The sequence below is a fragment of the Phalacrocorax aristotelis genome, chromosome 1 (assembly GCF_949628215.1).
Source record: "Phalacrocorax aristotelis chromosome 1, bGulAri2.1, whole genome shotgun sequence".
In the NCBI taxonomy this organism is placed as follows: Eukaryota; Metazoa; Chordata; class Aves; order Suliformes; family Phalacrocoracidae; genus Phalacrocorax; species Phalacrocorax aristotelis.
Window position 1 is genome coordinate 80,487,103 of NC_134276.1, and position 288,358 is coordinate 80,775,460.

The 288,358-nt window shown below is 39.2% G+C and overlaps 1 protein-coding gene across 1 annotated transcript; it reads right to left on the reverse strand.

The window, feature by feature from the left end:
• Positions 1-42,308: 42,308 nt before the first annotated feature.
• On the reverse strand, positions 42,309-192,644 carry ANOS1 (anosmin 1). The gene is made up of 14 exons (XM_075095095.1): positions 192,317-192,644; positions 161,562-161,609; positions 108,128-108,190; positions 104,694-104,916; positions 95,736-95,920; positions 89,121-89,250; positions 79,357-79,559; positions 76,342-76,489; positions 71,773-71,922; positions 51,277-51,371; positions 49,078-49,249; positions 47,924-48,144; positions 45,081-45,222; positions 42,309-44,379 (listed from the first exon to the last, which is right to left on the reverse strand). Exons 1-14 carry the CDS (start codon positions 192,503-192,505, stop codon positions 44,321-44,323), a joined length of 2,028 nt encoding a protein of 675 aa, XP_074951196.1. The 5' UTR covers positions 192,506-192,644; the 3' UTR covers positions 42,309-44,320.
• Between the last annotated feature and the right edge of the window lie 95,714 nt (positions 192,645-288,358).

Consider the following 288,358-nt stretch of genomic DNA (forward strand, 5'->3'; position numbering starts at 1 on the left):
TAGCTGGGTCATTGAGAATGCCTGCTGGCATACATTATATTATGCGGGGCAACTGTTTGATGGCAATACAACGTTGCCCAAAGTCAATTTTTAAATACATGTGGATTTGCACGAATCCCTAAGTGTATAACAAAAACATACACTTTGTACCAGAACCGTGTTCTATTGGGTCATGAATCATTCCGGTATCTCTGGTCTAATACTGATCATTTGGAGTCCCTGCATATTCTCAACAGGAACTACAGAGTAGCATTTTATATTTCTTCCAACAGCCACCATGTGTTTTCAATAAGAGCAGCAGTCTGCAGGTGCAGTTATCTTTTGCAGTACATAAATTTTAAGGAGACTGAATTCTTTTTCTCCCCTAACAAAGACCTCTGAGACTTGCCATGCAGTTGAGACCTTGCCATTGAGGTGAAACCTCTGACCTCCAGTGCAACATGCAGCAGAAGAAAGCAGACTCCCTGGTCTGTACAGAACACCTGCCTCAAACATCTGCAAGCCGCAGAGTCGGCAGTTTAATGAACTGGCCTGCTCACTACCCTGTGATTACAATAGCTCTGCAAAGATTCTTAAGGAGGCCAAGACTAAAAGTGCTCAGGATAGTATGATTTATAATACTAAAATGTTGGCCCTTTGCAGCCTTAGTATGATCAAGCCTCATACTTCAGCTTGATGTAGCCTCTTAAAAACACCAGCCCACTTGCCTGTTGCACGTTAATGCTTTATGTGCTTAGTGTTTTTATCCTCCCTTTTACTTATGGACTCGCACCCATTTGGAATACTCAGTGGAGGGAAACCCCACTGTAAAAGCTTGGAGACCAAACCTTTGTTCTCCCATTTCTCCACCTGTAACAGTAGTATTTATATCTGCTTATACAGTGATTTGAGATCTCTGAATAAAACTGGTTTTTTCGTAGCCTTTGTACAATCCAGGCCACTGTAAGGATGTCATATATAAGTCCTCATAGAAACTAGACAAAGTACCACAAATCTGTCTTGTCTCTCAAGCTTGCTGGGAGCTCTGCTGTGGATAACATAGTATTTCCACCCCTGGGGTTTTTTGGAGAAGAGGGTTGGGTTGATTTGTTGATTGGTTAATTGGTTAGGGAGGAGGTTTGCTCCTGAGGGGAAAACAGTATGCAATTCTGCCCATTTTGGTTGTTTCAGAAGCATAGTCTTCTTGGAAAAGTGTTCTTCTGTGGGAGCACACAAAGCTTCTTTGACACCCTTGTGGGTCACTTCTCCTGGCCTACCAGGGTCTATGTGTGCATACGATGAAGTAAATGTCTCTCGTTCTCACAGCTGTACACCACCTGGCTATGATTTGTGACAATCTAGTCAGATATGAATCTTTTTTAATAGTGTATTAAGTAAGCTTAGTAAGTAGGGCAATCATGCTGTATTCTGAGCAGTACCTCTACTGAAGTTAATAGTTCTCACTTGCTAAAGACCTGAAGACACACTGAAATCAAGGTAAGCAAATACTGGTAAGCAAAAAAACCACCCAGCATAAGATCCAACATACCCTTGTTATAAACCCAGTATAACTCTTTTTCCACTGCAAAACTTGTAAAACAATTTTCTGCTGAGCCTTTGCCAAATATAAATCTTTCTTAGTTATCTAGAGCATCCTAATTGAGTCATTAGCTCTTACCACTTATCTGATCATTGCTAAGCTTATCTTTCCCATTTGGCAACAACTTTTGCTTTGCTTCTCTCTACTGCAAAAAGTGCACAGGATAGGTCATTCCTTTCACTGTAGTAAGACTGATAAACCTCTAAGGTCCCTAGGACTTCAAATGGAGAGAGCTTGCCCTTTGTTAGCCCGAGTGTTTGGAAGTTAGGTTCCCAGATGTATTTATGTACTGCAAATTGCAGTGCTGCAGAGCACAACTTGAGTGCCCAGCCTTATTTCCTCAGATAAAATGTTTTCTTACATCTCTTAAAAACTGGGATTTATCCAGTCATTCTCTACTGTAACACCTGTAATGCTGGTACCCTGCCTGTCCTAGACAGGGAGATCTGTTGAATATACTGAAGTTCCCTCTCTGTTTAGCCCCTACATCTCATTCTAACTGATATAAGGCACAGGGGTGGAATAGCACAAGTAGGAGACTCAAGAGACAGGTTCATTTTAACATGTTGCACTGTCATGGTTTGACAAAAGATTACCAGGTCTGAGAAGTGCTTGCAGGTGCTCAAGATAACCTGCTCAATATAATTTGAAAATGAAATAAGTTTGTTATGAGTAGTGAACAACTCTTTAATGTCATGGAAGAAGGAAAAACCATTAAAGAACATTTTCTTTAGTTATATAATCTATGAAAGTTGCTTTCCAGATCAGTTTTTAATGCACCAGAGTCACGTTTTTTTTTTCAAATGTCCCTAAATTTTTCTTCCTATTGTTCTATTGTGAGAACAATACTAACTTAATTAGGAAACACCTTTACTCTGATGGAAAGGTTGTGAGCATGTAGGGACAGAAATGTCTGAGAAAGGGCAGATTTATAGGCTCCCAGCAAATTCCATTCCAGGACAGTTATCTACTGATGCCCCTCTTTCCCACCTCTGAATTGGGTGCAATATAAATTTTATCTGACGAAATTCCCTAAGAAAAATAACACAAATACTTCCTCAAATTAACCTCTAGTCTCATAGGCATCTACAAGAGTAAAGAATTAAGATGGTCTGCAGGAAGTGTATTCACTGCATACAAATTACATAAATGAACACCAAGTACCTCAAAAGTGCACAACCAACTTTATCCATATCTACAGCAGATCCAAAAAAAGAAATTTTTTTTCTTTTTAATGGAAGAATCATCCATCGTCTAGAATTGAAAAGTCCTGTCATTACGGGTGTACCTGAGGGATCACTGCTGGCTCCTATACTGTCCAACATCTGCATTACTGACCTGGATGATGGGAACAGAGTACATTCTCAACAAATTTGCAGATGATACAAAACTGGGGGGAGTGCTTCATAAACCAGATGACTGTTCCTCTGAAGAGGAACCTCAAAAGGTTGGAGAAATGGTCAGAGAAGAATGCACAAAGTTCAGCAAAGGGGAAAGCAAAGGTGTCCACCTGAGAAGGGATAAGCCCTGTACTCGTACAGGCTGGGGCCTAACTGGCTGGAAAGCAGCTCAACAGAGAAGGACCTCTGGGTCTGGGTGGACATCATGTTGACCATGAGCTTGTAGTGTGTTCTCATGTCAATGAAAGCCAACAGCAACCTAGGCTGAATTAGGCAAAATATTGCCAGCAGGTCAAAGAAAGTGATCCTTCCTCTTTGCTCAGCCCTGGTGAAACACATCTGGAATGCTGGGTCCAGTTCTGGGCTTCCCAGTACAAGAGAGACATGGACATTGTGGAGTGAGTGCAGCAAAGGACCACAAAGGTGATTAAGGGACTGGAGCATCCTCAACATAAGGAGAGGCTGAGAGAGCTGGTAATGTTCAGCCTGGAGAAGAGAAGGTTCGGGGGGATCTTATACATGAGTGTAAATATATGATGGGGAGAGTAAAGAAGAGTAAGCCAGATGCTTCTCAGTAGTGTCCACTGGCAGGACAAGGGCACAAACTGATACACATGAAACTCTGTCTGAACATCAGGAAACAATTCTTTACTGTGGGGGTGGCTCAGCACTGGAACAGGTTGCCAGGGAGTTTGTGGAGTCTCCATCCTTGGAGATATTCAAAACCTGACTGGTTAACCCACCTGCTGTAGTGGACCTTGCTTTAGCAGGGAAGCTGGACTAGACAATCCCAAGAGACAAGACAATCCAACCTCATCTATTCTGTGTAATTGTGAGTAATCCAGCCTTTTTATGTTAAAATTGGATGTCAGTTCTGGGATCCATCTTACAGGCTACATGGGACAGATGGCCTAGATGGCTCTCTGATCTCAGTATTGAAAGCACTGACCCAGCAGTGTTAATAACAATGTAATTTCTCTCTCTGTGCATAAATTGTCTGGCTACAAGAGGCATAGCAGATCGGATGGTGTCATCCTCTGTGACAGATTGCCACTTTATCCACTCTGCTTCAGGGTGGACTGTAGGGAAACAGGAAAACCAGAATCTATTCTTAGGTTGCTCAAGGGCTCATATAGGACCCAGAAAAAAGTTCTTAAAGGTGCTTTAATCTAATAATTTTAAAAGTTGGGCAAAAGTAAGCTAGCTTCTAGGACTCCAACATATGACCAGAGACTTAAGAACTTTCTGAGTAAACATTGACATAATCAGGAAGCAAAGTTCTTCCTTTCCAAACAGTCAGGAGGCTAATTGTCCCCTTGATCGTAAAACAAGGTGAAATAAATATGTTGGATGTCTAAGATGGTTTTGGCATTACATGCAAGTTTCATATCAACTACTTGATCCTCAGTCATCAACAAAGTAACCCTTCCCACATGACAACTGAAGTGATGCTTCCTTTTTACTTTAAAAAAATACTTGTTTTTAAAACTGGAATGTATGGTTGTTTTTTTTTCTTCTTTAGAGAATGTTCAGGTTAAAAGAGACATTTACTGATGAAAAAGACTTTTTCATTTACAAATATTGGCAAGATAAAATAAAACAAATCAAATCCCCTTCATAGGCTTAATTTCAACAATTTTACCTTCCTCAGCTCACAAGTTCTTCGATTCTTTTAAAATTATATCAGATACAGCAGAAAGAAGTAGTCATTGCAAACTAAAATGAACAGATTTTACTGTAAAAAAAAAATCAGAAATGAAAGACTATATTGTGAAAAGTGTACGAAGTAATTAACACATTGAGCTGTTCTGAAAGCCTCTGGCACTGTTTAGAGATTAAGTCAGCCTTTGGCATTGCTGATCATTGTCATTTCAGTGTTGTATTTTTAAAGGGGGATTTTAATGAAAGGATTAGTAGTTTGGAAGAAAAGGTTTACTTTCTGAAGCAGATTTGTAATGAAACTCCATGTTGGTGGCAAGGGCAGCAAAAGGAATATACCTCTAGAACCGCAAAATTGCTAGATGTGCTTTATGCTGAGCTTTTACCTGAAAATATGGCTTTGAACAACAGCTAGTTCATCCGTGATCCTGGGAAACAACTGAATCTTTTCCTTTGCAAAAGAAATACGATGAAACAAACCCAAAAGAGGTTCAAAACACAGCTCGGAGAAATTTGGCAATTTTCTCTTCAAAGGGATTTCAAAAGAATGTGTTGATTCCTGGAGATTTGTCTCGATCCCTTTCCTGATTCTCTCATATTTTGTTTTCTCTTTGGAGTTTCCGTGAACAGTTGACTTTCTCCTCTCCTCAAAGAAAATTGACTATTTAATTTTGTCACTTGTTAGCTTAGATATATAGGAAATATTTGGCACTCAGCAAGCCTCTCAAAGCACAAGGCCTGAGTTACCACATACGGGTTTTATCAGGGCAATAACCATTAATATTAGTGAAGATGTTCGTGAGGACAATGTAAGTGAATCACACTCAGAATCAACAACATTTTTCTTCTGTTTTCTGTTTTTTCTGTGAACATTTTATGCAGCTGTCTAAGCACAAATACTACTGAAAGATAGATTTTGAAATGTAATTAACCTTGCATAAAAAAATTTCTGAATTTAGATGGGATACACTAATTCACAGGAGATACATTGCTGTATATTCACTGCAGATCTAAGGAGTACTAGGGAATCCCTACCTTAAGGATAATAAGAAATACTAGATCATCATAAACTAGGGACTAAACATTAGACAAGGATGTTTGTCATTGCCTCATTCCTTCTGGCCAGATTAAAGCAAAAAGGCAGTTTTCAGAGTATTTATATTTTCTTCTACAGGAAGTCATACAGCTTCCTATAAGCACAAATAACAACACAACTTAGATTTCCAAAAATCCATTTCTGTTTCGACATAGTTAAATGCTGCTCAACTTTTGCTGTGATCTTCAGTTCTGTTGACTTATACAGGATTTAAGCAGATCCAAAAATAGTGGCCTAAATGAAATTGGTCTCCAGAGCCTCAGCTAAATGATATCATCATATGAACCTTACTAGCAGAAAAGCTTGTAAGCTCAATTTAAGGCAAGGTAATTGTCTTGTTGCAGAATCCACAAATGAAAGCCTCCAGAGTCTGACAGATGTTCAAACTATTTGCAGAAACTTCTCTGTTCTTCTTTTTATGCAGGGCAGAATGCTTAGGAAAGCAATACTTTCCTTTGACAATATTTACTGTTATTTAAATACTGTTATCAGCTATACTACTACGAGGGAATAGGATGCAAAGAAGGTAGGGTACTTCAACAAGGCAGAAATACATTTTTTTTGTGTGTGTCAAGAGCATTTAGACAGAAGTTAAAATAATTGAGAATTGTATTGTTTATGGCTTTTTAAAAAACGGTTCTGCTCAAACACAAAGTAAGTCTTGCTGCTCAAAATCTCCTCTCTTCAATTTATTCTTCGGATTCCAATAGGGACCATTATAATAATCAGAAATAATGATAGATCTCAGTCTCATCTGATCAGACGTTACTAGTGCAATGAAAACCAGTTTCCCTTGGGACAAGAAACGTTTATTTTGAAGGTATCGTACAATGAAATTATTTCCAGGATACAGAATGAAAGATGAAAACAAGGGCTATGTTTTTTCTCTTTTTGATACGTTGCCCTAGGCAATCTCGGGAACCCTGATAATTTTGTAAGACTTCTAAAACACTTTGTTCTTATTCCTTTCATAAGCTGGTGGAAAGTAAAGTAATTTTGAGTAATCAGACATCTTCTGCTAGCTACTTTATACCATCAGCTCCTCATTACACCAAAAAACTAACATTCCTTAGAGAACTTTACTTTTTACTAGGATGAAGTTAAGTCCAAGATTTACCATTTTACAAAAAAAAATCTGTATTCTGTGTTAGAATGGGGCAACAATTTTATCTGTGAACATTAGGGGATGCAGTGTTTTAAAATGCAAGTATATGTAAAGAAACATCCCATACAGATATAAGCCATGAACAAAATTATTCTATTCATGATTTTATATTAACTTTTCAATAATATGGTAATATACTATTAAGTATAAATTTAGTGCTTAGAATCAAAGTAAAGTTTAAATAAAAGTAAATTACTCTGTCACAACCTCAATCTTTTATAGATACTTTCCAGGTGACTAGGATGCCTGACTGTTAAACAAAGCAAATATGGACCATTTGGAACTACTTGGGAACCCTTTCATCATTTGCTTAAAAGAAATGTGTCCCAAATAGTTCAGCACATCATTCTCTGGGAACCATTTAACTAATTTATAAAAACAAGACCACTGTTGAGAGTGTGGCCTGCATCTACCAGGCATAATGATGCTGCCTTATGTTTTGTTCATTCTGGAAACAATCAGTCACACACGTGCCAGGAATAATAGTTACTACATGTTCAGAAAATACCCAAACAGCAGAGACACATGTATCTCATTGACTAAGTGGGGAGTATAAATCTACACCAACAAGCATCATATTCTGATATTCATAAGATATTTTATTTCAGATGCTGACGGTTTCGGATAATTTTTATATCTAATGCATCAGTTCAAAAATACCATGGAGATAAAGCATGTGAGTGAGGAAAAGAGAGGGCTGTGGTGAACTGAGAAGTGCAAGCTGCAGAAAAAAAGACAAACAGAAGACAAATTGTTTTCTGTGACAAATCTTCAGAGCAGCTGGAGATATCAAGCAGACATCAGTAACAAAATATCCCATTTCTACAAATTCAATGTAATATGCAGTTATTACAAAATAAAATTCACACAGCACAGCCCAATAATATCTGTTAGAAATCAAAACCAGAATGTCTCAGAAACACAATCTACTTTCCGGAGACCACTCACAGGATTAAGTGTTGTACAATTTCAGGAAACTCAGCAGAATTAATACCATAACAATTCTTTTCCTAGTATTATGGTATTTTCAAGTATTTTCAATACTTTTCAAGTATTACTGGCAGGAACTTGCTTCCCAAAACCTCCCTAATAATCATTTTGGACAACCAGCCACACATTCTACCTTCTTCTGAAGCTTTTCCATCCCAGTTAACAGTGAACTGGGAACATTTTTGTATACAAAGAAAAAAGAATATTGAAGACTGTATCAGTTGTATCTGATTAGAAAGATTTTGTTAATACCTTGCCAATAGTGGGTATGTTCCTGTAGACTACAAAGTGTCTTTTGCTCTTTAATACATTCAGCCTATGAAGACTCTCAGCCCTTGTTGGAACTCGAAGATACTTTGCCTTCATGGGTGATGGACAGCCACAACACACTAGCATTATCGACAGCAGTCTTTTGTTCTCTTGTCTAGTTCACAAAGTATTTATGGGGATATATCCTCCAGTGACAGGATTGGCAGCACATTTTTCCCTTTGGCACTTTGATGGGGGAAAGTATGTCCCTTTAGTTACATGATTTAGTTTAATGTAAATTCAGAATAACTACACACAGCCCAATAGGTTGAGGGAGATGTAAAGCAGCATGTCTGAGTCAGATTTAGTAGATGAACTAACCAGTAAAATGTACTTTTACACTGAGGCAATAGACAGAAAACAAAACTGACCTGCTACGGTCAGGGTACAGAAGCTACTGTCTTACTGCTAAGGCCCATGGGTTGCCTTAGCATAAAATCAATGAGGGTTCAGATTTGATCTTGCAGGATGAAAGGATTAGTGCATCTGAGAAATGTCAAAGAAAACAAGATTACAGTGCATGTGATGCATAAAGAACTGAGGGTTAAGTATGCACGGGGTCTCCTCCAGGTCAGTTTGCTGGATCTGCTCCTTTTCTCTGAAGGCAGAATAATCTACCAGCAAATCTTTGCTGCAAATGCATTATTAACTCTGCTTGCATTATGGTTCATCTTAGAAGCGTTATACATTTCATATTGAGAGCTGCGTCTTTAAAAAGTGTGATTAATACAGAAGTAGATGTAGGTAAGCTAATGGAGGACTTGATGGCTGTGATGAGACATACAGCCCCACGCAGCCTGGGAGCGATTGATCAGTAGGGGTGATATTGCTGGCTGCTTGTGGGGCCTGAGGGCAGCACCAGCTCCCTGGGGGCTCCCCTCACCATGCCCAGGGCCCAGGACCCCATGTCATCCCCCCAGCTGGCTGGGTCACGACCACGCTGCCAAGGGACTGTCATGGAACTTGTCCTTCCTGCTTCCTGTGTCATCGTTACTACCATGTGGTTTTTGCACTAAACTCTCTGGAATTGTAAGAGGATTGTGCTGTAGCCCACTAAAGTGGTTTTACTATAAAATGAAACTGGGGAATAAGTGACACTGTTTGAGCTGCCATGTGAAGGGGCACTAGGGTGATCAGGCAGGGGGACCTGAAAGGTGTGGTTTAACAGAACACCCTGGTTCCATCTTTTCCACACTGCCCATGGAGAGTGACTTATCTGAGTAACCAAGAGAAACTTATCCAAACTCTGGGCTTTGTCCTGGGCCTCACTAGTTGGAGTAGTCCTATCTAGGGCAGGAGACAAACCAACAGCTAAGCAATGTGACTGGTCAGGCATCTGGTACTGAAGCTCACTAACTGGACCTCTCTTGCACAGACACACGGAGGCAGCACATATGCCTTAATTACACAACGCAGCTGGGCATATCCTGCCTGAGAATTTATGTTGCTTTTCCTAACTCTGCTCTACCTATCACGGGATCACAGGATGGTTGAATTCAGAAGGGACCTCTGGAGCCCATCTGGTCCAAGACCCCTGCTAAAGTAGGACCATCTACAGCTGGTTGCTCACACCATGTCCAAACAGCTTTTAAATATCTCCAAGGACAGAGACTCCACAACCTCGCTGGGCCCCCCTCACGGTGATAAAGTGTTTCTTGATGTTCAGAGGGAACATCCTGTGTTTTAGTTTGTGCTCGTTAGCTCTGGTCCTGTCACTGGGCACCACTGAAGAGAGCCTGGCTCTGTCTTCTTTACGCTCACTCTTCAGCTATTTGAATACATTTGTAACTACTGCAGCTTTGGGCTTCGGAAGGGAGAAGCAGGGGCAGTGATCGCTTCTGTGATAACGAATTATAGACACAGCATGAGGTTCATGACAAAACAACTAATTTCTTGTTGTAAGTCCAGAAGTAACTTTAACTCTGGTACTTCCTAATTTTGAAGTACTCAGTTTTTCAACTTAAATATGCTTTAATAAGTTTGGGGGATGTAATGGAATACACATTTCTTTCCAGTTATAGCACAACGTAAAATTCAACCAGTATCTCAGGTTTTGTGCGGAACTAACAGAGTTGGGTGCATCAGTCACTAAGAACTGTGTTTGACTAATTATATCTCTACATTAAAGAGGACTTGTTTTAATATATATTACCTTTTGAAAACCTTGTGTCAGCCAAGTTGTCTTCTCAAAAGCATTTGTGATAGCATAAGCAACAGTAAATTTGCTCTAGACTTACCTAGAAAATCAACTTTTGTATCATGTTTAAGCTACAAACTGAAAAGTAAGTCTTCACTTTGCAATTTACATAATTCCTATTTTACTTGAAAACGATAAGATAAAAATCAGTGACACAAGTACTTACCTCTGTTATTTCATTATTATTGTGCATATACACACTCTTGTGATATGCATGCGTACACATATATGTACACATGTTGTTTCTAGATACAGTGACATTTTATTGATAAGCAAAAGTTATCAGGGAGAATCTCTGACCTGGGTCAAGCTGACGAGGCAAAACTGATAGGTCATGAAGGTCAAGACCTCTTTCAGTTAACCCCACACCATGTGAATGGCATTAGGTAATTACTGTTTTAGATGTGCCAGGGTGGATTAATCATGTGCCTATTAGCAATTAGACATTGAAGTAATTGTGAGTGAAACTTACAGTATACTAATACAGTCTATTACCTGTAAGATGGTAAATACTGATACTGAACAATACTTTTACCTACATAAATTTCAGTTTCCAAACAAGAAATTATGGCCAAAATACTGTCATTAGTCAGACAAACCTCCCTTCAAGGCTTCAGAATGAGGGGCAAACATACTAACATTTCATTAAAGGAGTACATATAGGCCCTGACCCAAAGAACATTGACATCAATGAATGACAAGAATGCTAACCGATGAGAAAAATATGGGTAGTCTTTAAAATCATTAACAGACAATAAACTTTAAAGAAAAGCATATTATTGATGTATGAATTATAAATTTATTCAATCTAGCACCATAACTAGTTTTTTTTTTATAGCTAATCTGTTTACCTTTCCAACATTCATCAGCATCTCAGTTTTATTTGAGAGTCTATGTATGTTCATAATATTTCTGAGCAAGCAGACCACAAAGGCATTTTCACTGAATTAGGGCTCAGAAGATTTGTTTTAATCCTTCCTCCACTAGTACCCATTGGTTAAGAGAATTTCATTTCTCCCCTATGTAAAAAGGGGAAGAAAACAAAAGACATGGAAACTGGAAAGGTGGGAATGTTTTGAAAGATTTGCCTCTTCTTGATTGTCATGTTCCACTTAGGCTGACAAATGGCCTTAGACTGCTAAAGTGTCTCCTAATACTGTAGAGCACTTTCAGATTTTAGGTGTACTATAGCTGGGTACACACAGGAGTGCAGCTGCCAAGCTTTCAGGGGCACAACTTCTAATTCTAACCTGGCTTGATCAGAAAATTGCACCTCTATTAGCAGCTACAGTTTAGGTCACAAGGATTTTTGTTACCCTGGCTTCAATGTTAAGTTACAAAATCTCAAAGCTGCATAATCACTGCTACAAAACTCATCAGTCTGTATGTTTAGATGCACAGATTTCTACAAGCAGATCACCTTTGAATACTGCCTTTCTTCCTGTGTCAAGACATTATGACCCTTGGACAGTAGCCTCCAGTGTCTGCAGCTGTCCCTGCCTCTGCTCAGGATCAAGGCAATCTGGAGATCATCTTTCCCAGTGAGTGAGTTCCTGGTACAGGACCTGTCTGTTGGAAGCAAGACCAGCTGTGGTGTGAGACACCAGTTAGAAATATGCTTCCTTCGTTCACAGAGGAAGATTCATGAAGAGCCCTGGTTACAAAGTACTCTACTGATGGTTGTGTGCTTCAATAACAGTGAATGCCTTACGGCTTAAGCCCTGGAGAATGAAAAGTGAAAGTTCAGGGCAGATAAAATAGATGGTGCCTCTTGTGCAAGAGAAGAAGGGTGATTGTGTGGAGGTACCTGGAAAAAATCTGAAATCCAAAGCTCTGTAAAGCTTTGAGTAGTTCTGTCCCTCTAAATAACACAGGGCACTGGCCACAGTAAAGGCTCACAAGATAAGCTACTGCTTCTTTGAAAAAGAGAATCTGGTTCTTCATCAGTTTACTGAAGTGACTGATGTTACATCCATGATATTAGTATCCCTTAACAGCTGTGTCCACAAGAAAGAGTATGGTGATGTTCATAAGAGGGAGAGACTATACTTCACCTACAGCAGGCTTTAGGCTTTGGATTTTTTATAATACAACAAATTAGATTGAAAGACTCAATTTTCAGAGTGCAACAAAACATTTGTGCTTGGATTAGCTCTTATTCAGTTTCTCCTCTATATGCAAATATACAGTGCACAAACCAAACTAAAGCAGAACCGTGAAAAATCCTCACAAAACACCTCCATATCCACCCCACTCTGATTTTTCTTTTTCTTTCTCCTGTACCTCAGCAATCCACTCTCTATGGAAATTTTAGGAGTATATTTTGCATAAATCGAACACCTTTCCCAACATTTCTGCACCTGAAAATACTGATTAATCTAAACTAAAATCTTTGCATTAAAATCTTTGAATGTCTATGTATCTAGGATGAAAATGTTTATCAAAACCTGAATACAATTGCCAGTAAGAGGAGGAGCAACACAAAGGACTGTCTCACAAGGCAGACTTGCAGCTGGGGTCTCCATCATTGCAAGCAGGTATTTTAACAATAAAATTTTATTTTCTATGGGCTGGATGTCTGCTTTTCCATGGCCAGGTTTGTTCCCATGCAGAATAAAGTATAGCAGTTCTATGAACAGTCCTTACTGGTTTTAGGCAGAGGGTTTGGTAAAGAGAGAAAGAGAGAGAGACATTGTGTTCCCTGTGGGGTCTTCAGTTTGGGCTGCACTTTACTAGCTACGCTGAAGTGAAAAAACGTCTCCTTCCCAAAACATGGGGAGAAAGACAGAGTGGCTTATAACAGTCCTTCCCAATGTTTTATTGCAAAGACTAATGCAGCAGGATTATTGACCTCTTATGACCTTTTGACCTTGGTTAACGACATCTTTAAAAAATACCATTTGTTCCATGCATTTTTCCCCATGAATGGGAGTAATTTTTAACCTTGTGGTATTTGCTAGTCATAGTTCAGTCAGGAGTAGAGAGAAAATAAATATTCTACACATAGCTGGTGGCATTATGAATTCTGAGCTTTATCGTTGTAAAAGATGTGTACAGATAGCCTTTTTTTTAACTTTGCATTATGGAAATTTTTATTATTCTTCCTATTAGCTTGAGAAAAGAATAAAAGATTGTTATTTCTCTCTTGAAATCCTCATGAGTTAAACACAAACTGCAATGGGAAGTATCATTAAAGTATATGAGCAGTCTGCCTTTATTTTTTTAATAATTTAAAATGAAAACAGTACATATGTCATTACAAGTTGTAGACCTTCAGAAACACCATCTCTTCTTTCATTTGATGTCCCAGCTTCTTGTTTTAGGTGTTGGCTTTAGTGACAGGACAGGATGAAAGGCTGAAAGCATCTAATTAATTATCATAATTAAAAAGATCCTTATTTCTCTTTGCACATAGTGTGTGTACTTACATTTTAACTGAGACAGAATCAGCACTTCCATGTACTTTTACACATCAGAATTATTTTGGGAAGATATAACAATTTCTGCTTCAATGCTGTTCCTTTTTCTGCTAGGAACGTGTCACAAGGAAATATTTCTCTCTGTTCAGTTCTTTACACAAACACTGACTTTATCAACTTTCAATCACAGTTCTTTTTTGCTCCTTTTTCAAAGCCAGATAAACTATAGTGTACTGCTTCAGTTATGCTGGTCCTCAAAAAAATTATTTATTATAATACCACGGTATAATACTCCGTTCATCTTGATGTTCTTCTTTTGTATGTAAATATGTTGCCTTTACATACCTGAAGCTAGAATTTTACAAAACCCAGGAGTGATGGAATATAGACTGTACTAGTAGGAATATCTCCATTCCAGTCCCAATGATTCATTGAGCTCTTACTTGGTGAATTATAAGAGGTACTAAGTTTTCCAGCTACTAGGTTAATTACAAAAGATATTAAGGACACAGTCCCAATGACATTTTATTCTAAGAGTAGTACCAACACAAGCCTCAGCTGCGCTTGTGAATTTGAAAGATGTCAGAAGCCACGTATTTTCTGCTTTCATTATAGTGCTGATAACATCAGACCTACCAGGTTCTGTGAAGGGTAATACAGTTAGTAGTTAAAGCTTTATCATCTGTAGCAAATGATGTGCATGGCACTAATAAAGTTTACTGTTTTACAAACATGTACTAAAAATCCATCACATATATTACTGTGAAACAGACAAAGTCTCAGGTGTTTCTGAGATTTTATGTCAATCTACCCACTTCTGGATGAAAAGTAAATGCTGATTACTCCCAAATGGCACTTGTGAGCTAAACAGCTATTTAACTTGGGGAAAGAGGTGAAGAAAGGGTAATAGTCCCACCTCTGCAGGTTTCCAGGCCAAAATAAAAAAGAAAAAAAGGTCTTTCAGATATAAAGTAAGATAGAAGATACTGTATACTGTAGCAGTGTAATGACTGATGGACCAAAATATTCTTCAAATCAAATATTTATCTACCTGATAAGAAGGAGCCAATTTTGAAAAAATATTCAGCTCTTCTCTAGACCAAACTGTTTGTTGCATCTTGAATTAATATTAATTGAATCATTCAGTATCTCCTCAATCTTGGTTGCCTTTCCAAAGAGGAAATAAATTACAGTTTTTCATTAACTATAATGTAACATGATTTGGCTAATGTTAATGAATTGTTCTATAATGCAATAAATGCATTTCTTCCAGAAGTATTCCAAAGCACTATATGTCCAGTCCTTGGATTAAAAAACAAATATGTAGGAAAAAAAAGGGGGGAAGGTAGGCATTTGAGAAACTAAAATAATAAAAAGTGTTTCTTTTAAAGTTACCTTGTTTTTAATATGCTAGACCAAAAAACCTTGACACCCACCCTCCAGGTATGCACATTTAATGCTGTTTAGCTTTTTTACTAAAACATCGACAATGAAGGGATGTAACCTTAGTAATTACAAAGTACAGTGGAGCAACTGCTCTGTGCTGATTAATGCTAATACATTAGTATGTTGCTGTTTGAATCCAGAGGTCATGACTTGCAGTGATGTTTCTGGTGAATCTCTTCACTACCAATGCCTTTCTTTTGATATAAATACATAGAAATAGATACTTACAGGAAAATTTTGAAGTTGTATTCGTATCACACAAACTCTGATGCTGAGTGTATCACACAGATCTCGTAATAAGACACAAGTAACTTTTCTGGGTTTACTATGATTGATTTTTTTGTGCTTTGGTACACAACCCTGTTGCATCATTTTATTACTCTAAAGTTGGATACTTCCTTTTCCTACTGTAAAACACACTCCTCAATAGAACACTGAAGCATCAGCAATATCCTTGTTTATTTGTTTCTAGATTAAGTGACCCTGGAGTTAAAAGACCCTTGATGGCCTTTTCAAAGCTCCTTTATATTTTATATCTGATGGAACCATATTTAGCAATGAGGTCCTTGTAGTGCAGGGAGTGCTTCATGAATGCCAGAAAGGTTTAGCTTTCACTTCAGGTATGAACTCAAATCTCCATCTTCTACTAAACCCCTCATCTATAGCTGAGTCTTCATGCTCTTCATATTTGGCCACTCACCATTAGTATAATAAAATTTTAATTGGTCTCAGTCAGAAACTTAGCATATTTTCCCTAGGCGTTTAAGCCAAAAAGCTAGAAGAATAAAGGTAAGGATTAATTTATCTTATCACTTCTCTTTTCTTTTTCTGAATATATTAGCTAGTGCAGAAATACCAACATTTTATAAGAACTCTTAAGCTCCTTCAGTGCCATTCAGAGCATTAAATCCTAACCCCTATATGGCCCTATTTTACCAGTTTGTGAAGTGGAACTAGAAAACTTCATTAGCCTCTCACCTGATCATACAAAAACTGAGTGTTAGCCAGTCCTCCCAGTGTAGAGGACTCTATGAATAACCTGGGAAATATTCAGGGAGAAAATGTGACTCAATCCCAGATCACTCCAAAGGCCTTCCCTTGCATTATAAAATCCCATGATTCCACCGCAGACTGATGCAATTTAGAGGCTGCTTCAAAGATTCAGGGGAGAACAACGATTGGTTAATACTTTCTTGTTCTGTTTTCCTCTCTTGGGTTATGCAAAGTAACAAATTGTAACAGAAACTGGATTAAACTGCTCTGGAAATTATCCAGATTGCCAAACATAATAGCTCTGGAGTATTGTTAATGCCCAGAAATTGTTATATTACATATTTCTTCTGAAGTAGTAGAAGCTATTTTTGAAAATGTTTCATTATATGATTAATATATTAATCCATTATGGAATGAATGTCTCTTCTCATCCTTTAAAGGTATCCTGCAAAAGAGGTTATAAAGTATAATAATAACATTTAGATATGCTTAACTAACTACACTGTAGGAACATACTGAAATGCTGCTACACTCAATATTACGCTTGTCACTCTAGAATGATTTTTTTACTGTTAAAATACTATTTTATGAGCAGCGGCAGTGATACTGCTCAAAGATAGCATCTGCAGTTCCGCAAACATCTGTTTTAATTTTTTGCAACCATTTGAATACCATTTTTATAAGAGCAAAACCACTTCCGGCCTCGATAGTTTGACCTGATCAACGAGCACACCTTTATCATTTAGCACATGTGCCTTTTGCTTAGCTTTTGCTGAATATACACTTAACAATACAGCTTTAACTAAAGGGACTGTTTCTCACTTCTACAGTTCATTTGCCTACTGAAGACAAGCTTCCTATTAGCTGTGAGGAACACAGCAGTTATATTCAGTGACATGTGTTTTCAAGCAAATTCATTGACAATTTTTAGTCCACTAAAATCAATCAGTATGCATGCTTAGAAAGCTTTAAGGGGGGTAGTCACATGTGCCTAGAAGCTTACTTTAGATAGGAGTAGTTCAAAGCATTTACATCAAAGCCCTATTTTTTTTTTTTTTGCCTTTAAAGACTGTGGAGGTAAGTTTGGCAGATGCAAAATCTTGCATTCAAAGCCAGAGGCAAATGTATATGTCTCTAGGCTTGTTCTGTTCATGTTTTCATTAACTGCAAAGAATGTATTGCTTTAGGCTTGCTTTATGCTATAGATAACAGGATCACTTCAGCAGAAATAAGAATTCTTTAAATCAGCCATAGAATTATCTTAGATACAAACATTGAAGAATTTTGTGATCCCTATTTTGCTATGAAAAAAATACTTCAGATCTCTCTTTATCTTTTACAAGAGCCATGCCTTTTACCAGTAGAAGATAGTTTACGTATATGCTCAGCTACTCTAATGCTACTAATTCTCCAAATTGTCCTGAGACAGGTGAAAGGGTTATGGGAAATGGGAGGAGAAAACTTACTGGGGCTCAAGTGATAAAAAAAAGGTATTTTAGCAGTTCCATGGCTTAAGACTAAAGTGACTTTGTGGATAATTAGAAAACTCCTATTCTTGAACCTGACATTCCTGCAGTGATCCATGTTGCCCCTATTAACAGTAGCAGACTGTCAGCGGCTTTCTTGGCTCCTCAGCTGTATGTTAGAAGGGACAACAGAAAGAAGGGCGGTTTTGTTGTTGGAGTTTATTATCTGTGGGATTTGCAGTGACAAATATAAAGGAACTAAGGAAGTAAGACAGAAGAGTGGTGAAAAATAAACTACATGTAAGCTGCCGGTAGAAACTTCAGGGTAAAAAATAATCTTCAGTCCTTCAGGAGGCAAGGAAAATCATGGATTTAGACAGCCTTATTTTCATACATTTCTAATACACCATTCCCAGTCACAGCTAGAAAACATCCTAACCATGCCAAACTGCGGTTCTGGTAGGGGGGTGACTGGTCAAGACCAAGAGGCAAGATAAAAGGGAACACTCACCAAGGTCATCTTGAGCAGAAAGACCTTTGTGTTTGGGATCCCAGATAGTTTTGGTTTCAGCTATGGCAAATCATGCAACATGAAACCAGCCTTTCAGAAGAAACTCTTCAAAAGCCCTGGCAGAGATGGGGAAGCTCCTTATCCAATGTGTCACAGAGCTGATGTGCAATGCTTGGGGTAGCAGCCCCTCCAGCTGGAATGAGATCAATATGCAGTCACCCTGAAACACCTGGAATACTGATGTGCTAATTAGCACGAATATTAGTGCTACAATTTGCAAGTGAAGTCTGAAGTACCTGGCGTCATCTGTGATTGTAGTTTTGCTCATTGGGTTTTCACAAAGATTGGTGCGTGTGTGTAACAAATAACTCAATTTAACAGTCTTAATTAATTATATCCCTATGAAGTGGAGACACTCATCTAGATATTTTCCCTCCAACTGGAATGGAAAGATCAGTGGCAAGCCAAATTCTTTGGTCTTTCCATAAACATTAAATTATCACTGGAGTTTCTCAAATTCCAAGGCCCTGTTTGCCCTTACTAAAGATCGCTCTATTTCACACATACAAATAAAGAATTCTCAAAGGATGAAAGCTCTGCTTGTGCTTGGGGCAAAAAGGAAAAACTTTTTCTTTTGTGATGAGTAAAAGCTCAGGCCAGAGTTTTTAAGCACATAGCACCAAGTTCTCGGTATCATTGTCAACCACAGAAGGTTACAGCAGGAAAGAAGCAGCAACTCAGCAGTATAATGTAAACACATGCTGGGGAAGTAAGGGTTGCATTTAAGAAGTGAAGGAAGTTAATGTTTTGGGTTAATGATAATTTTTCTGGAAATTCTTGGGCAGTCTAACTGTATTCTGGAGATCTTTGGTTTCTCAGAATTGCAAAGCTTCTGAATTCTCCTTCACACAAAAAAAAACCCTGTCAGTGCTATGCACTATATAGTTGTGCTAAGACGTGAAGCTCTCCGTAGGAGTAGCTTGTCATTTTCTCTGCATTCCAGTGAAACCAGTGTTGGAATGTCAATAAGGTCCCACCAACTGCTTTTTTAGTAGGTGGCTGGATGGAAAAAATCCTTTTGGGAGGGTCTGCCCTAAAGACAGCAGTAGCAACACAGGGATTATGACTGTCAAAGTTGTGCATTTGCTTCACGTGTGTGTTTGTGCATACTAATGGAGTACTTCGATTATTTTTTTAAAAAGCATGCTCATTGCTTGGTTGGTTTAATAATCAAAGATTTAAAAAGCAGAGCTTTTCTACAGGAGGGATTAAATTATCTGCCTTTATGGTTTGTGTTTCTTTTTGTTCCCATCTCCCTTTCTTCTTATTACCTGGCTCTTTGCTCCCTTCCTTCTCAATATCCTATTTACCCACTGCTGTTTAAATCCTCCATCTCCTCAGCCCTGCTTTTGGTGATGTTCTGCTCCCATCTTTCACCACCCTTTGTTTGTTACAAATAAGATGTGATCGTGGTTAAAAACCTGCTGTTCTCATTTCATGATAGTATCAGAATACTACTTTCCCAGCAATGTGAGACAGCCAGCAGTCAGAGCTTTTTGTTGGATTTTTTTTTTTTACAAATCTTTTTGAATATTTGGCACTAAGTGAAAAGCAGTCGTTTCCTTTCACATTACTGCTGTTTTGAGCAAGCAAGTTTTCAATTTCTTTGAAGATAAGAGAACAAAAAAATCTATTCTTTGGACATGTCTTTGCTATTTTGCTCTATAATGACAATATTGACTCTTCTCCTCATGCCATTAGATCATATGCCTCAAGGCCAGGGCAATAAAGATGCCTAATTTGTCTCTCACTTAACCTTGACATTTATTTTAAAATTCCATATGTCATGTGTTATGGGAGAAGACTCTCTTACAGATGAAGCATATACATCATAACTATCTCCCTTAATTTCAGATTATCTAAAATGCATGTGTCTGCTCATGCTACCTTTACCTCTCTTTTCAGTAAGTTGTTTCAGTGTTGCTTCCTCTAGTTAATTCCTAACCATCAGAAGTTAATACTTTTTTTTGCTTTTAGTTTTGTTTGCTCAGCACTACCCTGGCTTGTGCCTTGAACACACCCCATCACCATCCCCTTCAAACTGTTTGCACAGTTAACAGTGCCAGCTCTCTATTTATTGCCTTTTTTCAGTCCCTTTTTGCAACCGTTGCCATCTGCTTGCTACCCATTTACATCTCACTTAAAAACCTGTCTATGTTCACATGGGTTGCAGATGGAGAGCTCTTGCTGTTCGTTTGTTCATAAATTAATTTACTATCAAAGAAAAAGGAAAAATTACCTGAAGTGATTACTTCCTCTCGGTCTCTACTTTGCAGGGTGGGAAATATAAATTAGTCTTGTGTAGAAATATAGAGTCAAGTGCACTGTTGGTGCTAATCAACTTTTGTATATGTATCTATTAACTGACACAGAGAAATATATTCAGGGGCAACAGCTAAAAAAGCTTTTCATAGTTCCTTACTTTGCTTTGAATTAGGCTTTCACGTTATCAGCTGCATTATCTGAGTTAGAAGTTAATCTGTTGCAGCTTTGGGACAAATGTATAATGCTAAGATTACATGAAATGCTATTACTATTTGCATACCCCTCAAATCAATTAAATAAGTGAAGCTAATAAAACTACAGGCCAAATAAAGCATTATCATCACACCAGATTTTAGTCATGATTAGGTAGAGAGAACTCTGAAATAGCACTGCTTAGGATCTCTGATTTCATCCAACTGCCTTTGAATTTACATTAGTTAAACCTCAAGTTAGAAATTCATTAATTCCCTTTGCAGAGAGACTTCTATAATATCTTGGCAAATATGAGTGTTGTTTCTAATCATTTTATGAATGGAAATTAAATTTACTGTGTATTTGGCAGTTGTATTAGAATATTAGATATCTTAGAGTATGTCATACCTTCAATACCATATATTAGAATTATTAGATTATTAGATGTCTTAGAATATACGGAGTCTTCAACATCGAGAGTGTTTTGTTGTTATTGCCATCTTGTAATGCTACATGTGTACAACTTTTATATGAAAAATTTGAACTCTATATGATCACACTTTCACAATATGTATATTAAAAATGAATAAACATCTTCAAGATGAATATTGTGATTTTTTCTTAATTTAACCTTTACTGAAAAGCGTAACTTTTTTTTTTTTTAGAAGAGGAAAATTCAGGTGTTTCCTACTCGGGTCCCACCCAGGGAACAGGCAGTTTATGTCAAGAATCTGTAATATGGAAATAATTCAGACTTCTGAAAAAAACATACACAAAAGGTTTAGTCTTTTGCACCAAGTGTACATTGCTTATGAAGAAAAATGGGAAAAATCTGAATTATTATTTTTTCTCTAACCATCTGTCAGCAGCTTTCACCCTTTTTTTTCCTTTGACCTACCTAGTTGTCTGTATGCCCTGATGAAAATGAGCTACTCTGAGACACTGAGAGAATTGAAATGAAAGAGCATGAGGTAGTCAAAGGTTCTTGTTTAATGAACCTTTATTAACCTCCTACACATTCCTTCTCATTATGTTGATTTCAGTCTTAGGAAAGATTTAAAAAATATATTCAGAGAAACTGCCTGCTGTGGAAAAGTTTGGTTTGTGAGGAATGTGGTGGCATGCCAGCTCTTTCAGCATGGAAAGAGAAAAACTGAGAATGCTTACCAATTAAGGCAATGTAATTCAGCAAGCCAGAGCCAACTACAAAATAACCCTTCTAAGACTGAAATGATATAACTGCAGCATAACAGTACAATCCTAGTAAGGATTTGTGAGAATCAGTTCCTGTAAGACAACCTTACAATAACATTGACTTGTGGCTGAAGACCTTCACCAAGGAAAGTAACACTTGGGAGGAAAAGAACTGCCTCACTGTTTATGGTGTGAGTAGATAGCATAAACCAATAGAGGCTAAATAAGCCATTATTAATGTCACTATTGAGCAAGGAGATAATGGAGTCTTGCAAAAATACACTTTAATTGGTAGCTATGTTTATTTGTAGTAGCTGAGAATGCAGCTTTTTATCTTCAAAGAACTCTAGCTAAAGGAGCTTTGAATCATATATGGCTGAAGTAATACTATTTCCCTCGAGAGAGTTTCTCAGTATGGGGACATTGCTACAGGGTGAATTTACTGATTGCATCTTTGATGCTACTGACCAAAAGGAAACTGCACCATATTTTCTCAGATTGCTAGCTCAGCTTTAAGGATTTCAACATCAGTGCTCCTACCTTGTGGAATGAAACAGAAACTTATTAATTTGCTCTTGACCTTGAGGGATAACTGTCATGAAAGACATTGTCCCCCTTAAGTAGATTAATATCTCTCTTGCTTTTCTTGTTTCTAACAAGAGTACAAACTCTTTCCTGACCAGGTCTTGGCAGGAAGGATGTGGCCTGTTCTACCTTTAGCAGTCAGTCCAGCTATAGTTTTAGATGTTCGGGCCAGGAATACTTGCATTCCTTTTCGGTTGTACAGAAACAGCCCGGTTTGTGCAAGTCTCTGATATAAAATACTGTGTTATCTTAATAACATTACTTCAGGTGAAAATTAATATTGAGCATTATTAAAAGAAGGATTTATTCTACACAGATTTGGAGACACTGTAGTAGCTGTGAGGAGATTACTAAAACCACCTGCCTCTCAGGCACTGGACTTCCACATGGAGCAGCAGAACTGACAGAGTTGCAAATATCTGTGACATTACAGAAAAGTTAAATCAGGACTCAGGTCAAAATTTTGCAGTCTAGCCACATGTCTGTCAAAGATATGAATAAACAATGCTGCCCTCATTTTTACATTCTTTTTTCAAACACAGTTATACTACATAAAAAGCTAGTCAATACAACATCCTCAAACATGTCATGTTCTCTCTGCATTGATTTTCTAGCTGTTGCTGGCTCAGAGAAAGCAGTTTAGGATTGTACATTTACTTCATACACTTAAAATTTTGTCAGCACATCTACTTCTTCTTTCTCCTCCTGAAGGTATGCAACTGGATAGTAGCATTTGTGGGAGGACACCAGCCATGCTGTAGCAGTAATAACAGTATTGGCAAAGGGAGGAGAGGCAGCAAGCAGAAGACCAAAGAGAGAAGACCAGAAGGGAATAATTTATCTTGCAGTATAGGTGGCTTGTTCTAGCAGCACGCTTCAACTGCCTTATTAAACTGAATAAATTTGTGTTGGGCTTTTTTTTGAAGTATCCAACAAAGTGAGAAATTCTAGAGTACAGAGTGAGCATTTTTCTTTTTAAATTCCCTGTCTTTACTTATTTCCTACCAAAGAAACACCTAGCAGCTTAAGGATATATTTATCTATGCATTATAGGATGTTAGGTAAAAAATAAATCTCACAGAATCACAGAATCACAGAATGGTAGGGGTGGGAAGGGACCCTTCTGGAGATCATCTTGTCCAACCCCACTGTTTGAGCAGGCACACCCAGAGCAGGGGGCACAGGAACACATCCAGGCCGGTTTTGAATGTCTCCAAGGAAGGAGACTCCACAGCCTCCCTGGGCGGCCTGTGCCCCTGCTCTGGCACCCTCACAGGAAAGGAGTTTTTTCTAATGTTTAGCTGGAACTTCCTGTGTTCCAACTTGTGCCCGTTGCCCCTTGTCCTGTCGTTGGGCACCACTGAAAAGAGTCTGGCCCCATCCTCTTGACACCCACCCTTTAGATATTTATAAGCATTTATGAGACCCCCCTCAGTCTCCTCTTCTCCAGGCTGAACAAACCCAGGTCTCTCAGCCTTTCCTCATAAGGGAGATGCTGCAGTCCCCTGATCATCTTGGTAGCTCTAACCAGAAGAATTTATTATCTAAGTAGATAAACAAGAAATTGCTGTTATCTATATTTCACTAGGACAAAAGTCAGGAAACAGCAAAATTCAGTGATTTTCCAAAGGTTATACAGCAAATTGTGACATTCAGAATTCAGCCCCAAGTCTTCTGTCTTCTAGTCTGGTGAAAGAGATTAGCCTTCTCTGCTGACAGGATGGGAGTCTAGCAGCAGCATTTTTATTTAGACCTCTGCAGTAAGACTGTCCTGAACTATGTCAGGACTCAAGCTCTTTTGCTATATCCACTTACGTGGGTATACCCCAAAAGACAATGCAACGCACAGCCACTTCATCATTCCTTTTTACACACACACTAAGCAGCATTAAAGCAAATGTCATATGCAGAGCTGACAGAAATAAATTGCACAGAAGTGATGAAGCATGGAGAATTATTTGGTAAGAGCAGAAACTTCTAGTCAATACTGACCTTTACCCAAGTGGCAATATTTCTAGGTGATGAATAATTGCAGATATACACACAGTGCATATATACCTTTCTGAACCTTCTTCTTTCTATGTGGTTTTTGTCTATTTGGCTAATATTTATTCTTCCTCTACTATATTTGCCTATTAAAAGACATCAGAATGAAGGCAATTCAACATTTTTTTCAAAGCTTTACTTATTTTATTAGCAATTTCAAGACATTTTTTATTGAAAGTAAATGTTAATGTATGACCTTCTGCAATGGCAGTTTTATACCATAAGATGACAAACAGATTTTAAAATACACCTGGTACCTTTCACCTGTCAGTTGTAAGTGTGCTTCAGAAACAGTGAGAATATACTATGACCAGCTTTGGTGACCTTCATGGAAGAGTATAGTATAAGTCAGAGTTGACCAAGGGCAACAGAACAGAACTGTCATTGAATGATTTTCTAATTGAACAAAAGTTTAATGACAATTTTTGCAGTAACTCCGAGTAAGTCACATTACATATTTGCACCAGCTGCATGTATTCAGTGCTGCCATTTTTATCTCATGAAACTTTCTGAAGACTACTCTTGAACTAGTGGTGAACTCTGCTGCAGTAAGATGTTTAATTCTGTTAAATTAACGGGGAACACATCCATGTTTTCATTTGAATGGAAGATTTTCTATAGAAATAGTTCTTTTTCTTGCATACTAAAATTGGAAATGGTATAGAAAAGTAGTGTTTATTGTCTTAGTATATGAATGTACAGATAGACTGTGCTTGACTGGAAGAGTCAGCACTTGTGCTGAGGCTGTAGGAAGAGTGGCATCCTGTAGTGTTTTCTTGGCCCTGCCCTACAGAGGGGAGACTGGGACCATTTTCATAGCACTCTGCAGTTCCCTTCTGCTCTGCAGGTCCAGGCTGCCTTCTGTCATGCAAGGCCACACAAGCAGGAGGAAGGGCCAAATGATATCTTTAGACTCCAGATATAAGCAGCAGTCAAAAAGGCTATCTGTGCTGCCATCCAACGAGACCTGGACAGGCTGGAGAGCTGGACCAAGGGGAACCTCATGAAATTCAACAAGAGCAAGCGCAAGGCCCTGCACCTGGGGAGGAAAAACCCCATGCACCAGTACAGGCTGGGGGCTGAACTACTGGAAGGCAGCTCTGCTGAGAAGGACCTGGGAGTGCTGGTGGGCAGCTGGCTGACCCTGAGCCAGCACTGTGCCCTTGGGGCCAAAAAGGCCAGCGGTACCTTGGGGTGCATGAAAAGGATTGTGGCCAGCAGGTCGAGAGAGGTTATCCTCCCCCTCTACTCTGCCCTGGTGAGACCACATTTGGAGTACTGCGTCCAGTTCTGGGCTTTTCAGTTCAAGAAGGAACGGGAACTACTGGAGAGAGTCCAGCAGAGAGCTACCGAGATGATCAGGGGACTGGAGCATCTCCCTTGTGAGAAAAGGCTGAGAGACTTGGGTTTGTTCAGCCTGGAGAAGAGAAGACTGAGGAGGGATTTCATCAATACCTATAAATATCTAAAGGGTGGGTGTCAGGATGATGGGACTAGGCTCTTTTCAACAGTGCCCAATGACAGGCCAAGGGGCAATGGGCACAAGTTGGAACACAGGAAGTTCCTGTGTTCTTTCCTGTGAGGGTGCCAGAGCAGTGGCACAGGCTGCCCAGGGAGGCTGTGGAGTCTCCTTCCCTGGAGACATTCAAAACCGGCCTGGATGCGTTTCTGTGCCCCCTGCTCTGGGTGTCCCTGCTCAAGCAGGGGAGGTTGGACAAGATGATCTCCAGAGGTCCCTTCCCACCCCTACCATTCTGTGATTCTGTGGTTCTGTGATTTAGACATAAATGAGATGTAACCGATAATATGATTGAAATAATAGTGAATTGATCTATGTTGTTGGTTTCCTCTTTTTTGTTTTTATTTTATTTATTTTCCCTCCGCAGTAGACACATATCCTGGAACAAGAAATCCTATGTAGCTAAAATATAAGACAAATATGTTTCTTTTTCTTCACTTTCATGTGACAACTAACGAGTCCTTTTTCAACAAGATTCTTGTAAATTGTAAATGTGTCTGTCACTGTTCTGTTATTTTGAGTCTTTGCTTCAGTGACTATTAATCTAGGCTAATTTTACTAGTGATTTTTTGAACAGGATTTATTAATTTATTAGTATGATTACTCATGAACATGAGAAGTATGCCTAGATATTAAGTTTACATATGTAAAAATGATCTTTGGAACTTATGAGAAAGGCCAAACAAGCCTTTAGTCTTGTACTATTGTGCTTGTATAACACCAGTGCATTAATAATGCAGAAAAAATTCAATATAAAAAAGCTACCATACGTGTGACAGGTTATTCCCGAGATCTCCATTTCCTACTATGAACCCTTCTTACATAAGTACTCTGTATTCACTGAAGTCAAAGGAACTGCTGTTATAAGTAATGTGAAAATATACCGTCTTTTAGAAAAAAGAGTGTCTATAAAAGCAATTAGGAGCATTCCTGTATTAGCAATACAGAATTGTTTGTATTGTGTACTGCTTCACATATTTTCCAGAATAATATAATAGTGTATCCAGATCTGGGAGTTCAAGTTCTATAGAGAACGAAGATATAAGCCGCTCATGTTGGAATTCTGTAGTTTTCAAATTAACCAGTAACAGCTTCTTTCTTTTAAATATTATCCCAGTAAAAAGTAATAAATAATGTTGGAAAACTGAAGAGAATAATTGATGTGGCTCCTTAAAGAATGGCTAATTCTGTAGCTTTTTTGCTTCAGTTTAGAAATACATTTGAGTTATATATTTTTTTTTCGGTGCCAGTTCCAAAGCATTTGGTATTCATCTTAAAAATGGCAATTTTCAGAAATTTTCTTACATTATGGTCAAGCCCTGCCCATGTTAAATTCAATAGAAATTTTTCTCCATTTTCCATTAAGTGTTTGTTGTCACTCCAAAACTGACAAATTGTACTTTCCATCCCACTATTTCCCTATCAGGTCATTCGGGAACGAATGAGAATAACTTCCCAGTTTCTTGAAGGATGAACTGAAACATTGCAGAAAAGATATAGAAGCATCAGTGAGAAGAACTTGGGAAGGTCTTTTCAGGCAGGGTGTTAAAACTGTGTTTACCTTCTCTTCTAAGTGAAGTTGACATGGTGGTTTTCTTGAGTACTGGGCTCAGAAGTGGTGCTCCACTGCCCCAGAACACCAGCTGCTGGTGTCCCTGACTAAAGCATCTGCCCTGCTCTGTGGCATCTTGCCCTACGCCAGCTCTAAAACTGTTTGAGAAGCATTTGCTGAGGCTTGACTACACATATGCTGAGCTTACCCACTTGATTTGCTAAGGACACAGTGTCATTTAAGCAGATAATTCACAGTGAAACTTTCCTTGAACTCTCATATCCTAAATTAATTATAATAGATAATGGTGGCACACAGGCTTCAACCGGGAACCAGAACAGTTCTAGGAATGCTGTTCAAATACACTAAGTTTTAACAGTGAGAAAGAAAAATAGTTTTCCTTAAAGTTTTAACATGCAGCACAATGTTTGAATGAAGAATGATGTGTCATGAATAGGACACAGAAAAAGCATGTATTACAATGGCATAAAATGTGTGCAACTAACTTTGCTGCTTCACAATGAAAACCAAAACTGAATGCAGAATGAAAGTCATTGCAGTAAGTGTAAAGCAAAACCAGAGATGGTTAAAAGTGTAATAAAACAAAAAGGCTTTTCTAGAACTTTGATCTTGCCAGGAGCTTTTTGGAACATAAACAAACAGTGACTGCTGCATGTTACAGGAACAGTAACGGACTGGCAAATGACATGACGTGAAATGATGCCTGCCCACTAAATTACATCCAAGCTAGTTATTCTGGCTGTTTGCCCAAGCCAAGCCTTGTCTCATTTCAGTGTTCTTCCTCCAATGTTTTCTGGACATCTATTACCTTTCCTAATGAAGCAGACATAAACTGCCAGTATCGATATTCACACTTGCTGAGATACCACTCACATTCTTCTTTTCTGATCTTTCTAATAATTATCCTAGTCCTGTACTATAACATACACTGCACATAGGCCTACTAAGTTAAAATCAGATGGTAACTCTACAGTAGTAGGTTTTTTTACAGAAATTGAATCTCATGAAATATTGCATCAACTAATAATTTTATAATTACTGTGCATGTCATGGAATGTCTTAACAAAACTTTTACTGAGAAAAATTACTTCTATATTAGAAGAATCCATCATTTTTTTAGGCTATAACAACACAGAAAGATGCAAAATTTGCATTTTCTTTTGTTGAAACTTGTCATAACTTGTGCCTTTTTCTAATGTAAATTTTCCTCTTTCATTTAATATTTTATAGGCATTTAATATTTTAAAGTACTTTATGAAGTGTTAGTAAGGCTCATGTTTTTTTAAAAACAAACATGTTCACAACTCCCCATGAACTTTAAACAATTAAAAGGAAATTAAACAAAGTAATTAATAACTTTCAAGTGCTGTCACAGATAAGCGAAAACCTCTAAAAATCTAAGAAACCTCTGAAAAAATCTAGGAATTTTTTTTTTTTAAGTTTTCTGCATGATGGAACTATGGGGCATTGTACATAAGGTGGGAGACTGTCCCCATCCCTGTTCTTTACATGAATTCTGCCATCACTGCTTCAGCAACTAGGTGGGAGGAAAGAGAGCTTTCTTTAGAGCCTCATTCTTCTACCAGTATAACCAGCTGCAATTTGCACCCTGAAGCTCAGAGTAACTGGTGGCACTTCCTGGAGATTTTCTCACTGCCCACTCCGCTTGTGCTGTACCTACCCAGATATCCAGCTCTCATGAAGACGAGGCTTTCTTCTTCGGGAATTAAGTAGGAGCCTGGTCCTCACATATTCAAAGCGAGCTGAGACCTTTAAACATCCACGTGCCTAAAAGCAAAATGAATTGTGCTTAAGACAGAAGTTTATTTCAATGCCTTTTAAGCCCTGGAAACGACACAAAATCTCTTTAGGCAAGGTTTTCTAGTACTTTATTGTCCTCACTAATACAAAATATTTTCCAAATACTTGAGTCCATTAGACATTCATGATCCTGCTTCTCACTGCAGCACAATTCTACAAAGCTAGAAGTAAATAACACTTCTTTACTCTTTCTGTTCCCTAAGTTACCATACTCCAGAAGTCCTTTATTCTTCTATCATAGACCATGATTTCTGAACTCTGATCATTCTCTTTGCTCTGTAATTTTTCCAGTCTTTCTTAAAATGAAGTTCATTCTTGGAGTAGTACTCCCACAGACGCCGTAGTAGTGCCAAGTAGAAGGAAAAATTATTTTAATGTTGAATGTCACATTCCTGTCTAAATAATTCAGTACAGTTTGCCTTATTTTCTTTTGCAACAATACAATATTGTTGGCTTATGGACAATTTTTCTTCAACCCATGCATTCTTGTCTATTAGATGACTACCTAGCTAATTGTTCTCCAACCTGTAGTGTCCAGCAGATTATTCTAGCTCTAGCGAAGTACTTTTTGCTTATCTCTATTACAGCTAACATTTTAAAATAGCCCATACCATTAACTTGAGATTACTTCAAATTCTAATCTTTCTTTAAGATGTACTTCCTTTATCAAGTCTGCAAATTTAATAAGGTCTCCCTATTTCATCCTCCAAAATGTCAATTCAAACAGTCCATAATCCTGGACAGAGCAGAGTCCCTGTAGTACATTAGCGGATACATTTTTCAAAATTGACATGTACTATCAGTAATTACTCTAAATATTTTTTGAAACAAAGTTTGCATATGCTGCAATACTTTCATCTGGATAGCATTTTTTTTATTTGATCCTAAGAATGGAAGACAAAACCAAAAGCTCCGATAAAATCAAGACGCACAGAAATGCTCTTCTTTTCTATCTTGAAGCCTCGTTGCTATGCTATATAAAGAAATTGTGCTACTGTTACAGTTTGGCCTTTACAAATTCATGTTAGCCATTATTTTGTTGCTTATATTACCTTCTAAGATTTCACAGCTTGGTATTGTTTCTCTAATAGACTCCATCTTCTTTATAACATCATCCTCTGCGGGATTTTGCCTCCTGAGTCTATTAAGTGGTAACGCCACCATGTTCCAAAACCTTATTGGACTGCCTGGATGGGATTCATATCATCCTACTTTAAGTATCTGGCACATAGACATCTGTACCATTGGTTTTCATTGGAAGTTCTTTTTGACAATGTTAAAAAAATAGACATTTTTAATGCACAGTTATTCAGACCTCAGCGCCTTTTAAGTGCCTCTATTGACTAAAGAGTAGCCAGCACAGATACAGATGTCCTCTCTGTAGAAGTCTGCCCTTAGGTGAGCTCCTAACTCCATATCTTGCTGTATTCTTTCCATAGATTTTGCTTGAGTAGTGACCGGTGACTACCGAGTAATTATGATATTACTACCAAGTCCTGTGCTTGGATTATTCTGATTTTCATCTCCAGGACCATCAGCCTGATGGTGTCCATCTTCTTTCTCCTTTAGCTGCAAGCAGTATAAAGAGGGCTCTGAAAACTTACAGGAAATATATGCTTCTCTGTAATCTGGGTCTAAGAGCAGATGTAAGCACCCTTCACATTTAAGAATATTTTCTTGCCTTCTTTTTCAGTGTCCTGTTTGCCTTTTCTGAGCAAGCTGTATCCCTCAGTATTAATGCTGTGACACATGTGAATCAACCAACAAGTTTTTAATCAACCAAATGTCATTTACAGCAAAATGTTGGCCATGTGATGAAGCCTCCAGTTCCTCCTACTTTATCTGATAGGTTTGGTGGACCAACCCACCATTCTCCTTTTTGTCTCTCCTCTGACATTACAGTAAATACTTCTTTTCTTGTCTATATTTAGACTTTTGTTAAGGGTGGAATAGTTCATACTGATCTGGTGGGTTTTGTGAACCTGTCTCAATAAATCAGTAAACTGGTGTGAGAGAAGTGCAGTTCTTCCTTGTGCCGTAGGGTTTATGAAACATTATTCCATGGTCAAGGCAGCTGACGTTCTGCTGGCAGCACCATCTGCTCACTCACATATTTATCTCCATGTCACATCTGTCCCTAAGCCTTGACCTTTGATCAGCAAAATTGACAAAAAAGCCACCTGAGCTCCTGACCCCTTCACCTCCCCATTCCCAGAGCCTTACAGTAGCTTTTAATCTGTGGATACTCATTCCCAGTAGTGTTATTAACACCCACATGGAACATAAGGATGGGGTAGTGTTCAGAGGGTTGGAGGAGCCTTGGCAACTTTTCAGTAACACCAAGGATTTGGGTTCCTCAGAGGCAGCATGCCTCCTAGAATGTCAAGTCTTGTCAACAGATGAGTCCCACTGTCACTCCCATCACCACTGCCATTGACAAATCTTATAATCTTGTCACAAAAGTGGTGTTACTTGGTGTTTTTCATGCAACCTAATCCTTTAAATTCTTAACTTCATGAGAACTTCACATTCTTCTCTTCCAACCTCTCCCCCTCTGTTACTGTCAGTCTTATAAAATTATAACTTTTTTATTTACAGAGAAAAGCTCAAAAACGTAAGTCCTGACTGGCAAGAAACCAGAATGTAAATTAAAATGGAATAAAACAAAACAAAACCACATTTTTTTTTTCTCTTTAGAGAAGCCTATGGTTTTTCAAGCTTATACAAGTTTGGTAATTCCAGGGATTATTTTGCCAACAACAATAAGAAGTACAGTAGAATAAAAGGATACAAACTCATCCATCCTTAGGGGTAAGTGGTTGAAGAGAAGATAAATGTCTTTACTAATAAGCTTTTGCCTTAGCTAAACCTCTGACTGCATTCTTGAAATACTTCCTGAAATATACAATTGTAAAAAATACTTCTGGAACATTTTAAGGGACATCTAATATAATATCGAGTCAATCTTTTTGCAACATAATTATTCGCCGCTGTGAGGTTGCATCCTTCCTTTTCTTTAAACTTTTAACAAGCAAGCAGGTGGGGATAAGAAAATTTAGGGAAAATCTCTGAGATGCAGCCAAAAATATAAACATTCTGTGGTGCAAATAGTGACCTATTATGGAAAAATAAATTGCTCATCATTATAAACATTTACTTTTTTTGGTCATTTTCAGATCCTTTATGGGAGAGAAGGACTCATTTTGAAGAAGGCTAAATAAGACAGACAATCAGCTGCAATCTAGCCTTTTAAAAGATTTCTCATAGCTCACTTATTGAATCAACTGGGAGAAAAGAACAAGACACTAAATACTGGAAGAAGGAAACTGCACACAAATCTGCGAAGCACAAAGCATCTCATAATGTATGCAATGAGAAATGTGATAATACTGCTAGATCATCTCTACAAAAGGTAATGGTGATGTTATTCTTTAAAAAAAAATGTGAGCAACCTAAAATGTATATTATGGCCAAACAGGTAAATCTTTTGCCACAAAATAGTTGGTGATCAGGAGAAGATAAAATCTTTGTAAAGTTGACATAGAAACAAGAAGCACAACTTTGAGACTGAGGAATATATAATGGAGTGTTTAGTAATTAGAATTGTAAAAAACATCTAGCAGCTAATAATTGAGTTTCCTCTTAAATGAGTGATGGAGAAGCATCACTGTCCAACTCAGGCAAAATTCAAGACATCCAGTGAAAAAGTAGGGGGGCAGTGGTCAAGAACAAGCAAAGGCAAAATCCCTAGTGAAACAAGGGAGCTCATAAAAATGCTTTGTAGAAGAGAGGATTTCCCATGGCAGAATTATGTCTGTTAGGGACAAGGCAGAACACAACAGAGGAGAGAGGCTCAGACAGCAGAATATATCCAGGATGCGTAAAGGAAAAGTCAGAAGGATTGTCTGTCAAAAAAGAAAGAAGTACAGAAATCACCTAATCAAGGGTAAGTGCTTCATATAACCTAGGATCTGCTTTCAAAGCCAACAATGGTGAGCAGGTTGGGTTTGTTAATCCCAAATCTGGCAGTACTACTATTAAATTTAAGATGGATTTAAGGGCAGAGGTGACTGTGATTTGTAAATAGACTTTTTACAAGAGGTGATCCCTGGAACCAGATGGAGCAGTTGCCGATAGTGCTCAATAGCCCTGGGGACATACAAGTTGCCTTGTTTAGTGCAAAGTCTACCTTAGCGACACAGGGAAGGCATGTGCGTTCAACAAACTTGGCATTAATGGGATGCCAAATGCTAAAATGCCTAACTAAACCACAGACATTAAGAAGGAGATTAAAAGCAATCGGGAGAAGCTTGGCTTAAATTTGGTGATAATGGCCTAAAATCAATGTAGAATTTACTGAAACAAGAGACCTTATTTCATGCCTTTTGCTTATGCATTTTTGCCATTCTTGCTGTTCATATGGCAGGAAGAGTAAAGAACATGGCAAAAAACAAAGTAGCAGTCATTATTAAACTGACTGTGGTGTGTCCTTACAGTGCTGATGCTAGCCATCGCTTAGCTAAGCCATACATACTTTTTTTTAACAACATTAACATGTGTCAAGAGTAATATGATGTTAATAACTAAATGCAGTATTCCAAGATGTCCAGCCTCACTGAAATGCTGCAACTATAAAATTTGCAGAAATGTTCACTCCAACATTTTCTGACTTGATTTTTTTATATTTTTCTATCATTTCTAAGAATGTCTAGGTGATATTTCAGAGAAAAATACGGATTTTTGAATCATATTTATTAAATTTTTTTCACTCTCTACCTCATTAAAATAATTCTTGTTCCCCCCAATTTCTTTTTTTTTTTGACGGTTTTCTTCTCACAGTGTCCTATCAAATTCTTTCAAGCTATGGATCTGTTCATTTACAGAAAGCGAAGTATTCTCATACCATAGGAAAGTTTGCTAGGATTATGGTAGCAGCCTGCCAGAGACCAGAAGAAGCCTTCTTTGCTGTTCTTTACAGTGTGATGGCTCCATGGCAGTGACACAGCTATTGAATTTGCTGGCAGACTAACTATACCTGGAGCCGCCGAGCAGCCAAGATGCACAGCAGAGATGTGCAGGGAGACAAGTATTCACATCTGGCTTCTTTTTATTTCTGGCACCAAACCTCTGTTGGGCTATACTTGCTGATCTTTATTGTCTCCTTAAGAAATGCCATAACCTTTATTTTCTTATCTGTGGCTGTGGGTTCATTTAAAGGGCAACCTTTTTCTTGTTTCTGAGTCATCATGAACTATCTAAGAAGAAAAAGAAACATTTATTTGATCTGTAAGTATTTCAATATTTCCACATTCAAGATGATGGTAACATACGCTTCACAATGCCTCGAAATGGCTTTCTTTCAATTGTAATGCAGCAAGTCATGCATTTAGACTTGTCTTCCAAATATGAAGGAAACCTATTGATTTCAGAAGTCTAACCTTCAGAATATTTCACAGTAACTGTTGATAAAGGCTCACTATACGTTGCTAAAAACTGCAGCAGCACCCCTTTCTTTAATCTGAGGCTAACTGGTTCAATAGGCAAAACTGGAAACTGCTGATTATGCAGAAATGCTTTACCTGCATCACAGTTTCCCCATAGTTAGGACAACTGAGGAATTAGCATAAAGTATCTAGGTTTCTTCATTGGCTGTCCTCTCTTGTATGCAAATTGCCTCTTATTTTTAATGTTTGACTCTCACTATTCTGTCTCTAGCAGGACTTCTACACAGACAGAAAAACTTACGCTTGAGACCTAATGCCTCGCCGGAAGGACTGAGCATGTGAGGCTCTGGATTTTAGCTGTGATGGCTGATGAGCCTCCCCGTGGGCTCAAACCCTGCCTTTAGGAGGAACGTTCTTTTCTTTCACCTGACACCTAGTGCAGCTCCTGCTTTTGGCAGCTCAGGACCTCACTACTGTAGGTGCTCCCACGATGCATAAAAGCTGAGCTCACTCATTTTCAGTTACTGCTGAAACACAAAGCAAATCCTGCTTGTGGTTTCTTCCTTGGAGGCTCCCTTCCTCTACCCAGCTCAGGAGCTACAGCCTCTTTGCATGCAGTGCCAGGGTTTACCCTTTCTAACTAGTAGGGTCTTGATTTCCTCAGCTTTTCTTATGATCCAACACAGTCCCTCTCCTTTCAGCAACAGTGTCCGACAGTGATGAAACTCACACAGCTACCCCAGGGGAAGACTTGCTGAGGACAGGTCAGGGTGAATTTCCCTGAGTGCATAGCATCCCAAGGGAAAAAAGAAAGAGAAGGGACAGCAATACATGTGTTCACCACAGTGTCAAAACAGTGAAGGCTAGTGGAGCCCAGAGGTGCGCTCCCACACAGGTATGATCCCACACCTCAAAGTTTTGCTTAGATACTCTCCATTTTGGAGGAGCTGGGCTCCCTACACAGTGCCAGCAGTAGGTACAAAACCCTGTTAGAGCAGCAGCAGGCAGTGGCAGTCCCAGCTAGTATGCCAGCGCCATGGTGATACTTTACATTGAGGTCTCAGAGTTGCAGCTCTGCATCTGCAGATGTCTGGGCTACCAGTAAATTGAAGTATTTCTATAAGTCTTCCGCAAACCAAAGTTCAATAGAAGTAGGTCTGTGTGGATTCCAGCACGACAGTCTTTGTGCCAGTCGTCTTTGCATCTTGTCCACCCTCCTTACCCTCATGGAGTCCCCTCAGAAAGGCAGTGTACTGAAGGTGTGAGGTGCTCCTCTCTCCCCTTGCTCCGGACCATTCTGCTTCACCAGCAGGGGCACCTCCCCATGACTGGCATGGCTCTGTATGCCCCCATTTGCTCCTTCTCTTGCTGAGGAGCAATCAGTTCACCTTCTCTCCCAGCTCAGATCAGTGGGCACCTCTGTGTTGAAACTTTCTTCTCTACTCACCCTACAGTTTTGCAGTGGGACAGAAGGCCCTTTCGCAGCATTTTCGCTGAAGGCGCTCCTTTCTTTCCACTCCCAGGCAACCGCTCTCTCTCCCTCTGCCATCGCCAAGAACGCAGGTTTCAACACCTGTGGCACCAGCAGAGCCAGCTGGGCGCCAGGCACACTCTGCCACAGCCACAGCAACGTGACCTGCTCAGCTTGGCTCAGCTCTCCAGAGCCCTTGGTGGTCTCCTCAGAAGCTCATACTCTGCTAAGAGTAACGTACTACCTGACCACGGACGACTGATAATTTTGGTGGAGGTAGCTCCTCAAACCAACAAACCATGGCATACAAGACAGGCAAAACAAATGGACCATTGCCATTGCCAATTTAATATTTAATAACTTGTTGAATGTTAATATGTTTGTATGGTAAACTATCACATGATAAATTGAAATTGTCTTTGCCATGTGGCTTTTCCCACACAATTTCCTTGATAGTGCCACTTTCTGCTTTACTGTTGTTTCGCAAGTAATTAGTAAGAGAGGATGTGGAATCCCCGTCCTTGATTATGAAGGGGCAAGACCCTGAGCAACCTATCATCTATGAATAATATCATGCAATAGACTATTCTAGAAATTTTGAGGTTAGCTAAGAGAAAAAGTTTCCTAAATACAGTCTGAAAGCTGCTACCAAAACCACTGACTACACTATTCAACTCATAGTTTGCCAATAACTGGATATATAATTTTTAAAAATAGGGAGTTTTTTTCAGTCAAAGGTTGAATTTCAGGGACAAAATCCCAAACTGAATTGTTCCCTCAGCTGAATTACTCTGCTTTATGCAAGTTTTCTGTTGAGTGATTCTGAGAATGATGTTAGGTAATTAAATGTTATTTTTCTAAAATTAAATTTAATGAAATAAAGGGATTAATTTATTGTTATTGGTTCCATGTTTCATAAAGTAACAAAAGTTACAAAACCACTTACAAAATAAATGTGGGATCATCTTAGGATTTTATTAAAGTATTAAGTATTCTGTATTAGTGATTGGGGAAAAAAACATAAAGATAATTTAAGCTGTGTCAGCTTTGTGCTTTTTGATATTATATTATTCAGGCACAGAAGTTTATATTGTTCCTGCTACATCTATCTCTAGACTTCTGGTATTCACCCACATCTCCTGCTTTGCAGATGAATTGGCATCAGTTTTGCTCAGTCTAAGTGATGTAATTAGCTAACCTGAACATAATTTATTGTCTTTACAGCATTTATCAAGCTGCAAATATGAGTGATTTCTATCAGTTTAATATGTATGCTTGCTACAATTTCCTGTGGCTAGCATGGCTGTTGTTTAAAAAGACATTAAGTGTTCCTATTCTCCAAAACTATATTGTGTACATAATAATTTAAATGAGATACATCTGCAGATATACTTTATATCTAAAAACTAATATTACTTGGTTGACAAGGAGCACTTTACTGAAATCAGCTCTAAATACTTTAATGTATATGTATTATCTTAATGGCTTTATATTTATTGGAAAGGTATCATAAACCCAGATCTTTATAGCAATGAGCAGTGAAAAGAAACATGCTTTGAGTGTGTCACGTATGGCTAAGATTAATAAATGAGACAAGTTCTCACACTGAACATACAACAAAAGCAATGAACAGTGATCCATTATAAAACAAAACAAAACAAAACTGAAGTTCAGGCAAAAAGATAAGACAAGCTAATACAATCTTCAGAAAAATGTAAAAATACAGGGTTCATTGACTAGTGCGTCATTCCAGTATTAAGCTACTGTATACCTCTGGTAACTCAGCCATTCATGAAGCACCTTTAGCCAACTAAATGGGATCCTTTGTGATAAGAGGTATTTCACTCAAAGCAAGAAAAATCCGTATGGATCTTCTTTGTCTTCGGTACAATTCAATAAACACCAAACAAAAAGAACAGCTGTCCCTAAGTGCTCTGCGAGAACCGCGAGCATCCACCAGCTTCTTTATTCTTCTATATTCCTGTTTTCTATATTCCTGGTCTAATTGATCTTGGCTTGCAGGTATGTTAACTGAAAGCCTGAAATATTTATATTTCAAGCAAGTATTGCAGCATACCTCAGAAAAGAAATTCAAAAGATTATTTTGAATGTTTGCAGATAACTTCTAATCCTGGAAATTGGATGTCTGCAAAGAAACAATTATTAGCTTCTTTTTGTGCCACCTATGCTCTTCTGTCCCCAATCTGCCTCCTCTAATTTCACTTAGATAGAAATGACAGGGTGGAAATTACAGCCTATCACTCTGCATTTACTTACAACTATGCAGTCTGAACCATTTAAATCAGGCAACATTTTCTAAATAAAATTATAAGAATATGAAAAATATTTTGGCTAATCCGTACCAATCAGCAAACCCAGAGTTACCTTTAAACATTGAGGATTTTGAACGTATTGGACATATGTATTACTGAACAGCTTGTGAAAAAGACAAGCAAGCTCTGTTTGGTGTACAAATATATTTGCACACAAATATAAAGGGATATTTGTGTGTAGCATATTTGCCTACCTCTCCTGAAAAATGACAACCCACCATTTCCAAAGCTGATCTTCCTTCAAGAAGAAACAGCCTCCTGAATGTAGCTTTTCATTAAGTAACACGAATATATCACCATCACAGGTGAGGAACTGGGTACAGCAAGCAAGCATGCATAAATTCTTTAGTTTCTGTGCCACAAAACACTCTCAGTAAATGCTTACAGCAGGCACGTATTGGATATTAATCTATGCTCCTGGCAGCACCTTGAGCGGAAGCAGGAAGGCTATTAAGCGCAATCCGAAAGGGGACAGAGCAATTCACTTCTGCTGAACCACACCGCCTTCAAACCTGCAGGAATCTTGCACATTGGCTCTATTTCAAAGCTTACGGTCTCAGTGTTCTCCCCTGTGATTTCTTTACACTTACAGGTGCGGCATTGCCACCGATGGGCTAAGAGCCAGTGTTTTGGCTCAAGGCCAAATAATGTTTTATTCAACATTGAATTAAGAGAGAAGCACATTTATTTGAAGTTATGGAAGGAAATCATGAATCAATATTTCGAATTACAGCATACAGAACACTTCAACTGTTTATTATGACGACTTGCCTGTCCACAGTGATAAGTCATTCTTGTCTGGGTTTACTGAACCGTAATGGCAAATATCATTGAAATAGTCCAACTTGCAGAGAAATTTATATATGGGTTTCTCTAAACATTGTCCAGTTACGTTAAAGGAAAACCAAAACCAAAAATGTAAGCAGTTATTCCAAAGAGAAAGCAATACCAGGAAATTTTGGAGTTTATGTCTTCAACTTAAGAAAAACAAAACTATAAATTCTGTATGGAGGAGATAATGTAGCAAGATTTCAATGTAGGATAGTTTATTACCTAGACAGTATGTACAAATTCTAAACATGAAAATAATGAGTAAGAGAAGTCAGACTATATTTACATTTACATTTTTTTACAAATTATTTTTTACAAGAAGTGTTTTTTTTTTCTCTAAATAACAGGACAGACACATAAGACCAATCTTGTTGTATTACATACATAAATAAATATTGACTTTAAATGAGTGTTATAGGAACGTAATTTCTACAGCCAAACTGGGTAACAGAGAAGAAGGTCTGTTACCTCTACTACAATATAATTAAGTAAAAAGGAAGAATTTTACATATAGAGCTCTGTTAATTACTTTGTAAATTGTACCTTACTAATATATTCAGTAGAGGTAATACAGTCGTTACATTTCATGCCCACAACTGAACAATGAGTTTTGGCATGCAAAACCATATTTAATCATCAACATCTGCAGGTATTCATTTACAATTTTAAATAAAGGGTTTTTCTTAATTATTTAAAACTACATGCAACAGCTTATTAGCATCATGTTCCTGGTTACAATGCACAAGTTTGCATAACATCATTTTTAGTAATTGATGTTCACAGGTACTGATCAAAAGGGTAGGAATACACTTGGCACATAGTATAAGAAAATTAATAAATAAGTCAATATCACAACTACATTTACATATACACAAGACAAAAATAAATTTTTATGGTGTTGTACACAGAATTTAGAACTGTCTGGGTCCCATACTTTGTTCTATAAGGCCCTGATTTAAGACACTATTCAAGCAAACTTTGACATCCATGCTTTACGCGAGACATCGCTAAAGCTCATTCTTAACTGCAAAGGTTTACTTCCATCCCACTGACTTCTTTTGTGCATGTGGAAGTTTCCTCTTCCGCATACCTTCCGGAATCGGGGCCTGCCTACCTGAAACTCTCCCTGACTCCAGCTGGGAGCATGGAGATGAAAGTGTTGTGGATTAAACTGAGACAGTATTTAGGTTTCTATACAGTTCTGCCAATGCCAATGGTAAAATTCCAATTCACATTAGCAATGAGTATTTTTTGATTTTGTGTGTGACTGTGTTAAACATTAATGTCAATGTTAGCATTGCCACACCATGTCCTCAGCTCTTCTGAAGCCATTAAGTTGAGGATGTTCAGCATTTCAGAAGTCAGACCTGTTATTTATTGTCCATGTGCTATATTCTTAATGAATATTCAAGATGATACACATAGTAATGCATCACAAGCTCTGTCTTATTTGAATTTCTCTTGCTCTATAAACAACTCAAACAGATACAACAAGAACAAACCATTCTCCTCTTAAACAAAAATCACCGATGAACAAAAGAAAATCCACTTCAGAAAGCAGTTAGCAAAAACGGCATAATCTTAGAATTCCCCTTCAAGAAACAAAGATAAACAAAATGCATCCTGAATTCAACTGACAAATCCATCAGAATCGTACGTAGCAAATAATACATTAGTGTAAAGGTGCAGAGTACCTAAAAACTTCCCAATATCTATATTAACTCTGTATTACACAGCATCACTAGAGAAAATAAATCTTTAGCTAGTGAATGAAGTAGTGAATTACAACTCTATTACTGAATTAAATGTTTAATGTGACTTAGGCTAGTAAATTAGGACAATACCCTGTACAATTCAGCAAACAAGGCTTTATGAATTAGGCACTAACAACTTCAAATCTGTACTGCTAAATTCAAAGAATAACCAGGAAATCACTCATAGTTGGGAATTTAACATCCACGCATGAGCTTTGTTGACCTTGCATTTTTAATTTTTTATTTGGAGGGTGACTTGAAAGGTGAGTTGATAAGCTGATTTGTAGAAGGAAAAAAATAATTTACATCTTAGAGGACTTTGTAAGATACACTTGTTCAATACAGTTCTACTTTATCAACTTTTTATTTCCAGAATCTACTTTAAAAGGGAAAACCTCACCATGTTCTTCAAAAGTACATTGTTAATTTTAAAAGTTGAATGCTTCAAAGAGACTGGCATCAGCAAACAGTAACCATTTTGATTCATTTCAGAAGAATGAGGTTTCCCCTCCAGAACTGAGACTAAGGGTATGATCACTCAGGGCTGCTAACTTCCACTTTATCTCCAAGCCTGCTTTGGCATCATTGTGATAAAGGCTGACATCCATATTCTATGCTTTACCATGTCACTATGAACAAAACATAATTTCATTAACGTTAATCAAGTCACTACAGGTTTGCTCCAACGTAACTACAATAGACTGTGACTGAAAGGTTTGGACAGAAGTTTTCAGAGAAGCCTGAGGTAATTACTTTCCCTGATCCCACTGACTCCTGCTCTCAGCAAACACCACGGAGATCACTTCTAGCCTTACCGATGCCCTGTGCAATCTAAATGTCAGAGCAGTGCTGCACACTGGTCGGATTCAAACTGTGTTTTCTTTGTAAAGGCTTGTACAAACTAAACACTTCCATCCCAACAAAAGTCTCTGAGACTCTGGCCTTCTGCCAACATTGAAAATAAACCTTTATACTACAGATTTTATGACGAAGAGTTCATCTGTTTATTTGCTAATGTATTTTGGGAAAGGGGAGATGACAGAATGATAGAGGAAGGAATTAAAAGCACCATAGTCTTTAATATTTTTAAAACTACTGTTCAAGGCCCAAGACATGCAGCAATAGAAATTTTCTGGAAAGCTCTTGGCCACTGAGTGCATATCAAAAAAGACAACAAGTAGAGTAGAAAAAGAATGGCAAAAAAAGAGCCCTTTAAAACCAAAGGTAAAAATGTAGGAAAACTGGAATAAGCAAGTGACCGCAAAGTAAGTCAGTTTCCTAAACCCTCTGCGGTATCAACCCACATGAAACAAGAAGCTATAAACTTCAGAACATACAAACTGTATTTGAATATTTTGTGAATGTTCTGCTACGATAAGCATAATTCTGATCCTCAGTTTCATGTATTTCTTTTCTCCATCCTTGCTTTCCACAAAAGTTTGTCATCAAGAGAAGGAAAATATATTTACCACTGATGTCTAAGCTCCTCTCACTGAGTATCTCAGGCAAAAATGAAGTACAAGTGGGTCTGTAGCATCTCCTGGTAGAAAAAGTGGCCACCTTGTCAAGTTTGCCTACTAAGCGTCTGAGCTCCGTTAGCCTCTTCATATGATGGTTCAGGGAGCAACGGAAACTCTGCCAAAGAATGCAGGAGCACTTTGAACATCTTGAACATGAGAAGCTGTTTATGAGTATTTGTATGGATGTTTATTGGCAGATACTTTCCACCCTCTCGATAATAAATCCAAGCAGTTTCTGTTTACTGTCGAAGGATGTCTCTCTGTGTGGCAAATTATTCTAGACAGTTTATATTGCACAATAAGGCAATATGAATTCCCTTATGGTTAAAAAGGGCACCCTTCTGTCTAAATTTGAAAAATGCATTCAAATAAACTATAAGCCAATGTTTTCCAGATGCCAGAATATTGTCACATAATTCTTTCTGTAAGCAGAATAGCATGGAGCCAATACATCCATCCTTCTGTTCAAAAGATCCACGGGGAAAAGAGATACGTGCATCAAAAGCCAAAGCCAAAAAGTAGCTCTATGGCTACTTGAATAATAAATGTGCCTCAGAACTTCCATTTTTAAAACTTTCATGTTAACTATTTAGATTTTAAACTAGAAAATCGGTGTTTCTTTTCAAGATATTATTATACCTTGAAATATTATATACCCAAAAATTATAAGTGGGATTCTAAAAGTAATTCTTCCAGGTGCTATCCATTAATTGTATTACTTGCCATAGGTTTTCAACAATTCTATTAATTACCATTTGTTTCCTTACAATGGTACATCTACCTGTATATTTTTTAGCTATTAACTACGTTAATAGAAGATATACATGCTAAAACATTACCATTTCAGAACAGATGGTTGATACAAATGTATCACCATTCTCCTCTGTGGTGATACTGCAGCATTAAATACTGATTATCTTAGGGTTTCCAGGTATTTATTTCACTGACGTCCTTATTTCAGAAGTATGGAGATGTTCTTTAATAGCAAAATATACTAGGGCTTAAACTGGTGACAGGCAGAGCTTTAAGTAAAATAGATCATTTAAACATGCTGATGAGAACATGGCCTCCAGTGTTCAAAAGTATGTATACATCACAAGACAACCTTGCAAATATTAACACTGAAGTCACTAAGAGAAAAAGCTGTATACACTGCACCATTTCAATCTACTTTAAACATAGAAATACAAAAACATTATCATGAATACACTTTTGATTTTCCCACAGGTGTTGAGTCGGATGCGATCTTCACTCTGTTGAATAGTGGTGGTACTGAAATGATACTTGCTGTATGTTTCATCCTGGCCTTGGTGCAAATACAATTTGTCATGGCTAAACTACAAAGATGTAGATACAGATTGTATGGGATGGTAACTTCCACTGGAAAACTGAGTTCATTGCTCCTACAGGTGTGCCTTTTCCTACCCTCCATTTGGGAGCTTAGTTTTTCTCTCAGTTATTTGTATAATCATTTGAAACAGTCTAATATTTCTCTGGGGGTGGCTTGAAGTGATGTGGATGATGTTGCTTCAGATGAGGTCCTAAACAAAAGAACAGGAAAACACACACATATGAAATCCTGAATATGTAACACCATCATTTATCCATATTAAAAAGTCTTTATGAGGATTTCGGCTTGCAATCCTTCAGCTTGTAATTGAATTGCCTGTGCCGACAACTACGTGCACTTTCAGTCCAGACAACTTTAGTGACTACGAAAGGACGAAAGAATTCAAACAGATGAATCTTGGACTAATTCATTATATTTTTTGTTGAGCTTCGCAACATTGAGGTGTACTTTTCAGGTACTTATAAAATGCTGGACATGGCCATTAAGAGGTCTGCACTGCTTTAGAAATATAATCAGGCTCCAGCCATGTCATACTGAATGAACCAAATAAAATCTAATCTTGAAAGCTAAGCACTCCCAGGCCTTGGTAGTACTTGGAGGACAGAATCTTTGAATCCCAAGTGCTATAGGCATAAGCCAAAGAGTTGTGGTGGAATGAACGGCAAATGTCAGACCACTGAAAGTGAGTGAGAGAAAGACTGTGTTTTCTTCCATCATTGCTGATGGACAGTTACGGGGGGAAAAAAAACCAATATTTTCAGGCATCTTAAATTCATGGAATGCTACTGGAACCCATACAGATTCTAAGGCTTGAGCTAAGTGTTTACATGTCATGTAGAGGACTGAAGTTCTGAAACACAGAACCACATGTCAAAATGGGATATTACTTACTGTGGGGTGAAAATGGAGGAAGGTCGGGTGTTCGGAATGATTTTATCGTAGCTGGCCCTTCCCCACCAGTTGTCAGCACTTGAACTTCCAAGCGGTACAGCATCGATGGCCTCAGATTGGGCACGGTAAGTACATAATGATCCTAAAAATAAATAAATCGTGTTAATTCTCAGAGTATCTAAAACTAAGATATAATTGATCTATTCACACATAGCAGTGGTTTATAAAGGTTCTGTCACTCTCAGCATCCACAAATTATTTTCTTAGAATTCTGTAAAAAGGATTTAACATATGCATTGCTTTGTTGAGAGGGTTTGTTTTGAATTTTTTGCTTGACATTGCCTTTGAGCGTACCTTTTTACCATAATGTTATGGTTCCACGTGGGAGAGGTCCAAGTTATTTCTTAGTGTTCTTGAAAATGGATGACGTGCTCATCAGTATAAAAAAAAAAAATTAACTTCCTGGTAATTCTTTTTAACCTGTTCATTATATAAACTTGTTTTTATTTTGGATCTGTGAATTCCACTAATTGGTAAATTAATTCATGGCAGTTTGCAGGTCTGGCCCCCTGCTGCAGCTAGTGAAAATAAGTGTGGCTACACAGATTTCAGTGTATTCGTCCCAATTATACCACGAGAATCTGCCCTTTTATTCTTAATCCAATTTTTGGCATGACAGCCTCGATTTTCACTGCTTCATACCTTGCGTGGTCACTTACATGTGTGAAAAGTCATTTCAGAGTAAGTTTATAAATGTTCCCAAATGGGAATATATCTGACTAAAAAATGTATTAAGGAATCAAAAATCCTGAATCACCTTATTCCAAGCTGAAAAGGACCAGTCCCAGGAAGGTGACAGCAGGGCAGTGACGCCAGACACTGTGGGCACGGTGTGCTCCTGTGACCAGCCGGGCCGGGCTGGCCAGGAGTTTGCAGGTCAAGTTCCCCTGGCTGGCACTGCACGCAGCGCCATGCGGGGGGACATGAGCAGGCTGTGGGAATCACTGATAATTTGCTGTTACTGCCAGAGTAGACAATATAGGGGAAAGGAGAGAGAGAAAAGGTGGGGGGAAACGTGTAGCTTTACTGCCAAATTAGCGCATATTCTGAGATGGGGCTGCTCTTAATAGGCCTTGCTGAAGTTACTGCACCTTGTATAACATACTGAATGGGTAGGGGAGAGAAAGGAGTGCGTATATTGCACTCATACACTCACTCTGCCCATTCAGGTGTTCCTCCAGCAGTTGGGACTTATGGGCTTCAGCCCCCATTGTGGAAATATTAAATTTTTATCAGTCAGAGGCTACCAACGAGAATAAGTGAATGATCTCACCATAAAATAACCTACATTCTGGTGATTTCTGAAAGGTAGGAGATACTGTTTCAGCTCAAACCAGAATTTTCTTAACCGGTTGCCATAAATAGACAGAGAAGTACATAGAGTGATAGATAATTAAATTAAAGGAATCTCCAGGCTCTACAGTAGCGAAAACAGAGGAAAACAAAGATAAAAAAATTAAAGCATAACACTAGGCAAATGAGTGTTTTAAATAAAACTTTATACATATTTCAGACCTAACTGGACCAAAAGCTTAAAAAAAAAAAGAATAGAAATTCTGAATCCTAAAAAAAGAAGATGAAAAGTGAAAACTAACATCTCATGGTCTGAAACTTTGCTTATCATTGTGCTAAAGTGGCTCTTTGCAGCCAAAGGTCTGTGACTGAGTAACCCCTTCAGGTCATCTTGCAACGTGGCCTGCTGAAGAGACCAAGGCTGTATCTGGACTGTGGGTCAAGCTTTGAGTGAATTGGTGCAGATGACACTGAGTCTGTTCTAAGCTGTAACAAAACAGCTCCACACACTGCATGGAAGCTTGCCCCATAGTTTTAGAGAATCCGTGGTCAACTTTGTTGCTCTCCCCCAGAACAGGAGGCTTTGAAATACAGGTTGCCCTAGCCTTAGGACAGTCTGCTAGGAATTAAGACAGAACGGTGAGAACTTTGCCTTGGATTTGTGGAAATGCATTGAATGTAAGATGTGTCCAACAAATCATTTTACGCATTCTTTGATGAAATGTGAAAAGTTTTTCAGCCAGCTCTGCTCTAGACACAATCGCCTTGATCCATTTCCCTGAAGTGAATGGAAGGATTCCCAAGGTTGTTAGCTGACTTTGGATCAAGGCCAGCTGCTTAAGTCCTTTTGTTGACTTTGGTGGATCTGGCAACAGAGTTTGAATGAAGTGCTCTTCACCTGCCTCTGCCAGAGAAGGAACTGAAATAGCAAAAGCCATCTTAAAGCAAATAGGGGGAATAATTCAAATTTTTAATTCTTACACTTTCAATAAACAGTGAAATCTAGTTCTCCTTTAAATTATTTGTCTGTCGGACAATGGTGCATACTGGTAGAGGGGAAAGTAATTTTTATTTTTCTTAGACTAATGAGTGACTTAAAGGAAGATAAAATTCTCTTAAATCCACCGACTTGGACACCAAATAATTAGTAAAACTATAGTAACCACCAAGTTGAACAGCCTGATCATCAAAAGAAAATAAAAACGGTGTATTGACACACAGACAATCCTTTCCTCCCTTCAGGCATTTCTCAGACAGTGGTTCCTAATTTGGCAATTGTGAACATTAAAATGTTTGATGTGTCATCAAGAAGAGTAGCTGTGCTTTTTTTCTCCAGCAAGGAGGAAAAATTAAGCACTTCCTGCTCCAACTTGCCTGCAGAGCCAGAGAATGCTACGTGTGACATCTGCATCGTCACTAAACATTAAAAATAGGCCACATACGCACACACTTATGAAGCCGCTAGCAAAAGAAAGTAACAAACAACTTACTGCTGGCAGTATCTGCGACTGCGAAATGATGCTGTTGGGCAAGCTGTTCTGCCGGCTTTCTGTGGTTACTTCTGCCCAAGTAACTTGAAACCCTGTCATGGGCTGATGAAGGTCTGCCTTAGATATCTTCCAGGAAAAATGACCAGTGATGTTACCTTCCTGGACAATGAAAGACGCAGATAGATTCTCGGGTTTGGCCAACACTTTGGGTAGAACTGGCACTACAAATTTGGAAAGCAAAAAGATAAGCTAAACTTTGAGAGATAACGTTCAATAATGTTTATTTCGTTCCACAAATCAAGGTCAGACAGAGTTTTCTTTCTGGTGTTACCTAGGATCCTGCCAGCTTTCTGCTACTGCATTTTCAGTGTAAACAAAAGCCTCTCTTTGATATAGTCTGTTGACATTTGGTGCCAAATGTAAACTTCAAATAAAATCCTGCCAGATGCAGGCAACAGAAAGGAAAGCCTATGGCATGTAAAGGCGTAAATGCCTCATTCACAGGCAACCATTCTGTTGCTCCCCTGTATTTCAGAATACCTGAGCTCCAGTTTTCAATTTTGGCTGACCTGACCTAGTGGTGACAACAGCCCTGCTTCAAGCAGGTGGCTGGTCTAGCTGAAACCCAGAGGTCCTTACCAACCAACATCTCCATGATTCTGCAATTTTCCATAACCCTGTAGCTATACCTACCATCACGACAACTATAAAAGGTATGAATGCTTATATTTTTTGTTTGAGAGCAGAATTGACCTAAACAAAATCAGACTGAAAAATCAGCCTGCGTCAGTAGCAAAACATTCAAAAGGTGGGTCATGCCAGCATAATTATGTTATACAGTTATCATCTGTCATTATAATGAACATAACTGGGAAACTTCCTCCTCATAAAAATAAAAGCTGTGTAATAACAAATGTCATCATATGTTTATGAACAGTCCACTAATAATGTCACCTAATTGACAAAACAGTAATGTGGTAGCCAAGATCTATAGTGCTCTGTATTTTAGTTGATTTTTCACATAATCATTAGTAATATTATTATTTGGTCTGAATCTTTCATGTCTTATTTTAGGTTTGCTTTTAAAGACCTTTTTTTTGGTGATTATAAATGTATTTGAAACTATTTGGCTACTTATCCACATCATGCCTTACCTCCCTCAGCAGGACAATTAATGTGCTTGTGGTTTTTTTCTTTAAATGCAGAGCAAGGTGGGGTAACAAAGAAAACACTCTCAGCCTTAAAACGACCTTTAGATTTTGCAGGCAAAACAGTTACTTTATATTTGCATGAAAATGACAGGTCCTTCAGAATCATGTAGTTTTCCTAGAAGAAAAACAAAAAGATCACATGCTGCAAATAGACCTCTAGAAAAATAAATAAAAATTGAAAAATGAGGTTGGCAGATGAAAAGTTTTTTTCCAATTAAATTTTTTCCTGATATGTTTAACACATGCCAACATGGCTCTTACCAGAGAACAAAGAAAACACTGCATATGTTATGATAATTTTCAGTAGTGAAATATATTAGAATGGTATTTGAATATGTTCTTCAATTCCACAGAGGTCCTTCGCCACACTGCGTCAAAGCAAGTGGCTTCTATGCTTTAGAAGAGTCTCTCTGAGACGATGGCAATGGAGGTAGCAATGTGAGGATGTAAATGCTCATGGAATTAAATAAACATAAGAAAGCTGAGTTAAGCTGCTGTAAATGACAGGCTTTATCTACATTTAACTTTTAAGAAGTGCATTCAAAGTCCAGCATGGCATTATGGATCCATTTTTTTCTGCCTTAGTACATTAGCTACTTCTACCTTCTTATCAGAAAGAAAAGCTCCACAGCTGAACTACAAAGCGCAATTCTCTGTTTAAAGACAATCACTGGAGAAGAAGACTTTATACAAAGTGTAAGTGTCCTGCTAAATTCTTACTGTTCTCTAAAGTACTTCTGAAAATCACTGCCTGAAAGCATTAGCACAAACCATGTATGAGGAAAAAAAATGTTTGGTTTTCTTTTTTTCTGGGAAAATGTCCAATAATACCTTACTGACTATGGTGAAAAGCCTGTCACTCCCATTTAGATCTCTACTTCCCTTCAGAAACATGAACTTCCAGTATTCCTCTGCAAAACTCCCTCTTTTTCCTAATCACAAACTGGATTTGTCTAACCTTCACCTGGAAGGTCATTTCTATGGGACACAGAGATTGGGCTGAGAGTGGACTTGACTCCCTGCCTTCCACCTGCCAGGAAAGTGCTCTAATAGGCTTGTCTCCTGCTTATAATTGTGACAGGACTATTTTCATTTATTGTGACAAGGCCTAAATGCTCAAATGAACTAATCCCACAATGCTTTTGGGCAGATGAAAAAGAGTCTTTCCTGACCTCTAGTGGAAATAAACTTTTTAAACATTAACTTTCTCCTATCTTCAATGTGCATAGCTTGAAAAATCAGAACTGATCATAATGTTATGTCACAATCATTTTTTTAATCCACCTCTAATATTTGCTTTGCTGACCCCATGAAGCAATGCATCTTACAAGTTAACAGCCTTCTGTATGAGAAATGATGGCTTTTGATTTACTCTACTTTTACATGCCATTAACTCCACTGAATTGATCCACTAGTACAGGTCAGGGCAAGAAGGAAAGGTGAATTGTGATTTCTTCCATTCTCCATAACCCACTAAATCAATTGCAATGCACCAATCACATTACTGTGTTGTTCAAATAATGTGTTACAGAGATGGATGACACTAGATTGCCAACAAATTGAGTATGAAGAACCGCCACTGCAATATATATTTGGACTGACATGTACTTACATAAAGCTTTTCTCCTTATCTGATATCTGTCTGACTTCCAGATTTAATGTCTAGTATTTTTCACCTACGGTCGTTTTTTCTTACTCTATTATTCTCCTCAGGGTTGTGAAACCCACCTGCACGTCTAGAAGAAAGCTTAGTTTATTAATTACTATTATTATTGTTCAGAATTTGCACTGTGCTAGAGTCCTACAGTACTAATTATAGATAAAGCTCCATGTTCTATGTGCTGTAGAACTATATCAGTCCTTAGCTAAGAAGTCTGTTTGCTTGTTCTTGTTTTCTGAATAACACCTACAAAAAAAAATTATTTTAGCCTAGTGCGGATTTAAAAAAAACAAACAAACAATACCCCAAACAGTCCAACTGCATAATTTTTATCTTTTGCTGAAGAGAAACATAAAAAAGAAACATTCTTACTTATCTATGAAACATGGTATAAAGCATACTATGTTATGTTACAGAACCATCCTTTCTCTTGCTGCTTAGAAACTATTCAGAGTCAAGCAGAAGGCTGAGCGGAGACTTACATAAGTCAGCTCAGTTACTTTCCCAAGTCCTTTGGTGTCATTGTGTGCACAGGACTCCAGCAACCAGTGGACTTGGAATTGATTCACGCTGATATCTAAATGATATAAAAAGAGAGGAGAAGACAAATTAAAATAATGATTTCACCATTGCAACTTTTCTGGCTTTTCTGGATGAAAATAGAATGAGTTTTAAGTATTGTAGACCTGGCAATTCCTCACTTGTTCCTAAGCATCCTTCAATAGAATGGACAAAATATTATATGCTTACTTAATTTAAACCTTCTATCAGCTAATTCAGATAACTTTAAAAACAGTGAACTGGCATTTTCAGATATGTAAGCATATACCGCTTACATTAAAAAAACATGCAAACATTTAAATTGAGCGTTAAAAAAAAAAAATCTCAGTGCTGCTAATTCTAAACATCCTGCAAATGATGGGAATGGCTTTGTGTCAACTGCCTGGGACTGTTTATATTGTCAGAGCATTGCAATACTGCTGCCTGGCACTGCTTGAGAAATCTATCTGAAGACATGTGAAAATGTCTGTAAATCCCAGAGCTTTCTTCTTTCAGAATGTATCATAAGACCTGTTCAGTACCTGTCCAAATAAAATTCTAGTCTTGAAAGGCTTGAGCTTGCTCCCATTTAAACCAATGACAAAATGACAAAACCTGCCGCAGTATCAATAGCATAAGCTTTCAACCAAGCAATAAGCTCTTCTAGCTTCTTGCCTAATACTGATTGCACAAGGAAGTAAAACAAAGGGGAATAAAGAATTAGACAAAAGAAACAAAACCCATCAGGTAGTGCACAGACATCCTGTCATTTTTATGGAGTTAGTTCTCCTCTCTCTTTATATAGCGGATGTAAAATTATGCCTGTTATCAATTAGCTTGGTATGACATAGCCACTATTGCCAAGTGCCTCATTGTGGGTTTCAGGAGGGAAAACAAATATCTTTGATGCCTCAAGGGCTGATCTGGCATTAGACTGCTATGAGCAATTCGAATGCAGAAGGGAAGAATTGTAAACTAAAGAGAAAATAAGTAGTGTCAGAAACAGCCCTAAATGGTATTCTGGTAGAAAGACTGATTTTTCCAGCAGTTATCTTCGTAACAACTTGTATGCTAATTATTTGTGTGATCTCTTAGGAAATCCAACTATTTTTTTCAAAAAGAAATCTATAAAGAAATAACTTGCTGTCTTGTGATTGTTCCCTCTCATTTAAAAACAAATAGAGAAATGGATGTGCTTTCTCTCGTCTCTTAGTTGTTGGACTTTCCCACTTGATGTGCCTATTGGATGAAGACACAAACTCACCGTGCATTTGTAAGTAGGTTTTGATGATTTCGTGTCTTCTGTTTCACCCAATTATTGCCCATCACCTGCTTCCACCCCTCTCCTGGGACAAACAAACAAAACACCTAGCTTCTTGGGACCTGAAAACTTTGTACTGCTATATTAATCATGTTATATTAACAATGTACACTCTGTGCCAATTAACCATGGTGAATTTGTTACTGATTGCATATTATCTGATAATCACAATTTATTATTTTAAACTATCTGTGTGTAAAGCGGACTGCTCTTTGTCAAGCTACAAAGTGGCTATTTTCACTTACAATAACTTTCACTTGCAATCCATAAATAAATCATTCTCTCTTTGGTAGAGATTATCCAAGCCAATGAAGCCTTGCCATTATCCAGCCCTCAAGAACTGGAAAAGACACGTACCTCAGGTAGGTCGCTGAATATCACTACATGGGCAACTGGGGAAACATAAATCCCAAGCATCAAGAGTTTAAAGTAGCTCAGCATCCAGATATATCAGTGTAGAGGTTTACTAAGGCTCTGTTCAGAAATATAATTAAACCAGTTGTAACCCAAGATATTTGGTATTTCCACCTCCTGACACAGTAGAATTCTATGTAGGTTTTACTGCAGCCCCACCTCCTATCCTTATGTGAGCTTCTGCTCTCAAGCAGTTCTTTTCTTCCTTCCTACTTCTCTCCTGCATTTGCAAACCCTTAGTAACCCATTCATAAATGGGTTTCTAAAGCTGTGGTTTCTGATAAACTCTATTTGAGCTAGAAAATCAGGAAGAGGTTAAAAAAATGTAATTTCACTTCCTATCAACTTGGATGGTAAATGTAGGGTGAAGGTTTTTAATAAACATAATTTCATATTGTTTTTATTTAAACAAAATGAACAAATGAACCTTATATTTGATAGTGCTCACATCTGATTTTCTGGTAACAACCTATATTGAAAAGACAGGATTTTCTTTCTTTTCAGTGATTACGTAATTAAAATTATTTAAAAAAGGTTTTTGCCTACATATGTAAAAGCACTTCAACTGCTGTAAAATGGAATGCATCAGGACAGCACCATCTAAGTTCTTCCAAAACTTTTCTTTAGAACAGCCTTTTTTGACTTCCCTAAACCTTCAAGACTAAAACATCTTCAATTCTCATCTCCACCTTTATGATTGCTGTTACCTAAAAGATTTGAACATAAGCATGTTAATTGTTTTTTGTGAGGAAAAAAAAGTAAAAACAATTGACAACAATAAAAACAGTTTTCTCCTTTTAAAAAGGTCTATCCTGTCACGATCTAAAGCCTGAGTAATTTGGGTAGCAAAACCAAAATATAATAGGGACGTAGCTCCTACTTGAGACAGAAACTTTTTAAAAAATAGGGAAAGGTGGGACATTTTGTGATTAAATAAAGCTAGAAGCATGAAAAACTCAAAGTGTATGTGCATGCATGAAGTATACATATTAAATAACAGGACTGATTTAGAAATTAATTTTTTTAAAAGCGAAAGGAGACAAGATGTATGGAATGATCTAAAAATCCACATAAGAAACTTGAAAACAAAAAAAAAGTTGAAAATATGCCTTGGTTTTATAAAGTTGCTCATAAAACTCATGGCTCTAGAGTTTAATTTTTATGCAACTTTATACACCTAATTTTGTGTTTACAGCACACACAAAAGAAAAGCTTCTCCCAGCCTTCCTTCCAGCAACATACACGCTCCTAGTCAGATTGGTACTATAATTTTATTTAGATTTTTTTCAGCTGTCCATCACAAACTCGGTGATAAGTACTGGACAAGCGATCCCAGCTGCACTCTGGCTGAATGTCAGCCACTACCACCAAAGGTAATGGTTTGAATTAAGCCCAGCTGAAGTCAATACATTGTAACCTACAGCCACATCTTTTTCTGAAGAGTCATTTGAGTAGTTAATATTAACAGAATATCCAGTATCTAATGGGACTAATTTTGGCCAATTTTATCAGAAAGCTCTGCTATCCCTTCTAGAATAGGTAAATAACACTGAAAAGAAACTGCCAGACTCCTTCAGTCTGGTTCCCTGATATTTCAGATGTCACATTATAAACGCTTTTTTGTATATAATCAATCTCCTTCTTAACAGTTTGGAGTTTTCTTGATTCTGTACTTCAAATTATAAGTGTTCATAAAGCTTTATAACTTCATTGTTCTCATGGTTAGAAAGTAGACCATTTGGCACTAAAAAGACTGATGCTTGCACAAACAGCAAGCATTCCTCTCTCCCCAAACTCAAAATATTTGTATAGAAACACTGAATTTAAAGGACGTAAGTGCTAGCACTCATTCACGCAGCTCTAAGCTTGTGAAATTAGTCAACGTAATAATAATTTAAGTAAGAACTCCGTAAAGGACTTTTACAGCAGACAGCTTATTCAAACAATTACTTCTATTCTCAAGCTTCTTTAAAAAGTCGGGGCGAGGGAACATACAGGGATGCAAACCAGAAAGATTACTTTAAAAATCCCTGTAAAGTTACTGTCATGGACATGACCTTCAGCTGCTCAGGCTAAAGATTTCTTGATGTTTCCGAAAGTTGCAAAAAATAATCCTCCCAAATAAACTAATAGCTAATGGAAATTATTTTGGCTATGATTTTCAAAGTGAATTTTCTGAAGTATAAAATGAGTTCTTAGCCTTAAGAAAATATTCCTATACAGACATCACAAGCATGTTCTTAAAATTCCACATATGCTTAACTGTTTTAATGAACAAGGGTATTCAGCCAACTTTGTTGGACAGAAATCTTAAATCTTAAATCTCTAACTAGAAATGTATTGATTAGGGGATGCTCTAAAGCATGTTGAAAAGATGTATGTTTTGATTCCCTCCCTCCTGTGTTTCACCCAAAAAAGTCTTTAACTCCATGAGTATCTCCACGAAGCTCGCTCTCTAGTGATTGTTTTTATGTTTTTATGAAGATTTATCTTCTTTCTGCCCCTCCCCACATAAACTCTTTAGTTCCATTTCAACTAAAATAAATAAATATAACTCAGATTTATTTTTTTTTGGGGGGGGGAGGGGAATGCACATTTATTCTGTAGCTTTGAGCTGCAAAAGCAGCTCAACATCCCATTAATGCCAATGCCAAATGCATCTGTTTGCAGCTTTGAAAAGTTCAGGTTCATACGCAGAATTTAAGCATCTTAGATTAAAAAGTTTTGTTTAAAGTACTGCAACATATCGTAAGCCATGGCTGCACGAGGGTGAATAGGAATACCCTAGACCTACATTCTATATTTGCTAAATCTCATCATCTCCCCAAAGAATTTGAAGCTCAAGACAACACCTATTCAGAAAAATCACCCCAAAAAATGCCAGGTAACTGCAGATTTTCCTATCTGGAACTTCTGGTTTAAATAGTTCTACAGTTTATTGAAAATAAACTAAATAAAAAAGTAACTTCTTTTCCTCATCTTTGCCAATGTTTTCTACATTTCTGTTCTGCTGTATGTTCCTATTACTGCCAGCCATGTGAATAACTTCATGTATTCTTTCATGTTTTTCATTTCATGTTTTCTTTCTGTCTACCATGTTACTGCAGACAGCTCCTTTCTTTGCCTCAAATACTTTTTTTCTGCTTTATATTTCATTTAGTGTTGTAAAAGGGTGTCAACTTGACAATCATGAGGAAGTGAAGTTGCTTTGTAGCTAGAAAACCAGCATAGCATAGGCAGGAACAGCAGTGACGTTTGTTCCCACAACCCAATGCCACCAATATGACAACAACCTACTATGAGTCCAGGAGACCAGATAAACAGACTGAAGAGGTATGTATTACTTTGCATTCCTGTGATCCACAGCAAGATAATTGCAGCAGACTGTTTCGGGAATTGGGACTAGTTCTGCTGCTGGTTTGCTGGAGGCCTTTAGGCAAAGCACTTCATGGATCCTTCCCTCTGTTCCACCCCTGTCAAGTGTCAGTAATGATAATGGTTTCTTCTGTAGAAGTATTTCAGCTCTAGAGTTGCATACTATTCTGTTTGACGGGTGGTGGTGGGATGATGGGTCTCTACAACTTGGTACAAAAATGCCAATTAATGCCAGTTATGACAGCACTATTATGCAGGCAACCAAATTATAATAAATTCTTAGAATGTAAAATCTTGCTGGAAAACAAGATTTCAGAGCAGACGTGTTCAACAACAGCAGCTCAAATTAAGGTTTAATTACCATAAGTATGTCTGGCATCAATAAACACAGTAATATCAAGCTGATTTCTGTATTGTGACATGACTTGAAGTAATTAACAAGCAGTTTCTGATAGATTTTACCATTGGAATAAAACATGGTAAAAAAAAAAAAAGTTTCTAAAATAAGACATACTTATATGAAAACCTTTACCAGGCAGCATAAAAGTATTAATTTAATATAAATAACAAGCATACATCAAATGAGTATTTCAGTGTAAAAGGAAATGGTGTTCTGTACTTTTTGTCAAGTTACCTCAGTACTCAGGACTCCCCTCAAAATATATACATACAATTAATATGCTAACTGTATGTCAAAAAGAGTTGTTATCAAAGCTTGGAAGATAATTCGCAGTATGTAAACCTGCTGTCTTCATGCAAACCTAATCTTTCTTCAAACAGAATGCCATAAGCAGACTGAAATTTCTGTGAAGCTATTCAGTAAGAAAAATACTGAAAGAATTTGGTCTGGATGTAGCTAAAACTTTGCATTTATTATATATTGTTAAATCTAATATTTCATAGAGCAAACTGCAATGAGTATTTGTGACTGGCCACATGGTTTTTGTTTTTCTCCTCATACTGGGGGGTTGATCTCACAAGCTTCTGAGAACTCTGGCTTTGATTCAAGAAAGCACTTAAGCATATGAGCAGTCATGTTGACTTCAATAGTTAAGAGCAGCTAATGGATCAGTCCAGAAGGTTTAGTACCCACCAAGACCAAGACACTAATGACCATACAAACTATAGTTAAAAGATGGTCTTGAACATGTCTTTGATTGTCCTAGTCTAATAGGAAGAAGGAAATATAGCTAAATTAAGTAATTTCCTTTCTGGATCATGTGTCTTGCAGCATTACTGCTCAAAAACTAGGCTACAGCCAAGGGGTAAAGATTTTTTCTTTAATATCACAGCACAGGGCAGAATATGCTCAGGGCACATGAAGAGCACGTCTCAGTATCTACAAGCTCGATTAATTGTTTCTACAGCAAAGTTATAGTATGAATTTTGGGGAGCTCTGTAAAATTCCTGTGTCAAACGACACACCATCCAGGAAAACAACATTATTATCTCATTGTATGGAAAGGTGAAGCTGTGCTCTGGAGAATGTAAAAGTAACAATGGTAAATGGTGAAATTTATGATGCCTTGCAGAAAGAAGAACATTTTGTCATCTCTAAAGTGTCCAAAGATGTATACAAGTCAGAGGCTTCCTGAAGAAATGTTCCTGCCCTATCATCTCCCATTATGCAACCCCTGATACACCTTTACAAGTGTGGATCTAATACAATGCAGCGCTGCTTCCAGCCCACCATTCTTTCGGAAGGATAAGCAGCAGTGTTTGCTCTGCAGCATTATCTGCCTGTATTTCCACACCAAGAACTATTATGCAAGTACTTGAGATAGAATATTAGGAAGTGTCTTCTGTTCTCTCAGGCTTGTGTACATCTGCTTATCAGGCCACCGGTCTTCTCCATGCAAACACCAAGTTCTACAATGTGCAAGTTTCCATAAACACTTTTTCTGCTAAAACTCAGTTGCTGGAGAGGTCCTGAAAAATATGCAGGGAAGGCTTAAACATGGGCAAAATCCAAGTGAATAAATGAAGCAGTGTTATTTACTACTAGTTGCTTCAGTTTTGAAGTAATAATTAGTATAAAGTTATCCCCATAGTATTTATTGCATTGTAGTAACAGCATGACTGAAGAGCGCTTTCAGAAGGAATACTTCAGCGTATTGCAGAGAAGCAAAACATGATCTCAGTCAGTACTTGATAATAACACCTATTTATTTCTTCACATATTGGTCCATGAGCCATTCTATGCCTCTCTGAATCATGGTGTTTCTTGCCAACATTTGAAATCTGAAGCTAATGACAAGACAAGAAATAAAGATAGAATTACAAGTATTATTTTACTTATGGTAGTTTAGCAAATTCAAAGTGAGTTATCAGTTGTAGGACCCACAGGTAAACACAATTTACCTTCAACTAATGATAAAATGCTGCATTGATGTGCTAGTCCATTGCAAGTCTCTCTGCATTCCTCTTTTCCCTCTAAAAGCTATGTTGTTGATGTGTTCTGTCTCAAGCATTCTAGGTAACTTCTCATTAAAAAATGAAATGAAAGCAGCTCTGGCTCTTTAGCTGCCTGTGCTTTGATTCACCCAATATTATAAAAAAGGAAAAAAAACCCCAAAGTGTCAAATGTTTGGTTATTAAATTCATGGTATTCATGACACCTCTGAGAAAAAGAACTTTTTGATAATCACCTATTCAAGCAGTATGATTAAAATAAACACCAAAACCCTCAGCTGACATTTAAACTTCATTCAATAAACACTTCCTAACAAGGCAAACTATACTGTTTCCTGCTCTTACATGGAACATAAGCAGTATCATCTAAATTGCAACAATTTTGTTTCCCACATTATGCCATTTAAAACAAACTTTCTTTTTATAGAACACATCCATTGTTTAATATAATAAACCTTTCCAAAAATTGTATTAATAGTTAGTGTGTAATTTAAAGACAGGCCTGAGCCACAGTATTTGTGTCCATATCTAGACCTAGGAAGCCTCCAGGTTTAAAGATGTATATGTTGAGGGATTTAGGTTTGGGATCATCTCTAAGATGGATTACCTTTACCCTCACTCCTTTGCCACGCGCAATATCCTATACAAAGTGAGTTCAATATTATCTCATTCTGGTTTTCTATTACAAGGAAATTTGCCTCTTGTAAGCTCCAAGTCTCACAATAGCTGCTTGTAGCCTGAATAGAAGCTTCCTACTTTATTCCCTCATAGACAGATTTTCAAATTATCCATTTGATCATGCATTTCTAAGCATCCAAAACCTGAATTTAATGAAAAAGAAAAAAAAACCCTAAAAAACTAGTCCAAGGCTCGCTATTGCTAAACATCAATGGAAAATGTCACTAGGTACTCCATCATTAACTTTAGCCTTCTGTGTAACTTGACAAATCTGGACATTAATTTAGTTGGGGAGGCTATGTTGAAGATCGGTAATCTGGGATCCCTTCCCAATTCCAGAGTCAAGGTACAGACCCAGCTTATCCCTAACTCCACAGTGGGAGATCATTTAGAGATGCACCCGCTACTCCCTTCTCTCTCATACCCTATACAAAAGCTGTATGGGTGGGTTTGCACGCATGTGCAATGCTCCATCAGGTTCCAAAACTGGACTTTCATGGTATGCATCATGGCTTGCCGTATCAGGATGTTGCTTTGCTGAACTGTTATTCATAAAGTTCATGGCATTAATATGCAGTTTCTGAATCTGCAGTTTAAGAATACTGAGTCTATGAGAAAAAGAACAGAGCAAAACCAGGTTAAATATCTATAAAATCATGTGCATGAACAGAGGGTGAACAGAGCTTGACTGTTCTCTGTGTCTCCAATGTAAGAATTAGCATTCAAATGAATCTTCAAAACTAATAAAAAAAATCTAGTTTTTCATAGAACAAGCACTTAAAACTCTGGAACCCTACAACCCAGGATATTTCAGATGCCCCAAATTTATGTGACCCTGATGGGACACTGGATATTATCGTGGAAAAGAAATGCATCAAAAGTGAATAAATACAATGAAATCACATTGGGCTCAGGAAATCCCATGACCTAGAAGTTGTCTGAAGCTGGGACAATAATCTGCAGAAGCATTATTACATGCTTGCCATATTATTATGTTCCTTTGGATTTGCTTTTGGCCACCGACAAGAACAGAATACCGGGTGGGATGGACCTTTGGTCTACACTACTATGGATATTTTTATATTCAGTTTATGGTCACAGGAGTAAAAAGCAACTGGTGTTTAGGAACTCATTATTCATCAGCAGCATACATGTGACACCTTTAAATTTAGATTATAATTTCAGTGTCAGATACCCTTTTTTGGTGTCTTTCCCTCCAACTCTAGCTACTCGTTCAAATAGTCCAGTTTCCTTCCCTGTCTGTAGTTTCTATGCAACTGGTTTTACGGCCACCCTATAAACCAGGCTAATTAAACAATACAGGTTAAAAAGAGGCATGTGGAGGAAAATTGACCCAATTTATAAGAGAACACTTGCCAGTTTAAACTACCTCCACTATGAGCATGGTGACTCGCTGCTGGTAGTTTAATCTTCTCTGGATCATAAGCTAAATATTTTACTTCAGAACTTAGGCAGGCTAAGAGAGCACTCATAAGCAGTTATTACCCCATAGGTGATGAAAAGTATCTTGCTAAACTGCAGTACCTTGGCATTTTTTTACTCACAGTAGGAATGGTAGGATTGCTCCAGATACGGTAGTGCAAGCATATAAGACAAAACTTTGACTGCATGTGACCTAGTGATACAGTCTGGGGAAAGGAGGGAGGAATTGGACAGTAAAAAGCTTGCCATTTTATCCCTTAGTTATTCAGACTGCCTAACAACAGACATTGGCACTGACAATCTTAGTGACACTATATATTTATATATGCATATATATAAATTTCTGTATCTGTTGTTAATTAACTTTATAGGTGGTGGTAATACTCTAGAAGTAATTAGAAACATAGAAAACTGTACTGGGTAGACATATATTACTGAAGGAACATAAAGATGTTTGTTTTGAAACATATTTTTTTCCTGAACAATTAAAAATCAGGTAAGAGTTTATTTACTAGTTGGCCAGTTAAGTTTTTCAATGCCTTGAAGTGAGTTAAGTCTTGAAAAATGATTTTGCAGTGCAATATTGAATGCGTACCTGCAGTCTGACTGCAGGTACTCATCCCACATAATGATGGCCTATCTTTGGACTGCACTCATGGACAAGGGAATTTGCAATTACATTTCTATTTGATCTTTTTAATGTAAGTTCAAAAGAAATCAAGCTAAAATTTGTATTCGGTTATTAAATTTAAGCATAAAGACTTCTTTTAAATGCATAAATTAAGGCAAATTAAATAAACTTTCACAATTATTAAAGGTATTCTGGAGCATGGTTCAGGTCATACTGAGGGCTTGTGAACAGCGTACACTATGTAAATTTTAAAGTGAAGCAATAAGTGGATTAGCCATGCAAAGTGCTAGAACTAGTTTGATGAATGTTCTGGGGCAAACCATTCCAGCACAGCCACAATCTGCCTTCAGCAGACATCAGTGGGTGCCTGCTAAGCAAAATCAGTCTTCTGAGCTGTCTGAGCTCTGGGACCAGTTCTGATTTGGCTTCTGATATTTGATTTCCTGGCAGACTTTGGATTAGTTCCAGCTACATTCCTGGGAATAATCGTTGGACAGACTTGCCCTTAAGTTTAAGAGCTTTAACCACCTACTCTGAAAGGAACAGAGGTTTGGAAGTGAGTGAAAGGCATTCAGTGACAGTTTTCTGTTGTTCCTGTGGAGACTTGAAGAAATGCAGTAAATTCTGCCCTTGAAAAGACTCCCCAGGATTGTCCCATTTGCAGGGGAGATGCCACTGAGGTTGCCCCTATTGTAAATGTGATTTCAAAACTTACCTATTTGTCCCACTGATCAACTGCATACTGTTTGAGAAGTTGCACTCTATCTGCTCTACCAAATTGTATTATTGAAGTTTTTCATGACTCCCACCAGCAACATTTTAAGCATTGTTAGTGTCCCACATTTGGACATAAACCAAATAGTCAGAGTCCTGTAGTCAGTTTATAAAGTACAACTGGAGATGGTCAGATGCTCCCCTTTTCAGCCTCTCCAGGCAGCAAGAGGCAAAGAGATTTTTAAAAACTGCAGTGGGGTAACAAAAATTTTATTCCTGGAACTACATTGGGCCTACGTAAGACAAAGTTAGGGAGGAGTAGGAATCACACAGAGGATACTTCTGTAAGGATATTCTTTTAACTCTGGGATAATTTCTGACAACAGTTAAAGCTGACAGCATTGCTTTCCTCCCCAGGGAGGATGCTGGGGAAGCCCATAGGATACAGGCATCTGAGTCAGCTGTAGCACATGTGGAAAAGCAGAATTATGCAATGTCTACTGGTGAATTTCTAAAGAGTTGATCTAGTCAAAGATTCCTGTGCTTGGGGCCAGCTTTACTAATTAAATCCCTAACTACAAATGCACATTATATGTACCCACACAATCAGCCTCTTCTGAGCCAATGTCTCTGTATTCACATAGAAATATGAGGAAAATATTTTGGTGTTCACTTCACTATAATTAACAGTGAGGTCTTCACACTGAAATAACCATCTGGACCACAGTGATACCTTCAAGTACAAATATTTTACTGCTTAAATATCTACAATTAGAAAATGGCCAGCTGCTCAAACACAGATCTTCCTGGTGCAACATTTAGTACCAAACTAAATAATTCTTCAGTGTTAAGCAACTGCTGCTGAATTCTTTACAGTAACAGCTAGAAATTCCATCTGGCATTGAAGGGTTTCATTAGCTTCAATGGCACAAGTTCTGTGAGAAGGGACCATAGGATAACATGGGGAAAGCCTTCAATTATTTTAAAACCTGCCACATGAAACACCTTATTGCAAACAAAGAGTCAGCACATAGAGTCACTTCATTTATCTCCCTGAACTAAGTGAAAGTTAATTTTGTTTTCCTAAGATCTGGTTTTAAAAGCATTCATGGCAGCTTTCTGTTTGCTTTGCCTTGCCTTGCATTTTATTCTTCCCCGTAATTTAATTCATTATTCTTGTTTGGTTGCTTTATCAGACAATGGAGGATTCTTTGTCTCTCCCTGCCTTAAGTGTTCTTTTTTCCTTCTGCTTTAGCATTTACCAGAAACGCAAAGAAGCCTGAAGCCAAGTCTTAATGTATTTTAAATATTTGTCTTTTTAAGCAAAACCAAGGGGCAGATATATTGATTTGAAATATCTAGAAGTACTTTAAATGTTTAATTTAAACAGGGGATGTAAATGCTCATAGACTCCATTCAAAGAAGAGTGAAGGAAACTAAAGCCTTACCTGAGCAAGGATAGTCATGTTATACTCAAATAACAGGCACTAAGAAAACAGTAGTGGAGGCAGAGTAATGGGTTAGAAAATATTATTGTAACATGTTGCTTTGGAAAGAAATCATAATACTAAATTACATTCTAATATTTTAATGTATTATAATTATTGCAGCAAGTGATGAGAATGGATGCAGTGAGCTCATAAAGAATAATTTTTATTTTCCTTCTGTTTATGGGAAATATCTTATTTTCATATCCTGAAGATACACTAATTTGCAGCAACTTGAAAGCTTTTCAGCTGAAGTCCAAAACTTCAACTCTCTAGTTGCCAAACCACTGAGGAACAGAGGAAACGTAAGGATCTTTTTATTTTCACACTTTCAGTCTTGATTACTGCACAAGATACTGAGGATCTTAATTATTCTAGGTAGCTAATCTTTTTAAGTATAGGGTTCAGAATGCATCCATTCTTGGTAATGGATGGTACACTGTGACTCCAGCACCAAGGAGTTAAAAATTATTTGTTTAAGTTGATTTCACTATTTGACATAAATAGCACATAATTTCTAATTTCACACAGTCGAGATGGCAAAAAAATCTGGCCTCAAGCAAGTTCTTTTCATTTACAAAAGTGGGATTCATGCTGTTTAAGGAATGTACTGTGTTTCTCTAATCCCAGGCCTAAGTCAGAGGCAGCAAATGAAAGACATTTTCTTCTTTCAGAAAGAAGCTATTGTACTCATATAATTACAATATGCTTTTCTGATGACTCTGTCTAGCAAAATTATATGTATTTGCTAAGTACCTTGTACTGCTTGAAGTGTGGAGTTATTTTTGCTAGCGTACATCCTGAAGTGAAGTTATTATTGCCATCATACCAAAGCATTCAAACTGAAAGATTATTTCAGAATGAGATTTATTTTAATGTAAAGTCCAGATCCTACATTCCATTCATGCCTCATGCTTACTGAAGCTAATGGGACTTAAGAAATGACACTTGAAGAACTGGCCTAAATAAGTCTTTCCTGCTACCAAAGTGTGGCACATTATGATGCATATATATGGAAATAGGGTCTTCCATCCACTTACTCAGACTTTAACTCAAATACTGTGTTCAGTTGCTGAGTACTACTGATAAGCAATCACTTCTTTACTGTATAATAAAGCCCATTCTGTAACAGTTTGCAACACCACCTCTATTGCAGTTGTCCCACAAGACAGAGGTTTGATGAATTCTATCCAGAGGGATGATATAAAACCAAGAGCTTCAGCACTGATTTCATGATTGTGGTCTTTCATTGGCTTCCTAAAGGCACATCTGCAAATGACACTGAGGAATACATCTTCATCGTAGTAATGGAAGAATTATCTCTGAATGTCAAGAGACATCACTGTACATTCTGGAAGTCCTAAGGTACATTGCAATAAACTGCGAGGTGGCCTCGGCAGTCTGATATTCATAAAGAACAAATTCCCTGTCATTCAGAAAATGACATCTGTTATAGGGCCTTGCAGATAGGAATGAACAACTTGATTTAACTTCGGAGTTCCACTTTGAGCAGATGGTTGGACCAGCTGACCTCCAGAGGTCCCTTTCAACGCATTTAAATTATTCTATGATTCTATTCTATTTTGTCCCTTTTATAGATAGTAAAATGGTTCAAATTCAAAAGCAAAACAATTTCTCAGCTAACAAAAGGACCAGTGAAAGTAAAGTAATAATCTAAAACAACCTTAGGAACACATTTGTGTTCCTTAAGTGGTCTGAGACTGGAAGAAATCCACATAAGTCTCTCCTTCTGTTTGTTTCTGTAATCTGCAATGTGCTGTGATGCTACAGTGCTGGGAGGCAGTACAAAATTCTTCTACAGAGCCATCTTGGTTTTGGACAGAATTAAAAAAAAATACTCTGAGATCTAAGTGGAATGGTAGGGCCACTGAATTCTGGAATATAACAAAAATTTCTGAGCAGCTATTACTATCGAAAATGAGTACCATTCTTACAAAGTGAAAGACTGCTGTTTTAGTAGTTGTTAAAGTTTTCATTACAGGTAAAAGACACTGTATATCAACATATCATACTGGTTTAAATGTCTCCATCTTAAAAAAATCCAGAATCTAAATAATGTATTTATTTAATCACCACTGCAACCATCTCTTATTAGGACCATGAAGTCCACCACAGAAAGTACATAAAATTTGAAAAATCAAACCAGGCAAAGCAAAGATTGCTACAACTAATTGGAATTTTGCTTAATTTACAAATATCCAACACACTCAAGCTTGAGACTTGTATTTCTTGAATTATTTTTTATGTCGTGGAAACTCTTACCATTATCAATATATTTATTTCACATGGTTTCATATTTTCTTAATTTTTATTTGTTTTAAAGTTACACATCCTAATTAGGACTATAGAATGGCTGAGTTCCTGAACCAAAATAAAAAAAGTGTTGCTTTTAATAGCAAACCACAAAATAATGAGAACGTTAGAGCAATCAGCAGGGACTCTTGTTTTCACCCACCGTGTAGAAGACGAAGAGATCAACTCCCTGTCAGGAAGGATTTGAACACTCATTGCCCATCTGCAATGAAAATAGCCTAGATGCTAGGCCATATAATAGGCTGAGGTAAACTCTCAGTATTTCCTATTATAGTTGTTGCACTCTCATACCTCCTACAACTCCCTAAACACGACTTGAGACAGTGCAGTTCATAAAGGAGAGACGTGTGGGTACAGTTCCCAGCACATCTGGCTCCAGTAACTCCTGCCTTTCATAAAGGCAAGATGTAGCCAATATGTTTTCCCTGCTGTGTTCCTTGCACGGTGAAAAAGCCTTGCTCTGCCATAAATTGTCGCTAGTAAATTTACAGTCAGTACCTCATCCATATACTACCTAACCTCCAAACTCCTTCAGAGTTTATAGAAGCTGTTAGCTTCTCAGGAGCAGGTAACTGGCGATATTTCAGTTCCACATCAGGCAATGGCTCCTGCTGAGTTACTGCATACGCTGTCACTCAGAATACAGATATTTTCTTTTTAAAAAATAAAATAAAAAACTAAGTGTGACAAACTGCCCCTCTTCACACACCTTTGCTATCGCTATTCATTATGTGAGAAAAATGAAGGCAACTTCCACAGCATGGCTGGGGCATATAGCTAAAGACCCTAGTGCATGTGACAGAGCCTGCTCCCACTGTGTGACCAAAATGGACCTCTGGGTGTGCCCTTTGTATAACTGGCTGTACACAGGTTCACACAAGATAAGTCGGTTGTACAGTCAGCGACTCAGGAACTCAGCTGGTCCATCTCAGGCACAAGGTAAATCCATGGTATGTAAATCCATGTCATTTCTAACAGATCTGTGCCATACTTGTCTCTGAAGATCTCCAGTTGTGGATATTACACTGTTTCCAAACACTGTTACTTCTAAGCTATCAAATATTCCTTGGCTTCATTTAATCTTGATTACCTCGTCTCAGACACTATGAGATGCTGGCTACCTTATTTCTTTCTATAGGCATTTATAACTTTTACTACAAATATTACTTCCAGGTATGTAACACAGTGTGGGATTCAGCTCCAGATATAGATGTCAACATTTAAGTAATGACTGTGTAACATCTACTTATAAGCTTGATACCCAAGTTACAGTTATAATTAGTGGACACCTAGTTCAAGATATCTGCTTTGGAACAAGATGAATATTGCTGTACTGGTCATGATTTTTCCCCCATTAACTACAATGGTGAATTTGGAAAACTATTTGTAAGCTGAATTTCACTAGGGCAGCTGGCATTTTGGTCATAGGACACATAATCTTGCTTCTGGAAACAGGCTGGCAGGAAAAGTGCTGCAGCTGGATTGATTGTTCCACTGGGCTGAATCTTGCCTGTAGACTGTGACAGTGTACACTTGCCTGTGTAGCAACCCAGCCTTATAGCTGTAGGAAACGTCATAGTCTCCTCATCTTTGAATCTTGTCCCTCAATTTTTTTCAGTTCAAGCTGCTCAGAACTGAACCTCAGCTCACAGGGACATGTTAGGCATCTCTAAGCCTTCTACAAATGAGTTGTCCAGGCTCCCTTCTGTACTCCGTAAGGAAGAGAGGCATCAGCTGCTGTGGGGGATGAATTGCTTCAGAACTCACTTGCTTTTCTTTTTTTACTCCAAAAGGAGCTTGGACAATGAGTTGACATCTCACTTCCAGAAGGCTAAAGCTTAAGGTGATCAGTACCAAGCTCAAAATATATAAATGCTTTGTAACATCTCAGTTAGTGATAGCCTTGGCTGCAGTGACCATAATATTGTGGACTTCGGGATCCTGCTGAGTGTGCTGAAGGTCAGCTCTAAGACAAGGATTCTTGATTTTAGAAGAGCAAACTTCAGTGCACTCAGGGCTCAGTTGGGAGGGATTCGATGGGAGGCTTCCATGGAATACAAAGGAGCTAGTGAGAGCTGGGAATTCTTCAAGAACTCTCTATTGGAAGCACAAAGCCAGTTCATCCCCTACAAAGGAAAGGGAAGTAAGCGGAGCAAGAGGCCCCCATGGCTCAACCATGACCTCCTGGGTCTACTCAAATCCAAAAGGGAAGCACACCAGAAATGGAGAAGTGGAGGATTGTCCATCGAGAACTACAAGGGCATAGCCAGAGAGTGCAGAGGTGCAGTTAGAAAAGCAAAAGCCCAATTCGAATTGAAACTGGCTGTAGACATAAAAAATAACAAGAAAGGGTTCTTCAGACACGTCAACCATAAGGACAAAAAGAAGGAAAACATAGGCCCACTGTTAAACAGAATAGGAGAATCAATCACCAACGATGCTGAAAAGGCAGAAATCCTCAACACTTTCTTCACCTCTGTCTTTACCAACAATGCTGGGTCCCAGGCTTTGGGAACAAAATTGCCAATTGAACCAAACACCGACCCACCATCGGTGAAGTAAGAGTTAGTATATGAATTACTACAGGAGCTTGACCCCCACAAATCAATGGGCCCTGACACCATCCACCCGAGGGTGTTGAGAGAGATGGCTGTCATCATCGCAAGGCCGCTCTCCTTAATCTTCGAGAAGTCATGAAGAATGGGGGATGTCCCAGAGGACTAGAGGAAGGCAAATGTTACCCCTATCTACAAGAAGGGCTCGAGGGAGGATCTGGGTAACTATAGGCCCATCAGCCTTACCTCAGTCCCTGGGAAAGTTATGGAATGAATCCTCCTGGGGGCCATCACAAGTCAATTGAAGCATGTGATTGGGAAAAGCCAACATGGCTTCACTAAGGGCAGATCGTGCTTGACAAACCTGCTGGCCTTCTACGACAAAGTGACTTCCCTGGTTGACATGGGGCGGGCAGTGGACATTGTTTATCTGGACTTCTCCAAGGCCTTTGATACGGTCCCCCACAGCTTTCTCCTGAAGAAATTGATGTGTTATGGCCTAGACAAGTGGTCCGTGAAGTGGGTGGGGAACTGGCTGACAGGCCGCACCCAAAGGGTGGTGGCAAATAGCTCTTTTTCCAAGTGGCAACCTGTCACAAGTGCAGTTCCCCAGGGATCGATATTGGGCCCGATGTTATTCAACATCTTTATAAGTGATCTGGATAATGGGATCAAGTGTAGCGTGATGAAGTTTGCTGATGACACCAAATTGAGTGGGGAAGTAGACACTCCAGAAGGGAGAGCTGCTCTGCAGGAAGGTCTAGATAGGCTGGAAGAGTGGGCCAACAAGAACCTTATGAAGCTAAACAGGGACAAGTGTAAGGTCTTGCACCTAGGAAAACATAATGCGGGAGTGCAGCACAGACTGGGATCCACCTGGCTGGAGAGCAGCTCTGTGGAAAGGGACCTGGGGGTCCTGGTGGACAGAAAGCTCAACATGAGCAAACAGTGTGCTGCTGCGGCCAAGAAGGCCAACAGGATGCTGGGTTGCATCAAAAAGGGCACCGCCAGCAGAGATAAAGAAGTCATCATCCCGCTCTACTCAGCGCTTGCCAGGCCACACCTGGAGTACTGTGTACAGTTCTGGTCCCCGCGGCACAAAAAGGATGTGGACAGGCTGGAAGGGGTCCAGAGAAGGGCCACCAAGATGATCAGAGGACTGGGAAGCCTGCCATACGAGGATAGGCTGGGAGAGCTGGGTTTGTTCAGCCTTGAGAAAAGGAGGCTCAGAGGGGATCTCATCACCATGTGCCAGTACTTAAGGGGTAGCTACAAAGAAGACGGAGACTCCCTTTTTACAAGGAGTCCCATGGAGAGGAGAAGGGGGAACGGACACAAGTTGCTCTTGGGGAGACTCTGATTGGACATGAGAGGGAAATTTTTCACAGTGAGGACAGTCACCATTGGAATAATCTCCCCAGGGAAGGGGTTGACTCAGCCACATTGGACACCTTCAGGAGTCGTCTGGACAGGGTGCTGGGCCATCTTGTTTAGACTCTGTTCTTCCCAGAAAGGTTGGACTAGATGACCCCTGAGGTCCCTTCCAACCTGTGATTCTGTGATTCTGTGATTCTGTGATTCTGTGAAATACCACTTTGGATAACCAAAAGTACATTGTTAGCTAAACTTAGCATTCACAATTAAAATGCCTCAATTTTTATTTAAACTTTAAATTATCCTAGCTTTCCATGAAGTTAGGCAAAAATGAAATATAGTGGAGAAAGATAGAGAAAAGAATACTGGCATAGCCAGGATAGGGACAAACGTTTAAAATGTGCATGTAGTCAGGCTGAGCCAAAGCTTGCAGATTTTATGGAGGAATAAGCATTTGATTTGAAAATATTTGATACAGCAGGGCTAGAAAGGTAACCACTCAAACAGGCAGGCATTTTTTAAGAAGCAAAAGATACCTCTCACAATCCACACCATCCGGTGCAACATATTATTACGTTACATAGCATAATTGAATGGCTGTACAGCCCTTCCTCATTCAGGGTGGTGCTGCATACACCTAAACCCAAAAGAACTTAAATATTTCTAATATTCTTTGAAAAAACTCCAGAAAAAGAAGGTGATTATCCATTTTGTAGCCCTTTATTTCAAATACAAAGACTGAATAGATCTTATACACGTGCTGCAGCTACACATGTAGCAAGTTAAAACGCTAACAGTGTTAGCACATCTTCAGATAACAGCATATGAACCTGTTACGGCTAGGCTGGAGCAATGTGTAACAACGTATATGCTCCTAGAGGGCAAGAAAGTAAAATCCCTTTTTTGATTTCTGAATCTGATTAGACACTTAAAATTTATGGCATTTTCCTTTAGACTGGAAGACTTAAACATAAAATCATTGTTAGATTTTTCTGAAAAAACAGAAGGGTGCACAAAGCCTAGCAGAAAAACAGCTTAAAGAGTTTTCCAGTGGTTGTGGCCAACTATTCATCCTGTTCTAATTCAAGGTGACTGATAAAGTTTGGCACAAAGCCTATTGTGGCCTTAACGTGAGCCAGTATAACTCTAAATTTTGTGGTTCAAACTACAGTTTAGTTTTTGTGACACCACTGCATGATTTCCATATACATTCACTTCCTGACTCATTTCTCAACTGACAAAGTCCAACAGGTGATACTGCAGTGGCATTAGCAGAAAATCCACTGGGAACTGACTGTGCTTGAGACCCTCTGGCACACTGCAGGGAGACAACATTAATTGCCACAAAAGCTGTTACATAAGACCAAGTTCTGCTTCCCTTCTAAAACATTACAGAAGCAATTTCCACCAAACTAAAAACTATCTTAGCTCTGGGAAGATTCAGTGTCCCAACATGACTGTGATTTTTGGATAGCCAATTCACATAATTCCCCTCTGCCAGACATTTGCACATCCATAACACAAAGAGGAGAGGCAATGTTTCACTCTAACATGAAGGGGAAGGGAAGGAAGCATGGGTATAGGATTTAACTTTGAATGATTGTAGAAGGCTCATTATAGTATATCAATGTTCTGTAACGCTGAGGCAGTTGATGAGAGTTCTTTCTTAGAAAAAATAGCAAAACAAAAATTTTACAAACCTGTCTTCTTCCAGTAGACTTTGACCTGAAGTTGGTTGTCCTGATAGAAAGGAGTTCCAATTTTAAGAAAACGAGTGGGTTTTCTTCTTTGAAATGTTGGGTAAGGATCTACCAGTCCTTTCTGGGGTTTCCCAGCAGATGTCTGTTCCTCTGCAATACACAAAACAATCAGGAATTATTTATTTCAGTACAGTGCCATATAATGACTGTTAACAGTGCTGAAATTCAGAAAATAATACTATCTTTAACCCAAATTATCTTTTTTTGATATCTTACCTAAATGAATTTAATATAAAGAACAAATTGTCCATAATGGTTGAAAAGCATATAATCTGTTTGAAATTCAGTCAAAAAAAAATTCTGGACAGAGAGAGAAAAAAGATAAATATATTTTAATATGAAAATGCTCTTTGAATTTTTAAACTAATAATAAAGAAAGAAAGCGTACTCATATCCCCAAGAACAAGAAATGTTAATGTATTGACTTTTTAAACAGGCATAGTATCTAGCAGTAGTTCTGTATAATCACTCATGGTCTTTATATTTGTGCAGTGTTTGAATATATCCAAAAACCAAGGACAGCATTGAGTGTAACCCACAGAGTGCCACATGTGGTTATTACATCAAAGTACATATAGTCCTTTGGTATGCTATGTAAGAACTCTCTGGTCAGATTAAAGATCTTTCTTGCCCACTTTCCTGTTTCCAACAGTGAACAGTGAATGCTTAGGAAAACATTGTAAGAGCAGAATTAACTTTGAGCAATTCCCTTGGGTTTGCGTGCCTAGCTTCGAACAAGCCCTGGTAATGGGATGTCCTTCATCAAGCATTTCGTCTGCCAACAGTTCATCAACATTTAGCAGGGTTGACAGCATTTCTAGATATTTTAATTTGAAAAGGCAGCAATGCTGATTCAAACTGCATTTTCATTGCACACTTGCAAATATATCAGTTCTGGTTAAAAGGACAGTATTTGCATCAGATTAACAAAAAGAAGCTGTATTTAATTCAATAATACACCTAAATGAAAAGTAAAGATTCTAATAATTAGATGTGTCCAATTATTAACTACATACTTGAGAGAAAGAGGGAAAGACTCAGGTTTCAATAATTACCATGAGTAGCTTGAGCATTGTGCCCTACATGTAGCGTCAGCTGAAACCCACTTGCTTTTTGGCCAAATTCTACTTTGTCAAACCTTTGCTTAATCTGATACAATTTTACTTTTTTTTTTTTTTGCTTGTTTTAAATTAAAGTGAAACTATCAAACTTAAGCAAATTCTTTCTCAAGATAACCATAATGTTTATACTACCTAAAAGGAAATCAAAAAGTGGTAGAGCGAAGTACAAACTGAAATCTATTAGGTATACGTCAATTTAAAGTATTTTAATTTTATTAAATCTCTGCTTTGCCATTCTCTGCCTGCTCCATTTCCAGAAAAATCAGGACACCAATTTAGAATATTTCTATATAAAGATCAAGAAAGAGAGAGTCTTGCTGCATTTCCCAGAACCAAAGCATACAAATAGAGTGAGGCAACATATTTCTTAGTGTGGGGGAATATAATGCCAGAGGGCCAGGGCAAAGCGCACAGAGGTCTGCAGGACTAAATTACTTCAGCGGGTTATGGACTACTCTCTACTCTGACAATAGGAACAGACACCTAAAAAAACAGAGCTTAATTCCACAGAGAGCCGAGCAACTGACAGTGGGACTTTGGCAAAATTGGCATGTTGCTTCTGAAACTACTTCCCAACGGCCATGGAAGTCCCCAGATAAAGAGGGGGCGGGAATGTCATGTCCTAGATAATATCTCAGGCAATATTTTTTTTCTTTTTCATATTTCTCCATCTGCTTCTGAGTATTCTCAAAAGTACCTCAAGCAGGACTGGCTCTGTACCTAACTTCAGTGAGATTCAGAAGATGAGTTTGCATCTCCTCCAGGAGTAGTTTTTATTTGCTTTTCTACGTAAGCTATAATTTAGCTAATTTTTACATATCCAAAAAGGTCCAAATATACCTCTCAGCAGAGCGCTCTGTCCACTAAAATGTGCAATATCAGTGGTTTAGACTCAAAGAATCCTGAAGCCTTTACTTCACGGCTTTAACAGAAAGGATGCTCAGATTTGTCTATAAACCTATTATTGAAGTACTCTACTGTAAAACAAATATGTATTTTAATTCTTGCAGGCACTGTTTTGCAGTTAAAAAGAAAATACAGCTCGTTAACCAAATGGATGTTCATAATTTGAACATAACAGTCAAATACTATATATAAAGTATATGAGAAAACAGAAGTATTGCTCTTAGTGTACCATTACTCTGATTTAAAAACAACCCAATTCATGAACCTTTTAGTCCAAAAAGGTCACCACAGTAAAGTGAAAAAAAGCACAAGGCATTAGAAAGTCTATACTAATTAGGCATTAGTAGATAGCAGACTTTCACAGAAACTACTGATGAACTGTTTTCTGGAGGAAAACAATCAAGGAGAGGGCAGATTATCCAAGCAAAATTGTGGAAGGAATTTAAATGTAGCTGTGATGATGACTGGAAAGAAGTACCACTGGAGTGGACAGAAAATTATGAAAGCACTGAAGTCACACATGAAGTATAGGGTGAATGAACTCCATTTGGTAAAGGATTTCTAAGTAATAAATCATATGTGATCTGCATCAGGTTCTGAGAAATGCACTGTTTTGGAGAGGCAAAAGTGAAACAAAAATCTTCCTCTCCCAACAGAAACTTGTTGGTGATAGAGACCATGAGAGACTGGCCATTGGTGAGACCATGGAGAGCTGATACAGAACTACCAGTGAAAGGGTTTCTCACAGTAAGTATAAAATGGTACCCAAAATGACCCAGTCCAATCTCAATTACTCAGCTTCAGTTTAGAGGGCTTTTGTTATATAGAAAGTCTTTATTTACTATCATGTTTAAAGACCCTGATGATCCAACCTAATGTCAAGACCAGCAATAAAGCCTGACAAACATCAGCTGATTAATAATCTCTGCTTCCAAGAGGGGAAAGTTTATGAAGCTATTCTCACAGTAAAATGAGAGAAAGAAATGCAACAGCTTGCCCAATCTCACTTTGGCTAGGTGTATATAATGACACCTAGAATTTTGTCCCAGTTACCAGGACACAGCTCAGCCTCAGACTCAGGTGAAATCCAGGCACCAGCCTTTTCCTGTGATCTGATGTAAAGTAAACTCAGTTACATGTTCTTTCTCAGAGCTATGACGTAATCTGGTGACACACCAGTCAAGATGGTTGGACTGAAATATAAACACCTTAAAGTTTAGAACTGAGATCCAGAACTTCACAGAAACTTCTAACCAGAAGAGACAAGAAGACCAGGGGGATGATAGAAAGTACAGGTGCAATCTAGGAGAGTCAGTATGGAAAAGGGCAGAACTCTCATATTCACTTACATTGGGCTTCACTGAGTATTTAACCCAAACTTGCCTTATGCACTCACTGTGGAGATTCAAGCTCGTATTCTGATATGGATTTCAAGCAAAGACTCAGTGCATTGAAGAGATGAAAACTTGGCCCTCTGCTGTCTCTTAACATGGACCAAAAAGGTGGTAAAAGTGTGCTTAATATGGGAAAAAAGAAGGATCTTTAGATCTATTTTATCTTCTTGGTACATTAAAATGGGGAGGAACTGTAGATATGAAGGTCTGTCATAGTTAACAACTACTTTAAAATATTTTATGTATATCCAAACTGAATATGCTTGCAGAAGGGTCCAGCAACATCTTATTATCAGAATTTTGCTGCATTGGTTAATCAGAGATACATCAGCAGTTGGGGCAGTAACTTGGTATTGTAATTATACAAATAGCATTTAACTAAGGCTAAGAATCATGGTTTACTTTCAGATTCAGATACACTTTCAATTTTATTACTTAGCATGTGAGGTTTTAAAGGCGATCTTAACAAGAAATAACTTGACTTCTAAAGATCTCAAGATGCTAATTTGAATGTACATCCTATGTGTGCAAGAATTTCTTGAGAATTCATTGCTTGTCAGGCATGGAACATTTTAGATTCCCTAATAGAAGAGCTGATGTTTTATATCAGTTCATAGTAGGTTCATATTTGTGTGGTCCAAGAATCTGAATTAGCGAGCTACTCAAAACAGTTAGGATTTTGAAAAGCATGGCAAGCTAAAAGTTTCCAGTTAAGACAAAGACACAGAAATGGTTTTATTCCAGCCACTGACAAGTATTTTTACCCATATTGCACTTGAAAAATATTAAAATATTAAAATACGCACTTAAAAATATTAACACCACAGTCATGCAAATGCTTCCATTGCCATTGCATTGTTTATTTCAGGTGAGTAGGATGTGAGATAAAGACTTAGGCAAAAACTGTCACCAATTTTTAGATATTAAATTTAACATTAAAGGGTTACTCAACTTCACTGAGACAGGATCATTATGATATGAAACAGAAAGTTTTAAGAATTTTTTTTAATTTGAGAAATAGTATAAAACATTGCAATACCAGATAAAGAAGAGATAAAGCATTCACATGTTTGAAAAAAATTACTCACTATTATTCCTGGTGTCCTGAGTTGTGCTAAAATGGAGAGAAACCTTAGCACTTTTTAGGCGTATCTGACCCCAACGTGTTACTGCCTGCAGCTCTACATTGTAGTTGCTGTTGGGTTGGAGTCCCTCCAGGACCACGTAATTTTGGGCCTGTAATAGAGAAAAATAAATGTACAAAATATTATAGCATTACTGAAACACAGGCCCTTATTAAAAGCAGTCCTGCTATCTTAGGCACACTACTCTCTTGAAATTAGAAAACTCATGTATAAATTTCAACAGAGGAAAATTTCCATTCTTTAAACAATATATTTTATTGGACTCTGTTTTTGTGTGTAATTTTTAAAATACTGTTCTTCTTGATGTTTACATAATTTTGGCAATTACTTGGCAAATACAGACACCTATTGTTTAGGTCAAAACCAAATGATTTTTTTTACAGATAAGAAGATTTCTTCTTATGCCAAATTCTTAAGCCTAAAATTATTCTAGCCAAAGAAGTTTAAACATTTTATTCTCTGATTTCTGTGTTACCAAAGCAACTGAAAACTTCTTCTAGAGATAGTCTGAAGATAGCTAAAATCCAACATTGAGTACATTTGTCAGTATTTTCTACTTCTTTCAACTGTTGAAAACAAAAATGAAAAAAAAAACCAAACAAACCCACCACCAAAATCCCTCATTGGTAAGAACACTTTTCTGCTATAGAATGGAAAGCAGAAAAGTAAAAATGCAGTTCCCATTGTCATGGGAGTGTCTTAAATGGGGAAAAAACAGACTAGGTTTATCATTCTCCAGTCAATAATCCATAAATTAAGGCAAGTCCCATGATATTGCAAAGAAGAGCTAAGGCTTCTCAGTATTCTTACATTTCTAACCTTTTTTAATGTATTTATAGAAGTACCCTTCTAGTCCATATCTCAGACAGAAGACATTACTCCATGTTTTCATTAGAATACTTTGTGCCTCTGAAGTTTGACGGTCAATCAGAGTGAAAAAGATAACCACTTACTGCCATATTTAACACTTCAGGGATTGTTAAAAGCATTTCATATCAATTACTTTTACTTGCTTTGTGCTAAGATATTTATAACATTGACTATAATGCTGACTATAATTAACAGTGTTAGTATTGCAGCCAAATTATTTGAATGTCTACCTGGAATGATTTCATACGGAAATAATTATAAAATTATTCAGACTAGACCACATCTAAAGGTAAAAACTGGCTAAAAAAAAATCTTCAATGATCTTTAAAAAATAAGATTTTTCCACCTTTAATTTATTTTTCTAAGTTTTCTGCAGTTTCAGTTTTTAGACAGAAGAGTTGCTATAATATTCACAGAATCCCAGGATGGTAGAGGTTGGAAGGGACCTCTGGAGATCATCTTGTCCAACCCCCCTGCTTGAGCAGGGACACCTAGACCGTCCAAAGGACCATTGATTAGCAATAGCCTCAGGAGTGTCCTGTGGGGGAAGTCTGAATCTCACTGGCATTGACGTACAGTTTCATGATGTGCTGCAGAAGAAAAAGTACAATGAGCAGGAGTAATACGAAAGATATTCTAAAATCCTGCATTTTCTCTAAAATATGCCTTGGCTCTTCAGGATTTCCCTATATTCACAGTCAGAACTTGGTCCCAATTACTGTAATGGTCTATATTGGATCTGTTTTAACATATTTATACGTAGGATGTACTCTGTGCAAACTGCCAACGTGACATTAAGGATTTAGCTCAATTTTAAAATTCTCTGGGTTTTGTGATTTAAGGACCAGCTTGTGGAGAGAAAGCTCCCCTGTATCTTTAGGCTATAGCCTCTGCCATGAAGATCTCTAGCCAACGGCAGCTTTCCTGAGGAACACAAACTTTTCTACCTAGCACAGTCCAACCTTACTCCTATCTTGCCAAAGTGTTTTTTTTTTAAAGTACATGAAAGAATTTTCTTTCCTATTTGTGTTTACTTAAAAAAAAAAAGTATTTAACTCAAGTAGAAATAAAGAACCAAGTTACCTCAGCCCCTGAAATGACTACATATTTTCTCTGTTTGTGGGGAAACCTCCTTTTCCTGCCTGTCCAGCACAGAGCTGGTGGTGGTGGCTCTGCAGCCTCCAGACCCTGACCACCCACCAATTCCCATGAGAAGGCATGGGTCCAGCATGCTCGCACGGTGGCACCTCTGCTGTGTCCAATCTGCTGTAGATGAACTCAGCACACAGCCTTCATTACCTTTATTTCTCTCAGGGTTTGGTGACTGAGGGACAGAGGGGGAACTATAACCCTCCGGCTGTCATTCATCACAGCGCAAGTGGGCAGCCAGAGCCAAAACACAGTGTTAACATAGACAGGGGACCAAATTCTCGCAATGCGTTTATTAAGAGCACTGAGAATTAAGTTCAGCCTGTTGTCTGTAATTGATTTCTACTAACTAATTTAAAATAGCATGCAATATGCTTAAGGATATCACAAGAGATACCTTTCCAATAAAGCAATATTTCACACATCATTCAAGAAACTCATAGGAGCTTGCTGCTATGGAAATATGTCAGATCTTTCATACAGCAGCTTATTTGAAGAGTTTTGGGTTTGTTTTTTCATTGGACCTATAATGGTTATTCTATATGATGTTGTCACAAGTTCTGTTTGCATAGTGATAGAACAATGTGACAGATAATGTTAGGATTTTTAAATAAAACAAGCACTGTATCTTTAAGAAGCACTAATAAAATAAGCCTTAATTAGAGGACAAACAGCATTTAACTTTCTGTTCATCTCTCCTGCAAAATCTTATAGTATTTACCTGCATTTTAAGGCAGAATTCTACTTCTCTCCCTGAGTTCAGTGGAAGATACAGATTGCGAGATCAAAATTGTCTACGGGGTTGGTCATATTAAAAATTAAGACCACTACTTTACCAGCTGCTGAAATCATGGCAATTTAACACATATTTCATACTTACACTCTATTTTGTGTCAGAAATAAGCCATATTTCTGTCCATTTACTATTTTCTTTCTTACCCCATCAGTAATCTTCCTTCTCTTTTTTTTAGCTGGGATTACATATTTGCTATATGTCCAGCTCCAGAAGACTTTGTAGTGGTGCACTGGGATATCAGGCTCTTCTGGAAGATCCCAGGTAATAATTACATTTACACTGCCATCATTGTTTGCACTGATATTGGCAATTCTGATATTAGAAGGAGCTGGTGGAGCAGACGGATCTGGAATTTAAAGTAAACAAAAAGATATTCTAATGTAAAGATGGTCTTCAATAAGGTAAAGATCATCTTCATCTTATGTATTTACCAGGCATAAACAAACTGGATTCAACACTCAATACACTGAAGAAAATTCAAGCAAAATTTCCCATAAGTGATATGGTTTCTTGTAAATTCTAGAAATTCAGGCTCTCCTGAAATAAAAATATTGTGTTAGCATCTAGTTTTGTCATTATTCTGTGTTGCTGATAGTTCACAAATATGAAGCTTTATCAAAATGTTCTAGACTATCAGTTTTACTTCTGTCGTTCACTAAATACATAGTCAGTATAAAACATTTGGGTTTTACAAGTGGCTTTGTAGAGTCGTCACAGAACTGTACGGTGGAAACACTGAATATTTGTTCAGTGTTGCCAGACAATTCTCAGGTGACAAGATTACGTTCCTACATGTTGAATCTTTCTTCAAAATTATAGCATTGATATCTACCACCATAGGACATAAATACTTCCTTAGAATAAATATAAATAAGATGTAATGATATCTTTTGATGTCATAGAAGTCTATAGGGTTTTTTTCAGAACAACAAAAAGCAACTAGCTACCCCTGTGATTTATTTCCCTTTCTGGTTTAATTTCTGGTCACTATCAACTGAGAGATTATTTCTGCAGCTCTCTCTGTGCTGACCCTAGAGTTAAGGACACCTGATAGTCAGAGGTTCCAATATTGAACCTTTTCCAATACTGAATGTTAGGTCCTCCTTGTGGACCTACTCTATAATACCCTGGCCATGAATAACGTGAATCAATCGAAATTTTGCAACTGAGTTTCTGAAAGTCCAATTTGCTATTTACTATAACTCCTCTTTTTTAATCCTCCGTTTTAACTCCAAACATTGGTGGTAGCCAAACATTGGTGACAAAACATGGAAACTGCAAAAACAGAATTTAAATAAACGTGAACTGTGAGACTCAAAAAAAATTAAAAGTATATCAGGCAGAATAAAGGAAATTCATAGTTATTAAGCCATGTTATGAATCTGTAGCTACAAAAAAACAATCTGACCAGAAAAAAACCATTTTCACATAATTTTTTAGCCAGATGAGCCACCACTTATTTGCCAGAAATAAAACTGGAGGTGTGCAGAGGGGACACCAGGCATTCATTTACCGCACAGTTCACCTACATCTTTTTATAATGGTAAATGAGCTGTTAAATAAACTTTCCAGGCATACTCAGTTCATCAGATAATCCCTATGAGAAACAGTCTCACTGGAAAATTCCATCATTTAGGTCATGCAGACTGACACATTCAGAATTAATAAAGACAACATTTCCTTTTTAAAGATCAGCAGATGTGAAATAATGGCTTATTCCTGTTATTTAACAGGACTCTTGGTTAAATAACAATGGATACTCCTGTTTCCTCACACATGCCATTTTAGTTAAATAGTAATGGATGCTCCTGTTTCCTAACATATATTATTCAACCTAACTTTTGGCTATAAAAGTTACAAAGCAGAATTGAGTTTAAGAATTCTGGAAATTTAACTTAATTTTCAAAATAATGAAAAATCCCTTTTTTTTCTCACTTGTTCTTTTAATCAGCTTGCAAGCCAGTTCCATTTATTTTTTACTGGCTTTGGGGAAGCACTGTCCTTACCCTTATTTCCTTACTTGTGAAGCAGCCAACAACTCCATCTTAAAGTATAGAAAACTATTCATATTGGAGGGGATAAATTTAATATTTATTCCATTAAATGTTTTCTACTGTTCTCTAACACAACTTTTCATTTACTTCTAGAGTTTAATAAAATAGGTAGATATAAAATGAAATTTAGGTACAATAAATCTAAACAGAATCATTATTCATAAATCCAAAATCCTTCATCCACACTGATTTAAAATTTTGGAGGTTTTTTCATGTATGTTTTGTCATGTACATGACAATGTATTATGGCAATAAAACATTTATATCCTGAAGTGCAACATGATCATATCACTGTAGGTGAATTATTCAGGTTATCTCCCAGAAGTACTATGCATCATGTATTATGTATATATAACATATTGGATAGAATTAAAATGTTTCAGAGAATGTCTTCACAAATGGTCAGATATAAGCAAAAACAATTCTAACCATAAAACATGTTTGCCTTCATTCTACATCTATAAAAGACTCTGAGAGTCCTTAAAAAAAATCTAAAAGTTAAATGAAATAGCTCTTCTGGACAAAGTGTACTACATAATTAAAAATATTTTAAAGTTCTATTCACCAATTTTTCATAGGTCTAAAAGCAAATGACCAAATTTACATTCTTCCTTTTCAAATGTTTCTGTCTCCCTAAGAATGCAAGGTAGTGTGTAATTTTCTTTGTAAAAAGATAGCGATTGATCAGAATGAGGTTTTAGATGTCTCAGAATCACAGGAATTTGTTTTTCTTTTAAGGTAACTTCAGACATCCCTGGTTTTCCCAGTAACATAAAGAGAAAAAGAAAATAGTAAGGGAGAACTATGTGCACACCGAAACCAATAGATCATTTCCTCTGACTTCTCTAGCACCAGCATTTCACCCTGTACTTTTAAAAATTGCACTGTTCATTGAAAACACTACTTTATCAGTAGCATTTCTTCTGTGTTCACTAGAAACAGTCCAGTCAGCAGACAAAATGCTGATCCATATTTAAAAGAGAACCTAGTAGTGTTTCTCCTTTGCTATGGGAGAATGTAAACATTGTATTAAAAATCATTGGGTTACTACAGTTAAGGAAAGAAAGAACGTCCTCTTTAAGGGAATATACATCTGAAATAATACAGCAATAGCAGAAACATTTTCCTGAGTGCCCTTTTCTTCAAAGTCTCTCTTTTGCAAGCCTTGGATGCAAATGTCATCCACAAAAATGCCTTTGAACAGGAGGAAGAGTAGTGGTGGCAGCAGCAGAAGACAGAAAGGAATGAGATCTGCAGTTGGCAGACATGAAAAGTCAAGACATTTGAAATTTTCTAGAAGAGGTTTTTTAAAACTAGGAGACTTAGCTGGAGAAAACAATAAAATAGAAGGATGTAAGATGTCAAAGATGAACAAAAATTATTACAGTTTTGCAATTAATCATGTGAAAAAAAACCCTGCCTGATTGTACAGATACAGCAGTAAAATATTTACTGGATTTGGGGTGTATTACTTGAAATATGAAGCCACTTAACCAGCTCAGGATCCATCCCATATTAAGTGTTTCAATACCACTATATAATTTATTAATCTATTTCAGTGACAGTAATCACTATTACAACTGACAGAACTATGATTTTATAAGCCAAAACCCCAAGAATATGAATATTTTCTTTAATTTGAAAGGATTCAGAGTCATCAGCAAAACAAACAGGTGAGAAGGAGTAGCAGCAAGGCAAGATATTGTGATCTCTGTTATTAACAGGAAAAAAAAAACCCTGAATGACCCAAACCCCACCCTCAAAAAAAGAAATCCAACAAAAAAATAGCCAGCAAAAAACCCCAGACCTGTCCAAAGCCCCCTCAAAAAAAAACCACCAAACCCCAAACCCCAAAAACTGCTAAGTATAAGAGTGTGCTCCTCCATAATGCATGCCTGCCAGTTGCCAGATAACAGAATAGGGGTTTTTTTTCTGATTTTTTAAGCCTTTAGTACTGCATTATTGAATGGAAAAGTCATGCTTCTACAAGGTGCTCTGTTATGCTTATGTCTGTGCAGACACTAAAAGCAGTGTATAACTGTGCTGAAATACTTCAAGGTCTAATAACTGGTACTGGATTATAAAGCTTATACACGAGGTGTCTGTTAACCTGACAATGAAGCTAAACTGGCATTCTGCTGACTATAAAGCTAACAGTCTTCATATATCTGTGATCCCTTTGACTGACTGCCCACATGTATAATTCAGATGCACGATCATTAAATTACTGAAACGGAAATTACTGCCAGTTTTTCAAATGTAAAGTTCTGAAATTTTGTATACATTAATTTATCTGAGTGTTAAATCAAATTCTTTGGTTTGTAGAAAGAGTGATGCTAGTTGCAGCTTTTCCTTTGCAGTTTATGCTACAACTCAAATAAAATAAAAGTAATTACATATATATACACACACACACACTAGAATTTGGCACAGACAGCTGTCCTCAAATCTGAAAAAATTCTGGTCTCAGCAGCCTGACAAGTAAATCACTCCTTGCTGCTAGAAATGATAGCTTCATTAGGTCAAGGCTGAAGCTGCTGTTCCAGCACATGGAGTAAGTACTGCATTTATCTGGATAGTATCTGGCTTGAGTATTCCCAAAGGGCTTAAATTCTTGTCTTGCTGGCTACTTAGCCATCACAAGTAAAAGTCTGTCTCCAGTCCCCAAAAGAGAGGATTCCTTGCTGCAAATAAAAGAAAAAAAAAAACAAACCAAACCCTCATATCATCACCATTTCAAAATGCACATCTTCCCACACCCATATTTGTAAACATAGACAGTTTATATTTTACAAAATTCTTTCAATCAATAGGATCTGGAAGCACTTTGCAACGTTAACAAAACAGTATGGGCAAGCTATACACAAGAGTCACATCAAACACTTCTGCAATACATCCACTTTGACTTTAAATGTGGCAGTAATGAAAACAGTAAATGATTTGGAATATATCTCAGAGAAGAAAATAATGACATTGGAACTGGTGGTATTCCCCTTCTAAGCTGCCAAAGTGATAGCAAGTTTGACTCTAAACCCCTTTTTATCAAGCTTTTTTTCCTGACTTTAAATGGATCTCCCACTGCTCTCGTTTAAACATTAGACCTTGCAACTTTAAAAACCTGGTGAAGCTGCTCTACGGACAAGTTTCCAACCATTAAACAATTCCAAAGCATAAGCGGGGGACTGGCTTTGCCCACTGGAAATGGCACACATAAACCAGCTGTGCAACAGTATAAAAAAATCATTGGTCCCAAAGGGGCAACGGAAAGAATTTTATTGCTGGGAGTGGGTGTCTGTTCTGGTTTTACTAACACTCAGTAATGTATGCATGAAATCACATCCAGCATGGTACTTATGTGCTGTGAAAACAATGTTGTCTGCTTCCTTTTGCTTGACAATTTATCCTGTGTGTGCTAGCAACTGCCTTCATGTTGAAGATAAAAACCTTTAGCAGTGGTAGAAGGATCGGATGATTTGGGCTTACTGTGTTCATCTTATAGCCTCTTTTTGTCTCAGAAAATGGCACAGTACCTAACTACAGACCAGCAAGACAATATATTATATGGAAATGCTTGACACTTATCCCTCTAGTTAACTGCAGTCTCTTAGTAATAGAGTTCATTCTCATCACAAATCATAAGAAGCTAGAAAAAAATAGCTCAAAAACTCTTACCCAACTGCAGTAAATTAAAAGTCGTAACACTAGTGCCGAGCAGTTTCTGACCAGTTGGGTTAGGCTATTGGGTGCCTGCTTAATGGAAGAAAAGCACAGGTAGCTTTTCATCCAAGGAAACTCATTTATGGGTTGTAGGAACAGTCCTCTCCTGCTTCTAGAGAAAATGAAGCAGCTTGGAGAGAGCCAGTCAAAATATGAAGGGAAATGTTTGTATCTTTGGGGATCAAAAATGTTCTGCCAGGCATTTGTTAGCTTTATTTATTGCAAATTGTTGCCACTCAGTTGAAGATGAAAAGGAAAGCACAGACAACTGAAAAACCCTGAAAAGTGGAAACCACTGTCAAATTAGCAGAAAGTTTTGATCAATTTTAGCTGACAGTATCAAACTGAAAATCCATGTGCAGAGTTCTACTTCTCAAAAGAACCCACTCTCCAAGGTGCAGTATTCACTTCATCTTGTAGCCACTCTGCTCCAAACAGATAGGTATAGTCTAATCTGTGTTTCTTGTAATTTTGGAATCACATTTTGGCAAAATGAAGCATCACTTCATTTCCTGTGAAGGCCAGACAAATATATGCAAATCCTTCATTTCCTTTACAAAAAAAGAAATAAACAGCATTTAAAAATTCTCTCTGCTTAAGCTCTGAATATTCCATAAATTACCTCAGCTGTGTCACTTTGATTATTTATTATTTACAGATTAATGCCATAAATGAACACATGAGGCAGTGTAAAACAGCTAATAAACCTTCACCTCAAAAGTTTACAGTAAAAGAGCATCAAAAGCTGCAGTAGATAAAACCTCAAAACACAACAACAACAACAAGCAAAATGAAGAATGGTAAGCTGGAATGCTTAATGAAATACTCTTGTTCTCCTGTTTTTGTCTTTTTTGTGACTGGGAAATTAAACTAATTCGGATAATAAAAAGCTTTATTAAGTGATAGAGGAGTTAATGGAAACTACAAAACTCAGAAGACTTAACATTATTTTGAATAAAACAAAACTTTACTTTGCTGTGTCTGCTTAGAGATCATATTTTTTGCATTTTCAAAAAACACAAAATAGTATAAAACAGTATTGTAGCAACCAGACAAAAAGTCTCTCTCCGAGTAGTTACAGCACCAATGTTTTTCAATGTTCTTTTTAACAGCTTAAAATATTTGGTGACAGAGACTTTGTGGTGCCATACTCCTCCCTAGATTCAGATTATATATCATGTTTTTCCTCCTTCAAAGAAAAAACAAACCCAAATAATTTGCTGTTCATTATAACTTATGAGCAATTGGTAAAAGTTCAGCATTTTGTGTGAGAAACTGTCTTAGGAATTGCTGTTATGTTTCTTGATCAAAGCGTTTCTTTTTGAAGAAAACTTCTGTTAAGTCTGATGATAATAATCTTCTCTTGGTCTTGGCACAACAGGGTGAATAGAAACAGTTCAAGAACTAAAGTGAATTTCTGTCCACACTTCACACAAACGTAGCACAGACAGCATCCTTCCAAAGGTGATGTGCCAAAGCCCGCTTTCCTTTTCCAAACTGGAGGTTAAATGTGCCTGTAGGAGCTCAGCAGTGGCCAGTAGATGCTGACACTCAAAAAACTAGACACATCTGAGCAGCAGTTTCTTGCCTCTCTGTCAGGCAGGGGCTGCCACTTCCCACTGATCTCCAAAGTAGTAAATAAATGTCTGTATAACACTATGACTGTTACTGCTGCAAGCACTTACGTGGGGACACGGAGGCTAAGAGATACCAACTGAAGCATCCCAGTATCACTCCTGACAGTCACTACCTAGCAGCATTTTCACCTGCGTCACCTAGTGCTTCTACACATTTCAGCTGGTGAACACAGTATCTTTATAATAACCACTGACAATACCAAAGCCTCTAAAATAGTCAAGTGAGCTGCCAGAGCAGGGTGATTTTGGCTACGAAGCTGCTAGCTAACTGAACTCCTTGCTGTTTGTCTGGCAATTCATGATTCTCTGCCAAGGGCTGGAGTTTAGATTTGAAAATTGTTTTGAGGCTTATAGAAGCCTTCTGAACAACATTGGCTATGTACTTTCTGCCATTATCAACATCCCGTTATTTTGGTTTATCAGGTAAGAATATGCAGAGGTACTACTGGCCCTTGCTGTCCTTGTCACAAAGTCCTAAAAGTGCTCCCTACCTCCACCAGACAGCCATGAGCAGCACTCAAGGAGAGCAAGGGCTTCAGGGGTAGCTGCAGAGACCACAGAAAAAGAGGACTCTGGTATCTAACATGTAATCATTTCAAAACCACAAGCTCCTGAAACACAAATCACTACCAGCTGGGAGCCTATGCTGAAGAAGTATCCCTATGTGCTTATCCTGCTCTCATGCTGTTCTTCAAACACCCACTTTTGGCTGGAGTCAGATACTGGGCTAAAGAGACCTTCAGCATGACTTACCATGGATGTTCTTATATTCATTACCAGTGTAGGTATTTTGAACAATTTACTCCTGTGGCTACCACACTCAGTGGGAGATGAATTTTTTGGAAGGTAACACAAATCCTGCCTAAAAATGTCATGCTCAAGCCAAAACCTCAGAGATACCATGATATACCTTTATGTAATTGCAGTTATAGTGGTTCCAAGCAGAATAGTTGGAAAATCTTTACAAACTCAGTAAAACAACTGACAATGGTCTGACTTTAAAAGAAAGTTGGTGCCAGATTCAGCAACACAGTGCTGTATCTGCTGAAGTGCCACTCATGAAGCAGAGAAAGCTACTGCTGCTGCTGAGTCCTTGCAGTAAGGTCAACACAGCTTGAAGGAACTGTATTTTTGATGTGACTGAAAAGATAGGCTACTTAAGTAAAATAAATTATTAAAATAATACCTCTTTTATACTTGAAAAGGTTTGTGGTCACAGCCCTAATGGGATAGCTATGCTAGCCAACCCTCCTACCACAAATGTGGTTATAGCATGAAAAAAATTATTGAGTCTAATGTATACTTACTCAGTAATTAAACCATCCATACCAGCAAAATCACTTGCATGCCTCTATAGCTGCATCTACAATAAGATTTTTTCTAGGACTGACTATGGTCGAACAGCAAGCTAAAAGCTAGCATGGGAACCAATAGATGGCAACTGCCTGTACTGCAAGATAATTCTATCTGCGGAAGGAGGAGGAAATGTATCCCCCAAAATATGTGTTATATCAGTGTAAAGATTCTGTCACTACTAAAACAAACACAAGTCCTTCTGTTAGAAACTACCTCTATTAGTAGAGTGAAGAGTAATAGAGCTCATTCTTTGGTACTAAAGTCAACTAGCATGGTCTGGCTATGCCCACATTATTGACTGCCTTTAAGAGAGAGTGACCACATCCAGACCATCGGTCTGCTGGGAATAGTCTCTGGCCTGTGCTGACTCCTATACTATGCTGAGAGTCATCCAGGAAAACTCTGCTTCATGTGGGTCAAAGGCACAACCAGGGACAATGCCAGCAACTTCACAGGATGGGAGATCCGTTTCCATCTCCCCCATCCCCCAAGTACCATTTACTGGTACAGAAATAATTTTTGAAGTTATTTTATTACCCAAACCCTTGCAAAACCAGAAATGGCAACAAAAATTCCTACAATACTTTGTGGATTGTCCAGCATGCCTTTCTAATGAACAGAAACATGCTACTTCACATTTATACCCTTTTTATTCTTAAGCTTTTATGATTAGTGCTAGCAAGGGGTAACGTATTAAGGGAGTCTGCAGTTCCATCAAAACAATGCTGCTACAATTATTTAGATACAGGCAACATTTCAATACTCTGCTACACATATGGCAGCAACATATTTCTCATAGCTAAAAAGAAAAATAAGAGAAACCTCTCGGAATAACACACTGAAACCCCAGTTCCTTCATGTTTCATGGTCAAGGTCATGTTGTTTGATACCAACCGTGCGGAAAATGTTTAAAAGGAGGTTTACTCGTTGAGACCCCTCACTGATAAAAGAATAATGACATCTTTAACCTTTAATTCCTTTGCCAACTTCAAACAAATCTCACACCATTTCTAAAGCTGGTGGCAAAACTACCCAAAAGCCCACCTGTTAATAGCCTTCTGCCACAGAAGTAGGCAGATCAGGTTGTGCCCCATGTGTGAGTGAGCGGAAGGTGTGCACCAGACACAGTGAATGAAAACTAACCTTTTGAGGATCGGAAGTGTTTGCTGGGTGCCGTGAAGCCTCTTGTCCCATGCACATTCACAGCTGCCACGCGGAACTGGTACCACCTGCTTGCTCGGATGTCCGGCAGCCGAACCCGCTCCTCCGTAGTCTAGGGGGGAAAAGGTCATGCTTACACTCATTCTGACATGGCTAGTTGTGCTAGCATCTCCCATGCAACACTGGTTAGTCAGGCTAAAGGGTAAGGGATGCACTTCTTTAGTACGCACCAGTATCAGCAGGCTGTGTGCAACCACCTCACCTGACTCTGAGCATCATTCTGCACTGCAAAGCATTTACAGCTGTGAAAAAAATCATATAACCACCCAATTTTACAGTGCCTTGTAGGTCTCTTCTGGAAAAAAGTAACCTTTAGAAAACTGCTGAAGTGTTAAATTCACAAAATTAGTTTTCCAGTTATCACAACCTTCACCAGTGTACAGGGCCTAGCTGTTCAGGTGTTGATGTTTCAGGGAACTCATTGCCCCAGGTCACAGGACTCATTCTCCAATTCTCAGTTCTCAGAGAATTAGGGGTCCAAAATGGCTTCATGAAATCCAGCACTGTGAGAAGCCGCCATTTCTGGTTCATCGGAAACAAAAACCCCTCAGGTAATGAATGTAAGCTTTCTTCAGATCTTTGGCATTTATGTGAAAAAGACACTCACAGCCTTAACTCTTCCCTGCAGACCTTTCTCAGGTCATAGGAGATGACCTTTTCTCCAACAACACCCACTGAGACTGCCAGTGTCATGAGTTCAATTTCCACCTTCCATGGGAGTGCCTTAACCACTGAAATATGGAATAAACATAGATGTGCTCTAAACTCTTTCAGTAGGAGGTGCTTCACATGCTCTTATTCTGAGCCCTGCTTCCCTCTGTCTTTTTGTTCCCTTTAAACTTTTAAAGAGATATCCCCTGCATGGTTTCTTATTTTTCCTAAGGTACAAACACCAGAACTGAACACAGCCTCCTGGTAACCCCTAAATCAGTGCCAAGTACAGAAGATGTAGCATTTTTGTAGAACTCATCAGAAACTCATCCACGTGTTGCGGATTTTACTTTTGCAACTACCTCTCAATTATCCAGTTTTCAATTTTATTTTAGGACATCATATTTATTGCATTTTAATTTAATTCTTTAATGAAAATAACTCATGAACCTGAACTAAATGTCCTGCATATGTCTAAATATACAATACAATAATTACTGATTATCGTTACTTACCAAACATGCAAGCTCATTAAAAAGGTAGTGACATCAATTTATTTTCACAAGCTTTGTTTTCCGTAACTTCAGTAATCCACCTTCCCTGTATAGGTTTCAATGTTACTTGCAATGATGACAAGCACTTCCCAAAAAAGGCACATCATCATTTCTGCTTTTTGCTCTTTCCAATCTGTGTAAGAAATTAGCAGCTGTTGACCTATCTCAGATACCTAGAACTTGAGGAAGTTGCTTCAGCTCTCCAGCAGTAGTATTTTTAGAGTCCTCACCAATAAAATTTGTAGGTGCTATTCTACACTTAGTATCTTCATTTGATGACAAGAAAAATGTAGGGATATGGATATCTCATTTGTGTGTGCACGTTAAGGACAGAGAGCCTTTCTAAATTGCGTTATAGACTGCTCTCAGGCTGCTAAGTGTTGCAGACTTTGAGACCCTCACATACTGCTGCTACTCTGAATCCTTCTCCATTTAGACTGCTGTATTTGTCTTTTTAGCTTAAGCAGGGGTAACAGTCCCAATGCTTTCAATGTCTGCCTCATCTTCTTTCCTTTTTCTAACTTTTATGTTACCTACAGAGTGAATTATCTTGTCCAATGAAGGGGTTCTCCTAGAGAAGCAAAAGCCTACCCAAACCAACTTTTACTATTTTTTTCATTTTATGGAGCACTCAGATGTGCTAGTTTTTTCCAGCATACAGGCCCACATTCTCAAGAACTTACAGATAAGACACAACAGTGAACTAGAGTAAAATAAACTATATTAACAGAAGAAAAAACAAGGGTATATTCAGGCTACTGCTGCAACTGAGATTAGGTCAGGATCAAGATCTAATTGTAATTAACTAGGTACAACACTGGGGCTTTTTAAAAACAGATTTGCTGAATTTAGTTACAAGGCAAGCGTAATCTGAATAGACTTGACCCCAAATTCCTCAGTTAAGGAATCTTGTTCATCATTTGCCTCAGCCCAGTTATTCTGCTAGGACTGATTAAAAGAAAGGATTTCAGTTGTGTCAGTCTTCCATGGCAACCGTGAAATACTGTAAGATCAAATAATCTGTCAATCGATATCACCAAAATTATTTTAATTTATGAACATGCCTTGGGCCTGTTACTTTCATCATTCGTTTTGTTGGCAAAGCTCCTGTTAAACTCAATAGCATGCAGGGGGTGTAACTCCTGCATTATAAACTACTTTGGCGTCTCTAAGCAACCTTTACATAGATTTAATAAATTTCAAGAAAGACCTAAATGCTACTGAGATATCTTACACTACCTTAATGGTAAATTGATTTTTTTTTTGTTTAATTGCTTCAGTTAGTTCTCACTACTTAAGTATGTTTGGAGCTGAGATCATAATATTGAGAGTCCTTTCAATATCTGTCTTAAATTAATGTAAGCCCACTAAACGGTATGCTGAGTGGTATTACAGTAATCAATGGACCGTTTCGCTGCGTTCATTCCCTTTCTTTCACACTGTCACTCCTGGATTCCCTTCTGTAGTGCAAAGGTTTAATGGAAATAGGAGAGGACAGCCTTACCCTGCTGAGTTCGTAGCTCTACACCTTCTTTTGAAACAATGCAGTGATAAAAGGATTTTCAATTCACCCAGGTTATCAGAAGACCGAAGTTTATGTTTCCTCTGATTCAGAAGAAACCTGACAGTGCTGCATCCCCTACTCTATCAAAGGACAGCAGACCTCCCCTATTTTGAGTGATTGCAATCCCACACAAGATGGGCACTCTCTAAGAATGCTTACCAAAGCAAGCCCTCTCCTGGGATGTGGAGAAATAAACCTTTACTGTACAGGAGTGGTGGTTAGGTTCAGCAGGGATTTCTTGCTGTCAAGAGCTGAGAAGCTTTTTGTGATCCTCCGAAGCAGAACTTTAGGTGTCTCAGAAACTTTAAGTTTTAAAAAAGATTTGTTGTCCACAGAGTTTAGACAATTCCAAGGTGAAGCATTAAGGTTTTCCACAATCAAGCTAGCAGTAAATACAGCTCCTTATTTGTTTTAATAAAGGAATAAATTAATAAGCAAACTTCATTATTGTCTGACCATATGTATACATAGATATATGTTTGTGTATACACATATACACACACACATATTTGACCTCCATTCACCCAACACAGATGTGTGTTTTGTCTGAAAATAACTGACCTGGCATATTTGAATTAACTTCATTAATTAACTTAATATGATTTACTATCTAAGTTTCCAATGTAAACAGTTATACTATTATTTTTAGAAAGAATTAGCAACAAACAGAATTATAAGTTTGTTCAGAAGATATACAGTACTCTCATGGGATAGTACCACAGGTCCTACTCAACTGATTAAACCTTAAGAAACAGTAGTGTAAGAAACTTGATATAACCACTTAGGACACTGTACATCGTAGCGAAACAGGCTAACTAGTATCTTCCTCCCAGCAGTTTTTATATTAACCAATGCGAATTAGTCAAATGGTTAATTTTGTCAAGTTTTCCCAAAAATATGCAGTAAAAAAATAAAGGTAACAAAACCCCTTCTTCCTGAAGTGAAAATAACTAAAATTGTTTTCAATGTGTTTGCTTTCTTTATATACTTGGAGAGTTAAATAAATAACATATTAACAGATTGAGCCTTCTTCCTTAAAAACAAAATGTCAGAGAAGACCTGATGCCATGATACAATACAGAGGAAACAAACTTTTTCAAAATTATTTTTTCAACACCAAGTAAAATTTATGTGAGACATGAGAAATTACTTGCAAATTAGCTCAGGTAAAGGCAATAGAAAACAGCAAGTTTTTTTGAAAATAAACACCTTATAATAAAGTTATTGAAAATTATAACCCCATTTCTTCTTGGAAAGATAATAAAAATAAAATTGTGGATGAGGACCTCTGATAAAATATTATGCAATTTCTTATGAGAAGACAAAAACAATAACTTTTCATAACTACAGTATATATGGGCATAGGCATAGAGAAATTCAGATCCTCACCCACAGTCGTTTTGATCTTCAACTGCTTTTTTACATGCTCCCTAGCTTAAGTCGCAGAGTAATGAAGGAGCCAGCATCATCTCCCTTGGACTGAGATGCCCCAGGAGTCCTCAGCTGAATGGCTGAGCTCTTCACAGCCTTTGCCTATAATTAAGGTCTCATACCCCGTGTTTTGGAATCATACAAGTAAAAAAACCTCAGTTATATGGGCAAGAAAAGCCCGGAGGGTGCGCACACAGTCACTTTAGTCAAACTGGATATCCATCCTTCTTGCTGATATTGCAAAATAAATTCTACCGCATGCAGCCACACTTAACAGCTTTGGCTGCCTGGTGGGATGTCCAAAACTACAAAAACCATGGAGGTACACTACTCTATAGAGATAGAAATTCTGATTACTAGCACCCCTCAAGGGTGCCCAGCCTGTATGTCCCATAAGGTATACATGGTTCACAAAGCCAGTGAGGCATCGTGAAACTTGTTCTGAACTGACATCCCCAGTGGGGTCCATCACACAATCAAACACGCGTCTCTTGCGATGCGGAAGGGACAGCGAAGTTCTCAGGAAGATGTCAGTTGAAGGAGGCTTCTTCTGCCAAAGAGATTAACTCAGCCCCTTCTGCCCACATGTAACAGACCCCCAGGAAAGGCAGCTGACAGGATTCCTCTCACTCTTGCACAGGAAACACTCTCTGCTGTACATCCACTACTGTGGAGCATATATAGTACGTACTTCCAGAAGCGTGCATGAGGTCTGTTTCCGGGATGAGAAAAAGCACAGCAGTGTGCTACCTTTGCAGTCCGGATCCACCAGCCTGAAAAGCTGGGCTTCTACAGTCTAGCACATATACATGGCACAATAACAGCGAGGAGTAATTCAGATCTGGCTCATTTTTGCTCCATGGTATTTTCCTAGTGGCAAAGATAGAAGGTTGTTTGCTGAATATGGAGAATGCAGACTGAAGACCCGCACCTCAGCTGAGAGACAATAAGTAAGTCACCGCAACTTTATCAGGTTTGGAGACGTGCATGTTCCCTTGGCCTTGCACAAGCAGGGTTTCATGCCAGGCTCTGCTGCAGGTGACTTTTTCTAAGCAAGGCTCTAACACAGTGACAGCCCCCTATAGCACCACACTGAAGCCAAGAACTTCACTTCTGAGTGTTCAGTCTCACAAGCTTGACGTTATTTTAAGATAGCTTTTTCCTACACAATCTGAACTGAGAATGAACACAGATTGTCACAGAATTTAAACTCCTTACTTTATTTTGTGGATGGTTTATTCTCTCTTTCCTTTTTTTCCTAGCTATAATGACATTTCACAGGTCTTTTCAAAATCAGCATTTTACTTTTCTTGTCAGCAGGGAAGAGGGTGAAGCAGTTAAGATAAACGACTGGAACTCTGCCATCCAGGTGGACTGTCAGCATGTTAAAAAACAGATTGAAACTGGGAAAGAACTAAGTGAAAATTTATGCTCTGTTGGCTGCTTCTCAGTAAGAAACATTTGCTCATGAATCTTATTTTCAGTCTGGATTGCACTGAGCGATAAGAGTATGACATCATAGTCTTTTCTGTATTGGGAGAATAACATCTGAAAAAAACATCTTTATGAAGAATAAAGGTTATAGTCTTTTTTTCACTCCTTGTTTTATTTAAAAAAATTAAATAGCCTTTTCACCAATTGCATCTCTTATCTTATAATTTATAAGACCCAAGCCATGCCTTGGAGACTGTGCACAGAGTACCACTGACCTCAAAAGCACCATGTCTCTTACATGCTTTCTTCAATGGATTTTGGTATCTAATTCTATATTTTTCAAGAGATTTCTGCCTTTCAGACACTTTGGAATTCCCATCTGAATAGATCGTAAGTATGTGCTTACAGGAAAGTGCCACTGGCTGGCCTTATGAAAATCAAGACTCCAGCTAGTTCTATAGATTTCATCTATAGAGAGCAAACCCACAAAATACACTCATTTTGAAAACATAAACCTCTGAGTAGTTTTTCTTTTGTGGACAAGGAAACCATTATTTACTTCTTTACTGATATATTCACACACTTTTTATGAAGTAATTTTCAATATACACTAAAAGCATTTGATGTTTCTGTAACTGAAAAACTGGCAGTGAAATTACTGAAATTCATTTCTCCTGAGTAAAACTAGAAAGCAGTTCACTGAGCAGTGAAGTAAGGACTCGGCGATTTGGATTCTGGATTCTGTTTGCAGCTCTGTCGTGACCTGGAGAGAGATCCTATAAAGGGATCCCTCTGCATGAGCCTCCCCCACCTGTAAGCGATCTAACTCTTCTCCAATCTGAAAAGGACCTTTAGATCATGGTCTGGAAGCTAGGGATCCACATCGCTTCACAAAGAACTGACCTGTGCCACAGTTTGCCAGTTAGTAGCATCATCCTCACTTGGATGGATTCCTTGATTCCACCTCCTCTGAACAACATAGATCACAGGCTCAATGGAAATATTGAATTTTGAAGACCACTTCACCTCCAGGTCTCCAGACTGAAGCTCTATGAATTTTAATTCTTTCCGGGGTTTCAGTGGAACACCTGTAATAGGAACACGCATATTAAAATTTGTGAGTAATTTACAAGATTAAATCATATGTAGATGAAGCTGTATAAAAAAAATGAATGAAAAAAGAGATTTTTGGTCAGACAGAAGGAAAAAAGGGTGGAATGGATAGGCTGATAAGCATAGGATTTTCAGAAGTGCTCATAACTGACCTATCTTTGCTAACAGTAAAACTTGTTTTTTAAAAAAATTCCAAATTATTTATTTCATTTAAAAACTAAAGGATCTGAAAGTCATAAGCTGAAACTGATTTCACAGAAAACAATTTCCATCTAATTACAGAATTTCCACAGCATCACATAGTAATCTGTTCCACTACTTCTCTATCTTTACCATTAGAAATCTTATTAGTTTTCTCATTACCTTGCTTAGTCTCCTCTGTATCTTAAACTCAATACTTGTCCATGATGTTCATGGATTGTGGAGAACAGAATCACAGAATCACAGAACGGTAGGGGTTGGAAGGGGACCTCTGGAGGTCATCTTGTCCAACCCCCCTGCTTGACCTGGCACACCCAGAGCAGGGGGCACAGAAACGCATCCAGGCTGGTTTTGAATGTCTCCAAGGAAGGAGACTCCACAGCCTCCCTGGGCAGCCTGTGCCCCTGCTCTGGCACCCTCACAGGAAAGAAGTCTTTTCTCATGTTTAGCTGGAACTTCCTGTGTTCTAGCTTGTGCCCATTGCCCCTTGTCCTGTCATTGGGCACTATTGAAAAGAGCCTAGTCCCATCGTCCAGACACCCACCCTTTAGATATTTATAGGTATTGATGAAATCCCTCCTCAGTCTTCTCTTCTCCAGGCTGAACAAACCCAAGTCTCTCAGCCTTTTCTCATAAGGGAGATGCTCCAGTCCCCTGATCATCTCGGTAGCTCTCTGCTGGACTCTCTCCAGTAGTTCCCGTTCCTTCTTGAACTGTGGGACCCAGAACTGGGCGCAGAACTCCAAATGTGGCCTCACCAGGGCAGAGTAGAGGGGGAGGATAACCTCTCTCGACCTGCTGGCCACAATCCTTTTCATGCAGCCCAGGATACCATTGGCCTTCTTGGCCCCAAGGGCACATTGCTGGCTCAGGGTCAGCCAGCTGCCCACCAGCACTCCCAGGTCCTTCTCAACAGAGCTGCTTTCCAGTAGTTCAGCCCCCAGCCTGTACTGGTGCATGGGGCTGTTCCTCCCCAGGTTCTTTCTTTCATCTATGGAGGAGCTTTTCATGTACTGCAAGAGTGTTATCATGGCTCTGAATGTTTTCTTCTTTGGTCTAATAACCACAGTGCACTCCATTTTCCTTTTAAATCAGTGTTGCCAGACACCTGATCATTCCTGCAGTTGTCTGTGGAAACTCTGCCGTTGGCCCAGAGCACTTCTCCAGAGTCAAGCTTAAAACTAGGCTATGTCTAAGCTCTTACCAGTGTATCCTAGAGAAGCAGGATTATTTTACACATCTTACATTAGTCCAATACACTTAAGAAAGCTGTTTGCCTTCTCCATGGCAGCATGATCTCATTGACTCACAAGCAGTTGTATTGTATGATGTGTAACTCTCCACTCTTCCCTAAAGATCTAGGAAAAGTAATTGCAAGGCATCTTGGAATAGATATGTTATGTCTAATGTGTACTGTCCAATTGTTACATTTCAGAGACAAAGATGTCTTTCTAAAATTTTACAGTAATTTTTCATGACACAGTGACACTGAAGGACAGTTATTTCTGTTGTTTCTATGGCTGATAACATCACCTTTTTGAAAACATCTGCAGTAGATTGAAGGACAAAACAACTCTTCAAATTCGGCATCTTTTACTTAAATCAACAAATCAAGTGTAAGATACATTTCTGTAGACAGACTCTGGGAACTCATGTATCTGAGTGCGCAGCATTTTGTCACTTCAGGATATGCCACAAATAAGATCTATATGCTGACATATAAACCTTCTTAGCAAGTTATAATATGCACTTTAGTTATTTTGTCATTTAAGTAGGTGTCCACATAAGTGCAGCTGTATGTACTGGTCCAATAAATTGTTTCCTACTCAGTCTGCCACAGATGACTGAGTACCAAAATTTCCTTAGGTGAACAAACTGCTTTTATATTTTAAGAGGTCTTCTCTTAAATTTCATTATACAATTAGTTATAAGGAAATAAAAATTGATATTGTAGCTCTTGAAGAAACCAAAAATCAACCTGAGGAAAATCCAGTACTTAAATCTGGTTATCACTACTTAAATCTGGTTATCACAGCAGTTTAAACCCTGGATATCCTTCAACAGCCAGCAGTCAGTCTAACATAACGAACATCACAGAACATGTCAGTTTGGATTTCCACATTTGAGAATCCTTCTTTAATTATGATGTACAATAATCCTACAATTTGCATGTTAAGAAAACTTCCATCTGCTTTGCGTTAGGGGCAGTTGGATTCACTTGATTGCAAGTATCTCAGCCTCTCCGCTGTTACGTAATTGCGTGCAGATGGAGCGCAGCAGCACAAACAATGAGAGCACAGCACAAGTTCATTTTAAAATACTTCTGTAGAACCAGCACCGTCAATTTCATAACCAGATGTGCAGATCCAATCACTCTTCAATGTGCTTTTTATTATGTAAATGGTCGGCCCTTTCATCATCCTGGAACAAATTAGCCCTCTGAAGTCTGCAGTGCTTAACTGAAGAATTAAAATCACTGATTGCTGTATGTGTGCAACACCAGAGACCAGGCAAAATGTTTCTAAAGGTGTCTTTCAGATGGCACATGCATCTCTGTGCCGTGAGGAATAAATGGACACTGGTCCATCATAAGAATCTGTATCCCCAGGAATTCAAAGAGTTTCCATGGAATGGTTCTGGACAGTAAAGGGTACATTCATGGCATCAGTACAATTGGTAACACAGTTGTTCAAAGACTCAGAGATGGGCATCTTTAAAACTGTAAACTTGTTTTTTAATCCAAAACTGCTTTTCTTCAAGCATTACAAGAGCCTTTGAACTGTGGATGACCATCTGGCTCCAGCTATCCTATTATGATATTGTCATAACATCATATCCTTTAAACATCGTAATCTTCTCTTCACAATTTACTTTGCCCAGACCTGCAGTTTGGTCTGCTGTATGGATTGCTCCTTTACACGTTTCAGACATAACTAGAGTCCTGGATTCAGCTAGGACAGAGTTAATTTTCTTTCCAGTAGCTGGTATAGTGCTGTGTTTTGGATTTAGGTTGAGAATAATGTTGATAGCACACTGACGTCTTAGTTGTTGCTAAGAAGTCAAGGACTTTTCAGCTTCTCACATTGGCCAGCCAACGGAGAAGGCTGGGGGTGCACAAGAAACTGGGAGGGGGCACAGCCAGGACAGCTGACCCAAACTGGCCAAAGGGATATTCCATATGATATGACTTCATGCTCAGTATACAAACTGGGGGGAGTTGGCTGGGGTATTGCCACAGCTTGGGGCCAGGCTGGGCCCTGGTCAGTTGCTGGCGAGCAATTGTTTTTCATTGGCATCACTTGCCTTTCTTGGATTTTATTTCTCTCTTTTTGTTATTTTCTTTTTCATTACAATTTAGTACCATTACTATTACTATTGCTATTACTATTATATTTAATTTTATTTAAATTATTAAACTGTTCTTCTTTCAACCCACAGGTGTTCTCACTTTTACTCTTCCAATTCTCTCCCCCATACCAACAGGGGTGGTGGTAAGTGCCTGGCTGCATGGGGCTTAGTTGCCAGATGGGGCTAAGTGACAATTAGGCTGGTTTAGACAGCATGAACCTTAAACCTTTGTTAAAAAGGGATCCTTGGAAAGTTCACACAAATAGGTGTATCATCACATCTGAGAGATCACTAACTTTTGAACAGGAAAAAGGTGATGGGTAATTTTTTGTAGAAAAAGAGACACATCCTTGTTCTTACTTGGGGACGCATACATGCAGGTTAGACAAAGCAAACCTGATCAAGTATTTTCCATTAACTGTTCTACTTCTAAGCAGACATATTGCCTCCATTTCTATCTCTGAAGTACCAAATCTACTTACTGTTATTTATAACGTCATTATGTCCATATAGAAAAAAATGAGGTAGGCTGTGGAGAAGGGACACTTTCTGGAGTCCTTCATTAGTTCAGACAATGTAAAGGAGGCAGATGACACATGAGTAGGAGAGAACATTTGATGTCTCCAGTAAAGGGAAATAAAAACGTGAAGACTGTGCAACTGATTAGTAATACTCCCAACAGAGATGAAAAAATTCAACGATAATGGACAGTTTGAAGTTCATAGCGAATGCAAGCCAATAAACAATAAACAATTAGGATAGCAAGTAACTGGACTTGTCATGTTAATCCAACATTTACAATATATGACTTTGGTGCAAGCATATATACATTAGTATTCTTTTAGGATTGGGCTTTAGCACTTCGTACTAAAGGGCAAATCCAGTTTGTAAATCTAGCAAATCAGATGGGTATTTTATATCTGCTGTTGTAGCCAATCTCCAGAGCTTGATCAACAGTGAAACTATAGGAATTTAAGTGAGCTAATTGATGATGTCAAGATTGGAGGCTGCCTGAGCTGCAGTGATTATGCACTGGTGGAGTTCGCAGTCCTGAGGGATATGGGTCAGGCTAAGAGTAAAGTCAGGACCCTGAATTTTAGGAAAGCAAAATTCCAGCTGTTCAAGCAGTTAGTCAATAGGACCCCCCTGGGAAACAGCCCTCAAGGAGAAGGGAGCCGAACAGAGCTGGCAGATTTTAAGGACATTTTCCATAGAGCACAAGAGCTCTCAATCCTCACATGTCAGAAATCAGGAAAGGAAAGCAAGAGACCTGTATGGCTGAGTCGGGACCTGCTGGTCAAACTAAATGGGCAAAAAGGAAATACACAGGCAGTGGAAGCAGGGACAGGTACTCTGGGAAGAGTATAGGGATGATGATACCCATTTGTGTAGGGATGGGGTCAGGAAGCCCAAGGTCCAGCTGAAGCTGAACTTGGCAAGAGATGCAAAGAATAATACGGAGGGCTTCTAAAGGTATGTCAGGCAGAAAAGGAAGGTTCAAGAAGGCATACCTCTGCTTGATGAGCAAGACTGGCAAACTGGTAACAACAGATGAGGAGAAGGCTGAGGTACTCAACAACTTCTTTGCCTCACTATTCACTGGCAACCTCTCTTCCCACACCTCTCGAGTGGATGCACTGCAAGACAGGGGCTGGGGGGGAAGAGTCCCTCCCACTGTAAGAGAAGATCTGGTTCATGATGACCACCTGAGGAACCTGAACATATGCAAATCTATGGGACCTGACGAGAAGCATCGCAGAGTCCTGAGGGAATCCGCTGATACTACAGCCACTCTCCATGATATTTGAAAAGTCATGGCAGTCAGGTAAAGTCCCCAGTGGCTGGAAAAAGGGAAACACTGCACCCGTTTTTAAAAAGGGTACAAAGGCAGACCCTGGGAACTACCAGCCTGTTAGCCTCACCTCTGTGCCTGGGGAGATCATGGAACAGATCCTCCTAGAAGCTATGCTAAGGCCCATAGAGGACAGGGAGGTGATTTGAGGCAGCTTCATGATGAAGCACGGTTTCATCAAGGGCAAGCCCTGCCTGACCAACCTAATGGCCTTCTATGATGGAGTGACTGCATCAGTGGACAAGGGAAAAGCTATGGATGTCATCTATCTGGAATTCTGTAAGGCCTTTGACACAGACCCCCACAGCCTCCTTCTCTCTTAATCGGAGATATAAGGATTTGATGGGTGGACTGTTCAGAGGATGAGGAATTTGTTGGATGGGTGCATCCAGAGGGTAGTGGTCAACGGTTCAGTGTCTAGATGGAGATCAGTGATCTCCATCTAGATGAGTGGTGTCCCTCAAGGGTTCTTACTGGGACCAGCACTGTTTAATATCTTCATTGATGACACAGACAGTGGGATCGAGTGCACCCTCAGCAAGTTTGCCGATGACACCAAACTGAGTGGTGTGGTTGATACGCGTGATGAATGGGGTGCCATCCAGAGGGACCTGGACAAGCTGGAGAAGTGGGCCCGTATGAACCTCATGATGTTCAACAAGGCCAAGCGCAAGGTCCTGCACTTGGGTCGGGGCAACCCCTGGTATCACTACAGGCTGGGGGATGAAGGGATTGAAAGCAGCCCTGCGGAGAAGGAGCTGGGGGGACTGGTGGATGAAAAGCTGGACATGACCCAACAATGTGCGCTCACAGCCCAGAAGGCCAACCGCATCCTGGGCTGCATCAAAAGCAGCGTGGCCAGCAGGTTGAGGGAGGTGATGCTGCCCCTCTACTCTGCTCTGGTGAGACCCCACCTGGAGTGCTGCATTCAGCTCTGGAGTCCAGGAAAGACAGGGACTTGTTGCAGCGAGTCCAGAAGAGAGCCATGGAAATTATTAGAGGGCCAGAACACCTCTCCTATAAGGAAAGGCTGAGAGAGTTGGGGTTTTCAGCCTGGAGAAGAGAAGGCTGCAGGCATACCTTATTGCGTCCTTTCAATACTTAAAGGGGGGCTTATAACAAAGTTGGAGAGAGACCTTTTAGTAGGGCCTGTTGCAATAAGACAAGGGCTAATGGTCTTAAACTAAAAGAGCGTAGATTCAGACTAGATATAAGAATGTTTCCATCCCTGGAAACATGCAAGGTCAGGCTGGACGGGGCTCTGAGCAACCTGATCTAGTTGAAGATGTCCCTGCTTATTGCAGGGGTGTGAACTAGATGACCTTCCAACCCGAACTATTCTATGATTCGAACTGCTGTAGACTCTTCGATTCACTCGGAGTTCATTTTCTAGCTGTGATTGCTGTCAAAATTATAAGTACTCAACTTATTCACTAGATCTTAGTCACGCTTGCAGAGTTTGCTCTTCCTTAGTGACAGGAAGGTCATCTACTGCTGGAGGAAATGAATTGCAAGCCTGTTCCGCTTCTATTTGTCCTTTGTTGCAGAAAGACAGGTTGAAGAGGCTAATTAGCTGAATTTATCAGCTCAGAAGGCAGTACAGTATTGGGCTTGCCCTTCCTCTGCAAGACATATATGCTCTTAAAGCAAGCACCTCCTGCAGATAGGTGATAAGATGTTAGAGGAGGTTAGCTCAGTTCCTATATAATTAGGCTGAACAGCAGCAGACTTTCCAGTGTGCAGTTATATAATGTATCATAACCTGTCATATCCTCTGTCCTCTCTAAAAGCATGTAGGTTTAGTTCATTTGTTTGTTTGTTTGCTTGTTTGTTTTGTTTTTACCTTTCCCAGCTGTTACGCTTACTGGAATGCTTTGTAGTTGTGGTATGGAGCCTGATCATGTAAATCATTACATATACAACACAAATGCCAGTTTAACACTCTAGTTGTTTGTCTCAAGAAGATGGAAGAACTAAGTGATCCATTTTAATAATTTTCATTTTGAAAGGTGCTGTATAAAACAATGTATAAATTCCTTATAGTTTTAAAGGGGCTGCTCTGAAGTATCTTGGAAGCAAGAGAATTTCCCTTCTGCACTGGAAATCTGGATTACAGTATTGCCTGCTGTTCAAAGTACTTTGAGTACTATCTTCACCAGTTTTATGCTTACTCAACCTCTATGGCTTCTAGATCAAATTTTCTCCATTTATGTAAGTAAATAAGACAGTGCTTTCTGGTGGCCCATCCTGTACGCTCAAAAGTATGATTCAAAAGTCAAAGCATCTTATTTCTGATATATATTTTCATCACTAGGGACATTCAAAAAGATGTACCAACATTTCAGTTAAAGAAATGAACTGAAAAATAAAATCACCACCTCCTTCACATATTTTACCATTTTTCCATCCACAGAAGGAAATAAGTCCAGATTCAGACATAAGCCTGGAGCTTAGTTCATAGTTCCGCTGATTAGGCTATCCACAGAGAGTCCATGCTATCAGAAGAATAACTGATTAATATTTATTTTTTATCAGTGAAGTATGGAGAATGGATATCTAACAAGACATTCCAACTCTATGGGAACAAGAAAATGTCTTCCATAAATGCTCATTGCTCTGTTAGGAGCACGTTTTCAGAATATTTCCATGTATAAATATTTTTTTAACTCCAACAAATTAAAATCTGGAGTTTGTCTAAGCAAATAATTTCTTTGTGTGTTTGTGCCAATAGATGTCAAGGAATCCTTTTTTCACAAAATCTCAGGACTCAATTAAAATTTTTTTATTGAGATTGACTTAGATTTAAATAATGAATTAATATATATGTGTGGATATTATAATCTTTCACTATTTTGTTCTTAGGTCATTAAGAACACCAATGCTAAGTATACTACATTGATATGTTCTTTTACCAGATTATCTCACACTTTCTATTTGGTAGTCCTACCTGTTGGCTTATAAATATAAATTTTATTTGTGATTAATAGGTCTTGAACTATTTATCATTAAATACTTTTCTGCTGCATTCTTTCTCATCTGCATCAAATTAAGTGAGATTTCACCTAAACTGGCAAGTTTGTTCTGCTTAAGATGATTCATAATAGTCACATGTTTACATTCCACAGATTTCCAGACATGGGCTTCACAAGGGGAAAAAAATTCAGAAACTTGAGCAACATTTTTCTCCAGTTCCACTCTTTCAGTGTCCAGCCACATCTCAACAGCCACCGCTCCATCTTCCTCCCATCCATACAAACTCCTATGAAATTAAAGTCCTGGTTTTCTAGGAGATTTTATTATGGCCTGAAGTTATTAGCCCAGTATAAGTACATATTAATAATCTCTACCTTTGTACAGATTTTTTGGAACTTGGCACGTATGACCGCATCCATTGGAACAGCATTTCTTCACTCCAGAACATTCACTGTCAGCTTCACAGCTTTCAACACAGGCAGCTGCAAAACCACTGGCCTTCTCAGGTGCTGGGCAGTCCCCTTGCTTCACAGACAGGATGTACTTAAGGAATTCACAGCTAGTTAGGCATTCATAATTCTTCTTGGGGAAAAGAGGCTAAAGGGAAAACAAAAGAACTGTATGAAGTCTTCAACAGGCGGAAAAAAAAAAAAAAGAAAATATGTTGAACATTTTCCAAGACCTCCTAAAGGAAAATTCAGATTTTCAGCTTTTGCAAGACTATACCCTGAATATTTATATATTCAAGCCACTTCTAAAAAAGCATTCCAAGTACAGAATGATGAATTCCCTCAAGAAAGACCACCATCTTTAATGGAATAAAGTTGTTTACATCTGCCAGCTTTCCCTTGTTTTCCTCACATTCACTGCCTACAAAGTTGCTCAATGACAGATTAAAAACATTCCCAAAACAAAGGGAAGCAATGGTCACACTGTTGGTTTTTTTTACTACCCCACATTCCTCCTTTTGTATTTCATAACACTTTACCCACAATATCTTATGTAATGCCCCTCTAGATAAATAAGTGAAATCTTGTTTCATTATACTGTTTGAACTGAGTTGGACAAGAGAAGATTTCGCAGCATCTTTATGTTCTTGCCAGCATATTAGTAATTGTATAACTCTCCATGGAACTGGAACAAAATTTCTGATAAAATGATCAGCAGAAATCACAGATTAAAATAAGACTTAAATATCTTGATTAAAGATCAGAATAAATGCTACTTCTTTGAGAAATCAAGTCCTAGATATATGAGAGGTTGCTTCAACACATAGACATTTTATAGCATTTGTACTACTCAGAGGTTTGCAAGTTTCACTTTAAACTGTATTAAAAATAGCATCTAGCACCCTGGGGAGAGCAATGTGTGTGACATGGTGATTTCACCTCCTCTTTCATCTGATGCTTTATTTAGTTTGGTGCAAAAACAGCTAAAGTGATTCCCTCAAAGTGATTGGTGGAATTGTAGATGGGCAACCCATGTAACTGGGGTTACCCATTGGGTAGTGGTCCAGTTACATCCTGGGCCTCCCTTTCTATCTCAGAGCAACCAGAAACCTTCCACTCTGACAGATCTGACTTACAGGTTCCTAAACCTATGCAGGACTTAGAACCCACTCTCCATCTAACTATTCATGTAACTTCTGCAACTTCCTTCCATATTCAAATGTTTGACTTTCTTATTTTCACTGCTTTCATATTTCTGGCAAAATGAGAAAGACTTCACTATCATGAAGGCCCAGTTGTTTCACAGACTATGTGTCAGTTTACTCTCCAAAGTCACTGTGGTCCAAGATGTGCCACTATGTTACCTCTCCCATCTTGTCCTACAGAACAGTCCAGAAATGTTTAATCAGGCTTTTAAGGATGCATTTGGGTATTACAGCTTAACCAGCCTAAAGGCTGCAAAAATGAGCAGTCCTTATATCTCTTACTAACCCCAGTGACCCTTGGACACACACTCCTGCTGTTCCCTGCATTGGAATGCACCTGATCCCATGGTTAGCCAGTTAAGAAGCTAAACCAGCAGGAAACTGGATTTATGGAAAAAAAAGGAGTCAGGTAAACTAAGGTTCCTTTAACATTAGTACACTCATTCAGTACCTAAGAAGTAATATACCAAGCAGAGACCTGGAGAAACACAAAGCTAAATTGCTGCTTCCAGATTTTTTACAAAATAGAAAAAGATTTCAAACACTCTCAAAGGAAAACAGCCTTGTTTAATTCAATCAAACAATGCCTATGGAGCATACATGAGTCTGAAAGAAAGGAAAGTGGTCCTGTGTTTTTGTGCGTGTGCTTGTGTGTGCGTATGTGTGTGTGAAGCTAATTTCAAATCCTAAAACATCACAAATTTGCAGCTACTTAATTAAAAACTTTATAGCTCCCTGAGGCATAATACGTCCTCAAGGCTTCTCTTCCTCACCCTATTTCACAGCTCATTTTTCAGTTAGCTGCTAAATGTGCTGCTCTTCATTACGGGCCTTTGAAGTTCTAAATTTAGCTTCAACCACAAAATACTAATCAAAGAGGGATGCTCACTGTTTCTAACTACAATAGAACAGTGTTCTACAAATGTTTTCCTTTTAAACCAATTTTATACGTATTTTCACCCATATCTGGAAACATACAGCCAGAGTGAGAAGTGATATATGAGAATGACTTAAATTAGATCCACTAAAACTGTTTTATTATACTACCCCAGAGTTTTGTATATGAGGACGCAGCAATTAATCTGGATTAAAGAACTCTTACAAGGATTGGTTTTCATGAGAAATTTCTACTTTGTCTTCTAATGTAACTACATGGATCAGTAATCCATATTTACACATAGTTGGACCTAAATTTTTTTAGTTGAAATTACAGCTGTTCCTAATTATTTTCACTATGCTTAAAATAATTTAAACATAAGACATGATCTTGTACCAGAAAAAGAGTGCCCACAGTGATGAGGAATGAGTTAAATCAGTATATCAGTGAGATCAACATATTAAGGTCACTTCTATTTTTTATAGGAAAAGCTGAAAATCTTCATAAACATACAGTGTCATAGACCTGAATAGAGTTGTATCTTTATATTGACTTAGTTATAATAAAGCAACTTTCTATTGAGATGATATTCCCATTTCATACTAAAAAACACTTAAGAACGGTAACAGCTGAATTCCACAAACTCCGCAAAGCCATGTTTTAAATCCAATAAAACCATGTCCTTTTTTGTACTAGTTTAACTGATCCAGGTTTGCTTATTCACAAGGTTATTCTGACACATGACTCAGAAACAGTTTTCCAAACACTTGCTCCTGAATAATTATGTATTTTGATAGTAGTGTTCTGAACTAGGAGTCCAGTTACTCCTGGAGAGATATCGTTTTAGAAATTAGATTGATTTTCACATACAGGAAAGCCATCTTTTCTAGCTACCCTGCACAAGGATTTTCACACAATGACATTTTATCTTTTAAGTAAAGATACTGTTTCTTACACATGGCCAGAAAAGATGGAAGGGCATGTGGTAGAAACAGCATCCTGCAAGAGGGATTTAACAGCACCTTCTGAGAGAAGCTATGTAAGTGTGGCTGGATCAAGTCTTAAAACTTCAAGTTGAGATGAATCATTTGGTCAGAAAAAAAAAGAAATCTTCTCTTTTAAACTTTATATTGCTAAACTGTTATATGTGTATCCATTCAAATGAAGGCAAATGCTGTAAAAATCCCATGTTTGTTAGCTGTCTCCTTGAAGCTAATAATTTAAATGAAAGAGACAGCTAGAACAAAGTGAGAAAGAGTGCCCTTGGGCTGACGTACCTCACAGAAGCTTTGGCAATGATTTTTCTTCAGGTCCCAGGACTCTTTGCAGGGCTCCAGGCACTAGGAAGAATCAGGAGGCAGAGAAGTGTCAGGAAGAGAAAGAAATAAACAACCACAAATGACCCCATTTCTTCTCCAGTTGTTTGTTTGGCCCATAGGAAGTTAATAATAGGCTTTAAAAATCCACTTCTCCTGAGGATAAGATTGTGTCATTGAGTCATGGTGTCAGAGCAAGGTCATGCCAAGCCATGGTAGATTACAAGAAATATTTTCAGTATTTCTTACAGTACAAAGCAATTGCCTCACTTGTTTATATGTCATCCTATTTTCCGACTTACTGAATCTAGGTCCTAATACCATTTAACACTGTGTCACTGGATCAGAGAGACAATGTCAAAAGCACTATTCTAAACTACAGAAAGTTAAATCTTCTCCTTGCTGATCAGCGTTAAGATTAGGCGGACCCATAACTTGCCCAAGCGAGAAACTATTTCATCAAACTATGGAGTAAACTCAGCAGAGGTTTAATCACTATTCCTGTATAAATTGACAATGCTCACTGGTCTGTTAGCAAAACCACTTTATTTCAAGTACCATATTATAATTTCTTCACCCTCAACCTCTACTGCAATGGTTATACAGAGGGTTGAGATTCAAACTGCAAACCAGAATCAAGCTTCAGCACAGAGCATAAAGAAAAATCACACTATTAAGAGCATTTACTGCAGATGAAACATAAATTTGGACTCACATCCAGAAACCTTTTATACTCCTTTGTTAGACATATTATCTTAGAAAATACTGGCATTGTTGTGAGTTAACACCTATTCCTTCTGGTAACAGTGGAAAGATACTTATTGCACCAAAAAGAAAGGCCTTTGACATGAAATTTAGTATTTACATAATTAGTTTCTCTTGTACATACTCCTAGATTGGATCCATATACATTTATGCTATTCAAAACCAAGCATGAATACCTATAGGCTGTATGTCAGCTGTCCACTGTATCATTAATGTACTAAGAAAAAAACAGTCTTTTAAAAGTTAAGCATTTTTCTTACTAGCAACACATCCTGAAAAATAGAATAAAACCATTAGCCATGGAGGTTACATATTTCAGGAATGAAAAATACCTCTCAAACCTTTTCTCTCTCTATGTTTTGTTATTTTAGGCTGAATTCCTAGTTCTTAAAAATTCACAATGTACTGTATACAGAGTAATTAGAAGGATACATTATAAAATGTCATTGAAGTCAGTAAGTTTAATTAATTCCAGAGTGTTGTTCCTCCTGTAGTACAGTTACTGCATATTTGAGCCCAGTTCCACTGTCATGCTGATTTTACAACTCTCCTAACTGTCTGATGGATTCAGCCCCAAATTAGACAAGTATAAACGGTGTGAAGACAAAATGGGCAACATTTTCACCACACTGAGACTTTGTCAGTGATCCCCAAAGATGTCAGGATTCCCATATCCTTGCCTTCTCTGAATTCTTGCTTCACTGCTGCACAGCCACACAGAGAGTATCTAAACCAGCACATCCAGGCTTGAGATGACAACCAGGACCAAGTTCATGATGACTGCACCACCTCCCTTGCAGGCTCTACAGCAAAACAGTTGGTACTCCTGGAAGGAAATACCAGGATGCTGTATGCTTCAGGGGTTTTGTTCAAGGCATTTGTACCAGGATGTCTTTACCTGCAATACAAGCAGGCTCCAGCACTTGATGCCTTGTCTGGCTGCCGCTCTGTCTCAATAATCACTCAGGACAGCCCAGGCTACTTTCAGTTAAGCCCCAGCATGTTCAGCCATCAGGGCAGGCACAGATGATGGGCATCTCAACTCAGACACTTCAAAGGAAAGATGGACAAAATGAACCATGGCTGAGCAGCCACCCTGCAATGCGACAGCTCTCAGAATACTCCAAGGAAAACAGATGATGTAGCAAGACGTAAGGCCACCATCATAAGCTTTACAGACTCTGATTAGAGTACATGCTGTTACCTATACATAAACAAAAAAAAAATCTTCCTACACCTGCTGTATGAGGAGTCCCCAGAGCATTGGGCTTAGCCCAGCACCATGGGCTGCTGCAGAAGCCGATTGCCTAGCTTTAGTGGAGCTGTACCATTCTGTAGGCTGAAGAAAAAGTGCTAGCAGACAGAAATGTTGCCAATAGCTTTGCACTAGAAGAGTTTATGGCTGTCCTTCTAAAAAGGTAGTTATTAAGCTTGCAATAACAAAGATGAGAGCACCTCACAAACGCTGATGTTTGTGCATTTGTCCCCTTAGCTAGTCTGTTATGAGGTTCCCCTAAAGTGGGAAGCTGGAAAAGCTGGAAGCTTGGATCCAGGTCTCACCTTTGAGTCCTTGACTTAAACTGTAAATCAGCTGAGATCTTGAGATCCCCCCACCCCACTGTCTAATGAGCTTTATCCTCTGAACGGCAATAATCTCAGCTAGAGAGACACCTTTTTTTCCCCATTAAGTTTCTCCTGAATATGAAGAGGGAAATGTCTTCCAGATCCAATGTGTTATATACATGCTAGCTCTGAAGAAGGGCTATTGGGTACATAAATTTGTCTTTTTCCAGACATCTCAGCTTTCCAGTGAACTCTCTGTCCTCATAAACTTTAACCTGCCTGGTTCTGTTAAACTTTTGCATCCCATTTGCATGTGTCACTCTGAGCTGTATCTTTTATCTGCAAAGGGGGTTGGGTTTTTATCTCATCTTTTGCATGCTTTGCTATGGATGTGCATCTTGATGGCTCTACTGAAGAAAATACAATTTGCAGTGCTCTGCACAGCATGTAGTAAAACATTCCTCCCTCCATTATGGATCTCCCCCATTTTTAGTCCATTTAGCCATGGCAAGCACCAAGCTGAAAATTCTCTCAAGAAAAAGCAGAACCAGGCCTTACATCAACAGCAGCTGAAGGTTTTCTGACAGGTATCATTCCATGCATAATAAAATTAAAATCAAGAAAATATGAGTAAGAACTAGTGGCAATAACATCTGTTTTCTTAAATCCAGGTGTTCAGAGCATACAAAAAAAAAGCATACATCTTAAAATTTAAAGTTTGGATAATACATTTCTAACAATTTCAATGCAACTCAGCAAAGGCCTGACCCAAAGCTCCCTCAGACCAACAGGAGTTATTTCACTGGTGTTAAGCTTAGCCTTAATGTCTGAAATGAATGCATACAGCATTTCTCACTAATAAGAAGAGTTTCAAGGAAATACCTAAAACACCCATGAGAAAACTATTCCCACCCAGCAGGTAAACACATCCAGGTTTTCTGGATTAGTGTAAATGTGTGTGCCAGTTAAAAGGATGCTGAAATCCTCTACCCAGGACAAGGAAGAATCTAGGCCAAGCAGCAGCTGGGAGCTGGTTTTGGCTCTACTTTATATAATAAAAAATACCTTACAGACATTACCACCCACACTCAGAAGCTAAGCTTAGGTATATGGACGGCAGACCACCAGCAGGCAGGAGGGCAGCAGCACGGGAGGTGTCCCTGCAGTCCATTTGGCAGATGTCACTGATCCCTTGGAGCCACCACTGACTGCTGCCCTGGCACCACCATAAAGGTTGCTCTGCTGCTCTACTGCGGGAAGACGTATGAAACACAGCGTTGAACCAGTCATTATAGGCCAGTGGCACTCTTCAGAAGATGATGGGTGTTAATCACGTTGGTCTTGCTAAACTGAATTCTCCTAAAGCACCTGTTTTATCATCTCCTGTGGTTAAATCTGGAAGTTGTAGGCTTGCTTTCTTCATCCAGACTGCTGCAGAGTTGTTATTCAGTACTAAACAATCGCATCGAAAGCCAAAAGGAGTGCTAACAAACAGCAGCCCAGCATTTGTCATCCTTCACAATTTGTGTGTATGGACGCACACTCATAGGTGAAAATATATGTATCAGATAATACTATAGAACTGTTAATATTCAGGCTGTATAAAATTAGGAACAAGGACAAAGTACTGTTTCATTCAAGGAAGCAGGATTATTATTGTTTTAAAATACTTTGGTTTATATTTTTTTATTCCATTTTTAAAAAATTTGCAGTTAAGGGCCCTGTTAGAGAAGTCTTCTTTATTTTAAACTATAAATAAAGCAACTATGAGATTAGCATATGATGATAACCATTTACATTTGTTAGTAAAGGGATTTTCAAAATAGTCCACCAACACTTTTGCTTAGCAAATGTTGCCTTTGACCTGAATGGGAGAGAGTTACACCAACACAGCAATTTTGAAAGTCTAATGAATTGCAAAACATCATTTAAGTACTGAAATAAATATTTATTCAAATGATATATATTCACTCAAATTTTATATTTAAATTAAATAGCTGAATAGAATACATGTATAACTATTTAAACAGCAAACAAGAGTCTACCCACAATGTTCTTGTCTAATCAGGCTTTCTCCTTCATCACAGTGGAACCCGGTCACATGCAAACTGTTGTAAAAAAAATGGAATCAAAGTGTTATAGCTGGAATGCAATTATTCTTTTCATTATCATTCACCATTCCAGTTGCTAGTAAGGTCGGAAATTAATGATTTATGTTTACAATACATATTTAAGTGTTTTGCTGCCCTAAGGTATCTAATTAAATAGAACTTAGATGGTTACAAAAAAAAAAAAAGGAAAACAACACCTTTCAGTGTACAGTCTCCTAAGAACCTGCCAAGTCATGAAGACAAGTACATGAAAAATGCATGTTTTCACTATCAGGCAATAAGCAGAGAACATTCTTGGGGTCAGAAATTGAACCAAATCCAGAGGAGAATATCGGGTTCATCACTCTTAGAGAGAATATTTTTGTGATGGGTACACTTAAATCTATGAATGCACCCAAAGGAACCACGAGAAAAGCGATTTTTAATCTGTAAATCTTAGCACAGTGGCAGTAAATACAATGCAAGACACAAACAGGCAGCAAGATAGAAATAACTGGTTTTGAGATTTTTTTAAAATCTACATCCGCTGTTAATCAATAAGAACAGAAATTATTACTTTCTGTGTCTCAAAAATTAGACTGTGAGTTGTCTGAAGAACACATTTTTTTTGTTTCAGAACAGTTAATTCACAGTTGAATATTTACCCAGTCCAAATCAATTAATAGCATGCTAGCTTGGTAGAACAATATAAGGTATTAGCAATAGTGCGTAATAGAACATACTACTATCCTTTGAACACTTTGAACAACTACTTTTCTTCTTTACTATAGGAGTCATGAGATGCAGGATGTATTAACTGAAACTATTTCTCATTATAAAACTGAGGAAACGCATCAGGAAGAGTTATAATTTAAAAAATTTTGGCACATCAATTAAAAAAAAACAAAACAACTCCCATTCGTTCCGGATTATATTTTCCCAAAAGATCCATACACACAAAAAACAATCCTCAAAAATTCTCTTCCTAGAAGATACATCTCATTTATTAATGCCAAAAAGAAGTATCAATATTTACATTACTGTTTGAGTCAAAGACCAAATTAGATTCTCCAACTTGATGCATGAGCCTGATTTGGTACTTTTGCACTTTGGAGGACAAGGTGTAATTCTAAAAGCTATACCTATAAGGAAATAATTTAGCAGAATATTAATTATGTATAAACGTAGTTAAGAATCACAACTCTAGCAATTTGCAATGAAACATAAGAAAAGCATCTTGGGATGAGACCAATTAATCCATCTGAAGGACTCTGGCTGCCCACTTCAGGAATGCACATAACTTTTGTCAAATCATTTTATAAAAGCCTATTTATACATTTGTCTCTCAACCTCCTGTGGTAATGCACGTCCTCATACACTTTAAGATGGGTAATTTCCTTCTACAGATTCAAGGCAGCTTACTTGAATTCTGTATATTAGAATGAAAGAGGTGTTTGGTTATGAAATTGAAGTTAGATACACTCTTTTAAAGATCCCTGTTCTATTTATTTTTTTTTAAATCTCCAGTTTAAATCTTTGACCAGCACTAAGGTATGGGCTGCCTACCCACCCAGAATGCACAGGTGTGACTGTTTCATAATGTATGTTACAAAATGAAAATGTTTCTTACAAAAATCTCAATGACCATTTCAGGCACTTAGAGTGAGGAATCCTACAGAGGCAGGTAAGTGAATCCAGAATTGTGATGCAAAAAACTCTTTTCTCATTTTCACACTGGATCATTCTCAGTGCTCTCCAAAGCTCATGCTCAATAGTTTGATTGATTCAGAAGCTTAACGTGAGTAATTGTCCATGTGAGTGGTTCATGGTATCAGGGTATTGCACTCAGGCTTGTGGGCAGCTTTCCTAGTGAGCAAGTGCCCAAGATGAGGCACTGCAGCACTTCTGGTATGAGCAATTTCAGGTGCTAGTGCAGCCTATCAGGTCCGGCACCCATCGTATCTTCTTTAGAACACACCATTAGAGGTAGAGATGCACTAATGAATCAGTCAGTTCCTCAGGCCAAAAAAGTCTACGAGCCCAGAGAGGAGTTTTCAACTGCAGAATCATTAGCTGTCATATTAGCTTGTAGGTTAATACACGGTGCTCAAGAAGCCTCTGACCATTTTGTGAAATCAGTTTTAAGTAGAGTCAGTCTCTTGCTTCTCTGCCTCTTTTGCCTCTCCTCTCCCATTATCAGACTGAACCATCAGAGCACTTAGTCATCAACTTCCTAGAAACCCAGTTTGACATTTTAGCTCCTAAAATTCAGTTACATTTAATGTACACTGAGAGAGGTTTAAGTATCTTTAAAACTTTGAAAGTCTAATAGGAACAACTGTGAAATGTATTCTTTTATGTAACATAGCCATTTCGTATGGCTACCTGGAGTTACTCCTCTGTTCATGTTAAAGAGATTCTCATGAGAATTAACACTAGTAATATATTTCCCTTGTAACTGAATAAACAAATGGGTTAAATGACAGAGAAAGGTTCCCTGTCTGTGTTGCCTGTTTTCTCTCTTGCAGGTCAGTGAGCATCATGATTTGGTAAAAAGGAATGATTTTGTATTCGAGGATCAAGTCTTAATTAAATTAGTTACAGTTGGGTTTATTCTGTGACATTATCATGTACACTGGGAACCCAGCTGATACTGACTGAAAGTATTGCTAATTGTAGAGCTGGTTTTGAATGAATGCCAGGTCTTAGATTTTAAATGGTCACTAAGGAATGTGCTACTTGGTTAGTGTGATCTGGGTCTTTAAAATCCCTTCAAGGAGCACTTCTCAGTCTTTCTTGAAATAATAAGTTTTTGTTGTTCTATACTGATGACATCCTGACATGTACTGTGATGTGACAGATGACAAGGCATAGGTTACTAATGTGGAATTTATCATCACCTGCCAGTACTAATTTATCCTAATTAATAAAAGTATATATATGAAAAGAAAAAAAAATCATTCATTTCTAATCAACATTCAGACAGTACATCCTTATGTTTTAGGACAGATGACCACTTTGTATTTTTCAGAAGTCAACAGCTCAGAAAAAAGTAACCACAGAATACCTGGGGCTGGCACTGAAATTACGAGAATGGTGTCTCTATTGGAGATGTAGTTACGGCTGCCTTAACTATTCTGGGTCCTCTTCAATTGTAAGGTAAAACAAAACAGCACAGACCTCTAGGGTCCAACATGAGCAAGGAGGGACAGACAGTGATAGGGAAAAGCAACTACCACATGGCCACCATCACATAATATTATACCACATCACACAAGGGTATACCTGCAGTGGTTGGGATTAATCTAAGGCTAACACCCTAAGAGGCTTTTCTGGTTAATTCACATGTGACCTCATCCAGAGCAATTTTGCATTAAAGTACTAAGGGTTAAGTTATAAGAACACAGCATTTTGTGTTGAGATCTAACGTCAGAAAGTAAGAGGAAATATAAGCCATCCAGCAGTGGTCTTACTCAACAGGAATGAGAGCCATATTTCCTGGCAGAATTTAGTATCCCTTACAGAAAGACTAGCAAAAGCTCTGTAACAGAGATCCATTACATATCATTACCTATGCAACTGAGGTTTATTTTTAATAATTCTTATCTAAGTAGGATAATGTATATAACCTGCAGGTGAAATATGGAACTTATGACACATCACTTGCTTTAGATAATTTTCCAGGCATTGGATTCTTTCTATTTTTTGCACTGTTTTTATATTTTAAGAAAAAGATGGCAAATTATGTCTTCCAAATATATGCTAAACATAAACCTACAAAGTGAGACCTTCCCTATATGGCACCTTGAACTGAAGTCTTGAAAGATATGAACAACCCTTATTGACCTCAACATAGTGTTAATACTGAAATACTTTTTAACATTACATTTCAAACCCAGCATTAAACAATATTACTTCTGGTTTCACATCCAAGCAGTGTGGTCTCAATAAATGTAAATTGTTGCTGCAAATGGGACGGTCAATGTCTCATAACAGACCACTAAAACCTTCACTTCACCAAATTACACAGAACATGGCTACAGTATCTTCCAGTTACAAATTCTGAAGGACATAGAAAAAAAATACTATTATTCAAAACAATATCCAAATAAGTAAGAGAAGGACAGCATACTGACATGTTTCTTTGAAACTCTATTTTGCTACTCAAGCAAAGAGCCAGAAAAACACTAGATTTCTGCTGTTTACTCAGCCTTTTAAAAGGCTTAGACATACAGTTACTGAAGCAAACTACAGCCGTTTTAGGTGCAAATGTCTTATATCTGTTACCAGCACTTTGGAGAGTGGTCTAGTCATTCAAATTGTTATTTCAGGGCAGAATAGAACATTCCTGAGAAACTTCACTAGCTGCAAAGTCAAGCAGCATACTTTAAAATGCCATAGCAAATATATGCAGTCAATGTGTACTTATTTTACTTGGGTGTGGAGGGACTAAAAGCACACACATGGACAGGTATTAGTGCTCCCCACAGTTATGCAAACTTTCTTATATCAAATCAGGACTTATGGTACAGGAAATTTTCCAGAGTAGAATTGTTGAATATCTAACAAAAACACGAACTTGAAGAATAATCTCCTTTTCTTAATTGTCCGGTTCATTTCAGTAGACCACATCCAGGATGCCAATACCACAATTTTAGGTGTTAGCAATCTGAGTTACTGAATGCTTTCAATACCCTAAGCAAATAAAGGAAGCCCTATGACTTACGATCAGTACCAATATTTCCTGGAATAGAGATAAGGAAAGGGCTAGTCACAGCGTATTCGTTAAGTCTGTCCAGACCTTTGCATTTACAGAGTAGAATTACAGGCTTTGTTCCTAAAATGGAGGCTCTGTTTAAAGAATTTGGATTAAAAAAGCTCTTCTGACCTCATTTATCTCTGAAAATCCACCATTTCAAATCTTTATATGCTCCAACAACCTGCATTTAAACACCAGAAAGACCAAGACCCTTGCCAAGAACTTCAGGTCAAATATTCTGGAAAGTCCATGTAGCCTTTGCTGTAAATTCCCAGAATTAAACAGAAAGTGAAAAGTACCAGAAAAGTTGTACATGTACTGAAGGTGAGAATCACTGAAGGTGTTGAAAATGAAAGAACTGTTATGGCATAAAATATCTGTAAAGCAAATTACTATTAAAAAAAAAAAAAAAGTTCTATTATCACACTGTAGCAGAAATGCAGGAGTTTCAACTCCAATCCTTTTAGAGTGAAAATAACTTTCAACACTGACAGCTTGATATCTATCTGTATGGCTTAGTTGTCTGGCATGTCAAACATTGCCAGCAGAAGTGTTTGTTTCAAAGGGCAGAAGAACAATCCTAGGACGCTTTTCATGTTTCTGTTCTTTGTTGCCAAATCAAAATCATGGCCATCGATGTCAGCAGAAAATTGGCTCCCAAACATTAGTTCATTCCTGACCAGTTCTTTTCAAAGTTTTGTACCAGCAGATGAAACTGGGACACATACTTTCTTCCCTCTTCCTGCCTCATAGCCTAGAGCTTAACACAGTCACCAAAAAACAACTTTGAGTTCTTATTTTCCCTGATTTTGAAACATGGAATTTTACTTAAAACTCCTACGTTCAAGATGAATCCCCTAAACATAAAGTATTTGATGGAGCTTTCTCTCTCCTGTTGAAGCTGTTTTGTCTTGTATACTCAATGAGTTCTCTAGAGGAGAGCCTTAAACGTGAACCTCTCGCCTAGAAGTGGCATGGCCTGGCAGCACTTTCTGATCCTCCTGAAGTTCTTTTGAAATGCTTATAACAGGTACATATATTTTGATTACGTCTCAGCGCAGTAGCTATTTCACCACCACTTCTTTGCTACAGAGATAATATTCTTTTTCACACTCTCCTTTTCTCACATCTTTGTTTCCTCTACCAACCTACCCTGGCCTTAAAATTCTTGTTCCAGTTATCTCTATTCAAACTGTTGTCTCAAAGATCATTTTCTTATTCTTCTGTTGCCTTGCTTTTATGTGCTGCATCAAGTGCCAATCGGTTCTCTTTTTTCAAAACTCTTCCTAGCCCTTATTCTAAATCTCCTCATTCTGAGGCTTCACCTGTCAATAAATGAAGTGTAGCATTGGCAAAATGCTATGAAGCAGCAAGTCAAGCCTGGAGCAGTAGTGTGCACGCAAGATATATACTGTTGTAAAGCACATAAATTATTTTAAATCAAATGAAGAGTGACACAGCCTAAAAAGGTTAAGAAGCTCTTCTCTAATAGACTTCTCTCTGATAGCAATAATAGCTTTCATTTCTTAGTGCCTCCTGCTCTTTTCTGTGCTATTGCTTATGTATGGAATTCTTCAGTAATGTAGCTACCATATTAATGAATAATGAAATGAACTACCTGAATTAAAAAAGCTGTAGGAGTTTTGCTTCTCTATATGAATTTTCTTCCTTCAGGCTGCAGTCCCACAGTGCAGTTTACCAATAAACTGATTTATCATGTCTGCATCAGTTCCACCAATCTATCACGGATCAGTCAGGTCAACTCCTTCTTTCTGCTTTTAAAGCTTCTCCAAGAGTCCATCTATAACCTAGAGAGTAAGAAACTTGGCAGAGACTTTCCACTTGCACGTCCCTACTGTTTCTAGATCGCTGTTCCCTGCCACCCTTTCCATGCAGATAGGGTCCAAAGAAGGTAATCTAGTAAACGTAACAGTAATATTTACTGCTAACACTATGGGTCTGCAAAATGTAACAGCTTTTCCCTTCCAGATATTAGAACGGCAGATGGGCTTTCACAATTTGTTTTCAGCAGCAGCGATAGTGATCAGCTGATGGATAACTTTATGGTTGGACTCGTTCATCTTAAAGGTCCTTTCCAACCAAAATGATTCTATGATTCTATGAGAAGCAGCCCATTTTATGTTCCAAAATGCCTCTCTCCTAAACTGTCTTTTCATTTCTTAATACTTGACTATTTGCTTTAGTGATTACATGGTACTTTTAAAATAAAAGTGAGCATAAATATTTTGACATTTTATATATGCCCAGAATCTTCATTGAGAAAACATGATTCTTTTAATCTCAAACAGACAAGGGAAAGCCTCTTCAAGCTGGCATTCTCCCCTTCCAATCTGTTACAAGGCAGCTTCAGACAACCACACACAGTCTTGTTATAAACACCATCTTGCTATGCAACTTAGTGTCTGTCAGAGCAGCGTTGCTCTCTCCAAGCAAAGTCAAGTTTTTTGTTGCTGTTTTATAAATGAGTTAAACTAGTGAACTCTTCTTATAGCAGATGACTCTCCTTATACATCGCCCTGTAAATTCACACATACATTTCTGAATGAAAGAGCCGCAACTAAATGTTCTTTTTGCTTGTATCCACCACAGTACTATGGTTTTATAGACCACCTAACAATCAGAGACGACAGAAAAAAAGGGGGGCCCTCTTTGTCTAAATCGTTACTTTGTTTCTCTTCCCTGGCTTTCTATTTCCCTCCCAGCACTACCATCACCATCAGAAACGACATATTCCGCATTACTAAACAGCAAGAGCCATAGGGCTTTTCACTTCTAAGTTCACGCCATAATAAAATGCAGTGGTTGTTTCACTGGGGGACCTGAAAAGCCTTCCTTTGTGAGGCTTGTTTGACGGTCAGGTTAAGTATCACACTCTGGCAGCAGGGATCTGTGCATGCCTCTTCATGCAGTTATGGCAAGGGGGGAGGAAAAAGAACAGAAAAATGAAAAGGAGTTTGTCTTGATAAAAATATTCGTTCCCTCCTCTGATCCAAGCAATTTACATTCTGTTGCTTGGCCTAAATATTTTTAAATATATTTGCTGTCTGCCTCATTGATAAACTGATCAACCTAATAATAGCATGTCTAGAAAGTTTTCAGCGTACTCAGAGTTTCACTTGTTGCATTAATGGAAAAATCTATTGACCTAAAGTAGACTGATGATACAAATTTGTGTACGTGAGAGGACGGGAAAAAAGGAGGTTCTAAAGAAAAGAAATTTGGATTTTTATGAATTTCAGAGTAAACAAATTCACAAAAAAACCCAGTGAAGGTGATCAGCAATAACAAATATGATGTTTCTAAAAAGTACCAGCATCATAAGTAAAAGAAATGTTGCTTCATTCTATAAAAATATAAGTTAAAATTCTGTTAATCCCAAGTACAACAGAAACAAAAACCTGAAATGTAACAGGAAACTGTGAAGTATTTTAAACTTTGCTTTAAATATATTCCCACTACACAAAGAATGTTTTTCTGTCTCATGTTTAGCAACTCTATTGTATCCATTGAGTCTTCTGAAAAAAGAGATAATGTGGTTCCTTTTCACAGTAATATCTTCATGTCTCTTAACATAACCTACTGAAACACAAAAATTAGTAAAATTCTATCAGTTTACATGACAATTCATAGAATAAACACTGCTGAATATTTTAAAAGATAGATAGTTTCACATATTATTTGCAAAAAAAAAAAGATTGTGATTTAAATAATAAAGTGTCTGAATGCCTTAAAAAAGTCAAACAAAGTAACCTAAGATAGATATCTTGTTTCAAAGGAATTTCTTTCAAAGGTAGCTAAATAAATGCCTTCCCTCCTATTATTTTTCAATGCATGCTACACATAGGCAAGAAAGACTGTGCTTACATGATAAATTCCTTGGTAAGTCTCTCTAGTTGTTATAATTTTTAGGTTATGGTTACGTGATGGGCATAAGCGAATCTAAATCTGTAATGCCACCAGAAGAGGAGCAGTCCTGTACTGGGACTAGCACTCTTCTGGACGTAAATGTGCTGAAACAGGCACCCTAGATGAAAAAGTGACCAGTTTTTAGCCAAGTAAACTTCCCATTCAGCTCGCTCAGTAGCCTCTTAAAAACTAGCCGGCTGGTTCGGGGACACGCACAAAAAGGAAGGAGAGAGGAGTGTGTAAACACCTCCTTAATTGATAGCCTGCACTTACAGCAGCTTAAGCCAGTCATAAAACCAGTCTAAAACACAACTACTATCACATTTTCCCTCCAAGGCTGAGTAATAAAGGTTGACGTGATGGTGTTGTGAGGAAAGCGGGACAAACTGGCAGCTGAGTTAATAAATAAATAGTTTAGATTAAACTATCATAGAATGTAATAAACTGTTAAATCAATCCTTAGCCTTGTGCTGGAAGAATCGAGCTGGAAAGAGGTCTGGGCCAGATCACTGTCCTTTTCTACTCCCAGGGCAGAGGGGAAGGTGATTTGGCTGTCCAGACTGTGCCCCAGGAACACATTCTGCTTTCAGCATTCATGAATGTAGTAGTTCACCTCTGCAGCTCAAACAGGCATCACTGCATTACCTTACCATATAAATTTAGAATGTTAACTGGGCAAGCAAAATTTTCCTTAAATATGAAATTCCCTGCTAGATATTACTCCTAAAAGGATTCTAGGGTTTTCAGTGAATATGTAGCTTTTTTTTGTTGTTTGGGTTTTTTTGGAAGCTATTTTAATTAATTATCCACTGATTTCTAACATTATTAAAACATACTGATCCTTCCAGTCATGGACTACAATACAAAAAGTGAAAGACTGATAGTAATATACTTCTAGTCATCCTTAAGTAACCTATTGCAGTGTGCAGATGTTAAGACAATGAAATGGAATGTAATTGTGATAAAGGTGATGCTATAGCACAGCAAAAAATGTGAAGTGGAAATTTGGGATATGTAATGCTTCATCTAGCTTTCTGCCATTCATCTTAATGGGAGTCTTGAGCAATCTCTCAGAGGAATCAAAGAGAGTAAAATTATGGAAGCATGTTGGTATTAAGTCCCCAGAGACCAGCTGTCTGAAAAGCATCTCTTTGCATAGCACTCTGAAAGCTGACAGATGAAGTGGATAGCTTGCCTTTTTATGTAAATATATGCAAGGAAATGAACACTAGTTAATGAAGTATATCCATAGGGTCACAACCAGAAGTCATAATTCCAGGTTAAATCACCACAGACTGCAGGTGCCCAGCAATCTCAGAAACTGACTTCCTGTGATTCCTCAGAGGCATCCTAAATCTCATGGTAGCGCATATCTAGATAAGGGTACTAGAATGCTCGGTTTTGTATAGTGAGCATGTACCTGTTAGCTGCACTGTAATTACTGCCATTGTAAACTGCAAAACCTGACAATCCTGACTTGAAAATCTGCACTGAGGGCCCTGGAGCTGCGGCAGCTCTAACTGGATGTCATCTTTTACCACTCATCTCAATACAAACAGGGTTAGGTTGGGCAGTAGTAGTAGGATGGCATGTTGGAGGACTGTGTGCAAAAGGAAGAAGGGAAAAAAATGGCACTGGATGAGAGGAATAGAAAAGGGCGTGTGGAGAAAAAATAGTCCTGCAAAGCTTTCCATGTGAAGTCATCTGTAAGGATCGCAGTACATCCTTGAGAGTACATTAATCTGTAATCAAATACTGCAGCTTTTCATTCAGTCAGGATACTTCCAAGTTTTCTGTTTTCTGTATAACTATCTGTTTTAATGAAAAGTTTTAGGGATTTTATTTTAAAAGTTAAACTTTGTTAAACTTAAACCAAACATCAGGAAAGAAAGTACATAAGACAGGTCTACCTCTTGCCCCAACTGCTGTTTTTTTCCTGAATCATTCATGCTAGACCATCCTCCCCCAGCAACCTTACAGTTCACTATGAAAGCTGAGGCAGGTAGACAGCTAAAAGGAGAAGACTTTTGCTGGTCATGCACAGACAGAGTGACCACAGGCTAATGACAGAAATTGCTCTTGCTATTTACCAAAGACAGGAAAGTAGGTAGGGACTTGTGTCAGCTTTATACACAGAATCTCACGGACCTCCAGCTATGAAGAGAAGAGCTCGTATTCTCCATGGATTATGTTACCTCTGTCTCACCATCATCCCACCCTTTCCTTCAGGGCTTATGCACTACTGACAATGTAGTATACCCCATGATTTTGCTACAGAAAAAGAACAACACTATATTTTAAAATCTCAAAAAAAAAAAAGAAAATCATTTTCTTGTGTAGTTAACTAGGTGGTCTTCCCTGCCTCAGTAGGATCTAGGCCCAAATGCCCAAGTCTTACCTCATGAAGAAACTGAAAAATTAAGATAAAACAGGTCTGTTTTCTTTTATGCTCCCATTAAAATTACTTTTGCTAGAAGATCAACCAACAGTGGGGAGCCAACCTGCTTTTCTTGAAAAATGGAGAATCTTCTTGAGGTCTAAGCAGCCCCTACAGCAATACCAGGTACCCTAACCTATAGAGACAGGAAACTGTGCAAACATTATCTTCAAAGTTCAAAGGAACATCAGGTATCTATTTCAGGAAATGTATAACTCTCTGTGGCCACAAAATGCATTAGGAACCATGCTTTGAATGTGCCAGGGCAAAACAAGTTATTTCCCCAGACAGAAAGGTATCTAGGGCTTAATTCAGTTGCCCATTTACAGGTACCAATATTCAGTATAATGCATGATATGGCAAACGGCCTCCAGCTGCCACTCCTGAAAGGCAAACACCTTTTTCTTAGGTATCTGTCACATCTGCCAGCCCCACATGGATGGCTCCAGGACTCTATGGAGAAGCTCAAATGGAACTGAGTGTTCATATGCAAATGAACAATACAGCCTGTGGTGGGTTGACCTTGGCTGGACACCAGGTGCTCTATCACTCCCCTCCTCAGATGGACAGGGGAGAGAAAATATAACAAAAGGCTCATGGGTCAATATAAGGACAGGAGATCACTCACCAATTACAGTCACAGGCAAAACAGACTCAACTTGGGGAAATTAGCTTAAATTATTAACAATCAAAGGTCAAAGCAGGGTAATGAGAAAATAAAACCAAATCTTAAAACACCTTCCCCCCACCCCTCCCTTCTTCCCAGGCTTAACTTTACTCCCAATTTTCTCTACCTCATCCCCCTCAGTGGCGCAGGGGGACGGGGAATGGGGGTTGTGGTCAGTTCATCACACATTGTTTCTGCCACTCCCTCCTGCTCCAGCATGGGGTCCCTCCCACAGGAGACAGTCTTCCACCAACTTCTCCAATGTGAGTCCTTCCCATGGGTTACAGTTCGTCACTAACTCCTCTACCGTGGGTCCCCCACGGGGTCACAAGACCTGCCAGCAAACCTGCTCCAGCGTAGGCTCCTCTCTCTATGGGGCCACAGGTCCTGCCAGGAGCCTGCTCCAGCGCAGGCTTCCCATGGGGTCACAGCCTTCTTCAGGCGCATCCACCTCTGGTGTGGGGTCCTCCATGGGCTGCAGGTAGGCAGCCTGCCTCACCACTGTCTTCAACTTGGGCTGCAGGGGAACCTCTGCTCTAGCGCCTGGAGCACCTCCTCCCCTTCCGTCTTCACTGAACTTGGTGTCTGCACAGCTGTTCCTCTCACATGTTCCCACTCGTCTCTCCTGGCTGCTGTTGCATAGCAGGTTTTTTCCCCTTCTTAAATATGTTATCCCAGAGGTGCTACCACCGTCACTGATGGGCTCAGCTTTGGCCAGCAGTGCATCCGTCTTGAAGCCAGCTGGTGCACACTCTGTCACACATGGGGGAAGCTTCTGGCATCTTCTCACAGAAGCCACCACTGTAACACCTCCACCACCAAAACTTTGCCAAGCAAAACCAACACATAGCCCTACTGAGAGATCCAGTTCAGACATTAAGCTGCATGTCTACATGTGAGACAAGGACCCAACTTCCCTTTAGTTGAAAGCCTAGATCTAGATCTATCCAATACAGTCAACGGCATGTGGAGAACTATTCAGAGGACCAAATATAGGTGTCTCCTACAGGGTGAGATAAGTAGCTCTCTGGAGGCTACTGACTGTACTGACTCCTATGGACAGTGGAGGGAGCCTGGACACCTCCATCATGTATAAATTGTATAGGATCCAAAATTTGGGTGTTTGAATCTCAAGTCCCACCATTTGTCAAAGTACTGTTAATTTGCTCAGCATGGTGGGATTATCATCTTGAGAAATCATTTCTTACCCAAGAATTTTAATATTCCAGAATAATCCTGGAAGTACAATACTTCTGTAAGAAGTATTTCAGGCAGACATTTATAATCTTGTGGCTGTATTATATTTCTTATATGTACAATCAGTCATAAAAGTAGATAGAAAAGTATTCATGAACAGACTTCTGAACAAGACATAAGATATAATCCGGTTTGTTTCACCACCAGTCACATTTGTAACAAGATTTTAATCTTTTTACTCCCTCAACCCCATTTGAATTTATAGAACTTTCAATTGCTGTTATATCTCAGATATGTTTAGGTCTATGTATGAAACCACCAAGGCACTATTTTTTGCTTATTCAAACAAACTGCCTTAGTCATTTTATATTTTCCACAGTATTTCTTTGGGCAAGTGGCTAGAGATTAATAAGTAAACACCTTAGGGTAACCATCCTGTATTTGTCTGAACAAATGCATCAACTGATGCCGTGTAATAAAAAACAATTCTCTCTTTTCTGTAACCCCCACAAGACAGTTAAATAAAATTTTTCTACCACCATGTAAAATTGCCACTGCCCAGAGGCAAACTGCTAGTATACTGACACTGTTTACAGAATTACTTGTAACATAATATAGATATGTAGTCTTTATTGTACATGCCAGTTGCTAGAAGTCAAATCATGAAAACTACCCTTTTTCAGGAACAGTGCAAAATTTTTTGAATAGTGTTTTTTATACACTACAGGATGAAGAATATTTCAGGATTTGACTATTAAAACCATCTTAATAATGTCTGACTGTGAAGAAATATAATACCTCTCTCCTGCGTTTTACAATTGCCTAATGGAATGGCCATAAAATTTTGCATGCATCTGACAAATGTATTCTTCAAGTATCCTAAAATTGCTTACACATTCATAGAGAAATGATCTGGTTTATGGTTTAACCTCAGTGATTCAGTATCACAGGGCCAATTTTGTGCCTGAATTAACATATGCAATGCTCATTAAAATCAATAGGAGCCACCCAGGCAACCAAGGAGACAGAGTTTGGCCCAAAGTATCTTAAGAACAGTTTATGTATTTGGCACAAACTCTGGAACAACGTTTAGGCCAAGCCACTTACATAAACAATCTTTCTATTCATATTGTTAAAAAAGGCAACAGCAACAACAGCTGTCACAGCTCGTTGTCCAAATACATCTTCCTCTTTTTAATTTTAATCTCTTAGACTAAGCTGCATCTGCATTTTTAAGAAACTCATTTCAAATTCTGGTTTTTTTCAGCTCTTTTCGTCTATGAATACAGTTTTCCTTCAGACATTAAAAAGTAGCTTGAAAAGGATATTCTTCTAAATTATGGCCATTACAGTTGATTTACTTATCTCTTCCTCAGTCCTTTCATGCATCTTTTTCTTGGTCAGTGTAACTACTGAAATCATCTCCAGGCCTGAAGATGACCAACAGAGATGGCTATATCAAGATACTTTAGATCTAAGAACCTTTCCAGAAAAGGGGCATCACTGTAGGCAAAGATGGACTTCATCCGTGTTAGAAAATGTACACTTGTTGAGTGTATTTCAGGCTTTACTTTGGTTACTAAGACTCATGGTACACACAACATCATTCTAATTCAGATGAAGCTTACAGTATCATATAATGTGATCTTAAAGATACAGCCTATCACAGTTAACACAAATGATTCTGTGCCTTTAAAAGCCCTTTTACGCCATTATAATTGCACCCCTAGAGTATTTTGTTAGAGGAGTATCAAAAAGCTCTACCTCTCCAATCTATACAGCTAAACTGCTGATATAGTTTTATATTTTTCTCCTCTCCTGGATCTGACAACAGCATAACAAAGGTGAGGTGTTAAGGCAATTAAAGTATTTGTTAAAAGAGAAGAATTCTAGCCAAAGACCATTATAACTCAGTTCTTGAAAAATGTTACTATATCTCTCCAGGCATAAATCCAACCCAAGAAGTCAAAGAGAAAAAACATGCCAGCCCCATCTGTAACACATTTTAAACTAATTTATTGCCACTAACTGTTCTCAAGTAACTGACTTGCCCTGCAAATACTATTAGCTAAAGCTTTCGTTTAAGAGCTTTATTTTATTTGTTTCATGGATTGTTTTGGCACATTTTGCCATTTCCCACTGCAAAGTAGGGCTAAGTTTCATGTACTCTGAAAACCTCCATGTAACATCTCAGAAGAAAGAGGGAATACTCTGAAGTTTGTTATTTGCCATATTAATAATCCAGACTGTTCCAGTTGCTCCCAAGAAGGACCATCAATCACATTTGCTATATGAGTCTCCAGAAGTTATTTCCTTCATGAAAGCGTTTTACTGATTTTTCTAAATGGCATAGCGTTTTACGGTCAGATTTGCTTTTAAAAAAAAAAGGCAGAAATGCAACTTTAGAAGTATAACTTTTACTACTATGACACAATATACAGTATAGAAGATAGGGACATTTGATGTTTGAAACAGTGAATTCAAAACATAAAGAAAACAGAAGCAGGCTAAACAGTGGCACCTACTTCCAAAACTGACACAAGGAACACTTTGTCAGTCAAAAACACCATCCTCTCCCTACACATAAATATGCTTGAGGGTCTGTATGTCCTAAAGCTTTTCAGGGTGTTTTTTGTTTTGTTCCCCCACCCAGTTATGCCAGTTCCATACAAAAGCTTTATTCAACTTTATGCAGATTATACATAATACAAGACCCGTTGTGGGCTTTACCTTCGAGTGCATTGCTTTTTGTAGAGCCATTCAAACCAGGCACAAATCAAGTGATACGAAAACAGAACAACAGTGTTTTCCAACTCATTGGATCCAGTTTGGAAATTAGAGATGGTGTCTTTACAAAGCAATCAGTGAAGGTTAAGTGAGAGGCATACAAAATTATTAATCAAGATGTAGTTGAAAAATGGCATCCTACCCCCCTGCTATTGAGTAGTGTAAGTGAGAGGAGACTCAAGTTCCGTTGCCCTTTATAATGAGAGAGCGAGCACTTTCGCAGAGGTGAGCAGGTGAGGCTCCAAGAACAGCAAAGACAAATCAACTATAGGCAGATCTCCTGGTTCTGCCCTCGCGCTCTGTCTGGGCTGCCCATTGTGTTTGCTCTTTTGCACTTCAACTGAAAAAGTGAACACACTTTTGGGCTGGCAACACTGGAAACTCTCCCTTTGCTCATTGCTCACTGCAAAGTCAACATAAGGCAGTGGGGCAGAACAAATGGCTGGGGGAAGGGAAGACTGCCCCTTGACAGGTCAACCAATATATAAAACAGCCTTATGGCCAATCCACTTCAAAATGTATTCTGTTTTGAAAATTTCATTTTTCCTCATCCTTTTACTAAACTGAAAAAACTTTTAGATTTTAAAATGACCACCAGATAAAAAAAAGTTGAAGAGTTAAATTTTTTTCTTCTGCTTCTGCATTTAGATGTGACCTGTTCCCATGATCCTCAAAAAAAAAGGAGTATTGCATTCTAAAATAATAAAGCCTTATTTGCATGTTCAAGGTCTCATACACAGAGACATAACTTTGAGCAACCTGAGCATTAGAAAACATACAAAGAAGACAGTTATCTCACCATGCTGCTCTATGACTGGTCCAGTGACCAAATTCTCACACTGAAAATAAAATTTCGTCATTAAATCAACTTTGACAGAGATAATTTGTTACTAATTCAGGCAGAAACCTTATACACTTTTAGGCTGGACAATAACATTTGCAATCATGTATTCTGGCCTTCTTACTTCACCGTCAAACTGGCGCAGGTGCTAAGGAGCAAAGTAAGCTTTTTGTTCCTCATTTCACATGTCACCTCCTAAAGCAACAGGCTATAGGCGTTGAAGAAATTACCAGGTTGCAATTCTGGGCTCCCAGCTGCCTGCAGCAAGCATTCCCAGACCTCAGCAGGGCTGCACGCTGCCCTTCCCTTTTCCCACTCCAGAATGTCTCACCTTGTACCCCAACTACATGTTCTTTGGTCTGGATCTTCATAAGAGTCTTGGGTGCATGCAACTTTTTGCAGTGCCTACTCTGGAGAAATTCTCCCTAAAAAGCTCAGGGGCTTCTCAAGTGCTTCTCAGCAACATGAAAAATTCAGGCTGGAGGAGAGAGATAAATATTTCTTACCTTTCCTGAAACTGATATTTTAGTAGACAGTAAAAATGTAAATGAACATTTCTTTATCAAACCGTGAAAAGCTTAAAAAGGAAGAAATGAAGATATAATACTGGCCAAATCAATAATAATGAAAAATAACCAGAGGAAGGGCAAGGAACTGCATTCTGAAAATTCTATCATCAGAAATAATATTTTTCAAACTGAAAACAATAAACACAAGTAGCCAATAAGGCTTCAAATCTAAGTCAATTGAAATCAATGGTACCTTTGCATTTATGTCAGCAGGCTTTCAATAGGGCTATAATTGCTTTAATTGAGTCTTGAAAGTTAACCCGTGCTCCTATCATGTACATTACAATAATAGTTGAAAACTGAGAACGTTAAGCACAAAAGGTCTTTTTTCCCCACTTATCATCTCTGTAGTTTGAACACATTTTTTGTAAATATTTATTCAAGTTTGTATTTTTTTTCACCATTAACGTCTAAGCCAGAAGTTCAAATATCTTTATGTATTTCTGCTTACTCAAGGTGTGAAGCAGCTTGCCTTTTGAAGAAAAGTTGTAATTCTGTCCTACCATTTCCTTCCAGTGCAAATCGTTTTTCATTTTAACAATGAAAAATTAACAGATTGTTGTTTCCAGCTGAGCACATTTACAGTGCTATGTCAAAACATGAAACATTTAAAACTTTGTTTAATGAACTCCAGCAATTTTATGACAATAAACATTGTACGCAAATTCTTACATTTTATTGTAAAAATGTCTATAAAGTGGTAATTTTATTAATCTGCCCTAGTAGTTCTTGTCTATCACTTTGAAGGAGCAGCCAAATTGTTGTACAGGATTTTACAGCAAAATGTGTCTTCTGAAGCTTTTCTACAAAACAGAAGACATTAATTTCTACACAACCTTGCAGCTGTACCAGTTTTCTAGAGCTTTTTATCAGTTTCAAAAATATTGTGTCTAATTACTAACCTTCTCTGTTAAACTTGATAGTAACTTCATTAGCATAGCTCATAGGTGTTGCATTCACACATTTATAATAAAGAATTGTTCGAAGAAAATGTGTCCAGCTCAAACTACAGTACTTAATTGGTAAAGCAAATCCAAATTAGCATTCACAGCCTGCATTTCCCTAACAACAGGCATCCAAGCTGAAAAGAATTTGTAATTCAAAAAGGATTTTGGTCAATAGATTCTGAGCATGCAAAACATTTTTGGCACTTAAAAATTCCACGACCTGTTGAAAACTTAACTTATGAGTTTACATTTCCTTGTTTCCTGTTATTTTTCTGTGAAACATTATAAAATGGGTGTATGATTTGATAAAAATTGGAATTACTCCCAGACGTTCAATTTAGACTACGTTTATTGGTAATATCTGATGAAATCTTAATCTATATTTACAGCAGCCCTTTACTTTGACTCCAAATGATGTAATGTCCTTATGGCTTAATAAACAGGAAAAATCCTTGAGAAAAATAATCTCTTATATAAATTTGAAACACACCAGCCTCCTCTTCAACATGTTTGTCTGTACATATGTACAAATTATAACCATAGCTCCTGCAATATGTTTACTTCAATAACAGATGCAGAAAATATCAGGCTGATTCGTTGATTAATTATATAGTTAAGTTGTACGCAACATCTAGTATTGAATGTGTACAAATTACACACAATTACATTTTTATGAGGATTTATGGTACACAACAAGTCATAAAAATTTAAAAAACTGAACAGTACTCTCCTATTACAAAAATAGAAAAGCACATGCACAACAGTTTATATTTTCCCATATCTGGTTGTTTTAGGAAGTTTGAAATTGTAGGCATCATATGATGGAAGTAATATGTGGTATTAGTATTTCTGCACCGCACCGCACTTTTGTAAGAGTGCTGATGAAACTTCTGAAATAGTTGTCACAGAATTCAAAATGTGATTTCCCCTATCAGTTCCATTCACGATTTGGGCAATATAATCCTTCCTTTTATTTGCATTGGAGAGGAGGAACAGAGCAGAACAAAATAATAGAACTGTCAAGTCTTATGACAACAGAGATGCTCACCATTTTGGCCTTTACCTTAAGTCCTCTTTCCCTCCCCCTTTCCCCTCAAGCCTACCCCTCTAGCTTAATGCCCTCATCTGACACACCTTACACACCTATCAATTTCTGCAGCTGTATCTGGCCAGTTGGAAAAACCTGCTAACAAGATTTATGTATGTGGTAGAGGGAATCTAACATTTTAAGGCAACAGAACAATGCTGCAACAAGGAAAATGTATGCTGAGATACAGACATGCTTATGTGTGGCTACAAATAGACTGCAATCTTAAAGAAGAGCACCGATTCCACATGGGGAACAAGACTCCAGAAGACTGGAGGAAGATTGCCCTATGTACAGCTCCCAGACAAAGTATTATGCCTTGAAGAGTAGAAGTGTTCCAGGTAAGTTCCTGATCACGCGGAAACAGATTCAAGTATTATGTCAGCCATAAGAACAAACAAATGTAACACACTAGTCTGCTGGAGATTTAGGACACAGCAAGAACTCCCTGAAACCTTAAAGCTATAGCTGGTTTTGTGCATCAGGGGGCACGTAGGTTTCATTTGTACCTTAATTTCATGTTTGTTTGTCATCTTGCATATTTTTGTTAGGTAGGCCACCAGTGCTGTGATAATTCAGCCTGTTAAGTAAGAAAACATGGGAAATCATGTAAAGGAATTTTGAAGTCAATTTTAATAAAAATTCTCTGACTGCAACAACAACATTTATACCAATTTCACTTCTTATTTTCTGAGCGATACAATATGTTTTGCGTATTGTCATGATTTTAGGAGATATGTCATCTAGGAAAAAGCAAGATCCACAGATCAAAGACTTGGCAGACAACTTCATAGATTATTTCATTATGTAACCACCCTTCTACACTAACCCCAAAAGCAAAAGAGCTGCTACAGATAGTTTCTGATGGCAATTTTTTCTTCATTGTAGTTGTAAGATACATTAGAATGATTGACAGCTTAAAGAAAGTCCAGCTAGACCTGTATTTCTTTTGAATAAGATTAGAAACATGATCATTATGGGTTTATCCAAATGCTTCCTCCATCCCCACAACCCACACATACAAAAAAGTTAGCTGTGATTGTTTCCTACACTCAGCTGACACACTAGATGCTTCAGTATTAAGTTATTCAATCAGAACACAAAATTAAATTTGTCTCAGACTCACCCTGTCACTCTTTTCTCTCTTACATATGATTTAAATAAGAAAATGAAAGCCAGTTTTTTACTGAAGCTGAAAAGAAGTACAGAAGAGCAACATACAACAGTATAAAAGTTTTAGTTTCACAGAATAAAATAAGATAAAGCATTTGATTCCCTATGAACCAGATTACTATCTTTTATATTCTGGGTCACAATATAGGAAATAAATATTATGCTTCCATAACATTTCACATCTCTGTCATCAAACCAACCCTAAAAAGACAGAGATGATTTACACAGCAGAACGTGACAGCTTTAGCTGAAGAAAGCAAGAGAACAAGTGGGTAGAGGGGGGATGAGACATGATTTTTAGCTTTGATTCTGTATATAAAAATGGAGAAATACTGGTATGATGGACAAATGCATTAGCTTGGTGTTTCTGAAGCTTATTGAGGGTTCGTTTTCTGGCTATACTGCTTTGACGGTCATATCACAAATGGTGTTGGTTTTGCAGCAGCAAACTGAGAGCTGATGATGGTTTTGGTTGCTCTACCTCCCTCACACTGGCTACCTGCTCCTCAGGAGAGACTCCAGAAAAGGATACATGTTCAGTGCTCATCTTCCTTACTTAACAAACCCCTACCTTAATATTTACCAGCACATAGTAGGTTTATGAATTCTGTTGATTTGGAAGAGGAAACTAGAATTCAACTCTCTCTTCTTTCTTCCTGTCTTTGGGACAAATGTTGAGATGCTGCACTCTAACCCACCTGGGCTATGCTAACACTAGCTCTGAAAGCTCATCAGCACGAACCTGATTATATCAAAGAACCAAAGAATAAGGGTTATATGCAAACTTAGATTTGCAAATGTATATAACAAGAAATGTATATAACAAGAAATGTATGTAAGAAAATAGGCATTTCTGATTAGGGATTGACAATACATTTTATTTCAGTTTGGAGGTCCCCCATAGCATCACAGATAACTTTTACTACATTTTATGGTAGCTCTGCATACAATACTTGCTTTAACAAGAAACTCTAAGTTAGTCTGACCTCAAAAGTTAAAACATATGTATAATAGATCTTGTGCTTGACTCTGTGTAATAACTTCTGAACATTTCTAGAAAGACCAAACTGTACCTAGAAGGATAGCAAGGAGTTAAATGGAGGTGCAAGAAGTAGGGAAAATACTTCATAGGCCACCTATTTACTCAACATTTTCTGGCTCCATTGTGCCAACTGTTATCACAGGACATTACACCAGTACACTGCTAAGAGTTTACTCTTTTGCTAGCCATGCAGAGGCTCACTACAATCAACACAGTAAATGTTCACAACAGACCAGTATATATTAATAACGTTAAAATATTTCATCAACCATTATTATCTTTAGAGGACACTAATCTAAAACAATCTATTAGAGTAGTTTCAGATGTATAAGAAGAACCAAGCTCTTTACTTATTTATCTGTGGTGCTGGAAATAAGGAGCTAAAGTATGAAGGAATTATTTCACACCTATCAGTTTATCATGGTGTCAGTTATCATGCAAAATAAATGAAAAAGATCAGAATTAATCAAAAATGTAAGTCTAGCCAAAGGGTGCATATATTACATTATGATACATTGGTTTTTTCATAAATATCCCAGTAAAGCTTCAACTTTGGCAAAACCGTTTATACTAATACAGTATAATCCTTTTCCTACTTAGCACAAAGAAATGTAATCAACACATAGTTATAAGCAGAAGAATCTGTGAAAAGGGTTCATGACTTCCTTGGTAGGGAACATAATGAGTCCTTTTCATCGTTGTGTTATTTGCTATACCTTCTTTGTTGTACTGAGATCAGATGTCATGAAAAATTATTATAGAATTTAGTAGTATTATCCAAGCACACACTAGTGACCAGGCACCCCACATGCCTGCACGTGTGTCCTAAAAATAACTTCCCTATCTTGTTCTTAGCTGAGAAAAAAAAGCAGTACAAAACCAGGACTAAAATCTCAGAAGAAAACAAACGTCCCCTCCACCAGAGTTGCCCTTGGTTGCTATTCTGTTAGTGTGTCATGTACTTAAATTTCTTTCTTCCCTATCTCTCATCATTGGTTTACATAATATCATAACGCTTAGATTTGAGTTGGTGCAGACACCTAGCAAAGACATGGGACAGCAAATATTTCCTATATTCACCAAAATACTTCCTTCTACGAAGACAGATAGAGGCAAGTAATGTTTTAATTTTTAACACTATTACAGCTTTCTTCTCAAGAAAAATTTCAATTCTTCAATAAATCCATGTATGTAATGCCAAACTTATGGAACAGAATTATTTTTCAGTACAACAGCAGATCTAGTCATATCTAGGTACTTTATTAACCCTGAAAAACTATTTCAAATGAAGTCCACAGGAGGTAATTACCATTCCATTTTACAGATGGGGAAGTGAGAGAAAAGAGAAGGCACAGAATTTGCCAAGCTACTTAAAGTGTATCAGCAACGAGAACATGTGTCTCTCAACTCCAGCTAAATCAAAAGAATCTTTCTCCTACTGGAGTTACAGTCACCTATAAGTAATTCACCATTTTAAATCACTTTCTATCCCTGGATGGCCGTGTAGATATCCCTAAGCCTTAAGTATGATGTTCAGATTTTGCTGTGATGATCCCCATATCCCACCTCTTGACTTCTGTTGTGCTCCCTTCACACCAGAGAATACTGCACCCTGAGATTTCCTCAGGCAGATAGGTCCATGATGTTTTTCAGTCAAAATGAGGCTGGTTAGCAACAATTGTAAATTTCTCTGGCTTAACTTGTTTTTACTGAAGCAGGTTAGGATGTGCCCACCAGAGTAGCAGAGTGGAGATACCGTGGAGAGGGAAGAAGTGATGAACAGCCAGGGACAATAACCTCTTCAGCAGTACTATAAGAACTGAAGAAAGTATAGTACACAAATCAGAATCTGCAGCCCAGCTTGAAGGAAATATATGTATTGTGCTAGCCAGAGAATTTACTTAGCACCATACTAACCTGAACTCTGAATGATTGTTAAATGAATGCTCACAGCGAGAAAGCCCAACCAACTGAATCTACGGAACAGTATGAGCAGAGAAGATGATTACAAGCTCCAAAGGAGAGGAGAAAAAGGAATGGATTTAATTCTCATCCACTGACTTAGAGTAACACCCACCCCAGCAGTAAGAGTGAACATAAATCAAAAAACCAAGGACACTATTTAGCGAGTTAGCTAGTGTCCCAAATTAAACACTGGCATAACTCTATTTAATGACAATATGGTCATATCACAACTCAGTTTAGAATAATGTATATTTTTTTCTGCATTCTTTTTATAATTGTGCATTACACAAAAAGTACAAGCCATGTCCCCCTTGTGATTAAAGTCAGCTGCAATTACAAAGCGACCAAATGACCATCTATCCTAGCTGCAATACTCCTGAGTGATGAAGATTGCTGAAAATGAAGAAATGATACCTTCTTGCAGCTCAAAAGACAGCCTGTGCAAGCCTAAAATTAGCACATACCCCTCCTCCAAGGCATTTTATCTATTCCTTAAAAAAAAATCACATCAACCTGAATATGAATTAAATGCTGCTTTTCTTCTTTTTTCTTCTTAAAAAAAAAATCTGCATTTCAAAGGAAATAGACAATTTTATGTTGTATAATGAAGACAGTATCCTTCCTTTTGTGTTTCATGTTTCATAACTCCCCTTTTCAATTTTGCATCTTAAAACACCTGGTTTGGCTTGTAAGAAACACACCGTCTAAAGAAGCATGTATTACAAACAGAGGGTCTAATTTTTTTTTTCTTGGTATATTACTTCATGATGATACCTGTATCTGTGTCACAGAATAGTTGAAGCTGGAAGTGACCTCTGAAAATTATCTAGTCCAATGCCCTCTAATTAAAGCAGAGACCACTAAAACAAGTTGTTTAATATCTATAGAGAGAAAAGAGTGTTATTATATATCCTTTTATACTACAGCAGCAGGCCCATGCTCTGGTTACATTAGGATCCTATGTAACTATATGTACAAAAGCTTTGTGAAAACTATTTTTGTGGTCCGTCAAGTCTCCCGTACGAATAAAAATGATTCAACAACAATATATAAAGGTAACTGCAATTACCAATATGCTCAGCCTTCACATAATATTTATTTCATTCTTTTGAATAGAAGCAACACTAGAGATAAATTAAATTATACTGTCATAACGAGCTACATAACTGCTGCATTTTAAGGGTTGGCCAAGTGCACAATGTGGGTATGCTTCAGCATGGTATGCTTAGGCACAGGCACTACTTGAGAATACACTTTCAGATATGAACTTTCTACTGGACAAAAAGATAACTAAAGAAATATTAGGATTATAGTAAATATTTTATTTGTAATTTCAGCCTAACTAGACATATCAGTCACTAACAGAGATTTCATTTATTTTATAAATAGTGACATGAAGTTTAGTATCATCCCAGTATTTTAGACAATATAATCCTACGATAAGATACAGTTTAGAGTAGATGCAGATAGACATTTTATCTAGACATTCTTGTAAACAGCACTCTATCGGTTCTAGGAGCTCAGGCTGTAATCATCTGTAAAGGTTTCTGCACCAACAAGGAAAAACAAATCCTGAAGCCACATGAACTGTCATAAGTAGAGTACCACTGTTTAGCTTCAGAATTACACTATCTGCAATGATGGCACTCCAAGTTCAATGAACTTCAGTGCTGTTCCTTACCACACTGACACTTGCAGAGAAAATTACACTGACTTCCTTGGGGACTGAAAAACACAGCACAGAAAACATGCATGAGTGTCTCTGAATTGGGGCCCAAGTGGAGAAATTTATGATCGATGATCACAAAGCTCCTTTAACAGATTTCTAGCTTTCCACTGGAAACTCTCATTGCACAGTCTCTTTTTAAATGCCTAAAAAAAATTTGTCTCTTAAAGTATCTTGATGATTGCCATTATTTTGGAAGCCTGGTTATGTTCAAGAGCAAACATGGCCATTTTGAATGTAAGTAAGTTGACTGGCCATACTTTATAAAAACTTATAACATAAACCAAAAATAAAATCAGGATGACTCTCAAACTGGATTTCAAGCAGAAAAAAAGTTTAAAAATAAAGCTCACAGGAAATAAAGTATTTACCAAGATGAACAGCTCATCTTCACCATATCATTAGCTGAAAGAGAGGTAACAGTCCCAAACATATTTCAGCATCTGTGTCAAGCCACGGTGTGGCATAGCCTATGCTCCCAGTTAGCATAAAAGCAACATTTTGTGAAATGGGAAAAACAAGAATGGATGTAGATATAAAAGTTTAAATATGCACTGAGATACAACTAAAACTTGCAGTTTTCAAAAGAAATTCTTCCCAAATTCTTCCCTTGTGGAGGGAAGCATGTCTTACTTATCTGAATGGACTACTGGACCCAAGGGCAGGCAGATAAGTTTTCCCAGGGAAATGATATTTCAGGATGGAAGCTGAGAGATGAGAGGAGATGATGTGTAGGACATCTAGAAGCAGAAGACGCCAAATGTTTGTGCTTCTCTTCTGCCTTTTCATGGCAACTCCCTCTAATATTCAAAGTCACATCCTTGTAAATGCTAGCAAAAGTCATTACAAAGGTTAAGCCTAATCCACATGTTTGAAGAATCAGAATGCTCTCCAAGCACATAGCACTTTAAAAACAGAGTTTAAGCACGGGGAATTTAAAAAGCAAGAGAAATTACCATATTTAAGAATTGTGCATTCCTACATAGATAGATGCTGGTTTACATAGAAAATGCAGCAGAAATAACAAGTAAAACTGTCTCTCTCTCCCAGACACCAGTTTCTACTTTATATTATTTTTTAAAAGCCCAGATATGGGAAAAGACAACTACACTTAAAATATGAATTCTGTATAAAAACTGACATCTCCCTACCCAAGGTGGTTTAATAAAAACCTCCATCATTACCCTGTGACAAAGAACAAATATGTGAGAAAGAAAATCTTGAAAAAGGAAGCCTTCCCCATGGTTGAGGAGGATTGGGTTAGAGATCATTTAGGCAAACTGCATCCTCTCAGATCCATGGGCCCCGATGTGATGCACCCATGAGTGCTGAGGGAGCTGGCAGATGCTGTTGCTAAGCCACTGTCCATCATCTTTGAATGGTCATGGAGGACAGGAGAGGTGCCTGAGGACTGGAGGAAAGTAAATGTCACTCCAATCTTCAAAAAGGGCAAGAAAGAGGACCCGCGAAACTATAGGCCAAGTCAGCCTCACCTCCATCCCTGGAAAGGTGTTGGAGCAGTTAATCCTGGAGGACATCTCCAGGCATGTAGAGGAAAAGATTATCAGAAGAAGTCAACATGGATTCACCAAGGGGGGATCAGGCTTGACCAATTTGAGAGCCTTCTATGATTATGTGACTGGTTGAGCAGATGAAGGGAGACCAGTGGGTGTTGTTTACCTTGCCTTCAGCAAGGCTTTTACACTGTCTCCCATAACATCGTCACAGGAAAGCTTAGGAAGTGAGGGTTAGATGAGGCACAGTGAGGTGGACAGAGAACAGGCTGAATGGCAGAGCTCAGAGGGTCGTGATCAACAGCGCAGAGTCTGCTTGGAGGCCTCTCACTAGTGGTGTTCCCCAGGGGTCTGTGCTGGGTCCAGTCCTGTTCGATATATTCATCAGTGACCTGGATGAAGGGACAGAGTGTAACCTCAGCAAGTTTGCTGATGACACCAAGCTGGGAGGAGTGGCTGCTACACCAGAAGGCTGTGCTGCCATCCAGTGAGACCTGGACAGGCTGGAGAGCTGGGCTGAGGGGAACCTCATGAAATTCAACAAGAGCAAGCGCAAGGCCCTGCACCTGGGGAGGAACAACCCCATGCACCAGTACAGGCTGGGGGCTGAACTACTGGAAAGCAGCTCTGCTGAGAAGGACCTGGGAGTGCTGGTGGGCAGCTGGCTGACCCTGAGCCAGCAATGTGCCCTTGGGGCCTAGAAAGCCAACAATATCCTGGGCTGCATGAAAAGGATTGTGGCCAGCAGTTCAAGAGAGGTTATCCTCCCTCTCTGCTCTGCCCTGGTGAGGCCACATTTGGAGTTCTGTGCCCAGTTCTGGGTCCCACAGTTCAAGAAGGAACGGGAACTACTGGAGAGAGTCCAGCAGAGAGCTACCGAGATGATCAGGGGACTGGAGCGTCTCCCTTATGAGAAAAGGCTGAGAGACCTTGTTTTGTTCATCCTAGAGAAGAGAAGACGGAGGGGGGATCTTCTCAATGCATATAAATATATGAAGAGTGGATGTCAAGAGGATGGGGCCAGACTCTCTTCAGTGGTGACCAATGGCAGGGGCAAGGGGCAATGGGCACAAGCTGGAACACAGGAAGTTCCAGCTAAACATGAGAAAAGACTTCTTTCCTGTGAGGGTGCCAGAGCAGTGGCACAGGCTGCCCAGGGAGGCTGTGGAGTCTCCTTCCCTGGAGACATTAAAAACCCACCTGGACGCATTCCTGTGCCCCCTGCTCTGGGTGTCCCTGCTCAAGCAGGGGGGTTAGACAAGATGATCTCCAGAGGTCCCCTTCCAACCCCTGCCATTCTGTGATTCTGTGTGCATTTTTGCAATTGTCTTCTGAAACTTCCAAGTAGAAAACCACTGCAAGTTTGGAACCCAGCTGCAAAATCTTCAACTTGAAGGCAGTTATTGCTGGACTAAGACCTTCCATCACTGCAGTGCTTGACTTTCACTGACATTTTGCCTGGGTACAAGGTAAGGAAAGCCCTAGGAAACTGCTATGCTGAATTTGTCCTGTGGCAGGTGCAACCAAGTAAGGATGTCTGGATTCAGGTCTCAAAAAAAGCCTCCTAATCCAGGTAATTGAACATCATTGTCAACATCAATTCATCTGCTTCAGTGAGAATAAAAACTGTTTATTTGCAGATATATATGGATATATAGATGCATACTGTATCACTAATTAACAAGAAATATTTTCTCAGAAGTTAAATGAACAGGTTCAGAGCATAGAAACAGGCAAAAAACAAGGAATATTTTCAGTGTTTTCAGTAAAAGTCGACAACTACGGTATAAAAATGGATTCAGATAATTAACAACTTGAAAATATGTCACAGTAGCTTACATTATAAGATCTAGTAAAAAATTCTTATATTCCACATAAAGGCTGACTAAGGGGGTCAGGTCGGTATATACAAATTTGGATTGGAAGTCCCGTTCATAGTTTTACAATTTTCTTTCATACAAATTTCCAACACATTTTTACTATTTCTTTCTCTATAAATCAAGTATCACTAATGCCCTTGCCATATATTCTGCAGTTATAATGTAACTGGAATAATCATTTCCAAAACCAACCTTTTTTGAGAGATCTGACTGCATGTCATAGTGTTCTGTATTAAAAGGCCTATGAAAAAGTAAAGAACCTGTTAAGATTATCATCCTTTAAGAAAAATGAAAAGAACAGCAAAAGAAGAAAACAACAGAAGGTTGTCTGTTCATGTGTTTTTTGTTAAATTAGTGTTGGGAATGTTGAGGGGGGGGAAGTTTCTCCTCACCACCACCACTCTCTCTTGCTCTTTCTTTGTTTTTCTTTCCTCTGTGGGAGACTGTTATTATACAATAAAAATGTCTTTTCAGTAATTTGTCATCTGCTTTGAAATCATCCCTTTCAATATAACCTTTTGTTAAAATCAGGCAGAAGAGCACATCTCTTTCTGAAGAAAGGCACAAATGAAATTTCTTCCTAGTACACACTGGATGCATGAGTTCTACTGACAAATTGCATTACATCAGCATTAATATTTATAGTTGGAAGATGAAGATATTTGACACACTTACATCATACTTTGTGGTATAAAAATTTGAACTAGTTCTCATTATCACTTTCATATTCTAAAGCTTAAATTTGGTATCTCAAGATCCTCCTAAAAAGGAAATCATTTCACAAACGTTAAACTTTTTACTTTTACAAACTTATTCTTGCCTACTTAATTTGTATGAATGAATTTTTAAGCATCTGTTGACTTGGAACCTAAAATCTTGTCTCTTTTCACCTACCCCATTGTTACCTATGAAGTGGCAGTGCTATCATAACCCTATTTCCAAACAATTTCATATTATTGGAAGTTCTGCATAAACACAGACTGCAACGTTGGACTTTTATGACTGCCCTACATATTTCAGTAAGTCTGAAGGAAGTTTACAAACCTATTCTTTACAGAAAAATGTCCCTCTGCTTTATGTGGTCAGATATTTAAACTACCTCTCATGTCCTGAAGTGAAGAGACCATGTTGCTAATGCCTATATTTGTGCATATAAATCTCTAATCTGACAATCCAGTTCCCCATGAATAGTCTATTTAGATTGGGTTTAAAGCAGTGGGAAGTCGACCTACAAGAGAGTGTTCTCTTGTACAATGACCGGAGGTCAGTGTTATTATCTCTGTAGGCTACCAATGGTGCATTTGTTCCACCCTATGTATGAGTCATTCATTTATAATAAGCTCCACTGCACTTTGAAAGTGCTGGGAGGGATGGGTACAGCAGCTTATCTTCTGTCAATTGGCTGAAGGATAAGACGACTCAAAAAAGAGATGTCCTCAGTATTTAACTGTTCAACTAGAAGATGATTAACTTTGTTATAAATAAATTAAAGACCTTACACCCCAATCCCAGTAAAAGTATGCTATAATCACTCTTTCTATTCAGACTGCCACTTTGTTATATATTTCCTTTACTTTTGAAGTTCTCATTGTTTAAAAATACCTACTGAAGATGTGTACTGTCGATAGCAACTTCCCATTAAAATAAAAAGTAATTGCAAAAGCCAGTTTAAGCAATTAGATTGAGGTACAACCACAATATCAAGATGTGATTCTATATCCCAGTGTTTACTTTTCACACATAAAATTTAAATAATCCAAATAAAACAAGCTCAATATTCAACTGAAAGTAAATTCCATACAGATTTAGATTCAGAGTTTCCAGAAAGCCTACATGAGTTAGATGCAAAACCCCCACATGGTTTGAACAAAGTGGAATATTTCTCTTTTGTAGGTTTCTTGAGGGAGTGAGAGGAAGGTGAAAGGAAAACACAATAAAACAAAACCATTTCAGAATTCCTGCAACCACTGACATTTGTAAATAGCTGTGGGATTCATGCAAGAAAAGTATTGTCTGCTCAACGTATTTGTACAACATATTTACACACTAGCTTAATTCATAGTTATTTATAAATTCTAATACAGAAGCATTATTTAAATGTTTCATACATCTTCTTATGATGTACTCTTGTCAGTCTCGGGAATCCCTTAGACAATTTAGCCGCTGTTATTTTTTCCTAACTTATTCCATCTCCCTGAGGACTCTCCTTAAAAGCCTTTCCACCTGTTCTCTTTATAAGATGTGGCATTTTTAGATGGTAGACCATAGAACTAAAGAGATGTTAGTAAAGGCTTTCTTAATACAAGAGACAAAAGTGTCAAGACAGATAAATTTCTGTGGCTTTGTCTTGAAAAGATACAGAACAATACAACTTGGCAGCTTGACAATTCTTCCAGGCTTTGTTTACTGTTCTTGTAACATTCACAGTAAATGAGATCACCAATCAGACAAGGTCAGAATATCATGTTATCCAAATGCTGGATAAAATATAGCACGGAGCATGCGAAGCAAATGTCATATATCATTACAGTGGAGCTCAGATTACTGTAGGCATACAGTACCATGCATTAGTAGTACTTGGATTTGATGCAACATTTACCATTTTGACAGAACACCCCAAAATAACTACATATATAATTTATTTAAGTAAGAAAATATTTTTACTTCCTTTAATAATATTCTGGAGTAATGAACAGAAAGTGTAATCATTTTTATAGTGCAAATGCAGAAGTTACAAAAACTGGAATTTTTTTCCATTGCACAATAAAACTTTTCTGAAACTTATTCATACCCTTTGCATGTTATATGATGTCCACTTTCAGTTCAAGTACCAAATGTGGAGACATTTGCACAGCTGAAAAAGTAGAATACAAACAAGGGGCAGAAGGGTCAAAACAGGCCTGACATCTTTACAGGCCTGTCTTCTCACTGACAGATTTCCCAAAACACACGGTGCTTCTTGTTAAGCAAGTGTCACAAGCCTCTTTATTGTCTTCTTCCAAGGTGTTAAACAGCTCTGTACTGTTTGATAACCTGTCAACACCCAACAAATGTTAGTAATAAAGAAAAAATGCACTAGCTTTCCATGGCAGCACTATAAAATGTACTCAAGAGTTTTTCCTTAAATTCACTATTTAATAAAACTTCAATAAAAAGCACAACAGTATTGAGGAATTTCAGCCTTCCCCCACAAAAAAGGCAAAAACCAAACTGTAATGCACTTAAAATGTCACTCTGAACTAACAGATCAATCAAGTGAGTTTCTGTGCAAACACAAAACACACTTGCCACACAGGCATGGCTTTGAATTGCACTGATCTACCCAGAAAATTGTGACAACTCAGGGGGGAAATCCTCTTCGAATTACTACGATATAAGCTCTTCTTTCTTTTTTTTAATTCCATGGTGAACACCTTCAATTCATAGAATCACAGACTCAGAGAATCACAGGTTGGAAGGGACCTCAGGGATCATGTAGTCCAACCTTTCTAGGAAGAGTACAGTCTAGACAAGGTGGCCCAGCACCCTGTCCAGACAACTCCTGAAGGTGTCCAATGTGGCTGAGTCAACCACTTCCCTGGGGAGATTATTCCAATGGGTGACTGTCCTCACTGTGAAAAATCTCCCTCTCATATCCAATCAGAATCTCCCCAAGAGCAACTTGTGTCCATCCCCCCTTGTCCTCTCCATGGGACTCCTTGTAAAAAGGGAGTCTCCGTCTTCTTTGTAGCTACCTCTTAAGTACTGGTACATGGTGATGAGATCCCCTCTGAGCCTCCTTTTCTCAAGGCTGAACAAACCCAGTTCTCCCAGCCTATCCTCGTATGGCAGGCTTCCCAGTCCTCTGATCATCTTGGTGGCCCTTCTCTGGACCCCTTCCAGCTTGTCCACATCCTTTTTGTATTTTTCTTTAATGCATTTTTCTTTAATGAAAGGTAAGTTAGAGAGGTAAAACCACAGCTCATTTTCCATCAAGGGGAAGATTTTGTAGGCGGATGGCAGAGGTGCAAGAAGCCTCCACTGGAAAGATGCTGCTGGCAGGGCGGGAACAATCCCTGTCATTTTTCTGCAAAGGTGTGGGTATGTGATCTGCCTACACTATTATGCTGCCTGTCACTGCTCCTTCACCACGACGCTGTCCTCTTACTATTTCTTTTACAAAATACCACCAATGCCTTTAACATTTTGATATGATCTGCCAAAAGTAGAAGTTTAAATACCCATTAAGTGCATCATACACAAACACTTTTAAATCAGTATTACATCTGACAATCTTTTTACCACTGAAGCAGTAAAAATGGGGGAAGAAGAGATGAATTTCTAATTAATTCAACCTTCCTGTACTAGTGATTAAAAACATTCATGTATATGAATACTGTTTGCAAATCTATTTTGCTGTTGGTGTTGTCAGGATAAAAAGAATTAAAAGGACATCTTTAAAGAACTGAATATAGATACACCCACTTCCTTACAATAACTACTTTCAAGTGTATTATAAAATGAATTTGCATAATGTTGGACCTAGGAATAATGAGGAATAATGAGGACAAATAAGCGTTTCCCTGAAGATGATGATGACCTACTTACTTGCCATTTAAGGAAATACATTCTTCTTTCTGCAATACTTTCAAACCCTTATTAAACCTAGGAAACATGAAAATCAGATGATTTCCCCTACAGCCAGATATTACTTTGAACGAAGTACATATTGTGATTTTATGCACCACTATTATCCTTTAACAAAAAAAGTATTTCCACACAATAAAGCTACATTATTTTAATTCTCCTGGTTTCAGTTTATTTAATGGTAGGGGTAGAAATTAAAAGGAAAAAACAAGGCAAGAACCAACCAACCAAATCACTTCTTTTTTTTTAAACACTAATTTGTTATTCAAATGTATTATGTAACTATAGATTAACTTTAATATATTCCGTTATGAAACCAAAAGATTTAATTTATCTTTTGAAGAAAATGAGCAATTAAAAGGTAATTATTTTCTATATCATGACCCCACCAAAAAACATATGTCACAATTATTGTAGGAGTTGTATATGATGACGCGAAGTGAAAGATTACTTTGGATGAGGAAATTGTGCAGCAGAAACAGCTGAACTCTAAAGAAACATAATACTTCTGTCATGCAGACACCTTCAACGATAAATAATGGTAGGAAACTAGAATTCTAAATAATATATGAGCATAGCAGATCTCCAGTAGAAAGATGCTGGAGGTTTTCTCTGAGACACCAGCAGTTCTTTAAGAAATAGTTGCTGAGCTGATGGTCTTCCAAGGTGGAAAAGACACGTTCAGTAATGTTTTCATTGATTTAAATAGTTACTTGTCAGCTTTCATTGTCTCGGTGCTTCTTTAGAGCTACAACTAACCTTCCAAAAATCTAATCCGAAAACCTCCAGTTCCCTCCCTTGCTCATAGCCCTTTCAGAGCTTTATACCTTCCACCTGGTGAGTGAATAACGATACCCTCAGATATCACTCAACAACATGGTCCAGATCCAAACAAAAATTAACAACTGTAGCCAGACTGATGTCTGCCTGCTGGGTCTAACCATACCTCCCATGAGCACTCCTGCCACCCAGAAGCAAGCATGGTTAGTTCTCCTCCTAACAACAGCTGCATGGACCAGGCCCGGGAGGTGTTCAGGGCTCTGTATTGTATTCTCAGGCGAAACTGAAAGAATTCCAGACATTAGGAAGACCAACACTTCAGAATTCACATGATGCTAAAGCCTGATTCAAGTGGATGTAAGTTGAAAACAATGATGAAGTGGCAAATACTGTTTAGCCAATACCTCTGTTGTTTACTAGGCCTAACAGGGCGTTCATATTTACATAAACCAGAAATGGGTCTATTTGCCTCCCAAAGGACTTCAAAATTCAGGTAGTAACAATATAGCTACATATTTTATATGAACCATACAATTGGAGATATTTCATTCCTAATATGAAACTGCTTTAAAAAATGATTCTGCATTCCTAACTCTGGAAAAATCCTACTGTCGTCAGAGGGTGCAGTTCAAATCCCAAGTGCCGTAACTGAATTTTCATTTCCTGCTCATGCCCTGATTCATTGTGGATGTTCAGATTTAATATATTTTGGATACAACAATATCACCTCTGTGAGAAAAATACATAGGCACCTGTTTTCCTTATCCAAAGTCAGAGGTTGCAAACTCTGACATTTGCTGGAATCCACAGGTTTTACACCTTAAAGCAACCACAACATTAGATACTCTGGGGTAAAGATCCTTGTTTATAACTCACTCTCCTGGTTCACACTCCAATGGAAAAATCCCTTTCCAGAAATAATTATGGCAATCCTTTCATTCCTAAATGCATAAGCTGAAAACACCTTCCTGAGAAAGAAAATCCCTTTTATGCATACATGCACCAGCATCAAAATAGTACAATGCTCAATAGTTATCCTTTGTCTTCTTTCATTTCAGTGTAGTGGATCCTGCTGGTATTCCTGCATGGAGAACTCCTTAAGTTGAACATGAACCCAAAACGCCTCTTCACATTTCCCACATGCTTTAAATACGCATGTCAATGTTCAAGAAATATGGGTATGGTTTTCCTCTTCAATTTACATCTCATGTAACTGTTCACTTGTGTAAAATGACGATGCAAACCAATTTTACATTAGACTGCAAGAAATAGCCTTTAGACCCAACTGCAGATACTTAAGTGACTTCAGAAAGGTTATGGTATTGGAAAACAGGCCTGAGTGTTCTGCTACTGTCTCAGTTTTGGGGATTTGTATCTGTATATTTCTCTGCTGCCTCTGTGTGTTTAAATTCTTCAGGCCGTTGAAATAGCTAAAAACATTTGATTTTACTAAAATCAGAATGCATGTTTGTAATCCATATAGTAGGTGTGATTGTTATGGAAGAACTGCCAAAACCAGTTACCTTTTTGACCTGTTAACCTGAGAGTATACCCCAAACCAACTTTAAGCAAACTTCCTAAGGAAACCCAGTGAGGGGATCTGCTTAAAATCCACGGCACAAACACAGATGTTTAACATTGCACCCTCTTAGAAATATTTCTGTCTGTTGTGCATAGAGACTTATTCTAATATACAGACAGTGCTAAAAGGCAGTTAACTCTTTAATGCCTGATTAAATATCACACCTAGTGTTATGAAACAAAATGTCCAATTTCTGTTTTAGGACAGACCATGCTTCTGTGCTCAGATAGCTTCCCATTTCTTTGCAGGCACTCAAAAGTGGAAAACAGTCATAGGTCCCACTCCCAGCTCAACACTGTCCTTACAACTCAATGAGTATGCGGAGAAAAGGGCACTTACATGCTTGTCTGTGTGCCTCAAACCAGCTCCCTTCCTCTCAACACAGTATCCTCAATTATCTAAGCACATTTTTTTATCTCCTTCAATATTATGCTAATAGAGAAACTCCAAGGTAGGTCACTTGAAAAAGCACAACCTTGCCTTATGGGTGGTAAAAAACTTGTTTAAAGTCAGTATTCCTTACTCCAGTGGGTCTTCAATAATGCCCTGGGTCTAGTCAAGCACAACTCCTTTTAAAGTCAAGACTAAGATATAAACATGCATGGTTTTCAGGCTCTGTCCCTTTACAGTGGCCTGAATATATTTTATTACTACATTAAAGACCAATGCAAGTACATTTTGTCTTTGTCACTTAACTAGAGCTATACTTGTTCTGACTCTGAAGTTGTCTCCCACAAGAGGAGAAAAGGACCATACATTTAAACAGACTATTACAGCCTGTTTTGCACGAAGAATTAATTAGGTTAACAAAATGTAATTTAGTAAGATAAAATTAAGATTCTGATCTCAACTGCAAAGTTATAAATTTTGTACAGATTCTCTGACTTATGTGAGCTATTAAAATTCCCGAATAGCAATTCAAGGAGCTGAGCTTAGGGAACTAAGATTGTATTTGGGAAATCAAAAGCTCAAATATACTTCGATGTTACATATTTCACTCTGCATATAGAATGCAAAGTTACTGAAAGATGAGAAAAAAAATATGTACAAGGTTTGAGCAAACTGAGTGGTGAGAGACCTGGGAAAACTAAAGATTTAAAAGGATAAATCTGTTGCTTGCTTTCAAACAGATTTACTGCTTATTTTCCTTAGTCTTAGTAGTACTGTCTTTACTGTCTGACCAGTGTTGCTCCACTGATGATTGACCTTCTGCTAGATGTTACTTAATCAACTGCTTTCTAGATGACAAAAATTTACAGTTGATTAGGCTGCATAGCTCCGTTGCTATTTCAAAGTTTCTAGGAAAGGATTATTTTTGTGCTCAGATACCTCTAAATAAAGGGTTCTGCTGTCTGAATATCCCTGGATTCTGAACAGTGTTCACTGAAGCAGATAAAGTTAAGTTAAAGAAGCACGTAGTGCTTCAGCATGCCAGCTTCAATAAATATCTGTTGGGTATGTGTGTGTGCGCACACGGTCATGCACACATTTCCCCCTTCAGCTGTAGTGTATGTCTGTATATAGTGTAGAGTATGCAGACGTAACGTCTAAAGCCAGCATTTGCATTTTTGAGACCAGAGTTGAGACTACTATGCTATTATCCTCAAAGCCAGTGTTGGCACAATTCAGTCATTGATGACAATTTTGTGTCCTTTCCCTGCGAAAGAGGGCTACTTAATCTTTGGCTGGTTATGCTCAGCATTAGCTCAGTTTACTCAGTATTCAGTAGTTCAAATGTCAAGCAGCACAGTGATCAGACTTGATAACATCCATTAGAAGTGGACGAGATAAAACTGTCCAGAAAGGCAAGCTCCGAAAGAGTCAACCTTTTCTATAAACCCACAATGAAGATCAATGAGAAATGTAGCAGAATTCTGCGGGGGCACAGGGACAGACAACCAGTATGATACTTTCCTCCCTGCCCACTGTAAGGGCTGTAGCAGTGGTAATAATCTTTTAGCCAAAGGAAAATGATCACACAAAATGGCCACAAAAATCATCAGGGCTGGAACACCTCTCCTGCGAGGAAAGGCTGAGAGTTGGGGTTGTTCAGCCTGGAGAAGGGAAGGCTCTGGGGAGACCTTACTGCACCCTTTCAATACTTAAAGGGGGGCTTATAACAAAGATGGAGACAGACTTTTTAGCAGGGCCTGTTGCAATAAGGCAAGGGATAATGGTTTTAAATTAAAAGACGGTAGATTCAGACTACATATAAGGAAGAATTTTTTTACAATGAGGGTAGTGAAGCACTGGAACAGGTTGCCCAGAGAGGTGGTAGATGCCTCATCCCTGGAAACATTCAAGGTCAGGCTGGACGGGGCTCTGAGCAACCTGATCTAGTTGAAGATGTCCCTGCTCACTGCAGGGGGGTTGGACTAGATGACCTCTAAAGGTCCCTCCCAAGCCAAACCATTCTATGATTCTATGATTCCATGAAAAATGAAAATAACTTGATTCTAACCACTTGTCCTAGAGACAGAAAGTTATCAGCAGGACCATTCAGAGTGAAGGCCAAGCAAAACAACTTCTGAAAAGCCCTGAGATCTGTTCTTTAAAACAAAAACATTCAAGTTGAATAAACCAATAAACAGTAAGACCTGTGAAACCAAAACTAGTGTCTGGGAAAGGACATAACTTTTATGTTTCACAGCACCACCCAAAATAACTAATAGGGCTTAAGTAAGTTTTTTCTAGCAGCAGGTTATTCCACACCTGCAGGTTTACTTATCTATGGAGAATCTAGCTGGTAACACAGTATTAGACTGTGAGGATGACTGATGTGATCCAACATGACAACTAATTAGAATATGAATTTTCTTCATTTCCACTTACTTCAGTCTCCTATGTTCTAATACAACTGGGTTTTTTATACCCGAAAAATAAAACTCGATATTTACAAATATAGAGTGATACCTCAGAGGATTACGAAGTACTGTAAACATTGTTTGGATTTTAATTCTGTTCATTTGTCAGTTCTCAAGGCCCTCAGAGAACAAAGGGATTCCTGTCATCACAGCACATTTATACACTAATGCTTTTGTATAAACATAAAGACTGAATCACAAAGCTCTTTCTTCTATTTCCCCAAACACAAATATCCAGAAACTTTAGCCAACCCATTTCTTAGCCAGTTCAGCTTTAATCATCTAACCACTATGGTTCTCTCATCCCCTTCAACTTTGTCATAGATGAATATAATAAAAAAATAAAATCATCCATAAGAATGCAAGCAATAAATATTACATCTGCCTTCTTATTTCTTATACACCCAGGATTATTTTATCTATTTAGCACACCAATAATCTGACCAATTCTTATGAATTCTGTTCTACTGAATGCTTTTACCTTATCTTTTACTAGATGAAAGAAAAACACACTGTTCAGCAGATCAAGAAAGACATTTTTATTCATTCTTTCTTTTTAGCCAAAAATCAAAACATCCATTATCTCACCCTCTCATGGGTGGTACTTTAATCACCATAGACTGACAATACCAAGAACCACTATTCTTAAGTTTTACAAAGTTATCCCTATCCTGCTGTAGCTTTCTTGTGTAAATAACAGTGGCTCAACACACTTTCCAGCAGAGATGTGAGTTTCCAGGCTAAGAAACCTGGAATGTTCCAGCTACGTCAGGCTAATGATCTCTCAAATGCACACTAATATGTTTGATAAAAGTCTCCCAGCATGTGTGCACAGAATGCTTACCATAAGAATGACAGTACTGTGGGCAGGGCAAATTGCTGACACCATTTCAGACTGAGTTAGATGCTGGAGGCACAAATTAAAACTGTGAGCTTTCATTTCAGTGGACTTTGACAGATGGAAGACTGCATCAAATCTCTAATTGTTTAAACCATTAACTCATCTTTCCACCTGCATTATCTTTGGAAAGAGCTCAGCTGGAAGCCTGGAACAATTGCTCGCAGACTGAATTCAGGAGTGAGTATTGTTCTAAAAAGAGTTGTCTTTTTGAAACAGTCTGTTTATTTGGCTGCAGCATTTTTAAACTTATTTATCTTTATTTCCACATTTTCCTCTGAGTTCTGAAAACTCAGAAAATAGCCTTTCAGCCTTTCTGCTGAATCAATCAATCAGGGACCACTGCCTTGGCTGCTAGAAACAAGAAAGTTGTACTACAATTCACAGTGCATTATGATGATCCCCATTTATCTCTAGTCCTTGTAAATGCCACTGCACATGTGGCTTTAAATTATGCCTGCTGGTCTTTTGACTTTCAGTTGCTTCCAAAAACAAAAACTTGTGCAAGGAGCTGTAAAAAAAATTATCTCTACTTCACAAACTCTCTTGAAATGCCTTCCCCAGTCATTTTGCCCCCTCACACCCACCCCACCCCCCCTTAGGGCTGAAATACATTTTTCACTAAACCAGCATCAATGTAGGGCACATTGTCATTTCATGTTACTCTCACCAGTGTTCAATTCTTATTGTTGTTTTTATAGGGAAGCACCTGTTATGTGCTCAGCGCTTCCAAGTACTTGAGAAGAACAGCCTCAGCACTATGGTGCATACACTGTAAAAGCAAACCGGCAAAATGGAGCAGGAGCAGAAGATGCCATGCATTTACATACAGCTTAGCAAGATTCGCTGTTAATAAGACAACAGAAGGCAGTGGGATTTTAAGGACAGAACAGGAGCTTTGTGAATGGCAGTAGACAGGAGTCATTTCGGGCTTAGAAAGCATAAGTAGGGAAGAAGAAAACATAGGGCCACGAATATGATTAATGGACTGGAACATCCGCCATGTATGAAGAAGCTCAGAGAGCTGGGACTGTTCAGCCTGAAGAGCAGGTTGAGGGGGATCTTACCCTTGTTTATAAATACCTGATAGGAAGCAATGAAGAGGAGGGAGCCAGACTCTTCTCAGTCATGCCCGTGTACCAGACAAGAGGCAATGGGCACAAATTAAAAAACAGGAAATACAAAAACCTTTTTACTGCGCAGGTGGTCAAACACTGGAACAGGTTGCCCAGAGAGGTTGTGGTCTTCATCTGTGGAGATACTCAAAACCCAACCGGACATGGCTCTGGACAACCTGCTCTAGCTGACCCTGCTTCAGTAGAGGGGTTGCACTAGAAGATCTCAAGAGGTTCCTTCCAGCCTAAACAATTCACTGATTCTTTGGTAGATTTGTAAGAAACAGGTAGATGGGCATACAGAATAGTGACACTATTGGAGAGGAAGAAGTAAAATACCACATAAAGATTTTCAGAGGATAAGTTAGAGAGAGGTGAAGTTTTAAACAAGAATTATGTAAAGATCTGAAAGTTAAATCCAATAAAAAAGGTGAAGTCAGTTGGGGAATTCAAAACACAGTATAAACCAGTTTATTGCCATTGTACAAAAAGAGCAAACCTCCGGTGTGACTTTGTTATCCTTGAAGCATTTGAGTCATCCTTGCAGACTGCTTTATTGGGCCAGACTCTGATAGTGTTTCACACACCAAGTAGTGCCTTAATCCACAAATAGCTGTTAGTGGGAGGTTGATCAACAAATTTAATGGTTACAGTAATGCTTTAGTCCAACTGGATTATGTAAAGGGGAAGCTACTGGTCAAAGTAAACAAGAGGAGTGAAACAGACCCTTCACCTGCATGCATTTATAGTCAGTGGGTTAATATGCATAAGAAAAAAACACAGTTGGGAAAATGGGTGGATGTTTTCTGCTTTCTCCTGAACCCACTAAGTAAACTGTATTTCATTTAAAAATGCAGTATAATGAAATTGCCAGATAACAACATCTGTGCACAGTATAAAAACAAGAATACTATTTTCTACCCTCATGAACATTGGGAATTGCAAGTAAAAATGTATGAGATCAGCTCTGGAAAACACAAATCTAATAGCAACCATATCTAAGCAAAATTCTTCTCTCGACACCAAACACACATCTCTACTCAGAGTTTCTCATCAATGTCAATGAGAATTATGTTTGCAGAAAGAGCTAGAATCCATACAGATTTCATTATGTGGCTTTTATTTATAAAATAGCTCTTCAAAAAGAAAAAGGAAAAACGTTCTGTGACCTATCACTTCAACAAATGATAAAGAAATCTCTAACAAAAACTGACATGAATATTTCACAAGAGCAGAACTAGACATTCTGGTTTAGACGCTCTGTATATTCAACCAACAGGATTTTAAATACTATTCTACCCTTCCCTCCCTAGCAGCTGCCATTATACTGAAAAAGAAAAAAAGATAAAGTTTTTTTTGACATGCTGTTATTTAGAGGAAACTTTTTCAGTATTAATGAGGATTACAAATTTGTAACAAAGCTAACAGACTACCTGTGTGGGAAACACGTTGAATTCTTCAAACTGAAATAAGAAATTAGATTATTATATGTTAGGTGAGATCAATACATTACAGACACAACTTCTTCATGTATATAACCTGTACCTCATAATGCTTTAGAATAATCAGTTAGGTAAGTCAGAGCATGAGATATCATAGAAAATATGACTAATCAGAGAGGAAAAGAAGGAATAAGCCCAAAGTAGATTTTGTTTGCATACCTACACATGTAACCCATGTCAAAATATTTATTTTTGTTTTTAAAGACAGATTACAAATGACAGGCATGAAAATATTTTTAATTGTGATATGAAAGCCAAACACTTTGCTATCATGTCAGACTTAAATCCGCCTTGCATTAGTATACTGGATCTATCGGATTCCAGTTCAAACTGTCTTCCCCCAACCACACAGTACACTTTGCAGAGCTTCTATTTCACATTTCTGTGCTGGGCCAGCCGTTGGCAACAGGAGCTGGGGTTTTATGTAGTCATGTACGTGGAAGAAAAGAAGGGAGCGTCTAATTGCCTGGTTCTCTGCCCAAACAACCTTTGATCCATGCGCTGTCCAGGAATGAGTAGAGATGACTGAGATCCAGGTGCTGATTAAATGACTTTGTGTCAAGAAATACAGCCCAACCCATCCCATTTTGCTTTTTTTTCAGTCCCTCCGCTTTGCAGCTCCACTTTTTCATGCTGTTGTTTACGAGCCTACCCTTGCATCACTCAGAAAATCTGACGGGCTGCCAGTAATCTACTGATAAAGTAGAAGAAAAATGTTAAATTTTAACTTGCATTACCTAGACCAAATTTGAACGGAAGCTCATGGAACATAAGTTCTATACAATGTTCAATCCTAATGAGGGTGGCAATGCTAGTGAGAATATTTATGCTGCTCCTGGAAGCACAGTGGGCTCAGGAGTGTATCTGAAATGCTTGTACCCCAATGCATGCAGTATGAGAAACGAGCAGGATGAACTGGAAGCATTGACCAGCTCCCAGAGCTATGGTACTGTTGGTATTAGTGAGTCTTGGTGGAATGAGACCCATGACTGGAGTGCTGAGATGGAGAGATAGGTAGAACAGGTGGGGTGGAGGAGCTGCACTATACGTAAGGGAGAGGTTTTAATGTACAACCCTTACAGTTGGTGATGATGTGGCTGAGAGCCTCTAAGTGAGGATTAGGGGGATGGAAAACAAAGGCAATGTTGTAGTGGATGTCTACTACAGATCGCCCAGACAGGATGTAAGCACTGATGAGTTATTGCATAGGCAAACAGGAGAAATTTCTGGATCTGTAGCCCTTGTCCTTATGGGAGATTTCAACTTCCCAGACATCAACTGGGAATATCATATTGCTGCAACAAGCAGGTCTGGGAAATTCTTGAAATATATGGGAGATAATTTCTTGTGACAGGTACTCAGCAAGCCCTCTAGGAAAGATGCCCTCCTAGACTTGCTATCTGTGAATAGAGAAGCACTTGTGGGGGATGTGATGGTAGCTGGCTGTCTTGGCCAAACTGATCATGAAATGATTGAGTTTAAAAGTTTCAGTCTCATGAGAAAAAAGGCAGAAGAGTTGCTAGCCTAGACTTCAAAAGAGCTTTAAGCTATTCAGGGAGCTACTTAGCAGGGGACCCTGGGAATGTGCATTTGAGGGCTTAGTATTCCACGAGTGTTGGTCAGTTTTTACAAACTACATTTCAGAAGCACAGGAACAGGCAATTCCACTATGTTTTAAGTCAAGCAAGGAGGGCAGAAGACCAGCTTGACTGAACAGGGAACTCCTCATGGAGCTCAAGAGGAAAAAGAAACTGTATGATCTCTGGAAGAGAGGTCAGGCTTCACAGAAGGATTACAGAGCTGTGCTTCATATATGCAGGGAGAAGACATGAAAGACCAAGGCTCAGTTAGAGATGAAACTGGCTAGTGTTGTGTCAGACAACACGAAGGGCTTTTTTAAGTACATTAATAGCAAGATGATGTCTAAAAAAAAAAAACATTGGACCAATACTAGTTGAAGATGGTCACCTGACAAATTGGGACAAAGAAAAGGTGGAGGCATTCAATGCTTTTTTTGCCTCAGCCTTTAATACTGCTGACAGACCTTGGGCTGCCCGGTCCCCTGATTCGGATGACTTCGAATGCAGGAACAGTGACTTTCCATTAGTGGACACTGAAATTGTACAGTACCAGCTGTACCAGCTGAATGTTCACAAGCCCATGGGGCCCGATGGGATTCATCCCAGAGTCCTGAAGGAGCTGCTGGATGCTATGGAAGGACCCATCTCAATCACCTACCAAAGGTAACGTGAGTTTGGGAGGTCCTTGCTGACTGGAAGCTAGCTGATGTTACTCCAATTTTCAAAAAAAGGCATGAGGAAAGACCCAGGAAACTACATAAATGTTAGTTTAATCTCAGTTGATGAAGGGAAGGTAGTGGATGTAGTTTTTCTGGATTTTATATACAATTTCGATACTTCCGGACAAGTTGTCCAACTGTGAGATGAGCAGGTTCATGCTGCACTGGGTGAAGAACTGGCTGAATAGCAGGGCTCAGAGGGGTGTAGTGAATGGGGCTACATCTGCCTGGCACCCGGTCACCAGTGGTGTTCCTCAGCGTTCAATGCTAGGGCCAGTTCTGTTCCATATATCTATCAACAATCTGGATGCAGGAGTTGAATGTGCCATTAGCAAGTTTGACGATGATACCAAACTGGGAGGTGCTGTTGACTCTCTTGAGGGACAGGAGGCCTTGTGGAGGGATCTAGATCAATTGGAGCACCGGTCAGTGATTAATGGGTTGAAGTTTAACAAGCCCAAATGCAGGATTCTGCACCTAGGATGGAGTCACACTGGGAAGAAGCATAAACTGGGAGAGGAGTGACTGGAGAGCAGCCCTGCAGAAAGGGATCTGGGGGTGCTGGCTGACAGCCGGCTCAGTACGAGTCAGCGGTGTGCCCCGGCAGCCAAGAGGGCAAACCACGTCCTGGGGCGCATCACACATAGCGTAACCAGCCAGTCAAAAGAGGTGATTATCCCCCTGCATTCAGCGTTGGTGCAGCCTCACCTTGAGCATTGTGTGCAGTTCTGGGCCCCACCATTTAAGAAGGATGCAAAGGTCCTTGAATGCATCCAGAGGAGGGCAACAAGGCTGGCAAAAGGGCTGGGAGGCATGTCCTGTGAGGAGCGGCTGAGGACTTTGGGCTTGTCTGGTTGGGAGAAAAGGGTGCTGAGGGGTGACTTCATGGCTCCCTACAGCTTCCTGAGGAGGGGAAGAGGAGAGGGAGGTGCTGATCTCTTCTGCCTGGTAGCTAGTGATAGGGCACGTGGGAATGGTTCAAAGCTGTGCCAGGGGAGGTTTAGACTTGACATGAGGAAGCATTTCTTTTCCAAGAGCTTGATCAAACACTGGAACAGGCTTCCTAGAGAGGTGACTGATGCCCCAAGCCTGTCAGTGCTTAAGAGGCATTTGGACAGTGACCTTAATACACTTTAAGGCTGACCAAAAGTTAGAGTGGTCAGCCGGTTGGACTAGATGATTGTTGTAGAGGGCAAAAAAAAAAAAAATAACCCAAAAGATTGTTCCATTCACTTTCTACTAAAAATTCTTTTCTTAAAATCTCATGGTCTCAAAAATAAAAGAAATACCAAATGTCCACCAAAGAAAGAGTAGTAAGGAGAAGACTGAACACAGTAATAAAAGAGCAAAGGATAAGAAAAAAACCCAACAAAATTATAAAATAATATGAAAAGCGTAAGCTCAAACAAAACAATAGAAATACGGACAAAGTTAAAAAAAAAAATTCTCTTTTAGATCTATTTCCAAAGAAATTCACAGCAAACTTCACTGGTTCCAGTGACAAGTTTTCTTCAATACTCATATTTGCACTGGAAGCCAATCAAGCAATTGACAGGATCCCAAAGAACCCCCCAGTCTGCTTCAACTCCATACAAGCAGACAAGCAGGAGTGCATGATAGCAGTGAATAAATAACTACTGTGACCAAAAATGGCAATTTATTTAACGAACCTACAGCTGTCCTAATCATAATAGTGTATTTTTAACATATTGAAATTGCCTACCTCATGTCTAAACAGGGTAAGATTTCAAGAACTCTCTTGTATTTTATCTTGTAAAATAGAACTCTGGAGAGATCTTATTAAATCAAATTACATATAAAGTCATTGGTGCATATTTTGCTGCTCACAGTCATGATATTGTGACTTGCACCATTAAAATAACAAACGTAAATAGCTGTTTGGGATGTAGATAGTTATCTACAACTGCTCCTGTGAGAGCTGAAACCATTTTAGTTCATTAGATTTGCAGCTCTTTGGAAAAGTAGTAGTTCTCAAATGCATTTGTCTTCAAACTAACAGTGGTTGTCTACACTTGTATTAGCGGGCAATGGTATAATACCTTGAATTAACTTTAGAGGTACTTCACTGACCAAATGAACTTGAATAATATCTTAGCAACAGCTATCTTCAACTACAGAAGTATTCTTAAATAAGAAGACCACAGACTTCTATGAGGAAAAAAAAAATTTTCATTGTATGCTAGTATTATGATATTTTTCCCAGTTATTCTATGTAAAAAATTGTGGGCACAAAATTTCAACAGACTTTTACACCAGACTGATCTTACTCTCAGAGAATAATGGACACAAACTTTAGAATAGCATTTTTGCCAATTCAGGTCTAGGTAAACTGAAGTCAAAACAGACACCAAAGGTGTTTGCAATGAGGAGAAAATACATGCAAAGGCCCTGTAGTGGATGCTTTATGATTATTTTTTCCTTCTCTATAGCTTCACCTCCCATCCAGGACTACTTCTACAAGCTACTGTCTGTCCTTGGAATGAAAAAAGTGCTTCTTAAATAAAATTAGGATTGTTTATGTTACAAGAAGATGGACTACACTGTGCTTTTTCCATCTTATAAACTGTTCTATGAAAGAGGAAAACAATAGAAAAATTACTTAATTAACTACATCATCTTTTATTGTTCTATCAGCTACTACTCTTCAATATACTGATGCAACCTCCAAATAAAATTTCTCCACTACATATCAGATGCAAATACTTGTGCAAACAAAAGGTGCTTCTATATTTCAAAGTCTCCCTGCTAAAAAAGTAGCTGGATATTTGCTGTCATCTGCACTTTACAGGCCACCTCAAAAAGCTGTGTCACTAAACACCACAGCCACAAAATAAAGGTGGACACTGGGAGAATCCATTAGAAAAAAAAGTTCATCTGAGATATTTAGCAGAATCACACTCATAAAACTCCTCCACTGAGTTGGTGACAAGCAGAGAAAGGAATTTGCATTTTTAAAAGGTTAACTCAATCCCATGCATTGATTTAAATGTTTCAGTTAGGTAACACAATTGTTTGACTTTGCACTGCAAAACACAGAAAACCAAAGCTTGCCTGAAACAAGAGAACATTCTGCTAATGTTCAGCTCTGCTAACAATTTGAACAAGTTTATATTTATTTCTTTTTCTCAATATGGCAAAGCTGCTTTCTTATGGAAAATGTATTACCTTCTTAAGAAAGAATGAAAACATAAGGTAACATGGCTGTAAAGTATATGTTAAGTAATTTAAAACTTAAACTGTTGTTGCATTTTGAATTCTAAAATAATATTAATTTGTAGCATACTTACACTGATTTAAAGAGACCGACCACTACCAACCTTCAGGTAAACCTTAAATTCATAATACCTTATATCCATTTGCAGCGGATTCTATGAACTTGAGAGTGACTCAGAGAGATGTTCCTATAACCTTTGCCTTGATTTAAAATCTGGAAAACTTTTATTGTATGATTCCTTCTTTGTAGGGTAGACACAAGCCACAGGGAAACCCTTCAGATTAGATACCAAGGCAGCCTTCATAAATGCATAAAAAAGAAAATTACATCAGGATCACTGTGGTACTGGGCAAGACACCCACACTTTCCTTAAAAGGCACTTCAGTTATAATGAGACACATTCTCTGCACCTCTGCTTGTTTGGGGTTTTTTTTTAAGAATGATGAGATTTCATTGCAGAAGTGCAACCCTTAGCAGCATGGCACAGATACAGGAATTATTGCACCACTTCTTGTACCAATGTAGTTATACTGTGGTTTTAATATAACAAAAGCCATTCATTTTGTTTTATTTTCTTGCAATGGAACAAGTCAATAACAAATCGATCCATTTCCAATTCCATTCATTTCAACAGAAACCAGATCAGTGAATCAGTAATCTCATGTTTTAAATGTAAAGAATAAATTGTCATGTCTTAAAATCACGGGTTAGCACCAGCATTTACATAGTTTACATTATTAAAACAATACCGAACAATGCTACTTGGATTTAATCCCATTTGCAGTGCAATCTTCACAGAATAAAGAATAAATATTGATGTTAAAAAGCCTAAGCTGTTGTAGAAATACATTTTCACAAAGATTAGACAGAAATACTATCTTCACTGTTTTCAGGCAAACTTCCAATGGATGCATCTTCCATGACGTTTACAGTCAGCACTAGCGTGTGTAATTCCACTTTGACCCACCAAAGCTCCCAAATAATTTTTGCTTCTATCCAGGCACCATGGAAAGACTCTAGCACAGGAGAATCAGTCGAAAATTAGCCCATTTACCCTGTAGGCTTTCAGGGTTTAAGTGCTAGGATAGGACAGGGCATCAGTAGAGCCACTAGGATTTGTATCAAGATTTTTTTTTTCAAAGAAATTCAGTGTCAGGCTAAAAATTAAATATCCAAACTGAATGAAATGTTGAATGTTGGCATACCTCAGTGCTGTTGGAGGAAGGTTTTAGAATGACTGACATTTTGATTTTCTTACGACCAAAAATGCGGAAAGAACACAAATGATACACTAGATTTTTACCAGTATAAATTTTGTTGATAACCACAGAATTATATTGGTTTAACTAAGCCTAATATCCTCAAACATGATTCCTGTGTCCCAAAAGAGTAAATCATTCTGTTTTAATTTTGGATATTTTATTATAGGTCAAGGTTTCCAAATAAAATATAAGCAGATACTTCTGAAAACAGGCTAAGATGAAAAGAACTAAATCTACAGACAAGAGACTGAAAGCAACTAGGTAACTTAAATGAGAGGGGGAAAAAAAGGGCATACCTTTGAACACTGTTTATGATTCTGGCACCAAGCAAGTGACCCATTATTCTGAAAAACAAAGAAAAAAATACATTAATATTAATCTTCCTTTAAGACCAGACATCACCACCCTAAAGGTGTAAAAAGAATTCACCTTCCAGTTCTGCTTAAAGAGCAACATTGTGCCACAACATTAGTACTAATCCTGACTCGAACTCCCTTGTGTTGAGTAAAAGGCTCAGACAGGTGTAAAGTGACCATAGAAAAGTTAGGAAAGCATTTCATAAAGCAAGGTTGGTGGAAAACTGACTGAAGTCACCTCTTAGTCCATCTTTGTAGACACTATCTAGAGGTGCTAGGAAGCAAGGGTAACACATTTAAGAAAATGATGGGGATTGGTACTGATTCATGAATGGAAAGCCCATTAACCACATTCCAGTCCCTGCTGCCTCTGGTCTTCTCACTGAGCATCACTGAAGAGAGCCTGGCTCTACCCACTTTGCATCCCTGTACAGCTATTTCTATGCATTGATGAGATTCCACCCCGCCCTCACCCTTCTTTTCTACAAGCTAAGCGGTCTCAGCTCTGTCAGCCTTTCTTTGCAGGAGAGATGCTCCAGTCTCTTCAACATTTCATGGCTGTTCACTGAACTCTCTCCGGTATGCCCTTGTCTCTCTTACATTGAGGAGACCCAGGACTGGACACAGCACTCCAGCTGTGGCCTCACCGGTGCTCACGAGAGGGAAAGGACCACCTCCCTCATCCTGCTGGCAATACTTTGCCTAATGCAGACCAGGATACCATTATCGTTCTTTGCTGCAAGAGCACATTGCTCCCTCATCTTCAACTTGGTGTCCAACGGGACCCTCAGGACCTTTCCTGCCAAGCTGCTTTCCAGATGGGTGGCCCCCAGCATACACTCGTGCATGGGGATATGCCTCCCACATGCGGGACTTCCCCTTCTTGAACTTCAGGAGGTTCCTGTCACCCCACTTTGCACCACTCATTGCCACACTCGGGGCTTGGCCATTCAGCTCGTTTTCAGTCCACCTCACTGTCTCCTCATCCAGCCTGCACATCAACAGCTTGTCTCTAAGGATCTTACAGGAGACATGTCAAAGACCTTGCTGAAGTCCAGGCAGACAACATCCACGGCTCTACCCGTCCCTACCACGCCAGTCACTTCATCACAGAAGGTTATCAAGTTGGTTAAGCAAGACTTCCCCTTGGTCAAGGCCATGCTCACTACTCCTGATGATTTGCCTGTCCACATTAAGTGCCTGGAAACAGTTTTCCGGATTACCTGCTCCATCACCACCTCAGGGGTGGAGGTGAGGCCGACGGGCCTGTAGTTCCCTGGCTCCTCCTTCTTTCCCTTCCTCAAGATAGGAATGACATTTGCTTTCCTCCAGTCTTTCGGCACTTCTCCCAGTGGACATGATTGATCAAAGATTACCCAAATCCAAAAGGGAAGCATACCAGAGATGGAGAAGTGGAGGATTATCCGTCAAGAGCTACACGGGCATTGCCAGAGCGTGCAGAGGTGCAGTTAGAAAAGCAAAAGCCCAGCTTGAATTGAAACTGGCAGTACGTGTCAAAAATAACAAGAAAGGGTTCTTCAGGTATGTCAACCACAAGCAGAAAAAGAAGGAAAACATAGGCCCACTGTTAAACAGAATAGGAGAATCAATCACCAACGATGCTGAAAACGCAGAAGTCCTCAACACTTTCTTCACCTCTGCCTTTACAAACACTGTAGGGTCACAGGCTTTGAGAACAAAATTCCCGGTTGATCCAAACACTGACCCACCATCAGTGAAGGAAGAGTTAGTATGTGAATTATTGCAAGAGCTTGACCCCTACAGATCAATGGGCCCTGACACCATCCACCCGAGGGTGTTGAGAGAGATGGCTGACATCATCGCAAGGCCGCTCTCCGTAATCTTTGAGAAGTCATGGAGAACGGGGGATGTCCCAGAGGACTGGAGGAAGGCAAATGTTACCCCTATCTACAAGAAGGGCTCGAGGGAGGATCCAGGTGACTATAGGCCCAGCAGCCTTACTTCAATCCCTGGGGAAGTTATGGAACGAATCCTCCTGGGGGCCATCACAAGTCAATTGAAGCATGTGATTGGGAAAAGCCAACATGGCTTCACTAAGGGCAGATCGTGCTTGACAAACCTGCTGGCCTTCTACAACAAAGCGACTTGCCTGGTTGACATGGGGTGGGTGGTGGACATTGTCTACCTGGACTTCTCCAAGGCCTTTGATACAGCTCCCCATGGCGTCCTCCTAGAGAAATTAATGCGTTGTGGCCTAGACAAGTGGTCTGTGCAGCGGGTGGGGAACTGGCTGACAGGCCGCACCCAAAGGGTGGTGGCAAATAGCTCTTTTTTCCAAGTGGCAACCTGTCACAAGTGCAGTTCTCCAGGGATCGATATTGGGCCCAATGTTATTCAATATCTTTGTAAGTGATCTGGATAACGTGATCAAGTGTAGCGTGATGAAGTTTGCAGGTGACACCAAGTTGACTGGGGAAGTAGACACTCCAGAAGGGAGAGCTGCTCTGCAGGAAGGTCTAGATAGGCTGGAAGAGTGGGCCAACAAGAACCTTATGAAGCTAAACAGGGACAAGTGTAAGGTCATGCACCTAGGAAAACATAATGCGGGAGTGCAGCACAGACCGGGATCCACCTGGCTGGAGAGCAGCTCTGTGGAAAGGGACCTGGGGGTCCTGGTGGACAGAAAGCTCAACATGAGCAAACAGTGTGCTGCTGTGGCCAAGAAGGCCAACAGGATGCTGCGTTGCATCAAAAAGGGCATCGCCAGCAGAGATAAAGAAGTCATTATCCCGCTCTACTCAGCGCTTGTCAGGCCACACCTGGAGGACTGTGTACAGTTCTGGTCCCCGCTGCACAAAAAGGATGTGGACAGGCTGGAAGGGGTCCGGAGAAGGGCCACCAAGATGATCAGAGGACTGGGAAGCCTGCCATACAAGGATAGGCTGGGAGAGCTGGGTTTGTTCAGCCTTGAGAAAAGGAGGCTCAGACGGGATCTCATCACCATGTACCAGTACTTAAGGGGTAGCTACAAAGAAGACGGAGACTCCCTTTTTACAAGGAGTCCCATGGAGAGGACAAGGGGGAACGGACACAAGTTGCTCTTGGGGAGACTCTGATTGGACATGAGAGGGAAATTTTTCACAGTGAGGACAGTCACCATTGGAATAATCTCCCCAGGGAAGGGGTTGACTCAGCCACATTGGACACCTTCAGGAGTTGTCTGGACAGGGTGCTGGGCCATCTTGTTTAGACTCTGTTCTTCCCAGAAAGGCTGGACTACATGATCCCTGAGGTCCCTTCCAACCTGTGATTCTGTGATTCTGTGAGGAGTTGTCTTGCAACGACGGCTGCCAGCAACCTCAGTACTCATGGGTGCATCCCATTAGGGGCCATGGACTTGTTCATGTCCAGTTTGGTTACATGTTCCTTGACCCGATCCTCTTCCAACAAGGCTATGCCTTCCTTGCTCCAACCATTCTGCCTGCTCTCTGGCACCTGGCTTTCCTGAAGGCTGGTCATGCTAATAAACTCTGAGGCAAAGGCGGCCATCAGTACCTCAGCCTCTTCCATGCCTTCTGTAACCAGGTCCCCGTCTCGTTGGCCAATGAGCTGCCCCAGTCTTCCTTTTGTCTCCCACGTTCTTACAGAAGCCCTTCTTGTTGTCTTTGTCGTCCCCAGATCGATTCAATTCCATTTGGGCTTTTGCTTTCCTAACTTCATCCCTGGATGCTTGGACAATGCTTTCATATCCCTCCCACTTTACCCATCCTTGCTTCCACCCTCTGTATGGTATGTAGCTCTCCTTGTGCTTGAGTATTGCTAGGAGCTCCTTATTCATCCACACAGGCCTCCTGGCACTTTTGCCCAACTTGCTATTCATTGGGATGGACTGCTCTTGAGCTTGGAGGAGGTGATCCTTGAATATTAACCAGCTTTCCTGGGGCCCACCTTCCCTCCAAGGCCTTATCCCACAGGACTCTTCCAAGCAGAACTTCTGAGAAGCCAAAGGCTGCCCTCCTGAATTTGTTCCAGTAATATTTCCAGCTATTACAGAAGCTTGGCCCCTACACAAAAATATAGCAGAAAGGACCAGAACCCCTTTTTATCCAAGATTCTGTACACCAGAAGAAGCTGGAAGCACAACAAGTAAAATGACAGAAACAGTATGGATTTTGACTCACAAGTTCCCGTCAGATCGTTTGTGGGGGCTAAAGCCTTCATACAGCAAAGAACATAAATGTGCTTTTAAACTAAACGTGTTATTGTAACAATATCAACAGGATATTGTTCCTACTCTTGCTTTAAGCTAAGCACACTCTTCTATGCACTAATGGGCCAATTGAATTAAAAAAGAAACAAAACCAGAATGCCACCAAAACAAAACAAAATCCAGATCTACCTCAAGATGAATAGTAGAAAAAAAAATTGTTTTGATCAGTCATCTAGCTGGGTGCATTTCCTTTCTGTACTTAAAGAGATGAGCACAGCTCATTAAGAAGGTTCTGTAAAAATATGAATGACAAGTCACTTCCAAGGGCAGTTCAGAATCACCTTCCAATTTTTTCTTAGGCCTCTGCTAGGAGGAAAGACAAAAAAAAGAGGATAAGATAATTAGGCTACAAACTTGTGTGTTTCAGCCACACAAGATAAATCACTGCCGCCTTTCATTAAGCAAATTTTGAATCTGATACAATGCAAAGACATGTCATTAACAGATTTGGATTAGGCACTCTGGGAAATTCAGGAACTGAAACTAAAGCATTGAACTTGCATGTTACTCTTGTACCTTAAGAACCAAACTAATGCAAATTATACTTATGCTTTCCCCGCAGCTTTTAATCTGAACTTCAGAAACTTTTATATATGCTTTTTTTTCTTCATATGAGCTGTAATGCTAAAAATTTCTACTTCTGCATTACCTAAGGAGCTCTGGGGATGATAAATGTAAAGATATATCCACTCCTATCAGCTTGTAAGCTTATTTAGGAACAATTTAAGAATTTTAGTTCCTACAATTTAATTTCAATATTTTAGGAACATTTATTTTGTCGTATCTCCCCAGCAGGTTACAATGCAATCATTATTTGACTTTACAATACATTTTTATCTGCTGTTACTGTAGAATTTTGCTAAACCTGAGATTTGCTAGCATAAGAATAGCTACCTATGAGCAACATGTCAGGTCCAACCCCTTCCAAAAGAGAGAGCCATAAATAGAAGAAATAAAACTTTAGAACAGCTGTAAATAACATATGCTAGTGGGAATACTTTAGTATTACCCTCAATGCTGTGTGAGGATTTATTATTTCCATTTACAGATCTAGCCAGCAGTAACTTTAAAACAATATTTTATGTGCTACTTTCAATTTATTCCCCCTTTCTTCTTCATATAAAATGTGACAGAGGTAGCTGATTCAAATAACACATTAGTGGCAGCTCATCACTTTGTTTCAGTTATGCTGCTGCTTTCCACTGAACTAGAAAAAGCATTTCTGCTTTTGAATTTTACCTGTTACTTGAGACAATAACGCCATATATGTCCAGATGTGTGGCTCTCCTACTTCATGATTTTATTGTCTACAAATGTTTTCATTTTTTCTACTGAAAACTACTACCACTTGAATTAAAAAGTAAGTTTAGCAAAACATAAAAGTATTGTTTAGCAACTTCAACTTTGTACAAACTAACATAATGTGAATGAACTTTCATTGTACAAGGTGAAAGCAAATCCTGCAAGCTTCTTTTGAACAATGGGGTATCGGAAGAACAGGAATGCTAAATGGACTCTCACTTCCTCCACTCTGCATCTTAGCAAATGGTTAATCTAAGTAACACAAATGTTCAGCTGTGATTTTTTTTCTGCTTTTAATGTAGTGCACCTGGCTGAAACTGTAATTTCAAACTATCAGAAATTTGTGTTTTATCTGTAGCATTTTACATGCTCTGAGATCACATCCTCAGTTCCCTCACATCCGTTTTCCTTCAAACCCAACCCTGATCTGACATGCCAATGAGAGGTCTTTGTCTTTAGTGGTGGCTTAACTCTTAAGTGAAGAAATGGCCTCAAGGAAGAGTTAAATACCACTATTTCTGTCCATCTATAAGCCTTCCACCAGTGTACCTTCAGGGCAACCTTAAAGTATCTTCATCTATATGTTGAAGAGAAGAAGAAACCGCTCAATGGGGCAAACCCCAAATATTCTATCTTCCCAGCACTGACATGTCATATGAAAGGTGTCCAGCAGACAAGACTAAAACAGTCTCCAACATCACATAGTAGATGGAGACAACAGTAACTCAGGCCACTGCCTGAGCCCCAAACACTTTCCGTGGCTAGAAAGGAAACTGTAGACAAACAGAACCAGACCTTCAAAACCAGGACTGTTTGACACATATAAGGCTAGAGTTTACAAAAGCAAAGGGGAGGAGGGAATCAGACATACTACAAGATTTATCATTGTAATTTTTCCTGAAAATACAAGCCACAAGCATTTTCAATTAAGCTGATAAACTGACATCCCTAATCAGTCTTACTAGGCTTCATTTCAGCAAGTATATGTGCACCTTGCTTTCCTCTGTAAACCACAAATGCCCTTGGGACTAAACAGTTAAGACAGAAACATCTGTGTTCTCTGCCCTCTTCTGCCTTGAAAAAAGAAAAGTTGTGCAGCATCACTTGCAAGAAAAAAAATGCACGTAGAGAGGCAATGAAGAATCAATCTTCATCTATCTACAGTGTGCCCCAGGGAAAAAAAAAAACAATCTTCACAAGCAAGTAAAAACTGGCCTTTCATTGGAGCAATGGGGGAAAAAAAAAGTTTCCTTCATTTGCATCTCTGTCCATAATTGTGTTAGGAGATACAACCCTTCTTTTGAAATGCCAGAGATCAGCTGTGAAAACTGAACTAGGCATTTAATCTACTACAATACCTGTATACTTATTATCCGTTTTGGAAGTCTTTTCTCCCCTGTCCAATCTTCAATTCACTTTTGAGTGAAACCACTACCTCTCAGAAGTGGCCTCTCCTGACGATCTCACTGATTCTTTCAAAATGACAAAAAAAGCATAGAAATGAGCCCTTCAAATAACAGTACCCACTGATGTGAAACAGAGCATTTGAATACACAATACACATTTGAATACACTGCTGCTGCAGTGATGAATTTAAAGACACACGTTCCCAACATTTTCCTTAACCTTTCAAAAATCTCAATGGCGTGAAATTATATGTACTGATAAAACTTAATTTATACTGTGCATGACACACATTTCCTGACTGCATGCTCACTAAAACACAAATTAATATAGGGACTTATCTATCACAGTTCTGTGTGTGCCAAGGCCCAACTCTGAAGTGTGGAATTAAGGTGCAGAATGGAATCAACAAATTGAAACTAGGCTTTCCAGTTTCCAAATACCAAAGTATGCACCTAGGAATGAATTTCAGAAAAGCCCGTACACTTAGTGGGGAGGGATACCAAACTCAGCAGATAGGAAATACCAAAGGAAAAATTATTTCCCAAAGCCTTTCTCTTGAGATTAAACACAAACTTGTAGTAGATGTATGGTCAGGAGAACCACAGTCCCACCTCTCCTGGGTTCTGATATTTAGTTATCCTTTTCCATATAAATAACCAGAATACATTTTTCTTTGAAAATAGGGCAGAATAGTGAAAAGAGGATACCCTTTTATAGAACAGCTTGAACACTTGCCTCAGAAGTCGTTCACCAAGCTAGAGCAAATTTAAGCCCTTATGCATTTTGAAATTACTCTTAGCAGCAGGCTAGAGCGGACTGAAACCTGGCCAGAAAGACTGAATCACTCTGTAGAAATCAATAGGAGATACATGGAGTTAGAGACAGTGAATGAGCAGGGTCATAAGGCCCAACGACAAGGTCTACCCCTGGGAAACAAGACTGCTCCTTCAAGGACAATTTCTGCAAATATATTTTTAGCATCTTCACTTCTACAGGCAAGTCTGAAGACCATCCACTACAGAAGACATGGATAGAAGAGATCAGTATGAGATTAAACCATCCATGAAATACAACAGAATCCCAGAAATATTCTTGTTCTTCTATCCAGGGAAGACAAGAAGGACATACAAACAACTGAAAAAACATACATTTTGTTCATTTAATAAAGTTTTTTATTTCACTGTAAATTATGTCTTAAAGAAATAATTCATTAGTAGGGGATTTCTGTTGCCTTATAATGGTTCTAATAAGGAATTAAAATGAATAAAGCATCAACAAATCATAAATTGAATGTTATTGAGCAGGACCATTTCTAATACTTAGATAAATAAGAATGGTGCTTGCATGTATAGCAGCAGTTTCCATTATAAACATTTGATTGGGATACTTTATACCATCCTGATAGAAAATGATCTGACCTTGGTTAGTCACACTTTCATCAACTCTAATCTATATTAAACCACGTGACAACCCAAATTACTGCTAGGAAGTTCCAGCTAATGCAAAACATTGTCATATACTGCAGAAGAAGCAAGTCCGCCCAGTAGGTGCCCCTGGATCCTAGTCTCCACAGTTGCTGGCACCTGGATACGAGCCCCCAAGAACACAGCCCCACTACAGCCGCTGGTACAGCCCACCTCACACACACTGACAAAGCAGACTGGGAGTCCAGTAGCCAACCCCCTGTGGCTGGGGGTGTTACTCCAGTCCCCAGTAGCCAAGGTCCCTGTGGTCTTACCCTTAGAGACACACAGTGACACACCCAGAGCTGGTCAGGATTCCCCTGGTCCTGCAGTAGCCAACCAGCTGTCCTCTCACCCCTGGATGCACACACTTATATCCAGCTCCCAGGCCACCTCACCTACCCATGGGCTTGTCCAGCTGGCTCTTCACTGGCGCTCACACACCCCCCCACACTCGGTCCAGCTGCTGGCACCACAGACACACAGGCCCGTGACCCACAGTCACATGCCAGGGGCTGGCACTTGGTTTCACTCACTCAGGTCCCTCCAGCTGCTGGCTCTCAGCACACAGGCCCTCTGGCCCACAGTCCCAGCCCAGCCACTGGCACCCAGACCGCTGCTGGCACCACAGACACATGGGCCTCTGCCCCAGGGTCTGACTCTGGTTGCTGGCACTCAAGCCCCCATACGCACACGTGCATGTGCACACACACAGAACATATGTCGTTCAGCCAGGAAAAGAGTTAGAAGTGGAATTTAATAAGATAGGACAGACTGCACTGATCAGGAGCATAGCCAGACAAGCGTGTCACTTATTTACACGCATCCAGCCCTTTTTATCCCTTTATTTCCCCATAGTAAGTCCTGCATGATCCCAAAATGCTCTTCCTCTGCACCCCATAATGTATCCCATACCCCAGGTAGCATCTCCACTTAGTCCAAAAGGGGATCTGGCTTTTATTCACCTTGATGGGTCATACGGCCGGACAGTGGGGCTCAGGTTCTCCTGGGACAGGCTGTCCCTGCCTCCAAGTCCTTATTCTGTGCTCCCCTGGACTTGTGGGGATAGGCCTCTGATGAGCTGATGGCTCCTGTGGTGGGCCTGGGAGCAGCCAGGCAGGGTGTGATTTGGGATCCCCCGCTTGCCATTGCCTCTCTGGGCCCTTTCGTGGGTCTGCAGACAAGCTTTTATCATACAACCTAACAGTTCACACCTAAATATTTAATACCAGTCATAGAAAACAAACAAATTCCAGATAGTCCAATGTCATGTATCCAAGGGTGGCAAAAAATGGTTACTAAAGCAAAAGCATAAGAACTGGATGAGCCACTAAGGGCTTATTCCATAGTCTTTGTCTTTCTTGTTATTCTTCTCTGTAATTTTCCTACTGCTCCTATACTTTTTTTTTTTTTTTTTGAGATGGAAGGACAGCAACAGCATGCAACCTTCAAAATGGATCACGGCATAATTTATATGGCATCATATCATCTCCAATTTTTTTCACTGTTGCTTTTCAAAAATCTATAACTTTCAGTTTATAGTTTTGATTCATCCAGAGAAGTGAGAATTTTCACCTTTGTCACGTTTCAATATTGTGTGTGCAGGTGTCAGGGCCCTAAAGACATAAGTAGGCCTTAGCAGCCCTGACCTGCCTCATCTGGGGTCTCCACCCTCACCACCTGCCCATGGGCCCAGAAGTCCCACTGCAGCCCAGCTGGGACTGTCAGTTCTTCCATGAGTGTCATGGTTTCACACCAGCCAGCAACTAAGCACCACACAGCCGCTCACTCATTCTCTTTACAGTGGGATGGGGGAGAGAATCAGAAGGGTGAAAGTGAGAAAACTCGTGGGTTGAAATAAAGACAGTTTAATAGGTAAAGGAAAAGCTGCACGCACAAGCAAAGCAAAACAAGGAATTCATTCACCACTTCCCATGGGCAGGCAGGTGCTCAGCCATCTCCAGGAAAACAGGGCTCCATCACACATAACAGTTGCTTGGGGAGACAAACGCCATCACTCCAAACGTCTCCCCTTCCTTCTTCTTCCCCCAGCTTTATATGCTGAGCATGATGCCATAAGGTGTAGGATATCCCTTTGGTCAGTTGGGGTCAGCTGTCCCAGTCATGTCCCCTCCCAACTCCTTGTACACCCCCAGCCCACTCGCTGGTGGGGTGGGGTTAGAAGCAGGAAGGGTCTTGGCTCTGTGTAAGCTCTGCTTGCCAGTAATGAAAACATGCCTGTGTTATCAACACTGTTTTCAGCACAAACCCAACACACAGCCCCATACTAGCTTCTGTAATGAAAACTAACTCTATCCCAGCCAAACACAGCACAATGAGCTATGATGTAGCTGTGCCTGCCTCTAGCCCTGCCTCCTGGATGGACTCTCCTCAGCTATGCTGTAGGCTGCTCATCTCCTGGGTGTACCCTGTAGCTTGTCTCTGGCCCTGTCTCATAGCTGGACGTGGGATACTTGCTGAGGCCTCATGTCTAGCCCTGCCTCTGGCCCTGTCTCCTTTTAGACCAGAATTGACTATTTTAGTTGGAAGCAACCTAAAACAATCATCTAGTCCAACCGGCTGACCACTCTAACTTTTGGTCAGCCTTAAAGTGTATTAAGGTCACTGTCCAAATGCCTCTTAAGCACTGACAGGCTTGGGGCATCAGTCACCTCTCTAGGAAGCCTGTTCCAGTGTTTGATCAAGCTCTTGGAAAAGAAATGCTTCCTCATGTCAAGTCTAAACCTCCCCTGGCACAGCTTTGAACCATTCCCACGTGCCCTATCACTAGCTACCAGGCAGAAGAGATCAGCACCTCCCTCTCCTCTTCCCCTCCTCAGGAAGCTGTAGGGAGCCATGAAGTCACCCCTCAGCACCCTTTTCTCCCAACCAGACAAGCCCAAAGTCCTCAGCCGCTCCTCACAGGACATGCCTCCCAGCCCTTTTGCCAGCCTTGTTGCCCTCCTCTGGATGCATTCAAGGACCTTTGCATCCTTCTTAAATGGTGGGGCCCAGAACTGCACACAATGCTCAAGGTGAGGCTGCACCAACGCTGAATGCAGGGGGATAATCACCTCTTTTGACTGGCTGGTTACGCTATGTGTGATGCGCCCCAGGACGTGGTTTGCCCGCTTGGCTGCCGGGGCACACCGCTGACTCGTACTGAGCCGGCTGTCAGCCAGCACCCCCAGATCCCTTTCTGCAGGGCTGCTCTCCAGTCACTCCTCTCCCAGTTTATGCTTCTTCCCAGTGTGACTCCATCCTAGGTGCAGAATCCTGCATTTGGGCTTGTTAAACTTCATCCCATTAATCACTGACCGGTGCTCCAATTGATCTAGATCCCTCCACAAGGCCTCCTGTCCCTCAAGAGAGTCAACAGCACCTCCCAGTTTGGTATCATCGTCAAACTTGCTAATGGCACATTCAATTCCTGCATCCAGATTGTTGATAGATATATGGAACAGAACTGGCCCTAGCATTGAACCCTGAGGAACACCGCTGGTGACCAGGTGCCAGGCAGATGTAGCCCCATTCACTACTGAGCCCTGCTATTCAGCCAGTTCTTCACCCAGTGCAGCATGAACCTGCTCATCCCACAGCTGTCCCTGACCATGACTCATCACTTGCCATTTTGGGTCTGTTGATGACCCTGTTACCAGCACCCAGCTCTGCCTGCCCTGTGGTGCTGCTCCCCTCAGAGAATCCACAGCCTGTGATGGGGTGACCCTTGGCTGCCAGTTCCCCATCCCCTGAGAGCAGCCAGTCCTCACTGAGCCTGATAGTAGGAAATTGTGTTTTGGGGTCCATAACATCATCTTAATTTTTTCCTGATGTATCAGGAATGTCCCTAGATTTTGCTCTAGTTAACCAAAGCACAAAGCAAAATTTCAACAACAGAACCAAATAAACCAGGCAAAACAATCAAACATAAAAACTACCAAACAAAAAAAAATCACTGCATAGGACTCTGACATGAGAAAAGTAAGGGAACAAACAGTACTTAGCAGATTACATATGATTATCAGACACTTGGATAACTTTATGATGAGTGTGTTATATAAAAACTGATCTAGAAATACAATGTTAATCTTAACTAGGCACATACATTTCCTCTGCCATCTTACAAGTACATACAACCATTTTTATAAAAAAAAAAAAAAAAAAAATAACTTGAGCAATAGTATTCTGAATAGGAAGCCAAAGGGAAGAACACGTTTTGGAACATACACCTGGAGTTCTTCTGTTACTGTAACTAGCTACTGTGATCCCTCACAGCTAAATCAAATGTACACCCTCCTTAGCAGAAGCCATTTCTGTATCACAGATGTTTAAACTGTAGAAAAATAAATGTTGGTTACTGGTTAACCCAAAGTAATTAAGTTAAAGAGGTGACTGGATGGAAGAAATAATTATAAAACTATCAGCCTAAGAATTCATCTGGTGACATAACTGCAGTTTGTAAATATCAACCAAAATTAAATTTCATGGGTAACAGCTTGACTAACACTGCAGTCTAATTTTAAACATCTGGATTTAACACCAGGAAATACATATCACAATAATTTTTAGAAAGTCTTAGTCAGGTTTTCTTTTGCATTTACACTAATGCTGCCATCACCTGTAAAGTGCTAACTCCTGTCTCAACGATATATTGTGTCCTCCTGTAGATGAATGGGTACAAATAGGATAGTATTTGCCTCAATGTTGCACTGATATTTTCTGAACACTTCATGCAAAGTCATCTTCAACCTTTGTTTCTATTAGAGACTGTTTTCATTAGAGTTTACAGTGAAATATTTTAAAGCCCCAATGCACCAAAATGAAAACGGAAAAAAATCATTAAGATCAGTGTAATTACAAAATAAATTAAATACAATCAGCAACAATCACCTAAATTGTGAAACACAACTGTATTTGTTCTCTGGTTCATCATCTCTCTCATCATTACTAGGTTCCTAGAAAGACAGTCATCAAAATCCAAACATCGTTACCAATGAAACAGCAACAGATCAGTAGTTTTGAAAATAACGGGCTGTATTGCTTGGATTAAATTTGCATCTCAAGTATGGAACACCTTTTCTCTTTTTACAGCAGTGTCTTCTCAAATAGATAGAACAACTACTAGATAAACACAAGCTGTAAAAACAAGCGAGCCACAGGAATCCTTGTGTCTCCACCGCACTTGTGAGTTATGACTGCCTTCTTGTGGTTTCACAGACTCCACTCATACCACTTCTAAGACCGATCTCAACTGAGGTCTTATTCTGCTGAGCAGAAGTTTCTGTCGACCTGTGAAAGAATCCAGATGAAATAAACTTCACTTCACTAAGCAACAGGAGGAACTAAATACACTGACATTAACTAATATGGAATGTCACACTAAGGCACATACTTTGGGCCAAAACCTGCATACTTTTCTTGGGGTTAAGTAATCCAGTTGAAGTGAACAGAAACTAATAGCATTAATATGGGAAGCAAAAGATGGCTTGTCAACTATTTGTTTGTAGGCTCTATTTCAAAATCCCCACCCTTCCAAAATGCCCATGTGCCTTTTTTGTCATGTCATAAAGTAGATTTGCTATACAAATGAAATAACGAGACAATAAAAGTACATGCCAGCTCATGGAAGTAACAGAAATGTAAGCCCATTGGGAAATTAACACTGAAAAGAGCATAATACACACTAAAAATATGTTTATTTATGCAAAATACAATATAAACTTAGATATACACAGCCTATTTTAGTCTACTTGAAAGAACACAACTGATTTACCAAAAACCAGTAATATTCCAGGTTTCGGAAATGCGTGCATGTTGTTTTTAATGCTGATTTGACTTTATGACTGAAAATCATAGTCCATATTACTATTTTGCATAATTATAAACATTATTGGTTATCTGGATGATTCCCAACAGCCTGTGATGTAGTACATTTACCACAGGCTGCATTCACCTGTGCTGCCTACCAGCTGATCATTCCAGAATCGGCTACAAACACCCCAGGGTGTCTCCACACTAGGAAGTCGTATGAACCAGAGGAACACATCTGTTGAACAAAACAACTGATGTTGATGGACTTGATGTCTGCACTACATATATGCCAACTTCCTCTTTCCCTTTTCCTTCAACTAGTTCTAGCCTGGTCCCACAGACATGATGTTCATTAGTCACTAAAGCACATTGGGTCCCCCTGGATCATCTGTTCCAGTTATGTTCATCCAGAAGAAATCCACTGCATGAATTCTGAGACTGATCCATGATGTGAAACACTCCAAAAGCAAACTCTGATCCACGTTAAAACGCTAATGTGTAGATGCACTTCAGACACTTCTAACATCTCCCACTAACACACAAGGGTAGTATTTCAGTGCTTCCTGCTAGACTAGATTTTCCTCAGAAGCCAGTTTCAGGGCCGTTCAGGGCAGCATTGCCTTCTAGACTTGCAAAATGCTTAGGGTTCTAGTATCTCATGTCCTTAAGAAACTAAGCATTAAAAAAAAAAAAATGAAGAACCACACACACCAAAACACACCAACCACCACACATTTTTAGATCATCTAAAACGTTCATTATCAATAATCTAGCTCTTAACTGTACGAACACAGGATTCTCTATGCAGGTTGCATTGTCATGGAGTCATTTATGACTACAAAACTGCTAAATGCACTGTACTACATACCAGCCACATGATGTTTTACTGTATTTTCTCCTGTTCTGTTCCACTATGTATGGGAGGGACATCATGATCCCTGAGGTCCCTTCCAACCTGTGATTCTGTGATCATTATATACACTACACTTGTATCTTTGGCAAAAGTATGCATACACACCTGGCCTTAAAACTTAGCAGCTCTTCAGTACCCATGTTATTATGCCTCAATATCAGGCACCATCAGATTTTATGCTTAGACTCTTGTACTTAACATACTAATTATTTCCTATATAATTGTGTGAAATTCACATGACAAATTTCTGGAATGTATTTCATTTCCCTTTGACATGTGTTATTAGTTTACAAGAAACTAAATATTTCAAGTACTAGTAGATGCCATACCCACCACAAGCGGATGGATACATATATTTTCATTTACCTTTAGAAGAGAAACAGATAAATTAACAAATTCTATGCAAGACCTTTCTCAACAGAAAATATTTGTGTCAAATATCCCCTTCCTTATTCCAATTGTCTTGATATATTATGTAAAATTTCTCCTCTGATCTGTAAAAGGCAACAAGCTCAATAAAGATCATTGCCAGTGTAAATACTTTACTTCACTACCCCATGTTCTTTTAATATTGTAAAAGCATGTAGAAGAGTGTGATCTCAGCAGTAAAAAACAGCACAAATAATGATCCTACAGATGAAATATGCATTCTAAAATTTGACTATAATTACACATTGGTAGTTCCACAGACCCATCCATATTTATAAATAAAAGTTTCCTATTAAAAAAAATCCTAATTTAGAAGAATTATTGAAGTCCATATAAAAGCTCTCAAAAGTAACGTGTCAAAATTAACACAGTTCTTGGAGCTCTAACAGTTGTTTAAAACAGTCTTTGGGGATATTTTCCTTTTTCCATAGAAGACCTGGCTCAGTGAGTGATGTGCACCTCAACAGACCTGGGATTTCCTAGAAACATTTGCAAAAGGGTTCTGTGGTCTTTCAGGAATTAAAGAGCTGTCCAAATTAAAACGACCCTTGGACTCACAAACAGAACAGCCTATCTTCAATCTGAACAAAAACCAACACAATATTAACATACACTGAGAAAGCACTAATTCAAAGAAACATACGTCAGCCACACAAAAAAAAGCTTTCATCACAAGAGTTAAAGCAGCCTTTCAAGAAGTCTTATTTCCCAGACATATTTTAATTGCTACAGCCTTTCCATACATCTGCCTTCATTGTAGGCATTACAGAGAGACAGACAAGATGCAATGCGTACAGTTTAATTAGCCCAAAACATCATTGTCTCATCTCTAAAGCACAGTCCAACAACAAATCACACCATGCAAGTTTGCACTCTTCTCTCCATTGCTCCTATCGATCTGGTCCTCAGCCTGTCCCTTCCCAACCCAGCTCTCACTTCTGCAGAAAGCCACCACACAGGACTGCCACATTAAGCCAATAACAAAGATTAGTGGATGCCAATTGTGTACTGGTCAGTTACCACATACCACATCACGTAATGAATGTCCTCCTCCTAATTGTATCATGTAACAAAGAGGTAGTCATGGCCCCCTTCCCTTGACTTTAGCTCAGTGCTGCTCTTTCCTCAGCTCACAGACCTGTAAACCCTGTTCATATTTCTCTGCAGAGCACATTTTTACTCCCACCCTATTTTAAGGAACAGCAACAGCTCCCAGAACAGCAAAGACTGCATTGTGTTGACAGTGGATGAAAAACAGGCATCAAGTGAAGGAACACACAGAAGGGTGGGCGAGTCTTTCCCTTTCCACTTGAAACGTAACGTGCCTGCTAACCTGATCCTAGCTGGGATCCCTCAGCCCTGCAACACCAGAAGTATATTCCTGAGAGAAGAGCCAGCCTTTTAATGCAGGTTATAATAGATACAATCGATTTCTTCCAGTTTTCTTAGGAGCTTTTCCCAGTTTAAGAACTATATGCCACAAGAAACATATTACACGGGTCTAGTCTTCTAGACCACCCTGCAACCAACCTAAGACTGTGAAAGGACAGATGAGAGGGAGAGGAAATCAACATGAAATTATATTATCTGAGAAAGATAAAACGTACTAAAACTACTTAGACAGTTCGAACTACAGGGATAATAACTGGATCTTTCTACAGTAGGAATCTTCAGTGGAAGATTTGCATTGCCTCATCATATTGTCATAAACTTGCCACAAACATAAAAGCCTTTCATCTGCCAGCTTTCTAGAATACAGTCTGATTATTAGCTAATGAAGATGTCCCATAAAAAGAAAATAAATCTCTCTTCAAGGCAGGAGTGAAGCATTTGTCATTAACACGTCTGGTTACCAGATATAAAAGTTACGCAATCATTTCCTGACAGGTCCATCATTTTTCAGACATTTCTAGCATCAGGTGAGAGTTAAAAATTTAAGACAGGTTAGTTTGCATTGAAGTTATTGAAAGGCTTGTAATATGAGAGGTGTCAACACTCAGCCTAAATCCCTACCCAAGCCACAGTATTTAAACCCTCCACTTAATGTAAACAATTGGATATGGAATTTTCACACAGTTCCACTGCAAGGATCACACAAGTTCTGAAGTCTAGCATTTTCTTTTATATCTGTGATCTAAATTAACAGTCACAGAAGAAAAACATTATCATTTATAGTCTCAAGCTCATAAAACGTGGACAACTGAGGTTAATACCAGCTGTCAATATCTTGACTTATCAACAGGCCTTTTATATTAAAATTTTGTTTCTCTTTCTTAAATCATCTATTTTCGTAGAAATGACAAATATTTCAGTTGTTCCATCTTTGGAAAGTCTCAGATGCTGGTGGCATGCTCCAGGAATTCTATCCCAATTATAATGTTTCCTTCCATGTTACCAGTCTTCTCACCTGTGTAAAGCAATTAAGAAAGACAGTGAAGTGAAGTGGGTTGTAATACTACAAATATGTTGATAATATTCAAGTTTCTTTTTCATTGGACTGAGGAGCTCTGCTTGATCTGCTTTCTCAGTGGTTTGGTCATGGATGAAAACAACTTGACTGAGGCTCGATCTATGCCAGATGGATCTACTAAGTATGAGTAAGCATCTTAAGGGCATGAAAATTTGACATCTGCTCCTATTATTAAGGGGATAAGCCATGCCTGTTGATGAAACTTACAGGGATGATTTGGAATCCCTGAGGATACCGGGGTATATAGAGCAACAATAAGTCACTGGACCATATCTCATTTAAAAACAAACAAAAAAAATATTTATTTACCGTCTTTGATGTAACCAGAGCTGAGTACAACTAAATATTGCTTCTACCTTCCCTTACTATCTGAAGGAATCTCTTCTAAAAATATCTTAATTAGAAGTCAAAGTGCTCTGCATCTGGGAAATAACTGGCAATTTAGTTTTACTTTGTCCTAATGGCATAGTAACATTTACTACCACACTGAATTGTGAAGATTGATGTTAAGATGCAGGATGATGGTATTCAACAAACTCAGGTTAATTTCCTTTAAAAAGCATACTGGGAATTTTCTTGGTTTTAATCTATAAATTCTGAACAGACATTTCCAGTACATTTGCACCAGCCTAAGCTTATTTCCATTGAAACCACTGGATACATTACTATCAACTTTAGGGATATAAAACTCAGGCCAGCAGTGAAAGCTCCAGAAAAATCCTGTATTAAACTATTAAACATATAAATGGGAGAACTGCTAAGTATCAGTCAGAAGGCTGGAAGATGTCCAGCTAAAGAAAACAATATGAGCTTACACTACATTAATGTGTAAAGCTTTTTAGTCTTCAAAACTACCTGAGAGTCATGCTGTCCTATCCCAAAACAAAGGCAGCCAGTATATTCTTATGGAAACTCTAAATCTTAATTTCTTTCTACAGCTTGGAAAATGGCTGAGGATAGGTTTAACTTTCAAGGTTAGTCCACATTGCTTCTCTTTTCTTCTACTTAAGGAAGGTTTTGAACACCAGAAGGAGGCTTGAAGTAATTATTATTTGCTGTTGCACATTTATCGCCGTTGTAATTACAGCTTTGGTGCTGTCCAGTGCTCAAGTATATGTGTGTATGGTCTTATGATTAAACTAAGTCTTCTACAAGATGAGCTAATATGCTGCATGTGCAGCATCAAATGCATTCCCACTCTACTTGGTCAATGAGGCCATTGGATAGAAAATGCATGGCATTTACCAAAAGCCTACTCTCACACTGTTTATTCAATTTTTTAACTCAAAGAAAAAAGCCAACACTCTGCTGCTAGCTCAAAAATCTACATCATCTTTCCTTATTTATTTTGACAAACACGTCCCATAGCTGCTACTAAGTATGATATGAAGAGTGACACACACCTCGTTAATTGGATGACTTTTACCTCTTTGTGTCAGTTTGTCTAACTGCAAAAGTTCCTTCCGCCTACTGCAGATCCAGACTGACCAAGGCTTGGCTAGTTCAGGATCTCTCAGCTCATAGTTGCATAGAAAGAAATCTCACAAACAGAAGAAAGTCTCCAGCTCTCCTAGTTCCAGTTCCCTTCCCAAAATCGCTAGATACTAATCAAATTTCAACCTATTATACTCTCTTTGTGACTAAGAAAAAGGGGGGCAGGTAATGATGTGATTCATTATTGTCTAGCTGTAGTTACACAGTAACATGATTTCACTGTTTTCAAAGGAGCTATAACCATCCCCAATTTGAAAAAAAAAAAAAACTAAAACAAACAACAACCAAAAAACCCCACACCACCCTGTTAGATTAGTTTCTGTGTAGGAACACAAATTCTGGAAAAAGCCTGACAGTCAGTTTATTAGGACACATCATTATTATTACTACCCCTTCCTCAGCATTCAGCTAATTGCTGCCTCATGTATCTGTTCATCCACATACTAAATTCCAACAAAACCCAAAGTCTTCCAGCAAGTGAGATTAAGAAATTAATTTCTAGCATCTAGGTCCAAAAGTGCCCTGAGGCCTTACTGGAATGTCCCAGTAGTACAAAGAAAACATTAACAGTTAAAAAGCATTATCAATTAACTACAAATGATGTATAGCCCTAGATCTAGGGCCTAAATAATGAGATGAGAAACCATGTTCCTGTACGTGAACAGTGATTACTTGTGTTCTTTCTAATATGTCAATGTGAAGATAACTCCCCTCAAGAGTAATCCATAAAAAAAGAAAAACAGAACTATGCTTATAAATTCTTATAAGAATGACGAGGAAGGTTGAACTATGTTTGGATTAAATGAGTATATTATTCTCACCCAATCTTCACCATCAACTACAACCACTGACTCTCTGGATATAAGGCATTTGTTCTGAAGCAATCTTAAAATTTATCGTATTACAGGACCCATGGCAGCTGAATTGCAACCCTCAAAGGCAGAAAAAACAAAGTCTTCATTACCTGAGCTATGTTTGCAGTTTGAGTTGTGATCACTTGAAAAATTACAGTGGCAGCAGTTTGTCAAAGTTCTGACTGGAAAGACAACACCCTTGTAGTAGACAGTGCCCAACATACTGCCAGGGGAGGCCACTTCACTTTCTCTGCTGAATGGAATAAAGCATATGTACAGCTCTTCTCTCATCACATGACCAAACTTTACTATATACGTGCAATATAGTAAATACAGCACTTCTGAAAATACACAGAACATATGCCTAAGAAGATTCAAAACTCTTCCTGAAGAGTTGGGATTACATGTATTGTGAATTAAATATTAAGTAGATCACAGTATTGACTCAAGAGAGCAGGCTGCCATCACCAGAAAATATTTCTGTTTGAAACCTCTCCAGAGAGTAAGTTAGTAACGTTTGGAGAACAGGAATTGTTCAGAAAGCCAGAGTAGTCTGTTCCTTTGTTTGTCTTTTCTCACAATCCATCAATATGGTTAAAGTCTTTAGGAAAGGCAGAAATGAGGAGCAAGCTGCCACTACCAGGACACACTCAGCCCATAAACAGCCTCCAGACTTCCAAGTTACTCTTCAGAAAGAAAGGAATGAAAACACGCTGAAAAGAAGCCAGCCACAGGTCAGCAGCATTACCTGGACAGGCTGCATCCCTTGAGCACCCCTGGTCTAGAACAATGTTTATTTGCCTGCATTGGTATACATGACAGAACCACAAATTAGCTAGGACTTTGTGGTGAATTTTCTTGGAGGTTTTACCTGTAACAAGACTTTCCAATGAAGACAAAAGGATTTTCAAGCCACATTTTTACTAAACTACAAATAAGAAAAATTAACCTTTTATATGAAGTAAAACTCCATGCAGCTAAGAACAGAAGTAAAAAATATTTACAAACAACTCTTCCTATGCCCACTGTGCCTGTTCTGTTTCCAACCTTAGTTTCAATTAATTGTGTCACAGTAAAATCTACAGTCCCCTCTACTCCTAGACAATTTCTCTTCCCAGCATTGTGTGCCTGCTGGAGGTCACCTGTCTCCAGCTTTGTCCCTTCTGAGACTCACTGTTTCTTCTTTTGCTTCTCCCGCAGGTTCTGGAGCCATGCCTTCCTCGGGAACCTCAGCTGCTTACCAGGGAGTCACTCCATTTGCAAGCTTGAGTCAAGTCACCTCTTTTTTAATGGCACATAATATAACATACAAACCAAGAAAAAACAAAGCAAGACATGCAGTTTCTAGGAAGGTATAATATGCCTCAGGGGTTTTTTTTCTGCTGAAAGACATGTGTCTTCCTGTATTATATCTGCCATACATTTTACATAACTTTGATGTCATACCTCTTTGACAGTCTAGAGACACATTGGTGAAAATATGGTTCACAGAAGTCAGTGGAAATTTGATAAAAACTTTAGGGTTGTTCCCCAAATCTGGAAGTATCTGATACTCGTTTCAGTGGATGGAAATGAATGTGTGATTCTTTTTAATCAGAGATGAAAGAAACAGTACTCTACTTTCAAGTTTAAAGGGTCCACTTACCTTTCAACACCCCCAGTTCTCCATCTTCATGTCTTGTGATCTCTTGGAAATTAAAAGACTAAAAAAGGGATACAACTAGAGTTGGGATACCAAGTTCACAGCACTCCTGTTTGTGGACAAAGGCTGCATGGACCTGGTGTTCATACACAGACTTGATCCAGCTGAAATCAACAGAAGGCTTTTCATGGACTTCAAAGGTTTTTGAAATATAAGGCCTTATGAGGCTTAGCTGTGGGAAAGGTCAAAAAAAGAAGATTCTTGGTGTAAACTCCTAGGTAAGTGTTTTTTTTGGTGCATGGTTTACATTTGCTAGGCACAGACTATTTAATATCAATACGAATGTGTCTTTCTTCTGTGTCATATTCCTGATGCTTGGTAATTGATCATTTTTTCGATCTTTAAAAATATGGACGCTAAACAACAGCGCTTTCTTCTTCTGTTTACAGAACAGAGATGTACTCAAATCCATATAATCACAGAAAGCAAAAATGCACATTTTGGGGGCATTCACACAGAATAGCCAATGGAGGTGTAAACCAGCTTGTGAAAAAATAACCTCTATTTGTAGACACACATAAATTCAGCATCCAGTCTTAAGAAGTTTGCCCTTTGCAAAATGACAAGTGTTCAGCATCTGGGAAATCAGTCTGGTTTTCAAGCTGTCTTGGAAGTACATTGGGTTGGGTTCCCCCACCCCCACCCCTTATAGGACACTTAGTAAACCAAACACATTTAAATACAGTTCAGAGCACTAGTTAATCACAGAGACAACCCATATGCATGAATAATGTTTTAATAATAGCTTTAATACGAACACTACCTAGCTTATAACCTTTACCTCCATAGTAAGTAGATATACATTCAAATCGCAAAAAGGATTTACATTTTAGAACTCCCACTGTTTTTCTTTCAAGTTTTCTAATGCTTTTCAAAAACAACATCTCCTTATCCTCCCCAACACACACCTGTGATATTCAAGCTATGCTTTGCCAATCTTTTCTATACATAAAACATTTGCCTCAAAACATATTAGTAACATTCCCACTGGTTTTATTGCATTTGGTATCAGGCACATTTACCAGATTAACAGCAATTTTAATTTTATGAACAAGAATAAGATACCATAAAGAATATTCTTCTGATACATAAGCACCCACAAGTGAAATGCAGAAAAGTATCTTGGCAATTCTTATTGGTCAATACAATTGCTCACCATTTGCTTACATTTTCCTACAGTTCATTTGATTTGTATTTAAAACTTACACTTGGGACACAGCCAAACATTCTAATTTGGGAAAGCAATGGTAAAGGTTAAGTTCCCAAATCTGAGTAATCAAAACTGCTACAAAACAATGACCAGGCTCTGTAACCCCTGCACTCATATGAGCTGTGCAAGCCTTCCCTGATGCCAGAGAGATTTCAGTTTGGTTGCAAGAAAGTGAACATAACTCCCACTGAAATCAGGGAGGTTCAGACCAAACCAGGACGCAACTGCAAAGAATAGCTGTGGCTCAGTTCCACAAAATGGTGAATAATGCAGGTATTTTCACTAGATGCAACCATCATTATTCAAAACGAACTTTTCATCTTCAAAGTTTTTACATAAGAACATGTTAGAAGATCTGCGCACCTCTTGTTCACAACAGCAAATCTCAATAATAAGAACAAATGCCAGAACAGTTATCCAGCTCATACACTGCATGAACAGTAAAGACAGAAGAATGATTGAGAATTTTAACAAGTTTTGAGAAAATCATAAAGTAATAACAAATGTTTAAATTTGTCCGTGAAATTAACAGCAGTGTGCTTTATGAGACATATGAAAGTCAGAATTATTTAACACAAGGATTATTTTTGGAAAGGAGATGAGTACTGAAACTGCAACACAAGCAGATGGCACACATTTCCTAAGTAGTAACATGAGGAAAAGATAGTGAACATGTCCCAAAAGATCTAAGCAAACTCAGTGCCTAGGCAGCCTATCCATTGGAACTGAAACATTCCAGGAATAACACACTACATATCTACTACATTTCATGACACAAGTACTACATATCTTTTCAAAAGATTTCATGAAAAGTAATTTAGGGTTTTGGAATTATTCAAGGCAGTTACAATAAATGGTTTCTTCATGATCTCCGTCTTCTGTAGAGCAGAGCACAAAGAGGCACAAGCACCCTAGACTTTCAGCCTTGCCTACGGCCTGGCCTACATCTGGAATCAATTGCAGATTTTCACAGGTGCACTCACTTTGGAGTTACAAGCAATTTGAAGGCAGATGTGCTGGCATTTAGACAACTAGCTGCTGGACTTGTAGGTAAAATCTGGTTTGGGGTATCTAGAGGTAGTCACTTGCACACTATTTGCTTGCAGCTATAAAAACTGAGAACCTTTTACTATTTAAAAGAATTGACTGTTTTTCCTCAAAAACTTCAGCTGTCTGACAGGCAACTGTCCATCTATAGCAGTGAAAAAAAGGTCCTACCACCATATAGTTATCAGTCATTCAATATAACAAACTTTTAACACCTTATCATTCCTTCTTACACATATTACACATTATGCAACATATAGATCTGTTAGCTTAAAAGAATATTTTTCCATCCTTTCAAAAACAAATTTGAGTTAGCCTTAGCTTATCTAGCTTAGTACTAATTCCTAGTACATTACTATTAGATTTATACTAAATGCCACTTACAAGGGAAATTCTCTCAATAATTTCCCCTCATATATCACAAAACCGGCTTACCACTTGAGGGATGTCTATGCTCTATCAAAAGTTTCAACCATAACTCATCCACTACTCAAATAATTTAACTTAGGTATGAATACAGAACGCCTAAGAGACCAAGCTCATCCACACTGTTTCTGAACGAGTTTAAGCAACTGCTCATGAACCTATTCAAGCAGCACTCATAATTCTAGATCATACTAAATGTATACATCCCAATGTACCTCCCTCTTAAGAATAAAGAAATGGATTTGCTAAGATTCAATTTACTATTGAGGACTATCCACACACAAAGAAAGGAAAAAAAAAAGTAAGACAGTGAGATTTACTGATAGTTAAAAATATGGACCATAACTGGTCAAATATAAACTAAGAAAAATGTAAATAGTGAAAGTTAATTTAGAAGTAGGTACCGATATTCAGCATACATTGTATGTTTTTAATGTAACTGCTCCTACTCTCTTTTCTAGTCACCCCACTGCATCTGGAGAGCTGGGTCCAGTGCTGGGCTCCCCAGTGCATGGGAGACATGGACTTAGCGGAGGAAGTACAGCTGAGGGCCACTAAGGCTAAGGGATTGTAGCATCTCTCATATGAGAAGAGGCTGAGAGATTAGCCTGGAATAGAAAATGCTCAGGGCGTTCTCATCAATGTTTATAAACATCTGATGAGAGGGAGAAAAGAAGATGGAGTCAGACTCTTCTCTGTGATACCCAGAAACAGGACAAGAGGCAAGGGGGGGAAATCGAAACACAGGAAATTCCATTTGAACATCAGAATGATTCTATGATTCTCTGATGCCAAGAAAACACTTCCCCCCCCCCCCCCCCAGTGAGGGTGGTTGAACACTAGAACAGGTGGCCAAGAGATGCCATCCAGCCTCAACTACTCTAGTACTCTGAGAATGTGGCTGTGGCCCCTCTCTGTTCCTACATCTCTGTGTGGCAAACACAGCTGGTCAGTCCGACTGGAAACTACTGCCAACCACTTGCTGCCGCCATTCTTCCATCCTCTGGCATGTTCCACCACCCTCTTAGCTTCTGACCCAGCAGATAAGATTGACACCTCCTCTACCTTAGCTAACTTGTCAAGTTTCACATAGTAAGCAAGAAGACACTTCAGAGGTCTGTAACAGATGGCAACTAAGACAAAGGATCCATAAGTTCACAGGTCCAAGTAAACACTGCTCTCCATACTGTTTTCATGCTGTACCTTTAGCCTATGTGCTTACACTGATGTTCAAGCTCTTATTCACAAAGAAAACTTTTAATTGTGCTGTTTTCTGAACGTGGCTCAGATGGCTCGCAGTAGAGGTTAAAATCCAAACTGTGTTTTCAATCAACTTGAAAACAGAACGCTAAAGGTCACTGCCATGCCTGCTCCTCCAAAATGAAATGAGTTCATCCACAACTAGTATCACAGACACGGAAGGCTACACCCATAGACAGCAATGCAAGGAATTTAGTCTTGCTTCACTAAAACAGGTAGGTTATGCAGAAAAGCTCTAGCTAAACTAATCTGAGTATTAAAGCCTCTTTTCCAGCTAGCTGTATGTCATCCCTATTTATATCCATACCCTTTTCAGGAATGCAAAAACTTGTACAGTAACTGTGACCTAATTTTCATTACAGTATTACCTACTGTACTAGGTTACCATAAAGCTAGATTCATAAATAAACTTTGGATACATCAAGTTAGAATCCCTGACTACTTCTTGTACATCAGCTAAAATGCTGAGAAGGGAACTTCCCTCAACATTTTTGTGTTACAGAAAGAACACATCCAATGGTATCACCTTTCTTTACCACTTCAGACCCTAAAAGAGTGTGCTTTCTTCCACACTAGAATCACAATCTTGATGTTTCTTGTGGAACCAGGCACCCTTACCCCTTCCTTTCATTCCAAAATAGAAAAGGAATCTCCCTTCCCTTCTTGTAAGGGCAGCTTTTGGGTTCCTCACTAACACAGAGACGTGTTCTTCTAGACAACACATTAATGGTTACAACACTGATTATGATACAGGACCTTCAGGTCCTGTAGAGAAGATCTACATCTTCTCCACTGTAGGCAGGCCACTTGATTGTTGTGCTCTTGATTGCTGGAAGAACATTCGGCATTATCCCGTTCAGGTGATTTGCAGAGAATTTTGCCAGAAACAAAGCACAGCAGTAGGAACTCTACTCATCAATGCAGTCACCCAGGAGCATGGATGGGTTCCGGTAATGCTCCAGTTACTCCCTCATACATGTTACACAACAGTCATTGTAAAACCCCAGTCTCAACACCAAAACAGCTAAAAGCGAGTATCCCAAACATTAGGGTAGAGAGCCATGTTCCCTTTTCCCTACTTTTTCTGGTCACAGGTCAATGAATATAAATATCTAAAGGGTGGGTGTCAGGATGACGGGACTGGACTCTTTTCAGTGGGGCTCAATGGCGGGGGCAAGGGGCAATGGGCACAAGTTGGAACACAGGAAGTTCCACTTAAATACGAGAAAAAACTTTCCTGTGAGGGTGCCAGAGCAGTGGAACAGGCTGTCCAGAGAGGCTGTGGAGTCTCCTTCCCTGGAGACATTCAAAACCCGCCTGGATGTGTTCCTGTGCCCCCTGCTCAAGCAGGGGGGTTGGACAAGATGATCTCCAGAGGTCCCTTTCAACCCCTACCATTCTGTGAATGTTTCATTCAGTGCTGTCCAGTGGCCCAAGTTACACAGTTGGGATAAAAATGTTTCCTCTCATGTGCAGAAGTCCAAAGCAAGCTAAAGCTCAATGCTGCACACACTCCAGGAAGTCAGAAGACATATGTTGGAGTCCCTTCATTCATAGATTGAATACCATTCTCTACTATGGATGAGTATGTAATTAATATGCTGTTATATAAAAGAAGAAACCACTATGACCCTTTCTGCTTACATTTTTGTTTGCTTTTTTATGGAAGGACTTTGTGCCAGCATTTCCTGTGAAACTTCCCAGCCTATACACAGGCCACAGATAAATATAAAACATACATATTTCATTGGGCTATAAGACCCATATGGTGCGATATGTCTCATATTGATCCTAAATGCCCCTTGGCATAACTTCTACCCAGAATTCCCGAACACTCCCAAAACTGAAAAGCGCCCCCCTGGCCACAGGAATTTTATAGCAAAAAGCAGGCATCTGTGCCTTTTCAACAGGTGTTCTGAAGATCTGACTTTTGATTTAGTGACTAATTCTTCTTCTAGCCCACACCAATAGTCTACATGGGGGGAAAAAAAAAAAGTAAATTATTTGACCTGTGCATCACATAGTAATTTCCTACTGAGAATGCACCTTTAAAATAAGCTCAGAACTGCTCCCTAAACGTAAATTAACTAATAGACTTTTTTTTAAAAAAGGGTTAAAATTCTGTGGGGGAAAATGAATGAAAATCTCTTGTAAGCGTTTTGGAAATTTGGAAAGTGTCAGCTGGCATTCGGATAAGGGAGCCAGCAAGTATAGAATTAATTCTGATTTCTTACTGGGAAATCCTTGGTCCTCATTCCCCGTAAAAGGTTGTTAGCGATGTGGTTTCGGTACCAGGAACTACGTGAAATGAACTCGCTCTGAAGTGCTGGCGAGTCCACCTCCCATGAAGCATCCAGCTGCTGTCTCCCTGACCCCCACCGCTGAGGCTGTATGTAAAGCTGGGCTGGGAAATGAGTGGGTCAGTCTTCTTTCAATTCTTGTCCTAACTGGGAGACACTAGAGTTCCTTCCTGCTCCGGTTGGGACGAGCTAGTGTTTAGTTCGCTTCAAAGGTTGAATCAGATTACAAGATAAGTGGGCATCTCTGAAGTGAAAAGAACTCCAGAAATTGCTACCAGTTGAGATGAAAGGGGGAGGGGAGGTCGTGTATAAAAAGAAGGAGAAGAGAGGAAGATGAAAGGAGGATCGCATCCTTTAGCCCTTGTGGAATAACATGGCCCAGACCTGCATGTCCTACAGTCCACTGTGTATTATCAGTCTCTTGTGAGAACAGTGGATGCTTGCTGTACTCTAAAACTGTCCTCCTTTCCCTCATTAAAAGACAATGGAAAGCTTAACTTTTATGAAAGAGAGCACTTTATCTTCCAAATATTACAGTTGTTTCACGTCTAGCAGGAGTTTAATCCCTGCTAATTTAGATAAATTACCGTGTGCTTTAGCAGGTTGGGGTTAAAACTCCAAGATTTTCAACTGATTACAAAAAAAAAACAGCGAGTTATCAAGTCCTAACTGAGTAATCTGCATCTTATTTCGCCCTGGCTAATTAAAATGTAATCACTATTGTTTGGCAATGTGCATTCTGTCAGCAGTTTTATGTCGGAAAAGAAATCTTGCCAAGAAAACACAAAAAAAAAGCCTTTCACCGGGAATTGGCTCCATCTAAACTGCCTCCTTAGCCACTGAAACTGTAAAACAAGTACGTTACAGCCGCCCGACAACGCAACAGAAATTACTAATACCTCTCCAAGATAAGGAACTATTTTCACGGGGGGTACCCTCCCCTCAAGCCGCCCCGCGGAGCGGCAGCCGGGGCGGGAGCGCGCGCCCCTCCGCCCACGCAGCCCGCCCCGTCGGCTTCCCCGAGCCCCGCAGCCCGAATCCGGTTACGGGCGCCGAATACCTCATGCCGCCCTTGAGACCAAGGCACGCAGCTGCCCTTTCGCCCCGGCTTCTTTTTAACTCGGGCCACCCCTTACCCCTCTCCCGCAGCTGCCCTTCGTGCCGGCGCCCGGCCGCGAACGCCGCGTCACCCGGAGCGTCTGCCCGAGGGGTTCCCGTTTCCGACTGACGGGAGCGCCCCGGGCGGGCGGCGCTCCCCGCCTGGCCCCTGCGCGCTGCGCCCCGAAAGGTGGAGACGGCCCCCTTCCCACCGGCGCGCTGGCCAGCCCTTCCTAGAAGGGGCCTGGGAGGGAGAAGGGCTGGCAGCTCGGGAGGGTTTCCACCATCTGGATGGAGTCGGCTCGGTTTAATACCTGCACGGCGCAGAACAGGTGGGGACGGGAGAAGGGAAAGGTGCGCGTGTGACTGGGAGACGGGAAAGGACGGGCGGGCACCCACTGCTGTCACACCGCCTCCCGCGCTGCTCGCGGCGCGGCCGCCTTCGGGCCTCGCTCCCCCCCCCATCTCGTTTTATACCCCGCAGGTCTCCCGCCACTTCATCCCCACCCCCCGCTCCCGTTAGCCAGAGATGTGCCTCTCTCTTTCAGAAAAGGGAAAAAAAAAAAGTGTTACCCCCACCCTCACCTTCCAGGAGGTCGGAATCAAATATTACACGTTCCCGATCACCGCTCCTAAAAAAAATAAGCTCGAACTTTCCCACCCGCCCGGAGAAGCGAGCCACCGGCGGGCGGCAGGGCGCAGCCACCCGCCCGGCCCGCGGCGGGCGCCGCCCCGCACCATCGCCCCCGCACTGCCCGGAGCACAAGCGCACCCTCGGCCCGGCGGCGCCCTGCTGCGGCCGCACCGCTCGCCCCGCGGCCTCGGACGCCACCGGAGGCAGCGGCCGGGGCCCCTCCCGCCGCGCCCAGCACCTGCGAGGAGCCGAGGCAGAGCCGTGCCCTCGCCTCGCCTCGCCCCGCCGCGGGCTCAGCCCGGCCGGCGGCTGACAGGCGTGCGGTGGGGCGCGGCGTGCCGGCAGCCCCACCACCCGCCGCCGCCGCCTCCTCCCGGCGGCCGGCACCCGCACGCATCGGCGGGGCTCTGCGCTGCTGCGGGGACCTGCCCACCTGTCCGCGCCGACCATCCCTTGGGGAAACGGCGTCTCCGAGTTGGCCAAGAGGCGCTCCGGCCCCGGCCATCCTTTCCGCCCCCCACCCCGCGCCCGCCGCGGCGGTGCCGGTGCCGGGGGGACGTCCACCCGCCGGGCGCCGGCAGCGGGCCGGTGCGGGGCCCCCCTGTGCGGCGCGGTGCCCCTACCTGAAAATGCTTGAAGAAGGCGGAGATGCGGGTGATCTGGAGGCTCAGGCACCTGGAGGTGCATCTGGCGGTGGAGAAAGCCTCCTCCTGCCTGCGGGCGGCGGCGGCCCCCGGCCCGGCGGGGCTGCCGCAGGCGGCCGTTACCCAGAGGAGCAGGGCGAGGGAGGCGCCGGGCGCCCTCCGCACCATCGCTCTGCGGGAGAGGAGGGCAGCGGGGCGGCAGGCGCCGGGAGAAGCTCCCGCTCGGCGGGCTGGTTCCGGGCTGCGCTGGGGACAGGCACCTCCGCGCCGCACAAACTACACAAGAAAGTTCAATCATTCAACTCTCCTCACCCCCGCCCGCCCCGGCCCACAGCCCTCCCCCGCCCGGCAGCGGGCGGGCCGAGCCTGACAGCGGCCGCCCCATTGGCTGCGCCGAGCGCCAGTGGCGGGGCGGGCGGGCCGGGCGGCTGCGGGCAGGTCGGCGGGGCTCGGCTCGGCTCGGCTCGGCGGGGCCGCTGCTGCCCACCGGGGCCATGGGTGGGCGCCGCCACCTGCCCACCGCGGCCCGCGCCCAACCTGCCCGGCCGTGGTTGGCGCCCGGCCGTTGGGTCGGGGCTGGCAGGCGACGGTGTCGGGCCCGGTCCGCTGTCCGCCCAGGGCCGGTCGCGGCGGCCTGGCACAGCCCTGCCACACCGCGCGGCCCCTGGCCCTTGCGCTGCCGGAGGGGACCGGCGCAGCCCTGCTGATGGACCGGTCCTTAAAGCCTTGTCGGTATTAGCCTCTTTTGTACCTTACGGGGAGTCAAGAACGCACGGAAATTAGTTTCTGACACTCAGTGTTTCTGACAGAAACGCAGCGTTGAGCATTTGTCCCAGGGTGAAAACCGTAACGGCTCCTCTGAAGAGTTATTTAAGAACGAAAACCTACAAGTCATTAGTCTAAATGCCTCTGGGTAACAGCTGCAAAATTAAAACAGCACCTTGGGCTCTAAAATGGCTACCGTACAGTACACTAACACGTACAGCCCAACGTCCTTTCTCTCTGCACCTTCAGTTCCAGGGCTGGGAGCGCACGCCGCAGTATGTAGCACAGAGGTTACATACTACATTCCTCTCTGTGCGTGCACTATGTGAACTCCTCCCGTTGCAAGTATGTGCTACTAGAAAGAGCAAGTGGATCTGTTCTCGCTGGAGCCTGTGGATTGAGCCTCCCGAACTTGAAAATCCCAATGCTGTATGAGCTGAAATAAGTAGTCTTTAGGCCGCTTTAGGAGTTAATACTAAATTAGTTACTACTACAAGTAGTAGTTTAATGACATTCTCAAACACTATATTAAGCAGCCTGCATGAGTCTTCTTTACTGGGGCAAGTTTTAGCATAAGTTAAGGGCTCATTAGGAAAGTCACCTAAAATCTCATCAAAAGACAGCAAAGTCTTTGACCAATCTGGCTTGTACTAATTTTACATGGCTACGATTCTTCTCTTTATGGATATTCCTATGTACACAAATGTGAAATAAAGCATATTCCCCAATGTCATTATTCTTACCAGACTATTTGCATACACCCCTATATATCAGAAAATCAAAGTATAAAAAGGTTTGCTACATCCAAACTAATAAATCAGTAGCTACATTCTAGCTTTAGATTCTAGCTATACTTTTACTAGCTTATCAGAAAAGGCACAGATTAAAAAAAGAACGTTCTTGTCACAAGTGTTGGTAGCATACAAATATGATAGGAAGCGAGACGAATTTTAGTTTAGATATTACTTTGCAGCTTACAGTGTCTCTTGTCAGCTGACCAGAAATCTTCACTTGAAAAAAGCCAGTAGGCTAGATTCACTCCTGCGAGTGTTAACAAATTGAAATGACAGTCTGCGCCCTTGGATGCTTGAGGGAGCACAGCTGCCAGAAGGCGAGGTCACCTGCCACGTCCTGGCACAGGAGTTGCCCTGCTGCTTGCACTGTGTAAGTGTCCTCCACGTGCTATTTTGGAAGTGCCCTGGTTAGGCAAGGAAGACAGTCTCAGCTACACCTCCAGAAGTCTTTCTCGTCTTTGGAGCTGGAGTGACTGCCTACCTCTTGCAGTGAGCAGAGGTCCTAAGTGACTCAGAAATGCTGTTCCCAATTCCGACTGATTTCTCGCCACTGGAGAACCAGTTACTTTGCCTAATCCAGCATCTCCATTTTTAAAAAATAAAAACAACCACATTATAGGACAGCACAGTCCTAGCAATATTGTGACAAGTAGTGGTGAGCCCAGTCAGGCCTCAATATGAAGTTCAGGACTTCCCAGTTCCTAACTGACCAACTTTCAGATTGGTTTTCTTAAGCCTTGACTGAAAATTTCACATTTTTTGCCTTGACTCAGGAGAAGAAAACTGCTTCACTGATTCATAGTGTTTACATGTACACCAAATGCTTTTGACTTTTACCATACTTTAGCAGATAATAAGAACTGCCTGAAAAAATATGTAACAATCTGTAAATCAGATGCAAATCTAGAGAGGGCAGATGGTTCTATAGATATATTCCCTCCGTGTTACTACTAATGCAATTTATGTGGTATATTATAAACCCCGGCTTTAAGTAAAAGGTATGAATCCTGTTTCTTTTGCTTTATAAAGCCTGGTAGCAAAGGGCACAGAGCCCTTAATAATTAAAAAGTTTGTGAATACACAGTTTAGTCAGTTGCTTTTGTTTGAAAGGTCATGGTTACAGAGATCATCAGCGTCGTCTGTGAATTCCTTTTTAGTGAGGGCTGACTTGGTTAGCACACAAAAGACTGGCTTGTTCAGTTCCAGTAAAACTGTATTCACACAGGTCCTGTTCCCTTACATGGAGATTAAGAAACAGGCTTGGTAGCTCAAGAATTTAGTAGGTAATTAAAACCCACTATGGGCTAAATATCCAACAGACCAAAAGACAAGATACATAACTTTGTAAATACACTCATTTTAAAGAGGTTAATAAATTGGATAAAGATACAGAAATTTGGAAATAAATTATATCTACAAACCAGCCAATCTTTAAAGATAATCATAATCCACAGCCACATAAATAGACATAATAGACACATTCGTGCATTTTGCTCGTTGACTTTTGTTTGTCATTAAATGAAATTAAATAATCTTTTAGTATTAGAAGTAGTAGAATCGGTACCAGTAAATTCCTGAAAATGCAGAGCATTCATCTTATGGTAAAAATACAAGTATTATTATCCTGCCTGTGCTTTAGAGCCGTCTGACAATGTGAAAACGAGTTTTTTTGGAAGACCAGCTTTGCGAAACTCGGGGCTGTTTTTTTTTTACAGGAGACAGCGCCACATGCTGGTTTTGTGAGGTGAGAGCTACTGGGCGCTGTATCGATTTACTTCTGTTTAATGAGTTGGTTTTAATCGATTTTAAATTAAGCTGACTGCATCTTAAGTAATTACTTTTATTCCAAAGGAATTACCAACATCAGGTTCTAATTTCAGGTAAACAAATAAGCGAGATGTTGTTAATGTTAAAAATATTTATTGTTTTCATATAAACCACTGCATTCTAGCTCACTGATTTAGTTTATTATATTACGGCATCCTAATGTGCCGTTCTTTTCTCAATTCTCTTTGGCTTTAATTATGTTATGTCAAAAATTGTTGTTATTCTGGGTACAACATAATCCCCCAAACCCTCTCCAGGGGCTCAGCTTGCTGGGGTGCCTCTCTGAAATGCCTACATACTAATGCAGGCAGTGTGGGGAATAAACATGATGAGTCAGAGATCTGTGTGCAGCTGCAGGGCTGTGATCCTGTCGGGATCACGGAGACATGGTGGGATGGCTCCCATGACTGGAGTTTTGCAACAGAAGGGTACAGACCCTTTAGGAAGGACAGGATGAGAAAACAAGGAGGGGGAGTTGCACTTTATGTGAGAGAGCAGATGGAGTGCATGGAGTTCTGCCTGGGGATGGATGAGGAGCCAGCTAAGCACTTATGGGTTAGAATTAAAGAGAGAACAGGTAAAGGTGGTGTTATAGTAGGTGTCCGGTAGAGACCACCTGGTCAGGAGGAACAGGTGGATGAGACACTCTATGGACAGATGGGAGCAACCTCACGTTTGCAGGCCCTGGTCCTCATGAGGGATTTCAATGACCCCAATAGTGGCTGGAGGGACAACACAGCAGAGCATAAGCAAACCAGGAGGTTCATGGAGTGCAATGCTGATAATTTCATCCTTTGATGATAGAGAAGCCAAGAAGGAGAGGTGATTGCTGGACTTCATACCAACACAGGGGGGCTCATGGGGATGTGAATCTTCAAGGAAGCCTTGGTGGCAGAGACCATGAGATGGTGGAGCTGAGAATCCTGAGGGCAAGGAGGAGAGTGAATAACAAGCTCACAGCCAGGAATTCAGGAGGGCAGCCTTTGGCTTCTCAGAAGTTCTGCTTGGAAGAGTCCTGTGGGATAAGGCCTTGGAGGGAAGGCGGGCCCCAGGAAAGCTGGTTAATATTCAAGGATCACCTCCTCCAAGCTCAAGAGCAGTCCATCCCAATGAATAGCAAGTTGGGCAAAAATGCCAGGAGGCCTGTGTGGATGAATAAGGAGCTCCTAGCAATACTCAAGCACAAGGAGAGCTACATACCATACAGAGGGTGGAAGCAAGGATGGGTAAAGTGGGAGGGATATGAAAGCATTGTCCAAGCATCCAGGGATGAAGTTAGGAAAGCAAAAGCCCAAATGGAATTGAATCGATCTGGGGACGACAAAGACAACAAGAAGGGCTTCTGTAAGAACGTGGGAGACAAAAGGAAGACTGGGGCAGCTCATTGGCCAACGAGACGGGGACCTGGTTACAGAAGGCATGGAAGAGGCTGAGGTACTGATGGCCGCCTTTGCCTCAGAGTTTATTAGCATGACCAGCCTTCAGGAAAGCCAGGTGCCAGAGAGCAGGCAGAATGGTTGGAGCAAGGAAGGCATAGCCTTGTTGGAAGAGGATCGGGTCAAGGAACATGTAACCAAACTGGACATGAACAAGTCCATGGCCCCTAATGGGATGCACCCATGAGTACTGAGGTTGCTGGCAGCCGTCGTTGCAAGACAACTCCTCACAGAATCACAGAATCACAGGTTGGAAGGGACCTCAGGGATCATGTAGTCCAACCTTTCTGGGAAGAGCGCAGTCTAGACAAGGTGGCCCAGCACCCTGTCCAGACGACTCCTGAAGGTGTCCAATGTGGCTGAGTCAACCCCTTCCCTGGGGAGATTATTCCAATGGTGACTGTCCTCACTGTGAAAAATTTCCCTCTCATGTCCAATCAGAGTCTCCCCAAGAGCAACTTGTGTCCATCCCCCCTTGTCCTCTCCATGGGACTCCTTGTAAAAAGGGAGTCTCCGTCTTCTTTGTAGCTACCCCTTAAGTACTGGCACATGGTGATGAGATCCCCTCTGAGCCTTCTTTTCTCAAGGCTGAACAAACCCAGCTCTCCCAGCCTATCCTCGTATGGCAGGCTTCCCAGTCCTCTGATCATCTTGGTGGCCCTTCTCCGGACCCCTTCCAGCCTGTCCACATCCTTTTTGTGCAGCGGGGACCAGAACTGTACACAGTCCTCCAGGTGTGGCCTGACAAGCGCTGAGTAGAGCGGGATAATGACTTCTTTATCTCTGCTGGCGATGCCCTTTTTGATGCAACGCAGCATCCTGTTGGCCTTCTTGGCCACAGCAGCACACTGTTTGCTCATGTTGAGCTTTCTGTCCACCAGGACCCCCAGGTCCCTTTCCACAGAGCTGCTCTCCAGCCAGGTGGATCCCGGTCTGTGCTGCACTCCCGCATTATGTTTTCCTAGGTGCATGACCTTACACTTGTCCCTGTTTAGCTTCATAAGGTTCTTGTTGGCCCACTCTTCCAGCCTATCTAGACCTTCCTGCAGAGCAGCTCTCCCTTCTGGAGTGTCTACTTCCCCAGTCAACTTGGTGTCACCTGCAAACTTCATCACGCTACACTTGATCACGTTATCCAGATCACTTACAAAGATATTGAATAACATTGGGCCCAATATCGATCCCTGGAGAACTGCACTTGTGACAGGTTGCCACTTGGAAAAAAGAGCTATTTGCCACCACCCTTTGGGTGCGGCCTGTCAGCCAGTTCCCCACCCGCTGCACAGACCACTTGTCTAGGCCACAACGCATTAATTTCTCTAGGAGGACGCCATGGGGAGCTGTATCAAAGGCCTTGGAGAAGTCCAGGTAGACAATGTCCACCACCCACCCCATGTCAACCAGGCAAGTCGCTTTGTTGTAGAAGGCCAGCAGGTTTGTCAAGCACGATCTGCCCTTAGTGAAGCCATGTTGGCTTTTCCCAATCACATGCTTCAATTGACTTGTGATGGCCCCCAGGAGGATTCGTTCCATAACTTCCCCAGGGATTGAAGTAAGGCTGCTGGGCCTATAGTCACCTGGATCCTCCCTCGAGCCCTTCTTGTAGATAGGGGTAACATTTGCCTTCCTCCAGTCCTCTGGGACATCCCCCGTTCTCCATGACTTCTCAAAGATTACGGAGAGCGGCCTTGCGATGATGTCAGCCATCTCTCTCAACACCCTCGGGTGGATGGTGTCAGGGCCCATTGATCTGTAGGGGTCAAGCTCTTGCAATAATTCACATACTAACTCTTCCTTCACTGATGGTGGGTCAGTGTTTGGATCAACCGGGAATTTTGTTCTCAAAGCCTGTGACCCTACAGTGTTTGTAAAGGCAGAGGTGAAGAAAGTGTTGAGGACTTCTGCGTTTTCAGCATCGTTGGTGATTGATTCTCCTATTCTGTTTAACAGTGGGCCTATGTTTTCCTTCTTTTTCTGCTTGTGGTTGACATACCTGAAGAACCCTTTCTTGTTATTTTTGACACGTACTGCCAGTTTCAATTCAAGCTGGGCTTTTGCTTTTCTAACTGCACCTCTGCACGCTCTGGCAATGCCCGTGTAGCTCTTGACGGATAATCCTCCACTTCTCCATCTCTGGTATGCTTCCCTTTTGGATTTGGGTAATCTTTGATCAATCATGTCCACTGGGAGAAGTGCCGAAAGACTGGAGGAAAGCAAATGTCATTCCTATCTTGAGGAAGGGAAAGAAGGAGGAGCCAGGGAACTACAGGCCCGTCGGCCTCACCTCCACCCCTGAGGTGGTGATGGAGCAGGTAATCCGGAAAACTGTTTCCAGGCACTTAATGTGGACAGGCAAATCATCAGGAGTAGTGAGCATGGCCTTGACCAAGGGGAAGTCTTGCTTAACCAACTTGATAACCTTCTGTGATGAAGTGACTGGCGTGGTAGGGACGGGTAGAGCCGTGGATGTTGTCTGCCTGGACTTCAGCAAGGTCTTTGACATGTCTCCTGTAAGATCCTTAGAGACAAGCTGTTGATGTGCAGGCTGGATGAGGAGACAGTGAGGTGGACTGAAAACGAGCTGAATGGCCAAGCCCCGAGTGTGGCAATGAGTGGTGCAAAGTGGGGTGACAGGAACCTCCTGAAGTTCAAGAAGGGGAAGTGTGAAGTCCCGCATGTGGGAGGCATATCCCCATGCACGAGTGTATGCTGGGGGCCACCCATCTGGAAAGCAGCTTGGCAGGAAAGGTCCTGAGGGTCCCGTTGGACACCAAGTTGAAGATGAGGGAGCAATGTGCTCTTGCAGCAAAGAACGATAATGGTATCCTGGTCTGCATTAGGCAAAGTATTGCCAGCAGGATGAGGGAGGTGGTCCTTTCCCTCTCGTGAGCACCGGTGAGGCCACAGCTGGAGTGCTGTGTCCAGTCCTGGGTCTCCTCAATGTAAGAGAGACAAGGGCATACCGGAGAGAGTTCAGTGAACAGCCATGAAATGTTGAAGAGACTGGAGCATCTCTCCTGCAAAGAAAGGCTGACAGAGCTGAGACCGCTTAGCTTGTAGAAAAGAAGGGTGAGGGCGGGGTGGAATCTCATCAATGCATAGAAATAGCTGTACAGGGATGCAAAGTGGGTAGAGCCAGGCTCTCTTCAGTGATGCTCAGTGAGAAGACCAGAGGCAGTGGGGACCTCTGATCACTTTTGTGGCCCTCCTCTGGCCCTGGTCTAACAGGTCCATGTCTTTCTTGTAGTGGTGACCCTAGAGTTGGACGCAATACTCCAGGGGGGCCTCATGAGAGTGGAGTAGAGGGGGACTGTCACTCCCCTTGACCTGCTGGCCGCATCTTCAGATCTTGTGTGAAGATGTGGCTACATACTTGTATGACAACATGCACAAACGAGATCCCCTCAAACCTTTACTAAGAATAATCCAGCTTCAAAGCATAGGCTTCCTAGCCGTGCTAGCAAGCCACTGTATTCAAGCTTATAAGCTTTGCTGAGACCAGAACAGAGTAATGCTGTTTTGAGAAACTGGTCTATTTGGCTTAGTTACTATGCATGCTAATGTATCCGTTCTGTGATTTGAACAATGCAATAACTTGAACAAACAAATAATGTATTTTCAAGTGAATTTCCCAAATAATCAAGAAAGCTAAACAGAAAGTCATTACCTTAAATGTTTACTTTAAAAACTAATCGCTTGCCATATTCTTCATTGAAATCTGAAGGTATTTTTTTCAGAGACTCTTACTGAATGCATCTGTGCAACCTCTATTTGAACTATATGGACTTCTTGAAGAGCAGTAGTTTATTTGTGAATTCATGGCCAGGTATTAAGAAGGGCTTCTAGAGGTATGTCAAGCAGAAAAGGAAGGTTCAAGAAGGCGTACCCCTGCTTCATGAGCAAGACTGGCAAACTGGTAACAACAGATGAGGAGAAGGCTGAGGTACTCAACAACTTCTTTGCCTCACTATTCACTGGCAACCTCTCTTCCCACACCTCTCGAGTGGATGCACTGCAAGACAGGGGCTGGGGGGGAAGAGTCCCTCCCACTGTAAGAGAAGATCTGGTTCATGATGACCACCTGAGTAACCTGAACATACACAAATCTATGGGACCTGACGAGAAGCATCGCAGAGTCCTGAGGGAATCCGCTGATACTATAGCCACTCTCCATGATATTTGAAAAGTCATGGCAGTCAGGTAAAGTCCCCAGTGGCTGGAAAAAGGGAAACACTGCACCTGTTTTTAAAAAGGGTACAAAGGCAGACCCTGGGAACTACTAGCCTGTTAGCCTCACCTCTGTGCCTGGGGAGATCATGGAACAGATCCTCCTAGAAGCTATGCTAAGGCCCATGGAGGACAGGGAGATGATTTGAGGCAGCTTCATGATGAAGCATGGCTTCATCAAGGGCAAGCCCTGTCTGACCAACCTAATGGCCTTCTATGATGGAGTGACTGCATCAGTGGACAAGGGAAAAGCTATGGATGTCATCTATCTGGAATTCTGTAAGGCCTTTGACACAGACCCCCACAGCCTCCTTCTCTCTTAATCGGAGATATAAGGATTTGATGGGTGGACTGTTCAGAGGATGAGGAATTTGTTGGATGGGTGCATCCAGAGGGTAGTGGTCAACAGTTCAGTATCTAGATGGAGATCAGTGACAAGTGGTGTCCCTCAAGGGTTCTTATTGGGACCAGCACTGTTTAATATCTTCATTGATGATACAGACAGTGGGATCGAGTGCACCCTCAGCAAGTTTGCGGATGACACCAAACTGAGTGGTGTGGTTGATACGCGTGATGAATGGGGTGCCATCCAGAGGGACCTGGACAAGCTGGAGAAGTGGGCCCGTATGAACCTCATGATGTTCAACAAGGCCAAGTGCAAGGTCCTGCACTTGGGTCGGGGCAACCCCTGGTATCAATGCAGGCTGGGGGATGAAGAGATTGAAAGCAGCCCTGAGGAGAAGGAGTTGGGGGGAGTGGTGGACGAAAAGCTGGACATGACCCAACAATGTGCGCTCACAGCCCAGAAGGTCAACCGTATCCTGGGCTGCATCAAAAGCAGCGTGGCCAGCAGGTTGAGGGAGGTGATGCTGCCCCTCTACTCTGCTCCGGTGAGACCCCACCTGGAGTGCTGTGTCCAGGTCTGGAGTCCAGGAAAGACACGGACCTGTTGGAGCAAGTCCAGAAGAGAGCCATGGAAATGATCCAAGGGCTGGAACACCTCTCCTATGCTGAGAGAGCTGGAGTTTTTCAGCCTGGAGAAGGGAAGGCTCTGGGGAGACCTTACTGCACCCTTTCAATACTTAAAGGGGGGCTTATAACAAAGATGGAGACAGACTTTTTAGCAGGGCCTGTTGCAATAAGACAAGGGATAATGGTTTTAAACTAAAAGACAGTAGATTCAGACTACATATAAGGAAGAATTTTTTTACAATGAGGGTAGTGAAGCACTGGAACAGGTTGCCCAGAGAGGTGGTAGATGCCTCATCCCTGGAAACATTCAAGGTCAGGTTGGACGGGGCTCTGCGCAACCTGATCTAGTTGAAGATGTCCCTGCTCACTGCAGGGGGGTTGGACTAGATGACCTCTAAAAGTGCCTCCCAAGCCAAACTATTCTGTGATTCTATGTCCCACCTACACTGCATGTTTAGTTCACTTTTCTTCAGGACATACATGAAGAAGGTACTTTATATGTGTGTGTATATATATATATATATATTTATATATGTATACTATATAATTTAGGTGTAATATTAGATATATTTGTAATCTATTTTAACTGTACTTGTAGGCTTACTAAGGTCTGGGAGATGGCTGGTTTACCTGTGATTTCTTGCTAGCAGCAGTTCAGCAAAGAAACTGCAATAGCTAGAACTTTGCTAGATACTGGTCTCTAATTTTCTGTCTGAGCTTTGAATCTAGGCTGTGTCTGCTGTAGCTGCTGCTGCTCTAGGGAAGCTGAAAGCCTTTACCATGGAAAATGAGGTTAATTTTAAAGATGCTTCCACAAAATAATTTTTTCTGCAAGTAAAACAATGGAAGCCAGAACTGACATTGAAAGAAGACTTAATCTGTGCCAGAAATTATGCCATCTGTGGACAAACCGTCATGCCTGTGAATGGGAGGATGAAATAGACTTCCTTGTGGCTTTGAGTGTTCCTTCAAGGACCACATACAACTCCATTCCTGTGGTAAGGGCTGCATAGTAACTCTTTTCTTTCTCTGGGCTCTTGTAGGTGGCCTATAGCATTCCTTTCACATCGGATCCCTGAAGTTCTCAAACTCCTTTTGAAGAATGGGATTTTGCGTAGTCCTAACTCAAGCCTGTGAGTAAAATCCGGAAATCTATCTCTGTGTCTCATATAGCTGATATTCTTCATTTGTAGGTGTGGAACTGCAGTCCTTATAATAATACTTTCTCCCAGAAGAAAATCAATAGGAATTTTCTGAGTCACTGTTTTGTCTTTTACAAGGGAAATCAGTAGCAGGTAGTAGGAGTATTAGTGGTGCAGTTAGCAGTCACCATGGAAGGCAGGATGAAATAATGGTTCATTGTTCCAAAAATCTCATCTTCTGTGTCTAAAGCGAGAGACAACACATACTTATTCAAAGATTTCTGGGGAAATGCAGGAAAGCAATTAGATATTTTTGAACTATGTGTTAGGCCTCACTGCGTGTGTAAGAAACACAAGAGTGGTGAGGTCTGAGGAACGTTTTGAAGCAAAATGATGGGATAGCTTTAGAGAGATTCACTGGGCACCCTTCCCAAACGTAAGAAACATAATAGAAAGCATGAAGGTGCTTATTTTAAAAGATAAGAACTTAAGAATAAATGTTGACATTATCAGTTGACTGTAAGAAGGATTGGATTTTCCAGTGTTGAAATGGCACTCGATGTTCTGTGTCTTAATGCAGTACAGAAGAGAAGCAAATTCAGAAATACAAAGAGGGAAGAGATGACTAAAACAGAAGGCTGGGAAAACACCTTTTGCTCTGTTGTTGACAAATGAAAATTTGCTGTTATATCGAGCAGAAAAAAGAAGTCACGGTGTTTAGGATGGAAAATGGTAAGAGCTTAGCTGCATGAATGGGCAGAAAGGACTGAATATTAGAGACATTATGCCAAAGAATGCAAATTTAAACAAACTTTTATTTTCAAGATGTGGAGATCAAAACCTTAGAATCAAAGATGGTGCCCAAATGATACTCCTGAGTGAGTTTTCATCCACAACACTAAAGAAAAGAAACAAAATGAGACAAATTACAAACATACTGAACTTGAGACACTGATAGAGAAAGGTCAGAGGCAAACAAGGCTATTAGCTGAATGAGCGTACTTATTTCCTCCCAGGGACTCTATCTTCTTCAGGGTCACATTGAATGGGGCAAAGCCAAGGCCTCACTCGCACCAAATCTATGTCTTGAACTAGTTTGCAAAATGAATTTTCTAATAAAAATATATCTTACTGGCATGTGTCCCAGCTCATGACTCCAAATTACTCCAGTCATTTGGTCTGATTTCTTGTTTCAAACCATAATTATTTGTCTTGTGTTTTGTATATCCCATACTTCTGAATGAATTAGAGCATGTTTTTAAACAGGCACCCACTCTGTATCAGGAGAGAAAATAATGTAGATATCAATACACCTTCAGAGAAGTTTTTTGTGGTTGTCTTACTTTAAAAATGTGTACCTTATTTCTATCCTGACTCCGGTGTTTATTAATGTTCAGACATTGAACTTTTTCCCATGTTGTGGATAGATGAAGACTGCCTTTCATATTGAAATCCACCTGAAGACAGATTGAGATCCATCTGAAGATAAATCTGGGCTATGAGGGGAGGCTATTTGCAGACCATGATTAACTTTTATAAATTAACCAGACTGATTGCAGATTTTGTAAACCTCTTCTTTTTTTCAGAAACTTTCCAACCTTGCGGTGTCTTCCGTAGGTTTGGACATGATATTCTAGCAATGGTGTCAATAATACCACATAGGTATAATATGATACCTATGGTCTGTTTTATTTGTCTTCACCTTATATAGCTTAGAGCTACATTGGTCTTAGTTACTGGATTACACTGGGAGCTCGTGTTCAGTTGGTTACTCACCAGAACCCAAAGGCTTTCATAGATACAGGGTTTCCAAGAAACATTTTTGTGTCTTGTGAGTGTGACCTACTTTCTGTGTTCCTGGATGTACAATCTTGCATATGGTAGCATTAAAATGCATGATGTTTAAAAATTAATTCAGATTACTGAATGATTCAGAATTCTCTATATATTATTTATCACTTAAGTCAATAATCATGTCATATGGAAACTTCATAAGAAGTGATTTTATTATTTGTTTCTAGATTTCCAATACACAAACTAAATAACACTGAGTCAAGAACAGACAGCACTGAACTCATTACTTTCTGTTATGATTTCTCATTTACAGTTAGTTTTGGAGATGGTCTAGTTATCAAGATTTTTTTTTTCCAATCTGGATAACAGAAACGCTTTACATATTGATTATTGCTGAATTTCAAATTTTAGTTAGAAAGTCACATAATAAACCAAGTGACATGCTTTTGACAGTGTCTTTGCCAATGAGGTTTGTAATCACCTCTAAATACAATGTCAGATTCACTTTGTATATGTGTCTGAAAAGTGTTTTCATGCATTTATTAATTTAATTTGCCACTATACTTGCCATTGTTGCTTTTGCTAAGGAGAGGCAGAGTTATCAAGATGAAGGCCCTCTTGGGCTAGGCTGTACAACGAGTACACTGTGTACAAAGTCTGAAAGGAATATGTGACATCATTGTAATAATCCTTTTTAATTAGCCTCAATCTTATGCAACTATCCAGCCTGTTACACAACATGTATCAGTTCTTCCTAACTCACATCACTGCATAATTTTAATATATTATATCCTTTAAGATTTATTTGCAAAATATTTAAGAAAAAAGACGACAGAACTACAACATAATGAATTGATCCTTTATAAACATATCTAGCTAGTAACTATGAAGTCTTAATATTCCTGTTCAATGACTACAATAGCATTTTTTGTATAAAAAATAGGTAAAGGTATGTGTATATGGTGTATAAAAACAGTTTGTGTTCCCTTGAATTAAGCTCAAACTTTTGATGTGCTTGAGAGGTTGTTGTTTGTGCACTGTGTCCTTCAGCCTAAAATAACACTGAAAGTGATAGAATGAAAAATGACAACAATTAAGAAGAAGCTGAACCTGCAAATTTGTTTTTATGGATTTTCCTGCTCTGTGTTGCAAATGTTAAGATTTAAAATACAGAATAATTCAGACTTCTATTGTTCACAGTTCTCTCTTCAAGGTTAATTAATTTTGAAATTAACAGAACGGAAATCCATAGCAATATATTTGTCTTTACCCCAAATCTTTTATTAATTGTACTAAACATAGTTAAGTATGTACCTGTGCTTTTGTGTGTGCAGACAGACATGTGGAAACTCATGAGAGTAGTGAATGACCCTAGGTAAGTTGCTTTGTTTGCCACTTAGCAATAAATTTCAGAATGGTGCTGTTCCTTGTACCACTCAGAAGAGCAGAGAGGCTGGTGACAGGTGTATCACTCCCTGCAATACCAAAGCTTAGGAGGATATGACCAGCCAGACAACACAAATGGGGATGTCAGTACTAATATCCGCCTTCCCATGGCTGCAAATGTGATGTCTTTATATGAAAACACTTCAGTGAACTGTGCCAGGCCATCACTCCTCAGCACATATTAGTGCCTGGGATTCTTCCTGTTCAGACGCAATTCTTGTTGTATTTCATGAGGTTCCTGTTGGCCCCTTCCCCCAGCCTGCCTGGGTCCCTTTGGATGGCCGCCCTGCCCTTCAGCGTATTTACTGTTCTCCCCAATTTGGAGTAATCTGCAGACTTGGCAAGAGTGCACTCCATTACCGCCTCCAGATCACTTACAAAGACGCTACACCTGACAGGACCCAGTGCAGACCCCTGTGGTATCCACTTGTCACAGGCATCCATGTAGAGTGCTACCCACTAGACACCTCTCTCTGACCCTGCCCATCCGCTAGCTTTTTACCATCTAGTTGTCCAGCCATCCAGACCATGATTGTCTAATTTGGCTAAAAGAGGTGATTAATTATGGTTTAGCTAGACAAGCAAAATGAGTCAAAATATGGATTAATCTATCCCCTACACTAGAAAGCAGAAATCCTTCTGATTACCTTCAAGGCTAATGTTGAACTCTGTATCTTAAGCAACATGGTTGATTTGTCTGATTTGTCTTTAGAAATGTTACTGAGCAAATGAAGTTTGGCAGCTTGCCCAGTATCAGTTTATGTATTTATGGTATCAGGTACTCATCAGGCCTTCACTAGCAAGAACTAGTGGTTATAGGAAATACCAATTTTCTCTTGGCTAAGAGAAAAAAAACCTTATTTTTTCATTAAAACTCTGAAAATTTAGTTCAGAATTTGAAGTAGTCAGAGTTTAATAGTGAAAGAGAGATACAGTGTGGTGGCTCTTCCACAATATACATTCCAACCTACCTAACTTTTTTTGTGCAGTTAACGCCACTCCATACACAAGTTAAACAGGGAACCCAAATAGTTACTTACAGTTAACTGAACTGATCAGAATTCTTCCATCGAAACGTTTGTCATTAAAAACATGTTTTTAATATAGAATGGAAATTTTTAAAAAAGATTTAATTTTAATTAAAATTCTCACAGGTAGAGAATGCTTTGAGAAGAAAAAGTGAAGCAGTTTGATACTTATATTAAAGCATCATCTCCTGTTTGTGTTTGTAATTAAGCCTTTTGAAACAGGAAAAAAAAAGAGCCATGTTCCAAATGTGCCAAAATCAGTTGTTGGTACTGATTTTAAGAATAATGAAATAGTTCAGTATTTTTTTCTTACTGTCACATGCCAGTAGTAGTGCTGTAGGTGAATATGCTGATGATGATACGCCATGAACTAATAACTATAAAAATAACACATAGTATAAATTTTACAAATCTACCAAGTTAACAAAAAAAAATTTATTCTTAGACTTTGTTTTTCTATTTTAGCTAAGCAAAAATCACCCCAAAGTTATAAGTTTTCAATCTATTTTCATTTCCAGGAGACTTTTTAAAAGTTTACTTTTAGTTCCAAATAAGAATGAAACCCTTTTTTGAAGTGCTGCATTTTCAATTTGAATTTGAATGCCGAGAATTGGAAAGGTCTGTCTTCAGCCTTATCAAAAACTCTTTAATAGTTTTAATATCTAGAAAAAAAGGCTGCATGTCTCTGATGTCTTGGTGATCTGTAGCAAGATATGGATTCTCAGAGAACGTTTGCTTTTTGTACTGCTATTTAAAATTCTCTAATTTATTTGAGAGGTCGGACTGATATTAAACTAGTCTTGATGTTGATCTGTTCTTTGTATACCTTTTCCCACTTGTATCAGGTCCATTCACCATAGCCAAAAATACTTTTCCGTGCAAAAAAACAAATCGCAGTTTTGAGGTTTGTTGCTGCAGTGATGAATACCTGTGTTGCTTTATATCATGGTCTTGACAGGAAATAGCATTTTTCTTGACCTTCTCAAGTCATTTGTGTAGCTATCACACCTGTATAATGCTCAGCCTTTTTAAAAAATGTTTGTCTGATCATCTATATTGCCGTGAAAACTTTAAAAGAAGAAACATAATGTGCTTGTCAAATCTTTTTTCCCTACCAAAATTCTGTTGTTGTCATGGTAACTGTGAAAACAAAACAAAATGAAACAAAACAAAAAAAGGAAAAAGAAAAAGCAGTTTGTGGCTTTCTTAAAAGATAGTATGTCGTGGCATTAGAAATAAAATAATGACAAAATACTGTATTTCTCTGTTGCTCTGTAGGGCAGTATACAAAGAATGGTACTTGATTTTTACAAATGAAAAAAATTAATGGTCTCTGTTTGTTAGAAATGACATCAAGTCTTCTTTTTAACTTCAGTCCTCCTAGCCCAGGGCAATCCTGACAAAATAACAAAACTGAATTCAACCTGTGCTTTAATAGCAGTAAACAGATTCATGAACATTACAGTTTTTGGCACCTCTTTAATTACAGAGTTTGCTCACTGTGCTGGATTTGGCTGGGATAGAGCTAATTTTCTTGAAAACAGTGTTGATAATATGGAGATGTTTTAGTTGTTGCTAAATAGTGCTTACACTAGTCAAGGGCTTTTCTGCTTCTCACCCCACCCTACCAGCGAGTGGGCTGGGGGTGCACAAGGAGCTAGGAGGGGGCACAGCTGGGACAGCTGACCCCAACTGACCAAAGGGTTATTCCACACTGTATGGCATCATGCTCAGCATATAAAGCTGGGGGAAGAAGAAGGAAGGGGGGACATTTGGAGTGATGGCATTTGTCTTCCCAAGTAACCGTTACGCACGATGGAGCCCTGCTTTCCTGGAGATGGCTGAGCACCTGCCTGCCCATGGGAAGTGGTGAATGAATTCCTTGGTTTGCTTTGCTTGCGTGCGTGGCTTTTGCTTTAGCTGTTAAACTGTCTTTATTTCAACCCACGAGTTTTTTCACTTTCACCCGTCTGATTCTCTCCCCCATCCCACTGTGAGGGGAATGAGTGAGCTGCTGTGTGGTGCTTAGCTGCTGGCTGTGGTTATACCATGACACCCACCTTCCTTATTGTCTCATCATCATAAGGGTGAGATTGTTCACCCTCCTAAAATAGAATTTCATGACTCTGAGAAAGCAAGGTCATTTCCTAGTTACAAATGACATTGTGACAAAGTGCTGCATAAGAGTTTAGAAGACTAACCATCCTAAAGCCCATTGATTTTACTAAAGATTCTTTTCTCAGAATTGAGCAAATTACCACAAATAACTTAATTCACCTACTTATCTAAAAATAAACCTAGTCAATGTGAAAGTGAATGGTAGGATCAGAATATAAAAGGAAAAGGTTGCTTAGAATCATAGAATCATTAAGGTTGGAAAAGACATCTAAGATCATCAAGTCCAACCGTCAACCCAACACTACCGTGTCTCCTAAACCATGTCCCAGAGTGCCATGTCTACAAGTTTTTGAACACCCCCTGGGATGGTGACTCCACCACCTCTCTGGGCAGCCTGTTCCAATGCCTGACCACTCTTTCAGTAAATAAATTTTCCCTACTATCCAGTCTAAACCTCCCCTGACGCAGCTTGAAGCTGTTTCCTCTCATTCTATTGCTAGTAACTTGGGAGAAGAGACCAACACCCACCTCACTGCAGCTTCCCTTCAAGTAATTGTAGAGAGCAATAAGGTCTCCCCTCAGCCTCCTCTTCTCCACACTAAACAACCCCAGTTCCCTCAGCTGCTCCCCATCAGACCTGCTCTCCAGACCCTTCACCAGCTTCGCTGCCCTTCTCTGGACACACTCCAGAAACTCAATGCCTGTCTTGTACTGAGGGGCCCAAAACTGCACACAGTACTCGAGGTGCGGCCTCACCAGTGCCAAATACAGGGGCACGATCACCTCCCTGCTCCTGCTGGCCACACTATTCCTGATACAAGCCAGGATGCTGTTGGCCTTCTTGGCCACCTGGGCACACTGCTGGCTCATGTTCAGCCAGCTGTCAACCAGTATTCCCAGGTCCTTTTCCACCAGGCAGCTCTCCAGCCACTCCTCCCCAAACCTGTAGCGTTGCATGGGGTTGTTGTGACCCAAGTACAGGACCCAGCACTTGGCCTTGTTAAACCTCATTCAGTTGCCCTTGGCCCATCGATCCAGCCTGTCCAGATCCCTCTGCAGAGTCCTCCTGCCCTCACACAGATCAACACTCCCACCCAACTTGGTGTCATCTGCAAATTTACTGAGGGTGCACTCAATCCCCTCATCCAGATCATTGATAAAGATATTAAACAAAACTGTCCTCAAACTGAGCCCTGAGAAACACTGCTTGTGACCGGCTGCCAACTGGATTTAGCTCTGTTTACCACAATTCTCTGGGCCTGACCATTTAGCCAGTGAAGAGTACACCTATCTCAGCCATGAGCTGCCAGTTTCTCTGGGAGAATGCTGTGGGAGACAGTGTCAAAAAGCTTCTCTTCATCCATCTGAGGAAATTTTTTTTTTTTTAAGTAATCAAATTGGAGTAGTGTATTTATTACACATTCAGCCATACCATTTTATTCTGTATTGCATATGTCTTCCTCTCTCCAAAAACTTCTTGGAAATGGACAGATGAAAAATCTGTGCAACTGCTAAATAATGGTACCATTTTGTCACCGTTGAAGCAAGTCTCCAAGAGTCACATTCAGAGTATTTGAACATGCTTTCATTATGAGATAAAAGAAACTGTAGGAAGACTGTCCTAAACATATAGAAACTTGATCTGTAATGATCTGTATGGTTCTTAGCTGCCACGAGAAACATCTACCAGTGTAGCCCAGAACTATCTGTGACACTAGAGTTTTGAATGAGACACGCATCTACTTTGCCAAATAACTGAATAGTGTTTTCATGCTAATTTGCTGCACCAAATTGGAGGTATTTCATTAGCTGTACTTGGCAAGTTGCTTCCTGCTGAACCCAGGAGGATTCTGTCCTGATGTGAGAAAGATCTCGGCTGCTATGACTGTATGTGAGAAGTGAACCGGTCTCTTGGAATATGGTATTTCTGCCATTCTTGTGATACATTTGTGTAAAGATTTCGGTGAAGGATTCAGCTTTTTCAAAACTGGGGTATACATATCTCCAATAGAAGACGACAGCTTCATCTTCAGGCTTTCTGTGCACCACCTGAGGAAGAATTCCTGTGGAAAATAGAAGTGAGATCTGATCACATAACTAAATGCCTTAACATGATGTACATGCAAAATGGGCACAATTAATTGTCAGGATAATTTAGATTTTGCATCATAATTCCTGTTTTGGAATGCTTGAACTTGTGATTTTTAATACTGTTGCGTTTAGAAGGGGCTTTATGGCATACAATATATTGATATCTAAAATTCCTTTGCTCAGTAGTTGTCCTGTATCTTCAATAACTATTTTTAATAGAAATTATGAGACATGGATGTAATATGAAGTACATGACAACATAAGAGTCACAGTATAAAAGAGCTTTCTGCAGAAAACAGTCTTGAATCTAATGATCCCTTGCTGATCCAGTTTAAATGAAACAGTGGGATAAACAAAAGTATGTCTGTAAGTAAGGATTTTGATTTTGAAAGGGCAAGCTTTGAGAAATTATGAGAACCAATTAGAGACAATGACTGGATTGAGAGTTTAAGGACTTTAATATAGGAGAGCCATACACTTTAATTCAAAAGAGCAAACTCTTATCTGGAATTTTCAGGCTAAGCAAAGAAGAAAAGGTTACGAACAATATCCCAGGACTTGTAGAGTAAAACCACCTTCAAAACTGTAGTGGATATAAAAAGAGAAATTGGTAGAAAGAAAAAAGGGATTGATTTTATTTGGTGATAGAAAGAGTAGGGGTAGAATAATAATTTATTATTATAAATAATAATAGTATTTTTATTCTTTAATAAGAAAAATACATAAAGCCTGGCAAAATATATTTAAATACATTAAACAGTACATTTAACCAGAATTATAAAAAAAGAATGACAAAGTAAATCTCATATGAAGGTGGAGATAGCAATAAAATGTAAGAGTTTGTTAGTGTAGCTCTAAAACAACATGCGTGGTGTGCTTCAATTTTCGATACAGCTGATGATGCTGAACACCAACCATGGGGTCCCAGTCTTCCTGGGGACCAGCCATGTGGCCTGTGCAGAGTCACATGCTGCAGGGCCTCTTCTTGCCACTTAATCTGGTATGTATAAAACATAATAGAGCTAAGAATTCCTGTGCAGAAAACTTACATTGAAAAATGAAATGTTATTATCTATGAATCTGTTTAAAAATTCTGTATCATGGGAAGAAACTGCAGAAATGAAACAAAACAATGGATTTCATCTGTTTTGTTTGCTGCAATCATTACATTTATTGATATATTTTGGAGCAAGTATTGATTTTACCATTTTCTACTTACCATAGTATTTATCAACAAGAAATGGATTTTAAGTATAGATATTTTAGAATTCCATCTTAGCTTACTTTAGAAAAAAGTTTACAAATTAAATTAGTTGGATTTTAGCCTAGGTAACTGAAAACAGGTCTGTTCAAGAAAGACCACTATTATATATATTTATTCTTAAATTATTACTTTTATGGAGAATAATATTCTGCTGTAAATTGTTGTTGAAAACAAGTTTCCTCCTCTGTGGAGAACTTCTGCATGAAGTTTACCAGGAGAATATAGTTTTGCTTAGCCCATTGAGAATACATAGAAGGTTCACATATGTTGTATTAGAAGAAAAATCAGGAGCTGTAATCATTGTGTAATGCATTTAAAGACCACATCACAGAGGCACCATCTGCACTTCACTAAGGGCTTGTTCCATCTTGTGTAAAGCCCAAATGTGTCCCCAGAACTACTAACATAAGGAAGCATGATTCAGTTTTCCTTGGTCCTCTGTCTTTAGTTTTGCTGAAAAGATGAATTAGAATTTGCATGTAGCCACTTTTCTCACTAATTTTATTGGGTAAGATTTTATAGTCTGAACAAAATATTGCTGCTGATGTATATATGGTTTCACATATATCAGTAAGAAAAAATAACCTATGCATTGTAGCCACGTCTTGTCTTTGCCAGCATTATCCCTCATCTGGAGATTCCTGTGCTGGATAGTTTAAAACCAAATATGCCAACTCTAAATAGAATCTCTAAGGATCTTACCAGTGGCATTTTCTGAATTATTCAGAAACATTCAATAACATTTCTGATTTTTACTTCTTCACACCTTACAAGATCTTTTCACCTTGCTCAAGGTACGTAGTAAACATTAGATGATCAGAATTACCAAGGGACTTAAACCTGATGCTCTTTGAAGTCTCTGTGTATTGAGAAGCAGGGTGCATTACCCCATGTGAGAGTTATTCCCCATATAAGAGTAATGAATTTAATATAAGAGCTGGCTGTATGCAGAAGTACTTTCAGAGATAATATCATGGCAGCTGGAAAGGAAGCTGGAGCTTTACTGTGTTTCACAAAGTACTTCTGTGTGTCCTAGACATTCTTGACTGCATGTTTTTTTCTACACTGTGGAAAAGTTTTTTTCTCTATCTCTTATTTCTCTCCTCTGCTCTCTTCGCATCTCTCCATTTCAAGCACTAATACACATTTCAGGCATTAGCTTCTAGAGCTCCAATCCCCATCTGAACCAAGAAGGAAGTTTCTCCAATTCACACCAAGGGGTTGTTGCTATTCAGCTCAAATGAGACCAGGATTTTGCCTCAATTATTTATGGCAAAACTGTGCATAACAGGGCAATTGTGGATAGTCACAAATTTAGTGAAAAGTTATACTCCAAAATACTTTCTTAGAGCTTATTCTTCTTTGGTACTTTCTTTCATAGCAATGGTACCACTTGCCACATAGCTGAAGATAAACCATGATTTTCCCCCTAAGAATTTGCTTGGCAATTCTTCTTGATCAAAAAATATTTAAAGCACTAGGCATTTATCAACTCGAGTATTCCATACTTCTGTTTCCCTTTTGCTAGGCATTCTGAAGAGAACAGTTTGATACATCCTTGGATCAAACTAATGAAAACTAAGATATGGTTATATATATCATGTGTGTATATATATATATATATATACACACACATATATATGTATGTGTGTATATATATATACACACACATGTATATACACACAGTACTTGAATACAAGCGTGTGTATGCATGCATTTTAGCCATGGAAGATAATTTATTCATTTCCAAATCAGAAGAAAAAATGGTTTACCATATGGATGTTTACAAGATTATGTTCATTCTGAAGTTTTGTATTTTTGCAGATTTGCCATCCTTGTACCACCAGGCCATTTTTAATTATGTAATTCTAGAATGATTTGCAGCATCCTAATTAGAAAGACTTCTCAGCCCTGCTTACACACAGCAATTTTCCTCTTTTTTTTTCATTTAATAATCTAGCTAAGGAAATTAGTGTTTATTTGGGGGGATAAAGTCAAGAATGGCATGAGTGACAGGCCTCTGATGATGACTGTCTGAGAAACACTTTTTTTAGAAAATTCATTTTTGCTATTTAAAAAAAATAAAATAAAAAGAAAATCCAGTGGAACACAGTCAGAGACTTCACAAACTTAGATTCAGGCCTCTTTTCTGTTGAATTTTCTGGTGTGACCTTGGGCAAGTCTCCTAACTGTCCTGTGCTTCATTTCCACATCTTCAAAAAGAAGCCAAGATCTCTTCCTATTCTGTAGAAGCTGTGTGAGGAAAAAGTGTGTGAAAGACTATGACGTGATTATGTACAATATGAAAATCTATCCAAGGAAGAGCAATACTAATTTACTGATCTGTTTAATACAGATGCCCACCTTTCAGCTGCTCACTTCTTGTGTTTTTCATAGTCACTGGAAATAAATAAGTACTTCCAGGGCACAAATCATCTCATCCTAAAGGTGACATCAAAAATAAGTCTGCTGAACAATGTGCTGAACTCCTGTTCCTCTCCACTGACTTCATAGGAAGTCTCAAGTGTAGATGTGCTAATATCTGTAACTGCAGATATTTGGTCAGATTACTTACACTTAAAGAATGCTGAGTTCTTTATAATATCCATACAAAATGTGGAGCAGTTAGTCAGGCAAAGGTATACCGTCTCCTCAGTGTCAGTTAAGTGCCCAATACTAAAGCAATTAGCTCTTCAAAAATCGTATCCTGTAGAGCATATAGAAGATAGACATTTAAATGTGTTTCATTATCTTGCTTACTTATAATGCTGAGGGAGGAAATGTAGCTTTCCATGCACACCTTCTTGACAATTCAAATCCAACTATTATCTGTAGTCTTGAGAAAATCTATTTAATATGTGATTTTTGTGATGAGAAAAAAAGTTGTGGATGACATTTTCAGCCAGGAGTTCTACTCCTTTTATGCATACCTACTTAACTTTCAGAAAAAAGTATTGACATCTCTGCAAACGTCTTTTTGAAGGGTACTTTCTTCTATAAATACCCCTATTGATGTCATGAGGGTATTTGTAGACTAAAGCACTGCCTATCACAGAATCAGAGACAAATAGGCTGAAAGAGACCTCAGGAGGTCATCTACTCTATGCTTTTGCCTGCAGGCAAAATCAACTGTACCTGTCAGCTCTGATAGATGTCTGCCTAACCTTTCTTTTTTCATTCCAGGAACATTTTATGTACTTGCAGATCATACAGATCATAACTATGCCATCCTCTTTCTTCTGTTTTTCCTGAAGCGTTCCTATTAGTACACTTTTTCAGTCCTCTTTCCTGAGGCTTGGGGTTTTGTTGTTGTTTCTTTTTTTTTTTTTTTGAAAGTCCAGTTATTTTCATTTTTCTTTTCAGTTAGACCAAGTGATAATTCTACTTGCAAAAAATAGATCTTTTCCAACTTCCTTAAGCTTCAGAGATGGCCTTAGTAAGACTGAATACACCTGTTTTTGTTAGATAAACCTGATAGGACATACATCAGAAAATGAAAATTTTTAGAAAGCGTTATAGAGGAAAGAGTGTGCAATCATAATATTGCAAGTGATGTCCATTACTTGGCATGCAAACTAGATGACAAACATAGAAATCTGATAATTCTTTTTATCCTAGCATCTGAATGATGTAATTATTTAAGGGGAAGAGTAGTTAGGTAGAATGTAAAAAAAAAAAAAAAAAGTTGTAATATAGCTATTTATTTAGAAACATTAGGAGGATATACCCTGATAAAAAGTTCTAAAATGGCCAAAAATTAATAACCTCTGTGGGAGCACTAGATAAATGTTACACACTTTTAAGGAAGTTTTGTACCACTCTGCATATGCTTTGACAAAGATTAGAGTCATAAAAAGTCTTAGTAATTCAACTTCCAACTTTGACAACTAGAACATTTCGGTATTCTGAGACACATTAATCATTGTTACAAATTACCAGTCCTCTGGGAAAGCATATTTAAGAAAGAGCAAAACACTGCACAGCAGTGAGGAGTGAGGAAAAAAAGCATGAGAACTAATCCTGAATACAGCAAGGTCAAGGAAGAGGGGAAACAGGTGCTCCGGGCACTGGAGCAGATTCCCCTGTAGCCTGGGTAAGAGACCATGCTGGAGCAGATGTTCACACAGCAGCCCATGGAGGACCAAATGCTGGAGCACGTTTATCCTGAAGGACTGCAGACCATGGAGAGGACCCATGCTGAAACAGGGGAAAAGTGTGAGGAGGAAGGAGCAGCAGAGAGGAATCATTATGGACTGACCACAACCCCCCATTCCCCATCCCCCCTGCACCAAGGCCAAGGTGTCAGGAATAAGGGAGTAGAGTCAAGTCTGGGGAAAAAAGGTGGCTGGGGGGAAGGTGTTTTAGGTTTTGCCTTTGTTTCTCACCACCCAGATCATCTTTTAATTGGCAATAAATTAAATTAATTTTCCCAAAGTCGAGTCTGTTTTGCTTGTAACACTAATTAGTAAATAATCTCCTTGTCTTTATCTCCACCCATGAGCTTTTTTTAATCTTATTTACTCCCCTGTCCTATTAAAGAAAGGGTACGAGAGAACAGCTGGGTGTCTGGCAGCTACCCAAAGTCAACCCACCACATTTCCACTACAGGATAATAATTTATATTAAATTTTTTTTCCTGGTTTTTAAATACATTTTACATATTTAATATAAAGAATGAAAATAGGAAGTCAGTTTAAAAGTCCTTTCCTGTCCTATCTTTCTATCTCAAACTCCATACTTCAAAAAATTACAAAATAGTATTCAACAGCTAGACTTTCTGACTTTACTATGCAGAACACAAAAATGTCGAACAACCATCTAAAACTCTAAAACTTCAGATCTTCAGTGATTTCACCAGCAAGAAGCTAAACAAAAATGCAATGTATTTTTACTTGAGAAAAATCAGCCCTTACTAAAAACCTTATTAAAAATCCAGCCCACTCTCCTTATGGTTCCATTTCCAATGAATTATGTTGAATTATGTCAATTAGCCAAGTTGTCATTCCATGCTAGTAAGAAACTGAAAATATTAAAAACAGTGGGAGTTTTGTATTTTTACTTTATTGCTTTAATTATTTTAGCAAAAACTTACAAAATTTTAAAGCCATAAAGAAATTTGTTTATAATGATAATGGTATAATTTTTTTTGAAAACCAGTCAGCCTTCATTCATATCTGTCAATATGCCTTCAGAGTCTAAAATGATGCTTTAAATATGAAGCATTTAAAGCATTTTATCTTATAAGTGTATTGAGATTACATATAACAGGGAATTGGGCTGCATAATTTATACTTCATAATTAGCATGGTTGAGTTTTATGAATCGATATGTGCATTCATGGGTTCCTGGATCTACTTACTTCAGTGTGATAGTGTTGGGAAAGGTGATAGATTTACAGCGAAAAAAACTGGAACAAAGATTCTTTCTTGTAAGGTACTCATGGCGAGTTAGGCATAGAACAAGCCATTTTCTCCAGAAACAGATGATGAACAAGATCTGCGACATAATTTCTGTCTAAATCCCAGCATCAGTCTATTGAAATGTGTTCCAAAAACTCAAAGAAGGGCCAGGCTGCTCTGTTAGTTTTCTGGTGGTGATACAATCATCACTGGTTTGGGTTGGAAGGGACTGTTAAAGATCATCCAGCCCAGCACCCCTCCCTGGGAACATCTTTCTTGAGGTCAGGTTGCTCAGAGCCCTGTCCAGCCTGACTTCCGGACTTTGAACACTTCCAATGATGGAGCATCTACAAATTCTCTGGGAAACATGGTCCAGTATCTCACCACCCTCAACGTAAAAAATTTCTTCTCTATGTCCGGTCTACACACATACCTTCTTTCAGTTTAAAACCATTGCCCCTTGCCCTGTCACTACAGACACTGGTAAAAAGTCTCTCCATCTTATAAGCCCCCTTTATATATTGAAAGGCCACAGTAAGGTGACCCTGGAGCCTTTTCTTCTCCAGGCTGAACCACTCCAACTTTTTCAGCCTTTCTTCAGTGGAGAGGTATTCCAGCCCTCTGTCCATTTTTGCAACCCTCGTCTGGATCCACTCCACCAGGTCCATCTCTTTCTTATGCCGGGGACCTTAGAGCTGGCTGCAGCACTCCAGGTGGAGTCTCAAGAGTAGAGGGGGAGGATCACCTCCCTTGACCTGCTGGCCACGCTTCTTTTATCCAGCCCAGGACATGATTGGCTTTCTGTGCTGTATCACACATTGCCAGCTTGTGGTGGGTTGACTTGGCTGGATGCCAGGTGCCAACCTAGTTGCTTGATCACTCCCCTCCTCAGCTGGACAGGGGAGAGATAATATAACAAAAGGCTCGTGGGTCAGTATAAGGACAGGGAGATCACTCACCAATTACCGTCACAGGCAAAATAGACTCAACTAGGGGAAATTATTTTAATTTATTGCCAAAGTCAGAGTAGGACAATGAGAAATAAAAACAAATCTTAAAACATCTTCCCCCCACCCTCCCTTCTTCCCAGGCTCAACTTTACTCCCAATTTTCTCTACCTCCCCCCCCACCAACAGCACAGGGTGATGGGGAATGGAGGTTGTGGTCAGTTCATCACACATTGTTTCTGCCGCTCCTTCCTCTGCAGGGGGAGGACTTCTTATGCTCCCCCCGCTCCAATGTGGAGTCTCTCCCATGGGAGACAGTCCTCCACCAACTTCTCCAACATGAGTCCTTCCCAATGGCTGCAGTTTTTCAGTAACTGCTCCAGCATGAGTCCCCCTCGAGGTCAGAAGTCCTGCCAGCAAACCTGCTCCAGCGTGAGCTCCTCTCTCCCCAGGTCCACAGGTCCTGCCAGGACTGTCCACGGGGTCACAGCCTTCTTCGATGGCATCTACCTGCTCCAGTGTGGGGTCCTCCACGGGCTGCAGGTGGATGTCTGCTCCATCGTGGACCTCCATGGGCTGCAGTGGGACAACCTGCCTCACCATGGTCTTCACCATGGGCTGCAGGGGAATCTCTGCTCCTGTGCCTGGAGCACCTCCTCCCCTTCCTTGTCCACTGACCTTGGTGTCTGCAGAGTTGTTTCTCTCACATATTCTCACTCCTGTCTTCTGACTGCTGCTGGTGTAGTGCAGGGTTTTTTTCCCCTTCTTAAATATATTATCACAGAGGTGCTACCACCATCTCTGATGGGCTCAGCCTTGGCCAGCAGTGGGTCCATCTTGGAGCCAGCTAGCACTGGCTTTGTCGGACATAGGCAAAGCTTCTAGCACCTTCTCACAGAAGTCACCCATGCATCCTCCCCTGCTACCACAACCTTGCCACACAAACCCAATACACAGCTCTTGTCCAATTTTTCATCCACCATTATTCCCAAGTCCTGCTCTGCAGGGCTGCTCTCAATGCATTCATCGCCCAGTCTGCACTGATGCTGGTGATTGCTCTGACCCAAGTGCAGGACTTTGCACTTGGCCTTGTTGAACTTCATAAGGTTTACATTTGCCCACTTTTCAAGCCCATCAAGGTCCTTCTGGATGAAATCCCTTCCCTCAAACATATCAACTACACTACTCATCTTGGTGTCATCCCCCACTTGATGAAAACATGTTTGGTACAGCCTTGAATGAACTTGGTATAGCCTGATTTTTTTTCCATTAGACGGCAGGTGCAGTCTGAGAGGTTCTGCATACTGAATTGGAAGTTTAGGCTTGAAATCAGTGCATACAAGGATTTGGTGTTGGTTTCAAGGCCTTTGTTTTGGTTTGCTGAATACTGTGTGACTTTTGCTTGACAATCACAGAAGAGCATCGAGGAGTGTGATGTTAAACTGTGCCAAAGGTTAAATTATATAACAAACAATAGTGAAACCCTTAATGAAAGCTTTATGGTAGGATTTTTGTTTTTATCACAAAAGAAAAATCTTTGCTGTTTTGGAATCATTCCAAGCAATCAGCATGTTCTCTCGGAGAATTCATTCCACTACAAATTATGCCGTCATCCTATACATCTTCAGAAAGCCGTGTTTTACCTCAAGCATACATGTCATGGTTCTCGGCTGTGCTCTGATCTAATGGCACTTTCACAGGCTCCACTGAGACCCCACTAACTTCACTCTATTTCAAGTCCATAAAGAAGATTTGGACCAGATCCTATAAATTCAAGTGTTGTACAAATATAATAGCTGTCTGATGGCTACTTTTCTGATGCTCTCGGTACAGCGTAACTTAGTAATATGATCTCAGCCAACGGTTATGTTTGTATGCGGTTAGAGTCCCAGGCTGGGAGTTAGTAACCTCATGGGCTCTTCCCAGATATGCTTCAGATTTACTGTGCAACCATAATCAGATCTGATGTTCTCTCTGTGCTTTGGATTGCTGTTTGCACAAGGACAATAATATTTCTTTACCCTGGAAAGCCCTTCTGAGAAATATGTGTTAAATGTATTAATGTGTTGTTTAACAGATTACTTATGTATTACCTGGACTGTCAAAGATAACCTTGCTAATGCAACCATCAATTACATTAAGACTCTATGACTTTGAAATGGGCTTCTGCGGTATTTAGGAGTGCCCATGGATTTTGCTTTCAGAAGGACACAACATCTTCTAATGGAAACAACGTTGTATATTAATGGCTATCAATCACAGCCACATCATGAGATTCAAACCAATGTAAAGCATTGGAATTAAAGTTTTGTTTTTTGTACTCCAAGTTTTCTGGTCTAATTCATATCTATCGGTGCTTTCTGCATGTCAAGTGAAATTTCCTGACAAATGAAAAAAAAAAGTTTTTGATGTGGCGTGGTGCTTTATTCTTTTATTATAGCCAACATCTAGCTTTCTAACTTTATATACTTGTCGTGGTTTAGCCGGCAGCTCAGCCCCACACAGTCGCTCGCTCACTCCCCCACCGGTAGATGGGGGAGAGAATCAGAAGGGTAACGCTCGTGGGTTGGGATAAGAACAGTTTAATAATTAAAATTAAAAGAAACAACAGTAGAAACGCAATGTAAAGGAGAACAACGAGAGGCGCAAAGCCCCGGGGGAGGGGGAAGGGAGGGGAGAGGGGGAACGAACCGCCGAAACGAACCGCACGCACCGCAGCTGCCCACCGACCCGGCACCGCGCCGCTCCCCAGCTGCAACCTACCCCCCCTCAATATACTGGTCACGGTGTCACATGGTATGGAATGAACCTGCCATTGGCCAGTCGGGGCCAGCCGCCCCCACCATGGCCCTGCCCCTCCCAGCCCCCGCTGCCACGCAGCAGAGCGCGGGAAGCTGGAAATGCAGCCGACCCCCACACTGAGGAGAATTAACCCCTTCTCAGCCAAAACCAGCACAATACTTCACAATAAAATAATGATGTAAGAATTACCTAATATAGTTATGCTCTTGTTCTGTAAATTTTGTCATGGGTACAGTGATAATTGACCCCTTCATGTTTCTTTCAGAGCTCTCCACTATATGCTATTTCCAGCTATTTTATGCCATATTTTATATTCCTTTCCAGCCAGGTTAATAGATCTATACATAATAATCCTTTAAACATACACATAGTATCTATATTCTGAATTAATATTTTTCCTTTTGTCAATCTTTCCTCTAACATAAATTGTGCAAAGAAGCTGCATACCATAGTAAAATAGTCAAGCACTCTTTCTGATCTACCTTTTGCACACATTTAGAATGTTTTTCACTTCCTTCTTCTAGTGTTACTATCCCTTCTGTTTTTCCTGTTGTATACATAATTGTCTGGTCTGTTATTGAAATACCCATTAAAAGTCAGCCTTTGCAATGGCATTTAAGATTCTGCAAAGTTTGCCTACGCTGCAAATACAGAATAACAATATCACTTCTGCCGCAATGCTTTGGACTCAAGCCAGACTTTTGAATGGTAATCACTGGCATTTTATTTTACAGTTCAGACAACTGCATTTCCAGTAGTACACTGAAGTCCAAAATTAATTTAGAAATATGCACTGATGCAACCTAGTACACTTTTTTTTTCATTACTTTTGATATTTTAGAGCTACGATGTGCACTCAGCAGTGTCATGAAATGAGATGGTTCGCATTGTTAGGTACCTTTTGTCCTTTGTTCCGATAAGAAAGTATATTCAGGTTCTCTAAGTTATTAAATAGAGTTCATCTAGTGTGTACAGAGAAGGAGCACTTCTAATGCAGACACTGTGCAACAAATCCTGCCTTTCTCGACGTTTTGGGAAGGTGCCAGAATGGGAGCCGAGGTGCTCAGAGGCAACAGCCCTTGGTTTCTCCTTTGAGGCTGTGGGTGTAGCTGGACTTGCAGGTTACTGCAGCCTGTGGGAAGGCCTGAAAAATGTCTTGCCTAGACAGTAGGGACTACTGTGGTTGGGTACAGTGTTCTCTGATAAGACAGAAAAGACATGAGGGAGATTACTGAGGTAATTTCCCCTAAAAAGAGTGTTTTCTCTACGATAGCCTCACACTTAAATCCTTAAATGGTCTTAACTCACTTTACTAAATACTTAAAAGGTCTTCAACTCATAATGCATTTAGAACCACAAACAACAAAGGATTAAAGCCATCTTTTTTGAAATATTTTTGTAATAGATAAGAAGTTAGGTAAGGCATGATTGTCATGCCCTTCATAGGATAAATGGGGCAAATTCTACAATGCCATAGGCATTGCAGACAATCAGAAATTAAACGCCATTCCTGCGTTGCTGCACACAACTCTTTTTGGTCCAAGTGAAGGAAGAAGGCATGTGTAAAGAGCTGGAAGTCTCACATTTAATGGATCGGAGATATTCTGGACAAGGAAACTGAGACTCCTATTAAGGGAGCTAACCCATGGTATTTGAGGAAAATTTTTGTCATCCTACTCCAGCTGGTTGTTCTGAGTGATGAAAATGTGATGTACTCCTAAGTGTTGATTGAGTTTTTTTCAAATGTCAGACTGAATTATTAAAAGAAATGCTGAATCTGTTTTGTATCAAATCATCTGTACAAAAGGTCTGTCACTGTATCTCATACAGTTACTGTTAAAAATCTACCCTCAAAACTAAAGGAAGTTATGTTCAAAGTTAATGTCTGTAACTAGTGAAAAAATAAAAGACACAGAAATAGTGGAGGAAAGAATAATCCATCTTCGAGATGAAAGTCATATCTTCTCCTTTTCTGTAAAGTGCCTTATGGGTTACTATATTGTCTTCTGCATTTCATTAAGGTACTTTTAGAGCAGTCTCTGAAATCCACCTAGGGCTGGTCCTGACAAGGAGTTCTGACCTTTTGATGGATATTATTTTGCTTGTAAAGCAAGCTGATGGTTAATCTTATCCCTGGTGGACAAATGTCCATAGTGCAAAGCCTAGCAGTGCTCAACAAATCTGGGCCAAATCCTCAACTGGTGCAAATCATCATGGGGGGGCATGCCACTGTGCAACAGCTGAAATCTAGTCGCAGTAAAGTCAATAATAAAATTCATATTGCTGCCAGTGGAACCAGGATTTTACACATCAGATTCAGCTAATATCAAGTCAAGCTTATAATATTATAAAATAAATTTGTAATTGCTCAGTAATATGCCACTTAGAGCATACTAGGTGCTTTGATCTGGAAGTTGCTGCTCACTCTGATGTGTTATATCAGGGCTTTTGTGCAGAGGACTTTAAATTCTCTCTTGCAACATATGCCGTATATGGGATAGGCTCAGACCTAGTATAAAAGAAGATCTTTAGCCCTTCTCATAACAGTTTACGGCGGGGAGGTGTGAATTTACAGCGCTGGGCTGCAATGACACAGAGCACATCTTCTGGTGACTGTGTGGCACCTCATCTCTCTGGTTCCTTGGCTGTGATGCATAGGGTTAAGGAAACAGAAAAAAACCTCGGTCCTGCACTTTTCTGCTGTATTAGCAAAGTGCTAATGTCCTGGCAGGGGAACAGGTGTTGGTAAACCCTCTTTTCTATCCTCTTCTCCTCCCTGTCACTGGTAACATCCATTACATGTTTTAGATCTTCTCATGTAATGAAAGTAAATGTAGATTCTTCTCCAATATTTATTTTTAAATTACATGTTATCTATTTATCTACTGTTGAGCCACTTCTCCAAACTATGTTATGAATTTGTATGTAAATACTTCAACATAAAAAACATGAAAAGTGGCATGGTGTTGAAGTGCTTGACATTTATTGCTTTCTTCTATATTTCTGTTTATCTGTTTTTGCTTTCCAAATACAACACTTGCTTTTCCCCCAAATGTCATTCTGCCAAACATCTTGAGTCATGACCTTTATGAGTTAGACAGACTAAGCAACCAGAAATACATACCCAATTACAGTAACTTTAAGATGTATGTACTTACAAAGCATGACGCAGCTGTAGGCCACTTAGAATGAAGTTGTTTTATGACTTCTATATATTAACATAAATCATATCAGATCATATTTGGCCTGGACTAACATAGCAGTTTTCATGGCTATGATATCCAGTGGTTAGACAAACTACACTCTTAGAAGATGTAATTGCTAAAGAGGTGGCCTTTTTCTGATCTTTTCAGAAAGTTTCAGTCCAGAAATGCATGTCATACCTGATAAGGGTTTGGCCTTATCTTTATGTAACAAAGAAGCAGGCATTTCTGAGACAATCGTTACAATAGCCAACAAAGCCACAACTAAGTGGATATGAATAGTAAAATAAGTTTTACTGTAAGTACGTCATACGTTTTCAAAATAAATCTAGAAGTTCTTCAATAATATCTCAAGTGAAGAATGAATTTCCTTTCCTATACTTCTAATTTGTAATACATTGAAGGCTCACCGGGATTATATTCTTTGCAGCCCACATATGTGCAGGTGATGCATTAGTCTACTTACAAGTAAGGACGATATAAAATGCTGGACAGTTTTGCATGAATAGCTTAAAGTAGTAGTGCATAGACTAAAATTTATCATTATAAATATGTTGGAAAATATGTAAATTACATTTGGTAACATCTAATCCAAAAGAAAATAAACAGTATTAAATATTGTAAATGCTTATCTTGCAATGCCTTAAATAGAACAGATTGTATAAAAAATAAGCAGTAAGAAGAAATGAATAAGTAATTTAATGTGTAAACGATCTTGGATTACTCGTTCTCTAGATGTGTGCTGAAATGGGTGGGTTTGCTTTTTTGGGTAAAAGTATTTTCTTCTCTGATTTCACCAGACAAAAAAAACAAAAAACAAAAAACAAACCCAAACCCCAACAACTTCTTAATACACTTATTTCTTATTTGGGTAGCCTAAGTTTAAGATTTTAAGTATGTGAAGCCATAAATTTCTGGCAATACTAAAGTTAAGTGTGCTAGCAGTGAACAGACTGAGGCCCAAAAAGTGTAAAAAAGTGTCAGAATATCCCTTGGGAGAAACATATGGGTTTCCTATTGTTTCATTTTCCAAACTTTAAGTCTTACAAAATTACAAGTTTTTTCTCTCTAATATGAAAAACCACCATCAGCCTAATTCCACTGAAACTAAATTAAGCTTAATTCATATTTCTTCTCTGATTTGAGTAGTTCCATAGATGCAAGCCAGTTCCATGATAATTGTGACCAGAACTTTTCAACTAAACACAAAACCTGGGAACTTTTGCATGGAGCTTTGGGGGAAAAATGAAACAAGGCAATAGAAAAATTAATTTTATAAAAGCATTTCAATTCTCCTCAGTACATTTTCCCTCAAAGATTTGCAATAGAACAGTTCCTCAATTTCATTTAATCACTAAAGAATATTTTTGATCCATATTAACTTTTCTTTTTTTTTTCCTCTGTTGCCACTGGTTTTAATTTTTTAAAAAATCTGTGGGATTAGACATTGAAAAATGGATTAGGGTAACTTTACTCATTATATAAGTTCTAATAATGAGGATATTTTGCAATATTATGGAGGAGGAAAAAAGGACCACAAACATAAAGATAAAAGAGCTGAGTATAATAACATAGATGTCAATGAACTTGCAGCAATAAAAAGGAAGAATAATGGCATAAATGCTGCAAGTTTAGATTTTATTTTGTCACTGAGAAATAAAACACAAATTTTAGCTAAAAGCAAACACAAACCAAGTTTGTTTAAAAGACTGAAATGAAAAATAATGAAACAAAAAAAAAATTCTGAATAAAGGTTAGAATGTGTAAGAGCTTTTCTTTGTGGTTTGGGTTTTTTTTTTCTAGCTATATCATGGCTCTAATAAAAACAATTTTTTCTCTGGACAAATTTTTACTCCGGTGAGATTAATGATATCTTTCTGTGAGAAAAAAACAGATGCAATGAATCTTTCAGGGAAGATATATTTTATTTTAAAAAAATCATTCTTCATCAAAATTATGACAGGAAACAATCTCTTTCAATAAAATATAAAGTCAACTAATAAAAAATTGCAATTAAGAATTTAAAAATAATGCTCACAGGATTATTTCACAACATGGCAAAAAATTACATGTAAGTAGTTGGTATCCACGGAGCTGCTTAGGTATGAAGTTCATGAGTTTATGAGGTCCATTCTTAGTCCTTAGGTCAGTTTGCCAGATTTTCTTCTAAGACACTGCTTTTGTGAAGCAAGGATTCCACTTTCATCATAATTTCTGGTCATCAACAGCTTCAGCTTTCATCTTGAATACTATTGGGAATATAGCAGACCTTTAACACTACTCTAAACAGGGCTTTTATGATTTAACGTATACTTCAGGCCTTTGTGTACGAGAAAGGTAAAAACCATCTGATGAGCGTCACGTCACAGTTAAGGTCTGACTGTTGTCCCAGTGTGTAATTTAATCCTTATGTACAGAGTAGCCGGACCTTAAGTACATAGCCGATAGAGATGACTTAGAAAGCTAGAATCATATATGCTAGAAATAATGTCAGAAAAGAGGAAAAGCGTAACTTCATATTTTAATGGTAACACACAAAACATTTATATGCACTAGGTGCATTTAGTGGCCTATCAGTAATTCATCCAGACCCCAAACTTGTTTAGTCTAAACATTCTCTCATTGATTTGTATGTATGTGCTGGTCCCTCCTAATGCCTCAGCAGAACATGGTGTTTTTAATATCATTGCCCATTTAAAACCAAGAGTGGATTTTAAGCACAACCATGTAAACACTGACATTCTCTGCATTTTACCTTTAAGGTAATAAGATGTGATACTGTGCAGTCATGTATTTCTGCAGGAATATATAGGTAGATAAATATTTTTATCATAGGCTATACCATATATACAATATATGATACACGCCATGTCAGAGGCTGTATCACAAGCCTCAGCCTAATCTTCATCTGCACTGTTCAAACTTGGATGCCCTTGCCATCTGCAGCTCTGTGTTGTAAAGGTGATGCTTGAGCCCACAACTGCACTTGCTGGAGCAGCTATTATTTAGATCATGTTATACTTTTTAGGTTGGAATTTTCCCTAAATTATTTTCCGTGAAAGATTTAAAACACAAAGCAAAACTGAATTATTACTCTTATTGTTATTATTGTTGTTGCTGTATTACCTCAAGGTTGTAACTGATAAAATTCATAAGTAAAATTTAAATAATATTTTATAATTGTTTTGTGTGTCTCGTATCAAAGTGTTTCTATTTGTTATTTGTCAGTAGAATGAGAATAATTTGCATATAATGAAAACCCTTTTCTCACAGGCAATGTTTTAGCTGTTTTTTTCTTAATTTTTCTAACTTTATTTATGAATTGTTATTATCTGGATTCAGTGAAATGTAAGTAAAAATTATTCTTGCTTTAACACATCTCAGATCCTACATGACATTGTCTAGCTTGGCAAAAATAGTAATTCCTAATTTGTGACTGAACAAAACTGATAGCTGAAAAAAGATTAGACAGCAATTAAAATTTCAAGCAAACTGACCTAAAGGAGTCAGAATAGATTCAGTAGTGCAGCAGCCAGTTCTCTCTCTACAACCTCAGCTCTTAAAGACTTCCAGCAAGTTAAATTGGGAAAGATCTCTGAAGACATATAAGCTTTTGAGAAGGTTCTGTCTTCTGTAAAAGCTAGATCAGAAACACCTGAGAATGAAATGCAAATGATAACACAAAATTATGAGGTACTGAATCTGCTTAAATGAGAAATATTAATGACCATCATGAAGGAAATTATAACCAAGCCAGCTGCCTGTGAAAAAATAGACATTCAAGGTAATTACAGAATGAAGTAATTCACACCCTTCCTTCATGGACATGTATGTGGAAAAAGTTACTCTGAACTAAACTTGAACTCAGCCATAGGTTGTACCCATTGAATGGATCTTGCCACATGGATTTCAGGACTAAGGAATTCACTTATCAGAGGTTTTAGATTTACAGACCTCTTTAGAATAATGAATGCTGTCAGCTTGTTGATAAGTATGGCCCTTTCAAGGGTCATGGGATTTCAAGATGTTGAACAAAATCTCTCATTGATGTTAGTGCAAAAAATTGGGCCTCTGTGCTGGTATTTTCAGAGAATTTTAATCTTTCTTAAACTTCCAGGAATTAACAAGCCTTCAGTGGAATCCAAGGGCCATGGAAACTAAAATTAGAAAATGTTCCTATACTCCTTTATATAACACCTTGCAAGTGTCCCTAGTGATAGAAGCAGTTATTGCCAAGAATAATAGGGAGATATGAACCAAGTGTTGAAATCTTTTCATATCTATTATCTCCTTACTTGATTTAACTGTTCATCATTTTTATGAAAAGCAGGGATTCCCCTCAGCCAGAGGAAAAATGGGATTTACTAATACATAAACTGCAGTGACATTCTCAGCACCAATCCTTCTCCCAGATGAGAAAAAAAGTCTTGTATTAATTAACCATGCACTCCAGATCCATTTTTAAAGTTATTTTATCCTTCAATTATTTCTACATTCCCAAAATGCCTAATGCTATTAAATCAGTTTTCCCTTGAACTGCATTTATATTCCTTAGTGAAAATGAGGAAGAACTAGCACTAACAGTTAACTACATTAACAGCGCATAAATACCTCTGCAAAGATAACAGGAATTAAAGCAGTGGTTACAGGAGAAAAGGTTGCACTGGGTGAAATAACCTGTCAGGGCAAAATCATTGATAGCAGATGAATAATGTACAAAGGCATTAAACCCTAGCTTAGTACTACTAATAGGAAAGGAAAAGAAAATTCAAAATTCTGTACATATTCATGCCACCAGGAAATATATCTCATTCTCTATGAAGAGTGTTGGCTTGCAGCAAGGTCTGCCTCAGAGTCTGTTGTAAGCAATGTCACCAAACTCATACAGTTTTTGAGCTACTCGAATCGGTGATGCAAACTTACCAATTACACTGATATCTGCCTACAGCTTGCAGAATTTAAGCCCCTGTTAATGAAATTTCAGAAGAGTCCATGTTGTACGTGTCTCTTTCTTTCTGAGCTGTTTCACTCCATATGTAGTATTAGACGTATCCAAGCACATATTTTGTGGTTTTCTGACCTTCAATGTAAGAAAAAAAAAATTAAAGCAAAGCTGTTAAAATATCTGCAGGATGTAGGTATTGGAATCTAGCTAGTGCTTTCTCTGAATCATTTCATAGTTGGGCAGGCGTGCTCTAAAACACACTCGAGTTGATGTGGCATATTTTCATTTGAATTGAAGTGGGAACAGGTCCATGTTATGTAAAGCTTTTATATGCCTTAATGCAATTTTTAGCAATTCTTGTCTGTAGTTGATTGGAGAGAAGAATATTCTATGCATAATTATAACTAATGTTAATCTATAGCCTAAGCTATTCATTGCTGTTCTTTCTGTTTTCTTGGGTTTTTGCTGTGGCTCTGAATTGTGGGCTCTGATACCCCAGACAAGCTGCAGAATGAGAATGATTAGTTCAGTATACCCTCTACTGTCACACCAGAGTTTCTCAGCTTAACCTTTTTTTTAAGAAACTATATTTAGTCTCCACTGTCTGTTCTGTCTTTTGTTTCTTATAGGTATTGCCTACCAGAAGACAAAATAACTTTGGAGTCATCATGTCATAACATAAAACTGAGCAGTTTGCAGAGTTTTTCACTAAACTGAAACTACCAGGACATCAAGATTAGGGGAAGGCAGCTGTTGTGTTTCTTTTCTCTTAGGAAATTCAAGTAAGATGGGAGAAGGATGGTAGTAGAAGAAAATACTGAAAATGGATTGCATTATGCAGAGTTATTTTCCTTTTGTTTCTTCTATCACAGGGCAGATTAAGAGAAGAGAGATTCATATTACTCCTCAGAAGTAGCTCATTATAACGTGATGAATGAATGAGTGAATGAAAGAGTGAATTGGAAACAGCGACCTTAATGGAAGCATAATCCCAAAGGTGACATGAAGTTTTATGAAGTTTTATGTTATGAACTTTTATGTTTATGAAGTTTTTTCTGACTGAAAATTCAGGCTCCTTGTCTGACATTTTGTCTCTAAACCCCTCAGGTCTCAATTCACACAGATTGTGTTGGAGATAATATATAGAGAGAATTTTTGTGGGGAACTTCTTTAAATGAGTGTTTCTTTCTGTTTTTTATTAGGACCAGAAGCTTTTGAGTCCTATGGAAAGACTCACAGTCAGCTTCTCCAGCAAGTTGAAAAGTGTTGTCAAGTATAGTTTAATACTTTCTATATTTTCAAAGGAATTATGCCAGAAGAATTCTTTTTAGGTTGAAATTTCCTCTTTCTTTCTGTGTATGATTATTTTCAACTTCACTGCATTCCTCCTCTTTCTGTTGTAAAACTAAAAGACTTGCACATTTCTTAACTGTTGTTTCCCTAGTGAATCCTTTTTCTCTTGTGTATTGATCACAATCACGTAAGCTATTTTAATAATGAAAACAAAATCATATGGGTCAAAAGAATGTTAATGCTTGTATATTAGATACTTTATATTTTAAACTATTTTATGTATTTAAAAGGTAGCCAAAGCTTATTCAAAGTAAGAATTTAGAAATTCAACACAAATACTATTTTCATGCTCTCCATATAATTTATCCATCAAATATTTTTTCATGATGTCCCTTAAAAGCATATAGATGTTTTGCCATTGCCATGCATTTCCTTGCACATTTCAGACAATAACTACACTTCATAGCTCCCTAATAAAGAAGAAAACTTTTCTCTTTTCCTTCATCAAAAACCCAGTGTTTTCTTGCTTTCATTTACAGCAGTAGGTCAGTAACTAAATTCCTTTATCATCCCACAGTATTTTAAGGGCATACTAGAAACAACCAGTAAACCCTGATTCCATTTTAGTTTTTCTAACCCATGGGTTTCCAATTATGGAAATTATTTTTAAAATACGTCCAGGGATGGTGACTCAACCACTTCCCTGGGCAGCCTGGTCCAGTAATGGAAAAGCCTTTCAGTGAAGACATTTTTCCTAATATCCAATCTAAACCTCCCCTGGCACAACTTGAGGCCATTTCCTTTCGTCCTATCACTTGTTTCTTGGGAGAAGAGACCAGCCCCCACATCGCTACAACCTCCTTTCAGGTAGTTGTAAAGAGCGATAAAGTCTCCTTCGGCCTCCTCTTCTCCAGACTAAACAACCCCAGTTCCTCCAACCTCTCCTCATAAGACCTGCTCTCCAGACCCTTCACCATCTTCATTGCCCTTCTCTTTGGACACGCTCCAGCACCTCGATGTCTCTCTTGTAGTGAGGGGCCCATCCTGTTGGAGTGTTAGTACCACGTTTGCTCACCTAATCATACATGTTCATAGGCAGATTCAATTTATGAGTTTTATGAGAAGTTTTCTCTTGTTTAATAATAACTGAAGATTATAGTGTTTTTTCTATGTGGAACTTAGGGAGTCAACATTCTGAGAACAAAATACAATCTGAGTAAAAAGCCCTCTACATCCATGCCCACCAGGGCTTTTGTCACATGCAAATCTGGTGGGGGTTTTGGTGGTTTTCTTTCTTTGATTTTAATGGCAGGAAACATAGTTTAGAAATAAGACTGTAACAGAGTATTTTACGTGGTTCTGTTCTATGAAACAGCAATAATCAAGGGAGATAGATCAGGAGGAACTGGGAGTTGGAGTAACTGGGCTTTTCATGGATAAGCTAAGATTTCCTACAGCATAAGGAACTACAACGCTGTCTTATCTACTCTAAAACTGAAAAGCTAGCATGTTGTTGTGCCAAGTGAAAAAACCCAACATACTTTTGCAGTTAAAGAAAGTGAGAGTTTAATAATAAATAAAGGTAAAACAAATAAAGAATTATTGTTGTACAAAGAAATAAATTTATTGTTGTACAAAGTTCTTTGGTTGGGTCTGGTTGATTTTTTTCCTTATTTTATCTTAAGCGGGAAGGAGGGGGGGAACAAGAAGGAGGAGAAAGGTGTTCCCAAAGGCATAAATCCAAATGAAAGAAACAAAAGGTATTCTGGGCTTTTTTTTACATAGCAGTCAATTGCATTTGCACTCTTAAAGTTTCAAACTAACTGTAGTGGAAAGTTTCAAATAGGGTATACTGCTACTGGGGGGGGCGGGGGTGTACTGTAAAAACAAATGCCAGAGAAAATTAGTCCCTGCAGTTGTCAGCAGAACGAGAATGGAGTCGTATCAGAACCTCATACAGTCCCTTGTGGGTAATGAATTGCAGAGCCCTGAAATGGGGAAAATACTTTTCTTTTCTAGGCGCACAGCACTGTCCTCCATCAAGACACACTTGATTGCTGTCACTACAATTGACATGATTGTGACCTTGGGTAAGTCCCTTAGCTCATGTATGGGTTTTTTTCCATTGACTTTAGTGTTATCTCAGTCCTTTGACCAGTCTATGCTTCCCAAAAGTACTGATACGTATCATCATTCTTAACAGGTAAAATAAATTCAGAATTTTAAATTCCTGGATAAATATGAGGTATTATCAAATCTCATCTTCTCTTTGCTCTCCCTCAGGTTTTTGGAAATAATTTGCAAGCAATTGGATCTTGTAGCCGCTTGCCCTTTTGGGAACTGGCTTTGTTAAGCAGGAAAATTGACGTTGCTGTAATTCTTAGCCTGTAGAGAAAGATGACCTTACATAAACTTATAAATGTCAAATTCTGGCAAGAGTAGAGACAGTCCTGTGGGATATCTTGAGACAACTACATATGCTATTTAAGACATTCAGACTAAACCTCCCATCCAAAAAAAGTACAGTCAAAAAGAAGGGGTTTGTCTGTTAATCATATTACTGGGCAAAGATAATATGGTGCTGTATTTCAGTGTTAGTTTGACGTATTAGACCCAGGCTTGGACTTACTGAAAAGGATAAAGGCCTTCAAACTTCCTGGGTTCAAGCACCAGATATGAGAAGAATTTGTAGATCTCTGCTTAATAAAGATGTAAGGTAAGAGATTGCTACTGTAGTGAAACAGGAGTAGAATGCCTTCCTTTATTTCTCCTGTTTTCTTTTGATGATCAACTTTTGCTCCTGTTGTGATGACATGCTTTTTCAAATGACCAGAGGTAGAGAAGAGAAGAGGAAACCCTCTTCTGTCTGGATATTGAAGGGAAAGGTGATAATATGTATGAAAAATTAGCACATTTCCATAGAAACTCTTAAGGTAGGCTATTCAATGCTTTTCTATCAGTGTCTGAAATATTTCTGCTTCTAACCAAAATTATACTGCAGGTATTTAATGTGATTAACATCATTTCTGGCTTGCTTCAACTCATGTTAATTACTGATTTAAAATATATTTAATTAAAATTAATTTTCACTCTAAAGGACGTAAAACGTTAATTTGACATTTTGTGCAATTTGACTGCAAAGAATCTCACAATACAGCTTCAAAGTCCATTTTTTATAATTGTTATGGTGTTAAAAAGTTAATTATAGCATTGTTAAGAGGTATGACCTATCACTGCAGATCTTTATTAATAAAAAAGATTTCAACACATTTTGTTTCCTAAGTATCCAGATGCTGTTATATATCCTGGAACACTAGCACTGGAAATCACAAATTACTTAAGATGAGAGGTAAAATAAACGATTATCTCACATCTTTGCTGCTAACTAACTAAAGTGAAAATTTATCTGAAAGGTTTTGTGTTTTTACTGATGACTTTAAGAGACTATTTAAAATTGCTGTTCATTGAAATGAGGACGCCATCCACAGTACCAGCAGGTTTTCCCATGCTGTTTCCTGACCTGCAGAACCCCTGCTGCTCCAGTGTTTGGCTTTTCTTAAGCACAGACCACCAGTTGTGTTAAATTATTCTGTAGTACGTGCCTGAGGAATTATGTTGATTTCAGTGCCTGAAATATATCCCTCTCTGTTGACATAAGATGACAACATAAAGCTTCCATCTAATTTTTTATATGGAAGCTGTATTTTGAAAAGAAAAGCTTCTAAAATCCTACTTCCCAACAACTTGTTTAATAGAGTGTGCTGCACTGTAACTTTGCTATAAAATGTCTGATGTACACCTTCCGTTGTGTTTGCATAGGACAGTCACACAATCTAGTAAACTTTAGAATAAGTATCTTGATTAAGATTGTTTCACAGATGGCAGATTTTATCCAAACTTGTTTCTAAACCCTGTATTTTGACATGGACAAAACCATGAAAACTCTGCTACAACTTGCATGCTGTTTACAGGTGTACTTTAAATGTTTAGGAATGATCTGATCTCACATTTGAACTTAAAGCAGTGTGACATAATAACATGTATTGCTGCTGATTGCCTTTTCTGTCTAATGAATAAACTAAAAAAGATGAAGTTTGAAGACACCACTACCACAAAAAATAAAATAAAATCCGTATTTCTTATTTTAGAAAAACATTAGTATAAAGAACTTCATTAAATTTGCTCTGAGGTTGTTTAGAGCCTTAAGGCTCATTTTCGAAAATAACTGCATTTCATTTTCTAGTTCAGCCTATACTTGCTTATAATAACTTGTCTAGGTTTTCACAGCTGTTCTGTATTTATAGTCTAATGGGAAATTTCACTTGTCAAGGATGATATGACAAATAAATGTCCCATATGTGCATTTTATTCTTAGGTGTATCTTCTTATCAGCCAACAAAATGTCAAGAAATACAGTTTGAAGCCATTTAACTGCACACACACAGAAGCTGTGTGTTTTCCGTGGCTCATCCCAACAGATTGAGAAATGAGCTGCAGCTCCCTTAAAGAAGTGTAAAATTTTACTGACCTTTCCGTTCTTTTGGGACTCTTTACCACAGCTATTCCCATTTCAGCAACTCATGGAGTGGGCAGATGAATATTGTCCACCTCGGTGTGCAGGGGAGACCTGTAATAAATCTTCTACGTGCCATCAAAATTTTTTATGCACTGGCTTCAGGACAGTGTGGCCTTCTCTGTTTTCTTCCTGTTCTTTCCTGGGTTAAAATGTACGCCACATCACAAAGACCTTGTGAACAAACTCTAACATAGCACTTCCAAAATTCCCGAAAGACTGAGGCTGTTTCCAGAAGGGGACCTGCACAAGACATGTTCCTCTGGAAAACTCTGTTGGCACAGCCTGTGTACCAAGGTTTGCTCTCAATGTGTGGGTTGGGCAAGGAAATAAGTAAAGTCTTGATATCATTCTTGCTGTTGGTAGACATAGCAGATGAGCCAGCACATTACAGCAGATATATGCTATTGACAGAAGTTTCTAGAGTAAATGGGACCTGGAAAGAATTATTAATGACCCTTCACGTTTTTCATAGACATCTTGGCCTATCTAGTCCGTAATAATTAGTTCCTATTACATTGTCAAAAGGAAGTCATAATGAAAATGGCAGCTTCATTTTAACTTACCTTAAAGCTGCCAGACAAGTACTAATTACTGAGACATATGTTGCTTTTTTTTACAAGAGAGAGTAATGTAAGGGCTAAATGAATTAGACATGATTTGTGTAAGTCATAATAGAACCAGCTCTGAATTGGCATATTTCATGCCAGTTATGAAAGATAAAAAGCCTGGCAATATCCACAAGAAAGATCAAATTTTTTCCCTAATTTTCCTTTGGCAAAAGATGTGGGGTAGATCAGCTTTAATCAACAGGGAAAGAAAGAAGTACAATGCACAGGAAAGCTGACTTGACAAGTAATTATCAGGAACATCAAGACAAACAAGGTCCCAGATAGAAGACGTAAGTGTTAGGTAAAACTTCTCTATTATCAAACATCTAGGGTTGAATTGATTTTTCTGCCTTGGTTCTCTCTAATGACTTGCCCTCTGGAGGTGTTTATCCTCCATTATAGTCAATAAAGAAAACCTAAGTAAGCAGAAGAAAAAGGCTGAAATTAGGTGAGACAAATCTCACTTTAGTGTTCAATAATCTAAGTATTCTCTACCAGCCTTTCTCCTGTGACTGGTACTGGACCATGGCACTAAAATGTGATCCCTACAACTATGATGAATAAACGAAGTACATTTATACATTGTGGAGAATAAATATCTCTATATACAATAATGGGTAATATTTCTGATAGCTGTTAATGCAGTAGATGGAGCGCTATGTGGGTGTAGTAGGTACCATACAGCTAAACAAATGTTAGCGCTTAGTACTGAGAAAGGCACTTGCATAAAGAAGTGTTTGGATATATTTTACCATTCCCTGCCATGTGATATGAATAAATGAAGTCAAATGGCAGTACACTTTTCCAGATAGTATTGCCAAAATAATCTCTACTTTTTTGAATTATACTGTAAAGAACTCCAGTTCTCTTGAGCTGACTCCTTCCAATTATTTATTACTAGAGTTAAACAAATGGGATAATCTTTTTAAGCTTCTGCAGCTTACCTATAGCCATACTTGTGCTGTTAATATGCTCTCCTGTACAGCACACAAGATTTACCAGTTGCCAGCACAGTTCAGGATTTCCTATTAAAATGTATTTTTGCTAAAGGCAGTCGTATGCAATGCCAGTGGCAGCGTTCCAGAGAACAGTAACTTTGTGAAGTATTTAAGAACATGTCAACAGAAATCACTAAGAGTGTTTAACTAAAACATTTAAGTTAAAGCTTACTTAAGTAAGTGGCTAAATGTTTTATTGGACTGCAGCAGCTATGATGCAAAAAACCACAAGCTCCCCGTTCTCTCAAGAATTACCGTATAAACTCATTATGTGAACAATTTCTGTTCAGAAGCAGTCTCCTGTGAGTCAGAAAGACCTTCTGGCTCTTTAATGGTGTGCCACTTCCGCCACACCGTGGCGGAATGCTGTGCCCTATGGATCTGCTTATGCAGACTGTGAACTGATATGAAAAGCCAGTCTCGCTGCCATCCCATAGTTGCTCTAACATCTCTCCTGCTGACCCCGAAGTTTGCCTTCAGTGCAGGACAGGCAGAATCTTTCTGAAGGTCAGTGCCCAAGGCCCTAACCCTACTCGCTCCTAAGGTGGGTTCACAAACTCTCTGTATCTAGCAGGTATTTCAAACAAAATCTTCAATAGCCGACAGGGTTCCTGTCATTAAACCTCATGGCTGCTCTCTTTCATCTATTCAGTAATTAAATTTCTGCCACTTTTGCTTGAAACCACAGGTTTTCAAGAAGGAAAGAAGTGGGTTTCTTGAAGGGTTTGCTTGTGGAACATGGTACAGTCAAGCTTTGACAGAGTGACAAGCACAGGCGATTGTCATGGTTGACCTTAAACATGACTGTAATGATGATATGTCCTCAAATATTTTTATAATGTGTTTATAATGCAAATGTGCCATCTCCCCTAGCAATGTAATTACACTGTTGCAAATGTGGTGCATTTACAGTGGCAAACGCATTTATCTTCTCTTACCCACTTACCTGACTTGCTAAAGGTTTTTAATAATGCCCAAAGTAATGGGAGCTGAATAATTCATGTCCAAATTAGATATGCATTAATGGTCCCAGCGCAGTTAACTGGAAAACTAGGATCTGGCTTAGTACATGCTTAGAGCAATAAAACACTTTGAAGGCTACTGTGACTGTAACTGCTAGGCTGAATAAAGCTGAGTCACTAAAAAGATGTGATTTAATCTTTCCTGTTTACCTTCTCTGAAGTACACTGCGTGTGGAACCACTGCCATAAAGGAACACTTTAGTTTACATGGCAAAATAAACAGATTTTTGCTATCTTTATTTGCAAACTACAATAATTTAATCATACTTTTTTTCAGTGAAGCTGATTTCATACATTCTGTGCTATTGTTTACTTAATACTTTAAAAATATGATAAATAAAAATATGTTAAAATTTATAGGATGTCTGCACAGCTCAAACGTATTTTTAAGCATTATCTCAGACTTTTAACACAGTGGGATTTCTGTTGAAATAAGTTAGCCGCGTTAAGATAAGGCTCTCTTTTGAATGAAAACATAAGAAATATTTTTTTTAGACAAGCTGAAGGCTGTAGCTGCGTCGGCCAACTTACCTGGGGGTGGCAGTCCTATGCACGTACAGAAGCAGGTGAACACCTTGCGTGCCAAAAGGGAATATTAAATCTTCGTGTTCTTATACCCAGTGCTGTGCTTACTCTATGTACGGTATTTCCTGCGTATTCTAAACCTGTGGGCGTCCGTTGCCACCCAGGCTGGACGCAGAGGGAAGCAGGCGGGAGCGCTTCCCCGGGAGGCCGAGCCGGGCGACGTGCGCTGGCGGCGGGACAGGAGGTGGCACGACTGCCTTTGCACGCCTGCTCCACGGCCGCGCTCCCGCGAGCAACAAAACCAACTCTAGCCCAGCAGTTGGTGAGTATCCTGACCATTTGTGAGTAATTGAGAGCCTATAAACACCGTAGACCAAAATATGTGGATGTCATAGCTGTGTGTTCCGTTTTGCACATATGCAACCATTTTCATCTGAAGGCAGCCCAATGCTCAGCGGAGATCCGCAGCTGAATGAACGAACAGATGGGTTGTGTGAGTGGTGCATGGTCTAAGCACTGACGTGAAGGAGTAAGCAGAATGCAGCCACCTTTGTCCCTGCCCTCCCTCTCTCTCCAGTTTGCTCAAAAGGCAAGATTCAAGAGCCTATTTGACTCGTTGCATTGATACACAGATATGTCATTTCATTTATTTATGATTATGGGAGAACATAAGTGCAAATTCAGACTCTTCTGAGCTCCTTAACTTCCAGCAGACAGGCAGACCATTGCTTCAGGGTGGTAACCTAGAAAAGAATACAAGGGGATAATAATAAAGAGGAAAGAGAACAAAAAAGATACAGTAACTTCCTCTTCTAATTTTTATGTCAGAAATATTAATCTCTCTGCAGCTAGTGATGCTATAATGTTTCAGTCAGAAATAGTTATGTGTCCTTCTTTGCTACAAGGGCATAGGGCTGACTCATATTCAGCCTTGTGCACCAGGTCTTCTTTGGCAAAGTTGCTTCGCTGCCAGTCCCCAGCCTGTGCTGGTGCCAGGGCTTGCTCCATGCCAGCCAGGGGCAGGACTTGTGGTTGCCTGTGCTGAACTTCATGTGGTTCCTCTCAACCCATTCTTGGGGCCTGCCGAGGTCCCCCCAAACAGCAGCCCTGCCTGCTGGTGTATCAACCGCCACCCCTAACGTGGCATTGTCCTCAAAGCGTCTGAGGGGGCGCTCTGTCCCACTGTCCATATCATGACTCTCCGCTTTGGGGGATCCTCAAAAAAAACATACTGAAAGAGTAATTAGGAAAGGTAAATGGAGGAGTATAGCAAGTAGGGTGTCCAGGAAGTCTGATGCTTTTCAGAAAAGGATTGTGCTCAAATGGCAGAGGGGTGGCTGGCAGTCAAAGAGGGCAGGGATGCAGATTACTGATCCTAAGGCTCAAGAGACAAACAAGCGGTGAAGAATTGTTTTGTTGGAATGAAAATAGTTGGGCAATGGTTGGGGAAGGGTTTACGATACAGCCTGGAAGGCAGGAACTTCAGAGGAGCTCTGTAAAAAATGGGAAGAGGAAGCAAGCATATTCAGTTGTGTGTTTTTAGCAAAGGTAATCAGTTCATATTAAACCACTCTTCCTTTGATTTTTGGAGATGTTTTTGTTCAGTTAATGAACTTAAAGTTGTTACTGTCTCAACTCCTATGTAAAGTACTAGGGTGCATCTGTATGACACAACTGCACAAGGTTTTTTAAAAAAAGAAGATACTGAAGTCCCAAATTGTTCACATTTAAATATCATGACTGGGTATCCTGTGACAAAAAGATAAAAAAAGAACATTCCTCTGGAATTGAATAACCCACTGCATTAGTAAATGCTAAATCTGTGTTCTGTTTCTATTTAAAATGTAGCCAAGCTTTTCAATGAGAAGGAATTTTAGTTCGCTCTCAGCAAATGTGAAGCAATACTCGTTTGTTCATTCTAGAGTGAGTATTGCCAGTGAACTTTCTTCCATTACAGTATGCTTAAATATGTTGTTCCTCCATTGGACACAATTCCCACTGTAATTATAGATATTGTGCTTCCCTTAAATTGAAGTGGTTTTTAATTATTAGTTTTCCTTCAAAGACACATGAAGGTTGAAATATAGAACAGCACTGTCCTATTCCCAACCTTAGATCTGACAGATAGGAAAATGCTGGGCAGCAAAATTAAAGCAGTGGTTTTAGCCATGTCAATAATGAGCAAAATTTATATAAAGAGTTCACTTTAAATAGGGAAAAATTATTCAAATCAGCTGATGGTTATAAGTGGAAGTACGCACAGACGAAGTTGGGAAGACAGGTTGTGTATGAAGTCCCTGATTTCAGACTTTGAGAACATCCTTTTGGCTCTCACCTCAATTTTTTCAGTATCTGAACCTGATCTTTAATGAATCATTTAAATCAGAAATAATGTACAGACAAAGTAGTGAGTGCATAAAGTGAAGTAAAACCACTAGCAAAAAAGATTGCATAAAAGAGTAACAAACTCTTTTTATTCTTGATACATCTGGACAAAATTCACCCTTTCTGGCCTGTAGGAACTCAAACCCCTAGAAAACCCTCCTTTTTTGGTCTCATTCAACACTTTATATTGAAACTGTTAGGGATCAAATGAAGCAGCTAACTTCAATGATGATTTAAAGTTTTGATTGATTTGACATTCAAAATAAAACCAAGTGTCATGCAAATATGGTCTAAATGGTTTTCTCTCAAATCTGTTGCCATTCACCAGTGTGAGGACCAAATTTGACCATGAATTCACCTTACTGTAAAATAGACAAGACTGTCTCACAAGACATTCTTGCAAACATTACACTAATCTCTCTGTCCTACATATCATCTTAACCCATATTACCTCCCCCAGTTAATTAAATCAAAAGAAAACTCCTTTACATTTTTTTAAACATCAAATTTACATTTATACCATCAAATTAAAAAAAATGAAAATTCTAGAAGACAAATGAAATTAGTCTGCAAACCTTAGTGACTTTTCAATTAGAATTTCTTCAGTCAATATAATGTATTGATCGAAGACATTTCTGAAATAGTCCCAAACCCCACACTTGAATATCTGCAAATCTCTCATGTAAAAGATGAAACAAATTTTTGTCTCGAGCTAAACTGAGGTAGTCCTGCACTGACAAAGATTAATTTTGGCAGTTACAAAATGCCCTTTAGATTGCTAGGCTACTCATGGCGAAATCTTGATTTCTTATCTTTTTAAGGAATTGGAGCATCCTCCTCTGATTGACCCTACCTTGAGCAGAGGTGGGACTAGAGGTCCCTTCCAAACTCTTGTGTCTCTGATCTGATTCATTAATGTCAGCTATATCTTGTTACTGTCCCAGGTGCCTTCTTTATATGTGTATTGAGGATTACCACCCTACTTAATTACTTCAGTTGAATGGCATGCTTATCCTCTCCTCAGCCTCTTCAGCTTATGGCCTCACATAATAAATGACTGTTATACATCCTGCAGCTGCTACAGCTTCTTCCAGCAATGATCAGAGCTCTCTTTCATTCATCTGTAAATATAAGATCATGAGATTACTGTTGGCCAAGCATTAAAGAGATAAAAGTCTCTCAAGTTCACCTTACCAATGTCTCATATCTTCCCTTCCCACATTCAGTACCTGTCCCATAACAGTTCCTGAGCAACCAGTGGCATACTTCAATGTCATTGCTTATCTCTGGTTGTAGAATCTTTATTTTGGCACTGTCTAGACAGTTCAGTAGATTTTCTGCTAAAAGGCATTAAGAATTATGCTGCTTTGTAGCACAACAGTCACTCCTTCTCAACAACACTACCTTGTGACAAATTATATTATAATGTGTTTGCATGGACTACAGGCCTTATCATGTATTAAAATCTATGTACTAATTCATACACTTAGACAAAATCAGTTTTGGTAAGTCAGAGATGTCTCAGTAACACCAGCAAAATGATTAATAAAAAATATCACTTGTAAAAATTTGAAGACTGTAGTGGGTTTATTGTTCATGACTCGAAGTCTGTCAAAGGATATTTATCAAATTGCCATAGCTACATAAAGCACTGTGTTTTAACAGCATGGACTCACTTTGAATTTATTCCTTCTTCAACTTATTATTATTACATCCTCAAATATTATCTTCAAGTGTGAAATAAATGAAACACTTTACTGCACCAGACATGCACATTAATGGACACAGGCCACAAAGAAAAGTGGCTTAGTCATTAACAGCTGAAATTTTGTTATGCATCTGAAAATTATTTCATTTCCTCTGGTTTCCTTGTATTTGTAATAGGCCTGGCTTTTTAAAAGTACCTATTAAAACCACATCTTTATTTTTTGTGACTGCACATTTAGTTTACAGACACAAACATACTCTTGCTAAAAAAGAATGAAGTATGGAAAGTGTAATATTGAATGGAAAAAAAAGCCCAACTATTTTTCTAATCCAGAACTGATACTTTTAGCTTTGCACTTCAGAGTACTTACTTATGAAGCTATATAGCTAGAAATGGTAGCTGAATATCACAAATGAAAGGAGAGAGAGTTATTACCAAACATCATGATGTTTAACTGTACATAGGAGCATAGGCGGTTATTTACAAAACAGCATAAATAATGAGATATTCAAACATCTTTAAAAGTTGCCTTTCAGTACAAGCTTGACTATTGAATTAAAAATAAATAAAACTTAATCTCAAAGTGGGGAAAAACTGTATCAGAACAAAGGAATGTGAGAATTTGAACCTTGAGTTAATTTTTTAGAATGGTAAGAGAGTATCATTATTAACTTCTTTGAGACCAGAGAAGAAACTTAGGTCTTTACTGTTTTAATGACTTTGATGCCTGTTATCTCTGGGCAGTGAGACTTTAACTGTCTATTAACTCTAATTGTGAAATATAAAATATTATTAATAAAGAAACCAAAAAGGAAAGTGTAGAATAGCATTATTACCATGAAACTCATACCCTTTGACAGATGAAATCTTGAAAGAAATGTGAGAATTTACTTTAATGATTTTTTTCATCAGTTTATAGTCTACTTCTTCAGCAATAACTCAGGATATAGTTTTTTTTCTAGTTAAAAGCATTTGCATTATCACCATCAAACCTGAGAAATACTGAAAACTGAACTTCATGCTTTTTTTTTCAGCAAGTTTTGCTGGGCCTTGTACTTGGCTCCAGCCGAGTACTCAGTAATAACAAGGAGACTTTTAAAGCATTTTTGGACACTCTGATAACCCTGCACTACGAGATACTTCCCATACTGAGATGTGGCTGAAAAGCATGTCTGTCTTTCCGGTTTTCCTCACGTGCCTTTCCTGCTTTCACAGAGGTCAGAGCATCCTCTGGTCTCCCTGTTTCTGGTCACAGGAGTCTTGCCTCTCTATTCAAGTAGCTTTTCTGCTCATTACTCTAAACCAGCTAATTTAACTAGCTAGTAGCCTGGAAGACCACTAAGCAAGAAGTGGGAAAAGAAAGATTTGACTCTGTTGCACCAAAATCTCAGGGGTCCCCCACTTTTTGGGTAGTAGTCTAGAAGTCAAAATATTTAGATGTGGAAGGACAGGCTTTTTCCTGGTCATGTTTTAAAACCTCCTGGACACAGTTCTGTGATGAGGGACCATGTCTGCTCACAAGTCGTGGTCATCTCTAAGCACGTTAGCAAAAGCAGGAGATTTAGGACCTCAGACCAGCACAGATGCACAAGTGTTCAGGTCAAAACAGTTATAAGCCTGCAAATGAAGAACTCAAAACATCTGAAGCCAGGTCAAATGCAAGCACACACCAGACTTCGGTGACTGATGTATATCATTGGTATGTTTTGAACAGTAATTTTGACTAAGGTTCCCACAGTCCAGCTTAACATCCTGTTTCAGATCTTGTCTGAATTTCTTTATTTCTCTTCACATAAAGAAGTGGATTAGGAAAAACTTGAGAAAGCCTATCTGCTCTGCTTTCTTACTGAATGGTCCAGCTCTTTTATTTTCAACAATGCCTGCTGCGATTTCAGTTTACCCTCTCCTAATACCCAGGTTAAGCGTGCAGGTTAAGGTGATTGTTTCATACTAGTAGATTAATGTGAGCAATAGGCCCCTATTGTCCCAGAAAGACTTTTGTCTTCTATTTGTGCAGACCATCAGCAAAACTTATGCATGGCTTCTGCACATGAGCGTCTTCATCCCCGTCAGTTCAGGTGTCCGGGTACCTTTGGAAAAGCAATTGTTGCAATGAGAGCTTGCGTCCTGTATAAAAATATGTGGCATAGATTATTTTCTTAGGTAATAGAAGAGAGTTTTTATTTTGTGGGGCAATAGCAATCCTAGTGCTTGCTATCCTTCCTGTGTGGGGACCTGAAACCTTTAGCCTAGTAGACTCCACCTTAGAACCATGTTATAGGAGACAATTGAAGCCTAAACAATACTATTTAGACAGTAATTAAGCCAATCATCAACTGACTCGTGATATTGTAAGCTGTTGCCTGGCAACTCCTAGGAGCTGACAAATTAATTCTTTTTTTAGACTGATATTAATTGCCTCATGTTATTAAGTTAAAAAAACCCAAACAAACAAGGTTACCATGAATTTAAAAGTAAAGGAAAGAGATGATAACCTGAGGAGAGGAGGGGACAAGAAGTAGGAATAAATAATGTAAAAGGAAAACTGATTTAGAACAGAAAAGTGATTCATGGGAGAAAAAGAAGAGGAGAGGAGAGGAGAGGAGAGGAGAGGAGAGGAGAGGAGAGGAGAGGAGAGGAGAGGAGAGGAGAGGAGAGGAGAGGAGAGGAGAGGAGAGGAGAGGAGAGGAGAGGAGAGGAGAGGAGAGGAGAGGAGAGGAGAGGAGAGGAGAGGAGAGGAGAGGAGAGGAGAGGAGAGGAGAGGAGAGGAGAGGAGAGGAGAGAGGAGAGGAGAGGAGAGGAGAGAAGAGGAGCAACCATCACAGAAGAACACCTGTAAGGATATGAACAATGGGATCCAGACACCAAACAACATGAGCAGTAGTCATACTGGGTTAAAAGACCTAATTCAGATTTCTTCCTTTTTGTCAAAGGCCTATAACCAAACAAAGAAAATTCAGCATGATGAGGTTACCTAGGAGCAACAAGAGTCTTTTGGAGAATGAGCATTCTTGAAGTATAGACAGTATTTTATTTAAAAGAAATTGGTTTTCTCCTCTTTCCCTAAGGAGGATTCTTTCCAGCTTCAGGCTTTGGAAAAGTATTCAGTTGTCTAAGAGATACTTGCTTTATATATACCCAGGTTATCTGAGAGCAACTGCAGTAGCAATCAAGATGCAGCAATCAGTAAACCCTCTTTTCCTACTTTTTGTGACCCACTGCAGTATCCAGCACAGTTCCATGCCTGATGGTCTCAGAAAGATCCAATGGCTCCTGTCTCAGCTTGCTTTTTCTTAGTTACTTTACATCACAAATTTAAAATAAGCCCAGAAAAAATTAGAAATTTTTACTATTATTCTTTGAATAACTGTGTTCTGATGAAATTTTACCTCCAAATCTCAGGGCTAAAATTAAATAGCTAGATTTTGGTGATTAGCAGAACTTCATTCTTATATGGATTTGATCTCAGAATGCTTTCAAAAACTGAGGAACATGTTAGCCTTGAGTGTCGGAACACTGCCTTACCAATGATATTGGTAATTCTGTTTTTTTGGGGGGACTGTTTTCTTTTGTTTTAATCTGGAAAAAGATTACCTGTTAATCAAATAAAAACATTTTGATTAGATAAAAGTTTTCTTAAAGAATTGCCTCAGTTTGCGCAAGAATTTCGTTGGTCCAATACGGAAGACCTTGTCAGAGTGACCTCAAATAACATCAAAAGATCCCATTAATGACATCTTTTTAAAATTAACTCTGAATTAATAAGGATGCATAAGTTCAGGTACTTGTATCTAGAGGAGAAAAAAACTTTACACTGGATCAACAGTAACAAAGGTGCCTGATTTTATCCCACATTGGGATAACATCCTCTCCCTCAATGTGAATTCCAATGTTTTAAAATGTTGCCCTACTTCCCAGATTACCGTCTGCAGTATTCTTCATGCTGCATATTGAAGAAGCCCAAAAATTATTTCTGCAGTGAACAGGACAAATTGTAATTAGCTAATATGAACATGGCTAGACTTGTGCCAGCAAAGAGTGGTTATCTTGCAGCTCAAACACTTCTTTGTAATTAGTTCACCTGATTACTTGGGTTTAAGGAAAAAAAAACAAATACAGATTATAGTACAGGCACATTAACTTCAATACAATTAGTGTAATTGCAGTGTAGTTATAATGCATTTACAATTTGTTAAAAATAATTATTGCTAAGGTATCTGAATTATGAAGTGTATTTAGAAGTTTGACTTGATAGTTTCATTTTCCATGTAACACTGGAGAAATTGCTTATTCATTGCTTCAGCTGTCACAAATTGTTGCTGTTGTTGTTCCTCTGAAGCTTTATAAACAGCCACTGGGCAAAAATCCCTGGTACTCCAGCTGCAATAAAGAAGTCCAGTCAACTGCATGATCAGGATGTCTATTCATATGTAACCAGTGTTTTTGTCAGGAGAAAGGGATTTGGATTGACTTTCCCTTCTACTGCGTACAGCGTCTTCAGATTTAGTGAGTCTAGGTTATGTTGACTCCTTAACACAACCATAGGTGATTCCTGACATGATCAGCAAAGGGACAAGGATGTTCCAGTGCTGAGCACCACATTTCTCTTAGGTACTCAGTTCCAGGGGCCACAGCTGCAGCTGCAGACAATGGTCAGTCTGCCAAGGGAGGGGGGCCGGGAGAGGGGGGGGAATCTCTGCTGACTACAAAGAAATGCTAGCATACTATCTCTCATTTAACCCTAGAGCTAAGTCAGGGATACAGGAATGTACTTAGGTAAAATTAGATTTCATGCCTCAAATGATCTCTGGGATTTAGATGCTGAACATATCCCTTTCAGTACACACAATTGGCTTGCTCTTTTTTTCCTGCAGTCTTGTAAGAGGAGTTAGTGCCTCTCACCTTTAAACACAGTGTCTTAACTTGATTTGGGCTGAGCCAGGGTGAGCTCAAATGCTCATTACCTTTGGCCCAGGTGAACATCCTCAGTGCTGCCAAGAAGGGGAGCATTCCCCTCCTCTGTTCACTGCCCTGCCGGGCAGGGCAAGAGAGCACCAAAGGAGTCTGATCCAACTGCTCATTGCCAAAAGCACTCTGCTGGGAAAGGAAAGCAGTAAAGCCCTCTGAAAGGCTTCTCTAGATTGTTTCCCATGACCTTTTAGTGCAAAATGCCTAAACAGTTGTGGGAGCAGGGGCCAGAACATTATGGACTGCATACACCTCCGGTGCACCTTGCTGGAGTCTGCCTTTTCTTAGAGACAGCAAGTATGGGAGCACTCTTTTGAAAGTGTAAATACCAAAGGGAGGACTATGGAATAACCTGCATAAACAAATTACCTTCCTAAGTTTCTGTGTGAAAGGTGCTGGAATGCATCTTGAAAGAGATGGGTTTCTGTCCTTTTCTAAAGCCCCTGACCTCAATGGTATCTTGTGAAGAAGAGAATTGCAAGAATGCAGGAGAAGCTGTAATCTGTCAGTTCTACTCAGTTCTTTGCATGTGGAGTTGGGTTACTAATTTGGACAGTGAGCAGTAAGAGAAGTCACATGCTCTTTTGCCCTGAAGATCTCGAAATTAAAAATACTTGAGAAGCCATTCTTAACATAGAACTGAGAACTAATTGGTAGTGGCTGTACACAAGGAAGCGTTCATTATTTTCATCTTGTGAAATATCCTTCTCTTTAGTTTTTCAAGATTCTTGTTAGTACTTAGATGGGAAAAAAACATCATTAAAAGTAAATAGGTTATACTGAGGTGATTTTTTTAACATGAGGTACTCAATCTCTTGCCAGAACTTAATGATATTTATGACATAAGAATGTCTACCATCTGGAAAATACAACTTCATTATTTTTCAGCCCTAACAGTTCTATAATAAAATAGCCCTTGGAGTAGACACATGGCCGATGTTCACAGGCAGGACACACACAGCCTACGTGACTAGGCATAGTCAAATGGGTAGCGATTTGTGGGAGGCCTGAGATAATTTTGCTCTGGAAAAGTAGCTAGTCTAGTAACAGCCTTCCTCTGACAGTTATTCACAGCTGTATACATTAAGTGGATGGCTTATATCTATTTGGACGTCCTTTGACTAGCAAAGCTGTCTGAGAATAAGCCCACAGGTCTTTAATGAGACTCTCCCACTCCATAGGGCAGCAACTGCTGTTTTTGAAGAGTGCTTTGCTGTTTCAACTGACATGGTCCTCCTAGAAGTCCCCGCATCTCCACAGGGACTCGGATGGATCCAGCCTAGAGCAAGGCACTTCCAGCATTCTGCGTTGAGGTGGGCACCATCTGACTTACTGGTTTCAGTAAGGCAGCAGCAAGACTTTGCTGCTTAAACAAGAAAGGCCCTAAGGAAAGGGCATTATCTAGCTGATCAACAGGGAAGCATGAATCAGAAATGTGGGCTTTGTCAGACTCTGCTTAAAACGTATTCTTCTGCATGATGAAGGAAACCCAGTATATGGAAAAATATTATTATTTAATGAACTCCCATTGTCATTCTCATTTGAAGTTGCTAATGAGGCTGAAGTCAATATCCTTCATCTGTTCAGTAAAGTGAATTCTTCATCTTGACAATCTAAGATTGCCAGTGGGTAGACGCAGATTTGTGAGAAGAACTAAATGGTGTTTATTGTGGTGACTGATTATCTCCTGAAGAATCGTGTTTTTCTCCAACAGTAGAGGATATAATTTAATTAGACTGTTATTTTAAATGTTCTGGGTTTTTTAATGCATTAACTTATGGCCTGTGGCTGATAGAAAAGAAATTAACACTGACTTTTTTGAGTGTGGAATGAATTGCAGTTTGCAAGGGGAGAAAATTAATTATAAATGCCTGCTATTTAAGTTTTCCAGATTCAGATGATAAATGAAGCAATTATTACATGTCAAGTATATAAACAGTAATTCATCAACATTTCAGCTTATTAATTCTAACATTTGCCATTCCATGTAACATATTTATCACATTTTATTGCTTGTTGATGAAAAATCTAGCATAGCTCTCTCAATTATCTTTACACAGCTGCATAATGAAGCAACAAAGTAGGGATGTATATCACAGTCCTGAACACCATGAAAGAGTTCTTGTTTGTCTTTTTTGTCAGCTCAGAATAAAGCACCGAGACCTCAGCCTGGCCCAGCTACAGGCATCCATCCTCATTTCAACTTCCCAACCTTGCTTTCAGGGTGTTGTGCCACTGTGCTCCTGATTGCATTTCAGAGCCCATTTCTGCCGACTACTGCATGCCCAAGCCCTGCAGGACTCGTCCTGCCTGGATGCTCCTTCCTGGTCTTTCTAATCACATCCCTGTGGCTTTCCTCATGCTCTTTCTGTACCTGGAATGACCTAAGAGGTGGACACTGGGAATCTTCAATCATTTTCAGATTTCTGTCTTAAATCCTGGTGTTCCACTGCACTCCTCACAAACTCCACACTGATGTGTACAATTAATTTCCTTTCACCTTCTCATTCTTGGACATAGCTGTCTAAACCAGGATGCTCCAAACTTTACCTTATGGACTGAGAAAAGAGTCTCAAGCTCCCTCTTTACTAAGACAAACAACTGTGCTTGTTAATGATCTATTTATGGAGCTGCTAAAACCTTCCTACTCTGCACTACTGCTTCAGTTTGGGGGTTCTTCTGACAGAGGGTGTCAAAATGTGGGAGCACGGCCATGTGATCGGACAGATCTCAGGTCAGACAGTTCTGGGTTTCACAACAGCTTTGTGCTGTTGTGTGATATGTGTTTAATCGCTTTATATCCCTGGGTGAAACCCTGGCCCAAGTTACGTCAATGGAAAATGGCCATGACTTTAATCCCTGACATTTCTTTATTCCTTAACAAGGTTAGCCAAACCAGGTTTTTGATAAATCAAGTGTGAGAAAAAGAAAGATCCTATGAATCTCTTGAGGTCATCATCATGCTTTGGGGTAAGGGGAAGGCTGCAACTGGAAGTTAAGAGGCTGCATGAAGCTCAGCGGTCACTCAGGGATTACAGTACATCAGTTACTGAAGCCACCTATATATGGGTGGTGAGGCAATGTTTCTGGCAGATGTGGTGGGAGTAACTTGGATTAAGTTACTTAAAGCTAAAAATTAAAGGATAGAATCACCAAAAAATCTGTTTGTCTGTGCTCAACAGAATGAAAAAAATATTTTAAGAGCTACATGTTTATTTACACATTGTGAATGTTGCAGAAGAAAGCCATCACTCAGCTGATTCATCTCCTTATCAGCTTGTGATCCGTTATGACACCTAGAGCATTCTATGCACAACTGTTCCCTAGCCAGCTATTTCTTAGGCTCTCAGTGCAGACGGTTACTGCTGCCTAAATGTGTAATTTTATGTCTATTAAATAGCATCATTTTTTTTTATTTTTCGATTTGTCAGTGTTACTCTGAACATTAATTCTGTCTCCTGAGCTGCCAATAGTTCCATCCATTTTGATGCTGTCTGTAAAATTAAAGTGTACACTATTATCATCTAGTTAATCAATAAAAACTTCCATCAGTTCCAAAATAATATGATTTAATTTAGCTGCCTGTGTCAAGTAAAAAAAAATATTTGAGGAAAAACACTTGATTAAAGATTAGGGATAAAATACTAAGGCACTTTAGTGGGGTTTCTTAGATGCTGACAATAACAAGATACAAACATACTCAGAAAAGTGTGCTTCTACATATTTTCCAGAAGGCAAAACCAGAATAATTTGCACCAAGAAAACTTTACACTTCCTTTACAGTAGTTACCTTGGAATGAAAAAAATATACAATTTTCACATGATTTCATACTTTAGAACTATGCAGAATCTGCAGCAAAAAGGTAATAAACACATGCCACTTCTAGAATTTAAAGACATGGGAAAAGGAAGATTTAAAACACAATTTACAAACCAGTCACTTCAGAGAAGACGTGTAGACTGGCACTTACTCAAATGGAGGAACTGGCTATGATATACTCATTTTAGGCTTACCTGTAGTTGTATGTCTTTGCTAATAAACTCTAAGTCTCCTAGTCTTAAGGGTGCATCAGCCCCTAAGACCACTTAGCCACAAACACACGGTACATGTGCATTATGTAATAAAGTAGAAACCTGCATGGAAACATACCTTTCCGATGAGCACCTATGCACCAACAAACTTGATCTTAATCCCCTGCTAACAAGGCTGAGGCTGAAGCGGATCATAGGTGACCAGGATGATGAATGCAGCCAGTCCGTGTTGTGTTGTGTCCTGGAGTCACACAGAACTCAGTTCTCCTGGGCCATCCACTCCCATAACCACGTCCATAGCATCTCCCTTGGAGCTTATCAAGCCTCATCTTAAGACTGGCTGAACTCTTGCCCCTCCTTGAAGTGGCTCCCTAATACCTTTTATCTTTTCTGTCTGTTACGGCATATAACATATTACAAGCTATGGCACATCAAGTAGCAGATATTGCTCTGCTGCGTTCAGGAGCGGAGCTACTTAATTTATTTGTATGTTGTATCTTTACATTTATTATGAAGCAGTTTGTTTAGATGAGCTGGCACAATGTTGTCAGCGTAAGAAAAGTTGGCACCAGAGTCTAATTATGTCATATAAAAGCAATGTTTGCCTTAGTTATTACAAACATCAGCCTCAGTTACCCTGATAAGTTAAGCAGGCATATAAATAAATAGTTTTAAAGAGAAACTTAGAGAGAAACAGCCAACTTTTTAAGATCAGCATTTAATTTTAGTTTTCAATGAAAACCCGAATTTTTAATTTATCCATTCAAAACATTAATAGTATTGTACTTGAGGACAGATGGAACAAATGACAGACTGATAGTGTTTGTTCAGAAAGCTGCACAGGACAGTAATAAAGCCATAGTGGAGTATGTTATAACATCTGACAGCACTCACCTCAAAATAAGCCATGAGCTCATGAATCTGACTTATTAGAAGACAATCTCAAGTTTGTTCCATACTTCCACCATGTCTCAGGGTCAGACAAATGTTACCTCTGTAACGATGGTCTCCTCTCACCACAGTTCAAAGGACCATTTGCAGATGTTCAAGGTTACTTTCCTGCAAGAGAGAGCCAAGTTGTTACATTTGTTTTAAGAAAATGGACTTTTCTCTACATATGCCTAATATACCTATCAGGCTGTGCTGCCTTTATGCTGTCACAGCATTAAAAATAAGTAATAAAAGGTATGTTAGAAAATGTCATAGTGATATTCACCATGTGACTAGGAATAAGAAATAAATGTATCACATTTCTCTCTCACACTCTTCTACTCTCCTAAGAACATCACACATAGGTATTTCTGAGATTATCCCCTTTTTCTGAAGAATGGAAATTTGTTTTAATTTCTTCGTCTCTATAATGGTACTTACTTTCACTTTCTAACATTTTTAATGAGAATTGAAACAGATACTTACTTTCATTTGAAGAGAGTCTGAAGCAGTGCCTTAGAGATGTACATGTCCCTACTTAGGTTAACTTGCTTTTGCATTGTCTGAGGATGATTGAGATGTTTTCTGTTGACTTTCATATGAAGTATCTAGACAAGGAGAGGATCATGTACTAAGGCACTACCCTCCTTTTGTACCACCAGTGGGTAACAAAGGACAAAATAAGGTCTTAATGGGTATGTCTTTATAAGAAGCGAGACAAAAATTTCACTGGAAAGGCAAACCAAGGGCTCTGTCTCAGCTTGTGGCATATTTGGACAGCTAAAGACTTCAGATTAATAAAGCTATCCTGAGGTAAAGCCATTCCTGAATTTCCTCACCCTTAAGTGCAGCTTACACTGGGCTCACCTTACACTGGACTCAGCTTACGCTACTGAATGTGCCAGCAATTCTAAGCTGCAATACGGCAGAGCAGATATCTCTGCCCATCCATCCAAGTGGCAAAATGAGCAGCCTAGAGCAGGGTTGGCCCCTGACTTTTGCAGCTGGTGTCATGAGCCGGCAAGTGCCCAAGAGCAAACCACCAAGATCTGCACCACCAGGGCAGGTCCCTCATAGGTGAAGGAGCGCAGCGGGGACGCTGCCAAAACAGTAGTGGTGCAAAGCTGACTCTTGCCTGTACGACAGCCTCAGCACCACACAGAACGATGCACAAGTTTGTAAACCCAGTTCTATGCTGTGACTAATTACTGTAGACACAGCACTATAGTAACACAACTATATTGCTTTCTGAAGCCCGGTGAGGACTCTACTTGATGCTGTTTTATTCAATTGTTGTACCTAAGTACATCAGTTCATTCAGAGGGATCTTGGTACCCTCTACTCAGATGGAGGCTGTAGACACCTCCTAGAAGATGTGATAGGAATATTCTAATGAATGTATTCTATTAAAAGAATCCTTGCAGTAAATAAACCAGGGCTTTTTTTTTTTTTTTTCTTTCAATGGATACACTGACATTTACAGAGATAATTATGTGATTCTGTGATGTTGTACAGAATTGATACCTTTAGCCACAGTAAAGGGTCTCAGAGTACTCTCCAGGCAGCTTCAGCAGACCTGTTCATACAAAAAGATAATAAAAATTTAATAGCAAAAATCTAAGCCTGATACTTACCCAAACTGTTCTCATTTGGAGCTAGACAAGGAAAGGGAAGAAAATATCAAAGGATCTGAAGGGTATTGAGTGGATACCACTTCAGATATTTCTGAGCATAAATCAACTCAATAACTAAATTAAGATGTACAGGGTGTGCAACTTTAGCTCTCTCAAAATGCAAAGCCTGCTTTTTTTTTTTTTGCAGACCTTCCAGCAAAAACAGTCCCAAAATAAAAATACATAAATCCATTCCAGTCTGGGCTGCCTGCAGGGAAGTGAGAGGAAAAAAAAACATCCCAACTAGATGTATTTATGACATCTGGAGCAGGCTCAGTACAATAAGCTTCTGACCAAAGGCTGAATCACCATTTGCTAAGCTACCCCCAGTGACAGCTAGCGGAGCTGGAACATAGCAAACCATTTACCTGATAATTGAACAACAGAAATGGTCTAGACCTTTTTGAACAAAATAATCTTTTAAACTATTTCAGTATGAGCTAAAAAATTTGACTAATAAAACCCTTCAGTTTTGGCCAGGAACACTTGCATTAAGTCACAAAGGAACGTAGCTGGTATCATCTCTGTTTACCATTATCACCATAGAAATAAAGCAGGTAGTGCTACAGTTTCAAAAATTACCAAGTCAAAAATTACCAAGAATTTTCTTGCCAGGGCAGAACAAAATGATTTGTCGTTGTGTTTGGTTGGAGGTTTTTTTGTTATTTTCTTGGAGGGGGGACAAGGATAGCACTCTGCTGAACATCAAAACAGTTTGATGATTTTTTTTCCAACCTTAAAAACAAAGTCATGATCTGCTTTCAGTGTTGACAAAATTAAAGATATTATGGAAAAGGTATATATTCCATGCAATACAGGTTGAGTTAATTTGGCTTATGGAATTGCTTGCCCATCACCAAAAGCAATCTCATGAATATGAATCCTGTCTTTAGGTTAAAGAAGGAGCAGAAATGCTGTAAATTAGATTTATCAATATTAAATATAGAGTTAATTTAAATTCTAAACATGTTTTAATCTTGACAGTGTTTGATATAGAAGTCACACATCTCTGTCTTTAGACAAAGATGAAAAATGTACTTTTTAAAATATACTCTTCCTCTAAAGTCCTTTGCATCATCTGGATTGACAAAAGTTCGCCAAATAATTTTGCTGTTGCATGTAAGCTGACAGCAGGAAGTGTAAGTGTGAAAATACCTGGCTTTCCATTGAGCCATTACACAAGTAACATATTTGCTATGAATTGTTTCATTTAATTTGCCAAGCATTTGGATTTGCTAAAACCTCATCCTTCAGTGCATATCTCTTCTCTTCATGCCCATTTTTAAAAGTCCTTATTCTGTCAGAGTCCTTACAATCAAAATATTCAAAGTAATAACTTTGTTTAAGCACAGAATCTGGTTCTGAATAAACAGTCTATCAGCCTCTCATTTAGAGAGAATGTCCATAGAGAGGAGGAGGGTAAACACAGAATGAAAGTTTGCAGAGAATCAAGAAACATTTAGGAAAGCATTGAAGATGAGAATGTGTAAAATTGTTATCAGGCTTCCATGTTGGTGTATTTATTCATTGTTCTTGGAAATGTGAAAGTGTGAGTGCAATACTGTCTCCACTGAAGTCAGAGGAGCAGGAATTTGCTTTCTGACATGGATCCAGGTGTATATAGAGAGGTATATCATATCACTAAGAAATGGCTTGTCTGAAAAGTACAGAGAATATTTTAAAGTAACCTTGGTTTGCAATACACCCGGGAAAAAAACGTACCTCCTATTGCAACCTAGTCACATGAAAACTGAGTTACCTGTAGAAATTACACATGTAAGTAATGTTCTTTTTAAGGGATCCAGTATCCTCATTGATGTGTAATTAACCAGCCCTATGAAATAAAGGAGAAAACAGAGGTGTGCTATATATTTGACTCAGTTCTTTGAAAAGTTCTATTCAAAGAAGCCAGCACCAGCATTCTGGCAGCCATGGATACCAATCCATGGAGCTCACGTCCTCTTTATTTGGCTTTTTCAGGTGTACATCCAATTTCTAATTTCCTCAGCACTTATTATTTTGTGGCAACATGTCCTGAAGCTGCTCTGAAATTCCTAATTCTCGAGAGTTAAAGTGATGGGTCCAGAGCCCAACCTGCCTGGCCTGCGCCCTCCAGGTAAAACCTCTCTGCGCTAGTAGGCAGCCAGCAGGCTGTATCAGCAGTGGCCAGGAGCTCTGGGGGTGGGACTGGCGGGGTGTCCTGACACTGGCAACTGTACCATGGCACCTGGGTGCCTTGGGAGTCCTTCTGGAGGATCAGTGTGCTTCTCAGAGCAGAGGAACTGCTTGTCTGCATCTTTTCTGAGCACCCCTGTTTTGTTTTTGCTTTAGTTGGCTGGAGTGTGGAGGGGGCAACACCAAGTCGAGAGGCTCCAGCTCCCACCTTACCAGCTGCTGGCACAGGAGAGGTCTTGCTGCAGTGGGCAGCAGCAGGGACCCTTGCACACCAGCCCCATGAGTCTTCCTTAAGCACTGGACATGGTGCCAAGTGATGTTTCCCAGAAACATACAATATGTACAGGGGTTTACAGCTGCATGCTAAAGCCAAGACGTGTAGCTGGGAAAGCAGTGGGTTTGCTCACAAGACCTTCTGTCTTTGGACTATTACAGGCCATGCAGTTTGAGTCAACATTGCCTGTTGAAACAAGACTTCTTTCCTCCACAGGTCTGTCCAAACATAAGGGAGAATGCCAGTCCACCCACAGGGAAAAATTTTCACGGATGCATCTCTCAGGCACGAAACAGAGCTCAAGTGTATTGTAATACACATCAGGTCAAGGAGCACTTCAAAAGATGTTCTAGGACTCATGTAGGACCTGGTTCCCTGTAGCTGCAGATCAACAGACCTTTGTACTTGTGGTGGCTGATCTTCACTTCTGTGATGAGATTTGGTGAAAAAGAGAAAACTGTTTTTCTCAGTATTTGAATTTACCTTTCAAGTTTCTTCTGTTTGTGATGTTGCAATATATTGTCTCATCTAGGCAGTAGCAGCAGACCTGGCTCCAAAGAACTTGTTATGGAAACATTCAGTCTTTTTTACAAGAAATTTCCACTGCAAAATACTCAATTATTAAAGCACCATCTCTCTCGTATTTCTCTTTGCATTTTTTTAGCCCATTTTATGCAGCCAGAGTTCAAGGTGGGCAGTTTCTAATAATCAAACACTAAACAAAGCATTCTGTTTCATAAAGTATAATGCCACAACTAACACAATCACATGGGAAAATACAGAATAGGTCATATTTCTGTCTTTGGCACAGCACACAGTCTAATGATGAGCTACTGAAATTAAAGACGTAGTTATTAAAGGCAGTTAGCGCTGTGTATGGCATTGATTTTGCTTTCACATAAACTGAAGCTCAAACCATCCATTTTCTTCTCCATATTCTTCTCTTCCCACACTAGATGGCACTGCGATGTACATTATTAGAGACAAAAGCAGGTTTTGATATAATGTAAAACAACACAAATTTCTGAAGAAAACCTAAAATGACAGTGGCAAAAATGCTTGCAAATGTTCTGGAGTTCTCAAAGATGCCTTGTAAAAAGTACGTCTCATTTCTAGTCCATGAATTTCGTATCCTCTCTACCTCAATGTAATTTTGAGATGACTGTGTTAGGGAGGAAGGGCTGCTTTCTGGAAATAATATTTTATTCCATAGCTGTCAGTTTGCTAAAAATTGAGAATGTGAACATGTTTGTGGGTATTCTGCAGGCAAACATAATTCCACAGCTTGAACTTCTGGTAATTTTTGGATCTTCTTGAAAGATGGAAGGTTTATATCTAGGTTTTTATTTTTTTTCCCTACCCAGCTCTAGCACTATAGTATTTCAGGTTGGGAAGATGAGCTTTGAAACACTTGCATATATCAAAAATACCGTTTGAGTTGGTGTTAATATGAACCTAGTTGATCTTACACAACTTAGTGAGCTGCTTTTTGAAATAGCTGTTCTCCCATCCACTCTGTAAAAAAAAGATTGCACAGCAGGGGATGTTAGCGGGTACACAACTTTTTCAGTGTTATTGCAGTGACAGCTTTGGGTTGGTGGTTGACATTAAAATGAAAGAAAAATATTTTCCAGCACAGCTAGTTCAAGAGTCAAGGCCATGACAAAGTTGTTTAACAGTACAGTTATTACGAAAAAGAATTGACTTTCAGGGGCTTTTTAAAAGAAGCCCGAAGCAGCAGAGAGGCACAATGTCATAACAGATAGCAGAAACACTTTTTTAACTGGAAAATAAACCTATTCAAAGATGTCAGCTCAACAATTGTTTTGCATTAACTAAATGCAATGATATCAGCATCTCCAGAATCCGCAAGGCTCGTTTCCTTTATGTTGCTATGATACCATATTATTATTTGATATGATATGCTTTATCATCAACCAATATAGGAATAATGGTCAAGAGTAAAAATGAATAATTCAAATCAAGAAAAAGCTCCCTTTCTAAAAAAACGCTGTTTATCACACAGTTTCCCTCTAAAAAGTGACCCTGTGAAACCGATACCCATAGGTTTCATGTTTGCTGTCTTTCAGTAGCTCCACTATCAAATATTGTTACTTTCCAATCTGTTTGCTTTTTTAAACTGATATTTCTGCAAACTCATCTATGGTCCAGACTGATTTCCTGGCTCTCTGAAGTAAGAGAACACAAGATCCTAAAGATTATTGTCACAAGGGGACCAGTACAGCCATTGTCAAGCTGGTGAGGTTAAGTAGGTTCACAGGAGGCAGCTAACTAAATTATTCTCATAGGAATGGGCAAAGCACAATAAGCTCTACGTGCTTATCAAAAGTAAAAATAGAGGCGGCTGACATTTTTCATTAGCATTTGCAGAATCAAGCTCAACATCCTTTGTTTGGTGTAGCTTTGACTGGGTGACCTTCCACCACTGGAGGTCAGGGGGTCTACAAAATTCAGCAAGGAGCCCAGGAGCCTTGAGTTCACCTGGCTCCAAAGAGAGGCAAGGCAGGATGCAGAGCAGCCCGATCAGCTACAGTCATGCTTTTCCATGGAGCCAGGGCCACAGCAGCCCTTGGTTTAACCCACAGACCCTTGGGATGCATTCAGCTGTTTAATGAAGTTTATCTACATCTAAAGAAAGTCAGTTGCACTGGTGTAGATCCTGGGGCACATGTGGTCAGTGAAGTAACGTTTGCTGCTTTTTCAAAATGGAGCTTCCAACAAATCTGTAGTTTACAGGAAAATTTAAACAGTTTCACTTGGTCAGATGATTTAGAGTGAAATCAAATTTGGAAATGTAATTTGTCATAAATTAGAAATCTTTCTTCTCTGCAGTCAAGATGTCTTTCGCCATTAACACAAGAAAGCATGAATTAATATGCTAGCAAATTGTCAAGTTGTCAGGGTTAGAAGGGGTCACTTTTAAATTATTTGACCCAGTAAAAGAGCGCTCAAGTTCACAGCTGTTTAAGACAAAAGCACAGAAATATCTAAAGGATAGAAGAAAAAAGTTATAACTCTCTGCTCTGCATTTAAATAGTCTTTCTTATTCCATGCTTTGTGTCCTTATCTTCTCCCACTCCGGTAATTATCTCTTTAACCATTTACCACCTTGGGAATAGGTAGTGTTCTGTAGGCATGTGGTACCGTATGAAATAAATTCACTGACGTAGTCCTCTCAAAACACCACACTGGGTATGATGGCACAAAACAACAGTAGGGAGTCTTAGCAAAACAGAGCAACAACTGATATTCCTTTATATTCTGCCCATACGTATTCCCTATGGCAAACATGCAAGAAGTAAATGGCTACTTTGTTAACCAACCCATCCATATTATATTCTTCTTTGTTAGTTTAAGTTTCCAGTGTAAAAATTTAAATGTATATATGTCATAATATTTAGATATTAATGTGCTATAAATTTTGCATTTTTATGTACTTAGTTCACCTATGGGCATGCTTTGTATGCTAATGCAAATTAAAGAAGACTGATGGTGGTTTATGACATGCAAATTAATGTCTCACCTGACTCATCAGAGCCTCATCACTTGTCAGAAACCGTCAGACCAAAAGACCACAAATAACTATGTGGTTGCCTTTTCCTGAGAAGAGGGACTCTGTCTCTGTGGCACCATGCAGTATCATGAGGGGATAAATGAATTTGCTATAAATGAACTAGTTTGGCTACCAAAATCAGTACAATCCCTAATGGAAACATCAGCCCAGGCTGATCAGTTGTATCTATTTTGTATTAGCATGCAAAATATGCCCATAGGTGAATTTAAGAAAAATTCAGTCCTGCAGTATAAGCTGTTTTTACCTAGAAACTACCTTTACCCAAAGCACAGACTGCTCATTTCAACACCTAAGTAAAATTTCCACTACACTGTGGCAGGACAATAAGAATTGATGCAGCATGTTTGATACCTGCTAATTTAGAAAACAATAGGAACTCTATCCATGTAAATTGTCTTTCACAAACATAACAGGTATTCCTTTCCTTGAGAACAAGGGATTTAACACTGCACCTGCTGTATATTTTTAAAAATACCTGAGGTGTGTAAAATGCCCCGGATCCATAGCATCAAAAGCATATATCTAAGAGGACCCTAAAACAGTTGCATGGATTTATTGGCATTGAGTATCTGGCCATTCTCAAGAATTCAAGGATTCTGCTTAGGCATGGTGATTCACGTGTTGCCAACCTTGACATTACTTTGCATTTCCTTTAAATGTCTGTAAAACCCCAGCTACCACCACAAATGTCCATTTCTACAGGTTCCAACAGGCCTTTACATAATTTTCTGTCTAAAGTAGACCTGAATATGGTGGTGCTGCACCTGAGGCATGTTTGGTGTGATTTGCTGTATGAGCAAATGAAACTGGGGATGTCTGCTTGTACCTAAAGAGTCACTCACCATAGTAACATATGATTTAGCTAGTACATGAACCAGTTTTCATTTCAAAGCTGTAACCTGCGCTAGTGAAATTTGAATTCACAGCTTTCAAAATATGCTCAAGTATGCTCTATCAACATCAGCTGCCATTCCCAGGGACAAGTATGACAATCAACCAGAACACCTTGATGGGCAAATTTGAACTTAGCATTTCAACTGCAAGACCCAAGAACAAGAGTTCATATGAGTAGCCATGCCATGTGTGTTACTAGTAATCTCTTCCTTGGATTAAAAAGAAAAAAGCACAATTAATATACTCTAATCTAATTTGCTAACCTCTCCATCTAAGACTTGAACTTATGAAGGAGCAGACAGGTTTTAATGTCTGGCCAGTTGATCTCTTTAGTTAGAACAGAACAACACTTCGTAATATTTGTACAATTGTCATTACAATATTTGTAATTTTGCATTGCATGGTGATATTTCACAGTTTCAGAATTCCTTAATAAAAATCTCAACTGTATTAAAAGCAGGCTACATATAGCATAGCCATATTACAGATAAGTACAGACTTTAGCTGCAGCAACATACGGGGAGACTGCTAGTGCTGTGCTAGTACAGAACTAAGAGAATGAAGGCCAGGAGGAAAGCATACTTTTAACACCTACAGACCATGAAGTGTGAGTGTTGTGTGCATACAAGCATAAATTATGTGCACAGACCATTTGCAGTTCTGTGAGACCAATGCAGGCCTTTAGCTAGCGTAACAGAAAAAAGCTGAATGCCACATTCAGCATCCTGACCTAGTCGCTCATGGATGAATCCCAGACAGTAAGGTTGGCAGCAACCTACATATCAACTGAGTCAACATGAACTTTGTAGCAGAAGAACACCTTCCTGTTCATTAACCTCTGAAATAATTAAATTACGCAGTGCAACACCAAAATAATTTTTGCCTTCTTAATTGATATTGAAACATTAATACTTCCCTCTTAAACATTTCTTCCAAGCTGAATTTGTCTTATAATGCCAGACAAAAACCTGGACTTCCCTGACTTCCAGCCTTGAGTGCTGGGTTAAAAAAGAAACTAAACAGATTGATGCAGAATACTGCCTGCATTTCTGTGTGTGTCTGTTTATATATTTACCTAATTCTTCTTATTTTTCTATTGTTATTAAGCAGTTGGCAAGCGGCTGACTATGTACCAGCATAACCCTTGAGAACTACCACTTCTCATAAATAGGTTGATCTTGCCCGCCATCAATTCTGTACACCACTGGCTATTTACCAAGTGTTAGTATTTGTGGTACCATCAATGGGCTTCTCCTCATGCAGCAGTAATAAGTGCTCTAGTAGCTACTGTGCCACCTCTGCCAAGCTCCTGTTAGCCTGAGAGATGAAGCAGGTCACTGACTGCTGCAAAAATGTGAGAAGAAAGTAATTGTCCTTGCCTCCCCACAACTCTCTGTTTAACTTTCTCTTCCAATTATTTTTTTCTCTTTTTTTTTTGTCATTTCTATGGCAAGGAAGTGCTTTAGCACCTTTTGTGTTATGTGCTGTCTGGTCTTGAATTTGCCAGCAGATATCTCACAGTCCTATCTACTATTACCATGATCACTGTATTCCTTCTTTTTCTGAAGGTCTCCCCAGTTTTTTGTGCTTGGTTTGGTTCTTTCTGAGTACCAGCAGACTGAAGCAGAACCTTTTTGTGCACTCTGGGAAAGATAAATGCAAGCAGCATTAGTTCATAAGCTGCTGCTCAGAAGAATTTGAGACTCATTAAATTTGGTTTATTAATATTTATTTATTATCATACTACCTTGAGACCAAACAGTACTGGGCATTTTTATGCTGCATTTCATGCACCCCCAAAAAGAGGACCCTGCCCCAAAGAGTCACCAATTATATTGAGAAAAGCTGTGAAAAAGCCATGTGGGACACAAGGGAAATGGCTAGTGGAAGGCTGGCAAATGCTTATTCTACAGTTTTACTTTGAGGTGCATTAAACCAGAGGGAAAGAGAAGGGAAAAAATAGGAAGGAAGCCTGAAGACTTCATAAAATAAGGAGTGGTGGATAAAAGAAATTTGTAACATACAATTGACAATTTCTTTTTTAAAAAGCAGATAAGCTTGGACTGAAGGGCCTAGACATTATCTTTGCTCTGGCTCAAAATACTTCTGAAGGTACTGCAGCTGCTTCAGCTAATGTAGTTTCCCCAATCACCACCACTGTAATATCTAGGTGGCTGACTACGAGTCAAGCACCATTTGTTTTCCACTTCCCAACTCTGGACCTACAAGTTGAGGGGAAGCACAGTGGAAAACAGCCACGGATGGGCCCCCCTTAGTCCCCTTCTTCTCCTCCTCTCCTTAAGGCTACCAGCATTTTGTCTGCAGCTGCTTTACGCTCTTTCATATCCACTTCACTTTCTCCTTTAAATCTCTGTTTTCCGAGGCTCTTCCAGTTTAGTACTGACATATCTGGGAGCCCAGATTTACTTCCAGACCCTTCAAGATGCATTGGTTGATCTTGTGATCTGAATTAAAAAAAATAATAATCCTTTCAGCCAAAGGAAGGCTGAGTTGTCAGTTTCTCTTCTGTGTATAAAAGGTGTTGCTCATCCTGCTGGACAACATCCATGCATTAAAGGTTGACCTACAGACAAGGAGTTCAGGTGCAATGCTGTTATCAGTCTGTAAGCACATATCTGGTACATCTGTTTTATTACTAGCCTGATGTTCTGCCCTTTTGGGGGCTTCTGGGAGAATCAGGTACCAGCATCACTGGAACCACACTTGATTTACACCAAGTCACTGGCTTCTGAATGTTCAGGATAATTTTGGATTGTTAGGTCCTCTAATTGTTTCAGAAAGTGCCAGAGGGATTTGGCAGCAGCAGTTTGTCCTGGCTATATGATATCTCCCTAGTGAATGCAAAGGCAGAAAAGGAAGATAACACCTCTTTCAGGAGCAATTTTTTTCACTTGAAGAAGCCAACCATACAAGCAGGGTTCACAGGGATGTCACAAGCCATATTATTATTATTATTATTAAACAGGATTACTGAATTGTCGAAGTATGATCTTAAGTTAAACCTTACCCTAACGTTGTCAAGGTCCCAGACATGTGATGTTATCTTCTCTATTGGAGATCTCATATTTCTTCTAATGGTTTTCCCTGTTTGTTTTGGAGAGCAACTGCAACATTTTCATCTCTGAAAGTAATATACAGCACCTAGGCAGCTGGGGAGAGCTGAAGCTGTTGTTATTGTCTTGCTAAATGGACACTGGTAAAAATTAGAAGTGCTTCTCAGGAAAAATTGTGTAGAGAAATTTAGCTCTGATATTGCCTTGCTGTCAGAGAAGGGAGCACATACCAGAGAATTCATTACTTGATCCACACTGTTAAACATTCACTGCTGAAAAGAGACATAAATAATGTAAAAATTGACTCTCCTGTGGGAACATTCCTTGACTCATTGAAGTATCTATCATGCCTGCCTTCCCTTCCTTCCTTTTTGTGCAAGAGCTTTGAATTAGATGTCCACTGTTCAAAATATTTCTACAAGTTCCTTGCAAAATCAGTTGCTGTTTGTGGAGGGGCATGTTTTCCAAGTTTCATAGGCAAAGTATGGTCAGAGACCTTGTGCAGTGCTGCACTGAATAATTACAGTAATTCAGGTAATTTATTAAGTTAATCCTTAAAATCCTTAAAACTTAAAAAAGTAAGTATAACTTCTGAACCAGAAACTCTGTGTCATTTGTGCTCACCACATGCAGATGCTTTTAAACTAGAAAGAGTGCACTAGCAAAGCCTAACCTGAAAGAAGTATTTGATAATGGAAAGCAATGTGAGGATTTTGAGAAAGGTGGCATATACTCCTTTTCCTGAAAAAAAAAAAAAAAAAAAAAAGGATTATGGCAGTGAGTTCTCAAAAAATGGCACAGGCTGCATAAAGCTGCCCTCAGCTCAATCAGCAGTATTATGATTTCTGTAACACACACATTCAAACAGCTTCTGCAGTGGGCTTCTAATTGTGGTAAATTTCTCATGTGATAAATCCAGCTGGACTTTTAAAAGTACTACTTCCGAAGACAGATGGAGAAGAAAAAGGAAGACTGCTAAATAAGACAGCAGCAGTTTGCTTGTGGACGGTACAAATGTGAAGGAATGGCTACAAGAAAGTAAGAAAGCAGTTGAAAGAATCACAACACTTAAAAGGCTGCCTCTATTGCTGGTGAAAAGGGCCAAATTTACAAAGGAAGGTACATTTGTTTCTATGCTGTCAGGTAATCGAATAGGTAAGTCATGTCTGGTTACAGTGAGAACCCCCGGCCCAGGAGGAATTGCTCTCTAGACACACTCAGCTGTCCCCCACAGCCAGTGGCACTTGCAGTTACCATCCACTTAATCTTTTGTGCAGTTCTGTATTTGAGAAGGTGCAGCCCTATTCACTCCTTGCAATAAGCCAGTTCTGGCACACAAAGAATCTCTCTTATTGGAGTGGTTTGATTTTTTTTCCAAGTTTAAAAAAAAACTTCTTAAGTTTTGCAACAATAATATTTGATGTGGAAAATGAAAGAGTGAGAGGTCTCAGAATAGCCAATACTAAGACCTTAGTGTATGACATATATAATATAGTATATAGCAATGTACATAACACGTATATAAAAATGTTATATACATTGGCAAGCAGTGTTTTATATATGGCGAAAGATGCAAAGAATATCAAGAAGGGCTTCCGTAGCTACATAGGCCAGAAAAGAAAAATTTTAAAAAATGTAGCCCCTCACAAAAATGAGACAGGAGAACTAGTGACGACTGGCATGGAGAAAGCTGAGATACTCGATATTTTTTTGCCTCCGTGATCAATGGTAATCTCTCCTCCCACATCTCTCGAGCCCCTGAACCTCAAAGCAGGGACTGAAAGAAGGAAGTCCTTCCCACTGTAGGTGAAGATTGGATTCAAGATCACCTGAGGAACCTGAACATACATAAGTTCATGGGACCCAATGAGATGCATCCCAGGGTTCTGAGGAAATTAACTGATGTAGCTGCCAAGCCAATCACAATCAAGTTTGAAAAGTCATGGCAGTCAGGGAAAGCCCCCAGCAACTGGAAAAAGGGAAACATGGCACCATTTTTAAATAGGGTATAAAGGAGGACCCTTAGAACTACCGACCAGTCAGCCTTACCTCCATGCCCAGTAAGATCATGGAACAGAACCTCCTGGAAGACATGTTGAAACATATGGAAGACAAAGACATGATCCTAGGCAGCCAACATGTCTTCACCAAGGGCAAATCGTGCCTGACTAATCTAGTGGCCTTCTGTGATGGAGTGACTGCATCAGTGCACCAGGGAAGAGCTATGGATGTCATCTACCTGGACTTCTATAAGGCCTTCGATACAGTCCCCTGAAACATTCTTGCTGCTAAATTGGAGAGGTATGGGTTTGACAGGCAGACTGTTAAATGGGTAAGACATTGCCTGAATGGCTGCATCCAAAAAGTTATAGTCAATGGCTCAATGTCCAAGTGGAAACCAGTACCCAGGCTATACAAGATTCAGCCAAGGCTATACCAAATATTTTTTCATCAGGTGATGGATGACACCAAGATGAATGGTGTAGCTGATATGCTTGAGGGAAGGGATGCCATTCAGAGGGACCTTGACAAGCTTCAGGAGTGGGTCCACATGAACCTTATGAAGTTCAACAAGGCCAAGTGCAAGGTCCTGCACCTGAGTCAGGTCAATCCCCAGTATCAATACAGGCTGGGGGATGAAAGGATTGAGAGCAGCCCTGCAGAGAAGGATTATGCGGTACTGGTGGATGAAATATTAGACATAAACTGACAATGTGCACTTGTAGCCCAGAAAGGCAGCCATATCTTGGGCTGCATTAAAAGAAGCGCAGCCAGTAGGTCAAGGGAGGTGATTCTTCCTCTCTACTCTACTCTTGTGAGACGCCACCTGGAGTATTGCATCCAGATTTGGGGTCCCCAGCACAGGAAAGACATGGACCTGTTAGAGGAAGTCCAGAGGAGGGTCACAAATATTATCTGAGGGCTGGAGCACCTCTCTAGCTGAAAGAGTTGGGGTTGTTCAATCCGGAGAAGAGAAGGCTGTGGGGAGACCTTACTGTGGCCTTTCAATACTTAAAGGGGGCTTGTAAGAAAGTTGGGAGAGACTTTTTACTAGGGCCTACAGTGAACAGAATAAGGGGCAATTGTTTTAAACTGAAAGAAGGTAGTTTTAGGTTGGATATAAGGAAGCAATTTTTTTTACAATGAGAGTGGTGGAACAGGTAACTGGAACAGGTTGCCCAGAGAAGTTGTGGAAGCTCCATGACTGTGACTGGAAGTATTCACTGAGGTTGGATGGGGCTTTGAGCAACCTGATCTAGTGAAAGACATGCCTTCCTGTGGCAGGGGGTTGGACTAGGTGATCTTTATCTTGATCTTCTGATGCAAACCATTCTATGATTTTATGATTCCAATGTTTAACATGAATAACATTGTATATGGGCCAAATGGTGTTGGACGTTATTTGTATGTACTTATGAATTTTTATTTTTATAAAACAGAGGAGCATCAAGATGAGAAATAAAGCACATCTCAGATTGCCTACCTAGTACACTGACTCTCAGAATCTCAAGCTGGAAGACTAAAGGCTTAAGTCGTGTTTTCCCAAGATCCATATAAGTGTTCTTCCTAACAAAGGATTGTTTATTCTGATGTTGATTGTTATTTATGCTTTTTGTTTGTTTTTCAGGGAAATGTCCTGTCCATGGTGAAACTGATACATATCGAAGTCTTCTAAAAATAATACATTCTGACATATTTTATTTAAATTTGAAAAAAAATAAAGACCCATCTGAGCTACTTGTCTCAATATCAGCTACAGATAATACACAGAAATGGACAACTCTACAGTACTCTACACTTCATTAAACCTTACAATAGTATTCTAAAATAGATCAGATAATTTACACCTTCTCTCCACCACCTACAAAGAGAAGACAGATTGGGCATTTAAAACATGTCTCTAAATAGATAGAGATGAATCCTACCCCCAGTTTGCTATTGAGTCTGTCTTTCCTAAGTAAAACATTATGATTTTCTGTGTTCTACAATTTCTTTATGTTGTCTAGATAAATGATATACATTTTTGGAGAAGGATTGTGTTTATGCTTGCCACCTAGCAAAATGGGGTACAGCTCTCTTAACATTACTGCGATATAAATAATGCAGCTGTTATCAAAAAAACCTTTAAAATTGCTAAGCATCAATTGCAGTATCTAAAACAGTAGTTTCATTAGGTAATAGGCAGTTGCATGGGAAATCCTGCTTACAAAATCAAAAATTTAAATGCAGGGGGAAAGCAGCTGTCTCGTTAAAACTTTTTGTGTCTGTAACACAGTGTTTCCAAACTTCTGCTTGGAGCACTTTTGGAGAAATGACTAGTAAATATGCATTCAGATAGACCCTATTTTACTTATATTTCCAATCTAATTTCTATTTTTTAATTTCTTCATCTTCTTGTTTCTTTCTTCTGGCACTTCTTCTCTCTCTCTTCTGTGGGATCTTTCTATTTCTTGTCATTCACTCCTCTTTGTCCTTTTTCTTGAGCCTTCCCTCCCCATATAGTCCCAGAAAATTTGGATTAACTGCTTTCTGTCATGAAGTCACCAGCAAAGCTTGCATGGTGACTTCAGTGAATGTGCAACTTCCTTCACTGATTTCCATAGATGCTTCCCCATTATAGCAACAGAAGGGCAAGATGATAGTGAAATCAGCTTTTATAGTGCAACTCATAGTCAGCTAAGTTCTCCACACAAGAAGGCTCGGTCTTACAATAAAAAAATGCCCAGTTTTTCTTGGGAAGGTGTCTGACAAAAGGCTTTCTCACCTTTCGCTGTAAGATAAGGCAAAATCTCCAATAAAATCTCAGAATTCAAATTAACAGGTACAGATATGCTGGAAAGCTGTGCAATTTTAACAAGACATAAAATAGATCTTTTTTCTCTGTATAGAGAAGTATTAAGGAATGTATTATGCCTATAGGCAAAAGCATCTCTTGCTGAGCCAGCCAACCATTGCCTTTTTTCTGGTGCAATTTTCATTCTGAAAAAAATCATGTAAGATATCCTTGCATGCAGCGAACCTGTTTGGATTCAGTGAGGATAGTGCTTGAACTGCTGAATTGCATTTGGAATAAGGAACACATGTCAACCCTGTTTGCCTTCAGGCCCGTGAAAAAGAACCTGTCCGTGGAAATAAGATAATTTCTTAGCAATGAAATTTAAACATTCCTCTCTTCTCCCCATATTATGAAAGGTATTGTTAAGCACTTCAAGGTGAAAATCAGAAGCAGCTCAGACATTCCTTTTGGCTTGCTGACTTGCTATTATCTTCCAAATCCATGCAAATTACTAACACACAAAGCAGTATTCAAGATGCTCTTGACTTATTCATAAGAGATAAGAGATACCATATATGCACAAGCTCCCTTAGTTTCTGAGGGAACTGGAGGTCCACAGCAAAGAATTTTCCCCAAAGATTTTGTGTCTTTATCATTTTTCATTGGACTGCTAGTGAAGGTCATATCTGAAAATAACAGTTATCTGCGATTATAAAGTTAACTGTATTCTTTAAGATTTCTGTTACAATGCCCCAGCAAAAATATTCCAAAAACGAAATCTTCTGCCAGATTCTGCATGAGTGTGAAATGACCTAGCTCTGATAAAATTTGTGGAGTTTTCTCTGGGCAAATCAAGCCTTTCATAGTTATAGGGAAAAAAACCCAAACCCTAATTAAATAGAATAAGAAGTTCTGTGTCCTTGCTGGGATGATGCCCCAAATCAGCTGGGAATTGGACTTGAGGATGCTCATCTCCAAGGATTTTTCTGTCTGTAGGTCATGACCATTTGTGGATGGATGACTACTAGCGGTCTACTAGCCAGTCTAAGGTCCTCCCAAACTAAAGTGCTATTTACTCTATAAGGAAAGAGTTTCAGTAATTTTGGGAATCTGGTGTATCGAACTCTGGTTTAGGATATGCCTTCTAACAACAACAGCAAATCCAACTGGTACAGATAAAGCTTAACAGCATGACTCTGGAAGCCCTCACAGCTCTTAGTAATATTGCATTCCACAAGAGACAATTCTTTCTGGTATTTCCTGTGCAGTAGGTAACTCCCTTTCCCCCGTCCCTCACCTAACCCAGGAAAACCTCTTGACTAGTTCCTTACATCTGGAAAGAGCCCAGATAATAGTTATCATCAAGAATAATACAGATTAAATGGATATTTCTGACCCCTGCCCTAGGACAATATATTGTAACTCTTCAACTGTTATCTTATAGCGTCCAATATAAACCATGTATGTCTTGTAAAACAACTTATTAATGGTAGTTTTAAAACCATATATTTTTCTCACCTAGAATATACATGGAAAGAGACACAGACATATGTGCATATCTTTATATGATCAAAATGGGTCCAAATAAAATAATAATGCTAAACTTTGATTAAATTTGGAGTACAGTTCTGCAGCCAATGCTTAATATCTATACAAAATTTTCTCTTTTGCTTTCAAAATCTTACCATCTTGCAAAGCAGAAATAATTTAAAAAAACAGAATCCACAGGATTCCTACAGTTGTATATTAGTTCTCTAAGCCTCAGATGACGGAGATGGGTAATTAAAGTTAGAGGACAGCTTTCTGTTGCGAAGTGTTGGGGAGTGGCCCTGCACATTCACTGTACCTTAGAGGAGAATTCATGTTCAGTTTGCTGCCCACCACTACCCCAGGGACTTTCCTGCAACCTGCTCCCCAGACCCTCCAGCCCCAGCCCAAGTCAATCCAAAGGCTCTGCCCTTTCCAGGGCAGCACTTGGTGTATTTCCTTGTGCAGTTTCACAGACTTTCCCTGAGCCTAATCCACCGATCTCTGTGGGTCCCTCTGGATGGCTGCTCTGCCCTAAAGCATACCAACTCATCCCACCAGTTTGGAGCTGCCTGCAAATGTGACAACACACTCAATAAAGCTGTTAAGTAAGACAGGTACCAGGACAGACCCCTGTTGTTCTCCAGTTGTCACAGGCATCCAAATAGAGTAATGATGTATTAACATCACCCTCATAGACTAACCGTCCAACCAGTTTTTCATCCAACTAGTTGTCCACCCATCCACCATAACATTCTAATTTTTGGACAAGCATGTTGTAGGAGACAGCATCAAAATTCTTGCTGAATTCAGTTAGGAAACCAGTAAACTATTGCAATATGGTAGGTCATGCTAGGGAAAGGATCAGTCTGTACTTACCATCTTTCTTCTAAGAATAGTTTATTAACTGTTACTAGAGGCAAGATGGGCTATATGGACTTCTGATCTGAATGTGTCTTACATTCTTACCACATATTCTTCAGGCATATCCATATATCAGTAGAAGCGCAAGTTAAAGTATACCTATAGAGAAAAATACCAGTCATCTTTCACCTTTGCCATCCCCTATTCTCCATTTACAGTTTTTCTTCATTCACCCACCAAACTCTACAATGTTGCCCAGAAAACTAAAGAAACACATAACCAGGGAGTAGAGAATGACAGCTGCATTTATAGGTGCCAGAATGATAGCTGAAGTCTGCTTTTGACATTACTCAATGATGCTGAAAACTGTAAAAATGCTAGTTTCGGATATTTCTTTTGACCTTCGTTATAGTGACTGACTTTTTCCTAGATGGTAAAAAAATGCAGAAGTCAGCAGCTTATTCCTTGTATTCAACCTGTGCAGGACCAGGGCCTGTCAAGTGCCTTTTACACAACATCTCCTATATCAGTTTTACTGATACGCTTTGTACTGCTCCATGGAGGGGGGTTTTGCAGAAATAGTATTGCTCAACAGTTTTTCATGGCATCATTTTGAAACAACTTGTTCTTTGGAATTCTTTACTGTCATTTGCAAACACTTGTTTCTATCAATCCACCATCTCCTACCTACAGGGAATGGTCAAACAAACCAACCCAAATGGTCAAACCCACCCTACAAGTAACACTGTTTTTTAATTGCTCCCTAAGTAGTATCTCAAAATGAATGTGTTACCTGTGTTGGGATAATCTTTGAATAAGATGTGTATTTACTAAGGGGAAATTTTGAAACATTTTCATTGGAATCTCCTTTATTCATGACAGATTTTTATTTTTCATTTGATATTATCTACTGACCTGGATTTCCATGCATGCCCTAACCATTTTAATTGAGATCCTCGTTGCCCAAAGCATAGCATTGTAATCCTACAACCTGCTATTCGCTTTGTATGTAAAGAATTCCTTAACTACTCAGGGAGCTATTGAACAGCATATATGGCAGCCTGATCACAAAGTTGCTTTACATTTTTAATCCTTTGGTTGTAAAGCATTGCTCTTCCTTACATCAGAAACAAAATTTCGTAATTCTGGAGTCAAGACCTCATCATTAATAACATTCTTTTGGGAGTGCTATAATAGTCTTTGCTATAATGACACAAAAAATAGTGCCAGATGGAAAATGCAGAGACTATAGAGAAAGCACCCAAGGAGATCTAAGGCTACAGCTTAAAATCTCTGTGAATTAAATCACAGGGCCATTTTCTGTTATAACAGTCTTCTAATTCTTGCGGCAAAGACTGACCTAATGGAAATTATAATACATTGGGGCTTCTGATTATGGCAAATTATTGACTTTCAATGGGGCACAGATGCCTTTTTGATCATTTTTGATCTGAGCTTTAGGTAATATGTGTGAGTTTAAAGTTGGGATAATTTTTTGCCTTTAAAATAGCTATGTTTGCTTGGTTTTGTTGACTACAGTGAGGTACTCAGAAATGGTCCTATTACAAACTACTGGAGTAAGGTGAAAGACGTGAACTGACTCTCATGGGAAAGTACACAATTTGAAGACTGAAAGAGGGGAGCATTAGTAATTTGTTGGTCTGTACTCTCTTATGTGTATAGTGGTATTGGTATGTTCAATATAGACATATTTCTTAAGATCGATAAATCTTGGAGAAGTTTAGCAGGCTGGGTCAAAACTATACCTCTGGTCATGTATCACAGCAGTACATGTTAAATTGTCACCAACAGGCTCAGTATTGTCAGGAAATATTATTCAAATAATATTATCTTTGGTAAACAAGATGATGTTGCTTTCTTATGACTTAGGAATCAAAATACTTCTTTTTCCTTTTCTCATATTTTCTATTAAAAATATTAACTGTTCCAAATTATTTCTGTTTTCTGGCTAGAACTGATGTTGCACAGTTTTTGTTTGGGTTCATTTCTAATTATTCAGAGACTGGCAGTCTTAAAAATTTGAATGTAATTTTTAATATGCCAGAAACTTTTAAAAAAAGGCAACACAGAACAAGTTAATAACATTTCCATGTAAAATTTGTTCAGTAGTTCCTGTTTTCTTTTGGGGGCAAAAAAAACCCAGCCTGGTGGAATTTCCAACCATTAATCCAGCCTTCCAAACCCCTGGGGCTGCAGGGACACATGTATGCCACATATCCCACCTTCAGATCTGTTTTGAGCTTGAGGAGGAATGTGTGAATACTTTCTTGCTACACCTGAATCAATTTAGCCATTTTTATTCAAAGTCCATGCTAATCTCTGATCTTTAGTTACTGCCAGAGGGAAGTGTGAAACCGGAGCGTAGGTCAAGTGTGGGAAAGTGCTTATTCCCCTAGATGCCTAAGGCTTTCAGTTATAATGCTCAAAAATTATATTATTTTCCTCATGACTGTCTTAGGACTAATGTAATGCTGTTTTTAATGACAGCAGTTTAAGATAAATTATTTTTATTATAGTCATAGCTCAAGTCCAGGTTGAGCTTCAAAAGCAGAGCAATCCCTGTCAAGTGGCAAGAAACTATGAAATATAATTAGAATTACTGGTAGTCTCTACTCAAAAAAGACTTAAACCAGAATTATGTAATTATTTTTCTTTAGACGAGCTTGTCTGGTGGATTTACTTTCCTATTAAATCCAAGAATAACTTAGGTCTTCTAACATACTTTTTCAAACAGCAGTACAGAATTTGCTAAAAGAATTTCATTGACATTAATTCTGCCTTGCTCTGGGTGTCTTTGTACCAAGGGACACCAAGGGTGTAACATAGGCTTTTGCACTTCTTTCTCTCCGTGGAACTGGGCCTTCGGGATAGGAAGTTCCCTTAGATGTTTACTGCACACTCATAGGAAAGCCTTTAACTATTGTCTACAATAGCACATTAATTCTTAGATAACTGTTTTCTTGTACAGCTATTCTGATACTGTGCAATTGTTTTGCTGTTGTAGCTTGCATGAGAGCTTGGGAAAGGCATTTCTTCTCATGAAACTTCTCACACTCCTTATTGCTGAGGAGCATGAACACCTCACAGATACCAACCAACACAACACTTCCGTGAAATAAAATGGCCTCACCTCAATTTACCAATGGAGCAAGCTCGCAGGGAGGAAAGGATTAAACTCAGTCCATCATTTGTGCCAGGGTGGGTAAGTGAACTCCAAAATTCTAACCCTTAGGTGTTCACTTAGCTGGGTCCAAATGAGTAGGAGTGGGTCCATCAGTTAATACATGAGGCTGTTTCAGTTGCAAATGCCAAAGTCAGTTTCATGATGGGTCATTGCTAATTTATTTGAGCAGGCCCATCCAAGTCGCTATGACTCATTTTCTCCTTTTTTTTTTTTTTAAATCTTTGTGTCTTGTTGCATTTGCTGTATTAGCGGCTACTGCCTTTAAAAGAAATATAGGAGGCACTGAGTTGTTGAAGCTAGGAGGAATACTGATGCAGTATCTCAGTGTGTGCTAAAGAAATGCTGATTTCAGAGGCACCATGAGAATAATGCGTTCGGAACCTTTACCTTAATAGGAGATACAGAGTTATTAGCTTTGAAAACGGAAAATAAAAATTCCACTACATGTATTAGGCACTGAGCAACATGATACAATATTTAACACATCTCTTACAAGAATAAACTGTGTATTTTAATATTATTCATCATTCCTTGTACATATGATGAAATTGTTTTTATTGGTCTGGATTTCAGATTTTCCCTTGTGTGTACTTGGAAATAGAAACTCATATTTGGGACTTCTTAGAGACCCAGTTAGAATGAATGATTCAGATAAAAATTAATGTTGTCAAATGTGTTTCTCACAGTACTGGTGCCATAGTAACCATGGTCTTATTTTTTAATGATACCAATGTACGTGTGCTCATTTAACCATTAAATATTTTTCTCTTCACAGCCACCTTAGCAAAAAGAACCCACAAGTTAAAACCCTTGGGTTCATGTTGGATTCCTGCCGCTTCCTGTTTTCTTGCTTGCACTAAAGGTTTTTCACTCTCCAGTAAGCTTTCAGCAAATCAGATTGTGCCCTTGGTGAAAATTTGCATCACTTCACACAGACTGACTGGACTTCAAGTCATGACTGGGGTTAATACCCAGACTATGAATGACGTGGTGGGTGGGTGACCTCATTTCCCCTCCGCATCTCAGAAGGTCAGTATCCATTACCCATTTGAGCTTCAGAACTCCCAGAAATAAGCATCAACAGAAAATTCGACATTAAATAAGTGAATAAAATTAATAATATCCGATATGTTAAAAAGGGGGTTAGTAAGAAGGTCTCTTTTTATAGTAATTTTTTGAATAAAACACTATACACAGATAAGTAATATTCCTGAAGAACTTTAGCCTCCATGTGACTGTAGAGCATCGCAAGCCAAGGAGTGATATTAGAAATTTCCTCACACTTACTCATTAATACACTTCAACTCAGTTTTGATACGGTTGAATTGATTCCCACTGCAAAATTAAAATAAATGTTCAGGAGTTCTCCTGGGCTATTCAACTACACCACTATGTTGCACATCACGATGTAACCAACCAGAAATGGCCACAAAAGTGCATTTTGCCTCCAGGCAAATCTTTTTATAACTGCGGGCAATTTTCCTTTCAATTTTCACATAACTGAACTGCTTAGTAATATTTGTTCTTCTCATCTAAACTGCTTCGATGTTATCTCTGCCTTTGTATCATAAATTAGAGGCAAAATCTGCTCTCTTTTACACACATGGAGTTTCCTCTCCAGCTCCTTCCACCTGAGCTAAAATTCGTTTTCCCCTTGTTACTCTGACCTTTTTTAAGAGATTTGTTCCCTTCGTTTAGATATTTAAAAAGAAATGTATTTTGAAGGGTTTTCTCCTCTGTAAATGGCAATAGAAAAGGATTTCTTGAAATGGTGAAATGAAACACTAATTTAATTTTTATACCTGTTGCATCAGCTTTTCTGCCTAAAATGATTACTAATTGCACTTTATAAACATGATTAGTGTGATTTTTCTAAAGCACTTTTTTTGCCATTTGTTGAAAAAAAAATTGTTTGGGCATAAATAGATGTTTCTGAGGAAGAATTTGGGGTCCTTAAAATTATAAAACTCAGAGAAAGTGTTTTATTTTTATAATGTATCATTTGCCTTTATGATGCCATCAAAATAATGAATAATAATTACAGAATGTGTAAGAAATATGAAAAAATATTTTCTTCTTCTTTGCTGAATATTATAATATATTTAGCCTCCAGATATCCTCACAAAACCAGCATCTTATCAAGGGCAACTAATGCTATTAATCAAAGAAGCTATTTATGACATTTGAATAAATGGCTTTCACTTTACACACAAGGACAATATAGATGATGTGTAGATATTAGTTCTTTATCACACTGATGTATTTTGTTATCATAATGCCATTACCTTGCCACTGGTTCACTAGATGCAAACTGCTTACCGTTTCAAGGCTTATTCTGGTGACAAAATATGAAACAAGAGTCTTATGAATATTCAGAGGCTTTCCCCATGGCACTAACTCAGGTCTATTTATAGTTGTGATTTATGGAGCTTACGAGCACAGCTAGGATTTTAGTTCAACATTAACATTCCTTTTATGTGTGACAAGACAGTTTATAGTTCACAGCATTTCTGTATTACAATTACTGGTAAATATAATTTTTTTAATCCATTGGTTTAAGATAAAAATCATCACTCCAAACCTGTAAGCTTAGTTGTCCTATATGACCAAGTAAGGGGAAGGGAGGAGAAAAGAGCTCAGGGGAGAACTCACTAAAACTTATCCCTGGAAGACACACAAAGTCTTCTGGTTCCCAGCAGTCAGAGAGTAGGTTCCTGTGTCCAGCTGCAATGTTCCCCATAAGCAGGAAGGAGTGAAAATACAAGAGCTGAATCCAGGTGAGGGTGCAATTTCCATGCTTTATGCTTGGTACATCCCTCTAGTCCTCTCCTGGGTGCGGTCTTCGGACACATAAGCAGGCTTGAGTCTTGGCCACAATGACAACTTCTATGAATATCTGTGGCACCCACAGTATGTGGATGTCTTCTGTCTGGCTGACTACCATAGCCAACAGGAGGGTCAGTGTCTGCCCACAGCTAAGAGGGAAGGGAAATGAGGATAAAGAGTGAGAACAAGGGCAGGAAATACTGAGCTGCAGCTATGGGAGTGCCTGCTCCAGAAAAGCTTTGATTTCCAATGGGACAAGGAAGCAGAAAAAATAGGGACAGCTTGGGGGATGGAGTCTGTAATTAACGAGCAACTCTGGGTGTGCCAGGGTAATCAAGTTCTAAGGGATTTTATGGGAGGATTGGGTTTAGTCAATAATAACTACAGGAAGAGAAGAACAAGGCAGCCTGTCATATATGTATATCAGAGTGGAATTTGATACCTAAACAGGGATGTGCTAGATGCTCAGTTCAGCCTTTTGGGTTGCGGCTCTCATTTCTTCAGGTATTGTCTACAGCTAGGAATAAGATGTAGACAGGGAATAGAGAAGTTTCTTGGGGCATTCACATGTCAAGTGGCTGGTTTGGTTATCCTGCTCATGCTCTGGTTTATTTACAAAATACACCCTTAAGAGAAGAGGTTTGTTTTTCCTAGGTCACATTTCTAGGGCCTTCTCTTCAACTGTTATTATTTTTACCTTTAATTTTAGGTCGATATTTTTGAAGACTTTTCTCCTCTTCATTAATAAAGGTATTCCTCATTTTCTAAGAAACAGCCTGGGAGTTTTTTAGAACAGTTCTCTCTAAAAAATGCTATTTCAGGGATCTTGGGCACTAAGCTGTCAGCTTTTCCTACTTTCCTCTCAAGGCACATTGTCTAGGTTTCAGTCTTTTACTAGAGGGCTTTAGTTTATTAAATGTTAGTGGCAAATGGATTTTTGACTGTAGCATCTGAAGCAAATCTTCCATGAGCCTCTCTAAACTCGTCATTACTGCAAGGCTGTTTGCAAGACTTGATGACTCAAGAACTGATACAGCTAAATTTAGTTTACTTCTGGGCACCTGCCTTTGCTACTTCTTGTCCTCACAGTAGGGCTCTATAGAATGACAACCCAACTGTGCAGGCTGGACAGGAGGCACTATGCATTTCAGTATGCCCTAAGCAGAATGATCTTAGAAACCATATGTCCCAGGTGATATCCAATATAACCCAACAATAGGGACATCTAAATGCAAGCTATTTATTACCTTCCAAAAAGAGTTAGAGGCTGTGTCTAATCCATGTAATTTGAGGACTCACTGCACCTCACACAAATTGAAAGCAAAATGCAGTTTTGCAGTTTTCATGAGCGTACCTCCTCACGGGGTTCTCTGGACTATGAGGGATTTAAAATTAAGCACTAAGCAGGTGGCCAAGTGAATTCATCAGATTACAGATGACTGGAAAGTTTGTAACCACAGTTGGCAGAGAAATGTTTCAGAGAAATAGTTGAAATAGCCTGTCCTCTATAAATAGGTGTAGAGGCAGAAGCTCCAGAATTTTGCGTATTGTGACAGTCATAGACCTCAATAATTTGGGGCATCCAAGCAGAAGTCAGAGACTTCACTAAGCCACATGACTTTTCCATGAACTCCCCAACTGCAATAGATTTTTTTAGACTTTATTCATGCTTCCCCAAAGCTGCTTGAAATTTTGCATAATTCAACTTTTCAGGACGAGTAAAGTTAGGAGACATGAACTAACGGAAACTTCAAAACCAGTTTGAATGGAAAATTCAGAATGTAGTCATATTTCTACACTTATATTGATGTGCAACTAGTGATATTTTATTTTTAAGGAATCGTTAGTCATGATAGAAAATGAATAGGAAGACTGGGATGGAAGAGTGATTTTGAAAATAAAGCTGTATTGAGAGGTTAAAAAATCATTGATCATTGATTTCATGCTTGTATAACTGCAAAAAGAGAAGCAATTCTATTGAACATCATTTCATGAGTGTGCATAGCAGAAATAAGCCTCCTGCTTAGTTTTAATGGCTTACTGACTCATTACAAGTAAATAATAATTACAGAGAGTGGTAAATGTTAATTTAAAGAGGCTGAGACGAGGGCCTCTAATTGTTTCTTTTTCCTGGCCTTTATCCTTAAAACATGAAGTTATTCCTTACTGATAGCTATGATGCTAAGCTTTTTGTGGACTCCTGCCATTGGAAGGCATGAATATAACCAGCAGATTATTTTGCTCCTAACTCATATCTGTAAGTGCACAGAAAATAATGTTTCATTCTTTCTAAGACATATTTCACATTCATTATTTTCTATACTGCTTTTCTTTAAATATGGTGTAGATTCACAGCCTCTTGAAACTTAGAATTTTCTTTTCTTAGAAAATTAAAATCCCACATATATACCTTATGATTGTGTAGCTCTGATCCCATCTGTTTCGTGAAAGTGGGAGGTAGCAGACCTTAATTTCCTTCTCTCTCCCTTTTTCTTTTTTCCCTTCTTTTTTTTCCTCCCCCTTTGGTTTGGTTGTGCCTAGAGGAGTGCTAATTGAGAGCTGTCATCTAGTGCAACCCCTGCTGACACCGAACGGAAGTCTTCAAAAATAATTAGCTGAAGAGTGAAAGTGACACAGGGAGAGGAGGGACGTGTTAACTTAGGGATTTATTTACAGTGTTTGAGGAGAGAAGACAGTGTTTATGGAGGAAGAAGAAAAGCCTGAGTACTGGTGATGTCCTGGTTCCCCCTGCTTTGGTATTTTGCCGACCATTATGGCTAAAAGTGAGTCAGTTCCTGAAGGCATAGCAATATTACTCACAGACAAAAAAAGGAAGCAATACTCCCTGCAAATAGACATTCTTCAGTGAACAATGTTAAAACTGATTAACAATAATAGGTTTAGATAAAAGGAAAAGTAAAACAAATGTAACAATGCAATATTCATATTATGAATAGAGGTTGCCGCATATCCTATTATCAGCTAGATATGTCAGCATCCAAAGAGGACGACCCAAGTGCAGTACAGGAACTACTTCAGAAGCATTTTTTTTCCCGAAGGAGATAATAAAAAGGTACTTTTTCAACAGCCACAGTTGAATAAGCCGTCAGTTGGGATACTGATACATTGCAAAAAGTAGCTGACCCATGCAACTAGCAGTTCTTAAAAGATGCAGTAATTTGTTACTAGCAACAGGGATCAAAGGTTCAGAAGCACAGCTGAGAATATTTTTAGCTTTCATGCTAATAACTAAAAGCTTTGGACAAGTGGAAAGTTAGAGAATATGCCAAGTTCAGTCTAGAATGTGAATCACAGCAGTCTTTATCTGCTGTGCACAAAAAATCAAGGCAAGAAGTTAGTATGCCAAATGCATACTGCAAAGAAGCAGGAAAAGATATTGGAACATCAGATATGAGGCTATGGTGGCAAAATCCTGATAAAAGAACAAGGTTAGATACAAATCTATCACAGTGCCCAACCACTAGTGGTAGAAATATATCTGAACCTTCTCTATAATTTCCAGTAAATCTAGCTGTGAAATGAAGTATCCTGATTTACTAACCATAACTGCAATGAGAGATATCGTTATGCCAAAACTTAAAGACAAATCATAACAATTGTATTGCAATATATCAAGGAAACAAACAGGAACTGAGAGAACAAGACTGTGCATGGAGGGTATTAATGCAGCGTAAAATGGCAAAAAATGAAAAGATTTGGAAAGCTCGGAGAAGCACCAGATGCAAAGACAAAGCAGCACGCAAATAGGAAATGGCATGCCAAATAGACAGCGGGACATCAGTGAATGTACCAGACTACAGAGACTTCCACAGCATTGTGGAAAAGAAAGGAAAAAAAAAAAACAAAACACTAAACCCCAGACAAATTTAAATTATATAGACAAAACAAAATTAGGGAAATAAGAACTACAAGTAGATTACCAAGCAAAACTATCTAGGTTTGAACTTCAGTAGTGCCATAGCCTCCAGCTAAACTAACTGTGAATACATGAACTTGGTGACACTGAGCATGAGACAAGACAATTTATATTAATAGGTAGAAGAGCTAAATTAAAATTTTTAAGAAACCAAATACTGACAGCACGTCTTATGACAGCATTTTGAGCACATAGAGTACTGCAGTCCCTGGCTCAGCGAGTGGGAGGTGTTTGGGGGCAGCTCCATCAGCTAATGGTCTGGTTGTTTCCGATTGCAGGAGCCTCCTCTCGGTGCTTCAGGGTCTTGGGTCTTAATAATATTTCTACAAATTCAAGAGGAAGAGGAAAGAAAAGAATCAAAGAAAGCAAAAGGCATTACTGAAGTCAGAGAAAGCAGAAGTTGGGTATGTGGCACAATAATTATTCAGAGGCATAGGTCCAAATTGTTTAAACAAAGTAGTGATTAAATCTTGCTACTAAGGAAGTAGTAAGAAGGATGGGGGAATACACTTCTGCACTTCAGTGCAAAAAGACTGATTTTTGACAAGTTATATCGTTGAGAAATCAAATTGCCTTGCTACAATTTGAACATTACAAAGTAAACACTGGTGTTCAGAAAAAAAGAAATCACAAGAGAAAACTATCAGTAACATTACCAGAAGAAACTGATACCTATATTACAAGTCAGTGAGTGTCCTGCTGGCTTTAGGAAATATTCGTCGAGATACATGACAAAACCATTGCAGATAAGGACTACAATGTCCCCAGTCTTTTATAAGGCATTAGGGAAGTAAATACAAAACAAAATAAAAGTAAGATGGAATTGTATTTAATTACAGTGTTATATTCAGGACACTTGTTAATCTCCCACTGTAACGTGACTCTAAAAAAAGCCAGTGAAGACAATACAGCAGATACCCGTGCCTAAAAATGTGAAATAAATTCAGCGACGGTGATAATACTTCTTCTCAGAGGTATGCAAATGCTTTGAGGCATGTAGCAGACAAATAAGCAAGAGCTGTGGTTACCTCAGCCAGGATCTGTAAGTCTAGCTGCTGGTCACCAACTCCCCTGTCCTATGCCATGATGTGAATAAATAGGCAAATTTGCAGTGTGGTGCCAATGAGTCAATGCTTGGGGCTTTGTTATAGTGAAAGGAACAGCTGATAGCTTTCACTTCAATATCCCTATGGCCATCTGAACAGAAATACACACAAATTGAAAAAGGACATCAGGCAACTGTGTTTGCATGTATGAAATTCATACACGCATTCAGGGATAAGAAACCATTGTGGCAGAAAACAAGAACCAACCATCAAAAAGCATTTTAAAGGATACTCCCAAACATCATTAAAACATGCTAGTGAAAGAAGAATGCTGTGAGTGAGATCACGGATTTCCTGTGGAAGGAGCCCCACAGTATGAAAACAGAGAGATCCTCAAACAGATCAGAATAGGGAAATACATGAAAAAACCCCAATAACTAGGTATGTACCAGTTCCAATACAGAGTCTTTAAAACACAAAAAAGCAAGGACCAGCTTAAGGTAAAAACTTACCTCTCTCAGAGGATTGGGACACCAAGGGAAAAGTTTCATTTCGCTTTTGATAGACGTACATATAAAAGAGCCCATTCATAGTATCAGATCACTGAGAACAGAAACTTCCTCAATAATACTTGGAATCCCCTCTGGAATAGAAACCTTTGTCCGAGAACTGGTGGCATCTACAGTAGCTCGCTAGGACTCAAGAGGTGTGGAGAACAGGTTTTGTTTTCACACTGGATTCCCCATTTCAGATCTGAGCTCCTTTAGAAACAATCACAAATTCAAACCCATGACATTTTTGTAGCAAAATTTCTCTTTACAAAAATTTCATTTAGTCTGGTAGTGGAACTACCTAATTTAATTTAAATTTCAGGCTTCAATGGGTTCTTTTAAAAAAAACCTTTGAAACAGAATACCTTTATCTTTCTTTACATATATTCATATTCTCCATTCTGATAGTACACATTTTTTCTCAGGTTCTTTCCACTGGAAAAAATCAGATGAAATCAACATGGTTTATCAATTTCATGAACATCAGTGGAAATTTGCTGTCAAATGCATTCCCCCTGAAATAACTCTAAACTTGAGCACATGAATCCAAAAAGCTGCCAAATAATCATTGTACACAGCAGAAACGACTGCTTCAATATAGGCTGCTATTTAGATTTCTGGGAACCAGGCAAGCTCCCAGACACAACCGTAGTGACCATTTTAGAGCAAGCAATGAAACATTTTAGGCATACGATGCTAAACACCTTGGGTTTTATTTGCAAGTTTTAATTGCAGTAAGTCTGTGCAGATTGCTTAGGAGTGGGATTCCAGCAGCATCACAGCAAACAATAACCAATCTAATGGCCACATTCGACAATATCAAAACTCTGGGCGGCAGGGCAGATATATTTAAAAAAAAATCAAAGACAATACATGGTAAGCTATTCTCTGATGAAACAGCGCTCTCAGTGACAGTTTTAGCAGCACCTTTGTATGTCAAAATGTGCATCTGCCTTAGCGTTACAGAATTTTACCTTACTACAGCTAGGCATAACAAAAAGAGATGCTGAAAGGTCAAAGCCTACTGTCAGCGGATGTAAAACCTGCCAAAATTGCAGGGGGGGGTTTTCTGTTTTTTTTAGGAAAAACCATGTATTTGGAAAGAAGCGGTGCATTAAACAAATAATAGCTACATAGTGATTCATATATCATGGCAGAAGGTGGACACATATCTTATAAAAATGAGGATTTATTATTCCAACCCTAATAGAAGACAGAAATACAGACAGGGACGTATGGATTTGTCTGAGACTGAGATGCAGGATGGGCAGTGACACTAGCCTGTCACAGCAACCAGCACAGACTTTCCGGCATGGCATCAACCAAGAGGTCTTTAATCCCTCCAGAGTGACAGATTGAGAATTATGCCTGAATAATTATGCCTTGTGCATAGCAAAAGAACCTAGAGAAAGAGAAAACTTAATTTGCAACCTAGTCATGACTTAACTGTTACTAAAAAAAAAGAAATAGGAAAGGGAAGTTTTTGCAGATTTATATTTTCAGTGGTAAAACTCGTGGGTGTAATTTAGGTTGCTACATACATTAGAAGTTTATGAAATTGATGATGATATTTTTCATGTTAAAGTTGACTCCTGCAAGCTAGATCTTTTCTGCTTCATTTCTAGAAAATATTTCAAAGTAAACTTTAGGAGATCGTGTGACCTTTGTGATATACCATCGGACAAGTTAATGGTAAAAAGTGATGGCAAAAGGCTAAGAGGTTTGTTTGGAGAATGTTTTCCGTTCTGCAAAGTGTATCAATTCTTGCACTTCTATATGAGTAGAGATTAGGGGAAGAGAAGGAATGGGAATTTCCTCCCATAAACATCTCACCTTTCACATCAGTTTCAATAGCAGCAATGCAGGATTGACAGTTTGCAGCAAAGCCCTTCCCCCTGACAGCAAGTATCAGAGTCAAATTCTGTTCATAACAATCATAAACAACACTTGGTAACTTACTGGGATGGGCATAAGTGTTTCTGCAGAACACTTCGGTGACCCTGGTCCTACTTATCTATAATTAACTCAGGGTCAGCAAAGGGCACATGTACATAGACACAGTATGCAGACAGGCCTACACATGCTCTGTGAGATACAAGCTCCATTCAGTTCTAGTGTTTTCAGGCACGGAATCACCCAGACATGACTGTGTCACTTCTAGCCAGGAACCAGGGTCTATCTGCACACATCTGTATAGACACACCCCTAAGAAAATAAACTAGGGACAGAGACTATGCAATTTTCACAGAATTCAAACCAATTGCCTCTTTACCTCTTACTACATGGTAGCATTAGTAACAAAACCAGGGAGCCTGTTACTCCACACTAATTTATTTCTACAGGGCATTGCAGACTGGCTGCTTCAGCCTCTTACTGTCTGTCTTGTATTCCTGAGCAATTCAGAAGACACAGACTAGCCCTGGGGATCTGTCCTAGCTCATGGTACTCTGAAAGTCAGCACAGCTCTTCTACACAGACTGCTGCAAAATACAGAATTGCCCTCAGTGTAAGAGCAAGCAGAAATAGCACGCAGGCGTGAGGAAAAGGGAAGCACAGGCAAGCTATTTATTCTATTGGATAGAAGCCTCAGGTGCATTATCCACCTGGTTCCTTCTTCTGTAAATGTGAAAGATTGAATAGGGAAGGTCTTGAACTGGGGAGGTCTGAACAACAGAAGTTGCGTATTTATTAATGGTCTTGTGTTTTGTGTTATTCCAGCTACCCTGAAAAGCACACTGCAACCAAAATGTCGGGTTATTCCTCATCGTTTTATTTCACATTTATCTGGTGAGAAGTCAGGACAGATTTTATTTTAATGCAGCAATGAAGTGCCAACACTGATTTAGATCAAAGGGAGTACTTATTTTAAATCACAGAGTTAATACTATTTTGTTCCTGTGTTCCCACAGACTGCAAATTCATTAATGTGTTAAGTAGCAGTAGCAGAGAGTTCAAAAGATTTTCTGTGTGTGCACGTGTTTATAATAATTCTGTAATTACTGTGTTAAGTCCTGCAAATTTTTAAACAGACCATCACCCTGTTTCCTTCCCAGGCCCAGATAAAATCTGTTGCCTCACAGATCAAAAAAAGGATATTACAGAAAAAGAGCTTTAACTACACTAAGCTACATTTAATGTGGAAGGAAGGATACAGATCAGAGAAGATGGTGGGGAAGAATACTTTCTTTCTCTGTGCTATCAGATGCTACCTATTGCTGCAGTTAGATTACTGAACTAGATATACTAATGTTTTTCTCTGTCTCAAAACTTGTTGCAATTCAGTGTTCATTTTCTAAAAGTTGTAGTTTAATTGAAGTGTTAGATTTTCATGTATCTCCTGACAAGGATCAATAGTTAAAATCCTTTCCACATTAGAGATCTAAAGCAAGTAGGCTGTTCTTCACAGCTCAGGATGCAACGTGGCACAGCAATAAAACTTGCCATATCGACAGAAGTACAATATAAGGCAAAATATGAGATAAAATATTACACTGAAGATTTGTAGCAATTCCTATGGGTCTCTAAAAGGGTACATGGTGCTCACAGAAAAAACGAGCATCAGTGTAAAAAAAAATGAATAAACAAAAAAGATATTAAAGCCTGAGTCACAATGCAAGATATTTTCTATGTGTTTTACTTTTTCTCTGTAGAAGAAAAAAATACAGATGTTGACATTATATTCTCCTATGTCTTTAAAAAAAGAACAGAGTGTTCTTTTGCGAGGCATATATGGCAGTCTTTCTCCCTGTTGGATGTCTAGATTTAAAATGGGTATCTGACATGCTTCTCTAACTCTTTGTTATACAGATTTATCATTTTAAAGTGGGGAGGAAGTCAAAATAGTGGCATCAGTCCTGGACCTTAGTGAAAAATAACATATCAGCTCCAGGAAATCTTACTGCTTTGTAGTTAGACCATTCATCTGAGGGATGAGCAAAGTGGGCTGATGTTCTCCAGGCAAATGAGTCCTCCAAAGGTCTCCTTGGGAGAGCGTTTAACCATCAGCCTGCAGGGAGGATGAAGCAGCATTACCTCCCATGTTCTGTGCAAAGTCACAGGCAGTGTCCCGGCCAGGGACCTTGCGCCCCAGGATGTGGTCAGAACCTTGGAATTTGGTCCCTAATTCTTAGCTTTCTTAGCCACATCTCTTTCTTTCTGTTCCTTGCTGCACTTAATTCTTTGTCTTTAATCTTTATACAGGTTAGGAAAAATATGTCCTTCACACCACTGGTGGTCATGATTAAAATATAAAAGTGCGAGTGTGAGAGCCAGGGTAGGGGAGAAAACAAGGGACCTGTGGAAAGAGATGCTCTTTACACATTTCCTCACATTCGGTGCTCCTGATTCTGAGGATGTGG

Excerpts from the sequence above, each read along its gene's own strand:
- ANOS1 (XM_075095095.1), bottom strand. The coding sequence starts at position 192,505 with ATGGTGCGGAGGGCGCCCGGCGCCTCCCTCGCCCTGCTCCTCTGGGTA. Across the intron at positions 49,250-51,276 it reads AAGTAACTGAGCTGACTTAT|GAAAACTACATGATTCTGAA; the intron begins GTAAGTCTCCGC and ends TTTTTCTTCTAG. Across the intron at positions 45,223-47,923 it reads AGTCGCAGATACTGCCAGCA|GATCATTATGTACTTACCGT; the intron begins GTAAGTTGTTTG and ends ATTTATTTTTAG.